Below are 288358 nucleotides of genomic sequence, written 5' to 3'. Positions count from 1 at the left end.
AAAATAAAAATTGCAACAGGAAGTTACTTTTTTTTTTAGAGGAGGACTGTTTTTTTCTATTCAGTTTTGCTTATTTACTTGTATGTAATGTTTTATTTTATACTCTTCTTCTTCAAGATGACCAATGTGTAGTATTAAACCCCTCCAGAAATATCAGGTCACGGATATGGTGCTAGCAATTTCTTTCTGTCTTTGCTTGGTGGTGATGGGTCTACAGGCAAGCAAAAAATGCCCACTAAATGGGGCAATCTGCTCCAGGGTGTCTGCAGAATTCACCGTGTGAGGGCAACAGGGAGGCTGGGGAAGGAAAAGGGAATGGATATTTTGCATTCTTCTTCTCTAGCCCAAAGAAATGAGTTTGAATTGGTTTTTGTCACATTATGTAAGGATTTATCATGGTCATTAATGGTGCTACAGTCCTGCAGCCAGTAGGACCTGATGTTAGGCTGGATGTTGTCAGCAGTGTAGGCCTGCACATCCCATATCCACTCCAGTCCTGGCCCTGCCTGACATGCAGTCACCAATACGAAATCCACAGGTCAGCCTCTCCCAGGGTAGGAAACAGCCGATGGTGAGCACCTGCAGAGCCTGCTAGGAGCACTGGAGGCAAAACCTAATTACTCAGGCTAGGAAAGTCAAATTTAAATTTATTTACAAAAAAATTACTAAATTAATGCACAGAATTATTTAAGGTACTTATTAATTAAAGTTAAAATTATTCACAGAAGGGGTAAAGGTTTTGTTTCAAGACCATATGCAGACACTAATTATGATCAGGATCAGCAGTTCCCAGACTGTTTTCTGCAGACAGTCTTTTGTGGGGCATGAATCAGCAGTAGGCAGCAGACTGGCTGTACCCTGTCACCGTTATAATGCTGCAATCTCATGAGCCTTGTTCTGGGTGCTCTGCCAGAGATTTTAAAAAGGTTTTTCTGTCACTTTTCTTTCCTGATTTGAAATGGGTTTAAGCCTCAGAACGATGAGTCTCTGTTAGCAGCAAATCACTATTAGCAAATCACTATGTTCACTATTCCAAAATATTTCTATTTTTCCCTCCTATTAATTAAGTCTTATATTCCAGAGAAGATAGATTTCAAGTACATGCCTGTACAAAAACATGATGTGAGCTGAAGCTCCTGCTCTGGAAAGTTCTTTGGACTGTGGTATGTAGAAAATTCAAATTTTTTCTGTGGACATTTTTGGTATTATAACTGTGTAGTCTAGGTCTACCAGATCTGTAATTTTAATCTAGCCATAGGCAAACATGGTAAGTCAGTACATGTATAAATCACTGGTTGTGACAGGTGTGGGCCACAGTAACAAATCTTCTATACCTTAAATTAGTCATAAATACATGCCTTTCACTAAGCAGGCTCTCCTTCTTAAAAAAAAAAAGGTGACCATAGAAATCAATTGTGAGTTAATTTGGTATCTTACAATGAAAGACATATGTGAAGCTAGCAACATCCATTGGCAAATTCACCAAACACACATTTTTTAAATTGCTGTTAAAAGACTAAAAGGTTTGCATCTCAGGGATGCAACCTCCATTGTTAAACTTTTTAGTTTGTTTGGCATTTTTTCTTTTCCTTTGCACAGAGAGAATTTAAAGTTCAACTATTGCTCCACATATGTCTTGGCAAGGCTGCTGAACAGCAAACACCCTCAAGTTCAGCCAGTGCTCCATTCCTCCGTTCCTCAGGGAGTTCTTATTTCATGTGTTTTTCATTTTAAGTTCTGCCTCCTCGAATGCTATTTCCTCTCTTTTGGTTTTCACCAAGGTCAAAGAAATCTTTAGCAAATAAAAAATGTGAACATCCAGTCATCTACTGGACTGGTGCCCATCTAGTGTCTAAATAATAAGTTAATAGGTTCATGGAGCAGTCCTCCCTACACTGAGTGTAGCACAGCTGAAAGCTTCAGCTGAGCACTTCTTCACAGCTAAATAGTGTACTTCTCAAATAGGGGGCTCCTTTGTCTGGATTATGAACTGCAGAGAAATCAGTTTAGCAGAAATCACAGCTCTAGCAAACAAGACTCTCCCAAGCTTCTGAAGAACATGACAGGGCACAGACCTTTCCCACTGGCTTTTGCCCATCCATGGGGCAGAACTGCAGAGGCCCCTGCACAGAGAAGAAATGATGGTAAGCAGTTGGAAAACCCAGCTACTAAAAATGTTTCATATTTTGTTAATTCTACATGAAAATCATAGAGATTAAGATTCTATAGAACATATTCAGAATATTTTCAGGTACATCTTGAGAAAATTACCTATAAAAAGGGGAAAATGTGATTTAATAATATTTGCTAACTTCCACCAAATGCTCTGCTGAAGCTGCCTGAAAGCCAAGAGTCACTACAGGATTTCTTACAGGAGATAGCATATTCATGGGCATCATTTGCCTCTGTGGAGACAAGAATGTATTTGGAGGTTGAGCTAGTCAAGCAATTAACAGCTAGTGATATTTCTTACAAATCTGGGCTTACTTTTCATCAAAAGCAGGATTCAAGCTCATGCTAGTCTGTGGGAGACTCTACCAAGCTGAGTGTCTGACCTGAGCACGAGCTGTAAAGGAAATCAGACCCAGAGGAGCTCTCCTGGATTGCTGCCTCCAGCTCCTCCAACCACCTTGCTGTACCAGCTTCCACAAACTAATAAGGTTCTGTCTTAAGAGCATATTCAGATTTACAGATGGATGTTCCAGAAATGTAGGAGTCTTCTGGTTAGAAAACTCCCTGCTCCCTTCTGAAGTAATCTGTGTCACAAAATGGCACCCATACTTATCTTTGCTGCAGGTTCCCCACATGATACATCTGATCACATTTATGTTTCCCGTGGGCACATCACATATTGTGTCATCTGGTAATCAGATAGTCCATTCCCAAGTCTTTTTTTCACAGCTTCCTGCTCAGGGAAAAACTCTGAGTCCTAAAGTGCCTGACCTCACCTTTTGAGTTATTTAAATTCATCCTATTTCTATTATTCCAGTCCTGAAACTTATCCAATTCTTCCTGTACACTGTCCTCCTCCACATTCACACTACATATTGCATTATCAGAAAATTTCATGAGCACAGTGCTACTTTTTCTGCCAAAGTTGTTAAAAATGTTAAATAGGATCAGTCCCTAGACACATCTTGGAAGAACTCCACTGGTAACTTCCTTTCAGTTTGGTATTTTTCCTTTCAACATGATCTTTCATTTTTTTCCACCTCACAATTCTTCTGCTAATCCAAATTTTCTACAGCTTAATGAGCAATTTCCTATGCAGCACTGAGTCAAGCGCTTTCCTGGTAACTGAGTTGTATCTCATTCTCTTAAAAATAAAAATAATTTTTCAGGTTTTTAAGACATGATCTACTTTTGTCATTTCATTTCCATCTTCATGTCCTTATTTGCTTATATCCAACATGTATTTTGAAATTTCACATATTCTTGAAGCCAGACGTGGCTGACGAGACTCTTTCTTTTTTTTTGCTTGAATTAGATCCAACACTTGCTTTTTCAAGGAGCTTTCATCTCCAATAAACACGTTCAAAATCTTTGTTAGCAGACTTGCAGTTTCTTTAACCAGTTCTTTTTTTCCAGGATGTGCCTCTGCTGTAAGATGACTCAGTCACATTAATCTCTTCAGATTTTGGCGTCCACTTTAGATGTGGTTAATTCTATTTCCATTCACATATTCCCATTAGCAACACAGCCTTGTTTAACATCATCATCCCTGTTGAAATCTGAGCCAAAATATTCATCTTGGGGCCATATCTGTATTATCCTTAACTTCACCATCTTCACTGAGCAGTATTTATAAATTATCTTATTGTTTGTGTGGCTAAAACAACCACAACAACAACAACAACAACAACAACCATCCCCCACACACACACCTCTGTTTGGTTTGTGTTTGAAAAATTTGGCTGTGTTTGAAAAATTCAACCAAGTTTGTCTTTTGGCAATTTTTATTTTATCCATACACCTCCTGACCTCTAAGACTTAATCCTGTTAGCTGAACATTACTCTCTTTTTCCATTCTACATAGGATGTCTGCTTGTTCCAAATAGGTTATTTCTGAGCTGGGTAATCATCCAACTAAGTCTAGATCCCTTCCCTCGATTTCAGCTGAGGCCCCAGAGAAAAGCTGCACCTTTGTCGTTCAGAAATTCCAGCTCACCTTTCATGGGTTTCCCAGTTCAGTGACTGCATGTTTGAAACTGAAAATGGTAGTTTCATTTTCAGCTAGAACTACCTGGTTTTACCTGGTTTAAATTAGTCAAGTCAATATGTCTAGATCTGGTACAACCAGTTCTTTTCCAGTGTCCAAAGGTGTAATCCAAACTGCATCTAATTGAATGATCTGTATCTGGTTTAAAGTTTACTTGCTTAAAAGATTGCCAGCTATCTCAAATATTAAAGACAAAAGCAAAATCTCTGGTAATCCTTCTAACTGGAATGGAAATGAAGAAATTTCTATCCAGAATCTGAGTTAGTATAAATCTTTGTTGCCCTGCTGAAACTAGCTGAGCTGCAAAAATTTAAGCACACTCATTGTCATGACAAACCAGATCAGACACATGACAAGGACAGCACACTTTGGTTTAAAGTGCTGGCTGAGCTGCCTCATTCTCTGAGAGCTTTCACAACCCAGAAAGACTTTTTATGGCACCATTTATAAGCCTTATCCCCTACAGCATCAAATAAGGACACTCCTATCACTCCTGCTGCCATTGAAAAAGCATCTCACGTAATTTATTGTCTTTCATTTGCTTGCAAAAGAAGCAAGGAAGTTTCATTAAGTAGGTGGGAGAACCTCAAGGCCCTTTTCACACTCACATGTTTTCTCTTTGTTGCTGTTTGTACAGGTGCAGCGAAAAAGACTCAGAGGGCGTATTCATAAAGACAGGACTTGAGAAATGCCACTTTAAATTGTTTGAAATCAAAGGTTTTGGTAGCTCATAAACAGGGAGCTGGGTTTTTTTCCCTAGGACTGCAAATCTAAATATAAGGAGCTACCTTTATGTACAAATATATTTGACATACACATGTAACTACCATTAATATACTCTGTCCTTGTGGATTGTGAGAACAGGCCCTTTTCATTTATGCTCACTGAGAATTTCAATACCAAACAGAAAAAAAAAAAAAATAGAAACTCTCATAATCAACCAGCTCATTTTGTATGTTGAAATGAAAGTATCCAATGAGGATGTCAGGAAGCCTGTACTCCATCCAAACTGACCAATTTAATGCCTGCTGTAAGCATACTTCCAGACTAGCATCTGGAAATCTTAAATGAACAGAGATAGACATAGACACCCTTACACTCTGGGAAATAATTAAAGTTGGATTAAGAACACGTTTGTAGACCAGATCATCAGCTGGTATAAATCAGCACAGCTCCAGTCATTCCAAAAAAGTAATGCCAGTTTATGTCAAAGTGCTAGCTGGCTCCTGTAGCTTTCCTTTGTGATTAATTTCAGTGCAATCATTTGCTGGAACATGCTGTTGGACCAAGCTTCCTGAAGCATTACTTTTACAAATCTCTTGTGTGCTCTTGGACCACTGCCTGTAGCACACCCTTCTGTATTAGGTCTGCTTTTCTCCAAACACAAAGCTCAAGACTTGAGATTTTTTTTTTAAATGATATCTCAAAAATAAGATGAAACCCAAATTTTTGCTGAGCAGTTACTTTATATTTATCACTTTTGGATCTTCTATGAATCAATGGCATCTGACTTTTCATTCTTTGCCACTCTTTGATTAGATTATCCCTATGACAATTAACGTTGGTATTTTCCATTCCTTGTGTACCACAGAACCCCACTGGTTTTAAGAGTGGAAATCCATCTTCATGGTAGGGCAGAAGCATCCACAGGCTGCTGTGAGGTGCTGAGGCTGTGACAGTTGCTGACTGGCTGGCACTCTGTCACACAAGGTTCTGTAAGTGCCTGGTACTCAAGGATTCACCACAGCACAGATCAACACAGCTAAGGCTCCTACACCCTCCTTTTTGCAAACCACTCTAGGAGATGCCCAGAGCTGGAATCTTTTGCCATGGGAGGGTGTACAGGTGGCCCTGTCAGCTTTCCACTGATGTGTCCAACCTGCCAGATTTCCCTGCCTGAACGCAGTAATCCTGGTGAATACCCTCCTGCTGGGACCTCAGACACCACCCCTGGCCTCCTGTCTGCCTGGGAAAAGCTTGCATCACCCAGCTTGGGGCACCATAAGAGAGAAGATACAGCACTGTCTTGTGGCTGGGGAAGTGTCCCCATGAGAGGCTGTACACTCAAAGTCCCCTCACTGGAGCATACAGTTTCACCTTTCAGCCTCATGCCCAAACAGTCTGTGGTGAAATGCAGCCAGGTCTGCTCTCATGGCACACAATCCCTGAGAAACCAGTCTAAGAGCATGCCCCAGAGTTATCATGCAGCTCCCCAGCCAGGGCTGGCACATTTTCTTTTCTATGTATTTACCACAGGAAAAAAAAAAGGAAGCAAATTACCTAAAATATTGCATGTTCATTCAGGCATTTTAGTTTCTGAAAGCAGTCTTTGAAAAAATACAGACACTTGTGAGTTGGCTCATCACAGTCTGTGTTCTTTTTACCTTCTTCCCTAGCTCTCTCATTTCTTCCTCCAGGCCAACCAGAACCTACAAACACGTGAAGAAATGTAGGGAACCAATGTGTACAAGGTCATGACTTTTTTGAAGGCCATGATAACTCTTAAAATATTCTACAACAGTGTCTCCCTCAAAATGTGGGAAGCCATTGCTCCTGCAGCAAGGAAGGCTCACAATGGGATGATGGCAGCAGTTCATCTGTCCTCGGTTACCCACAAACAACTCTTACTCCCCATTACAAGGGGTAAGTACAAGGCTGTACAGTCTACAAGTGTTCAAAGATACAAAGGACTTGCTAAAAGACCTTAAGCGTCCACAGAGCCTCATTTCCTTCAGGGCACAGGACTAAATGCAGATATGTGCAGGTTTCTGGTTATGAGACACTGAGCTGCTGCAATGCTAAGGATGATGCCTCAAGAAATGAGCCAGAAGTGCAGTTCCACACAAAACACCTAGCAGCAGCACAAGACATGATTTTCACCTCTCAGAAAGACAAGGAGGATTGTTCCTTCAGTGTTATCCATGCTTCCTCTGTGACAGCAACTTGTAGAATGACTTTTTCTGTGTGCTTTGGGTTTGTGTTTCCAGCTCCTGATTTGCAGAAGTATTAAGTAGTCATATGGAAATCTCCATCTGGAATATCCCAAATTTGAAGAGATATGACCCTGAAAGACCTGATCTGATTTCAAAGTTGGGTATAACTTCAAAATTGGCCCTGCTTTAAGCAGGGGGGTGGATCAGATGGTGCCTTTTAACCAGAACTATTCTCAGATTTGAGCTGCCACTGCAGTCACTAGGAGCTCTGCCTTGAACAGACGGGCTCCAAAAAATCAGAGATTTTCTGCTTGGCACCCAAAATTATTTGCAACTTTTGAAAATCTTCCATGTAAATCTATAAAATGGAGCAAATAACACCCACACAATTCACCAGCAAAGATTAAGGATTGCTTATGAATCTCTCAGCTATTATTTTACAAGCATTAGAAAAGACTCTGAGGAAATCAGAAATTTACTGCTGAGACCAGGGCTGGGGTAATGTAAAGGGACAGAGCTCTTCATGGAGCCGTGATTCTTAAACACAAGACAGAAAACTCATTTGTTAAGCCCTATCTGTCCAGAGTTGTTTCTCTGAAGCATGGCTTCTGTGCAGAAGGTAGTATTTCTCCATGGAATTGAAAACTGTAAGAGGCGTTCATTTTTTATTTTGTGCCCAAAAGCATTTATCTTTGGAAAATTAAGTTTCAACAGGCCATTCCAATCGACTAGATACAATTTTACATCAATATTGAAACAGCTTTTTTTTGTATTGCCCTTCGAAGTATGAAAAGGGAGGTCTGGATGCTTACAATTACAGCAGATGCCTAGAGTTTGAGTGAATGACTAGTATTAACAGGGTACTATGGAAGCAGAGAAAAATGCTCTGGAGTGAGGACACACATATGTATCTAAGTGAAATCTACTTCACTCAGCAATTAATCAGATTAAGAAGTCTACTGAAGTAACCAAGATTTCATTTAACACATTTCTCATGCATAACTACTAGCAGTGATAGCAGAAACAAGCTTTCAAGATTAAAAATAGAAAGCATTCCTATAGTGAGTTTTGCTTGAAGCTCAAAAATAAAAATGCTATGAGAACAAGAGAATGGGAGCCTAATAAAAACATCCCTCTTTGCCTCTCTGTCTCTGAAATGCCATGCTGAGAAGCAGCACTTTCTTTCTCTGGTGCACAGAAATCTTTGTGCCTGACAGATAGAACAAGAGATAAAAAGGATACAAAGCATCCAGCTTTCCAATATTTACATGGACTGGTGATTTAAATTACAAAGTTTGAACAATTTGGCACTTAGCAAACTTGAACCTTGCTCAAGCTTTTTTTCCTTCCTCAATAGTAAGTTTAGAAAAACTTGAAAAAAGAAATATTTTCCCTGTAACACAACATATAAACAACATCTGCACTTTGAATGAGTTCAAAATGCTTTTGGAGTGAAAGGTTTTTCCCTTCCAGCTTGCTTCAATGGAGGAAAAGCCTCACAGAGATTGAGCTGTCTGGTTTCATTGTAAGGTGGCTGGCAGAGGGCCGGTGGCAGGATTGCCACTGTGGTAATGACCAGACCCATGGGCCCTCCAACCTCGCTCCACCATGGGACATACTGGCAATGGATCTGAGGAATACTGGCATTGGACCTGAAGGCAAGGTCTTGCCTGAACTGCAGGTGAAGTGAAACAATTCACTGCACTAATAAAATCCACATTTCTCTGGCATTCAGACTGTCTGGGAGATGACTATTTAATGTATTGCATGCTCTGTTACTAATATCTGAATTTAACAAACAGGATTACAGAAAAGACAGACTTTCTCAGGTATTTTGGTTTGTAAATATTCATAATACAAATAATATTTTAATAATAGAGATACATTATCAGATATGAGTTAGTTGAACAGGGGCTCCAATCTTACTTATGTATCTTCAATAGGTGAAAGTAGCACCAATACAAGAATGTCATGGCATGCAGACCCAACTGATGCCGGGCCCACAGGGAGCTGTGCTCCACATTAACTTTATTGGACTTCCAGGATAAAGAGAGAACAGTGCATCACAGTTACATCACCTGGCACTTTCTAGCAATTGGTCCTTCCTGGTGTTTTATTTCAGCTGACCTAATTGCACTGCAGCAGCTTGCAGAAATTTGGAGGCCTAGCATGGTCAATTCTTTAAGCCTGTCTCAATCTGTGCACTAAAAAGTTAAATACTCACTTCACCATGATCACTGTCTAATTGATTCATTCTTGTCTTGCTTGATTGCACTGCCATTTTAACTCAGAATGAGACATAACAGCTAAGAAGATGGAAACTATCAAATTACTTTTTAACCAACACCAGTTCCTTTGGTTATCAACTTTAACTACAAAAAAAGTGACAGTCAAAGCTGTAAGACTCTGTATTGGTCTTTATGAATAGGAAGAGCTGCTGAATTTGGCATCATCTCACTCTAAACACTTGAATGAGAGATTGGATATCCGAAATCCAAAGAAATACTGTTTGCAAAAAATAAGTAACAGTAAAAGAACTTTGAGCTCAGTCTATATATAGTTCTTTAATCCAGGTGGAGTTTAAACCAATATTTGGCCTTGACATACATTCCCAGAGTGATTGTGCAAGTATTACAGATTTTAACAATGTTTATATAAACAACATGAAACGCAAGATTAAGAACTTGATAATTACATATCACTTTTAAAGATACAAGTGAAGTGTTTAAGTCTTTCAAATCAAAGTCATAATGGATTATAGCTCTATATGTAGCCAAAACAGGGATTTGTGGAATATGGGGGGCTTATGGCTTCTAGATCTATTTTTAAATATTTTTAAAAATAAAGCATCCCATCATTAGTTATTTCAATTACTGCATCACATAGTGTTTTTTACAGGCTCTAATTATATCTTAGATTAAAATTCAAAACACCTGCTCTTGTGGATCACACTAATTTCAGCCTTGAGTATTTTCATACAAAGAACTATAATCAGAGACAACCAAGTGATTTCCTATTCTCTGTACCACTCCTTCTCAGCAAAGTACAGCTAGAGATCTACATTTATTTCTTATTTTTTGTGTTATGATTATTACATCTTTTATTTAAAATGACTTTTTATTTCTGAAAGATGTAGTATTTTTACTTTTATTTAAATCAGATGAAGCATTTAATGCAGATATTAGTTTTTAAAATAACAGTAATTTTTATTTTAAATAGCAGATGAACACTGTAGTTTTCTTCTGTTAGCTCCCCTTTTCATTTCCATGTAGCTAATATAAATACTTTGTTCCTGGCTTTTAGGAAAATTGGTCTTTAAAAACCCTGTAATTTGAGTTCACAGATTCAAATGGGAATACATACTTACTTGAAAGATAGTTTTTGATGTGCTTGGCTCTCTGTCATTATTCATGCACTTCTCTACACTTTGAGGATGTGATCCAAAGCCCATGGAGCCAATGGGAAGACACACAGGTTTCTCTGGACTCTGGTTCAAACTCTAAATACTTTATGAAGAAAAGGAATGGTTGAAATGACTATATAAATTCTATCACAGTAAAATAAGAGTATCTTTAAAAGTATTCTTTGATAAGCATAAGGTGAGATCTGACCCTTTCCCCAGCTACACTGGTTTTAAGCTAATAGGACAACACTACAAGACACAATAAGATAATGAAGAGCTGGGGCAGGACACTGAATCAGGTGCACCACAGCCCTCCGAGGCCCTCCAGAGCAATTCAGTTGCTCTGAATTTTATGCAATGATCTACTTTCAAATAACACTGTCTGCTGAAGCTGTGGGTGTGGGCCAGCAGTTCTGCGCCAGAGCTGCTTATTTTGTTCCCCTCCATGCTGTGCAGTGGGCAGGTTCCTGAAGGCCCATGAAAAGCCACTTGGCTCTTGCTCCATAGTGTATTAGTGCAATGAAAATAGATATAATGGCATAAGAGTTAAAACAGTCTTTTCAGAAATTCGATAAATTCATACTCTATGCTCCTCTATGCACTGTGATTAATCAGCTGCGAAAATATTCATTGGTATTTTTCTTCCCTTTTCCATGTCATGCATTAGAGAGGTAGGGAAGGTAAGCTCTTTGTGGAAAAACTCAAGCCCTCCACATGATAAAATGCCATATCCCAATGGCATGCACCAAACCCCTCTCGTTTTCCCTAAACACTCAAAAAAAATTGTGCCTGAGTGTTGTACAGTGAGCTTTCCATCACTTGCAGACAGCTGTTCTGTTTTAAGATAAATAGTAACCTGGGGCAGAGATATCTACTAGAATCTCACAGGCAAGCCTAGTAACTCTGATTAACCATGAGGTCTTTGCTGTGTTCAGTGTTTTTCAGTAGTACTTTCAGCTCTGTTCACATGCACATAGCCAGCTCAGCTCTGTGGCTGCTGTGGGAGAAGGAGACCTTCCTGAATGGGCAAAGAGGTGTGTGGGGTTATGTGGAGGAACTGAGACAGCCCTGTGATATTGGTCCTGCACTCCCCTGGTTCTATGAGTGCTCACCAGCTCACAGCACTGTACCCCAGTTAATAAACTGGCTTTACGAAGGGTAAGTTTGGGTCAAGAACCAGATTTGTTTTCTGCTGTCCAGAGTTTCCAGTTTTGCAGGTATCTCATGACAATTGAAGCTGGCTGGTACCTCCTGCCAGCCAGCAGTAAGGCAGAGCCCAGCAGCCACCAGCACAGAGAAACCCAGAAGGAGAAAATAATTATAAGTGGCACTAAGAACAAAAAAAAAAAGTAATGCAAATGTGTGCGTAGAACCCAGGGCTTTGTTTCACAAAGTCTCACCTTTCTGCATGGCAGATGCAAGAAACTTGATGTCTGCCTACAGAAGCTGAAAGGCTGAGTCAACCCTGCTGAGATTTAAGCCAGTGGTTCCAGAGAGTCTAGGTGTTTCAAATGTGGTGCTTAACATGACTAAACTACTTCTTCGGCTTTATTTAGCTGTGGCTACTGCCATCAAAATAAACCATATGTTTCAAATCTATTCATTATGCATTTGTGGTGGGTTGACCATGGCTGGAAGGCAAGTGCCCACTAAAAGTCAGTCTATCATTTCCCTCCTCAGATGGCCAGGGAAGACAAAATAGAACAAAAGGCTCATAGGTCAAAATAATGATAGGGAGAGATTGTTGGCCAGTTTACATCACAGGCAAAGCAGGCTTGACTTGGGAAAATTAGTTAAATTTATTAGCAATCAAATCAAAGTAGGGTAATTAGAAATAAATACTTAATAATTATCTTCATATATATAGGTTAATAAATCTTAAAACACCTTCACCTCACCTCTCACTTCTTCCCAGGCTCAATTTCTCTCCCAGATTCTCTCCCTTGTCCTCCCCAGTAGCTCAGGGAATGGAGTCTGTGGTCAGTTCATCACATGCTGTCTCTGTTGCCCCTTCCTCCTCAGGGGAGAAGTCCTCACACTTTCCCCTGCTGCAGCTTGAGTCCCTCCTGTGGGAGAAAATCGTCCATGAACTTCCTCAATGTGACGCCTTCCCATGGGCTTCAGTTCTTCAGGAACCACTAAAAACTTCTCACAGAAGCCACCTCTGTACCAAAACCTGTTCATGCAAACCTAATACAGGGCTTATGCTTCATTTGATGGGAAAGTCTTTTTTAAATCAAGACAAAACCTTGTTGTAGCCAAACTGTTTCATTTTTGTACCTACACAGCTTAAAAAACACCACTATTTTTTCCTTCATAGTAGAAATTAAAATGAAACGGATGTTTATAATTTGGAATTTACTGCCACAAGGAAAGTCTGCCTACCACCTAGCAACTGGAAATACTAGTAAATGAAAAAGATAAAATAGAGGATATTAAAAAAGATAAATAAATCAAAGCTGTGCACAAGCTGTGTCTTCTGTCTGACAGGAGTCCTTAGAGAGCAATACTGTGGCATTTTCCAGAATTAAATTGCATTATTGTAAGAGCTTTAAATTAAGCTCCTACCCGTGACCTTTAAACACGGTGATTGCCATTATGCCTGCTGAGGAGGTTGTGGAGGGTTTGGAAACCCTGTGCAAGATTGATGGGTTATAATACATAATCAAGTATAGGTTCATTTAGCACAGCTGTTGAACAGAGGGTCTAACACCAGGTTATCACAGGGAGTGCCCTCTCTTTTCTTCCAGACAAATCAGTGTTAGCAGTGGGAGGCAGGCTTGTTAGTGCAATGGAAAACAACACAGTATCTTCCTGATGAAAGGAGATGAGTTTAACAGACATACCCCTCCTTTAGAGGGTGACCAGGAAAAGAAATTTTCCCCCAGCACTCATGCAGAACCATATGTTGATAAAAAAAGCAACTGACATATAGCTTTGGTCTCTAAGTATTTCTATAGGCACAATCCAGAATAATAAAAGCAATCTAAAAGACAGTAAAACACAATAAGCCAAAATATGCTGTGGAACTATGTTCACTTAGGCGAGGTAAAACCTCATGCAATGCATACTTAAATCAAAAATACTAAAATAATAAAAAAACCAGTAAATTTTTTAAACAAAGGCACAGAAGTAAAAAAAGTTTTCTTGCTCTCCATTACATTTTTTTCTCAAGTGTATCTACTGACATTTTTACACCTATATTATGCCTTTGTGCTGGTTTTATCACCACCAGGAAATTAGCCACTTAGCTTGCTTCACTCCTTCTGGTAAGGCAGGGATGAAAAGCAGAGATTATAGGTTGAGATAAAAATTCACTAAAACCACAAAGCAATGGAGTAAGACGCACACAATAACAGCAGTATTAATAGCAAAAGTATACTAAAAGAGAAGGTGCTTCAACCACAAAAAGATGTTCACCACTGGGAACAAAGTGAGGAGAGCAGTCGCTCCCTATAGGTGTTGTCGAAGCTTTCCCAGACAAAGGCAGTAGGGTGACCATTCCCATGTTTTGCCCACATGGTCATTGGGAAACAAAGGCAGGAAGGCAGGGGAGCTTCTGCAGATAATGTTTCCTGCCCCCCCAGACTGCAAACAACAAAACACCACAACAAGCCAGCTCCCCATAAGCTAGGTTGTCCAAGCAGAGGTCACTCAGCCACTCTGCTGGTTCCTCTGGTGCACTTCTAATGAACTAATCCTATGGGCTCTCCCCACGGGGCTTTCCTACCACTCTGCTCTGCTCCTTTTGGCTCTGCTCAGCTGGGTTCAGCTTCACTCCTTTCCTGGGTTGGGATGGTCCTGATCACCATTCCATTCTCTGCTGGCAGTCTCCCTGCTGGCACTACCAGCTCAGCACTATGGTCCATTTGCATTTTTGCCACTGTCCCGCTCAGCACCATGGCCTGTAGCCACACTGCAGGGAAAAATGAGAGCAGGGACAGGCATGGTGGCAGAGGGTTTGAGTCCTCAGGGGTTGATGTCAACACCTTCCCAAAGGGAGGCAAAATGGCTGACTACAGGGGAGGTCACCTGGGTTTTTGTCCTGAAACCATGTGCCCCTGTGATAATGTGAGTGGTGTAGAATTACTGCTTGGTCATGTCTGCTCCTCCACCCCTGTCTGCAACCACAACAGCCTTACATCTTACACACCTCCATATACCTATCTTATGTCTTATAGAATTATTTTCAAGTGACAAAAAAGGAAACACTTTGGAGAAATAAACAAGGCCCCAGTGCACTGTGTGATTATGAGGAGCCAATTCTGTAAATATGCTTTATAACCTATCCCAAAGGCTGTTAGTTTAACCTATCCCAAAGGCTGTTAATTCTCATCATAGAAACCAAAACTTTGGGTGAGTAGAGGAAGCAGATGTCTGAGAGGTGTTGATTTGTCTCATTAAAGTCCCAGCTTTTCCAGTGGGCCAGATAGGAGAGACAGTATCCTGGCTTGTCTGACTCCTCAAAGCAGGGTTAGAGTTAGTCAAGGCCCAAATAATCTATCTTGTACAATTCACACTGAAAACAAACTGCATGGACTGTAGGACTTTTTTCTGGCATACAGAGATCATTTCTGTGGAGTATCTGACTCTCAAGGAGTGCTGCCACTCGTGCTCTGCTGCAGAAACCACAGCTGTGGGTTCAGACCATGATGTCATACCTGAAGACTTTCCCCTGTCCAGCTCTGCCAGTGCCTCTGACCAGTTTCGGGCTCAGAATGACCCAGTCCTTGTTGCCAGGTTTGTTCATCAAACACAAGTGCAACCTGAGCTCACAGGTTATTAAGTACACCAAAAACTCCACCCAAAGAAATGTTCAAGAGCTGAAATTTGAGCTGACAAGATGTGGTGTGGTGGCTGATTTTGGTGTTTGTGTGGAATTTCACAGGTTTTCAAGTGGAATAACCAGGACAACTGTACTGTGCTGATTCTATTGTGCATTATTGTGTCAATAATAATTATACTTCACTTTTTTATTAATTCAATTTCTAACCAATCAATCAAGTAAAGGTAGGCAAAGGCTGAAGCATCACTTTCTTACTTTAACACTATATTAGGCAGAAAATTACAAATTGTTCACTCAGTCTTTTGACTAAAATAAGTATGCACTCCAAATTCACGACCTACCATCCCACATAAGCTCTCCTTCCTACTTATCTAAGCATCTTTGAAGAATGAAAACCAGACAGTAAAATAATGTAGGATTTAGACTATAAAAATCTGGGCTTCTGTGAAGATTATAGAAATAGAAAATAAAAATATTAATAGGTTGTTATATTTGGTGACATGATGAATAATGGTCACATGACATATAATGGTCACATTGACAAAAAAGGATGTCAGGGTTGGTCAAGCAGAACCTGCTTTTCCTCTGCTGGCTGGGCCTGAACCCCTGGTTGTCCTGTATGTGACACAAGGTGGCACTCAAGATGATCTGCTCCACGATCTTCCCTGGCACTGTGGTGAGGCTAAAGGCCTGTAGTTCCCTGGATCCTCCTGACCCTTCTTATAAATGGGCATTTCATTTGCCAGCTTCCAGCAACATGGCACCTCTCCCGTTGCCCAGAACTGCTGGTGAACAATTGAATGTGGCCTAATGAGCTCTTCTGTCAGCTCCCTCAGTACCCTTGGGTGAATCCAATTCAGCCCCAAGGACTTGTGAGGGTTCTAAGCTGCATAGCAGATACCTGACTATTCCCTCTTGGACTACAGAAGCTCAGTGGCCAGATCAAGTTCTAGTCAGGCTTTGGCCCTTCTAGTTTTTCCCCTGCATGACTTCATAGCATCCATGAATTCCCAATCTTCCTGCCCCTTTTTCCAGAGGTGATTAACTCTTTTTTTCTCCCTTCCAGCCAAAGCTCTCTGTTCAGCCAGACCAGCCTTCTTCCCCACCAGCTCATCTTTTGACATATTTAGTGTATCTTGTCTTCTGTTTTCTCACAGGTGAGGGGAAAAGTAAGTTTTTCTTTTCTATAAGAATTCACTATAGTATTAGTAACAGCATGTATACACAGGGTAACAACTAACCTTGTGCTAGTTTTGACTGCTGTCACACTTTTCCTCTCCTATCAGTCATGATCAGACAGAGGTCTTGTGGTCATCTATTCATGACCATATGGGATAACTCAGGAAACCTAGACATACTTCTTTCTACCTGTTCCACTGATCTCTGTTGGCCCTGGAAGAATGATTTTTTTTGTTTTTTTTTTGTTTTTTTTTTTTTTTTTGTAATGATATTCTGCTGGAAGAGTTCTGCACAGATTCTTCACTTCTCATTCCCCCATCACCAACATTTTGTCACAATATTTTTCTCCAGGCATTTTTTTTCTAATTTGCTTGTTTTAATTTTATTTCAATAGAGATGCAAACTGAAATATTAAACATGAAGTATGTTTAGCTGCATATCTAAGGCAAGCTTAAAGAAGAACACTACAGTTTTCTTCCTGGTTGTTTCTGCATCTCACAACAGCTTGCTTGATGTGTAGCCAAGTTTTACTTGTCTCTTGGGCCTGGTAGGTGAAGATGGAATATATTCCTCTTCAATCACTGGACTCTGTAGCTAATTTCTCTGATGAACCAAAGTTATCCTAGCATTGGAATTAACTAATACAGAGCTGCTTCTGTTCTTTGCATGAGATGCAGTGCTTTTTCTATTGCATCCATATGCAGTTTGCTTTCTTAATCTGAGGAGGTTTGCCTTCCCTTTACATTGGGAGGAGAAAAAAGTGCATAAAAGTGCGCCAGTCTTCCAGCTCTGAAAATGTCTTCCTTTGCCCAACTTGGGTCAGAAGGAAAAAGCATTTGGCAGTTTTATTCACCTTTCCAGAACAAGAAAGCATGTGCTTGTGGAGCAGTAGTATTTGATATGCACTGCTATTAGTTACAGCACAAAGCAGCTTTGTAGGCATTTGTATCCAAGTCAGCTACCCAAGTGTATCTTCTTGTAGACAACTGATTGAACTGAATGATTTATGCCTATCTGCTCTGAAATCTGCAGTGTATTCTCATTGTCTGCTTTCCTCACGCTCTTTTCGTGGTGCCTTTTCTGTTCTTTCCATCACAATAGTGTACTTACAATACATTGATGTGGAGTCTTTTGTGAATATCCTGTCCATCCTTATTTGGATATCCATTAGCTGATACCAAGTAATCAACAGATAATCATCTAGGGAGAAAAGATTTCCTGCAGATGAGATTTTCAGCTGAGAGTCATGAAGCTGAAAGGTACTAAATGTCTATAAAACTTGTGGTGTTCCACAGAGAGTCATCTGAAATTCAGTTTATGATTCTGTTGAAGGTAACCCTAGTCTAGGGATCCAGTTGCTGCTTTTGCTTCAGAGGAGGGAGCAGATTTGTGGGAGAGTATACATATGAAGCCAAACAATTGTATAACTCCTGCTATCCTTTGATGCAGCTGTCATCCTCTGAGACATGTCCATGTGGATAGTGGCAGTGGGATTGGAGGATTCTGGCACAGTGTAGATCCTTAGGTCTCATGCACCTGATTTAGCACCTTAGAGGGGGATGTCTCCTCCCACATACAATTTTTTTCCATAAGAATAAACTGTGACTTCTAGGAACAAGTGTCCAGAAGTGTGTCTATCCCACTGGAGACATTAAGAAAGTATATGGACTCCCCAAACCGAATGCATCCTGAATTTGTTGTTGGCATTTGTTGTTGTAGAAATTGCCAAGTCTTTAGGGCCCGCAAAAAGGGATCTAAGGACCTACTCCTCCACCTCCTTATGTCATATGTGTTATCAGAATGCCCAGATCTACTTTGTGACATCTCATTTAAATTCTGAAGCATTAGAAGTTACTTTTTCTTTCATTGAGGAAAAAAAAGATGAGGCACCTTCCCCTCAAGAAAGTAGTTTTAGGAAATAATTTGGGATTGCATCTCAAATATAATGTTGAGATTTCAGATACTTTATCACTTTCCTATTTGGTATATTCTAATATTATTTTTACAAGACAGAAATTATCATTCTCCCACTGACCATCAAGCTTCAAAGTGGATAGTATAATATTTTGTAGTCTGGATTTTGAGTACCTGAAGGTATACAGGTGCAAAAAGTGATGAAATACTTTCATGGAAGTAAAAAAAACATTGAGAACTGTTAATAAGAAACTACCATGTCTTCCTGGAAAAGTACCAACTAGTTGACTGCTGAAAGATGGCATTGTACTAGGACAAAATATCACCAAAATATCACTCCTGAGTTTGACTGCCTCTTCTCTAAGCATCTGCAGGAAATTATCACAAATGGGACACTGTTGTGGATGAACCTTTGCTCTATCTGGTAAAACTGGTCTTAAATCCCTGTGACTCCTTTACTCTGATGTCATGCTGAGGTACCACCACTGTACCACTATTAATTCAGTGCATTTACAGTGTCATAAAGCTGACCTAGTCAAATGCAGAATTAAGCCTGACAATGGCAGAACAGTAACTTTCTGAGCCGAGTTTGTAGAGTGACTGTACACGTGGCAAATTTACAGGCCATACCAATATGCTACCCCTCTTTTAGGGCAATACAACCTCTTCTTTGTAACTGCAGGAGCTCTTTAAGAATTTCCCTACAAAACAGAACTCATTTCTTGGTCAATGAGTTGCAGATTATTTATTACTTACTTAAGAATAATTACCCCTGAACACAGTCAAATGTTTCTAGACTGAAAAGCAAAATAAATGTAGGTTGAAAGCCATTATGTACAGATACAAAAGACTTTTTGTGAGTAAACTTTTCATACAGCCATCCAAAATAAATTGAACGGGTCTGATTGGAGACTTCAGTCTGCACAACCCCCTTATTCCTTACTGGGCTATTGCACTCCCAGCATTTTGGTAAGGAGCAGTTTTGGGCAGATCTATCTTAAGGAGATGTTTTGATCCAAAGACACAGGCATGAAATTGTCTCCCTGCTTCCTGTCTTATGTGAAAGAACTACCTGGAGAAAAGGAACAGCACTGATTTTAAATAACTGAGCTTGGAGGGGTGCCAGGCCTTGAGCTCGCCTCAGTGCAATGAGGGCTTCCAAAGGCTGCTCTGCCTCCAGAAGTGCCAAAATGGATCAGCACACGGGCTTCAGCCAGAAATGGAGTCAAAGTAGCTGTTGTTACTTCTCTCCCAGGAGCACTTTCATAGGAATGCCTCAGAGGCAAAGGCTGAGGTTCCCAAGAATAGCCAGCCTCATGCTGGGAATGACTGAGCATGTCCATTTGCTAAATGCTCTATAAAGGGTAATATTCTTTAGGCACTTTTTGGATAAATCCCACTGCACTTCTGAGAGAATAGTTACAGACAGCATCTCCTGAGCGTCCTGCAAGTGACTGACACAGATACACATGGATTTTGTTTATTCTTGTCTGCCCTGGTTTTAAATTTTATACATGTCCTCTAGGCATGACTTTGATGTTGACTCTTCTAGGGAGAAAACTGAATATGTAAACAAAGAAGTTATACATACATAAAGTAGTGAAACATAAATCAAAGTCAGGCCACGTTTTGGGTTTTTTTGTTGTCGGTTTTTGGTGGGGTTTTTTTGGGGGGGCTTTTTTTTGGGTTTTTGGTTTTTTTTGGGTTTTTTTTTTGTGTTGTGTTGTTTTGGGTTTTTGGGGGGTTTTTTGGGTGTTGTTTTTTTTTTTGTTTGTTTTTTTGTTTTGTTTTTTGTTTTGTTTTGGTTTTGTTGTTGTTGTTGTTGTTGTTTTGGGTTTTTTTCTCTTAATACCAAATACTTTAAGAAGCAAGATTTTATTTCAATGGCTGTCTTGCCTTAGTTCTTGTCTGCTTCAGTTTAAGGGGCTTTTAGTTCTCCATCATGACCTCCTCAGGAATTTGGCTACATTGTGCAATTTTATAACAGTAAAGTCAGAAAGCTAAGAGCTGTTAAACAGTCTCTCAGCACCAATATTTTGTCTTTTCCCCGTGTGCATACTAAAACGAGAGGTCAGGCTCTATCTGACCTGACGCTCTGGCTTCAGAGAGGTTTAATGTGTCACCTGTTAGTGTGACAAATCTCCTCACATCCCTTTTCCTGATGTGCTCACACAGAAGATGGTGGGTGGGAAGCCATTCACAGAGTTTTTTTAATGTCTGTGCATTTATTTTCCCTCCACTGCTGATCTTTGTGGACCAGGTCAGTGGCATTGGCTTTACAAGATTCTTACCAAGGAGCAGCCAAAATCACTTTGACTGTGGAAGTCAGATGCCATACTCCAGATCCCTGAAGGGTTGCCAATGGTAGTGACACCTGTACAACTCTCCTGAACAAGTGCTGTTTACATTAGAGAGGTATGCCTGGATACAATTTTATTTGCACATCCATTTTTATCAAAAATCCAGAACATGTTATTCATTGACATAATTCTTGTGTTTCATCAGTGCTTGCCCTTATCCTTCCCCACAACTCCTCTGCATCCACAAAATGGCTCTGGGTCACTCCTGAAGTGCTTGTTGAATCTGAAGTAGGAGTGCCAGTTTTCTTTGAAATAGTTGAGCACTATGTAGATGAGCTATGTAAAGACAAATTCATCTGAAAAGCCCCTTTCTGACATTTTTTTGGCCTTACCTATGAATCCCAAGCAAATATAAAAGCTAGACTTGACTGTATTCAAACCACGTTTGTCCCAAATGCATCAAATCAGTTCAGAAGCTGGGCTGTAGTCTGGGATCACATGTATCCAAGGTATTATTTTCTGGTTTTAAATGTCCAGAATTTCCGGATTGATTATTTCCTGTGTTTTATTACATGTGTTCAGTAGCTAACATGAGACCTCTGACTGGGAAAACATCACACTGCAAAGACTCTGCTGAAATAGCTCCCTGCCCACACATCTTTCTACAGCACTTCAAAATATGCGTTTCCTGCACATACTATAATTAGGCTCTTTCATTCTCCCTGCCGTTGCTATCAAAATGCTCATTATCTATACAAAACTCTCGTATTATGCTGGTTTTTATAACCCTCTTGTTACTTCAGGAAGCAAACAGATATTTTAGTGGATTTAGTTTTAACAAGGGAAATTCCAGAATTTCTTCACCATGACAATAGGACTCAAGCATCAGTGTAGCAACTTCACTGTGGATGAGTGCAACTGCTGAAGGATTTGAGGCTGGCTTGCAGCCATAGCCAACATCCACAGGACTACCTGCAAGCTGCACAGGCAGATGCTAGACTTGAGTCTAATTCAAAATGTGTTGGAAGGACAAATAGTCCTTGGAACCGTAACAACCAGGCAACAAGAAATCAAGAAGAAGGGAGGTAAGAGAGGCTTCTTTGGCTATTGATAGCTTGTTGTCTTGGTAAAAATTTTCCCTAAAATATGTATCCTCCAGAACTTGTGTCTCAGGACTGTGCTTTACTGTCAGAGAAGACATCTTGCAAACTCAAAAAGTGCAGAGTTTAAACCTGTTCTGCTTCCCTGAGTTATCCTGAGCTTACCTGATGAAACAGAAGGAAAGATGCAATGTCATTGTCTGCTGCTGGCCATAAGACAGCTGCTGGAACTACACTGAGTATTTGTGCAGATTGTTCCATCCACAGCTGAAAATGATCAAAGGGTTTAAAAATGGTTTTTGAAATATTATTTGACTGAAATAGCTTTTGAAGGGGAGAGAAATTCTCAGAGAGAATATGGCTTTTAAGAGAGTTTCAAGCTAAATTGTCCCCCTTTACTGGTGCTAATCTGATCTAGGAAGTGCAAATTAGGCTGTAAGAAGACTTATAGGAATATACACTCGGGAAACAGTACTTCAGTGCAGTATTGGATAATCTGATTAAATTTATTCAGTAATGGATAATCTGAAGAAATATATTATGCATAGAGATACATAAAACTCAGGTATGAATTATTATTAAATATTAGAAAAGATCCTGGCATGACTCAGACCTAAAATAATGGGGCAGTTAGAATTTCTATTTCAGCTAAGTCAAAGTATGTTAATACACAATCATAAAATTACAATTTTTATGTATAAGCTGAACTTACTTTGACTTTTCCCAGAGGACATGTGCAATGTAGTTTGAACTTTTTATTTATCCCCAAACAGGATCAAACATGTAAAGAATATTAATATATTTAAAGTGCACATTTAGGCAGAAATGCACTTCCTGTTTGAGCAAAGAGTTGAATAATTGTCCCTGGTTCAACAGCAAACAGTCATTATATTGGAAGCAAAGTAACATGAGGAACATAGTTTCGTCTAACTTTGAAGTACTCACAAGAAAGAATCTGGTGGTAACAGGCCCAAAAATCAAGATAAAAGATCAAAGATGCATATGTAAGGTGTCAAACCCTTAATTGCATAGTTGAACATGCATGTAGACAGTGCTTCTAAATTATTTTGCAGTTGTGTTCATTTTATACAAGTCATAAGCTCGTATAAGCAGTGGTTTGATGCACATACACTTTAAAATAATGTTGGTTTACCTAAGAAATATCACAGAGTGAACCCAGTTCATTTTGAGGGAGATATTGATGATGCACAGTGAATGAGTAGTCTAGTTCATTACAAATTCTCTTTTCATTTTCTCTGAGCTTTGTCAGTCCTGAGATTTGTCCCCAGTCATTAGGCACCTTGATCCTCACCATGCTTTGTTTCAAGCTATACAGAAAAGATTTAAAGCTTACGGTCTTATAGGACCACCACCCATCATTTTCTGCATTGCATCCTTTCTCTTCTATGCTATATTGACCACGATTTGAAAAGAGCTGTCTTGTTTCCAACTTGAGTACAATTGTTGATTGCTAAAAGTACATCACTCTCCTTACCCCAAGAAGTGACAGACCCATGCCCAAGTAACCACGCATTTAAAACAGACTTTGAAAAATGGAAATGCCAGTGGCTGTTGGTGTGAAACAAAGGTGGTTAAAAATCAAAGAAAAAATAATTAAAACATATAAATAAGAAGACAAGAGGCAACTTGAGCTAAAGCAAACATCTCCCAGAGATGGGATTCCATCCTCAGGAAAGACCTCAGGAGTCAAACTCCAACTGGCTTGGAGCTGTAAATTACTAACACATTTGTCTCAGAAGCATACCCATGCACTGTTATGACAAATCTATGTCATGATCTGTTCCTGGCGTTTAGTGCTTACTAGTTTCTACATAGCTGTCTAACATAAATGTATATCAGCAACATCAATCATATCAAATTACAAATTATCTTCCTGTGTAAGGGTTGGAAGGTTTTATTTTATTCACAAGACAACACAAAATCATGCATAATTAAATCTTCTCCACTTTCTTCTCTCAGAATCGAAAGAGGTTTTTTTGTTGTGGGGGACATTAATTTCTGCTGAAGCCTGGATGACTCGCAACTTTGCCTAATACACATCAAATGCCAAACCAGACATTTTTAATTACTAGCCCAAAGTCTACAGAGATATGTTTTGTAATGAGGAATGTGGTTAAACAGCAAAATAGTCCCATTTGCCTTTGCAGCAGACTGCTAACATTTCATTTTGACCTATTCTTATACCAGAGTTCTGTTTTCTTTTTAAAAATATACAGTTTCTTGCTAAGTCAGGTAAATACAAATGGACAAATGCTGCCCTGCCAAAGCAACACTGAAGCCAATGAGCCTCTGCCTACTCATATCCACTAAAGACATTTCACAATTTTAAGTACCATTAAGATAACAACACAAATCAACAAAACAAAATGAAATATTATTATACTAATACTGTATCTTATACATAGTAGGAAAGAACAATGGGCATTTAAGAAAAGGTCTTCTGTTCCCTGGATAGTTGCACATCAATAATTTGCATATAATGCTACGTTTTCTTAAAACCATAGTGGTGGTGTTTAAGGAAACCAGTATAACAAAGGATAAAGAAATTATTTGAAAAGTTTCTTTAAAGACCATTTAAGGTTAGACAGTGTTATAATAATGATGGATCTAATTTATGAAACCAAGTTTCCTTTGTATACAGGAGGCTTTGTGAACCTTTATTTAAGTACTAATCTAGTTTTAAGGAAGAGATAGATAAAGGAAGGCAAAGGGACCTATACCAGCCCCTGCTGCACATCAGTGGAGGAACACTGTGATCTGTCAGTCCTTGCCAGGCAGAAATGACCACAAGAATAAAACCTGTCACTAATCTCACTTCAAAAGGTGCATTCAAGTCACATGCATTTCTCTGCAAAGGTTTTTTCCTCTTTTCACTGATTAAAAGAGGAATGAAGAGTCATTAATTTTGATTTAGAAATCTAATTTTTCTAAAATTAGATTGAGTTAGATGAGCTCCTGCTTATGGACTGCGACACAGGCAGCAGTTGTTGAAAAGTGCTTTGGCTCTGTTAGACCCCATCTGGCAGGGGTCACCAAGAAAGGTGATATAGAAAATATTTAACTCTTCTAGGTGGAACATAGATTAATGTGAGCTCAATTTTACCTCATATCATTTGGGAAATAGATAGCAATAAATAACAGAACTTTTATGTTTTCAGCATTTAATGTATCTCAGATTTAGATCACCAGGTAAGCCAACTACATGTGTTTAAGAGGAATTTTACCAAGCTGCTTCTTTCTTTCTTTCTTTCTTTCTTTCTTTCTTTCTTTCTTTCTTTCTTTCTTTCTTTCTTTCTTTCTTTCTTTCTTTCTTTCTTTCTTTCTTTCTTTCTTTCTTTCTTTCTTTCTTTCTTTCTTTCTTTCTTTCTTTCTTTCTTTCTTTCTTTCTTTCTTTCTTCTTTCTTTCTTTCTTTCTTTCTTTCTTTCTTTCTTTCTTTCTTTCTTTCTTTCTTTCTTTCTTTCTTTCTCTCTTTCTTTCTCTCTTTCTTTCTTTCTCTCTTTCTTTCTCTCTTTCTTTCTTTCTCTCTTTCTTTCTTTCTCTCTTTCTTTCTCTCTTTCTTTCTTTCTTTCTTTCTCTCTTTCTTTCTTTCTTTCTTTCTTTCTTTCTTTCTTTCTTTCTTTCTTTCTTTCTTTCTTTCTTTCTTTCTTTCTTTCTTTCTTTCTTCCTTTCTTTCTTTCTTTCTTTCTTTCTTTCTTTCTTTCTTTCTTTCTTTCTTTCTTTCTTTCTTTCCCTGAAGCTATGTCCGAGAAGGAAAGACCAGATTGTGAAAATGAGAAGGATTTGAGTGAAAAGTCTGAAAGCAATGAAAATTGGAGGTTGGAGGAAAATAACTTCGGTTTTATTTTGCCTACTTCTTACTTCACAGTATGTTTCAAAGAGCTAATGGCTGAGAAAAAAAAGATCTCAACATAATTGCAACATTCAGAGACCACTAAGTCAGGGGAAAAAAAGCTGAAACTCTAAAGAGAATAATTCAACATAATTCAGTTCTTCAAAGTGATAGTCTCAAATAGGACACCCTTTCTACATCTGTAATCTGGCACCTATGAATTCAAGATGGAACAAGGCAAAAGCCGTTCTGAAAATCTTGTTGTTCCCAGTATAATGAACATTTTTTCTCAAAGTTGTAAACGCAGAAGGAGGTACCAAATTGAAAACAGAGCTATTGTCAGACAACAGTGCTTCCTGCTCTAGCTGCAGATGTCTGTGAGCAACAGTTTCAAAACTCAACAAACCTGACAGCTTCACAAATCAGACTGTTTTTCTAATGTACTGCAGCTCTCTTTCTGAAGTATGCAAAATGAAGCACTCAGTGGATGTGGCTAGCTCTCTACAAGTCCCAGCACTCAGGAGACACCCGATAAATTTGGTTTTATTCATATTATAGATATGATATATAAACCTGTATTTCATGCCTGATAAATCCATGCTGTAATACATACTGTCTGTTTATGTGTGAGAATAAACTCCACATACATACAGACACACTGTTTGTGTGTGTGTGCACATATATCCATAAAAATACTTGCATACAATCTGTCTGTGAAAAGCACAAATATCTCCAGGTAACCTCCAACAATAAGTGTATATTTCTCCTCAGGAAGAGAGGTGGGCTAGAATTGCCCCTACACCACATTGCCATTGTTTTTACAGTGGAGCACTGAACCGAGCAGATGTACAGTAATCTAAAATAGAGAAAGAAGAAGACGAATAATTTATGTGAAGCAATAGCAAAAGATCTCCAAAGTTGTTTGGGGTAGCAGATGGTGACCCTTGGGGATCACACCGCAGCAGTGACTGAGGGCAGTGGTGGCCTGGTTGGAGGGCACAGCAACATTGCATTATTCCCCTCCACTGTCAGAGCTCTGGGAGTCTGCAGCACTGTGGGTGCAGCTACAGGCTTGGATTCTGGTCCCACCACCACCAGCCAGCCCCCTTTCAAACCAGAGTGACACCAAGCTTCCCTGCCCGTCTGCAGGTACACACTCCAGAGCCGGTCTCCAGGGCACAATGCCTTGGAGCTTCTGGGCTTTTGGCTCTGGCAGAATCTGACCTACCTGCCTTGGAAAGGAGTGACTGCTATGTCTGTGCACAGCAGTCTCATAACACAGCAGGAAGACTGGACTTCTAGACTGAGGGAGGAAAGCTGTTCCTCTCCCTTTTGTCAGGGGGAGTGAGCAGCAGGTGAAAAGCTGGTGGGAACCCATATCTAAGCCAAAGGCTGCAAGGCCCCTGCATGCCTGCCTCCCTCATGCCCAACAAGGAAACCTAAGGCAGTTATTGAAGTGTTCTTAATGGGGTACACAGCCAGGGCTGCTGCAAAACATGCAGGTAGATGTTTTTTCAGGATTAGTAACAGAACAGATTTTCACTGGTGACCTCAGATGTCAAAACAAATCTCAGGGCAAGAGCCCTCTTGCTGAGCTGTACACACCATGGCAGTCCTCAGGCTTCCCTTCAGCTGGGAATGGTTATTCCATGAGAGCCACAGGCCAAAGCAAGCCATTGCCTCTCCTCTGGACAGACTAGTCTCAATTTCTTCAGCCTAAAGCAGTAGCCCTTGTCGGTTCTGATGAAGATGGCCTCATGTGAAGTCTGTGCCTCCTTTCTGATACTGCTGCTGGACAATCCATTAGTGGCAATGCCATGGTCCTTGCAGAAGTTGACCAAGGCTGCCATACACTGGAAACCTCCTGGCACTGCCTTCTCTCTTATGATGGCTATTTGGCAGCTCATGTGAGAGGGCTCCCCTGAGCTGCTATGTATTCCAGAAACCTGGTCTCATAGTGCCAGGCTCAGGTTAGACATGTAGTGTGAGTTCTTGGGTTACCTCACATCCATATCTGACATTTTTTTGGTATTCCAAACTTGTAGTGCTCATGATCTGGCTCTACCATCTTTGAGTCCACAACCAGAGGGACTAGGACAGCAGCAAAAAACCCTGACTGTGCTCCCATGACAGTGTAGATAGAGTATCTGGAGCTGGAAGGTGTTCACATACAGTTAGAGACTCCAGAAATACAAAGAAGCAATTAATAGAAAACAAGGACAAAATTCCAGACCATGAAGTAAAATGCTTATGACAATGTAAGAAGCCTGTCTGTGGTTACGTGTGTCTTGGTTCTTCCTCTCTAAAATGCTGACAGCTGCCTAGTGTGCTCTCTTTCTATACAGGCCAATTGTGAAAAAGAGAAAATAATTGCTCCATAGGTTGGGGGGGGGGGGGGGGGGAGGGGAGGGTTTAAATTATTTTCCATTAGAAATTATGCTCTGTGGATCATCTGGGGTCAGATTAGAGTCTGTAAACCTGTGACCTAGGACCTTGCAGTGACAGGGAGTTTAGATAGAGGAGGCAGAAGAGGTAACTGTACTGCCCTGGGATGATGGGCACCCACCCCAGCAGGAGGGCACAGTAAAGCAGGCTTGTGCATTGGTAGAAAAATATAGAACCAAGTGGAAAGGAAAGAAGCAGTGGAAAAGAGCAGTGGCTCACCTGAGGGTTTGGAAGAGAGTCTTTAATAAGGCTAGTTAATCGTGGGTTGGGAAACCCATCAAGCTTTCATCTAATCCTGATCGTACAGATCTCCTTTCTCGCTTTCTACATTCTGTGCACTGTAATCTGAACTTTCTGTGTCAAGTAACACATTCTTTTCTAAACGAAATAACACAGTAATTGTTCTGCTCTTAATTGGTGGTTTTCATTTTAACACTCTGACTACCGTCATAAACAAGCAGAAAATGTTCACAATCCCACTTCACATACAGCATGCCTTTGCCTGCCAAAGCAACAGTAGCCCAAGGGTTAATTTTTATACATTCTAAACATATGCATGCAACGAAATCTATCCTAGGGCTATGATTCACTTGATGAGTTCATAGGGATTGAAACACTCTCGAATTCTAGCAGTTAGGCCTTTTTTTGGGCTTGCATGTTTAGCTGGTGAATATTTGTATTAAAATGCATTTTATGGTTTTTTCTTTATATAGCAGGGAATGTCTGCAAGAAATACACTGACCAGAAGCTTTATTTTTTCATTATCTGATCTAGTCTTGCACCTTGTATCCAGGCATGAGGTGTGGATTTCTGAATGTAGTTTAGACCATTTAGGTAATTTTAAAACGGGAATATATTTATTGAGAGCCAGACCCTTCTATCCTTTTCTTTGATTGCATTCTCCCCACAATCAATGGAATAAGAACTGTTTGTCTGACATTAACCATCAGTTAGTGCTGATGTTAATTAATTCTGGTATATAAATAATTGGAGCTTGTGGGTGGTGAAGTTTAGCTTTTTTGGGGACCCCCAACTGTTACCACAATGAAAGACATGATCTCTCACCAGCCCTCCTGTGTCCCATATCTGCATTTCTCCTAAAGCAAAACTCTCTGCCTCTCAGCCTGGTGTGGTTCATGCTGCGGGGAAGCAGCTGCTGAGGGCGCCTGTCTGGTCAGCCTCCCCTCTGCTGAAATTCTTCCCAGTTGCCAAAGACAGAATGTCACACTGTTCTCAAACAGTTGTGGATGTGAAAAATGTGAAAGCCAAGACTTTGCTTCAGGTCCAGGAGCAGCTTTTAGAACTGGCGTAGCTTTGGTAGATTCAAAACAAGACTGAGGAAAAGTTTGTGTCTTAGTGCCAGAATATGTCTGGGAATTTGCTTTGAGCTCTGGTAGACATTTAAAGAAGATCACTGGGCCTGGCAAAAGTTACCTTTGCCTAATGGGCTGTCAGTGATCTTTAGCATCTCAAAGTTATTCCTGTCCCTTGGAAAAAAATCCAGGCCAACTCTGGCCCACCTAACCCTGGTCATGGGATGAAAATAATCCAGTTTCCAGCAACCCTCTGTCCTATTGTCTCTGTAAATTCTGACCACATCATGCTGGTTTGGTGGGGAGTTGGTGCAATGAGGAAAGGAAGAACAAAGGGTGGGCTACAGACTCAGGGCTGCTGCAGGAGCTAACCCTGGTATACATCAGAGAGGAGGATGTTCATATGCTGATCCCATTTGTTCAGGAATACTCCTGCATGATTCATAGGAAGTTATGACACACGTGTATAGACTGTGGCTCTAGGAGAACAGGAAAAAAGAAATAATTGCTTTAATTATCTGGTAGTAAATGTCATCTAACTTCTCCCAGCTGCATTAAATTTCTGTCCTCAGCTCCAGCCACACTTGGTTTGAAAGACAAAGCAATGGGAGCTGTATAACTCCCTTTGGATTGGGATATCCCATCTCAGTTTATTGCAGGCGAAGAAGGATTCTTGGTTTTCTGGCCAGTCCCTGGAAGACAGGATCTTCCTAGCCCTGTTGTCTTCCACAGGCAGCTGCATAGCTATCCCAGTCACCAAACGTGCCCCAAGAAACATGTCTGTGTCTTTGCTCACAAGTGTCCCAGAACCCAGTGTTCAGGATCACCATACCCAGAGAAAAGGAGTTGTTGGCTGGGCAGCTGGCCATTGAGTCTGAGTCAGGGAGATAAAAATGAGGAACAGCATGCATCTCCAACAACCTCAACAGACAGGAGAGCTGTAGAGAAAAATCATGTGACATTGATGACCAAAAACAAATGCAGAGGTATTCAGCTGAGCTGCTGTGGGCTGTCACCCACCCCAAGAATCTCAGTAAAACCCTGCCAGAACAGAAGCAAATATTGAATATAACAGCGAAAGCTTCCTGTGTCTCTGTTCACAGAAATTATAAACTGTCATGGCCTAAAGCATATTTCTGCATGGACGTATTATTGAAACGAATTCCAAGATACAAGTGTATGAAATCAGGGAGTTTAAAAAACCCTCTTTGGTGCTTAAACACTTTTCTACAACCTTTAATATGCATATTTTTAATTAAAAGCATTTTTCTATGGATTTCTAAGACAGAGCCAAATACTCATCTTTTGACTTAAAAAACACCCCCTAGAAACTGGTTTTGGTGTGTCTGGAAACAGTAACTTAGTCAAGAATACACAGCACATGAATCCCATCAGCTTCCATTCAAATTAAAGAATGTTTTAGAGATGTTTTCAGAATAGAATCAACAGTGCCAAAATGTTTGAAACACTTAAGCAGAAAGTCTACTCTTAGTATCCCTCTCATTATTTGGAATTATTCAGCATAAGTTTGTTTTGAGTTTTGTTTTACTGTTTGTAACATGGAGTTCTTTACAAATACATATTTTTAAGGACAAATATTTTAATTGCTCTAAAAGGGGTTATATTTCCTTGGTATTCATCCATCACTGAAGAAGGTAAATTGAGTACACTGGCTGTTCAAAACTGTTGCCAATCCATAGATGGTGAGCAATTTGGGAAAAAAATTATTTCAATTTTCACCTATGATAATTTTAGATTCTAATTTTATCTAAAGTTGGTAGAGTTTTTCCCAGAAAGGAAGAGGATTTTGTGAATCCATGGCCTTCAGTGTTGTTTTGTGTCAAAAAATGTGGCACACCATGAAAAGATCACAAAATAATGCCAAAATATTTTTTAATTTACAAATTAAAAGAAAATTGTGGAAGGTAAGGCATGTGGTTATTTCTTTTGTGAAGAGATATAAAATTAGAAAACTAAATTTTTTATTGCTTCTATTTAAGAATTTCCTGTAAGTCAGCTATATTCTATTCCTAGAACGCAGAATCAAGCAATGCATCTTGAGCACCTTAGCCGATCTAATTGTGCCTTGAATGACAGCTCCTTTTTCTGGAATTGCCATTTTGAGAAGAAAGAAGTTCTGAGAAGGTAGGTAAGGTCATGAGAAATTAATAAAAATGAGCCAACACCTGGAAGCAATGATATGTTTGGTGGATCCATCATACTCTTTTAGCTGCCCAGTTAGAACACTCCCACATACCATTTCAGTGGATGAATTCCACAACAGAAAGGTTATAAATTGCGCTAGGTATTAAAACACTCAGCTAGAAACATTGAGATAAAACACCTCTGTGTTATTTTCCCAAAAATCAAGAAAAATTTATGAAGATTCTGAATCAAAATCTGGTTTAAACTTTGCATTACCAGCCCCCTCAATCTTCTTCTTATCATGTCTGAAAACTCCTTTGTATGGCTGGAAATTCAAAGGAATGCTGCAGATTTTGTTAGTGATATTGGAGAGAACAGTGTGCTCCCTTCATGTGAAAGCTTATGAGTTTGAGAAATACCTTTATATATTAAAAGATAAATGAAGGAGAAAGTAATGTAAAGTGAGAATGAACCATAATATCATTTTGCTATGCCTGGAGGGCTAGATTTTTAGAAGAGTTTGTAGTTTAATGGATCTGATTTAAAATGAATCCATAAAAGGAAAAAAAATTCACCTACCTCTTCCAGCAAAATGGAATGGTTTATCATATGTGTACCAGGCAGTGCAATATGTTCTCACCTCCATTAACCACAGGAGATTTTCTTTGGAAAGTACTTATCTATGTGGTTTTGTATTGTTGTGTTGGGTTTTTTTAGTTGGTATAAGCACAAGTATGAATAAAGCATTTATTTCTCTCACCCTTTTTTAAAGACTCTTTGTACTATTTGACCATCTCTACTAATTCTTTCTAATACTTGACAAAGCAATTATTTTGGCATCCAGGTTGTGTATTTAGATGCATTATAGTTGAATGCAGTTGGATTTAAAAGCCACCCCTCTCTCTGTACCAAATGTTAGCAGTCACAGTTAGAGCTTGCTCTGCAACTGTTTATAATCTGCACTAAGAAAAAAGACTGGGGAAAAACAAAAGCACGAAAGGGAGAAAGGAATCCTGTATGTGGGAGACCTAGGGCCACTTTCCAATGCAAGTTGCCAGGCAGAATGTCTTGGTGCTCAAAGATTTGTAGCACTTTACTAACCCTGAAGAATGAAAAATACCACCTAGAGACCTACAGGGTGAGGGATCTTCTTCTAGTGAAATCACTGAGTTCACACTGGTGTCAAGGGGAATGGGCCTTCCATCCAAAGAATATCAGATTTTGTCAGGACACACAATTTCCAGCCTCTCTGTGGATCTCCAAGGGACACACTAACTTCCTTTTAAATGTGCATCAGTGCTTTATACAGACCTTGCAAAATTGTTTCCATCCTCTCTTTTTGTGGATGCCTGGGAAACCAGCCACATCTCTGGGGAATCAGCTGTTCAGCTGGTGGAAAACCACCCTATCTGTGCTAGGAGGCATCCATTTGCACAGCTAGGCTAGATGCCTCAGGGTTCTACATCCTGTCCAGCAATGTAATAGCAGCAAGTTCCTGCTCTAGACATTCCTGGCAGAAATAGGCTGGTTTTGTCAGATCAGTTGCCTTGTTAGAAGTGTGAGGGTGTGCTGGCTGCTCGCAAGGCTCACACCTTCATTGTAGGGCTTCTTCTTCCTCACAGAGGCTCTGCACCACAGGTAAGCAACATGAGGTAGTAACATCTGATCACCAAAAAAGCAATATACCATGTTAGATATTAACCATAGAGCCACTGAAGTATTCCTATTATCCATTTGTAATGGATTCTCAGAGCATGTGGCAGTTTAAAATGAAGGCAAGAACTAACTACAGGCTATGATAACATCCTAGGGAAGGGAGCAGACTATTTGCCACGTTGAACCTGGGACCTCGTAGTAAGGTGAGGTGTTGCTTGTTTCCTCTCCAGAGTTGGGAAGAAATGGAAGGAAGTATTGTCTCCCAGCTTAGAAATACCATCTGCTAGGTGTTGACAGAGAGCTAGAGAGAGGTAGGGGAAGACATAGGGTTCTTTTTCTTTCTGCATCTATAATGATTTTGGTGTCTTTTGTGATCCATTTTTGTGTGTGGCTTATAATAATAATATTTTGTGTGTGGCTTATAATAATAGAAATACATCTTTGATTTCAGTTGTTTTGGAGTTTATTCTCACAATGTAGCCAATGCAAGGAAAATAGCTAATGAATGCACTGTTTCAATAGTGATTTACTCCTTGTCATGAAGGGCTTGAAGCCCTTCAAGATAAAACAAGATGAATAAATCAGCAGAACCCTGTGACTATCTCTCTAGTTCTGGATGTTCTAGACTTCAGCTGGAGACATACTTTGCTGATCCATGTCACAAATATTCTTCATGTACATGGGGCCAATAAGCTCCATAACTGCTAAGGGACTTCTTCAAAATATCACTTACAAGAAGAGACATCAAACAAAGTTTGGAGTTTCCAAAACTGCAGTCTTAATGAAATCCTTCTGCAGACATTCATGATATTTATTAGTTTCTACTTTCCAACCTATTTTGGAGAGTAATTATGTGGATAGCCTGCCACACGCCCCATTTTTTTGAAAAGGTGATGTACACTGCAAACCCTAAACGTTCCTGAAGACCAATGCAGAAAGTGAACTCAGCAGAGCACTGCCCTCAGTTTAACTGGACTGACAGAAACAAGGCAGGGTTGAAAAGGCCAGGAATGTCTCCAGAGGCAGTGAGAGGGAGTGTGGGGAGTGTCGGCAGCATGGCATTCCCCTGCAGCCCCTGGAGCCCCTGGCTAGAGAGTCATGCCAGCTCTGTGGGAGTGAACAAAAGGGAAGTGGGATCCAGGGAGCAGACAACTCCCACAACGTGTTCCCTGCCTGAACTGGTAGTGATAATTGTGCCAGAAAACAAAAATAATAGAAATACATCTTTGACTTCTGTTGTTTTGGAGTTTATTCTCGCAATGCAGCCAATGGAAGGAAAATAGCTAATGAATGCACTGTTTCAATAGTGATTTACTCCTTGTCATGAAGGGCTTGAAACTTGTTGTTGTGAAAAGCCCCATGGGTCCCCAGTCCTGAGAGATGTGGACCAGATGTTAGAACATCTTCCTGAGAAAACTAGTTCTTGCTGCAAACAACTGGCAGGGATGGCAGGGAGCAGGGACCTGCCAGGTCCTGCCTGCCGTGGTTAGCACAGTAGAGTGAACAGTTTTCCATTTTTAAACAGTTTCCTAACCCAAACAAATTGTACAAAGAAATCAAGTTTTTTCCAACTTCTGTACATTATTCTAAATGTCAGAAATGTGATCCAAATGTTGTGGTGCTAATTGCCTGTAACCCATAAGGGAAATGAGCTTTCTCATTTAAATGTTCTTTCTCTGGGGCTAACAACATGGCCTTTCAAGTGACAGAAAAATAAGTACCCCTCACAAGAGTCTGACTACTCAAATGATATTCAGACATCTCCTTGCCACTGCGCTCGTGAGGGATGTGACTACCCATGAATGGATTTGGATGACTTGAGGCTTTTTTTCCCTAGGATTTTACATTCACAATATTTATTTCAACTGGGAAGAGAAAACAGTCCCCATGTTATATGAAATTGAAGTCTCAAGTGTGTTTCTTTGCCTGAGTTATTAACCCCTAGTAATGAAGGTTTGAATTGAGATATTAACCGCTGGAGGGGCAAATGAAGTTGCTTTAATAGGTCTAATTAGTCTGCACCTGCAGTGAGGCTGGATGTGGCTGCAAGTCGCCAGCAGCTGGGCTCCTGGAGGCTTATCAGTGTCAAGCAGCAGCTCCTGCAGTGGAGCTCACATCAGGACCACAGCCAGGACCTCAAAGAGGCATTTATCTGAAGGCAAAGCCATCACAGACAGAAGAGACACAAGCACAGCCGTGTGTCCTCAGCCCTGCTGAGGCTTTACTCTTCCAGCTTTGATGCTGAAGGCCAGGATGGCAGTGGCATGGCAGCAGCTTATGGCAGCGCTTGGACCATGCACAGCAGCTGCTGTCTTAGCCAGGCATTATCAGCCTGATTTACATACTAATTGTAGAACCATGTTTAGCAATTTTATCTCATCCTTCTTTTTTTTTTTTTCTTCTTCCTAGACCTCAGAAATTGTCAGTTTCAAGCTACAGGAAAAGAAATAGAAAGGAAAAAAGAAGCTAAGGTTTTTCATTTCAGTTTTGGAATTGACTGGCATGTTAAGAAGATTGAGAGTTTCTCTAACAAAAGCATCTGCATAAGACTTAGACCCTTTCTCTGATCCTCTTGTACTCTTTTGCTTTTTACCAACTGACAGGTTAATCCAAGCATAAACAATTGCATTATCATCCTCAAAATTATTTTCCATATAGTTGATATTCTTATTTAAAGAGTGAAAATAAAAAGTGAATCCATAAGAAGTCTTTTGTTGCAGAATTTCTTAGAGAGTGGGGACATGATTTATATTTGGATTGAGGGTTGAGCGACCACAGACTGAGCTTCAGGCCTGTGGGGCCTGTGGCACAGCAGAAAAATTATGTTAAGGCGTGCACATGGAATAGTGGGTTTCTAGGTGTAGTTTTGTGGCATGAACAGTTCAGCCACCTTAAGAATAAGATAAATAGTGTTTGTTTGCATTCTTTTTATGACCTGTCATTGTAAACTATGCTGAGATCTATATAACCCGCCATTTGAGGGAGAATAAATGGAGAACGTTATGCTTAACCACATTGGCTTGACTTACGTTGCTCTTGCCCAGCCTCCTACTATAATTTGGAGCCTCTGTCAACAGTCTTTGAATACTGAAAATAGTTTAATTGACTTAGAAGTACTCAGCCACCTCCAGAAAACAAACTCAAATGGCCTAATTATTAATACACCATATGGAGGAAAAGCAGAGGTGTGGTGCAGTCTGTTGATGGATCAATTAGCACACAAGGCAGAGGATTGTGTCATCAATGCTGTTGCCATCAAAACAAAATCCTATTTTGGATGTGTCTGTAATATCACACAAATGAGCTTGTTTTTTTTTCCATTTACCTAGCAGCTCCTTCAAAACTAGCATCTCAAAACACTTTGAAAACATTGAATTAAGCCATCTCTGCCTTTGCTTCATTCTCCACAGGTTAGAAAGGTATAAATGACAACCTGGTACAGCTGCTGTATAAAAGCATATAATTTCTAGAGCAGCCAGTTTCTTCCACTAATAACTCCCAGCAGTTTTGCAAAGTAATGGAATATCTGCTGAGAGTGAAGATGCTGTCTCTGTGAGCACAAGCTCCTGAAGGGCGTTTACCTTCCCAGCATAGGAGGCCAGGCACCCCCCAGGTGCCTACTTATCTTCAGGACTTCAGAAAGGCACTGGGAAATTGCAGTGCGGTGCAAATCTCTCCACTGCTCTTGTCAGTATAATACCCATGGCATTCTGAGAGGAAAGGTTAGAGTACGAATTCTTTTACCCCCAAAATAATGTAATGAATTACAGCAAGTAGCCCATGCTGTTGCAATTAAGAGAAGTTGGTTCTGGTAGCCTCTCTTTTTAGCCTTGGATTAAGCACCCATAAAGTTTCTGAGTAGGCTCCTAGGAAAAAGGATATTGGTAAAATTCAAAATTAACTGGCTGCAGTTTCAACAGGAGAGGAAAAATGTCACACTTTGAGAAGTAATTTGATGAAATTAACTGCTTTTTAAAATGGAAAATTCACTTCTTTGGTAATGCTTAGAACATGCAGGAACACAGGCAAGCTCTGGCACAGGGCTGCAGCTCTTCCTTTCAACAGCTACTGCCCTAACTGGCTAATTTGATAACTGTAGGTCAGCTGCATCATTCACATAAACCTTTTCTACCAAAATTGCAAGTGTCTGAGATTTCTGCATTAGACACTCTAATACCCCAGTATTGGAGGTGTCCATCCTCCAGTTACACTGTACACTGATGGGACCTCCTCACTCTACAGTGTGACATCCTCACTCTACACTGATGGGACCATTCTGTGGAGCTGCCACCTTTCCTTCAGCATACACACTTGACCATGCCACAGAAGGCTTGGTTCCTGGTAGTGTGTCTGTGAAGGTGAACCATTTTGTCACATCCAGATACTCTATTTTCAAGAGGCTCTACTTGTGTACAGAAGTCAACTTTTGAAAAGGTCACTGCTGTCTTAATAGAAGTGTTGCATTTAATCAAATACTTTGACCTCTTTTTCATTCCTTAATCAGTCTGCTTTTCATATTTTTGCTCATGTTCTTCTATGTAACATGGGAAAATGTGTCTTGTACAAAATTATTGTTTTGTTTCTCCAGGTTTCATCTTACATGCATTTTAGCCATTTCATCTTACATGTGTTTTAGCCAAGAAATCTGCTTTCCAGCTTTCTTACTTAAGGCCCAGTCTAATCCTCTGCTACCATCATCAATGACATCCATTTCTGAAAATTTAAATAGATATGGAAAGCAACACTGTGAGGACGCTTTACTCCTGGAAGGATTTGAGATCAGCACCATCTAGCTGTTTCCACTGCTGTCCCTTTGTAATACTCTTTTGTACTTTTGAAGTTAAATCTCAGACATAACAGCTGTTTATTGGGTGCAAGATATTTGCATGTGGCTAAGAAGTGTGGGCAACTCTGTCTGTAGGGTTCCTCTAATTGCTTGGAAGCCATACAGATGGGAAAGCCAGGTTCTTTGTAATTGTCTCAAAATGAGTAAAAGCTGGACAAAACTCAAAACACTCAAAATTACTCCTTTCTTCTGAAAAGCTAGGTCTAGCATTTTATATTCTGAAGAGACTTAAGCAGGAATCAGTTTGTCTCAAGATGTCAGTATAAACATAACGTCAGGTTTCATCCACCTTTCACCCACTGATACAAGCAAGACTTCCAGGAAGCTGTCTGGTGCCAAGGCTGTAGAGACAGAAGAACCTTCTCTTCCTGAAGTGACAGTACAACATTAGTAGCGATGAAGGAAGGCCACTTCTCTAGGTGCTTTTAGACATGCAATAAATTATTGCAATAGATGCTAATTCCCATTAAAATTACTACAGTAAATTTTAAGAGCAATCTAAGAATGACTGATGGCTTCCATTGTACCCAGAGAATGGGAGCTGTCTGAGGCTTTGAGGGTACCTGCTAGCAATAAATTCTTCCCATGGAAAATTGTTTATTGTTGGACCATCTCTCTTTATATGGTAGGTACAGTGCAGTGGAAGATATCTCGCTCCTCTTGGACTGGCTCCCTGCCCAACCTCCTCCTCATCCTCCCACCATCCATGTGTCCAGTCAGCCTTACAGGAATGCTGCATAATGCTAAAACTTTTAGGGGAACCATATGTCTAGAAAATGAAGTGGATTTTCAAAATGAGATGGTCTCTAGTCGGAGTTTGGTTTTATATAGAAATGCCTGAAGCACAGTGATTATTGTATGAGTTCTACTGAGACACTCTTGGCTAGGATAGAAGTTGGACATGAGGAAAGATGATGTGAACATTCCTTGACTACACATCCACTCAGGGGATGAGAGCTGAAGGTACATGGCTCTGTCCAAATGGGCCTTGCAGCCATGTGATGAAGTGTGCACATCATGTCACATTTCATTCCTGTGCTGTGATAGTTGTCCCTCAAGTACAATTTCTCTTCTTGTCTTTTCTCATGCTGCACTTGGACAATAAGGCATCAGTAATTTAACATACTGATTCCTTCTTGGCTAAGTTTTTTGAAAATTCAAATATCTTTGTTTTCTGTGAACAGAGAAATATGCATATGCCCAAAACATATTCAGTAAACCTATCTATAGATTTCTAGCAATGTGGGCATTAGTTGCCCAGTAACACAGTCATTTATGGCCAATGCTCACTAAAAGTGTCAGGAAAACAAGCTCACTTCATGTTTTTCGGTGCACATGGTTGGGTACCACTCCACCCATAGAAGCGCTACTTTTCAGAAATCACTAAATATTTTCTTCTCTGTAGAAGAGCAGGTAAAAACTGAAGCTGCAGTTCAGCAGAGAAGTATATCTACCCCTTGAAACTCCAACTGCTGAGCAGGAAACACCGCAACTGTAAGACAAAACTCACTATTCAGATATAATATCACCCACTCAAATCCATCCAGAAATGTTAATGGATTATCTGTATCAAGCAGACCTCAGCTTATATCAGGTACCGTTGCTCCACACCACTAAGTTAGGCTGTACTGAAAGTCATTCATCCTCCCCCAACTGGTGTAAAGCCAATGTAAACTCCATGACAGTTCTGTATGGTGTGTTCTGGCTAATTCGACAGAAATGTGATCATGTGCCTGTTCTTGAGCCAGATCAAATTTGTGCTTCTGGGAGATCAGTCAGCACATAGCCCTCCAACTAATGGCTATGGAGCCAAAGCATGAGCATGAGCAGCACACGGGTTCCCGTGACTGAGGCCAATGGGGCTTGAACAGCATCCAACAAGTCCCCAAACTCCCAGGCCCTTAAACCAGCTACTTTTCATTTTCTTGTATTTCAGTTTTCTGCCGCATACAGACTCATCTAAATCAAACAGGAATGCAACACCATTGCATTCCACATTGCTTTTCTCCAAATATTCCTCTTTGTTGTGGAAAATTTGCAATGGCCTGTGCCGTTTGAACTGACAGCCCCAGTTTTCTAAGTCATGGCACTTGTGTATAAAAGCAGGGTAATGTTCATCTACAACAGGTTAGTTAAAAGAGAAGGAAAAAAAACAGAGCTGATTTATTCAGCATTTGCATACCATCACTCTCTGAACATGCCATTTTATGGTTTTGAGCAGTAGTTCCTGTGGTCATTGCTGTATAGATGTATTTAGCAAGGTCATAGATGTCATGCCCTGGTATGGGCTAGGAAGGCATTCTAAATGAACCAAGCTGTTTTCACATAAAATTGTAGTTTTATGTCCAGTTTAGTTGCAGTTGATATCAACTAACAAACAGTACAGATTTCATTATGTCAGGAAAGCAGCAATGTTTATCTCTTTGTGCCTGGTCTTGAAACTTCTTACAGATGTTGACTTCAAATATGTAGCCAGATAAAATCAATAGCTCCATTGATGCTATTTTGATTTCTGTACCTCGTAATTTCTCATTGAAATGTTTTAAAATATGTAAATTTTGCTCAAAGGCAGAAGGTTTGTAGAACATTCTCTTTTCTTTTTCTGAGCTTTCCTTTTGAGTTATACCTTAAGAGTAAAATACCATATGGCAGACACATACACACTTCATAGCAGAATAATGAAGTCCCACAGAAGTTACACACAGTTTCCCACAGGGAATAGTTCTGCCTGTACTTCACATAACCAGTTTTATACAGCTATTCCCCTCTAAGACAGCTTACAAATTTTACTTTAAGGGATGAATTCCTCTGAAAATTATACTAGAGTAAACCTAGAACTATTTTCCTAAAGGCACCAAAATTATTTAAGAATTATGCTGGCATAACAAGGCTCTGAATGTGATCAATATATTGTTATTTGGTGCTTGTAATATGATACCTGAAAAACATTATTAGCAAAATATAATTTATCCTGAGTTTGTTATCCATGCCACTGTCAGTACTCACAACATCAGCAAAGAACAACAGCATTATAGGACATTAAAGGACAACAATGTTAAATGGATTTTCTAAATCCAGTCACTGTGTGACTGAGGTACTCAGAACAAATTATGATATTATTGGATCTTTATTTTTCAAACATCACTATTGAGGTAAATACAGATTTTAATACAGCTAAGCATAAACCAAGAATTAAAAAAACCTTATTTCTTTTGAGAGCATTTAATTTCTAAAATGATCATAATTCATACATCAGTAATGTAACTTCATTTTTCAAAGAATAAAAAAAAAAACTACAGGGTTTTTCTTCTGCATTGAGGATGGTCTTTTAATTCCATATGTAGGAGACATGTAAGACATGAATGCAAGCTAAATTTCAACCGTAATAGACTCTGCATGTTGCCACTTCAATGACCTTTTAATCCCTTGGAGTTTAACCATTTCCTAATGTCTCCTAACAGCCATTTTCTTGTTGGGAAAGCCCTTTCTAACTGATAACATCTAAACAAGCTCATACCTTAATTAGAAAAATTTTCCCATAAATATTTATGTTGCTGTGATTAGGCCATTTACTGAATCCAGCTACCCATTACGAGTTAAAATAGAGTGCCCTGTTTTGAGAAGCCTGGGGCATGACACAGTTTATACTACAGGACTTAAAGTTGTAATTCATCTAATCAAGTGCCTGACCTCTTGCCTCCAAAGTAGCCAGTAGTCATTCAAGGAAAATAACCTTCTGCTGAGCATAGCATCCTTCAGTCTGCATTTTTGTATGTTGGAAATAAATTGGATACATATCTAGGCAGTTACTTAACTCCAGAATCGCCTCATGCAGCCCTCTTTTTTCACTTCAGCATTCAACATGTCAGAAGTCTGAGAGAGAAAGTGAGCAATCTCTCTTTTCCAGAAGGAAATACTGAAAGTTAGGGGAATACCAAAGGGGGACTTCTACCCAAAGGATATTGCTCCTGCCTAATGAGACTCCCAGGCCTCATGGGGCTGGGGCACCGCGGTGACTGCGGGTTGCCGCCAGGCAGCCTGCTGTGCATCGAGCTGGGTACCCAGTGGGATATCTCCCCTTAAGAGAGTGATGAGAGATTTAGGCAGCCTGTTCTCAGGGGTTCTCTGGCTCCTGAGGTGTAGGAAGGACTGAAATGGAGCAGTGCGTGCAGTGCACATTTGCCTAGTTTATCAGAATATGGAGCCTGAAGACATACTGCCCCAGCAGTCACCTTCTTTTAGCTGCCTAAAATCACTGAGTGCTTAGACTGGGATTCTGAATGAGGCTTTGAGAAACCTCCATGTGTCTGTACAAGGAAATTTAACTGTGCCTGGGAGCTGGAGCCCAACTATCACGCTGCTGATACTCCTCCCTGTCACACTTTTGGCTGTCTCATTCTGTCATGTATTTCCAAGACACAGTCCTGGCAACAAAACTTTCTAAAGCTGCTTCCTGTGAGGAAGTCTGTGCATGGTCCTCCCATTTTGGTGGCTGGGGAGACTCAGAGAACAGACACATCTGCTCCTGGCCAGCTGGCTCACATGTGCAAGAGCACTGCTGAGCACGTTCCATTTACCAGCATTTCTGATGTCATTTGTGACATCTAATGTGCTAATCCCATGTCTAAGTAAAGACCCAAGAGTTCTTCCAGAATTCCAACTCCTTCAACATCAAATAGAAGGACATGTTCCTTTTTAAAAGAGATTTTAAAATAAATTTTCACTTTATCCAAAATGTTGTTCTTTTCAGAAAGAGTTGCCTTCATTAATACCCAGATGTTTGAGCCCAGCTTGGAGTAAAGTGTTTAAAATTACAGCACTCCTCATTTTTCTGCTTCCCACCACTTACGCTATCCTCATTTGTAAGGATGCATTTCTAGAAGTAGTTCATACATATTTCAAAGCAAAAGTTACTTTCCTATCTATTCCAGCTGCAGATTTCTGTCCTTCCATTTCCTTCTCTGGGATTCAATTAATTCACATGCAAAGTAAGAAAATTCTTACTCTTCGTCTATATGTTGCCTTTACAGCCGCAGTGACTAAAATCAATTCCCAGTATTTTTTATCTAATTTTATAATTTCATTTAAAATCACATCTAGCTTGTTGATTGATCTGGACGCTTAACCACTGTGAATTTGAACCTGTTAACAAGTAAGGAAGTCTGAAAATAAAAGAGATGATTAACAAATGGTCACTTAATACATTATCTTCTTGGCTACTCTGTTTCCTCTCTTTACAAAAAAAAAAAAACCCAAAACAAAACAAACAACAAACAAGCAAACAAAACCAAAACCCCAAACAAACAAAAGCCAAAACCAACCAAACAGAACAAAACAAGAAAAAAAACCAAGCCAGCAATGGGATTTTCTGTGGTTTCACTGTTTATTTCTTTATTGTAAATAGAGTCAAATTTCAGTTACATACTTTTGAAACATGAAAGTACTTATATTTTAGTAGTATAATTTATTATCCTTGTTTGAATTACAATTTTTTTTTATAAATGTGGCAAATTTTTTTCTTAGTGTCAACTCTAGACTTCCTAAATTGTTTCATGATTAGCATATCATGATACTGACCTTGAAATAATAAGATTAGAAAAACAATCATTTGAAGTCTTCTTATGTCTAGTCTGATTTCTGAAATATGAGGGGTCACATTTTTGGGATTTTTCTTTCCAACCACACCAAGAATTTTCTCCAACAAAAGATAAAAACAAATCTGAGGCACTCTACGATTTGAAAAAAAAATTACCACAAACTGTTTCTTGAACAGCAACAAAAACAATCATGAGGGTCAGGTTTAAAATCACAGAGGTTGGCTGCATTGATTTGCCTGATTTGGGAGCCTTATTGCAGGCTTGAAAATCATATGCAGCTTCCAACTTAAGTCTTATTGATATGCAGAGACATTGAGCATCACAAGCTCCCCTTGACAACAGGTAACAATGCCTTTAAAGCTATTCTGTGTATACAAACTGGGCACCATAACCCTTGTTTGAAGGCCTGCTAGGACAGTAGAAGTGCTGCAAGTAAATTTTCTTTTAAGGCGGGAGTGAAAATGAGGTGAATGCAGTTAATGTGAACTGTTTCTCTTCTTTGTTTTCCATTTACACTGTAATTGGTATTGATTATTAGCAGCTAAATCACTTTCAAAATTTATTTTCATTTCAAATTATGCTTCCTGTTCTTAATAGGATTTGTCAGATTTATTCTTTACTCTCCAGCAAAATTCCAGGTTCTGATGGTGATAAATAAAATAGTTTTTGCTTAAATTCACAAGTTGAACTATTTTGTTATTTATAATTCTGTCCTGAACACTTTTTCTGTCTACTTAGCTCAACTGTCCTGTCACACCGCTGTTGACTACATGAGATGCTTGTAAATGTGAGTTTCAAAGAGGATTTTAAAGCCTTTTACCCCTATAATATTTCAAACTTCCTCACCCAAAACTATTTTCTCTACACTTCTTTCAAGATGCTTATCATTTAGCCAACAGTTTTCCCCTCGTACTTCACAGCAGGACCATCTGTATCACCCAGCAAACCATTAGCTTCTATTGCCCCAGCTTACTCTGGGAAACCACCTATCAGCAGATATCTGCCTATCAGCAGCAGATGCCTATGGCTCACCACTCCAGTCTTCAATAAACAGTGAAAATCAGAAAGCTGATCTTAAGCAGACAAAAGCCATTTACGGTCTTATTCAAGAAGACATATTTTGTAAGAGCAGTGAAACCCATCTAGGGATTGAATAAGACAGAACATCTACCATGTAGGCAATTTGTTCATTTGAGGTATTGAGAAGAAACTTCTGATTCCTGTTGCAATTTTAAGCAACAGGACATTTTGCTAAAACAACCAGGAATGATTCCTCTGGCTGAAAAAAATAAGAGAAACTCAGCATACTTAAGCTAGTCTGAGTGTACACTGGGGTTCTAGAGCAGAGCTAGATGAGGACTAAATATGCCAAACAAACAGGTTTTGGTAGAAAACCATGAGAACATGAGCAGAGGCACCAGCAGTCAATTTGACAAAGGAGAGGAAGCCTGAAGGGTTTTCCTGAACTTCGTTGTATTTGTGACAGTCAATGGGCTAGTTGAAATCAGCTGCAAAATCCTAGAAAAACTAGTCCTTCAAAATTCAAGCACTTTACCCCTTCCAGTCAGACCAGAAAAGCACTGTCAGGGTTACCAAATTTCTATGTAATATTTTAGCTCTTCTGTGTATATCAAAAGGTTGAAGCACACACAAAAAGTATCTTGTGTGCTGCTTAGAGACGTTCAAGGCTTTTGGTTTACAGCTCAAGAATATTTTGCCCCAGATATACAGACTGTGATTTGGGTTATAGTCAGAGCTTGGCATATATCTGATTTTATCCAGAATCACCTAGCAGTGAAATCATGTTCTGATGTTCTATTATGGGCAACCTCCCTCCTTGAGGGCTAGATGTATTTGTCTGAATGCCACCCCAGTGTCAACCTCTTTGCAAACCCTAATGATAAGCTGGACTCGCAGGTCTCAGCAAGGTCCCAGAGAGGTCTCTGTAGCCACAACTCACCAGATGGGCAGTAAGCCATACTGGCTGCCTCATTCAGATTCTGTGTAACCCCAACAAGAAACTGTTTATAAGGACTTGGTCTCTTCTGAACTGGATGTTCACACACCAGGAAGGCAATCCCAAAGGATACAATTCTTGTATCTGAAGACCCAGTATCTTTGTCCTCTGTGGTGAAGACTCTAATTGGCCATGGCCTAAGCATGTGTTCCATACTGTAAAGCTCAGTAGCCATCCCACACTAACCAAGAGGCAAGTCCTTAGTCCTTCCGTGTGTTAAGAGGACCAATTAAATGATTTTCCCCGAGTCATCTGTGCATATCATGTGCAGTCTTCTCTGTGGAACAGAAAAAGGGAATGCCATCACCAAGTTCAGCATGTTGTTGAAAACACTGAATCATCTCCATGACATTTCACAAATTCATGCTTCTGAATAGTCATTGAATTTAAGCTCCAATTGTCCCAAACTCCTGTGGTACCAAAGCAGTGCAGCAGATCACATCTGTTAATCACCAGGGACTCTGACATTTTAGAAGTAAATTATTCCTTCTCTCTATGTGCAACTTAACTAAGCCTGCTGGGAATACCTCTGTTAACCATTTGAACCTACATGTACACAGACACGGCTGTTCTCAGAAGGTTTGTATGATGGTGCTTAGCAACAAGGACTCATTTTCACCTTTTTATATTTTCCTTTTTTTCTGGTGATAACTGTGAGTTATACCCCCCAAAGGGACTGGATCCTTTTCAGTGCTGCAACTATAAAAGGAATGAAACAGGTGCAGAGGACCATGCTCCAGATTTGGCAGTGAAGTCTAACAGCAGGAAATGAAAGGCAGTATTCTCACTGTATATTTTTTGGTTGCCAAGGCTGACATAAGAGTGTCATTACTTGGAGAAAGAGTTGAGATTTGACACTTGTAAGGTCCTTGCCCTATTTTATTTTCATTTGTGGAACACAGAGAAGGGGCCAGAGTACTTTTCCATGCGATTTCTTTTAAGTCATCTATGTGACCAGTGTCTCAGTTTAGCCCAGTCTTTGTCAACAAGGGGAATTTTTCCTATTTCTATTGTGTTAAAGGCCTCTGTGGTTCATCATGAATGCTTTACTGCTGACATTTCTGGCTGATCTGCCCCAACTTTCCAGAGTTCTTGCCTGATAAAAGCCATGGCAATAGTCCAGCAGGCAAAATGTGTAGACATCACAAATTCATTGTTCTTCTTTTGCTATTTAAGGCTATTCACACCCCTGGCCTTCTGCACGTGAGGAACCCTCAATAGATATCTCAGCCATGGACAGGATCTCCTCTATCATCACCTGAGGTTTTACTGGTGACCAGATGAGCAGGCACTCACCCCTTCTCAAGGAGATCTTGGACTGACATGCTGCAGTCCAATTGCCACGCCAGGACCTTCTCATTTGGTACGTCCTGCACAGCATTTCCAACAGTAAGGGGGACCAGATGGAGGAAGAACAGGAAATGGAGCCTTGCTTAAGGCTGCTACCGCCACCATTCTCTGAGTGGCTCCCTTATTTCCCTGTGAGACTTGGAAGGAGCCTGCTTGGAGGGACAGCTGATAAAGTTTTCTCTGCTCCAGCCAGCACAGGTTTGTGGAAGGAATGTCCTGTGTGACAAACTTAGTTTCACTTTACAGCAAGGTTACCCACCTAGTTTCCCAAGAGATGCAAACTTTCTGGATTTCAGCTGAGTTTTTGATACTGTCACAGTATTCTTCTAGACAAACTGTCTATCATACAGCTGGTAATTACTAGTCGGGTTTTGCAGGGCCACATTTTAGGACCAGTTTTCTTCAGCATCTTCATAAACAACTTAGACACAGGAGCAAGTAAGTTTGTCAATTAATTATACTGAATTGTAAGGAATTGTGGACTCCTTCAAGGGCAGCCTTCCTACAAGCATATGAAGTTCAACAAGGGAAATTGCTCATGTGACATGATGACCCTGGATGTACAGACTAGAGAATGAGATGCTGGAAAAGAATGGTGCTGGGGGTTCTGGTCAATGGAAAGATGAATTTGAGCCAGCAGTGCCCTAGCAGCCAGGAGAGCCAAGTGTGTCCTGGGGTACATCAGGCACAGCATCACAGCCGGTCAAGGGAGGGGATTGTCCCACTCTGCTCTGCACTGGAGCAGCCTCACCTCCAGTGCTGGGGGCTGGTTTTGGTGCCACAGTATAAGTGTACTGAGCTGTTAGAGCACCCAAAAGGGCCATAAAGATGGTGGAGGGCCTTGAAGGGAAGTCATACAAGGAGCAGTTGAGGTCACTTGGTCTGTTCAGCCTGGAAAAGAGGCACCTGAGGGGAGACGTCATTGCAGTCCACAGCTTCTTCTCAAGGGGAGGAGGTACAGGTATTGATCTCTTCTTTGTGAACTGACAGAAACTGAGGGAATGGTCTGAAGTTGTGTCAAGAGAGGTTTAGGCAGGGTATTAGGAAAAGGTTCTTCACCCAGAGGGTGACTGGGCACTGGAACAGCCCCGCAGTGAAGTGGCCACAGCACCAAGCCTGATAAGAGTTTAAGAAGCATTTCAAAAATTCTCTTGGGGTTGTCCTGTGCGGGACCAGGAGATGGATTCCATTGATCCTCCTGGATCCCCTCCATGTCAGGATATTCTATGATTCTATTACTCAAAATCCCTATCTGAGGCTTGCTGTAGTGAAATTGATACTTTCAAAGGATTTGATACAAAATACCAAATGGCCACTGTGTCATCTATTGGTTCCAGTCTCACTTTCTGCAACTGTCTCTGCTGCCAGCCAAGGTCCCCAGTCCTCAGCAGCTCTTCCTGAGGACCAATATTTCCTTTATTCCCCCACTGTACCTTGAAAACTTTCCTCAGCAGCTCCAGGCACCCTAGGCTTAAAGGAGCTATTGCAGTGTTTCTCTCAGAAACATTGGTGGAAACCTAACCTGGTGAGTGAGTGCAACATGTAAAGGCTGGAAGAAAAAAAAAAAAAAAAAAAAAAAAAACAAAAAAAAAACCCAAGGCTGAAAATTCATTTGGGGAACAAGCGTGCACAGCTATTTACAGAGGTTTAAATTACAGGGATGAGGTAGCCAGGGTTGGTGTGAGGTCCCTAGACTCAGCAGGTCTGTGCTTGGCTTTAAAGTGCTCCTCGTTTCCTGCCCCCGGATCACTGGGACACTGGCTGGAGGGCACCTGGCTGGCACATGGAAAATGGATATGTCTATGTAGTGCATAGTCCAAAGAGGCTGGAAATAGCCACTGGCTGCTCACAACAGCCTGTACCAATCCTCACAGTGTTCAGCTCTCGTCCCTCCTGGCATGGCCACGGAGCAGGCTGGCTTCAGGAACCCGGCAGTGCTCGGCTGCGTGCCACATTGGCTGCCTCACCCCTCCTCCTCCTACTTCTGCACACTGGCAGTTTGCAGCACCTCTTTGAAAGCTGTCAGCCTCCATTCCCCCTTCCCTGTTTATACTGGATCATATTCACCACCCTCTTGGCTCTGGCAGGCAGTCGTGTCACGGACAGTCTGGATTCACCCACAGGTGTTGTTACTCCAAGCACAGGGAAATGAAAGCAGTGTCTGTTCCCTCCGTCCTGTGGAGGGACAGGAGCTTCTCTTCCTGGCTTTTAAGCCTTCTCTTCTAGCATGACTCCACCTTCCTGTTCACAGTGTAGGGATCTCTCTGATTCAGGAGGGAAAAAACTTTGATTATAATTGACATCCAAAACTGACGTGATGTGGGAGGAGGAGGTTGTGGGCTCATTGTCTGTACCACTTGGGACATTTATGAAAGATGAGGATAACATAAGAGCAAATATAAATGAGGGATTCCTGCTCAGTGGAAAGCTGAGCCTGGGACCAATGCTGTGCAAGAGCAGTGGCTGGTCCCTCTGTTAAGGGAGGCTCTGACTTTCTCATGCTGGATGAGATTATTTTATTCCAGCTCAGCAAAGGTGTTTCTTCCCTAAGCAACAGGAAGTTAAGCCTAGTAGGTCTGGATGATGGAAAAGCCAGAGCCAGGGAGACACTGAAGGACAGCATTAAGAGCAAGCCAGGGCCAAGATGTGGAACCCTCACCAGGTGTTTTGGCCACTTGGTGTGGCCACCTCAGAGCTCTTGGCCCACCATGGGTTACTGTATCTCAAATGTAAGATTTGATGACAAAGTGATTTGGCCCATGAAGGAAAGGTCTGAGCCCTGTGACCCGTCAGGTGAAAGAGAAAGTGAATGTCCAGAGGTGATTCACACAGTAAGAGGGCAACACTTGCAAACCTTGAACATGAGGCACTAGGAGCCTAAGGGGTCTGGTGGAAAGACCTGAAAAGAGAGCTAAGACAGGCACAGTACAAGAATTGTGGAGATAACTGGACAGCAAATGCATTTATCCATTTTTAAATCCATCACTTAGTTCTATAAAACCAAACTTCCCATCATGCTGCTGGTGGGGGCACAGTCACAACAGCAGACAGCAAGCAAGGACACAGCAAAGTTCTCAGGCATCTTTGTCCTGATTTTACAGACCTGGGAGCAGACACACTTCTACTGACATGCCTGTTATATTTAGGAAAGATGAATGTAATGACACTGATCTCAGCCATGCTTTCTGCAGAGGCTGAGAGAGAGAAGCCATGTGCAGGGAAATCTGCTTTGGCCTCCTCTCTGGAGTGAACTGTGGGTGGAGGTCTCCTGAGCTGTCCCTCTGCTTTCCTTCCCACCATGTCTCTCCGCCACTCTCTGAGGGTATGTTTAGAAGATAGCGCTTTACTTTTTGGCGCTGCTTATACTTGCTCATTCAGTGTAAATAACTGTATAAACTTTATAGGCAGCCCTGGTTTGAACTGACTGAGGTTCATGTAGCAAACTGGAACTATGCCAGGCCCACCAGAGCAGCGTCCTGTTAGTGCAAGGTGGAGCCTGAACAGCTCTCAGGTTGGGAGGTCTTTCCAAATGAATGTGATCCCTCCTTGTTCTTACAGATTAGTTTTAATGCTGACACAATGGCTGCCAAATACAGAATCTGCCAAAAATGTTAACAAAAGACACTTTGATCTCATTCACTTGTTCTTGTTAAGTATGTATTGTACTATTTTGCCTTCTTTGTGGTCAGAAGAAAAATGTTTTGCCCTTGCATATCACTCATGTTCAATAAGCTATGTACTGTGTAACACAGGGCTTCTGCTTTTCCCTGCTCCTTCATTTTGAGTTGCTTACTTTAGCAGTTGTTACATGCTATATATTTGTTTAAATACTTTAGGGAGATTTTATATTTTTTCTATAAAAGATTGAGATTTGTGGATACTTGTTGACATTCTCATCTAAACAGCTGCTACAGAATTTATTTTTTATTTTATGGGTAAAAAGTACTTAAAAATCAGTTTGAACTTTCATGCTAGTTATTAAGCTCTTGGCTCAGTTTTTATACAGTTCACATATCTGTTCTTGGCACAAAGTTTGCATTTTTCTAACCACATACATTATATGTGAGCAAAGAAGCTAATATTCAGTAATAAAATTATACATTGACAATTATCTAGCAACATTATTTCTCGCAACATATTGACCTCACAGTGTACTGTAACAAGTATAGTATATAAGTCAAATTCTCATCTTCAAACACAATAGAAGTGTATGGAAAATGTAATCCCCACTAGTCAATAAAGAGATGGAAAGAAACTGTTGATGAAGAATTTTTGTGCCAAATCAAAGTACTACATTTGTATACATATAAAACTGAAGAATAAGATGTAACATGTTAAACCTATTGCCATGAGGCATTGAGTATACTCTGGTAGTTTAGCATGACAATACAATCAGCAATTATACTGGAGGAGATTCACATAAACTTGCAAAATGGAACAAATATGCATCATTATTGCTGTTTCTTGATATTCTAAAATCAGTAGTTCTTATATTTCAGAAAAACCACATGGAAATCTCTATTTTCAAAATGCAAAGAACCTTCTGTTCTGAAAACAAATTGATTGCTTGTGCTGTATATCACACTCTAGTTAATTAACTCTCAATCTCATTTTTGAAGCTAAAGTTCCAACATGTGATCAGGTAAAACAAAAATATATTGTCCTCTTCCTCCAAAAGCTGTAAGTCAGAAAAAAGGCATCCACATTTAGGAGATGCTGCTCCACATTTATAAAATTGTTTAATTGTTCTTTTCACAAAGAGAATTTTTTTGACACCTGGATTATTTAACTCCTGATGGAGTAGTGTCACAGTGCCATTTCTAGGTCCTCAGTTTTCATTAGGAAGAGCTGATACATCTGCTTTTTTTGTTTTCCTTCCCTACTATTCACATGGGATAGTTTCATGAAGAATCGTGTTCCTTCTCCACGTCAAAAGGAGCATATCTTTAGGATAAGATTTATTATCATGTTGAGTAAGTATGAGGGTCAGCATATTGTTGAGAATTAAGTAATCCTGACTTCAACATGACAAGAAATATATATGTGGGGCAGTGAACGAAATGCCATTCAAAACTTAGCAAAATTTAGGAAAGTTTTGTAATTTCAGTCCATAAAACTGTTATGTAACCCGCACTACACATTACCAAGAGCTCTTTGAAGCTATTGACCTGCAAAGTTGCAGCTCCAGTAAAATTGTGACAGGATAGGTGTTCCTAAACTGGTGTCCCTTTCTGTAGATTTCAGGGTCACCAAAACATCAATTGGCTAGTGCATTCCATGTAATGGCAGACACATCTGGCAGGCATTTGGGCCATTTCAGTCTCATTATCGGCAGCATGCATTAATTTCTGTCATAAGTGTCAACACTTATCTGCCATCCATTGGATAGATGTGTTGTTCTTCTGTAGGTAAAATTTCACTTTTTAGCACATTGCCACTAAAGATATTGAGTTTCATGCTGATGATACTGGATTTGAGCAGCACAGTTTAACATTTTAACAACACAGTTTACCATTTCAGTGTCAATTCATTATCTTAGAGATAAAATAACAAGACTTGGGAAGAATGCCTGTCTGTAAGGAATTTATCTGGGATTACCTAGACCATTCAGACTTGAGTATTGACCTCCATAGATACTGGTCTTTTGACTGACAGGTTGTGTAACATGCTTGTTCTCAGTGATTCTCTCCAAAGCACACTTCTGCAGCTCTCAGACAATGACCATCATTAACAACACCACTGTCCTACTATTCACCTCAAGTGCGAGGATCAGTTCTGACTGGCAGCAGTAGAACAGGAGCTCTCAGCACAGTGGGGAGGAAATAGAGGCAATAGAAGGATAGAGGAATGCACATTTTCTTCCTGACCAAAAATCCTTCAAAATCCAGACACCTTTGAAGAGTAATCTATAAATTGCCAGTATGTGTCACATAGTGTCTCCATTCATGTTGTCAAAGACTCTCTGACAGCTGATGAAATTTAAAGCAAGTGGTAGTTGCTGTGCACTACTTTTTCCAAACAACAAAGTGTGAAAATAATATCAGTGCAGAAATTCATAAGGAAAAAAAAAAACCACTGCTGTTCTTGAGCTCAATTAAGTAAAATTTGAAAAAAAACCCCAAAATGTTGCTAAACACATTTAGTAACTAGAAACTACAGATAGATAACTCACAAACAGTTTTGTCCAAACTCAAGGATTTCTGGAAAGATTTTACGGTAAAGCTGAACTGTAAAATTTGGCATTGCTCTCTCCACTGGTGCTCTCTGATGAAGAATTAAACCTCTCATCCATCTGCTTGGTGTGGCTAGGTACCATTCTTAAAAAATGCACATGATGCTTACAGATTGCTTCTGCTTTTAGCTTTCAGCCATGCTGGTGTCGTGCAAGATGATAACTAAGGTCACCATGGTTACATAGCAAATATTTAAGACCAAAGTAATTTGTAATGTTCAGATGACATCTAATTTTAATACTCTCTTTTGCGTACTGTCTTCCAAGAATAAAGTGGGGAATCTTCTGGAAGATTATGTAGTTTTAAACTCCCAGCAGCACAAAAAATTATTGTTTAAAATTTTCTAAGCTTCCTCAAACAGTTCCTTTTTACACGTATACTGGGTGTGGCTGTGGTGGGTTAACCCACAGAGTATCAAGAAGTAGCATGGCAATCTACTTAGAAGATTAAGTGACTTAGAAGCTGAATGATACTTTAGGGGTCCTGGGGTCACACTTTGAATTAACCTGCCAGAGAGAGAAAAGGTGAAAACACTATAAGAAGGGTAACTATGCCACTTATTGGATAAATATTATTGCATATATTGTATGAGCCCCGTTTTTTCTTTCTTTATATCAAGAATTTTTGACAGGATGGTTCTTATTCTAAAACCAAGACCAGAAGATGTGGCTACAAGGAATCCAGGTAAAAATTGCTATAATTTAAAATGTCCAATTCTTAAAATTTTGAGGTGCTTTAAGAATTTGGTCAGCTTCAATTTACAGAATCACAAAATAGGCTGAGTTGGAAGGGACCCCAAAAAAACATTGAGTCTCTCTCATGGTTCTGCACAGCACCATCCCCAAGAGTCACACCATGTGCCCAAGAGTATTGCTAGAACAGAGCCTAGAAACATCTGCCACAGGCTGAATTTTAAATTGAAAGAGTTAGCCCATATTTCAGAATGACACTAAGGTGATGATGTTATTTTCCCCAAGTTAAAAATAACTTTATTTATCAGAGAGGTTCCAGTGTCTTACTTTTTTGGGCCAGGGCTCTGAAATATGTCAAGCTGTGTGTTTAGGATCCTGCCATTAAAAATCTGCTTTAGTCATTCCTCGTGGAATTTGACCAAACTTGGTTTAAAGTATAAAATTTTGGAAGTTGTCAGTTTACCTCTGACAACAGATTAGTTAGAGGCTGATGCCTGCCTTTCCCCAACAATTTCTGTATGTTTAATGTGGTCCGTCATAGGGTGAAAAGGCACAAGAATCTGTTCCTCTGGCACCCAAGGATGTGTCACCCACTGACTAAAACCACATAAAAGGAAACTCTCCATTATGTCCCCACTACCTTTCCTGAGGGCCTCCAGCTCTCTGAAGGAGAAGGAAGAAGCTGCCTCATGTCAGAAGAGCTTGCAAGGAGTGTTGGAAGGAAAGGGGAAGTAGTGGAGGGAACAAGGCAGAGTTCAGAAACTGGAGAATAGGGTTCTGTAGGAATGTAGGAGCGTGACACCTCCAAACTTCAAGTCATGCTCTAGACCACTGAGCTGCTTCAGGCTCCAGTGTTGTGTATCTCACTAATGGGATCTGGTACATCTCCTTTGATGCCCAGCCCTTATAAAGCCTTATAACAGTTACCTTTAAAAACTTAAGGTAGCAACCACTACCATCAGCTCCAGGTCTGAATGCCACCAATAGCTAAAAGGGAGTCAATAATTCCACTCATAGAACTGCTGCATCATGTACTGGATATGTCCGTACCTGTTTAGCTTTTTGTTTACAATTGTGTTAAAAGAAAACTAATTTTAAAATAGATTGAGATTGATGGTTCAGCTCTTAGATCTGTGCCTTTGTATAACACACTGTGCTAAGACAAGTACAGTTTCTGTTTCCCAGTGTGTTAGTTTCTCATTGCATCAGGAGAATGAAATGTGAAATAAGGGAAACACTTAAGACTTCCAATTAACTTTTGAAAGCTTGATGAGTGCTAAATATATCATGTGGAGCAGGAAATAGACCAACAGGCCTACAATTCATTGATGTGTTTGTTTTAGTCCTTTGTGTGTTTTATAAAGATCCACTGATTGCTCTGCTATATTTATTTGAAAATGCTACAAAAGAGGACAGAAAAATGGATGCCAGAGCAGAAAAATTTATTTTCCCATAGTTGAGTGGGAAAATAAAATTATTACCATAAAGACATGCAGAATTTATGCATTAATTTTGCAGTGAAAAACTATTTAAGGAAAGCTGAAGCATAACACTTTTTAAAAATAGCATGTGCATAATTAACTATTTCACCTAGATTGGTATTAAATACTTCTTGATTATGAAAACTGTAAGCCTTTTTTTTTTTTTTTCCTAGATATTAATAAAATCTGAAATGTCAGATTTAGCCTCATTTCCATGGGGTGGTTAAAGGAATTTAGAATAATGTGAGAAATGTGTATCTGATTAAAAAGATTTTTAAGACCAGGGAATTGATTTCCAAACCACAGATATTCATTTTATGCATATGTAATTCTTCTGAGTAATACAGAATTAAACCTGTTCAATGCAGCTGGCAGAGGAATCAGTAATGGAAAACCAGGTATTTAACTGCTTATTCTCCATTCAGCCTGTAGCTTAAGCTGCTGCTTTTCTGATCCCGCACAAAGCAACACAAGCAGGAGTGCACAGCTGAGGCTGTTGTTCTGAGAAGATGCTGTACATATAGGCTTCAAAATAATGGATTGCAATCTATTGTGCAATATTAAGAAGTACTTTCATTTAGTAGAAAATGGACTATTTCTCCTCTTGCCCCCATCAGTGATGATTGACATCCATGGGTGCTGCCAGATATGAGAGATCTGAGGCTCTCTGATCAACAGCTTCAGGGCAACACAACCAAACCAAACTTAAAGGCTGATGGAAATCATCACTGTGGATGGAGAAAAGGCAAATGCAGAAGGTACAGCTCAGCTGTGAATGTCATGTCCTGGCCCCAACTCAATGATCAAAGACATTCCAAAACAAGCACTAAGTTTCTGCAAGCTGCCAAAGAATTTGGGTGCAGTACTAGGAAGAAGATGAAGAACAGATTATACATCAGTAGCAGCTACTCCCTAGTTTGATGAGGATGGATAAAAAAAAAAAAAAAAAAAAAAAAAAAAAAAGCTGGAAATATTTACAAGCCTATTACATGTTCACAAAGATCCTCAAGAATTGGGATATAAAATATACTGTGTTGTAGTTCTCCAAGTTACTCTTTAAAGAAAATACAACCATCAGGGATTATGGACTGGAAGCAGAAGAGAGAATGATGAAAGAAACAGTGAAGTAAAAAAGGAGAGCAGAGACTAGGAGGGGATCATGATACAAAGGTAGCTTTGAAACTGGGAATCTCCTGCTCTTAACCAAAAATATGCTGCCATATGACTAGAAAGTCACATTACAAGAATTAAAACTTTTGGCACCTCTTTCCTGCAATGACACCAGGAGAGGAGGGCGCACAAACATCACAAAGTAGCTGTCATGTTTGTCATGCACAAGAAGCATCTTGGTTTTGAGTAGCAAAATACAGTATGTGCATTTTACATGGACCAGAGCTGCAACTTTGTCCATCCCTCTCTCTGTGCCCACCTATCTCCTCAGCACGAAAACAAGCTATTGAAAAGAAAACAAGCTTCATATGACTGATTTGAAACAGCATCTGGTGTCTTGGAAAGTGCTTCTTCAGCCAGTTCTCCTGGCTTCTTTGGAGCTGCAGGGATGTTCAGCTGCAATATGGTTAGGCTTGCTTCCCAGATTGTATCTGCATTGGCCTGTGGAGCCTGGCCCTCCGAGTAGGGAAGTAGATGGAGAAACTGCTCAGAACGTGTACGTGGCTGGAACAAACTCACACCAGATGGCCATTCAAACTAGCAGTCAGGAGAAAAGTGTCACACAGAGCAGATGCAAGTCTCATCCTTGAGAAAAGTCCTCACAGCTGCCATTTTCCTCTGACTCATCTTCTAGACGAACTGTGTTTATTTCAATTGCAGCCAGTTTTGAGTCACAGATGCTGCATGTCAGACCAGTTCACTGGGGCTCCTTTGTGCCTGAGGTGAGGAGAGTACCTTAGGCAACTCAACTTTTTTGGTTAGTACATGCAAATTCTCAGTTTTCTCTTATTTTCAGTCACACTGTTGACAGAACCGTGGGACAACTTCAGAAGCACTAATGCAAATGCAGACAAAAATATACCAGACAGAGATTTCTAACAATGATAAATAGAACCCTCTTGATTTTAAGGAACATTAGATCAGCCTTGCATTAAACCAGAATTTTGGCTTTCAGTGCTGGATGATAAAAAGGTATTTTAAACATAAAGTGTCTGAGATCTTTATAGATTTAATTATATGAAGCAAAAAGTTCCTCTGAGCGCCTGCAACTGTATGAAATGTTCTTTGAGATTTACTGCTCTTAAGAAAGCTTTTTTCCCTGATATTTCAAGAACTACCTTTTTCAATACTTAAGCCATGATTTCTTTGTACTAATTCTGGATAGTACAATGTAATGACATAAAAGGCAAAAATAGAGTTGGGGGAGGTTTTTCTAATTTCTTGCTAATTTCCCCAGCAAATTCTGAAAGGCTTGCATTCATTTCACCAAACACTGGTCTGCACTAAAGATTTGGTTTATTTTATCTTCTTTCAGTTCCAAAAATAAAAGGTTCAGAGTCTTTTGTGAATATCTTTCCTCCGCAGCTAGAAAACATGTGAATGCACCTCTGTCCCTCCTCTTTCTGAGCTGAAATCAACCTGTGCAATGGAGGAACGAGTTTCAGCTCCCACCTTAGGCTAAAATGCCTGTTCAATGCAGCTGGCAGAGGAATCAGTACAAAATGCTTTATATTTCCTTGCTCAAGAAGGACTCTGCCTCTATCCTTTCCTGCTGCTCTCCTGCAGTTTATTGTATCAAATCCCTCCATTTACTGAGGCAGAAGATTTAATTTACCATTTTCTTGTCATAAGATCTTAACCACTTGCATTAAAAGAACTCTCCCTTTCCCCCCAAAATAAGGTCTTTATGCTACTCAAAATTGTGGGTTTGAGCCAACACTGTTCGGTCAGTGGGCCAATTCAAACAATTTCTTTAGAATCCATTAAACCATGAGGAAGCTGACAAGTATTTGCATTTTTTCAGAGATACTTCAGAGAAATTTCGTAAGTTAATTATTCTCCATATAGACTTTTCCACAGTGCCATAAAATAAACAAACAAACAACAGATCAAGAAAGGTGGTTTCATAAAGTCTTAATAGCACATACAAGGACAAACCTCTTTGTTTCATTTTTATTAATTTGATGTATTTTCCATGGCATTGGACCAAGTTATGCAACAAAAGGAAGAGTGTCAGCATTTGAATTTTTGGTCTATTGCATTGCCTTGATTCTTTGGCATCAACCAGCATGATCTTCATACAAAGAGAAAACATCCTGCTTGTAGGTGGTCAAACACCTTCTACCCAAGCTAGAATGGCAGCAGCTGTTGTCCTAGTCATGCCTGATTTGAGAAAAGTAGGATGCTATCTACATAATTTCACAATGCCATTTATAAGGCATGTTTGTGGCTTGCCACCATATGAATTGTTTGCTTTGACAGAATAAACAAATTTTTTATACAAGACTTTGACAGAAATACTCAAAAGGCTTTTTTTTGAACACAGGCTGAAGAAGTCAACTGCTTTGAAAAACTGAATAAATTCGGTTCACAGAGGTGCTTTGCTGCTCTCCAGAATAAAAACTCTAGAAGACAGTAAGAAAGCTTCTCCAGGTTCTTCCACCTGCAGACAATGGCTCTGCCACTGTTAAATATTCTGTATTTCTGTTGAAAAATCAACTATATTTGGTCTGGTTGGGATGGAGTATGGCACATCAGCACATTCAGATGTCAGGATATTTGTATTCTGTAAGGACGCTCATCTGGAACTGTTTCAGTTCTTTGTAGAATATATTTAATTCTAAATTTTCACAAAAGCCCTTTCCCTTAAAACAACTCATCTGCTTAAAATTAGGCATGGACTTGTTTGTCTTGCTGACTTGAGGCCATACAATACACAGACTTCTGATGCTGAGTAATTTATATGCCTCCATAAATTAGTAGGTAGCCCACAGAGGACAGACTGGATCCAGCAATTTCATATATGCATTCTTCATTTATGGTCAAAAGATCATGGAAATAATCTCATATATCATGCCTTTGAAAGTTCATTCCTTCTTCTGTCATGTCTTGAAAATGCAATGGGATATGATTATTTACAAGATTTTTAGTGAATTATTTACAATCCTTGGCAAAGAAAAAAATGTGAACTTTGCTATCTTCTCCAGCATTTGGAATGAAGGTTACAAAGGTGACCACAGTCTGTAACAGTTCCTTCTCTCCTTTAATTCTTTTAAAAGATTCAAATGTGTGAAGACTGCATAAAGCCTGAAGAAGTTCTAGTCCTGTATGAGAGTCAGGAATAAGAAAGCCATGTGTCCTGTCTCAACCAGCAGAAATTATTCTGAAAAAAGAGATCCAGAACTGCAACTGCCCATTTCCAGCTCCCTCTGAGGAGTGAAATGCAGTGTGTTGAACCAAAATGCTCTTAGAAACACATCTTGTTGGTCTTCTTGAGTTATGGATGGCCCTTCACATTGAAAGCAGCTAAGCTATCTTGTCCTTTTAGTATACAGAAAGCATTTTTCATATCTGTACAGAAAGTATAAGCACATATCCTTGCCAAATCACAGAAGAAACCTGATAAATGCGATTACATATCCAGAACAGAATATTTGCATAGATGTAAATAATGCAATAGAGAAGAGGTTTAAAAAAAAATTATTACTCCAGACTGGTAAATTCCCATTTCTAGTCCTGATTTGCTTCCTTGCCATATACCAAAGCTGATGGGCTATATTCAGGGAAAGGAGATATGCTTTGCTTGGTAAAGCACACACTGAGGGCTATTTACCAGCAATCAGCAGGTTTCAGCACACCATCCTGTAGCACTCTGAGAGCAATAAAGTCCAGGGGTTGAATCCAGTGCAGCTCCCTAGCAGGGTCTGGGGGTGGCACAGGGAGTTTTTCAGAAGGACAGGGAGCTTGCTATCCCACCAAGGGTGAGGCCCAGGCAGGATGATGGCAGAGGGCAGGAGTGCACAGGCCCACACTGGGCACCAAGGGCTGCCAAGCACAGGGAGAGCAGCCACGAAAAGCCTCTGTAGCCTTGGCAGCTACAGCAACACCAACACAGCAACGAGGTGGATGAATGAACACATTGGCAGAATTTGTTTGAAAATTAATTGCCTCTAAGTGATTGCATATGTCACGCCAGACTCAGCTGTCTTTTAAATCCTATTAAGCTTTTAAGTTATAATTCATTGTTATTTTCCACCTCATGTTTACTATAGGAGACCATTCACGGGCATTTAGAGCTCTTCCTGTAAAATGCATGTAAAACATTTAATTCTTGAGTTACATCTTAAAGCTAAAGGACTAAGAAAGAGACAGGATGTATTCTAATTTAGAGGTGGGAAACAGAAATATTGCTAAACCCAGAAATAGCTGAAAACATCTCGAGACTTCTGAAAAAGAAAGACTTTTCTTACACCAGCCAAGAGGAAAAGGGCAAAATTTCATTGTATTTTCCCACCTACACTGACAGTCAACCATAGGAATTGAAAAAAATGCAACTAGTGAAAAATCCCTTCTTCTCCTCTGAGCCCCTTCCACATATGGTGCAAGCTTTGTGTGACATTGATACCTTAATGCCTTGTATATGCCTCTGGTCATGAACAAAATCTCATACATGGCAGGCAGGAGAACATCTGAATTGGGCTGACACCTCACCAGACCACAGTATTTGCGTTTTATGAGTGTGAGTAGAACAGACAATCCCATCTACCCTTGCTTTAATAGTTTCCTTCAAGTCTGGGAAACTACAGAGAATGTAAATAGCGAGGTAATTAAAACATGTATTGCTTCATTCATTGTTATGGGTGGCTGAGAGTTTTTCAGATAAAGTATTTTTCCTTTAGGAAAGAGTTGTGCTTTGAAAAGAAAAACATGTGTTGCAAAAAGTGGGGTTTTTTCTCAAGTTACTCCAAAGTCTGTTTCAAAAACTATTCATATTTTCAGTTTCAACATTATTAGGATAAAAATTCATCTTTGGTTCAAACAGTCTTTCAGAATTTCATAGTACCTATAGGAGAAACTGCAAATGAGAGTCAGAATCTAAACGGAAAATCTACAAATATTGACATGAAATGTTTTAATTTACTCAAATCAACATGTGTTCTTTAATAGACTGCTGGAATGAACATGTGCAAGAGTTTGATTTTTCATCCTCCTTCAAGCTAAAAACTTTTTTTCAAATGCCAACTTCCCCAAGAAAGATATAATTTCCTCATTGGTCCTGTTCCTTGTGAACCTTAATTTAACAAGTGCACGATACACTGATTTCTGTCAGCAGATCACAGTGAGAATATACTGTGGTAGAAATTAACTCCATCTTCTATTCTGAACTATCTTAAGCAGCTCTGTTAATATAATAGGCTTGTGGGCATATATTATACAGTGACATGAGGCCTAACCTTTCCCTTTCAAGCAGTTTCTCATTTCCTGACTTCAACAAACATAAGAGAATATCACATAGTGAAAGAATGCTGTGAAAAGTATATTGAATCATCTGGCAGTATTTAAACCATGAGATGACATTTTATTTTGCTTATTCTACATGGAAATTCCTAACATCAGTCCTTTCTCAAATACATCAGGGCAGGCTCCACTGTTTCTTTTCAAACATTCTTTATCCTCTTCTTCTTTTGTTATGTATTTTTATCGTTTAGCTTGAGTATTGATTTCTGTACATCTCTAAAAGGAGATAAATACCCAGAGTCTGAGTATTTCTCTTTTTTTCCTGTCAAAAATCTGAATACAGAATTGTTTAATAAGACCTTTTTTCCTTGCTCATGTTCTGTTTTCTCTGGACCCCTTCAGAGCCGTAGGTATTCAACAGGGTGTTAACAAGTGCTCAATGGCTGCCCTAATGCTTCAGAGATGCTCTAAGGGAACCTTCACTACATATTGGTCAAAATAATGACATTTTATACATTTAAATAAATCGATTTCTGGCAAAACGGCTACTATGCTCCAAGGGCTCCTTTTAAAATCATGGTGCCTCTCAGCCCAGACTGCTCATACACCTAAAGGTGACCATTCACTTAAGAGCCTGCTTGGAGATGGTCCAGAGCTCTCAACACCTTGAACAGCTGAAGCTCAAACACAGGGTTATTTCCCAGAAGAGGTAGCACTTAGTGAAGCCATAAAAGTAAGGATTCAGGAAAAAACGGTATGTGACAGTATGAAAAGGAAAGAAAATTAACAAAGCACAATAAGACATCAATTGCATACCTCTAGAGACAAGTAAATAATGCATTACAGCAAGCAAGTAGCAACTGATTGCTGTCTTTTGAACCAAAGGGAAAAGGCTGTAGTGTTAGCAGAGAGGATCTTATGACACCACATATGTTTTCATGGATTTGAAATCCAAAAATGGCTGTTAGATCTTCTAGTTATACTTGCTTAATAATACAGGCCATAAAAATTCATGCTCCTCCTTCCATTCAGTAATGACCAGTCTGCTGGCAAGAGCAGTCTGCCCCCCTGGGGAGCCTTAATCTGAAAACTTCAACAAGGGAAGGAGTGAGTCTCTTGGCCTTTATGGTCTTCTTATAGTCCGTCTGTTCCAGAAAAGGTTTACCAGCCCACATGCACTCCAACACCAATATTACATTATCCAGTGACATATAATTGGAGATGACAGGCTATGATTCATGGCTTGGCATTGCTGGCGATGGCAGCAGCTCACAGCTGGACAGGACAGTGCTGCTTCACTCTGCTGCACATACTGCACTTGAGGAAGGACTGGCCGAAAATTAGGTTGTGGCAGCTACAGCACCTTCATTGTTGCCTAGAGAAAGGTAGAGACATTTGAATGTCACAGAAAAATTCTGTATGTCTCAAACTGATTTCAAATTCTCCATGGTCATGGGAGAAACTATTGCCTACTTCAGATGACTCTATGGAAGACATGGGCCTTAGGGGTAGGCTTACTCAAGAAAAGGGAGAATATGAGATTACAGCATTAGATATGGTATTAGAAAGGCCAGAGCACTGTGACCTTACTGTGTTCTTTAGACCAGTTCCCAGCAAATTCGGGAATTGCTTTTCTGCATAAGAAAAATTACCTGTAAGAGTTATACCAGTTAATTTCCAACAAAACAAACCAGGAAAAAAAAAAAAAAAGACTCAGAGAAGAGGGTATAACCATAACTATCCTATACTAGAGCTTTGCTGTAATAATATATACAAGCTTTCTGAAATTAGTTTTGTTTTGGTTTGGTTTGGTTTTTTGGGGGTTTTTTTTTGTTTTTTGGGGTTTTTTTTGTTGTTGGTTTTTTTTGGGTTTTTTTTTGGTGTGGTTTTTGTTTGTTTTTTTTTTTTTTTTTTTCCTAATAGTAACTCCTAACTTATAAAAGACATGAGTTTCTTTCTGGGATATATAAAATAGAATCTTCAAAATGCATTTGTTCCTCAGCTTATAAATAACTCCTCTCTAAGGTGAATAACAGTGTTCAGTTTTTGTTGCACAGAGATTCAGTTCATTCTTTTTTAGTAATACTGGATTTTCTTCTATCACAACTGTACACTAAAAAGTGTTCTGGTTTTTGGAGATACAGAGGTGCTTGTAACTGGAGAGGAAAATTTTCATGGTGACACCATAGAGGAATAGTTTTTAAAAAATTTCTTGGACTATAACACTGGTACCCATTCCATACAAAACCCTGGCATGGTACAGGTACACGTACATCACTCCCTCTCCAAGATTGTGGTAAACCTATTCCATGTTTTTACAGTAGGGCAAATTCAGAATTTATTCCACTGTTTAATAAATGTTGATGAGATCTATGCATGTATAATATGAAACTGTAAATGGAAAATAAAGTAATGTTAGCAGCAAAAGTAGTCCAGCTCCCTGGAGAACATTTATGAAAGTTGAACAAGAGGTTTCATTGTTCCTATAAAGCATGTATCAGAGTAAATACTAGGAAAAAGTACCTCCACTCACAGAGAACAGATGCAGTTCTTTTCAAAGGGCAAAAAGAAGGAAAGACAAGGGGAAAAAAAGAGAAATTAACTCAATTTATTTAAGACACAGATATTTTGCTCTCAAAGAAGAGATGATCAGTCTCAAAGGTCAGTCTTCTCCTCTGGTCAGCTTTTTATGAGTTACATGGATGCTCAGCACTTTGCAGGAGTTACATTGTCTGCTTTAACAGTACAAAGAAAGTTGGAAACTTAGGTAACCCTGCCTGACTTCCAGTCATCTTAGTAACAGCCCAACAACAGCCATGCAGTGTCTGCAAAACATCCAGGAGATCCCAGACAAATTATCTCCAAGGTTTTTCCAAAACAAAAGAAAATCTTTAAAGACATTTTATTATCCATAAACAGTTCTCAGACAGATAGCAATTCAAGGAAGACAAGCAACTTCAAAAAGAGTGGAAATTCTGAATTCATGCCTAAAATTAAAATAACTTTTTAATAGCCTTGCCCTTAAAGAGGAATTAATGAATGTTCTTTCACATCTTTACATAAAGCCAGACTCTGGCAGATGTGAGATAGATTACTACAGGCAACATAAACAATATTTGGTCTTTTATCCTGACAGCCAGGAGCATACATCTCTGTACTTGAACAAAAGACCATTTCTAGCTCAGCAGAGGATGTAAACAACCCCGGTCACTAGTTGCACTCCAGGAACCCAAAGGAATACCTGGGCAATGTTCCCAGCAAACCCTAAAAGCCAAGCTAAGGGGGAGGCAAGGGGAAGCACAGCAGAAAGCTCGGAGCAGGATTTGGCCTGAACAGCAGGACTCATCAGCAGTGTTTGCTTTTGTGCAGGCTGAGGACTGCCAGCCCCTGCCCAGCTGAGATCTTCAAGCTGTAGCTAGGAGACTGCCTCCAATACACTAAAAATATATCCCCTGCACCAGTCAGTGACAGCCTGTATGCAAGTGCCGGGGGTGACCTTGGAGGCTGCAGGACCTGGTTTCAGGAAAGCAGGAGGCTGGCTGACAGCTGAGCCCAGGCATCCAGCAGTGGTGCACACTGGCCCATTCACAGTATCCCACCTCAGCCAGGGCTGGCAGGGCTGGTCCCAGTGGTGCCACACACACTGCTGCCCTCACACAGGTGCTGCTCACCCACTCTGCCACCAGCAGACTGGTGGCACCCTGTCCTGCTGAGAGGCCACCTCTCCTCCCGGCCTCCAGTCAAGGGGGCAGAGAGATCACAGTCCCATGCACTCACCTGTCAGGAGGAGGAATGTGAGGCAGGACGTCAGGGCCCTTTTTAATGGAGAGAGCAGAGGAGGGATACAAAGATGATCAGAGAGATGGAACACCTCACCTATGAAGACAGGTTGAGAGAGGTGGGATTGTTGCCTGGAGAAGACTCCGGGAAAACGTCAGAGCAGCCTTTCAGTACTGAAAGGGGGTCTCCAAAAGAGATGATGATACACGTTTTAGTAGGGCCTGTTGCCACAGGACATTGGGTTATTGGCTTTAAACTAGAAGATAGTAGATTCAGACTAGATATAAGGAACAAATCTTTTATGGTCAGTGTGATGAAACACTATCTCACATTGCTCAGAGAGGTGGTGGTTGTCCCATCCCTGGAAACACTAAAGGTCAGGTTTGATTGAGCTCTGAGCAACTTGATCTTGTTCTAGATGTCCCTGTCCACTGCAGAAGGGTTGGACTAGATGATATCTAAAGGTCCCTCCAACCCAAACCATTAAACAACTCAATGAAAATTCACTTTGTCCCAAATACTTCCGTAGAACCCTAGCTTTAACATAAAGCCATTGGCCAGTTCTCTTTTCTGGACTCTGTGTCACCTGGGCTGAACACTGTGAGACCACAGGGGACATCTCTCCCTGCCATCACCACTGCCAGCAGGCAAAGCAGGATCTCTGTCCTCCCATTAGTAGGCTAGAAACAGTGCCCTTGGGAGCCCAGGGGCAACCATACATCCCATTTCCAGACAGTTAAAAATGTGGTTGAATAGATGTTTGAAGCTGACATTTGTCTTCAAATTAACTCGAGCAAAGCAATACAATCCTGGGAGTTGGACCCTGTGTGGTGAAGAGTTGGAACATTGGTTCCTCTGAATCATCAGCCAGTGAGATGTACCTTGCTCACACTGAAAACACAACTCTGGAGTGAAAACGGTGCTAAAACGTACAGCGGAAGAGAGAGGTCTTTTAATACCAATTATTCCCTGCTAGAGCTGCCATGCACATTGTGCCAGGCAATGGAAAACCTAGAGTAAACAATTATGTTATTCTGTACAGACATTTCACTGTCTCAAATTTCTGCAGGTATCTGTGGCTATTTCTAAATTCCCATGCACATACCAAGAACACACCTTTGCAACACAGGAATATTTGGTTTTGAGAACTGTGCTTTCATAGTTCAGCAGGAGTCTTGGGCAGGGAAGCTACAAGGAGCTCTGTGGGCTGCAAGCACAAAGCTACCTTTGATGAACTGGATCTCGTGCATTTGCAGATTTATGATTAAACTTAGAAAAAAATGTCATTTTCTTTAACTAGAAAAAAATCTATATTTCCTGGGTGCCATTAGTATCTATGGAGATACTGCACAAAAAAAACTTTTCTAGTGTTGATTTATGACATATTAGTTCAAAACAGCAGAGAAGAACAAGCACCAATACCACTTCAGTTGCTTGGAAATTAATAGATTTGTCTACCATGCCACTCTGGGCACATGTGTGCATAGAGCCACAAATGCACCATCCCTTCCTTCTGTCTGTCCTCATGATTTTCTTCTCTGCTTAATTCTCTTTTGTATGCATTGGTATCAATAATTCTTAACAGGTTACCTTACAGTAATCAATGGAAGTTTAACATCAATCTTTTTCAGCATTTCAGGTATTGTTACACCCTGGCACGAGTCTGGCAGAATTTAGGTGAGATCCTGGTTTGCAGGAGCTTAAAACAAGTTTGAAAAGAGGGACTAGGTAATGGAACACCGGGCAATTATTTAAAAGATCACAGATTTCATGGATTTATTTGAGACAGAACACTGAAACAAGAGAGAAGCCTGTTAGTGTTGCCTTTCCCTTTTTATTTCCTCTAATATCCCAATTCCTTCAAGCTGTTAATCATAAGAGCCTTATTAAAGTTACTGAAAATATAATAAAGGAAAAATAGAGGGACCTAATACAGCAGGAATTACCAGAAGTTTGAAACCCCTGCCTGTTTTTCCTTTGAAATTTTGCAGGCATGTAGAGTGCTCAAACCTGCTCCTGCAGCGGAGCTGTCATTCCCTATCCAGCAGCGGCTACCTTTACGGTACTCCAGGTATGGCCCAGAGGTTTTTATGAGTTTCACAAAATGTCTTGCAGAACGTGGAGACAAAACTTATAAAGAGCACATTAGCTCTTGTAGACAGTTTAGCAGACAGCAGCTGCCCCAGACAACCACAAGACTGTTTACAGTAAATGGTATCATCTGTTAATCAGGTACTCACTTGTGTCAAGGCTGGAGGCAGCATCCGGAGTGCAGAGCCTTCTGACAGCACCAGCTTTGTGGCTGCCTTTCCCCTGTTGATAACTACCTGCTTAAATATTGTATTCAAATGAATATTCAACTGAAAGGCGCTACCTACCTCAGGCAAAGCTTGAAAACACCATCACTTTTCTCAAAGACTGGACATACCCTTGATCCTTCATATCAAATTATCCTTAAAAAGGTTTTGAAAATGTTTCTTTAATTCTTTGTATTTGGGAATAATAAAGAAGGAATCTGAAAAGCACACTTGGATTTTATCTAGAAATCTAACTAGTTGACACTTTCAGCCATGTTTTCCCAGGGTTTTTCAGCTCCTCCTGCCCCTACTGTCAGTGTTGAAGTCAGTAGTCCTGCTTGTGTGGTCAGGTTGACCAAGTTCAGCACCATGACAGAAGTGGGTAATCAGGTCTGTGTTTGTTCTCCAGCATTTTGGGGATCAAACACTCTTCCACCATGAGCTGTGAGTGCTGGCATCCTGTCCTTGTCGGGGAGGATGGGAGGATGCCACCTGCACACTCCTGCAGAGGCACTTCCCCAGTGGGCCATGCACAGCTGCTGGTTATGCCACCCCCACCTCTGGCATGGTTACAGGAATGCCAGGAAACCTGAAGGGTCATCTTGTGTTCCAGCACAAGTCTAAATGAGGAACACCGATGCAGAACAGCAGCTTCTCCAAATGTTCAGACAACATTTATAGCAGCACTGTCTTTCTGCACTCACACCTGTGTACAGAAGAAAGCGTATTTTAATGCATAATCTTTAGAATAAGTATCATAAAGGCATATTAATTTATGGAAAGCACAGTTTTTCATATATTGCTGACTCCTCCACTTTCTCACTCTTAAATTATTCACAGATTTATATGTTTCTCACAGTCTTCTCTACTTTTTAATTTGAGCCCTTCCCATGCTGATGTCATTCCTGTTTTCTATTTCTCTTTCAGCATTGCTCTCTGCTATCCAGTTGTAACAAAATCTTCCTCTTCCCAAATACTTTCAGAGCCCTTTGTATTGTGGATATGTCTGGGAGTTTTGTGTGTTTTCTCAACATAGTCATTAGGAATCCTGAGTGCTCTCTGAGCTTCCTTGGTAACGCTTATGAAAATCTCTAAAGCTGGTTGGGGTGGATCCATCCCAAGCAGTCGAAGAACTGCCTTTTCCCTCACTCTGAGATGGAAAATCCAACACACGTTGCAATAGTGACCCTTTCTGCAGCTGTATGCCCATAAGCAATATCTGCTTAAGGAAGACAAGGCAAGGACTGATCCAATGCAATTCCTGAATAGCTGGGCAATGCATTCTCTGTGAGTTCAGGGATTGAACAGCCTTGGTAAGTCACACTAATATCTCCTGTGCAAACACTCTCCTTATAAACTTAAACACAAAACCAGCTTTCCTTTGACACACAGCACATATATTTCCAGTGTAATTCCTGAAATGTATAGTCATCCATGCCTCAAAGTAAGACTAAGAAGTCTTTGTAGGACAAACCTTTGAGTAACCAGAATATTGTCCACACACACTTAAAAAAAAAAAAATCTAACAAAACTCAACAAAAGAAACAAAAATGAAAACATGCAATAAAAAAACTCCAAACAGACCCCAAAGAAAAGATAAATAAAAAAACACCAAATGTTTGGGATGGGCAAGCATCCAAATGATGCTCTTGTTTACCCACATTAGATAACACAATATTCAGGACAACAATAATTACCTTGCACTGCTAGTCCCCACAGAGAAATCCACATTTCTCCTGGCAAGAGAGGCCCCACATCTATGTCGTGGGGATGTGATGGAAAGAGGGATATATTACACACCATGACAGCCACAGCAAAGTGGTGTCGGCCATGACTGATTAGGAAAGGAACTGTGTCATTCCTTATCGTGAAAAACTTCTCTTATCTCACGTATATGTTGTTTTATCCCTGAAAAAAAACAGTGGAGCTTGTAGGATGGGCTGGAATGCAGTTTGCTATCCTACTTCAAACAGCTGCAATTTCTCGTGGTCTAATTTTAACTGAATCACAGTCTGCATTTGTAATTGAAACCAGTCATTTTACTTTTAGGATATCCTACCCTGTCAGGACACAACATCTGCTTTTATGACCTTCAAAATTATCTTCAAATCTACGTAAAAACCACCTTTTCCTGTGCCTGTAACTTTTTCTGCTACCATGTCTTTCCAGCAGAAACCACTGGTTTCCAATCCATAGCCTTACTGAAAAATATCTCCAACAATACATAGGTTTTTGATTCATATGGCTCTCCTTATTGCCAAATATTTGTATTACAAATCCATACCAATTAATTAAAGGAATATGAGTAATTCAACAGGTTATCTCCAACATCTGTCATGTGAAAAATTAATTGATGAACTCCCCCATATTTTTTTGTGCTTTTCAGATACACAAGCCAAGTTTCAGCTCTCAAACTAGAGACGTGCCAAACATAATTTAAATGTGATCAGTGGTATGTATACAAGAATTTACACTTTCTTTTTTCCCACACTCTATTCATAGCATTAAGTGATTGACTTAAAAACTCAATTCATTGATGTTCAGTTTCTCACTGGCTGTTTATAAGGAGGCTGCCATTGGCTTTCAAGTTCTTCACCTGGACTAAAGACTGCAGAGAGCTCTGTTGATGTTTATGAAACACCAGTGTATGAGTTGGATGTTCTTGGAAGTAGCATGGCCCAAATCATCAGCAGCTTTGGCCCACACAACAAGATTTTCAGAATGAAGCTTTGTTTACTTTTAATAGCAGAAACTGCAAAGTGTGGGGAAAAAATCCTAAAATTCTCAAGTTGAAACTTGCAAGCTTAGCTGATTACTATGTATTTTCTCCTGCTAACATTCAATTTAGGGAAAAGCAAGGGTATTTGCACACACAGTTCATGACAGCTTATATCTTTAAAATTAGTCTTACCATTTTGGATTTATAGGTCATTTTTCAGATACAGAATTTTCAAAGAGGGCAAGATAAATTAAAAAAAATAGAAAAGTAGCAAAAATAATAAAAAATCAACTATTGGGTAATTTGAAATTCTGTTGAATTCATGTTAGTTAATTATAGTTAATTAAAAATTGTGATAAAGACATTTAGCTGGCAAAGATTATTGTATGATGTTCTACACTATATTTCTGGGCAGAACTGTTTGCAAATAAAGCTAACAGTATTTAAATTAAGAACTCGTAGAAGCAAGCAGGGACTTTAGGAAAAACAGCACATTGAATCGTATTTTCCATTTGCACTTCTAATCACAGGTTTCATCACAGTCCATGTAGCAAGAACGATTTCACCCTGAGAAATTCTTATTAGAATTTAGAAAATCAGCAGTGCTTTAGTCAAAACACTTCAGTCAAAACGAAAATTGAAGTTTTACTTTGCTTACCACAGCAAGAAAGGGTTATAAAAGCCCCAAGGAAAATGCATGTTTATTCATAAATCCAAATTATCCAAACTGAAACAATTAAATGGTAGTTTAGAAGCACTAACATCAAGCCAAAGTGCTACAATGGTGTTGCACTGCAGATTCATTAGTTGGCACCAGGCTTTGAATAATTGTGTTGAGGGGCCAGCCTTCGTCAATTAAAAATGATGTATGTCCCTTTGTCTGAATTACTGCTTATTTTAGGCAGAACCCATCCATCCAGAGGGAAACTTATCCATCTAGCTTTTGACAAGAGTCTGTAATCTGGTTGGTCAGCTTCAGACAGGAATGTTCAATAATTAAATAATAATTAAATGTGTATTGATTGGTATAACCTTGGCTACATTTGTTGCCCTCTGCTGTGCTATGGTTAAAGGTGGGAAAGCCTTCTTATTATTCTTTTGTACATCTTTCACTCCCTGAGAGAGGGCTCTACCCTCCTCTGCTACCTACTGCTTTCTTGATAATTGAGATGGGCAAGGCTGCAATTAATGCTGAGTTTTCCAGCAGATACAGGGAAGTTGAGATTAAAATATCTATCCAAATGTTGCTGTCTTTCTATATGTTTGTGTGGAGGGAAGGGCAGACAGACTTGCAGGTCTGAGTGTCACAGAACAAGCAGTGACACAAAAACGAATGGAGCATGAAATTAAATTTTAGAACTTGTGCAGTGTTTTCTACCACAGTGATAGTCAGGTAATGAAACTCCCCAGGTTCAAGATATCAAATGAATTCTACAACCCCACATACTTAGCGCTGGAACTCAGCCAGGTAATGATTAAACCTGCCAAAAGAAAATCCAGGAGAATGTATTTAGATCCAACAAACCAGTCAGGGGTTTGAAGACATTTCAGAACTTGAAATAGACCGGAAATATCTTGCCCCAAAGCAAAGAAGCTTCATTTTTTTACCAAAGAAATAGGAAAACTATTGGCTGAAAAGAGAAAACTTCTGTTTAACACCATCAGTGAAGGAGTCTGAAGAGAGCTTTTGGGAAAAAGGAATGGGCACTCATTTCAATGGTCATACGATAATTTTGAAATTCTTATTTTCATAAGTTAGAATGAGGACTTCTTTATTTTGTTCATTAAAGAAAACCAAAACACTTCCGAGAGCTTTTATTCATCTCTCACTTTTACACTCTCTTCTTTTTCCAGTTAGTAAGGATGTTTACATTTCAGAAGCAACAAGTTTTTAGTGATTAAGTGGTCTTCTGTGAGAATATTCAATAAAGCTGGAACTCCATTTTGATCAGTATCAGGTCAGGTAGTCTTTTGCAGGAAAACTTCTAGCTCTCTGATCCAGTAAAGCACTTTTCAATAGACACATAGCTTTCACTCTCTTTTGGACTTCTAATTTATTTTATTTACTTTTTACTAATGATAAACAGAACCAATAAAGGCATCTTTATTAAAAAAATTTTAAGACTAATGTAAGAAAGGTAAAAGCAAGAAAATATAATGGAGCTGATCTAGGAAAGAACATGGCTTTCTTGAAATAGTCATCTTATTCATATGAAAGTCTCAGGCTTTATTTGTTCAATTTATTTGGACAATTTTTACCTCAAACAGCTGAAATGTTACTCCAGCAGACAGTAAATCAGAACCTTTCTCTTTATTCTCTTGTCTGACCACTTTCTCAGTCTGGTATTTATTCCTGCAACTGCAGCAGTTAAATACACTCATTGCCTAAAATCATGAAACTGAAATTTCATCCCTGTTTGTCATTTCTGAAAAGTGTATCAATAAGATGTAGATTTCAAAATAGTGACTCTTTCTCCTCTTGCAGTTTGCAAAACTTATCCACGAAGCTTGCAGTGATGCAAAGCAAAGCACAAATAACTTCTGATCTAGATTCCTTCACATGCCCTCTTTACTGTCACCGGGGGATTAGGTGCCAGAAAAACCTCAGTGAAATTTGTAGCATTTCTTCACTACATAGCACAGAGGTCAGTGAAATGAAAGGCCAGTGCATCCAGCGGTGCCACAGCCAAAAGCGTCTTCTGTGGCACACATTTCACTTCTCTGAAAACCATGCCAAATGTTGTAAAATGCTGAAACCCTTTTGTCAGATTTACCAAGCCATCCCCATTCAGAAGGGTTTTTGACAAGTGACATTATGAGAAAGCTAAACAAAATGCAGAGTTCTATACTGAGCACAAGTGGCTAACTGTTGCCACTTCAGTTTCTTTTGTACCTTTCCTGACTTGTTCAACATACTAAGTACGCTGGCACTGCCCCAGGTCTTTGAATGGTTATAGTCCAGACATTGATCTGAAAACCTGTATTTGACAAGGAAGTTTCCAAAACAGCAAAATGCTCCAAGTGTTAGAATTTGCATTTAGTTACGAGCTAGTTGAAACCAGGGGTTCAACATCTCCTTGTTAACACTGATCTGAGAAAGTGAGTGAGCCATCTGAATGATGCACAGTGTTCCCTTAATCTGGTGACAGTTTTTACTCATCTGGGTACATGTTCACGTCTGCATTTCTGGCACTGTGTTCAGAAGGGGCTGCCCATAAATGAAACATGGACTTTAGAGTCTATGCTCTTCAGAGGAGGAGCTGCGATTCCCTGAGGGATTGAAGAGCAGTATCTTTGAGCAAGAGCCTCTGACTAAAAGGACAAGGATTCTGCAATAAAATTTTTTTTAAAGTAATAAAAGAAAATTTACAGTGGTGACATGATTTAGAAGTTCATTGGACAGGCACAACTCTGCATGCCAGAAAGAGCAAGCAGGTCCGCATGGCACAGCGCAGCCCGGCTTTGCAGCAAGGATAAACCCAGGGAAAGGAAGGGCGGAATCTCCCAGAGGTACTTTAAAATAAGATCCTCCGAGCTGCAGATTTGTCCAGGAAGAAGGAGGTTTGGACTGTATCACATCCAAGTCTGTTATTGGTTTAATCCCTCACTGTCAGGACCCCAGCTCTGGCCATCCCTTCCTGGACAAGGTGGTGCTTCTTGCCACTGCCTCGCCCCTGGCAGAACAAGGGGGGTTTGGCCTGGCACTGTAAATCACATTCCCCAGGCGGCTCCCCTTGCCTTGGGAGATAATGGGGCAGCTGCTCCTGTTCAGGAGCTCACCAGTGACTCCCTGGCCTGGCTGCTGCCAAAAGAATTGCGTTTGCAGCCACGAGTAGGGGAAGGTTGGTGGGCATGGCATAGTGGGCAATGCCTAGGTCAAAGCTAATGGCTGTTCTCATTTCAGCCCCTGCTGAAGGCTAAGAGCCGTGACGATGGCAGAGACCACTTGTGTAAAGCAGAGGATATTTTAGATCTTAGCAATTGCAATAGCCAGTCTCCTCAGGGCTGGCTCTTCCTTCCATTCAGCTTCAAGGTTTTGCTTATTTAAAGGGAATATTTCCTGTTGTGGTGTTGCTTCAGACAGGAATTCCTTCATTTTTCCTTATCTGTATCCAACCTATAGGGAGTTGGCAGAAAGGGTCAGTCTGACATTTTTCAACACAAAACTTCTTGTTTTGATGACCTGTTCACATTAGCCATGGATCCTTTGCCACCAGGACATTTGCCTCTGCCATGTAGAGAAAATGGATCCTCTGTGGAGACTGGCAGGCTTCACAATCACTTCTGAATTGAGTCTCCTGACACCCTTGCTAAGCACTATTATCCTGCGTCTCTGGAGGAACATTAAACCAGAAAGAGATTAAATAACTTGTTCAAGGTCACATATCAAGTGTGTGACAAAGCTGGAAAAACAAAATAAATTACTGCAAGTCACCATCCTTTGTCTCCATGAGCTTCCACCTTTTGTTGTTAGTGTTATTATATATATACTGTTTATTACAGGCAGTATTTCAGAAGGCACAGTTCACAGTGAGGGGCAGACACCATTGCCCCAAGTATTGTGGAGGTAAAAGGATGGTCTTTGTCTTGAAGATGTGGAAACCCAAAAGCAAGCCTTTCAGTTCCTCACATTGCTGGGATCCTCTCAAGGTACAACCTTGAAACTTTCACTGGACAGTTGTTCAGCATTTTAAAAATGCCCCTGTCTGCATAAGAAAAATCACATAGCCCTCTCCTGTAAGGGATGCAGGGCTCCAGGAATATGAGGGACACTGAATTTCAGCTTACCTCTTTTTCTGTCTTATATTGAAAAGCATTTAAAGCAGACAGGATTTTTGCTCATTTCCTGCAAATGGAGCTGAGAGGAAAAGTTACTGATTGCATTGACTGACCTACAAGAAGCACACCCACAGCATGCTCAGAATTCAACTCAATAACATTCCCTATACCAGCCAAGCCTGGCCTAACACCAGGATTACAATGTGTGGTGCTGCCAGGTTCAGGCCTGGCTGACTTTACAGGTTGGTCACAGGTTTCTCTTTTGTTATGAAACAGCTTCCAAACTTCAGACATGAATGCAATGTGCTGACTCACTGCCAGGTATGCCATGCACAGGAAAATAATGTCCAGGAAGCACAAGAATGTGGATTTATTTTTAAACTTATTTTTTATTTAACACTTCATAAATGCAACAGCACTAAGTGTCTGCTTTTTCAATTCTTTCTCCTGAGCTACAGACTAAGTGATCAGACAATAAGTAACTCCGGGCACTGAATTTACAGGGAAATTGTTGCACTTTTCAGGTGGTTAAAGTCATTAACTCATACTTTATTACAGCAGCTGAGGCATGCAATAATCAGCCCCAAAAGTACTGCTCTTTGGGTCTTAATGCTCAATTAATTTTCTGGAATCCACATCAAGAAACAAAGGAATGAAACCACAGTAAGAAGAAGCAAGGGAAGAGTTATTGTTTCCTTTATTCTTTAATTTCAGTCTTGGTTTATCAGAATTATAAATACTTCAACCAAACCCCTTGCTGGTCAAGCCTCGCTGCCAGTCCAAATTGTTCTACTATTTCTGTTGACTCAAACAGGATTAATTGCAGAGGGCAGACATGTGGGTCAGACCAAAAGTCATTCTACTCCAGCATGAGCCTCCAGAAGTGCCCAGGAGTGGATGCCCAGAAAACCCCACACAGACAGGATAAGGAGGAAGTGGTGCTTTCTCTGGGATATTCCCAGTGTTTAGCCTCTCTGTGAATGAGAGATGGTTTTGTTCCATCTAATATCCCTCATTAGACTTGTATTCCATAAATCTATCAAATCTTTTTTTGAACAGGTCTACATAATATTATTATCCACAGCATTCTGTGGCATGAGGACATATGAAATAACCTTTCAGGACACTCATAAAAAGATGAGTCCTTCATTTGTTCTGGATTTGGCAATTGCCATTTTTCTTTGACATCATGACTTTCCTTTCAGCTGTGTATTACTGGGGCATAGCTGAGAAAAATGATGTTGTAGTCATCCAGCCTCCAAAGATCAATAGTGTTCCTTCTTGAAAAGTAAAAAATGCTGTTTTCGGGGTAAGATTTATAAACACTTATTTGCAAAAGGAAAAGAAATAAAACAAAGGGCACCTAAGAATTTTGCACATGCCTACAGAAGAGGTTTTATGTCTGAAACACTTAACAGAAATCCTTTACTGACAAGCTACACTTCAAAGCAGTGCAGGCCTGAATTTTCTGGACCAGGCTCAGCCTCCTTTACTAGAACAGCTGTACAGGAATGTTATCCATGCGAGCTCAGGAAACAAATATGCAATTCTATATTCATGATCCAAGTGCAGCACTCCTGAATTTTCCAACGGTTTGCAAGGCCAAAGTTTGCCTTTCTGCTTGTCTAGTCTGATCACATGGCTATGAATCTTAAAACAGTACTGCTGCCACCAAACCCACATTTTCTTTTGGAGATAAAAATATATATGCTAATTGAGAATTTAAGAACACTCTTGGGTGCCAGCAATCTGTAGTTGAGAGAGACAATGTTCTGTACTTAAAAATAAAATTAGACAAAAATGTAAAATAAAAATTATTAAAACAAATGGAAAAGCAAGAAAGTCAACAGCATCAAATATCATCATACAGTGCGAAGTGAATAAGGCAGGAAACAGGACATGATAATATCTATAGGAAAAAAATTAATGACAAAAAAATATTTAAACATAACTAAAATAAAAGCATTCCTAACAATGGTTTTATTACAGAGGGCAGGAGTACTGAAACATTTCTGGCCTTCTGGTGGGGAGAAAGAGAGATTTATATATACGATAAAATATTTTGCATACCATTATAACCATTTCTAAAGAGGATGCTAAGCAGCAGATTCCAAATGAAGATTTAATAACAACAGTATCAGACCATTCCCATGTATGGATTTTAAAAGAGCCAGACAAGGTTCTCTTTAGTATTTATTGTAATTTCCAGTAAGTGTTCAAAAACCAAATAACTGCAGAGGATTAAAGGAAGCTGAGTTTGTGACAATACATTAGAAGTGTAAGCAGACATCCTGAGCAATTACACTCCCAGCAGCCTGCTAGCAAAGGCAGTGGAATAGTTACTCATGGCTTCTATTAATAACAAACTTTAAAAGCTAATAAAAGAAATGCCAATCAACATGCATTTATGAAAAATACATTTTAACAAGTTAACCAGGGAACATTTTCACAGGATTACACATTTGGGTCACCTTTTACACATTCATAGGTAGCTTAATATCAGCACCTGAGACAGACAGCATGAGGACACGGCCCCTCCTAGGGCAAACAGTGCACACTAGGGGAAGACACTGTGGGAGCAGGGACCAGGGGCAACATGCAGAGGGGCAACGGGTGCCTCAAACCCTGTTTTGTCAGTCAGAGAGATGTGTCAAAGGTCTTCAAAAGATTCTTAAAGATCATTAATAAAGCAAAAGGCTGCCATTAGAGTTTGAGGCAGAAGAAAGGTCCAACTAACACAGTACCAGGTCCCTATGTGTCCATCCCAGGCTGGGCACTGTTTTCAAAACAACTTTGTGAAGAGTATTGAGGGAAATCAAAATTAAGACTATATTTGCAAATGTGGTATCAGTTGCTCTAAGGTTTTTTGCTCCTTGTATTTCAGCACATACAGCTGATATTTGCACACGGTTAACACTGATTAAACCTATAAATTCTCCTTTTGACCAGCTGCAAGAAAATGTTACAGTTTGAGTATTCCATAGTGAGCAGCAAGGAAGACTATTTAATGAGATCGAATCTAAGCACTTTCTGAACAATTAATTTAGCAAATACAGTGCCAAATAAATATATATACCTGTTTCTTACGCTGCCTGTGTGCATAAAATGAGAATTAACTGTGTTTATGTAGTAAAATTGAAAACTTGCTTTTCATTTTCTACTCACTAGCATATGACTAGTTTTAGCAAATTATGCACTTAATATGTTCTAAAACATTCATTTGCTGTATTTATTCAATCTTTTGTTCCCAGTTAGTTTTCTAATAAAGTATATTCTTTAAGTTTGGTTTTAAAACAAACCTTATTTCTCTAAAATGTGAAAAACCTTCATATTTGCAGTGAAGCAACCCAACAATATACCAACACCATTTCCCTTCTTTGAGAAAGGTTTGTAATCTTTTTGATATAATTATATACGAAAGAAGGTAAATTGAACTTCAGGTGGCCAGTCTTGTAAAAGTCCTCTGCAATAAAACAGGTCCTATTTATCGCAAATACTTGTATTTTCTAGATGTAACTAGTGAAACAAGTATTTCTCCTCCTTTAGTCCCTGGATATTTTTACATCCATATTGCAGAATAATGGAGATTTTGGACTGTTTAAGTTGTGCCGAAGGAATGTATGTGAGAGTCACTGGGCAGGGTTTGTCAGGTACACAGGAGATTTAAGATACAAGGCAATGCAACCTCAGCTGTTGATACCAATTGAGGAAGTATTATCCTAAGAAAATGCAGGGCAATGAATCTATCAGCTGCTTCTGACACTCAGTTCCTCCCTCCATTTCCTGCTCACTCCCGCTCCGCTGACCTCCAAATCCCCTTGTTTCCTATCTTGCAGATTTCTTTTTCAGCATCCTCAGCACGGTTATCTTCAAGCATTCTGTTGCTGGCCCTCCTTCCTTATTTTCTTTGTCTTGTTTCTAAGAGACTAGTTCTCAGAGAGAGCTTAATAACTATTCTGTAAAGTGGGTAACAGGAAAGGGTGAATTACTATAAGATATTAACAATTTAAGAAAAAATCATTAAAAACATACATATTGGACTGATTCCTGCAAATTCCCAAAGATAAGAATATTTTTACAATCACTTGGAATGGACTTTGTGGGAACAGCATTTTAGCAAAGACTTAAGAAATAAACTATGCTTAAAATGCAGATGGCTGAATTAATTTCTTCAAATTTTTTAGTAGTTAAAAGAGCTACTGAAAAAAGTTCAGATTTTAGAAGCTTTTATAAGGTCAGATCTTATTCCATGGATATTTTGAATGAGTCAAAATGGAACTGGCTAAAATGTTTTACATGTTAAAAACTTGTATTTTAAAATTTAGCCATTTTAATGGCAGAAATAACTTAGAAATTAAATACCTGGTGAAATCTTCAGCCAATCTAAAACAAAGCTTAAATGGGACACTGCTCAGCTACAAAACAAAATAAACACAGTATATGCCTGGCACTAACTACAACACACTCTGTGTTGCTGAAATACAAAAGAGTTCTGCAGATTTAAAAAGGACACAATTTGACATAGTTTACTGCCATAGCAACTGGTACCTAAACCTCATACAAATGGAAAAGATCAGCTGAACTGTTTAGTTCTTTTCATTTGGACAGTCATTGTCAGAGTTTCCCTTATTGCAAGGACTTAATTGGGCTGGGATGTCTCCCATTCTTAGGCTTCTTTTCTTAAATAGCATTGTAGAAATACTCTGCTCCAAATGGGGTATATGTGCTTACAAAGCCCAGAAATGTCCAGTAGAAGTGTGAAATGATGGCTGCTTTAGAGTATTCTGGCACTGACAGTGCAAGATAGAAATATTGCTTTATTTTCCTATGAGCATCTCGAGACTGTTTAACAGAAAATTTTATCCCGCCCTCTGGATAGTGCCTGATGAACTTCCAAAATAAAACGTATGCATCATGTGCAGCCCGCTTCCATCCATCATCAGTGCCCAAGGAAACCAGTCTGTCCCCAAATCTGGGTTACAAGTGTCCCATCCCTCTACATCCTCCTTCTTCCCCCACACCAAAGCCTAGGGAAATACTTTGCAGCGTGCCTGGGCTGCAAATGTGTACTCTGAGGCACAGCACAGCCCAGAGGTGATGGACTGACAGGGAAGCTTCCTTTTAGCAGCCCCTACACTTGGGCATCGAGACAAGTGTTGTGGCTGGGAAGCAGAAGAAAAGCTGTGCTTAGAAAAGGTGGCTCAAACTTTTCTTGACCTTTCCTATAAATGAAAAGATAAACTGTTCGCAGCTCAAGCTGTGGCTAGAGCAATGTATGCGTTTTTTCAGTCTCATAGTATCAGTAAGTATTCAATCAGACTCATGCACCATTTTTTCCTTTTTTTACCACAGATTTGGTTTAGTGCAATGTCATAAACTCACTCTGAATTTTAGGAAACATTGCCGTGGGAAAACAAGACATGCCACTCTTGCACCTGCTCTGGCTAGCAACCCTGTTAATCTGGGATCCAGTCTCTGAAGGGGAAAAATACCAAACAAATGAAGGAGAAAAGTGCAAGAACATTTTCTATTTAACCAAGATATCTTATTTTTCTCTGGAAGATTGGTGTTTTAAGTTTCTCTTCAAATTTCCTCACTATTAAATCCTTCTAGTCCCGTTTCTTTTAGCACCGGAGTGCTGACACCGTGGTACAGGTGTGTCCACAAATTCATTCCCTGTCATGTGAAAAATCACAGCCTCTTCTCAGAGTTAAACTTCTTGCATGCTTTTCATGAAGTGTCCTAACTGCCTTGCCTGGTGCAGTCTTTCATATGCAGCAGACACATTCCCTGTTGTCTCCCTCTTGAGTTAAATACAGGACAAGTCATTTTGCAGCACCAAGGGCTGCCCAGAAGCACGAGCAGCAACATCTTCTCAGCTGACTTCATAGGTGTCCCCGGTGCTGCTGCAACTTCTCTTCAAGCAGACATGTCTCTAAAGTTTCCTCAATGTCTATTTTCTCAACAGGAACTAGTCCTTTGTAGGCACATGATAGCCAGATAATAGTTAAGCAGTGCAGCAGAAAGAAGGAATTCAGCTTCTCCTCAGAAGAGGAGAAAAGACAATGCTCTGCAGTGTGGGGGACCCTGGGCCAAGCCTCTGAAATAGGCATTTCCAGGCTCTGAGAGCACTGACAGCAACTCAGGGTTCTCACAGTATCCACTCACACTGAGAAAAACATCTGAAAAATGGGTATTTTCCAAAATAATTTCTTTTGCTGAGGGTCCACCACTTCTCTGTCTAAATTGTACCAACATAATTTTAACTTATTTGAATACTTGATCATGCCATGTGGTATCAGAGTGACTACAATCGGGGTTCATCAGCTATCTGTGGCTGAAAATCAGGAGTGTGTGAATTACTTAAGGAGTTTTTACAAGTTTTTACTTTGGATTTAATTAGAACTCCTCTGTACTATCTCTGAGATCAATGGCATTGGTAATTTGGTTTAAATCCAGGCCATAAAGATATATAATCTGAGGGTTTTTTAAACTGAGTCAGATAAATTTGAAAGAGTTTAACCTGGTTTTTACTTCAGCTTAAAAACATTAACAGAAAAAGTTGGATTTTTCTTGTTCCCTGGCTGATAGTCAATTATTCTTTTTAAACATAAGATAATTTCCAAAAATAAGGTATTTCTCAAATGAGTGACAATAGCAAGGGAGCGAAACAAGTTCAGCTTGCTGGCACTCTCTGCCAGCTGTTTGCTGTGAATGCTGACCAGTCACATTAAGTATCAACTATCAAAGGTTATAAGCCATTTGTGGACAAATCCTGGATTTTGAACTGCAGACTGAGTGTCCTTTGTTCCTGTGGCCATGCTATAAGGAGTCCAGCAGTACTTAAAACCAGATTTGCATAGAAAGTAGAAGAGTCTCAATAAAAATATTTGTACATTAATTTCTTATCACAGAAAAAAGCCTTTCTTCTTTTGATTCAGAAGGAGCTATCTTCACAAATCCACCAGCCCCTCTTTCTGGGAATCCCCTATTGTCTAAGTGCCAATCATGTCAACATCTGTCAGCATTAAGCAAGTTTCCAGAATTTTTCTCAGGTTGGTCCATAACTTTAAACCCAGATTGTCTCACGGGCACAGATCTTCTAGATGCTACTTTCAGTCACAAGGTCTGTGTAGAAATTGCATGTCCTCATTATGGAAAGAGTGTGAGGAGCTACTATGCTAAGAATGTAATGAATGTAACTCTTGACTCTTGTGGCTGTAATTTCGTGGCTGGAAAGAATGAAGAGGAGCCATTAGCATGTGACCAGCCAGCTCTCCAGAGGCTACAGTCAAATGCTCTGGGAAACATAGCTTGGCAACCCTGTAACCCCCAATAAATCCCAAATTCCCAGTTTTCCCAAAGAGCCTCATTCCAGAGCACAGCAAAGAGCTATGAGACACTCTTTTTTAATTTATATATTTATGCGTATTGCTAAGTGTTATTATTTTTGTTGATGCAGTCATGCAGTACTATGGAACCTATGTGGTTTAGTTAGTGCTGGCTATGGATGCTGATGGGTCTCAGTTGATGTGGTCAAGGAAGTCAGTCCCTAGAGTGCTCCAGTCAGGGCCTGTCTCCTGTTTTCTTTCTTCACTTACCATCAGTGTGTATTCTGCTTTATTTTACTCTTAAATACAGAGCCAAGCGCAAGCCTATCCACAGTGTAGCCACAGCAGGTACACTTCTGCCAGGAGTGCCTTTGTTGGCTCTGAGACTGCCCATGGACTTCATAAGGGCTCAGAACATCATCTGGGATGAGGGCAAGGAGGACAAATCAGAGACGTCTTCCTAGCTGGGTCTCAGGCGTGAGCAGCAGCCCTGGGAGGAGGCTCCTGCCTGATCTCCCCTGCCACGAGAATGGTGTGGGACCACAGCTGCTGCCATGGTAGTGCCCCAGAGCTGGCAACGTGAGTGTGTGGAGTGCAGATTATAAAAGTATTTCCTTTGACTAAGATGCCTAGAAAGCCTTGTGCAGGGAGCAAGGTGAAGGAACCTGTCATCCAGTCTCATTAAATTCGAGAGCAGGCTGCAGACACATAGGAGGATGTCTGAGGGACCAATACTACACGCTTGCCCTTCTTTTATACTGTTCCCAAGCATACAGTTTGAGCAGACAAGTAACCTACATGGGGCCCTGGTTGAACTCGGTGTGGCCATTCATGCCAGGGTATGAATCCCCATTCAGGAGGGGATGCCAGCTGTGAGAAGGTCTGCTGGGCAGCCCCCTAGTGCTCCATGTCCCTGTCTTCTGCAGCCCATCACCCTGCAGATCCTTGTGCTCCCTCTATGCTTGGGTTCCACTTGAAAGGATTTCAGCTTTGGGGAGGCATGGTATGCAGGCCCATGTCCTTCCACCATGGTGCCAGGACACAGAGAGGGACTCTCCAGGAGCAGGTCCATGAAGCACACCACAAAGAAGCTGTAGTATGGACACAGCTGCAGCAGCTGTGCAAATGATGTCAATAAGAGAAAGATCAGATCCTGGTTCCTAAAATTACTTGCTTTCAGTTAATGTCAAACATATTGCCAAAGCATCTTACACAATTTCAATTATGCACTAAAAGAATCTGCATAGTGAAGTTAAAGTTTAATTTTATTATCATTTACTCTGAGGAATGTTTGTGGTTTAATCACTGTTTATGTTTATTATCTTTTGGTTTACATTTTTTCCCAGATTAATAGATCATAAGATACACTGCATCTAGATTTCACATTAAGGCAAGATACTTGTTTAACATTATGTGGTAACTCTTTAAAAACCAAACAATTGTCAACCTCGTGCCACTGAAATAACTGTCTGTTCCAAATTCATGTCCCTGAAAACGCTAGAATGTCCTCATGGTGAGGTGGCCTGTCAAATCACTAAACAAGGGCTGGGGGTCGGCTCTGCTGCTGCTGTAACACTAATGACTTCATGCAGCTGTGCCAACAGGGACTTTGGCCCCCCAAAAAACTGCTCACAGGATGCTCATTATTTGATCATATGCAACATGCACTTGCTGAGGACATGCAATGCCTTCAAATAGTCCCCCTCAGAAAAATGACTTCAGGAGTTTGGATACACACAGAAAGGATGTATAAGGAAACTAAGCTGTATGATAACCCTGTGAATGTGGTCCCAGGTGGCTGCAGGACCTTGCAGTGTAACCAGTAATTTCCATCACAAACCAGCCATGTAATTACAGTCTAACTGCAGAACTAATGCTAATCTCACAGCAGTTCAATTGTGCACTGGGTCCTGATCGTGTTGTCAGATACCAGGTGCCTCCCCAGACTATCCAAAGGTCAGCCCTGACCTATAAATGTTGGAGTACATGTGGAAGGCACTTGCACACGCTGGCATTCACACATAAAGAAGGGGTAGTCAGCAGGAATTAGATCACCACATAGGAGAGTCCTGCATTATCAGATCAAGATTTGGTTTATAGAAATTTTTCAGTAATATCATTGTAGTAACTAAAGTAAAAGAATTGAAAGTTTCATGTAAAATCTGTGTAGTTACAATACTTCAAAATTTCCAAATGGTGAGCAAGTATTATAAGAGAGGAAGAGAATGAAGACATTTCTTTCACTCCTTCCTACCTAGCTTATTTGTGAAAGACATTTGATTTCAGATTACAATGTAGGTAGGACAAAATCTCCTCGAGATACATTCAGACTATGTGAACACCAGATTTTTCTTGAAGAAAACATCATACAGTGCACTCTCAAGCAGAGAAGAAAAACTCTGTGCAGTCATGGAAAATGTATTATGAAATAATACACATACTGTGCTGTACTGGAATGCAATACACAATAGAAAAAAGATAAATATGCATATAAATTTATTACTATGCATGAACATGAAAGTACACATATGAGTTTCTTCTGTACTTTACCCTGTCCCATAACAACAAAAGCATACATGAAGTTTTCTTGACCTTTAATACAGAGTGTACATTTGTAAGGACTGCAGAATCTCGTCATATTAGAAGTAGTAACAATAATGTCAGAGTTTGCCCACATTCCTCAGATAAGTTACATGCTCAAACAATGTGCAGTGGGCTCTCATGTCTGCTACTACCTTACCAAAATCCACGCGGCTTGCTCGAATCTGTATAGTTAATTCATATATCCTTTTTTTAATTAAATGACAGATGTGCCCAGTATAAACCATGAATGTGTGTGGAGACTGCTAAACCACTCATAAATGCAGACATTTCTGCAGTCACTGAATCACTTGCAAATAAATTCTGATTTCATTCTAATGCATTCTGCATACTGAATGTTCCAGCAAATATTTTCTGTGACAAACTCTCAGCTGATGGGTGCTGCTCGGAATTCACTGAGCACAGCTAGCAACCCAGTGTGTAGCCCTTACTTTGATTGGATGAAAAGGAAGACTGTCAACAAGAAAATAAGGAAGAATGATTAATTCATTTCCCATATGAATTTTAAGACATTCAGAAACATTCATACTAAAATTCATGAGACTTTGGGGATTTATTCATATCAGGAAATTTGTTTCAACTCATTTTTATGGAGAGACAGACTTAGTGAATCAGAGACTAGTGACCAGCTCAAATCTTTCATGATTTTTTAGTCAAAATATTTTCCTCTATTTTTTTTTTTGTATTTCATGAGACTTTAAGTACATGTATGTATGTATGTATGTATGTATATGTACATGAGAAATACATTTCTGTGTAAATAAACAGGACCAGAAAAAATCATGTCAAGGATAGAAAATACCATAATAGTCATGTCCTTGGAAATTTTCAAGGGAGGGGATGCTTTTGTGACCAACATTGCAGTCTTTTCAGGTGCCCTGCCCCCTGAGCTTTCCTAAATGGAAAGCTGAACTTATAGGAGAATGAATCAGACCAAACTTTAGCCATCCAAAATGTAGGCACCAGTTAGGCTGGTCAGCTGGGTGGTCCTTTTCACCCAAACAGAGATGGCCCTTCCACAGTGCAAGTCAGCCCAGCAGTCCCAGAAAGGGACAAAACACTCTGGACTATTTATCTTCATCTACAGTGAGATGGGACTGTGGGGGAAGCTTAGGCAAATAGAGAAATTTAAGTTTCCTGTACTTCAGCATAAGTCAGATGAATCTCAGCCTTTTGTCTGAACTTGGGAAAATAACCAAGTAAAGTAAGGAAGTCATAAGAGATTCAATCAGGCTTTTTATTACACTCTACAAAGCTTCATATAAATGCTGGCTAAGGCATTTCTCTATACAGAACAATAACATGAACTGACATTGCAGGCTGCAATTTTTTTCTCCTTTCATTCTGCAGAGGCTGAACATGGAAAACAAGTCACTGGGAGGGAGGGAAGCGTGAAAAATGTGTCTCTGTCTGCAACTGCAACCTTTTGCTTATTAATTCTCAAAGGACTCAAAGCAGAATCTCATGGAAGTTTAAAATCTGACAAAGCTTTAAAAAAAGGCAAGTCTTAAAACTTTTAAGGTAATAAATCATAGTCTTTAGATTGGCCATTTTTTAGAATGTCAGTTAAGATTAAAGAGCCTGAGAAGGAATAAAATACTTGGTCTTTCTAATTATTCTTTTTCCTAGTCATCATTTCTATGTTTCTCTTTATTTTGCCTACAGAAAATCAGTTTCTCTCTGTGTAACTTACAGTTAAATTGCAGGGGGTTAAACCTTTCCACAGGTTTTTACATGGAATGTAGAATAATTTTGGAATGGGTTCTCATCCTAGCATACCACACTGAAAAACTATCTCATCTTTATCTCTTATTAGACTGGAGAAAGATGCATCAGATCACACATCTATTACTCAAAGCAAGCAGACAGAGTATCATTCTACTAAAATGCCTCTGTAATTGCAGAAAAAGACCACTGAGGTTGCAAAGTACAAAATAGAGATGCTAAAAAGTTCCAAAATTAAGTCCCCACTGGGACTTAGTTATGCATCAGATCCAAAGAGCAACTTAACATTCCCATGCTGTGTGTAGAACTGCCTGGATGCAGGCAACAGGAAAGCAAGACATAGCGATGTCTCCTCTCCTCTGTAGCTTATGCAATCAAGTCAAGACCACGTATAATTTGTATTTTGTTTTGTGCACTTGGGACTTAAAATTCAGGGTTTACTCTAGACAGTAGGTATCTACCTGTGCACAGTGGGGGAGGAACCCTCATCTCCATGGCTTATGATGAGAAAACAAGTGAATAGGTGAAGTACTTGACCAGGAAGAAATACAAGCTTAATTAACTCTGAAACAGCTGACCAGGAGACTCTCTGACCTCTGGGCGGATCAGCTGGAGATGGAAGGGCAAAGTCACACCCTTGTCTTTGGAAAGCCCACTGCACTGCTGAGCATGGAAGCACCATGCCACCAAAAAGGTGAGAAGTGGCTTTGGGCAGGCCAGGCAGACTGGCCTCTCCAGGGAGTTAGGACACTCTCCACTCACCTATCAGGGTCATGGTGTGAGAAACCAGACAGTTCACTCATGGAGAAGCAGCTGGCCTGTCCAACCTGCTGTCCTGCCTCCAGCAGAAAGGCAGTGGCCATCAGCTGGTGCCCGAGGAGGATTTGGAGATGAAGGCAAGCCGTACAACCATGCTTCCCCTGTTCCTGCCCCGCCTTGTGATGTAATTTCTGCTTTGTGTCTCATAGCCCTTGATGGCTTTTCCTTCTGTGGCCTCCCCCTCTCCATCTCCTGCAAAGCCAATCTCCTGCAGCGACAGGGATGCTTGTGCCCCTAAAGGGACAGGCAGGTCCAGAGCGAGGGGCCAGCCAGCAGCAGTGTGGGACAGGCTTTCCAAAGGCTCCCAGCAGCCAGGTGCCTCAGCTCCACTCCAGCCTGACAGAGGTGCCGAAAATAGCTAGGCTCAGTTGGGCCTCAGGACTTTAATGTTCCTTTTATTGCTGAAGCAATAGCATAAAACATCTGAACGACACTTTCAGAATGTAATCTAACACATTGTTTTGTTTGCATCTTTTTAAAATAAAATTACTAGGGTATAAAGGCATTCTGTGAATTATGCTGGCTTTCATGTATACTGGAATATGATGTTTGAATAAGAAAATTCAGAATAATAGTCTGCTGTGTCAGATACAATGTTCACACAGTTAATATAGTCTTATCTTATGATCTGAGAGAGGAAATTTCCAGAGCAGACAATCCTTTGGTTGGTTTTATTTTATTAATCTCCTTAACTCTGAGCTATGGCATGGATATTACAGATGAAGCAAGATGTTCCTTCAGCATGCTTTAGACATTCTGTGAGAGTTCAGAAGACCCTCTCTCAGCAGCCACCTTCACAGGACACCAGTACCAGACTTGGTCCCTCTCATCAACCCTCCAGGAGCTCAAAGCAGATGGTGTAGCTACCCCAGGGAAGGCTGGATTTTTCAAAAGACTTCGGCTCCCACGAAAGCTGAGAGCATTTAAAGTTTCATCACCTCATTTAGCTGCCTACATGGGAACTGGTGGGTGCTGAACTCTTTGGAAACGCCTGTCCTGTGAAACGAACCTCCAAGCATTTTACATCACAGCTGACACTGTCAGTGTTGACTTCTACATGTTGAGTAAGGAAGGTCCTGACATAATACACTATAATGACTCCCTGTGCAGCCCTTTAAGGCTTTTATGTAAAGACATACTTAGACGTCTTAATAGCTCAGAGTTGTTACTTTTACTGCTCATAGCTGTCTTACACATGTGGGTTTATATATTGATTCACGTCAGTGGAGCTGCTGGGTGAACGTATTCACGTAAGCCTTGGAATTTTTCTTGGAAAATTCACCAAAGCTTTTCCTCCTCCCTGTGAAATAAATTATGTCCATTTGACGAAGTGCTTTCTCTGGTATTCAAAAAAGGCCATTGCTACAAGAGTTATTCAATTATCTGCCAAAAAATCAGTTGCAAACATATGCCTGTCTGTGTATCCACTAAGGTAAGAGTTTTACAGTCTGGTAAACTAAGAACAAGTCTGCATTTAAGTCTCAGGTTCTTTAATTATTCATTCTTTCCTTTCAGCTTTGGAGAGGTTTTCTTCATCTAACTGTTGAATTCGTGAAAAAAAAAAGGAGTTTATGTCTGGAGTTGTATGGTAACTAGAGAACCTTTAAATTGCATGTACATTTTAGACAACACGTGTACTTTACAAACACTCTCCATGTGGCTGTGTTTAACAATCTAAAGTATATCGCAGTGAATGAACATTTAAAAGTAATCACATAAAGGACAGGGTAGACCTCTGGATTAATCACTACAACTTTTGGGTGGTCCAGGATATGCTTGTAAAATTTTATACTAAGCAAATTTAATAATATGTAGAAAAATCATCTTTGCAGGATATTTCACCTCTGCATTCTTGAGTCTGCCTTTTTCCCTAGCAGAGCCAACATGGCCTCAGGCACTAACAGGGGTTCAGCTCCTGGGAGTGGAACTGTTCTGCAGACCCTTCACGGCTGTAGGACTGACTGTGCAAGCATGTATTTTTTTGGTAGATGATGGATTTTTCCGCTGGTACTTGCCAGACTGACAAACCAGACCAGCTCCTCTTCTTTCAAATGGCTTCCTGATGCTTCTGAGACTTTGAGAAAACCTGTATATTAATATGTTTGGCTTCATTTTTGGCAAAGCAGACTCTCTGAACTCAACTCAGGATGAATGCTTTTTTCTCCCCTTAGCCTCTAGCAATATTTAAATAGGTGAAAACACCTCTTATATTTGAAAAGTAATTAAAAAGGTAGAATACTATCTAACTAAATCTACTTTTTCAGATCTGGCATATATTTCTTTCTCTGTTTATAAAAACTAGGTCACAGTGTGTGTGCATTTCAAAGAAAAAAATTTAAATATACTTTTCGAGCACAAATTAATGCTTCCCAATTATGCCTTCCTGTGGTGTTCAAAAAAAGTTTTTTAAAACAACAAATTTAGCATAGCAGAAATGAAAACATTTCTATTAAAAGAGCAAGACTATCATAATTTGCTGACTAAAGTTGTAAAGTTATCAGGTTAAAAGTAAAGTAAGGTTAAAAACAAAGTAATAAGGCTAGCAGCATCTTTCAAAGGATAGAGTTATTGGTTATGATCATAGTTATTACATCATTCATGGGCAGTACTGGTTTTGCTACAAACATGGAGCTATTAAAGCAATAAAACAATTTTTAAAAAACAAACCCTGTCCATGAAGAAAGAATTAATGAGTGGGGAAAAAATGCTTTTCTATAGAAGGATATGTTAATTGTCCTTGTTACACATGTCTGCCTATGCATAGATGTCTTCTATTCAAGCAAGAGAATAATCCAAAATCCAAACTTGCTTGCCACTGATACTAAATCTTCCAGGACCTTCTTGAGCTGTAATGGCAAGAGAGGAAAGAAGAAGAAGGCAAGGTTCCTCTCTTTGGTGTGCTTCCCAGGTGTCATGAGCTGCATGCATAGTTCAGCACACCCCTCATACCAGTACAACAGCACTGGGATGGCAGAAAACACAATTTCCTCCAGATTATTATTAATTTTCCAGTGATCATAGAATCACAGAATAACAGAATGATTTGGGTTTGGACAGACCTTAAAGATCATCTAGTTCCTTACCCCCTGCCACAGGCAGGGATACCTTTCACTACATTGGCTTGCTCAAAGCCCTATCCAACCTAGTTTTGAACATTTCTAAGGATTCTAAGGATTTTCACAACTTCTCTGAGATGCCTGTTCCAGTGCCTCACTACCCTCTAAGTAAATAACTTCTTCCTGTTATCTAACCCAAACCTTCCATCTTTCAGCTTAAAGCTCTTCCCTCTTGCCCTATCACTGCACAGCCTTGTAATGTGTCAGGTCAGAGAAAACCCCTGGGTAGAGATCAATGAGAAGAGCTGTTTCCCTTACAAATACAGCTGTGGGTTCCCTCAGGGCCCAAGGAAGGGGAGCTGTGCTGATTGCAAGCAGCAGAAGCTGCTACCTGTCACCTTCAGGAAAATATGAGTTTATTCCCCATTCAGCTGATCCCTCTTGGCTGGATACAATAACATGGTGAGAGTCAGTGACAGAACAAAGCATGCACACACCTCTCTTTGCTGAGGTCTGTGGCCAGATATGCACCAGCTCTTAGTTAACAGCTGAATGAAGGAGTGACTGAAGCAAGACATCAGCTCTGGCATGCCTTTGGTGGTCCTGCCAGAGTGAGTCTTCACCCAGGTGTGGGTCCAATGCAAAATAGCCCTGGGAGAGTCAAGGCTGCAGGGAAACTGGAGGAAAACTTGGCCAAGAGACCAAGACAAAAACTTGCACTGCTGACTTGAATGCATGGATAAAAGCTTGCACTTGCAAATAAGTGCATTAAAGTTCTTTTCTCTCTCTCTCTCTCTCTAGCTTCAATCCCATTGTTTTTTATCTGTCATGGTTTGACCTTAGATGGCAGCTCAGTTCAACGCAGCCACTTGCTCAGCCCTCCTGCACCCCTGGTGAAATGGGAGGAAAAATCAAACACAAGTGTTGAAATAGGAGCAGTTTAATAATTGAAACAAAGTAAAATAATATAATACCAATAATGGAAATAGCAATAATAATTGTAATAAAAAGGGGAGAGAACTAAACCCCCCAAAAAACAAGTGATGCACAGTCCAGTTACTCACCACCTGAGGCCTGGCATGTCACCAAGTAGCAACCAGCCCCTTCCAGCCAGGTCTCCTCAGTTTATAAACTGGAAATGCAATTTTGTGGCACAGAATACCTCTTTGGCCAGATTAGATCAGCTATCCTGGCCATGCTCCTTCCCAGCTTCTTGTGCAGTTCCTCCCTAGGAGAGCATGGGAAACTGGAAAGTCCTTGACTCGGGGTGAACACTACTTAGCAACAAACTAAACATCCCTCTGGTATCAACCTTATTCTCATACTGAATCCAAAACAAAGCATTGTACCAGCTACTAAGAACAAAACTAATTCTATCTCAGCCGAAACCAGGACATTATCACAAAAAAAAAAAGAAAGAAAATATTCAACTCGATATTAAAATGCTCTTCATTGCTCTGGCTAAGGAAGGTACTGAAAGAGGATAGGTGCTGAAAAAACTGTTCCAGGCAACACCATTGGTAGCACAGATATAATCAGTGAGGTTTTCACATGGGAAAATGTGCTCATGACTATCTTCATTTTGAGATAGCTCTCTAGCATTGTCATTTTCCAGCTCACATGCAACAATTAGCAGGACTGACAAGTCGTCCTCTAATCCACCGGCTGCAGAGCATACCTCTGCATTTATGTCCACGGGCAACCACGTACTAATATAAATACAAACAAAGCTGGTGTTCCTGCGCCCTATTGTTTAGAACTGGCAGCAGAAATAAAGCTATGAAACTGTTAATAAACATTTTGAAATACTTACTCAGTCACAGCTAAACCAGACCTAAACTCAGTATTTTTTGGAAACAGGAAAGAAACAGACACTTCATTTCCATGCCTCAGCTACACATGAGCACAGCTCTTGTTTGTAAACCTGGCAGGCTCAGGCCTATGGACCTTAAAGTTACAATAGCATGATGTGCAAAAAGCTGTTTCCATTCACCCTACGCAATACCTAACTGTGTGTCCTCTTTTGGCTTGTTCCAGAATGCTAACATAAAAATGCAAAATGCCTGGGATATTGATGAAGAGGTGAGAACCCATAAGATTTTTTTCCCTCAGCCTGGAACATTTTTTTTCAGGAAAGTAAATTATCTGACAACTGACATAATTTAGGACATATTCCAGCTGTAATTACAGATTAAATTGTTTTCATCAAATATAAGGTGAACTGGATCAGACTTCATTTAAGATGAGCTACAGATATTTATTTGGGCTTTGCCTCTCCTTTGCAATGGAATCACTGCTAATAATCACTCTCTAGAGGATCCAAGCCTCACTGATCAAGGGACTGTACGCACAATATAAAAACTAATATACAGACAATCAGAGAATCAGCTGAATGCCAGCTGTATTTACTTAGCTATTTTTTTCGATCTCAAATATACACAATATGTGGAATTTCTTTTAAGATCAGCTGGTTAAAAATTAAGATCAATTGGTTAAAAATTGGCCTAATAAATAAAAGAGTTAAAATATATTACAAATACATTCATTCATTGATTTTGTCTGGTTATTTAAAATAATAGTGTATGGTTAAAAATTGTTTTGGCTAAACCGAAATATCAGTTGTCCCAACCATTAAAATGTCCTGGCTGTGCTCCTAGGTGATGACAGTACTATATTTAGTCACTGAGTACCACCAGCTGTCTTGCTAACAGAAGTCTGGCATTTTCCTTAATTGAGAGATGCAGTATGTGTGAAATGATACCGCTCACACTCACTCATGATAATACTAGCATGACCTAGTTGAAAGCTTTTGATTTTTTTTGCTTCTTTGTTCAGAAGAATAACAGTTGGTTCAGTAAAATGTTAAAAACTGAAACCTATCCAAGGGGTTTATAAGGAATTCTCTGCAGATTATGATCTAGAAACCTCATTTTTCTGAGTCCTCTGGCAGAGAAGGGCAGGTGAGGGGGGAGAAATGGAGAATATAGCCTTCAACATTTGACAATTACCTTCCCAGTCACCCATATCTTGCAAGTCTGGGTGATGTTTTCTTAGGGTTTTTTCCCTGACTGGACACTGGGCAAGAGATAACTCAGAGTGTTATATTCTGCTGGACATTTCTGTCAGCCTTCTGCTTTACAAGCAGTTGTATAGATGGAGGTGGATGATGGCTTTTGTTGCTGAATAGTTAATCTGTCCCAAAAATTTATTTGTGAATTCTGAGTTGAATTCCTAGAGAAAAAATTTCAGAGATAAGCCAGTGGTCCTTTTCACCCCTCTCAGTCCAAATTGTATTTCCCAGTAGAGAAGGTAGGATAAACACCAGGTCAGAAACATAACTAAGTGCATTGCTTCCCAGGAGAGCTCCTTGGCACTGGGGGCTGGGTGGTGGGTGATGCGGGTCATTCATTCTTGTTGATCTCTTGTTGAATCTTGCATCTCTCTTGTTGAAATGCTTCCCCTCATATTCATAAATAAACATGCACTGAAGCAGCAACCAAAAATCTAAAGTTCCCCTTGTCAAATGACCTAATCATCAACTTAGAGAGATGTATTATTTTTTTATCCAGTAAGAATTTAAGTTTTCATTGTAAAGGGGTCCAGGCATAACAGAAGAGCCATGAGACCCCTGCCTGAGCACACATTGCAGCTTAGCACTTGTGGTATTTTCTGAGTGGGTCAGCCTAAAGTAAAAATTCCTGCTGTTGACCAGACAAAAAGGGAAGTGGACCCAAGGTTTCCCGCATATGATGTGAATGTCCAGCCTGGACTGGGATCTGGGGCACAGGAGGAAGAAACAGCTTTAATACCAGCTTCTCTGGATTACCTCATTCCTCTTCTGAATCTGGCCCTTGAGTTATTTTTACGAAGTCCCAAAGTGAAACCAAATGATTCAAGGTGAATTCAATGTTGCAAGCAGTCCAGAACTGCCTCTTTTTTTCTTCTTCCTTTTTTTTTTTTTTTTCCTTTTTTTTTTTTTCTTTTTTTTTAGTGAAAATGTTGATAAGTCTTGTCTGGGGGAGCAGTCTACAACAGTCAAAAAGGATAGAAGAATGGTTGTTGAGCAGAAAACATCCTCATTCATTGTGCCTGCTCCTGAAGGGCCAGCTGGAGCTGGCATGCGCAGCCAACCATTCTTACTGAGAGTGTGATGCCTGTGAATGGGCAAAATAAATATTTGATAGTATTTTCAGGCACTGCAGGCAGGTGAGGAAGCTGCTCCTGAGCTGGAGAATCAGAGGTGAATTCAGTTCCCAGATGAGCCACAGAATTTCTGCACAACCTAGTTGTTTACTCCCTGGATGTGCAAATGTAAATTCTTGTAGCTCTGTAGGTTTCTCTGCTTCAGTGGACCGGTTATACCAGCTAGAGATCTTGGCACCCATGGCCCTTGGTACAACAGGGTGATTAATGCTTTCCTAGATCTTGAGACCAGAGACTAATCATAAAGTCACTAATGGCTCTCATGTGTGCCTATTGTGATGGGCTCATAAAGGCCTAAAAAACCAGACTGAGTAAAACAAATAACATGGGAACACTTTAACCAGCAGTTTATTGTATGTTACACAGCAATTCGCTGTGTACCATTTCACACTGCGATCGTGGGCTTTTAAATCATTAAACACAGGATGTTTTCCTGTTCTCACACACTCAATGCTTCCTTCAAATGAGGAACTTCTGGTGCATTTACTGTCCCATGAAGTCACATTTTTCAGGAATGAAGTTGTGACTTTTTGCTCTAGATGTGATTACAAAGACAGCTGAACCCACACGGCTTAGCAAAACAATGTAGTTGGTCAGAATTTCTCACAGTCTCATGTATTAACTGTGAAATGTACTTGAAAATTGAGATTTTAATTAAAAATCTGTGTTCTTACCTGACATCACTGGATGGTCACTGAGCAATACAAGAATGCAAATGAGTTCTGGCCTGCTTCAGCAGTGGTTAACAAGCCAAAGGAGGTTATAAGGTTTCACAGAAAGCCCAGAAAACTGAAGAGGAAATGTACAGTGTTTCCCAGCCTGTCAATAAGTAAAGATCATCAGATCTGTTTATCTGCTTTTCTATTCTACACTTTTATATGCCTGGGGAAAAATCTGGAAGGGATGAGCAGGCTCTCAGTCACTGTTTAATTACCTTGCTTTTCACAAAACCGTGAAACAGAAGTGTTTTGTTTTTCATTGCAATTCACAGCTTCTGCACACTAAATGCTTTCAGATTCCTGCAGAGAGCTAAATCTGGTGTGCAGGCTGCAGCAGGTAAACAAGGTATATCTTAATGAACTGCCAAGTAATAACATGAGGGAGCTTTTAAACATGACTTTACTTTCATTACTCATGCTATATTCCATGAGTAGTACTATAGCCGCTAAGCCCTGAAAAAACAGTGTTTGTCCCTGTGATTCCTGATGTAACATGACTAGGAGGCACAAACCTGACCCTAATTTAGCACAGCTGAGTCACATGCCCTTACAAAAAGACTAGATTATTTTGTTTGTTTGTTTTGGTTGGGTTTTTGGGGAGTTTTGTTTTGTTGGGGTTTTTGTTTGTTTGTTTGTTTTTTGGTTTTTTGGTTTGGTTTGGTTTAGTTTGGTTTCTTTTTTGCAAAAGAGGAAAAGTTAAAAAGCTGAAGATCTACATTTAATTAGCAAAGATATTTGGTTTCAGATCTGCACCCAGCAGGGTAGCATTTTGTAAGAGCACTGTCTCTTCTAAGAGTAGCTGCAGAGTTGGGACATCCAGTTCTACCTCCTATACAAACATGATCTTTCCAGAATATTTTAGCATCTCTAAATAAAATATGACAAGCTGGTACAAGCAAAGAGGTCTTGGAAGGGAAAGAGGTCAAGGAAAAAGGAAGGTCACATGACAGGACAGTTTGGCTTACTTCAACTTGGGCACTCTTTTAAGAGCAACAAGAGATCCCAGTAATACCAGTAAGCACCTCCCATCAGCCAGCACTTCGGCATGGACATTGTGGTAATAAGGGGTCTTGAAAACCATCCTTAATGGACAAGACAGAATCCCATTATAATGGAACGGTTGGGGCTGAAATGGATCTTGGGGGGTCATCTGGTCCAATCCTCCATGCACAGGCAGGGACACCTAAAGCAGGTTGCTCAGGATCATCTACAGATAGCTTTCGAATATGTCCAAGGATGGAGACTCCACAGCATCCCTGGGCAACCTGTGCCAGTGCTCAGTCACCCACACAGTGAAAAAGTGTTTTCTGATGTTCAGAGGAAATCTCCCATGTTTCAGTTTACACCCATTGCCTCTGGTCCTGTCACCAGGCAACCAGCAATAAGTAGGATGTTCTCTAGGAAATGCTTTCACTCATGGATTGCAAGACTCCAGGTTTCTGTGCTCACAAAGCATGAGATAGATGACTTGATAAAATTCTTACCAGATTATTCACAAAACACAGCATTTAAGAAACAACAGGTCTGCTACTGGCACTAAATTGAAGACCTTTCTTGAAAAAACAAACATACAAAAATTTGGACATTCTTTATTCAGTATGTCACTTTGCAGTAAGCCAGGAGCTGCATTGCCCATTTGAAAATGTTTTGCTTCCTAGGATTTCTGTAAGGGTTGCTCATAATGCCGCACAAGCATATTATTTCAAATGCTTCAAAGTAATTGTTCTCCTTTCTAAATCAGCGCCTAATTCTTGCTCCAGAAATCAAAGCTTTCATTTTGAGCATATTAAAATCATTAGCATGATTAACATTAAAAGAAAATGCCAGGCAGCCAATGTAAGTTCTCTGATGTCGCAAACACTGTGAAAACAGCAGCTTTGTTATGTGACCTACACTCACTCATCTCAATGCAATATTAATAATGGAATATTATTTACAAGCAAAAGGCTACTTCTTACATCAACATTTTAATCTATTTTAGGGGTCACTATTGTGAGAACATCACCAGCAGTGGCAGTTGTTTTGGAAAGGTGCAACAGGCTGCTTGCTATTGTCATTGATGCTGTAGATCTCAAGCATTTTTTACCACTTACCAGAAGGAGAATGTTCTCCAGATTCTCCACTAAAGGAGTCTGCTGCCTTCTATTCCCAAAAATCACAACCAGGTTACATATCTCTGTGTCTCCCAACACAGTGGTTCTCCCAAGTCCATTTCCACAGTGCATCCACAGTACAAAATTGGCCAAATGACCAGTAACTAATTTAGCATTGATTGTATTGTTTCAATGACGGTACATAGCTCACTCCCATCCAGCTGCTTTCACCTGGCCCTGGATTATTTGCTGACTCACAATGATCTGTTTCTTAATAAGCATTGCAAATGATTGCTAGCAACCAAAGTAGACCTCCACAGCAGAACATCTGTATTATGTTCTCAACACAGAAGCCAGATGTCCAATACCACATACTAATGGAGAGAAGTAAGGTTGTGGTTTTTCTTCCCTTATGTAAAGACCTAGCTTGAAACATCAAATATCTGATGGAATTTGCACAGGAACCCTCTGGACCTGACGGGCTGTCAGGAGTACTGCTTAGGCAATGCAAAGGGTATGTCTGCAACATCTGAACTTGCCTAAAATGCTTTAAGGACTTGAAAATATTTCAACAATTGAATATCTTTAAAGACCTGAATCTTAACACTGGAAGCTACATTTCTGAAGGGTGAAATTTGTGAGATGATTGTTATCCAATTCAGAAGCCCACAAACTACAAAAAGATGAAGGTTTTTGATGCCTTTGAGATCAGGAAAGAAAGTGATTAGGGAGCTTCAGGGTGAAGCAGTACCTTACCATCATCAATTTACTGGGTGTCTTTAGAAACCCAGCTGCTGAGTGGGAAATAGGGAAGTAGCAACAAAAGTGGAAATGAAAAAAAAATTACTGTTTGGCAAGGTTCTCCATCACATTAGAAATTGGGCAGCTGAATTTAATGAATGATGCCAGAAATTGGTTTGAGCCTGCATCTTTGACAAACACAGTGACTGTGCAAAGAGACCAGCCACATTTCTGTGGGGTGTGGACTTATAGGGACTCAGGTAACACATCTTAATGACCAAGGCTGCCAGCTCATGCAGGGAAGCCAAGGTTGGAAGCTCTATGTGAATCTGAGGCCGTTAAGCCCTCTTTAACCAAATGTAGTTTTTAAAGTGGGCTTCTCCCCTTTTCCATATTCTGCCATGAGGAGAAAACAGGCCAGTTTCAAGTAAGGTATTTTTTCTGGCTTTGCTCTTTCTTGACTAAGCTAACCACAAATGGGTAAGGAAAGCATAATAAATCACATGACAGATTAGTCTCAATAACTGAAGCAGAAATCAGAAAAATAAATAAGTAAATAAATAAATCTGAAAATACAGAAGGATCCATCTATATAAGTGTATGTCTCTTTTGCATTGTTCATTTTTCACTTCCATATGTAAATTGCATTGAGATGTCTTCAGTATTTTCCATGCCCATTTATCTTATGATATTTTCCTGTTCTTGGCTCTTTTTTCCTCTCTGAGACTTTTTTCTAGCACTGTGGTTGGAGAGTGCAGCTGGGTACAGCTGTGTACTGTCCAGCTTTGATGAGCTATAAATGTTTTCCCTTGTGCTAACGTTGTGACATTCCCCACTGCTTTGGTTTCTTGAATGCTGATGCTTAAAAGGCAGATTTGAAAACCCCAAGACTGCTCTTTTTACCAACAGTTGCTCTCCCTTTGTATCAGCAGTTTCTAATTAAACAGTACCATACTAGAAGACCTAAAGATCGTTAATGGTGCACTCAGGGTATCCAAGAATAGCAACACAATGCAGGTGTTGTTCCCTCAGTTCAAAATGGACTGGTCAGTCCCCTCATTGATTAGCAATTGTGCTAAATGTCATATAAAATCCTGACCCTAAAAGTGCTAATACCTATGGTCAGCTAAATAAATTCTTTCAAACGTTCACAGTGGAAAAAACTTTCAATTTTATGATTTTATAACCCTGTCATTAGCAATCTTTGAAACAGCATTCCACCCCGAGGTTGCATTCTGTGGTTATGAACTTCATTTGATCACTGCCCCATCAATTTGACATTAACTGCTACAATTTACAACTGCTCTGGCTTTCCCTCTCTTATTGCCGTACCTCTGCAAGTGCAAAAAACTGCTGCCCAGGGGAAGTCTGAAAGAATGCAATGTCTTGTTAAAACCTGAAAGGGCAACAGGGGTGGGGGAACAACCTCCTAGAAAAGAAAAACCAAAGGCTGATAATGAATAATGCTTCATTTTCTGCTGTGAACACGGGTGACCTGGCATGTAGACCACAGCAAAGTAGTGAATAATTCACCTAGAGAGTCACAGACCTCCTGGTAGACCACAGCATTGCTTTGTCTCACAAATATGTTCTCCCACAGAACAGGGCTCGACAGGATGTTCCAGTCTACAAATGTTTAAACAAAGGCCGGTGTGACAGGGGGTACAAGGGGAGCACCGCGCACAGAGCGGGCCCACGTGCAGGGATGTTTCTCCACCAGCAGTCAACTGATAATTCCCTAGGGAATTACCTTAAGGGTCATTATCCCTAGAATTATCCCTAGGAATCACCTTAAGGGTGATGGAGAGAAGAATGGCTTTGGTGGAGATGAGGCACACAGCTCATGTCCAATTTCTAACCCTGACAAGAAACCAACTGCACTCTCAAAGAGGGATATTTAAGCAGCATTAACTGTCTGAGCTGAAGAAACAGGAGCATGGATATTTTGAGCAGCATCTAGAATCCAGGCTGATTTCCTGACCTTTGTGCTCATAAAAAGAAAATCATACAAAGGAACCACTGGGGCTGGAATATGGTTCCAGTTTCCACGTGAGTTTCTTTCTTTGCTTTTGTGGGTTTCTCAGCCTGAGAGACAAGGTTTGTTTCTGGTTTAGTTTGCAAATGTTCACGTTGCTGAACACTATTCAGCTTCTGCCTCCTTCCTTCTCTGAGCTCAAGGCTGTGAATGTGGGTCTGGGTCCTGGGGGCTGTGCTGGGGACAGAAGAGAAACAAAACCCCCTAAATTGCAGCTCTGCTCTGGGTTGCCATTGTGTTTGGGAGCAAAGCTAGCAGGCACTTTTTGTTGACTTGGATATCAAACTGTTTATAGAAGCTAACGATTTAACAGTTTTAGCCATTTCTCTACCTTTTCCATCTTAGTAGCCAGAAATAATCTGAGCCTAATCTTATGGAATATCTGAAGTTTAAACTGTTTGATCTGATGGGGCTACTGAGTGAGTCACTTCTATATCCATATCCTCTCATGTTACCTTAGTCACACTAAAAAAGACCTTTTTATTTAATTGTGGTAATTTCCTGATAGTTAATGTCTAGCCTGTGTTTTTTTTTCTCTTATCCTGACAGACCGAGATATTCTCAGGCTCTGTAATTTGCCAAAGTATCAGGCAGCTATTCCTACATTCTTCCTGCTGATTATCCTCCCATGTTACACAACCTTCTATAGATCTTTTTTCTAACATACCAGGCAGCATCTTATTCTCTCACATAGTGAAGAGTATGTCTGGTCTGTCAGCCAGGAGAGTGTCCTGTGACAGGAGGAGGATGTTAAAACTTCAGTTTGGAACCATATGCTTTGAGCATGTCCTCTGTCTCAGAGGACACAAGTGCCCATGACCTGGTGACTGCTGCACCTGGCTCAGGAAGTCAGTGACAGAAGGAATTCTCCAGGTTGTCACCACGCTTCAGAAAGGAGGAGGGTGCAATCATCAGTGCATGGGCAGGGAATGCAGCAGGACTGCAGGACTCTCATGCTGTGCATGGAGCTTGCAAAGGAAGGAAATTGTGTTTTGCATGAGATGTCTTTCATCCCCTTCCCTCTTGGCACTTTTTCCTCAGCCTCGCTGGTACTGACTGATACTCACTATGATTCAGTTCCATTCAGCATCACACCACAGAGGAAAAGAGACACTGCTGTTGTGATTCTATGTCACAAAGCTATCCAACTTTCCTCTTTACAGATCACAAGCTGGGAAAAGTGTGACAACTCATTCTGAAAATCACCTTTCCAACCCGTGCAGTTCTGCTCATGCTTGCAGTGTCTACCAGAATGCTCAGAGTAACCTTGTTTAATAACTGATGAGAGAATTGTTTCAACTGTTTTTCAAAATAGTTGATTTTCTCTCTATATTCTAGATCTCTATAAAAATTTAATTTTTATCAATGAAGGCATTTGGGGGTAAGTGACTGCAGGAATATGCAATTGTATTGTGCTTTTAACCCTCGGATCAGACTGGTTATTTTCCCACTTAGCAAAGCCATAAATGCTCTGTCATAGCTGATATCTTTATTGCAGATTTTCAGAATTATTTGGTCATCATTTTCACTGGTTCAAATATATTTGAGAAGCTACACCTAATATTTGCAAGCTTCCAATGTAATATTTTTATTTTTCCAACCATCACAGTCATACAGTCTCCTGCAAATTAGCTCATGGAACACCACGGTCTTAGTGTCTTTTTCATTATTTCCATCTATTATATACTACTCTCAAGCTCAGAAGAAACTTTAAAAGCATACAACTGAAGAATCTTTGTTTATTATTTGGAAAAGTTTGGATGTTTTTCCTTTGGCCAGATTTTACTGACTGTGACTGGAGAACTAAGTGTTCCTGTTGTTCCCAGTAAATAAGCTTTAAAATACAATTTTATGACTTGAGGACAAAGCAGAAAACAAAGGTATGGGTATCAAATGAGCCCTCATATTTTTCCAATTGTTGGATGCCTAGCAACTTCTGAGAATATTATCTGAGAACAGACTTACTTATTGTTCAGCTTCCAGTGGCAGGACTCACAGATGGGATCCTGCCCCTCACTATCTCCTATTTTCCTGCTTTCTAAGGGCCTGGTTTGGCTTCTGGGTCCCGGTGGCACCCAGGGGAGCCTGGAGCACTTTCTGCCTCTGAGAAGTCACTCAAGGCCTTCAGGGAAATGAGCCCATCATTTTCAAGGATGTCTTAGACAATCTGAATGCACTACAGAGGTAAGAGAGCTGCAATCTCATGTCAAGCAGGGATGCTCTGATAGTCACTGCACAATGCCCCCTGCAGATTTTAATAGGTGTCCCACCTCGTTCAGGAGAGACCATTATCAGCACAGGACATCTCCAATGGTTAGTACACTGCTATTTCAATCTGCTTCTTTATCAAGGTGCTGCCCCTGCCGTGTGGGCACCGCTCACTATTACCAACCTGTAAATGAGACTTTATGTACCGACTGTACAGATCAGGCCCCGTTCCCATGGTGCACACTGAGAAGAGCTCTCCTTCTCCAATTACCCCTTGGAAACAGGACAGACAGAATCTAACCTTTTGCCCTATAAAAATTGCATGTTGTTCTGGAAGTCAAAATGCAAATCATTCATTAATTTTATAACCATGTGTAAGGGAAGAGGCAAACAGTAGGCAAAATTGGAATCTTCTATTTTTACTCATGTGTCTAGTTAATTACATGTCATTCTTCTCACATAGAACTAAATATCTTAAATGCAAATAGCCAGAGGTTGCTGTACGTTTTTTGCCCTTTCCACAGCTGTTCATTACAGAGCTCAACAGCATCTGACAGCAGGTGAATGTGTGGATGATGGGCCATGGATATGTTCTGTTAAATAGAATGAATAAACCATTAAATGATCTTGTTTCTTGATATGCCTAAATGCAAGCTGCAGCTTCAAGCAAAGCAACATTAAATTCTGTACAGCAAATCCCTCTTGTATTTTGCAGCACATCAGTCATGCAAATTTTATGCTATAATCTTTTAAGCAATTATAACCTCCATTTATTTTTAATGATATAGTGTATACTTTTGCTTTTAGTTCTAGACAATTGAAATAAGGATGCATGAATCTGGAATGTTAGACTACTTGTATCTGGTTCATTCTGTACACTATATTTGGTGTTTTATATAACTTGTTTGATCTGGGTAGAAATGAGTGACAATGTATCTTCCCTTTTTGAGAATCCTTATCTTTGAAATTCACTAATATGTTAATTTAGCTGTATGTCTCTATGCCATTTCTATCATAGGAATTAAGAATGATTGGGAGTATTGTTTTAGAGGGAATGCATATTGCAGGTATGTAATATATATGCATGCATACAAAATAGACATAAATTGTACATTTTACATATAAGAAATAAGAAAATTATAAAGTTATAGTTAAAGTTCCCAAATCAACATCTCAAAAAAATTACCACAGATTTTTAACCACTTTTTGATTTAGAAATCAGATGCTGGATTTGGAAGTGTCTCTCTTCAATAAAAGGTTCATATTTTCTATATAAATATAATTTCAGATGTAGCTCTGCTCTCCATTTGCTCAAAAAGAGATTTATTTTCCCATGGCTCTGGGAGTGAAGGACCTCCAATTCTTTCCATGACACACCATCCACACAGGCATGACCCTTCTCCAGCCCAAAGTCTACTTGACCCAATCCACAAGAGCATGGGTTTTTGGAAGGTCAAAATTATCAAAACACTCTTCTGTATGAGGAAGAATTAAGAGGGAGAAGTATAGGACCAGACTGGTCTGGTGACTTCATCTGAGGGATGGTGTCACTGCACAGCTATTACTCTACATCCAAATGTGAGGCTTGGGAAAAAAGTGATCAAAGACCATTAAAATATTAACCATCCATGCTCTTGTGCCTTCTTGCTTACTCTCCCCACCTTGCTTACACAGTAGACCTTTTGTCTGGATTCTAAAAGCTGGGAAGCAGCCTCGAACCTCAGAGACATTATCCACTCTGGGAAATACAGGAGAAGACATTTGTCTTGGATTAGTAATGCCTGCACCTGTAAGACTTGCATGAGCAGTGTGCAAAACGGGATCAGCTGCAAAAAGAGCAGTTCCAATAGTACTAAAGGTCAGGCAGAGGAGATGGCATTTGATATAATTAGGAGTTTTCACATTCCTTCCTTGTACACAAGCAGAATTCAATTCTCCTTGCATTCAGTAAAGCTCAGGTAGAGCAAGACTTAGTAAAATCAAAACATAGGGCATATGATTTACATAAGCTTTAGTAAACCTGAGATATCTTATCCTACCAGCCCACAAGAAAGTCAGACTCTAACTCTCCCTCTATTGTATTTTGCGTGGCCTAATGATGTTTCTTTGCAGCCAACTGTGGACTAAAACTGGGAGAGAGATTTAGTTAAGTTTAATCCTTTTTTTTCCTGCCAGCTTCTGGAAATATGTTGTGTGCTCTATATTTGGAGTTTTCTTTCTTTAGAAAATTCCTCCGTAACCAGCTTCCAGGGAACACTTTTTCCTGTAATGCTGCTGCCATTCAGCCACAATTTTGATCTGATGTGCTTTCAGAGACAGCTGTATCATTTCTCTTAAACATTTGAAATCCATATGAAAGTGGGATACAGTTACCTGCAGAATTGTCACAGGTTTAGAGGAGTGTGTGTTGCCACTAGCAGAATTAAAGAAGCCTGGCAACAGAAGCATATAAAATAAGATAATAAGAAGATATGGACAAAAAGCAAAAAGAAGAAGTTGCAGGTACGCTACAAAAACATCAAGTAGATAAAGATTTATATATTAAAACATACTTAATAACATTTAGAGAAGTTGCATAATAATGAAAAGCAGATACAAAACTATCTAGCTATTTACAATACTACAGATGTGTGCATGTAAAACTATCCAAAGAAATGAACATTGAAATAAACCCAGATGAACAGATCAGAAAACAAAGAGCAGCCCTGTCAGCATACCAAGTTGCAGTAAGATTAATAAGTGCTGCAAGTGTTGTTCCCAATGTATCTCTCTGCACTCATTCATCATCTCCCACCATGAAGCCAACATAAGCTTGTGGCCTTTTAGCTGCCTAAGGCAACCTTGTGCTTGGGAGTAAATATAGATTATTTGCCCAGTCCCCAAACCAACAGTGCTCACACAGTTGTTAGCAAGTAGGACATTTTTCTGTCCCCTTACTGGGAATATCCAGGCTTTCTCCTGTTCTCACATTCACCCCAACTATGCTGCACTGTTAAAAAAAATGGTCTTTCAGAGTCCCACACTAAAACTGGTGTGAAAAGCTGGGCACTTTTAAAGTCAGGAAGTATTTAGACACTTATTTTAAAACTATGAAAAGCATCATATTAACTGTAGAGGAAGCCTAACATTCACTTGTGCATGGTTAACATTAAGTGAATTCTGTGCTTAGAAAGATGCATCCAAAGCCCACTGCACATAAAAGTAGCTTCTACAGTCCAGCTGAACCAGTCCATAGTCTGAATACTCATTAGACCAACACCTGTAAACCACCATAGGCTCACCAGAAGTTTCTCCTTTCTCTCCAGCACACACTGGAGTTTGTTTTGAAATTAGCTCAGATTAACTTGCTCCCTTCTTTTTAATAAGAACAGTAACTCGCAGTGATACTTTTACAAGCCCTTACACAGAGCATTAGCATCAGCTCCTAATTCCCCTGTCTGTGTATACAGAGCCTGTAGTATGCCCCATGTTCCCAGCAGAGACAAGGGAGAATTGAGAATTCTCAGAGCCCTCTCAGAGTCCCTGTGTGGTGCCATCTTTTTCCTCCCTCCTCAGATTTCCTCTGGTGTCACCTCTGATGTCATTACTACCACAGAGTGGGGCTAACACATATCTCCCAGGAATGTTGTGGGTGTTAATTAATAAATGCTCATAAAACTCTTGGACACCTTCAGGCTGAAAAATGTAAAAAATCTTTCTTAGAAATATTGTTCTTATTTTCTGTATCCAGATACTATGTCTCCTGAGGTCTCTGCAATCTGAAAGTAGGTCAAAACTTGGCTCTTAATAAGTTGAATTGGGAACTCTGAAATTTTCCTCCAGACACAATTTTGTACTACTTAAAATAAGAAACATGAGGCTCGCTTTCATGTACCCAAATTGTGCTGCACAACAGCTGAGGACAGCAATCAAGAGACCAGAAGATGTGCTTCTCACATCCAGCCAAGGTGCATCTGCAAGCCGAATGTTGACCTCAAAGTGTCAACCAACCCCATGCTAACATACACCCTGGTTTCCATGGACTTACAGGTTTTTATGTTTTGGCTCCCCCAAAAAAGTCATCCATGCAACATATCGTTTAGAGCATGAAACACTTCCTTTGGGAAGAGCCATGATAAGCCAAGTGGATGCATACGTTTGTTTCACGTTATTTAACCAGGTAGGACATGGGCTGTTAAAATTCTCTGTATGTACCAACTGCAAGAGTGTTAACCCCTACAAGAAATACATGGCATTGCGCTTTTCAATTCCTTTCTCTAGGAACAGACAAGGCTGAGACATAGGGTGTTTCCTGAGGTTAATGATAACCTGAGGTTAATGGTTTCTGGCTGAACTTTAGGCCCTTGGCTTCCCCTAACCTGTCATTAATCCCCAGGAAATGCCTGAAACCAAGCGTATTATTTAAATCTGGCAGCAATTAATTTATCTCTGGACCTTACAGATGCTCATATTAAATTAAAAAGAGGATGATTTATGGAGAGCGCCAATGATGTCCAGATCTAGGCAAAGATAGATGTTATCCTTAATATTTAAAATTCAGGTTTTCTTTTTCACTGAGTCATTGACTATCATCTTTATTAAAGGGTTTTATTCAATTAATCTATCAAATATGATCTTTTCCTTAATTATTCCTTTAAAAAATACTTTATCTGGTATATTTTGCCAGCTGCATCAAGATTTTATCTCTTTTCTTCTTTGGGAGGTTTCATGAACATTATTCGCTGTTGCTTTGAATCAGAAAATAAATGTATTTTTAGCAACTTAGTTTAAAAAGAAGCAATCAGAAGAAATGCAGTGGCATATGTAAGAAACAAGAATTATCCTCTCACTCAGCAGTAGATCTATAAGTCTCAGACAAAATAACAGCTGTGATTTCATTTCTATGTATTAAGAAGATAGGCCAAAAACACAGTATAAGGTTATTGGTTTCTACAGAGCCAGAAGGTGAAGCTGTACATCGGTTTCTATTCTGTTTATCTCTGGCTTTTAGGCTGAGGCTGCCAATAGTGTGCACACTCTCTGTTAAGGCTTCTGAATCCTTACCAGAGCTCTCAGTGATGTGTTTGGCAATAGCTACCACTAAATCACCATCATAGGCGTCAGTTCAGTTGGCTCTGTAATTGCAAACAACAGCCATAAATCCATTGAAACTAATCCATGTACCAACTAAAATAAAATCCTTAATCTCATCTCCTTTCTGTTTTTCAGCTTTCACTTTCAAGTCTTATCACAGTATTGTGCCATTAGCTTTACAGATAAAATGGGGTCTTCCAGACCCCTTAAAATCTGAAATTCTGCTGTAAAAACAGCTAAAGAAAAATGGACCTTCTGAGTTAAAGATGAACTGCAAGGGGACAAAAATTAGAGTTGATTTTTTTTCCTTCTTTGCAGAGAATTCATTCAGTAATATGTTTCACGAAAAAATATAGTTACTGAAAAAAACCACAGTTTATGCTTTAATATTTCTGTAAACTGATTAAACCAATTCCCTACAGAAAAATTACTGCCTGTATTGCAGTATGAGCTCTACTGATACACAGTAGACTCAACTCTTAGAGAATAAGAGGAACATTCTCACATATGTGTATATGTGGTCACACATCTGGCATTGTGCAGCATTAGTACTCTCTTTCCTGAAATCAATATCTGTTGAATATTTTTTCCTTAACAGCCTCTTCTTACACGTTGGTTCTGCTGCCTCTCAGCAGTCTCTTGTATAACCCACCTGTGGAGAAGAAGACGAGGCAGGTGCGGTGGTTGTGTTATTCTGGTAAGGCTCCTCCTCAGCCTCAGCAGAGCCTTCCCCGGGGCAGCTCCTACCCCTGGTACCAGCAGTCTGTACATGTGGAGAGCACACATCCACTGCTGTACACATGTGACCATGAATAATGCTGTGAACATTGTTGTGAGAAATGGAAGACACACTTCAGGCTTCTCCACTAACACGTGGTTCCTTCATGTTTGAAAAAAATTACCTTTCTCAAGGTTCAGTTCAGAAACTCTTTTTTAACCCCCTCTTTTTCACAAGCTTAGCCTCATATGGCAGAACTTCAGCATCTCTTTTTCTTACAATATTTTCTCTTCATTTTGAAAACACCTCCATGTGTGTTCCAGCTACAGGTGTTGCCCTGTTTCATAATAATAACAAATTTAAAAATATATATCGCAAGACCATTTTCTAATGGCTAAGGAGGGATTACAGAAATATGTCTATAAAATATTAATCAGGGAAGGCAAGGGCAGTTTATGTCACAGCTGTACTTACTCTGTTCCTACAGTCATGTACAGTGCCCATTTCTTCCAGCGTCCAATGTAGCAGCTATGGAGCTTCACCTGTGCACTGGAGCTTACTGTTCTGGTTGGTACAAGCAATTTTGGACTTCTTCCCTTGGAGCAATCAAAACATTTTAACTATGACAGAATAACTGAAGTTTCCACAAATTTTAACGAGCTAAAGAAAACATACTTTGAATGTTCCTCTAAACACTTAGGATCCAATCTGTATCCCAGATAATTTAGGAAGGATTTGCTATGCACTTTACTAAACTTAGGACCGAAAGACAGAGTGTGCTATCATGCACGCTTTGTGGAGATCTTTGTGCCAGGAGTCAGATTCAGTCATGTTTACACGCTGCTTGGCAAACAAATGCTATTCCAAGGAAAAAGAAGCCAGCTATCAATATGCAGCCACATTTCTTATGGTTTCCTGATTTTCTGCCTTTTGGTATACCTAAATCCTCTAAATAAGAGCTACTGAATCAGCATTTTGTATGCTCAGATGTAATTAAAGCTGTTCAGAGGACACAGATTCCATTTTGCTCTAAATTTCAAGGTTTCAGAATTTGTTTTCACTATTCAGAGGAATGAAAATAACCCCCTCAAACATTTTTGCAAATGGAAATTGTTATGAAATGTCTGTTTCTGGATAGAAAACCTGATCTTTTCAGCTCAAGTTCTTTCTCCTCTGGCTGTAAGTGACAAGGGAACCCCAGGCAAAAACTTTCTCAAGAAATGTTTGTCAAAACTGATATGTTGATACAACATTTTGGCTTTGATGAAGTGACATATTTCATTTCACCGAAAATATTCTGACCAGCTCCAGATGGGATTGACTTATTTAAGCTAAGAAAATGATTCACTGTGAGAGTCTGAATAACCCAATAAAATAATAGAGTAATGTGTCGGGGAGTCTAAATAAGCCAATAGAATAACAGAACAAAGCAATATTTTTCAAATCAACATCATTGGATCTGAACCCTTGTCTTTATGTCTGAGATAAACTCATAAAATATAAACAGATTTAAATAGCAGAAAGGATGTTTATGTCCATTCAATATAGACTCCTGGGTAATATTGGCGTTTTCCTTTAGAATTCTGAAGCCAGAGGAAAGTAAGGTCTGAATCCAACTTTCTCCTGTGCTGAAGAACTAATATACAGAGACGATATCTGAGAAAAATTTGTGAAACATATTTCTAAAGTTTTTTATTAGAGGAAAATCTAAAACTTTCCCAGATAGTTATTCCTTTACTATTAGAATATGCTGATAATTGAAAACGTTTTCCAACAACATAACCTACATTCTCTTGATGAAACCTCAGATAATTGGTTTAAGCAAAAGTTTAGAGGATCATCAATCCACTTAGAGGATAATCAATAATTGTAGCAGTTCCAGGTGTATTTGGAATATAGTAAAACTTCACAAAGTCCTCACTTGTAATTCATTTTTCTTAAGTAAATAAAATATTTCTTAAAGAGTTTCCCAACTACATGTGTTGTCTGCATTTTCTAAACTTTTTGAAGAGAAGAGCAAACCAATAAATTCTATGCAATGATTTCTTAATCATCTTCATATTATTCATTTCAATACATAACCATATATTCAAGTATTTGAGTAATATTTTCTACATGAGCTTCAGCTATTACACCACATTTAGTAAGGGGCCTCAACCTCCTTTTCAATAAGAGAAAGGTAGTAGAATTGCCCACCAGTTCACCACTCACACTGTCATAATTATATCTGGATTTAAGCAGAGCTCTGACCACCAGAATATGTCATGAAAGCCTTGACAGAGCCACCAGATGCAGAAGTGTAGCGTGGCTGACTTCTCATGAACTTCACACTTATCAGGGGCTGGAAATCCCTGCCTGAACTAGAGCTTTGAGTATCGGCTGTGGAATTTCCCGAGCCATCTGACAAAGTGCAGGCATCCCATCAATAGCTCCTGCCAAGCCATAGCAGTGATCCAAATACCTTTCCCTCTTACTGTGTCAAGAAGATTGGTGTGCTATCAGCCCAAGTTAGAATTAAATCACAGAGATGGTTTCACTGTGAACAAGAAAGAGGGGATAAATTATCATTTGCTTTGTTTTCAAAACTGGGGAAGACCAAGACTTGCCACATTGATTTCCAATGAAAATGTGACTGCCTAAGCAAGGCTCTATCACTGTTGATCAAAGAAGATAACTTTAAAAATCAATTTGGGATGTTCGCCTAATTAATATAATTGGAGTATCTATTTGATACTGAGTTAAGGCAATTTGGACGGGATTTGAGCACCAATAGGGAACAAAGCCTGACTCCCAGCCTTGTCTCCTGGGAACAGGCTGCCCAAGCCTACATAGACTGGAAAATCTAACTCGCACTGCTTTCCTTTCAAGAAAATTCCTGGGGCCAACGGAAACATATGAGGTTTTATATCAGGTCATTAAATTGTCATGCTTTGTCCTTTGATTTAATTAAAATCGTCTTAGTTATTCAGACTTCTGTGCTGCAAGCTGAAGTGTAAATGAATGGTAAGATGAATGGTTTAATATAACATCTACAATTCTATATTTCTTCCTACCTGAGAAGTTAAAATTTAATAATGTATTTCTAACTTCACACAATCATCCCTTCTCTGAGTTCAGAGTAACTTCTTGTATTAGAAAACTAGAAAATATATTTTACAGTTTCCATATTACACATACTCAGAAAAAATTATCTTCTCTTTTTCTACCCAACAAATGTTTAAAAATCTGTGAAGTTCAAAGAACTGAACAACATCATACTATCAGACTGAACAACATCAGACTATTTTGATGTTTTCTTATTTTGACTAAATAAGCACACAATTGCATTGATATAGATCATAACTCAATATCTTCCTTTTTTATCCCTTTGTTGAATAGGAAAAGCACTTACTCCCATAACTATAATCTATTTTTTAATATACCACTAATGATTTATTGTAAATGTCTCTCAGGAAGAATGAGCTTCTTCTGCATTCTTCTCATGACTTCAGTGATATAATTTGATGCTTTATTTTATTTTCACGGACACCACTGAGTTCTAAAATCTAAAAACATGTATTCCTTGATACCACTGGAAACATTCAACACAGATGTTTGAATTCTGCATAATTGTATTGTCCATACGTATTCTGTTCTAAAAATCTCTGCTTAGTGTAGATGGCGAACTACTCAATTACTTTCAGAGTATTTTGCTCTTCTAGACATAACATCTGCAATTCAATTAAATGTTTCATCTATTTTCTTCCTGTCATTCCAGGGTATAGACCTTGGTTCTGTTAATCCAGTGTTGATGCTTGTCGTGGAAAAGACATTTTGAAACTCTTTAAAACAATGCAATAACTTAACAAACAAGAAGAAAACAGAGTGTTTTCTTTTAGTTTTTCCTAAATAGAGTGTTTAGGAAAAGCTACTATGGGATCAGATCAGTGATTGCTTCATAACCACAACTTTTCCCTGGCATGCAATTAGAGAAGATCATATATGCTGGATTTCTCTGAGGGCAATGAAACGCTCAGCTTCTGTTCCAACTTCGACCAAGAAAAGAATTAACATTTCTACAGATTAAAATTCTGTGAACAGTCTCTGTTCGTCATCTGCTTTTTTGATAATTTTTAATAACTTTTGCAAGAACAAGTCATAACTTTTAAATGCGGGGTTTGCAGGAAGAGAACTCACAGGGATTACTGTGGAGTAGATCAATATTAGACAACCTGCAAAAACAGCAAACATTTCTACAGATAGGATAAGAAATGCCTACTTGTCCCAGAAAAATGAATTTGCAGGCTATTCTGCATTGCACTGACTTTTGTAATACCTTGTCATTAAGGTATCTGAGCATATCTAGGCATTATTGTGTGAAAGCATTAATAACTGTTGCATTTTCTTTCGTTTGCTGTCATTTGCCCCTCCTAGGGAAAGTAGAGGACATTTATCTGTTTAGATCCATTCGCTTATTTTGCGTCCAGTGCTTGTATGAGCCCAGTTACTTTGGAAAGTCAATCCACTGTCTCCAAGGACATCCCTCTGCTCCACGGGGTCATATTGAGGTGTGTGGTTGCCACTCACCAGTCCTCTGGGACATCCCTAGGGGTGTCACCCCCCTGGCTGATGAAGAATGCAGGGGAGGGTGAGGCACAGGTGGCAGCCCCAGGGCCTCTCCTGTGGGAGGTTTCTCTGTGCTACTCTGGTCACCAGCTCTGTGCTGCTGCTTGCTGCCTTCCCTGGGGACCTTCAACCACTTCTTTTTTTGAGGTATCTCGAAGGCTGACTCTACACAGTGGACCTTGCCTTATACCAAGAAGACTAAATTTTGGAGTTCACTGTCTGTGTATCTGCTCACAGCTAGTCTCCCTCACCCAGATTCCCTCTTGGTCATAGAGTGGTTTTGAAGAGTTCTGCACCCCAAAATTGTGTCCTTTGTTTGGAGTATATGCTCCTTTCCCAGCCTCATCTTTCTCCTTCTTCTCATTTACATCATGCTTTTAGCTTGGTAGACTAATGCACTTTAAGCTCAATCTACAAAAGACAAATTACTCAACCAAACAGCACACAGAGGAGACAGCTTATGACAATAGCAACAAGTCTTGATACTCAGGGATTATTACTTTATAATAGAAGCTAAAAGCTAGAACAAATTGTTTTTTGTGAAAGGAAGTCTGCTTTCCCAAATGCATGAAGTTTATATAATAGTCAGAAAATGGCCAGTTCAGCAGATTTTATACACATAAATATTATATGTAATATTTTATGTATAAATGTTCCAAGTTTACTCCAGTGTAAAGCTTTTCTTTAAAGAGTAATTCTCACCCCATAATTCACTTTTATGATTTTCTTAGGGCTTTAAGTGTAAAAGCTCAATCTGGTTTTGTTTTATCCTTCCTTAAAAAAAAAAAAAAAAAAAAAAAAAAAAAGCACAGGACAAGTTAATTTTTACATTGAATCTGCCAAAGGCATGTTGTCATATGAAGCTAAACGTGTCACTTTTGCAAACACATGCACACACACATGTTCACATCCAGATACACAATAACTTTTTAAGGCTTAATGACAATAGAAATAGTTTCATGTGGAAAAAGGGAGGCCCTGACCAGAGCCATTGACTGCAGCAGGCTGTGCTCATTCTTGGGCTCCTCTCCAAACCTCCCTCCAGCCCTCCTGTTTCACATCTAGTGTAAAGATATTTCTCTCCCCCAGACAGTTTCTCACAAATCTGAAACTTGGGCTTTCTGCCAGATGCTGGATCTTAGGCTGAGTCCTTTGCTTTACTGTGACTCTTTCCATGTCCATTTCTTTCCCTTTGGTCTCAGAGAGCTGCAGCAGTTGGGTTCTGTGTTCATCCTCTTTCTCTCCTGCCCTGTGTGAACAGAGGAGAGCATTGATTCCTGCTCATCCATGGCCATGCATTCTCAGGTGTTTTAACATGACCTCAAAAGAGAGGATTTGATGAAGCTGACTGAGGAAATCACATGTGCTTGGGCTGGAGTGTTATCAGTTTTGAACCACCATCAGTTTTGAACTTCATGAGAGGCAAGTCCTGCTTATCAAGCCTGATTTCCTTTTATGACAAGGTAACCCACCGAACTGATCAAGGGAAACTAGTTGATGCAATCTTTTTGGATTTCAGCAAAGTTTTTGATAGTGTCTCTCAAAAGATCCTTCTGAACAAAATGTGTAGCACACGGCCAAATAAACACATCATGTAATGGGTGAACAACCAGCTCACATGTTGGGCACAAAGGGTTAAGAGAAAATTCAACAAATGAGAGGGCTGCGCAATCACCAAACATATGACAAGGGAAAGTGCCAGATTCTGCACCTGGGACAAGGCACCCCGGATGTACAGAAAGACTGGGGAATGAGAGGCTGAGAAACAATGTCATGGAAAGTGACCTGAGGGTCCTGGTCCAGGAAAACTTTAATATGGACCAGCAGTGCCCTGGGTCCTTAGGGAAGCAGTCACAGCACCAAACCTGACAGAGTCCAAGAAGCATTGGGACAACCCTCTGAGGCACATGGTGTGATTTTTGGGAGTGGTGCTGTGAAGGGCCGGGAGCTGAACTCAATGATCCTTGTGGGTCCTTCCAACTCAGCTCATTCTGTCATTCTGTGATTCGTCAAAGTCAAGGATGCGGCTGCAAGGGTGTCTGCTTTTTCAATCTTCCTCTTTCTTTGACAGCAGTTCAACTTTCAGACATACCCTGTAACCATACTCCTTTTGCCCCAAAATATTCTACTTTAGACAGGAATTATGCCCAGTATATTCTAGGATCTAAATTATAACTGCCAGAATTACAAAACCAAAGCCATGCATGGTTTGCATTACCAGAACTCACTCCCTTAGGATCTGAAGTCCTAATACTTTTTCTCCCCATGTAGACTGTGCTGTATTCGGGAGCTGCAAGGCTTCGCATTCCACTTCATATTTTAAATGGCATACTTGCTGCTTGGAAATGTTTTTACCATGAGGATGACCTATAAAAGTGTTTAAATCCCCTGCTTATCCACACAGGGGTTACAGCACAAGTAATGGCAGAAGACACTCCACTGCCACTACCTCCTGAGTCACTACCACCTTATTTCTATTCCAATTTCATAGGGATGATGCTTAGTCAAGTAATATTATGGGATCAGGCACCAATGTTGTCCCAAGATTTATGGCATAGCACACAGAGCAACTTGGAGGATTCCTGCTGCTCTCGGGCAGCTTACAGTTTTTGGTGTGAATATTTCTCAGTTATTTTACCATTTTTCTTAACAACCACATTTATAGAGGTGACTCCAGTTGTGTAAAAGTCCATTTTCTAAGATAACAGATTTTTCCAGTCAAAGGAGATACATCCAACTCACCGGGTCAGTCATTCAGACTGAACACCAGAAACGAGAAATAAGAATCGGTGTCTCACAGAGAATTGCAGAGAATTCCTCAAATCACTCACAGTCATGATTATCCATGGTGCTCATATGTTGGTTTACTTTTCAAGTGAAAAAATTATGCTCCCCAAGGTGCAAGATGGATGCAGTTTCAGAGATAGTTTACTATAGGAACTACTGGTCACTGTGACAAGCTTGGTTCATGCTCACACATAGGCATGCCACTGATACTCCCAGTAGCAACACTCTCATAAAGACACCCGTCTGCAACATTGCCTCATGTTTCGTGCACCTTACACTGAAAAACTACTGGCCAAAACAGGCATTTATGTATACATGCCTGCACACACACATACATGTCTTATGGTCACAGAGATGCTACTGGTGCCTCTATGCACCCAGCAGCTCTGCTATAAACTTCCTCAAAAGGGTGCAAGGGAGATTGCTCTACCTGTACTGTTTAGGCACTGTTTGGTCCCATCCTGCACTATTCTTGCTATACATTTTTCCTTGGAGCACTTCAATCACTCACTTAACAATTTTTGCACAACTGCTACGTGTGGCGAGTGTGATCCTGTAAAGGAAAACATACAAACCGCACAGCAAAGGAACGGAACTAAGTTTGCACAAGGATCTTAAATTTGGCATTTCCTACCCTATGAGTGACTTCAATGTAGATCTTGTATTGTGTTTTGCTGTCAAAGTTCCCATCCTCATGGTAAGGATATTTCTCCACTACAGATCACAGAAAGCTCAATTTGAAGTGCTCCAAAATGGGAGCTCACCATCCTTACATCTTTAACTCATTTTGGATTCAAGCCAAAATTGACTAGTTTCATGTGTCACCATAACAACTGCTGAGCACTACAGTTTAAGCATATTTTCTCTACTTTTTTGTTCAAAGAACCAGTAGCTGAGCGATAGATTTTCACACTCTTATTCTGAAGCAGGCTCAAGCAAACCAAGGCAACCATTTTCAACCGTTTATCCTTGACACACAATAGACACACAATGTGCCAAATGTTTCCTTGGCCCCAATGGGTAAAGCCATTGAAAAACAAACTTGAAATGCATTATTATTGTTGTGTGATCAGAAGAAAGTTTTAGTTACCATTTTTTAAATATTTCATTTCCATTCCTAGCAAATCTTGAATCAACATAAATAAATATATCTAAGCAACAGATTTCACATATCAATACTTTCAAGGAGATTTATTTTTTTTTAGTGAGCACACCCACACAGATTTTCAGATGAGCCTTAAAAACCTTACAAAAAATTCCTTCACTGGAATCACATACTGGAAAATGCTGATAACAAAAACTTTACCTAAGAGCTCATAGTAGTTAAATTAAGAGACATGTTTCATCTCTGAAGCATTTAAACTTAGCAGGATTCTTAGTTTTAGGAAGAGTAAAATAAAATGTATCTGTTTAATAACCAAGATTTTGTCCTAAACAAAAAATACGAAAATAATCATAAACTTCCATAACAGAATTCCTATAAAACCCTCTTTGCTTTACTCACCTGTTGGGGCTGCAGACAGCAGACACTGAGACACATGTGGAGACCAAGCTTCTACTTGCTTCTGCAGCTCAGGTATTGAACTATGCAAATAATGTTGGAACAATGTGAAGAAAAAAAAGTCTCAAATATGCATGATGCAATGTAACTTGGAAGAGGTTTCCAGCTTTGTCAGATATAAACATCAGGATTAATTTAATGAAGGAGGCAGCTCTGCCATAGCCGTAGTGCTATGTACACGTGCATAGCTACACCTATCAGAAGGCTGAGATGCAAGACAAAACATTGGCCTATATCAAACAAAAGCAAATGTGTATCACACCCTTGTTTTTTACACCACCCCTTTTGAGTGGCTGCATAACATGAATACTTTTTCATTTTAATGTTAGAGATGTCCCTGATGGGATAAAAAGCCAGAATAACATCCTGAGTGCTGGAATCTTAAAGCATTGCTGATGCCTTTGAAAGCTCATTTACACTAATTCAAATACCAGGTGTGGAAATCAGTCAATGTACTTCTTAAAATGCTCTCTAGCACACTGTGAATGGGTAAGATGTAGAACAGCTCAAGGCAAATCCTTCTGTGGTCTTTCTACAGATGGGACCGCAGCTGAACACCTGTAGGAAAGATTATGGGCAGATGTCTTCAAAGACCCAAAAAAAGAAGAGCATTAAAGAAAACAAGGTCCTGTGAATTCAGGAAACTATATTTGGATCACTACAGTCGCCAGAGCACTGCAGAAGTCAGACTAATTTGTCATCTAGAAAGCCACAAGAGCTAGATCTGTCAAATAAATGTGAACCTCCACCAGCCTCTATCCTGTTTCAAAGCTAGAAATAGCATTTGAGTAGGTAGCTGAGAAAATAAATTAATTGAAAAGTAATAAAGCAGCTTGCAAGATCATAATAACAGTGTTCTATCCCAAAACTATGTCAATCTAGGACTTATTTACACACACATGAATCATTCACTGCCATTTTTCAGGGTTAAGACACAAACTTTTGAATAACACACAGTAACACACATACTCACTAGCATTTCCTCAGACAGACAAATTTTCTCAAGCCTTGATTTTAAAAAGGCAAATGGATTTCTAGAGTATATTGTAATACTTTGATGGTGAACCTAAACTCACTTGCAGTATCAATGTTATCTTGAGCCTACACTGCTGAGAGAGTGCTCTCTTGTGCCAGAAACAATCATTAAATCTCCACACTTTGGTATGATTACCTACTGACTCATTGAGAGGAAAGCCCACAAGTTATTATTCTGAAAAACCTAGATTTCATGGCAATTCAATAAAAAATAATTCATCTCAAATGCAGTTCTCTCATAAATTAGTTGAAAATATAGGACAATCTTGTCTGGCTGAGGCAGAGATTAAATCATCAGGAACATATTGAAGTATGCTCTACAGATCTTCAGAAATTCTGGCAAGATTTCCATAGACCTAATAGATTGTTATTTCTCTATAACTAAGCAGGATGAACCAATCCAAGGAAAAGTGATCCAAGTTCAAAATAGGATGCTCCAGATACTCTTTTCTAACAATCTAACAACAAATTCTTGCCCTGATTCCCTGTTCATTCCCTCATTGCACAGGATGTTATGAGGCCATCCACACTAAAGAGCGTGATTGATTCAATGGTACAATAACGGAGTCATCCAAAATCCTAAAATAAACAACAAAAATAGAAGATTAAGTCTATGAACTCCATTATTTTATGAGAAGGAGAATTTTTTTTTTTTTTAAGGAAGGATTCCTATTAATTAGGAAAAGAGGGTAAACACCCTGTTTTTGGGAGATAAATACATGGCTTGAACTGTATATGCATTGTTTGCCCCAGTGTGCCAAGGACCATTCACTACTCAATGCCCTCAGTCCATGGTCCATATTATTCATCAGAATAACCACAAATCACAACCCCAGACTAAAGACCTTCCACAGCTGCTGAAAGACAAATCAGCATCTTTTATGTTACTGTTGATGTTTGTGGTGTTGTTAGTAGACAGGGAAGCGCAAGGCATAATAGGGAAATTTTTCCTACTATGCCCTATTCCCACAACCTTTTTCACATTTTCTTTAAATCCCAGGCATGCATTTCTGTCATTGTGGAAAATGTATGTTTAATTTAAGACCCAAAACTGAAATGCTGCTTACAGTAATGCTTTCTTGAGTCTTATTAACTTATGAACTTTTGGTGGGCTGCCCAGCACTCAGAGCAATTTTTCTGTTATTTTCCAAGCTACATCAAAGTGTTTGTCTCAAGGGCCTGAGGTTTTTTTAATTTTCAGTGAGGGAAAGAATATTCTCAAGAATAATTTTCTAATGTTATTCATGTCAGCTGTAACTGCATTTCTCTCTTCATTCTAAGCTTAGCAGTCCCTGTATACTTAACTGAGAAGGGAAGCATTACTCCAATTCTAGACAAGTGATGTACATATATCTATATTTTAGACAAGTGATGTAGATCAGGTTAGCTGATGTTATTCCTTCTAGCAGCCTTGGGACTCATAAGAGGACCTCATCCACACAGTTGGAATCTATACCCAAAACTGCTTATATTCCAATGACTCAGGATATTACACAAAGGTCTCAGCAGACTCCAGGTGAACTGTAAGGCAGTGCAACAAGTACAACACAAGCTCTTGCTTACAACAGCACCTATCATTCCCATATACACTAGACCCACATCCATGAAAAATATGTATAAATACAAATAATGGTCTTTAGCTAGCAGCATTCACAGCTAAAGATGAATCATGGACAATATGGATTTTTCATGTGTGCATGCTTGGACAGTGACAGACCTCCCTTCTTTTCCTATAAAGCCCATTTGTATAAACAGTACTTTTTGCCCCAAAGTACATGAAGTGAGACCGGAAAAAAAAAAAAAAAACACATTGCTGATGGGATGTGAAAGGCCTAGCATAGCATATCTCACAGACTACAACTCTACTTTGGCATATACTGGAGACAATACTTAGGTGATTAATAACCATGTATTTCCTGAACCATGCAGGGCAAAGTTCATTTAGTAACAATCTCTGACCTGTGAAAAGAGCCACAAGCTTCCCCTGATGCCTGAAGAAGCAGCTGCAGTGTCAGTCAGTCAGAAATGCAGGAGCATCAGCAAACCCCGCTGCCTTGGTGCAGATGAAGTAGGACCACCCCGCACATGGCCAAGCAACACAAAGGTCTGTGCTCAGATTCAGCTCCTGCTCACACCCAGAGCTAACAGCCAGTGTAAATTTTGCTGCAATATTTCTGGAAAACTTGAGAGCAGGATGGCATATTTTGATTCTTTCTACTATTTATCCTTTTCCCTGCTGGAAGCAAAGCTCTTTTGCATTATCCTTTTCAGATGCCTTGCATGGCTACTGATAAAGTAACTTCAAGCCACAGCAGCACATAATGATACCAGGAGTCCTGAACATTTATTGCCTCAGCAGGACACTGAAAATCAAACACGGCAAACCAGCAGCTCTCCTTTCAGCAAACAAATGTCCTGAATTTGCTTCCTAGGGATCAGAGCTTCTCATCCCCCAGCATCTGCTTCTTACAGAAGAAAACTACTTACATCCTGTCATGCAATACAAGATGTAACCAAAAGTATGTATTCTATTACCATCTGTTAAAAACAGGTGGGGCAGTATTCTTTATCTTTTCCATGGCCCATCCCTCATAACTCCAGGGTAATGTCTTCTGTTAATGGGCCACTGAGTCTCACTGCATGGCTGATAAAATTACATCATCCCATTGTGAGATGCTCCACCCATGGGGAGGAGCCAAGCATTCCTACCATGGATATAATCTGAGATTTGGAACACCAGAGTCATCCTTTTTCCACTGGATTCCCAGAGGAAGACCAGACCCTTCTTCATCTCCACTGGACCTTCAGACAAAAACTGCACCCTTCTATAGGATCACTGCTTCACTGCTTCAACAGAACCACATCTGTCACTCCAGGAGGACTGCAGCCACCATTTAATTGGACTGCTATCAACACCCTGACCGACAGGGTGTCAGGTTGTATTCTGACTCTGTCAGTGTTTTTGTACTGCTGCATTCTATTTTCATTTTCCTTTTAAGTTGTAGTACTTTTTTTCATATATACATACTAGTAAAGACCTGTTATTCCTATTCTCATATCTTTGCCTGAGAGCCCCTTAATTTCAAATTTGTAATAATATGGAGGGAGGGGGTTTACATTTTCCATTACAAGGGAGGCTCCTGCCTTCCTTAGCAGACACCTGTCTTTCAAACTAGGACACATCGATAAACTCCAGAGATCTGCTTGACTAGAAGAGGTCCTTAAGAGCAAACTGGAGTGGACCTAAGTCCACAATATGATTGCTTTATGTTGCTATGTGAGGTAAAGTCACAGTAACCTTCTAATGCAAGTCCAAGATTAGGGGCAAATTTGTGTTAGCAATAATTACTATGGGCATGGATCTGCAAAGAGCAGCCAGGCTTGCTCCTTAATACATACACAAAATAGACAGACATATGCTAGAGAGCAGTCCAGAAACAAAAAATGGCATTATGTCTTGTTTGTTTTTTTCCTGTGGAGCACGGAGTGTGGGGATTAATCAATATGTCTGCAGTGTGGATGATGAGAAGACCTTGGCTCTGGTGGAACAGGGAGAGAACCAGCCAGTGTGCAGCCCCATGCTGGGGCAGCTGCATGCCACTGTCCTTTGCTGCTCTGGAAACCTGCAAAAGAAAACCCATGGGCCTCCCTTGAGCACCAGGAGATTTGCTCATGGAAGGAGAAGCTAAGATTAGCTGTTCCTGACTTTTCCCCAGGCTGAGCCTCCTGCACAATGCTCAACAGCAACACAGCACCAAATCAGTTCTCTCAGCTCTGACACTACCCAGACAGGGTAAGTTTTAAGTCTTAAAACAGGCTGAGCTTTGCAGTTTAAAGACAGTTCTTTTAGTATGTGCTGGGTGATTTTATGCTGTGTGTAGTGTGTTGTAATTCACTATATACTCCCCTTCTCACTGCACCTTCAAAGAAACAAACTCCTTTTTTATAAGTAATTCATTCATTTGGGGCCACAGGCAACCTTAAGTGACCCCAAATGTAGAGACAGGTAACAAAGACAAGACCTAACATTGAGCATGATAATGCTGAGTTTTGTTGGGAATTTTGTAGGAGCTGGGATAAGAGGAACTGGCTGCAAAGAATTTCTGGAAGCACAACTCTCTCAGAAAATGGAACCTATTGAACTTTTCCTAATTAGCAATCAGGCTCCTTTCATTCATCTGAATTACAAACATCAGCAAGAGAGAGAGGGAAAAATCCACACTGAAGCTTTACGTCAATTAATTCTAGCAGAACATCAGAGTTTTTATATTATTAAACCTCCTATATAATTATACCTCTTGCAGTTGTTTGTTAGGTATGTAAAGTTGTCTCTTTTTTTTCTGTATCACTTGTTTAATTTTTCACAAATTTAGCTGTTATTAAATAGTTCTTTATATACATATATATATATATATATATGTATATATATAAAACAGTCCTTTGGTTCTGATTAGCCATATTTAATTGCTAACATTGCTCTAACATCAACAGTAATGCAGGACCAGACTCTAGTCTCCTTACTTACAATAGCCAAAAGTTGTGTGTACCTCTGCTGACTTCAGTGTAACCTCTTGTGTGAGTATCTGCTCACCAATGAAAGAGCTTCACAATCTGGCATGTGCTGCTTTGTTGGTCACTGGCACACTGACACTTCTGAGTTCAGCCAACTTCCAAAAAGATAGTGATTTATCATTATGCTGTCATTGATTTAAATCTTGACAGTCTTGTAAATAAGCACAGGGAAAAGAAAAAAATTCCTGTTAGCCCCATTTTATAGATTTGGAAAGGTGCACAGAGAGATGATGCACCACATCTAAGCCCTGCTTTATAGGTATTTTAGAAATAAGATGGAAAGTGACTGCACCACTCAGTACTGTAGCTCACGGGCCATAAGACATATTGTCAGGAGACTACTGTCTGCAGCTTCTGGGTTCATGCCTTCTGAGGCCAGGATGAAATCCAGACCTAAGTTGTTCCTATCTATTATTTGTGTATTTATAGGGTGTCAGTCGCTGAAGTACTGAAATGCCAGACTAGCCCAAGGCCACAGATCCAGCATCCAACTGGAATTCAGATTTTAGGAATTCCTCTGCCCCATTCCCATGCTCTGTTGCCTCCTCTGTGCCACATAATAAAGTTCAGGCCACCTTTAACTCCAGGACTATTTGATTTCATACAATAGATACAAGAATACCATCACTGCTGCCAGAAAATGTTTATCCACTTTAGTCACATTTCTATAGGAATTTTCTGATGCAAAAGAGCAGTGCTGCAATCACATAAATTAGGAGACTTATTTCAGTACTGTGATAATAAGACAATGTCATTCCCTGTGCTTGGACTGAACATGAAGGAGTAAGAGAAACAGTGGTGATAGAAAATAGATGTTAACATTCAGCCATATCTCTATTGTGCTCAGCAAAGTGCTAGTTCATTGTCTTAATTCACTCACTTTTTTTTGCCTTGTTCAAGACCAAAAAAATGCAACCTGGGAAAACAGTGAGGCAGTGCAAGAAAGGAAAAGCTGCTTTCTGAAAATTCTTTTGTTGCCCTAACTTATTATTTTTTCTCGTAATAAAAATCCTGTTATGAGCAGGGAAGGTGACCTTTTATACAAGTTTTGCGAACTACAGGGACTTGGATACCTCACATCTAAATCTGCTGAGGAATCTAGAGAAGTTAACTCCTTTATTCTCCTCTTGCCTAAACCAAGTCAAATCAAAGAGAACAGAGCAGGGCTCACCTAATGAAACATATCTGACAGTATCTGAGTTAGTTATCCCTGTTCCCTTTACTGTTAACAGAAACAGGCAACTCAGCTAAGGAAGGCCAGGTAAATCTTACTCTATTTCTTTTTCTTTGGTAGTTACGTGGGGAGTTTGCTGGCCACCTTAAACATGACTGTCTGTACTAAAGTCCTATGAGACAAAACCATAGTTTAATCAGCTCCATCCTTATTGATTCTGGATGTTGAACAGCTTAACACAAGGCATGAACTGTATAACCATTTATTTCATCTGCTTGAAATAAATATTGTAGCTTATCATTTCCCTCTTCTCTCTTGAAAGACTCAACCCTAAGGGCCCAACTCATTAGGTACCACTGAACTACAGCTTCTCTTTAATGAGTAAGAAACAAGTGCCAAAGACTTGAGCTCACAGAGCTTCTCTGCCCTCCTGTCTTTTAACTTCTCTTTGTATTCTTCTCTCACCTAAGCTCTCATCACCATCTACAGCTTTTAGCAGCTGGTGGCCATGATAAAGCAGGTCAGCTGCTGAAATTCTTCAGATAGCTTTTGACAGTCAATTTGGATCAACAGTCTACAGGAACAGTGCATTTCTGAAAGCCACACTCATTTTATACACGACTGCAAATGGCTAATGTTCAAATATGTCAAACTGCTCAGGATTAAGTGCACTGGAAAGTATGAATTTAATTTCCTCTGTTTTAGAATTAGGAGAGAAGCTTGTTTTTAAATTTCCCAGTTGCAAAATAGTAATTTCGTTTTATTTCAGGCTTGTTCTCTGTGAGGTGGGGTGGTTGGTACCATGCACAGCATTAATTCAAAAACATGCTTAAGCACACAGAGTTTTAAGCAAGCAAGTAGCCCTAATGAAGTAAAGAAATTAATATTGCACCATCCTTCAGTACTCAAGACCTGAAAGTCTGAAAAAATAGTTTCTATTTTCATCCCTACAGGAAAAGCAATAGAAAAACATTTATTTTTTTAAAACCTATTCATGCAGTAACTAATGGCTTGAGTTTGGACAGTGGCATTGTCTTGATAAATGTTCTTTCCAAGATACTCCTTAGTTTACTCCGGACCAGGGAGAAAGTGAGCAGGCAAAAAAGATTGACACAGGGTTGTGTTTGAGGCCAGATTACCCAGAGGCAGAAAGTGGTGAGCAGCCTTCCTTGGGACCCTGTTCCAGTGACATAGTATGTCTTTTCATCAGAGAAAAACTGCTTTCAAAGGCATCATAGCAACTCCTGAAGGACACTCTGACATTCAATATGGGACAGAGAGTTACTGTTTAGCACTGAAATACTGTTTATTAGATAAACATTACATTTAAGTAGCAAGAACACACATGAAATCATTGCAAAAGTTAATGTATTTTCTTTGCTGCAGCTTTGTCCTTCATGTTATTTTTCTTGAGGAAGGAGTTTAGTATTGAAGAAAAGGTTCAAAAAGCAGCAGTAGTATAAACCAAAATTTACTTGCTCAGTAATACTGCATATTCACCAAACTGTTCCATCGCTGGTTTCAATGTTTACTCCTGAGTAATAGTTTTCTTTTTCACAATTCAAGGATCTTAGTGGTGCAGAAAAAAAGTAAAAACTTCTGTGTGTGTGACAACAATCTGCTGCCACTGCAATGCATGTCATCTTACATGCAACCTTTTGGGCTAAATTCTTCTCTTAATTATACTTGATTCATGCTGTTGGCTTGTATACTTTTACAGGAATTTAAGAGAGAGATCTCTGGTATGACTGTTATGAGTACAGCTCTGCTCCTATGCTAATCTTATTTCATCGGTCTCAACCAAGTTGCTCCTGATTTATATTAGTTTACCAGAGATCAAGTTCAAGCATGAAAATCATCAGGAAGTTATAGACTTTTATTCAAAATAAAAATATCTTTTCTCATTAATCAGGAAAGGCTATGGAAAAAGTAAAGAAGCGACTTTACATTTTGTTGATATGTGAGAACATTTGTCCAAGTACTAAATCCCCCTTTAAAGAAAAATAACATGTGCTAAAACTTTAAAAGAAGTCCAAACAGAGGATTAATTGAGAAGATTGATTTCAGTTCTCCCACCCTAGTTTAATAGGCCTTTTCTCAACTGGATTTTGGGGAGTTTGTTCTTTTAGACCACTTATTCTTAACAGCAGTAAGGAAGAAATCTGGAAATTGATTTACTGTGAGGATTTTCCATCAAACTGAATGGACATTCTGTGCTGCCTTGTTTCTTGGTTTTTTGGGGGTTTTGGTTTTGGAGGCTGAGGTTTGCCTACTTTCTAGCTAATATGAATCTGTTAGGGTTTATACTTTGCATCTATATCTACTAGCATGGTATTTCTTCCTCTGATATTGAACACAAAAGACTTGGACCCTGTATTTAAAAAATGAACATTTCATGCTGCTATTATACTGCAATACCAGCTCTTATTTTCAAATTGCTTGGAATTGAGAACTTGCTGATACACTGCTGCGCTTTAGAACTGCTGTGTTAGCTGAGGAGAGTAGAGTTAGGTCAAACCTGAGAACAAAATATCTCCCGTAACAAATGTAGCATTTGACCAAAGACCAAATCCTGGCTTGGTTTTGGGTCATAAAGGTGCAAGCCCCTCATCAATCATGTTCTTTTTTGAACTGATCTTATTCCAGGACATTAACTCTTAAGAGCCCCAGGAGCCAAAACAGAGAGGAAATTACTCCTTTTAACAGAGGATGCTCTTGTAGCTACAGCACCACGATGCCCCGACAAAGACGGCTGTGTCCGTGTTCCAGGAGCCAGAGCTGGGGGCAGCTCTGCTCAGGGACCTACCCTGGCTCGTGGTCATATTACGGGTGGGGACACGCACTCAGAGGAAGCTGTTTCTCCTTGTTGCTCTAACCTCCTGCTGTTGGAATCTGGCACAGAGCAGTGTGATCCAGCTTTACTGCAGCTCTGCTAGCAGATTTGGTCTGCTCTGCGAGCGCCGGTGTAACTCAGAGCAGTCAGACACAGAGCCAGGCCAGACCCTTGGCTGCGTTCACAGACCACACACCAGCAGGCTCAGCCTTCCATCAGCTAGGAACAGCTCGAGCTGCTCAGAAACCAGGAGGTGAGTGCTCCTGGATTTTTAACAGCATAGCTTTTAATTGCAAAAATGTTCTTCCAGGTTTATTTAAGCCACAAGAGATCAGAATGGCTGGCAGGGGATCAGCTCCCCAGAATAGTATTCAAGGCCAGGTTGGATGGAGGTTTTAGCAACCTGGCCTAGTGGATGATGTTTCTGCCCATGGCAGGGGGGTTGGATCTAGATGATCTTTAAGGTCCTTTCCAACCCAAACCATTCTGTGATTCTATGAAGAGTGTCCCAGGCACACATCTTTCTCTCTAGGAACAGATATGTCCATTCCATGGCCAGAAACTGCTGACTCTGTGATGCAAAGCACATGATCTGGCTCCTGTACTACATTTCCTGTCAAAGCTGTACCTAGAATTTATGAAACTCTGCTGATTTTTTCCCCTTCTGTTCTGTTTTAGATCAGGCTGAGAATACATCTGAGCATTCAGAGATTTTTAATATTGTCTTTTTCTGGCTAAACAGATGTAATGTTTTATTATTTTCCCACACTTCAGGCTTTCCAAACTGTGCTGCTCTTACAAGTATAAATGTCGGGGAGGAAAGAAAATGGGTAATTATATCTCCTATCTTTTCTTATCAAAGCTGTGTGTTGGAAGAGATGGAGAAACTGAGAAAAAAAAAAACAAGAATAAAATTTATTGCAGACATTTCTCAGCTGAATGTCTTCCAACTAAGCTTCCTCTCCCAAATTTTGTGATTTTGAAGAAGGTGTATGATATAGCTCACATTCAAGGATTTAAATGTGGGGGGTTTTGCAGTTCAAGAAAATAATGTTTCCAGTCTAACTCAAACACCAGGGGAAAAAAGTGTGTTCAGTGATATCTCCCAGAACTACATCTGCATTGTGATTGTATAGAGATTTTTAAATGCCTGGCCTGTCTATAGAAACCAGCTGGGGAAAAAAACAAAAAAAGAAAAAAAACCCCCACCTATTACTACAGGAACCTGAAGGAAAGCACAATTCACAATTAGTAGATGTTCTCACTTGCTCTCCAAACACTATAGCATGTGCTCCTTTCCCCAGGACATATATTAGCGATCTCAAAGGAGCATTTGCCTGTCACATTATACCCTGGAGCTTTGAATTAGTATTTGCCAACTCCTGTAAACCTGAAGCACTTAAAAGTCATGACTCCTACTCCCTAGGCCAATGTGTGATGATCTCCCAAATATGTGGGGGTTTTTTCCTGACCCTTTCATTTTTCATTAGAAAGTTCAGATCTTATTTTTAAATCATATCTTTCTTTGCCAGATATCCATGCAGTGTTTACAGCACTGCCAGATCCAAAATATTGAGAATACTGAGAAGTACTTTTGGAAGTTCTTTACAAGACTCCCACTTGGGAGGCACAGTTTTAGTCAGCTCACCACGGTTTGGTTTGGGCTTTATGTAACCTTCGCTTCCACAAAAATTCAGAGACATTCATTCCCACATCTACAACTTAACCTTCTAAGCAACTCAACCCAGAGAGCAAAAGCAGGCACACACTCTCCAGTTATAGATCAGCTCAGCCCCCAGACTCACATCTGTTTCTTCACCTAGCATCACTCCTCCTTTTGCAGCACTTAAGGCTCCACATCTCATGGGGTTATTCTAGGGAGGGTTTTGTCCCTTTCCATCCTTTTTGGCCTGAGGAGAGAGATGCCTTCTTCTGAGACAGTAAGATGAGGAGGGAGTGGACAGTGAGGCCCACAGTCCTTCCAAACTGCTGGGTCTTTTCCTGACACCTTTTTCTTCTCTCCTGTGGGGTTAATTTAGGGTTCTCCTTCCTCCACATTCCTACAGAAAATGTTGCCTGCTCAAGCACAAGTGGGAAGGAGTTCTGTCGGCTGTCCCCAGCAGCCCTGCTGCCTTCCCTGTGGCTGCTGGGGACATGGCAGAGGCAGCAAAGTGAGGACTGCAAAGCATGCAAGGACTGCAACCTGTCACTCACCCGCCTCAGTGTTTGCTGCACATGCTCTTAATACCAAGGCCTAAAATGGGACAGCGCTATTTCTTTCTTCCTGTCCCTTGAGAGTCCCAGTCAGGCTGGTTATATTCAACCACACTTGCAGGAGAGATGAGATGTTGTGTCTAAAGCTGCCTTCCAGCGACTTCTTTTATTTCTTTAACTAGAAATTTCCTGAGACTCTGTTTCATAAAATATTGAGTTTATCACATTTCTTACTACTTTTAATGACCAAGCTGTACTTAAACATGCAGCTATCAGTTACAATCATAGTTCAACATTCCAGTAAGAAAACTGGCTAATCAATCACTCACATGAGAGGTAAGCTTCAGGTCTGGCCTCAGTTTCTGAGGTAGATTTTTGCAGTCCTTAGTATAAATTGTCATTATACCATTCAGCTATAATCAGCTATTGGAGTAACTATCACAGTAACTAGTGAGAAAATGAGGAAATCCTAAAGCACAACAGAGGTTTTTCACCCTGCATATAGACATAGAGCATGCATGGAAACTGTACAGAATGACATGGGTGTTATGAGCTAAGACAAATCACAGGTATATCATGGGAATCCAGGTTTGAAGTGAATGTTGGATTCGGGTTTGAAGTAAACATGGGGTTAGACTTTTCACATTTTTCAATGCACCCTCCTCCTCGACATCTATTTTATGGTGATCTATTTGCTTTCCGAAACTACAGTACTGCATAGGTAAGAAAGAAGAATGTTTAAGGTATGTTTGTGGATATAAACTCTTCCTAGTCAATGGGATGAAGCACCATGAATACTTCCACACACAGTATCTTTAAAAATAGGTTCAGCCTACCAAGTAAGACCCAAGAGGAAATATCTGGTGAAGAGTGTTGTTGCGTCCCAAATCCCTAGTTTAGTATCTGGGAAGTTATGAACAAAATGTAGGCAGGGGAGCTTCCCGTAAGATTTAGAGCAAAGAATATGGAAAATATGAAATCAGATTGAAACACTCAGCAGAATTAGGAAGCCTAGCAATCTAGAGACAGCTGCCTGGAAAATGGCAGGGAGAGAAAACAGTGAAGAACGTTCTCTATGAAGTATGAGTAAAAAGCTTGCTACTGCTGAATTGAGTAGCCATAGGAAAAGATAGGATGTTTTTGAGAAACTCAGCAGGCTCTGGTTACTCTTTTTATGCTGGAGGTTATTCTTTATATATTTTCTTCAGTCACTTGGTCCTGGGGACTGGATTTGCAGCCTTACATCTTTCATTACTACTATATCTGTCAAAGGAATTGTACTTAAGTTATTTACATATTTTCATCTTTGGAACTTCTCTTAAAGGACCCCTCTGTGACTTGGATCTTGCATGCAGGACATGACATGATCCTGCATGCATCTCAGACTTTCAGGGAGAGAGTCATGGAGAGCAGAGCTCTCTGCCATATTGATATATAACAGGGAATCAGTCAAATGAATGGAGTGAAGTCCAACAACTCCAACAACATCCACAAAGGTAGGAGACAATAATTTTAGCCTTAAGCTGTGAATGGAAGAGAAACAAGGTAATCAAGCCTCAGGTTACTGCTCTGGTGACCAGACTGATGTATGAAAGATGGGAATCACACTTTCCACCAACTGTTAGGTCAATCTGAGCCTGAATTTCTTACAATTGGCATGCACTCTCTTGATTGTCCAAGCCAGGACCACCTTTTAGGAAGCAGCAATACAGGTAAATATTTTCAAAAGAGAATGCCCTTCTCAGTGTTATGGCCTTGTCTGAAGTGTCTTTGACCAAGTCTTAACTTCAAAAGTATATACATTAGAAAAGAGAATACTTTCATCTAATGAACACAATTTCTTCTCTCCCCCCTCTTAAAACCTGTTTTCATTTTGTGTGTGTATTAGCTACATTTGATAAATCATGGGCTAGGGGCCAGTGAGATTTTGCCATGGTTTGGCATAGCTTTGACAAGTACTGACTAATCCTGACAGATTTCCCACTGATTACATTTCAAGTTTTGCCACTGAATCAAATGGAGACTTTGCAAGGTATCTTTGTGATCAAATTTCTCAGATTAGTATAATGAGAAGAATGAAAGGGATCCCAGCAAACAGGCACAAGAAAATACTTTTCTAAGTATGAAGGAAATGTAGTGAAAGATTTTACAAAAGGTTTATTCTGTACTTTTTGTACCAAATTTTAAGCACATTGGCTCAAATGCTTTCCTTTGATGCAAATAAACAATGTACAGAATAAAATCATGCTGTATTACAGAGAATCTCAAAACAATCTTTTGGGTTCAAACTGAAAGAGGAGAAACTTAGGTTAGTATGTGAAAGAACTTCTTTACAGTGAGAGTGGTGAGGCACAGGTTGTCCATCCCTGTAAGTGTTCAGGACCAGGTTAGATGGGGCATTGAGCAACCTGGTCTAGTAGAACGTGTCCCTGCCCATGGTACAGGCAGTGGAACTGGATACCTTTGAAGTTCCTTCCAACCCAAACCATGCTATGATTCTATAAGCTGAAGAGTACAGTCAGTCCTGAGAAATTTTCTTCCCAATTAGCATAAAACTGGCCAAGTAATTCAGTGTGAGTTTGCTAAAACCTGCTTTGCTGATTTCTTTGTTTTGACTTTCTGGAGTTCCTATTATATCACATTTAACTATTGTAAAAGGCAATATAAGGCATATTTAACTGATAGATCAGGTGGCTTGACATATTTTCACATCAACCTTGACAGACAGATAGGCAGAGCCTGAGAAAATTACATCTCTAAATGAACAAGGATGCTTTTTTATAACCAGTACGTCAGCTTATTTAATTGTTGACATCTCAGCAAGGCAACTAATATACAAAGTACTTTACAGGATGGAGGATGGAAAAGTACAAAGATTTGGCAACACTCCCTTCTGACTGGATCTAGAGAGAGATCTTAGTGTAAAAGGGAGCTGTCACGGCCATAGCAAATTGTGTTGTGACACTCCATGGAAGAGAAGAAAACTGAAACACAGATCAGTGCTTAATTATCAAAAACGGTGGGAAAAAAACAACAAGCATTCAAATTCTGTAAACATTTCTGATTTTCAGAAATGCTGCCCACTCATTATTCTCCTTCCCTTCTGTTGGATTTCTGGCTCTTACCCATCTCCAAAGTGCATCCTTTGAGTAATTTACTCGTGGCTTTTATGTTTCTGTGAACTCCCACGTTACCAAGTTTTAGAACTTTCCAAAATGCTTTCCAAAAATCCATTTCAAAATAATTTCAAATTGTTAAAGGAAGCAGAATCCTAAATTCGTCAATATACACACTAGCAGCATAGTGTCTTCAGCCAGTAAGTAAATAAAAATAACGTAATATTGCTGATATATGGGAATACAAATAATTTGAATAAAGAACATCAAATTCTGAAAACAAGATATGCATTTAAAACACAGAAAGAAGATTTGTTTCAATAATGTAAATCTGAGGAATCTTTTGTTTGTTTGTTTGAGATCTGGTTTTTCAACTTATTTTTCAAAATAACTTTCAACAAATTTTGAAAATTTGTTGATATTTTAAGACATAATAAAATGCATCTTGTGTAAAAGCAAGGAGAGTGAAAATAAATAGTTCTGATGACATTACCATTTCTGCCTCACTGCACAGGTCTAGCTAAAATGCTATTTAAATTTGATTGAATTCTGTTTATCCTTTCCATTTTCCAAACCAATGGCCATTTAGGCAATGGAATACATTTGCCCATGTGCACATAGGTTACCTGCAAACTCTGCCTTTATGGTTCTGAACTAGTTGTTATAATGCATGTCATTGAGGCAAAAACACCTTAAAAACTGTGAGACAGCTCATATCTAAATCTAATCATAATAGAAAGTGTATTTCCAGTATATGAATTTCAAATCTACCTAAATATTTATGCTCTGTGTATTACTGCACTCATCCTATCAGCATCAAAACAATGTCATGTGAGATTATTATTTGCAACTAATAGCTGCATTCAGTTACACAGTGTGAATAATGATTACTTCCAGAGAACAGTTCATCTCTGGTGTTAAAATATCCCCTAACTTAATCAATCTTTCTGAAGTATTTCTATTTTAATTTGGAAAAGAAACATAATATGGTACATTAGTGACCTTCCAGTTTACTTCTTTGGGTGGAAGACAATTTCATTCATCTCACTTTTAGCATGATGGTCAAAAAATCCTGAATACTTGAAGAAAGTTTTGACATCTGCTGGGGACTGCTGTCAAGGTCAGACTTCACTTTACCTGAGTCCAGCTGATGGACAAGTTATTTCATTAACAGTGGTTATGGTTAAGACTAATGCTGAGGACTATTGTTTCTTGGAGAATCTTTTTCTAGGTATGATAAGTGACTGAAAACAAAAGGGTACTTTCCATTGATTTAAATGTTCAGCAAGTCAGGCCCTTTATTCAAGGAAATAACAAATCAATTAGTAAATTTAAAAATCCATAAGACTTGTAAAACTAAATCCTTACAGCAATGAAAATCCATGTTCATTTTTGGCATTTAGAATGAAAAACACAAATTAGGCTAAAGATAAATTTAGCAGAGGAATTAGATGTTTAATTTGTTTCTAAGAATGTGCTTTATGTTTTGTAACTGTTGCATTGGTCACATAATAATGGAGGAAATTAAAATCTATAATAATAACACCATGCTTGCATTAGACAGAAGTAATGCATGGAAAAATTAGAAAATATTTCAGGCATCAAATATCATCTCTGTCCCCATACATGAATAGGCTCTTTCAGATTATGCTTTTGTACAATCATTACTCAGTGCCTCAATCAGGCTACTCACATTTTAATTTCAATTTGATTTAATTGCAAGAATTGGAATTTCAAAAGAAGTTATCAGTACAGAATCCAGTAGTGTTTTATCTTAATTACATCTTATTCTTCGTGCCATCTATTCTTCTCTAAGAATGATGAATAATTGATTACAAGATTTGCCACAATTATTTGATGAAAAATCAATGGCATTCAATCAATTTGTTTAGCAATTGTACTTTGCAATTTACATTTAAGTAAAAGATTAAGATCTCTGCATAGTTAAATAACAAAATACGTTTAAATAATGTTAAAACCGTAACACAGTGAAATAAAAGTTAATCAAGTTAGGTTGTGATTTACACTTTTGCCATTATAGAGAAGGACAAATAGTGTGGCATATTATCCCTAACTTCTAACACCCTGGCCTCCCAAAGTGCCAGTTTTAAGCAAATTGAATTTACTAAGAACAAAAGATACTTAAAATAATTATTGTTATTTATCTAAAATAATATTTATTGTCTTCTGGGAAACAGTTTTGCTTTTTTTTCTGTGCAGCACTTACAAAACTGGATCAATCTTAAGAAAGGGTTAATCATCAAGTGTCTTACTTCATGGGAGGTCAGACATGTGCTCTCAAAGATATTTTATCTCTCAAAGGGGGGACAACAGAAGGTTGTTGGTGTCTCTTGCTCAAACAGAAACACCTCCATGCGATGAAACGGCTGCAGGGTCCTGGGGAAAATGCTGTGAAAATCCATTGCAGTCTCATGCAGGTAGGAGACTGGTGGGACAGGGAAATAGATATGTAAAGAGCCATTGGATCTCCGAGTATTCTTTAGGAACTAGAGAAATGCAGGGAATTCTGCCATTGTTTCTTGAATGCAACCAGATTCATCTGAAACCACTCAGAAGGCAGAGTACAATCATCCATGGCTGGAATAGCTACAGAAATGTTGGGATGTTTTCCAAAAGCTGCTCCAAACGTCACTGCAGCTCACAGGACTGACTCCAGCTCTGGCAGAAGACAGCAAGGCACTGCAGCAAATCTTGGAAACAGGACTGGCATTACTTACATGTATTGTAAACTAAATGTTTTTTTCATCTCAGTCAAATTGCCCACTTTTTCCTAGTCCACAGGAAATAACTAGGCTAGAAGAACCAATGGAATAGTCTGTGATCAAAGGCAGAGCACAAAGCCTTTGTGTAAGGGTAACAGTTTAGCCCAGGAAGGACATAAAGAGTTAAACATCCAGGGAAGGTGCCTGTGAAAGAAGTCCATAAGAAACACTTTTTTTAGCTGGCCATGCAAGGATTCAGCTGACTTTTTAAACAGAGATTAGGCAGAACTATACAGCTGAAAAAGTTATTGAGGCATAGGATAAGGCCAAAACAAACAAAACAGACAAAAATCAGCAGGAGGGATCTTATACAAGAAATGAAGGACTATTGCAAAAATAAATCAAAAAAGGAGATTCAGTAAACTGGAAAAATACTTAAACTAGAAAGCCTGAGAAGTCATTCCCTCTTCAAAATGCAAGCATGCACTCCAGTTTTGTCCTGACTCTGTGGCAGCATGCAATTCCCTCCTTCCTTGTGTGTTTCACCCAGGTTTGCATGGGAAAAGAAATCAAATCTGGACACTGTGATGGGACTCATAATACTTCTCAGTCTACCTCTACTTTGACACACCAGTGACCAGGTTTCCAACTACCCTGCAAAACCATACAGCACTCACAGAAGGTTCCGTGTAGATTTTTAGGTTCATGCTGATAGAGAAAACAAAAATGGCAGAAAGACAACCTCATAATGTCAGTTTGAAAACTCATTATTAAGACTAGGGTGTTTTTTTTTAACCCATATATATACAACTGATAAAGAACATACTGCTGGGTATAACCCAAAGAAAAGAGTTGGGTTTATAAGAATCAGCATTTGAAAGTTTGGATCAAGCCAGTCCACATTACTTGATCCCAGTGAAAGTGTCTCAAAAACACCAGAACATCTAACAGAGGTTTAACAAGCTGCTCTCGATAATATTAATAATTGATGTGGTTCCATACAGATTCTTGTCGGAAAAACTCTGCATAAAGATTAACTAAGCCATATATGACCCATGTGGTGTAAGACAGTTTTATTCTCTGCACGCAAACAGGGAAACTGAGGCATTCCTACTGCTGCTTAGAGGCACATATAGGAAAGGAATGGCCATTGTATCCATTATGACATCCCTTCCTGAAGAAAGACTAAGTAATAAAAAGAGAGTAAAAAAATCAATGAACAGTGTTATAGAAAGCAAGCAGCAGAAATTAAAGCACTGATTCTCTCCCAAAATCCCCAAATGAAATGGTCTATGCTTCACAGCTTAGAAAAAAGCTAAACAAAACAGTACAATTAGACCTTGCAAGAAATTCAAACCTTGCCTCCAATTTCACAAAAAAATTGTTTTAATACACAATAAATTCATGATAGACATCTGTGGGGTGGCAGAAAGTCAGTGTAAAGACTGCCATGTTTCACTCCAAACTCTCCATCTCCGGGAACGGCCTTTTTCTATTCCCCATGCTTAAATGGCTTTAGTAATCAGACAACAAAATCAGACCTGCATTGGCTGAATGAACAGCCCTAGATGACAGGATCAGGGTTGGAAGGCACCTCTGAGGGCTTTCTGGTCCAGCCACCTCTTCCAGACCAGCCTCAAAGCCGCATCAGTGCTAGATGACATGTTTGTTACATAAAGAGCTACTCTTGTTTGCTTACCTGCAGTTGCAGCTGCAACTCTATGTAGGTTTCCATATGTATACATGGGATACTTCAAAGATAATAAGAAATATTTAGAGTATTCACTGGAAGAGGTAGGATTGGAAAAAGGTCTGATGGATTGCTCTAGGCATTTACTTCCAGGGTACCTGTATGAATCTGTACTGAGACTTTCCTCCTACTTCGAAATCACAGAAAAAGTCTCATACTTCACATTTTTAAATTTTAACCTCCTGCAAAGCGGGCCAAAACCTGCATTCCTCACATGAAATTAATGATAACTGTCAGCAATACTTTCTACAGAAAAATTCTAAATATAGAACATATCTTAGAGAACATTTTTTCATTAAATGGGCAACAGTCTCATGGAATTTGGGGTTTTTACTGTGTTACAGTACCAAAGGTGGGACTCAAGCTCTTTTTAAACTTGCTTATCACCAGTTGGTTTTTTTTCTTGCATAGATATTTTTGAAATATTTAACAGAAGTTTAAGATATAGAAATAGATATTGTAATTCTGGGCCTTTTTTATGTGTAAGCTTTCATTATACCCTCTTGCAACCTACTCCAGTGGCAGACAAGACCCCATCCTCATACTATCTACACTTCAAGTGAATGAAAAGTGCATGAAATTAAAACCTGTGAACAGTATCTGAAGAGAGAATGCAACAAAAGCACAAAACTGCCAAGTAGTTTCCACAGAAAGTGAAAAAAAAAATTTATGGAAATATTATCATGCCTTTCTCACTAATTGCATTTGTAGGTTGTAATTTTTTGCCTTTCCTGTTGTTTGTAGTAGGTGTGTTTTCTCCTGGACACAAACAAAGCCCTGTAGGTCCAAAGAGAAAACTGTCTGTACTGTTTCAGGACTGGAGTTAGTAACTTGGACACGCTTTATTTCCATCCATGTTGTGAAAAACCGAGCAGGTTTTAACACTTTTTAAACAGCCATGCTGGATTTGCATTGCAGACATGGCCATAGAATGGGTAAATCACATTACTGTAGCAAACTTCTCAGGCTACCCATATGGTTAAGTAGAAACTAGGAGTTTATAGCTTAATTAGAGGCACTTGTAAGTGAGGATCAGATAAACAGATATACAACTTAAAAGAGTGCATTGGCCATAAATTCTTTCATTCCAGATTCAGATCTGCTAATATATGACTTCAAACACCTTTGACAAGGTTATTTAAACGCCAAGCAATCTTATTTCCTGTGTCTTTGGAACATGAAGTGGGAAGAAGTAAATGACAGAAATAATGCAGTGCTGCCAGCAGAGCCTAAATGTATTTAGATCTTTGTGATAAGTGACACAGAAATGCTTGAATAGGTGGCAGGGAAGAACACAAAACAAGGGACAAACAGCTCTAAGGCAGCAGATGGCTCCTTTGCCATCTTTGCCACCCTTTTCTTCTCATTCCCTTTATAATTAATTTTACCATATTATTATATATTATTATATATTTTACAATAGATTTAATTTTTTTCACAATCCTGCTTCATCCTCTGTGTTTTTTCTTAAATTAGATGAGAAATGCAAATTCATTCTAATGGAAAGAGTGAGAGGCTGGCTCTTCTAAGGTTTCCCCTGTTTGTACAAACGTCTATTCTTTTTCTCTGAAAACCTGAGTGATTCAATTCTTAAATATTTATTTTCAGATGTTTAGTGTTTAAAATTAAATGAAAAATTAACATTTAAAAATTTGAAAAATTAAGGTTTAGAAGCGCATGCAGGGTTTGAATTGCAGCTGAAATTTATAAGGTGGTAAGTAATTTTAGCACTCTTGACTGCAGCAAAGTTGCAGCCTACGGTTGTAGTCTGAAGTTGTTTGCTCTGAGTTAAATTTTTATTTTTTCAGATGGAGAGAAGTGATTTAGATCAGATTGGAATATAGATAAACTTATTCAGCTAACAGAGGGAAACCAAATGTGCTTCAAAACTCTAAGGGAAAATTTTCACTTCCTCATGTAATTCCTTGTTTAGAGAATCAAGAGAGACACTGCCAGAGACGCAGCTTTCTATAAAACAAGTGTGTTTTTGAGGTTCCAAACACGCTTGTTTCACCAAGTGGGGAGAGTTTGTGACTGCCTAGAAGTCACCTCGGCAAAATTATTCTTACGTTCCAATTTGCATTGAGTTAAACGCCATGTTACTCATCCTTTGATGTTTCCATAGAGGGTTTAGACACTGAGACCATTGGAGAACCAGGAGCTCAATGCACGTTGCTCAAAGAGCGTTAGGTGCGAGCAACCAGGATCAAGGGCTGCAGACTCGGGATACCAGAAGTGCCGCCAACGTCACAGGGAAAGGGATTTATCGGTGTGCCTGTACTTCAGCGTCCCTTTCATGCCGATCGCCTTCGTGCTGCCGTCTCTGCTGCTGAGACCGGGGCTGCTTTGCTGTGGGACTCGCCAGTCCCCCCGGGCGAGGGCTCCGCACCGCCTTCCCTCCAGCAGCGCCCGGGTGCCAGCCGCGGCTGTGCGCAGCCCACCGGGAACACCGCGGGCCGCAAACCCAGCCGGGACCGGCTCCATCGCACAGAGCCCCCTGCACACAGCAGCGGGAGAAGTCTTTAATTAACTTTCCCCGTCCCGCTCCCTCGGTGAGAGCTGGCGGCTCCGTCCGACCGAGGGAAAGGGAGCGCACAACCCGGCCGTGGCCCGCCGCCCCCCGGCCCTCGCACACGGACCCGGCCCGCGGACCCACGGCTCTGCCGCGCCCCGAGCTCCTCCCGGCCGCGCCCCCGCGCGCTGCCGCCGGGCCCCGCCCCCGGCCCCGCCCCGCCGGGCCCCGCGCGCCGCCGGCCGCCAGGCGATTGGCGGGGCGCGGCGAGCGGCAGCCAATGGGCGCGGCGGAGCGCGGCCGGCGCCGTCCCGGGCGCGAGGCGGCCGAGCCCCATTAGGGCGGGGGCGAGCCGGGGCTCGGGCAGTCGCGGCGGGGCGGCTGAGGAGGCTCCGGGCGGTCCCTGCGCGGCGCTGCCGGAGATGCGCGTCTCCCGCTGGCGCTGATTCCGTGGGACAGAGCCGTGTATTCGCCTCCCCCGTCGTCTGTGTGACGGACCACACCGCCTCCAGGGAATACGTCGCTGTGGTCCGACCGCGCTGCGGGGAGGGTAAGTGGAAGCTACCCGGAGTGACGACGGACGCGCAGCCTGCGGCGGAACAGCCGGCTGGTTTGGGGGAGCGCTTCCCACCGTGCGGCGGGGGTCCTGCGCGCTGCCCGGGGCTTGCATCGCCAGGGCGCGCCGGTGAGGAGCCGCCCGAGCCCGGAGCCGGCGCTCGTCAGCGCCGCTGGCGCTGCGCCGTCCTGCGCGGAGTTGTCGGACGGGGCTGCGGGCTTGGGAGAGCGGGGGAGGCGGTGGGGAGCGCAGGGCGTCCCGCCGAGCCCCGCGGCGACTGTCGGGGGAAGGTGTCGCGGCGCCGCCGCTGTGCCGGCTCCGTGCGCCCGGCGGAGCCAGCGGCGCGCCGCTGTCGCCGGTCTGAGGGTCCAGATGCGGGAACTCAGCTGTTGCCTGTCAGTGCGTGACAACTGGCCCTTTCCAGGCAGCCTCTGCCCTCTCCCTTATCCCGAGCGAAGCGTCCGCTTCTGGGCGCCCTCCTGCCCCGAGCGGGGACCCTGGCGGGGTGGGAACCTCGGTCTGCTGCCCGGCGGCATCTTCCATGCTGTCCGCTTTAACTGGGGGGTTATCCCCACACCCAGCCCTGCAGCCACGAACCTCGCCGAAGTATGTGTTTGTGCTTTCCTTTCTGAACGAAGAGAGCTCTGGAAGGGCGATGGTCCGCCAGTCCCTTCCCCCAGAATATTTATGCCCACCGCGGGATTTAGAACTCCAGCAGCCGCCGTTTATCAATCGGCCGGGCTGGGCTGAGTCCAGACGCCTTCTCTGTGGTCCGAGCCCGGGGCGGCTGGGTCTGGCCTTTGACAGGAATCTCTCACTGTACCCCAGCGGGGGTGGCCCAGGAAGGCAAAATAAAGCTCTCACCAGTACCAGTGTTTCTAAATGCCATCAGCCGGAGAGCGAGGAAACGCAGCGGGGGGTATTTTACAAGCTCGCTGAGAAATGTTTATACAGCGAAATTTAATGGTTAACAATCCGTATTCCCAACACGCGAAAACCTAAAAAATGGCATAAATAAATTACTAGCGTTGTTCTGGCGAAATTCCCTGTGATCATTGTTTAGCTGGTAACTGAGATCTTTAAACTACATGTTTTGCACGGCGAACTCTAGAGTAAGTACTGAGATTTTTTTTCTAGTAGAATGAGCTTTTCTCTCCTTTAGCTCTTAATATTTCTAGAGGGAATTAAGGTAATTTGTACTATTTTTTTGCAAGGCGTGCATATCACAGTGGTCAGATTTTCACCCCACGATGTGAGTAGATCAGAATAAGCTTGGACAGGGAATGGAAAGGAGGGGAGATGGAAAGAGCTTTTACTCTGATGCAGTGACAGATCCTTTCATTTCTCCCTGCAGAGCCCCGGATGAGCTGGGCTGGTGCAGTTCTGCCAGCAGCGCAGTTAATTATGTCCTGTAAATCAAGGTCCATGGAGCTGCTCTCTTTCTGTACAACAAAAGGTTTTGTAATGAGTAAGCCCAGATCAGTCATATAAAATTTTAACATCAACTGGGCAAGGTGTGTGTGTAAGGACCTTACAGGGTTAATAGCTAAACTATTAAGATTGGAGTCAGATGTGGGTAAAAGCAACAGGAGAGTCTGGTTTTTCCTAATATCCTGTAGTATGATAACTCTGAAAAAGGTAATTGTTTTAAAAAAATCTGTTTCAATTTAAGATTTATTAAGCAAGGAGAAACTTACGTAAACATGAGAATCCCTTTCTTGTTTGGAAAGGCAAGAAATGGCTAGAAATGTCATCTGAACTTAAAGACTACAAGCTATGTGTGGATTTTCATGCATATGTGCAAGAATGTTATTAATCTCATTTTCAGCTAGCTTATTCTATGTCTTAGGGGGACTGGGGTGTTTAACTCAGGCCTTTGGCAAAATGGCTTCTGTGCTTTTAGGTGTTTGTTTTTTTTCTCCTAGCAAATGAGTTATTTCTAGCATTTAATAAGACTTTAAAATACAGGAGCAAGAGATAGCAAGTGCCTCCCAAAGAAGGAGAAATCGAGGGGGTGGGAGGGGGTGTCAAGTTTTACTTACATGTTGTAAGTTGGGAATGTAAATTTGTATATTAGGAGAAGATCTGAAGAATGACTTGGCACACTAATGACCTGGCTTTTTGGAACTTCAAGAGTTTGGTCTGTCTCCCCCTATAGTTATAATAAGAGATTAAATGCATTTGGCATATTTAATTAATTAGCATACAAAAATAGGATGACTTTTACTTTGTCATTGTTTTCCTGTGAAACTTTTCTATGCTAATGAATGTCTACATTTTCCAGAGTAATTTAAATGGCTTTGCTTCATATTATGCTTTTGCAGATTGGTTTGACCCTTTCTAATGCTGAAAGCCTTTGCTTAAAGTCCTTCCCCTTTATTGTATGAATCTTGTGTAATAAATATGTCGTCAATTACTGCTATACACAGCTTCTAACAGAGCAGACTGAAAGTTGCTCTTAAATTTAGAGCCTCTATTTGCTTGGGTGCTATGTCTTATGCATTCCAGAGTTAATTGGATGTGCAGTGATGAATTTCATTTAAAGCAAACAAACAAGCTGGGTTGTGTTTCTGTTTTCTGTGACTATGTTATCCTAAAGTAAAGAGATCTCTGCTGCTGGGGTATAAGAGCATGCTCTGAAACATTACTTTTAATTTTTTTAACAGTTGAGAAACATCATTTGTATTTCTGGGAAAACTGTTGCATGATACAATATTGCACTAAGGATGCTGGATTGAGATGGGTTCCTGGTGACCAAGTGGCTTATATCAATATTCAGTTTACCCCCTTGTATTAAGGCTTAAGCTTCAGTTTGGCCAGCACTGGTTTTTGCTTATGCTGTTTAAAACAGAAGTAAACTTGAGGTTAGCGCTAGCCATTAGTATATGCTTGGTGTAAGCCATGCAAGCTTAGGTCCTGCTCCTGGAAATGTTTACAGAAATGAATAGCTTTTACTTGTGTGCTTAAATTGTTTGGATTAGGAGTTGTATAATGGGAAGAACCAGCTTGGAAGGATACAGCACAGCTATTGCTCATCTTTTCCTCCTCCCACCTTATGGCTGAAGAATGATGGGAAGAAACATGTTTTGCAAGTAATAGCACACTGAAGTCGTGGCATTTCTGGCAGAAATTCCCAGATAGACTATCAGATCAGTTTGCCAAAATTACAGGCTTTTTTCAGAAACAGTTCTTTGGCTGCTGGTTCATTGACAAAGGATATTTCCACCTACTGAAGAAAATTTCATAGGTATCTGCTCCAACTCTTCCTTATTGTATTTTACTTATTTATAATATTCACAAAATACATTATATATTTTTAGCAGAACTAAAAGAACATTTGACTTCTCAGCACAATGTGACAATACTCCTCAAGCATGTTCTTGTGTAAGGAGGTTTTTTTAAATGTATGCAATGAGTACATTTAGTGCTCATATGGAAGAGGTAAGAGCCAACATAAAAGTTTTTAGTATTTTTTAAATGTCTGTAAATGACAACTTTTTGCTAGTTTACCTTTTCTTGGAACACTGCCTGGAAGGCTTCTTGAAAGTTCTTAAATATAGCCATAAGGTTGGTGAGTTGCTTTTCAAGATCATTATGAACCTATCAGGCCCAATGTTTTGCTAGCTAGTAAACCAGGGGTTGAGAGTCTCTCAGGTAGGCCGTTCATTTCCAGTGGATTACACATCAACAAATGCTGGAACTGTGTTATTTCGGTTGTTCTGTACCATAGCCATGTACTCCTGCCTAAGGTCTGTTTGAAACATTGATTTATAGCACCTGATAGCTCTTGCTGTTCTGTCTTCTGTACTTCTCTCCTCTGTCCCCTCTTTAAGATGTAAGAGTATTATGGAGTGTGCTTGTAGGTTTGTATCTGTAACACCTTTTATTCATTCAGATATTCACCTTTTATCTAAGGACAGATCCCACAGTTTGCAATTACTGTCTTTGACTTCAGTAAGAATTTTTTTTAAAATGTTTCCAGTTACACACAATATTAGCTTTGTGGAGTAGTTGCATGCCAAAAAAAGCATTTTCAACTGCCATCCAAATACTGAAATATAATTGCTTGCTTTTATTTAAAATAATTTTGTTTCCTGTGATGTTTTTGTAACCACCTTTTTGAGCTTGTTACCTTCTAATCTTGCATCAAATAACCTCAGACTTTAATATTACATGATTCCAGAACTAGGCTTCTCTGTCGGCAGCATGCCAAATCCTGTCTAATGTTTGTGTTAATGTAGTGTATATGAAAACTGACTTCTCTGTGGATTGGAACACTGATTTGTATAATTGCAACCAGCATGATTAAAAATCTGCATGTCAGTCTCATGATGCTTATAATAAAACTTACAGGGTTTTTTTAAAGCAGAGTGATGTTAGTTCCTTAAATGTTCTTTGAGAGTCTTCATTGTCCAAATATATTAATTTCTGAATGTGTTTGAGTGTTTAGAAAAGAAAATAAGGACATGTATGCAGTTACAAATATAATAATGTAAGCCTTGGATTGTGCTGCATGGCAGGACTGCACCCTCTTGCTCTGTAGGAGAGCTGCATCTTCTCTCACTAGCCTTAAAGAGACTGATATAAAAGACTTGTCTCTGATCTTTAAACGTATCTAGACAAATGCTTCTGCGCCTTTCCTCAAAGCACGCATCCCTTCTGTATTCCTGCAATCCCTGCTGGAGCGGTGTAAGCCACAGAGCCTCTGACACACGCTCTGTACTTGTTCAGCTTTACCCGTTTTGCTGTCCCCTGATGTCGCCATTAGCTCCTGTGACAGTGGTAGTGCTGGCTCCGCAGGAGGCTCTGCCGAGGCACCCAGGCACTCTTGCTCAACCCGTTGAGCACTTGGGCTTGTCGGACACTGCCCTCAGCCATGGCCCATTTCTGTAGCAACACAGACACACAGTAACTAACCATGGCACAAATTGAAGCCACCTTGTGCTTTTAGATGTGGATCAACTTGTCTAACAGCAGTAAAACCTGACATGTTTTCAAGTATGCAAAAAATTAGTGCATGACTAGTGAAGATATCTTTTAAGGAACTCCTTTTGTAATCAAGAGTTAATCACCCAGAAGTTCAGAAGTGCTTATGTAAAGAAATTGCATGTGTTTGTGTGCATACTTTAGGATTAATACCTTTTTACTTAATTTCAGAATCTTTGCAGGAATTGGTATTTTCATATAAAAACAAAAGCTTCACATGCTGAGAAGACTATTCAAACCATGAATATTTATATACTTTAAAATTAATTTTATGGAGGCGCTAAAAAATGTCTGAACTTTGCATATTTGCATTGCTATATACAGACTGCTAAATAAATTATGCTAGGTCTAGAACCTCACTGGAGAATTGCAGATGTCTTTTGTAAAAGTATACATATGGCTTTCTCACAGCTTTGAACTGTTTCCCTATGCTTTGCTCATCAGAAAGATGGTATGGATAACTTCATTGTGAGAGGGCATTTTTCCAGTCTTGTTTGCAAAGCATAGTGGATCTGTGTGGTAAATAATGAGTTTTCATTCATCCTCGGGCTGAAATGAGCTCATTCTGTGCATATGGAATATGAGAAAAATATATACAAGGGATATGTTTATACTTAATAAAATTAGTAGTATAAAGCAAGTGCAAAGAAACTTGCGAGCCTAAACAGCTTGGCAGGCCAATAGCCAGGGAATGTCTCAGAGTACTGCCAAATATGTAGAAAGCAGACCAGGCTCTCATCTCATGTTATGAGGTACCACAAAACTTCCAGCCTCATGAGGATGTTGTTTACCAAAGATGCAGCTGTGTTCTGTTCTCTCAGCAGCTTGGTGTAGGTTTGGATTTCAGCAGGTATCTGCTAGGAGCACTATTATTCAGGAGAAATGTGACTGTGTAAAAAAACCAAGCACCTGTGTTGCAGCAGCCTTCCACAGACAGATCCCAGAGTGTGGGTCCCATTTTATAGGGTACTGGCTTCTCCTTGGGAGCCTCTGGGGAAGAAGGCAGTGTACCAGAGTAAGTCTGGAGAGAACATCTGCAGGGTAAGAGGGAGGCTATATGTTGGTGTTGTGCTCTACCATGAGCTGCCAAAAGGCTGTAGAAGTGCTCTGAGCAAAGGATGCTCTAGAGTAGATTACTGAGCTAAATGGTTTCTTTAGCTGTTTATGAATCCAGTAAATGTCAAGCTCTACATGCAGCCTTTCATGTGGCCCATCTGCTTGGATAGTATTTGCAGGGGGTTTCAGGTGGTGTGAAGCTGAAGTTCAGTGGTCCAGGCTAATATTCCATTTTGTTCTCAATATGTGATTTTCCAGTTATATAAAACTGTTGAGTTCATGCAAGAACAATTTGCATGTTTTTAGAGTAGCTGTTAATATACTAAAATTGAACAATGCATGTATTTTATTGAACTGAAGTGACCATGGTCACAGATACCTGTTTCATTGCTGCCGATTTATTGCTTTTTAGATTTCTTTGCAAAATGCCCCCCAACACTCAGAGCTCTATTGTCGAGTTCTCAATGTGCCACCTTTTAGACTGTAATTTTGGAAGATTGCTTTTTTAATATCTCCCTGTCTGTCTCATATTGTGCTGTGGCTGTTCATAAATGTTTCTCACCTATTAGTGAATGTCTTATTAGCCTGAAGCCTGAAGCTGACACTGTCAAGAGGTACTGATATTATGATGGCTTTTTTCTAGGAACTGGAGTGGTACCAGGCTCCTGTTCATTTAAGGCTTGCCTTTTTTTTTTTTTTTTTTTTTTTTCAACTTTGATGCATAAGTCAGTGTTCGACATCTAAATGCTAAGTGCAAAACAAAGTTGGATATTCAAGGACATACATTTGTTCTTGGATCTCTTTCTACCTTCTGAGGGCTTCTGGAAGGAGACTTACACTTTGAAAGAACATACCTCATGAAGATCAGCAGGTACACCTTCAATTATGCAACATTTTTTTTTTCTGCAGATAGAAGTCATCATCCTTTGTGCAATTCTCTGCATTTGTCTTCATCCTGCTTTGTTGTGTACTAAATCAGCTAATGATATCTAATGCAATTTTGAGTAGATAATCTAGACTTGTTTTTAAAAAGGAAACTGTTGGCACATTGTCCTGCTGGAGTGCTGGGGGATGACTTAAAATCTGCTGTGTGAATTGTGACAGGGATTGTGCACATGAGTGAAAGTGGGGAAAAAGCATTTCCAAACAGTTACAGTAATATTCTGTCAGTGTTGGACTCCAAACAAATATGGATTACTTCAATCTTGCATTTCTATGGTATATAAAACAGTGAATTAAGTCTGTATTCCTTCTGTAAGTTATTCAAGCTGTTTCCCTTGCACTGTCACATAGTTGTGCAGGCAAACCTCAAATTGAGATACAGAGATAGCTTGAAAATATTTAGGACTTTTTTGTTTTAAGTGAGTTTCCCAAATGAGCCTCATCAGTACAGAATAAGGATTATGTTTTGCACAGTGGGGTGGTGAAAGAGGAGCTTCCTAACCACGTGCTGCTAAGAAAAAAAAAAGCCTAAAAAACTGTAGACTATAAAGCTGTAGCTTCTGTTCTGCTATACCTCCAAATCATGTCACCTCTGTCGCATATAGGACTTTGTCTGACTTGAATTCCAGTCTCAAGTGTTTGTTACTCTTTCTAACCACTGTAATGTTAGTTGTCCAGATGATCCTGAAGAGTTTTGGAAGACTGTCTGCTTGGGCATAAATGATCATTGGGCACTGTTTCTGATGATGCAAATAGGTCAGATCTCCACTTTCTAGGACTGGAAAATCTGTCTTCCATAAACAAAATGGTGTGCTCTCATTTTATAGGATAACTGTAGGAAAGCCAATGATGTCTGTCTGAAAAAAATGCATTAGTTATCCATAAAACTTTTCTGGTTTTTTGGAAACCTGTTTACTGACTGGGCTTCTGACTTACAAAAATCCTCCCAAGTCTTTTTTAAAAAAAAAAAGCAAAACCAAAAAACCTGGGTAAACTGCAAGTTTTCTTCTTCCCCACCCCCAGCTAGAGCCTCTTTGCCTGCCTTTGCTTGTGTACTCTATCGGTTTCACAGTTCATATACTTGTGTTTTTTTTTAAAATCTCCCCCTGCACTCTGGTGGGAAACATGTCTGCTGTTTCCTTTCAAGCACACAAGGCTTGATTCTCCTCTCACAATGGCATAAATTGTGAAGAACTCCACTTGAAATCAATGGAAGTAAAGACATGTAAAATGGGGTGAGAGAAGAGCCCAGCCTCTGGTTTCTATTTTTAAGTGAGTCTGGTTAACCTAAAATTGTTCAATGTGCCTCTGTGACTTTAGTTTGTAGATATCAGTTACTATGCTTGTTACTTTTTGTACATAATCTTTCATTTTCATATATAATACATCACAGCTAGTATCCCTAATCAGGATGCACATGTCTTTAATTTAATACCTTGCTACTACTACGACAATTTTGGTACATAATAAGTAATATGTATGGTAAAGTACTTACCTTACTGAGTCAGATCCTGTAAAAAGTCTGGGGTATAGCTGTATTCCTGTGCAGGCCCCAAAGGAAAGGAGGCTGGATTGGCTCTATCTCTACAACTTAAACTTTCTTTGTGGTTTTCTCTTGCTTTAGTAGTTCTAATCTGGGAGTCTTGTTCCTCATTATCCAGGTTCAAAAGACTAATTCTATATAAACTATACTTTTTCAGTTACTGTTGGATTTTTTTTTCAGTGCTTGTGAAGTGTTCAGCTCCATTCTTATGCTTTGTGCATGCTTAGGAACTTATAACTTCAAATTTTCTCTGAACAGTGAAGTACTTTGCCACAAACCTGGTATATCCACACACGATTTTTTCTATTGCCCACGTTTTGGTGGTTGTTCACATTTGTTTATTTTTTGGCAATGGATTATGGTCCTTAATTACCATCAGTAGTCAAATAACTGAATGAGATTATACAGCAGTGCTGTAAAAAACTGTTCATGGTGGCTGTGATCTGTACATGTGTGGATATCTTTGAGAACAGTCACCTCATTCATTAACCAGTGCTACAGACTCCAACTTTACCTCTATTTAGTTTTGAAATTAATACAACCTTCTCTACCTAACTGAAACATTGCTTTGACTGCCTCTTTCTATAGTTTAAAAAATGCCCATGAAATAGTTGGCTCCTGTAATGTATTCAGACTTGGAGTAAATTTATTGGCATATTTAAATTTTTGTTTTCTGCTTGAATAGCAAATCACAGGTGTCCACAAGAGAGTCTCTTCAAATCTGGAGTAGACTTAGTATAGCTCTTAAATTTTCTTTCCAATTCTATTATGATGAGAGTATAAAAAACCCTGTGGTGTTTACCTGTTTAGTCATTGAGCTTTCCTCTTCCATTTTAGTCCACCAGCTCCCCAAAAAGTCAAGAGGTTGCCTAGCTAGTTATGTGGTGGCCTTATATATGAGGGACAGCAGATGTCACAGAATTTTGCTGTGCTGCACTGGGTTGGAGTGATGCAGGTCTCAACATTCAGTGTGGCTTCCAAATGATGCGGAGCTGGTTTCTGACCCCTTGACTACAGTTATTAATTCCAGGAGTGAATTCTTCCTTGTCCCTGATAGGATTTTGCCTGACTTACCACATGGAAAATGGTTTGTCACAATAAGTTCATTGCAGCTTTAACTTTTTTGAAGTATGGCTGTCAGACAGTGAGGTGGCATGGTGCAGACCAGGAAATGGTGTTAAACTGCTGCTGTGAACTACTTGTCTACAACTGAAGTGAGGAGTGGTGGGGGCAGAGAAGGGTGTTTAATAGGGATACATGTGCATGTCAATTCAATATGCTTTTCCTAGCTGGAAGCTGGATACTTCTCAGCTTTGTTAGATGGAGCCATCCTTGTGGAGTAAGGAACTGACAACCTCCCAAGTGCAGAGATGTGCAGGTGATCTTCCTTGCAGAGGGCTTTCCTCATGTTTATTCTTAAGGTTTTAAGAACTCATTCTGTCATACCATTTTGGGGGCATTTTTAAGCTCTTCTGAAAGTTACAATTATGGAGGCACAATGCATGTGTGGAACAGAAACTACTTCTGGTAGTGTTTTCAAGGTATAAGGTCTGGTGTGCAAAAGTAATTTTTGGGTACAAGGGAAACAAAAGGTGATGTGGTTAGAGTATGAGACTCTGTAGGAAAATTAGTCTTTAATACAGATTGGTGTATATATAGCAAGCTTGCAGAAAGACTGAAATGTTATGAAGCACTTTATCAGGTTTATGGATGAAGTGGCTTCTACTGGAGAAGATAAGGGAATAGAAGAGCATGCTTCTGGCTCTGTCATTAGTTGTAGTGGTTAACAACAAATCAAAGATAACATGTAATCAAGTTGATGACTTAAAGGTTCTGAAGAAACTTAAAACTTTCTGCCTGTTGTGAAACTGATGATCTAAGACTTGACCTCAGGAAATGGAGATGATTTTGGGGGCTCAAATCTTGAATCTGTTTATAGGTACTTTAGAAGAATTGTCACCACAAAATACAGAGCTGATGGTGCAATGCTTCTGCAAGACAGAAATTTGTTCTGGAAGCAGCAATAAGCCCAGGGTAAATCTTAGAAATCAGTCCTCATTCTAAATAATTCCAGAGCCATTTGCTTGCAGTCTTGATTTTTATCTAAGTATGCTATAAGCTATGACTGCTGTATAGTTCATTACCTATTCCAGCTATCTCTTTTCACAGAGAAACTTTCTGACAAGAGGCCTCAGGTAGATGCTTAGCACCCATGTCTTTTGTGGCAGAAAGCAAAAATGTATGGCATCAGAGGTCTAGATTAATCCTTTTGTTCAGTTACAGATCCATGTCATGGTATGCACTATAAGCAAGTGTTTAAAGCTCTTTAAAAGCATTCATGTGTTAAGGACAAAGTGTGCGTGATGGGGAAGTAAAGCAGTATTATAAAAAATGCCAGCAGGCTCTAAGTTTTTATCTGTGTCTTGTTCAAGGAAAGTAAAAATGACTAAAAATTGGTATGCTGTGGAAGGGTGCATAGAAAAATATATATTTCTTGACATACTTCCAAAAGTACTATTTAAAGACAGTTTTGTAACATTGGTGTCTTAGCAGCATTCTGGTATCCTCAGTTTTCTTTCCTGTGGAACAGTTCCAGCTCTCACTTGCAAATTAGACTGATGTGTGATACCTTACGAAACAAAGTAAATACCAGGAGAACATACTGCAACACATCTAAATTTGACCCCAGTATGCGCACAGCTTGATACAGCTATGAATTTTGTCCTTAAGAAACATTTTGGAAAACACCTGCTCCTGTGTGCACACGCTAGACCTGCACCACCATGGATGTACACCAGGCACACCTATGTAAGGAAGCTTGAGATCCACATCTCCAAAGCAGAAACGTTTGTGTAGCTGTTAGGTCAGCACTGGAAGGTGCTTTACCAGCATGGAGGGCAGAGCGTACCAACCTCTGGTCTACATGGTTATCAAGTCAATGCTGTGACAGCTTTCTGCAGGAAAAATGCTTGAGAAAAGTCACCTTGAAAATGTATAGATGAAATGTATGCAGAATTAATATACAGTCCTAGACATTTTCACTTAAACACTAAAATGCGGAGCTTGGGTTCTACCTACACTTCTGGCCCTGCAAAGAAAACCAGACTGGTGTGATAGTGCCTGCCTCACCTCTTACAGCTGGTGACTCCAGGGTGTTGCAACTGGGAGGGTAGCAGCCAAAGCTGGTCAGGGAAGCAGCAAGTACAGACTCAGAGATGGCAGAAGATGTAACAGTTAACTGGTGAGGTATGGAAGGCTCAGCTGTGGCTTTTAGGGCTCTGGCTGCTAATAATGTCCAGTATGGGTCTCACAGTTCTGGTGAAAAAAGTCCATGTGCTGTTATCTCCTTGCCAGGGGGACATGCAGTGGAATTGCAAGCATGGAGTTGGTGTGACTTATGTTGGTGGCTTAATGTAGAGCTGAACAAAAAGTTAATGAATTGTCATAGAATGATTTGGGTTGAGAGGGGCCTTAAAAATCATGTAGTTCCAACCCCCTGCCATGGGGCAGGGACATCTCCCACTAGTCCGGTTGCTCAAAGGCCCCTCCAACCTGGCCTGGAACACTTTTGGGGATGAGATGTCCGCCGTTATTCTGGATAACTTCTGGTGTCTCACTAACTTCACAATAATGGCTTTCTTATTAATACTTAATCTGAAGCTACCCTTGTTCATTACAAATCAAATACCCCTTGTCCTATCACTGCATACCCTAGTAGAAAGTCCCTTCCAGCTTTCTTGTAGGCACTGGAAGGCTGTTTTAAAGTTTTCCTCAAGGCTTCTCTGTCCCAGGCTGAACAACCCCAATGCTCTCAGCCTGTCCTTACAGAAGAGGTCCTCTAGCCCTGTCATCCTCCTGGCCTTCCTCTGGACTCTCTCCGATAGGTCCATGTCCTTCCAGTGCTGAGGACCCCAGCTCTGGGTGCAGCATTCCAGGTGGGTCTCACCAGTGTGGTGTAGGAGGGCAGAATCCCCTCCCTTGCCCTACTGCCCACACTGCTTTCATCCAGCCCAGGACACGTTTGGCTTTCTGGGTTGTGCAAGTGCCCATTGCCAGGTCATTTTGAGCTTCTCAGCACACCCAAGACCTTCTCTTTAGTCTTGCTCTCAGTCCATTCTCTGCCCAGCCTGTGCTTGTTCTTGCCCTGACCCAGGACCTTGCACTTGGCCTTGTTGAACTTCACGAGGTTTGCACAGACCGCCACCACCCCCCTCAAGCCTGTGAAGGTCCCTCTGGGTGTCATCCCTTCCCTCCAGCATGGTGACCACACCACACAGCTTGGTGTCACCAGCAGACCTGCTGAGGTGCAGTGTCCGTGTCAGTGACAGAGATGTGACACGGCGCCGGTCCCAGCGCTGACCCCTGACCTCAGCGCGGGGCGGCGCCGGCACCGACCGACGGCTGCGGCCGCCAGGTGGCGCCTGTGCGCCGAGCCGGGGGCCGATCCCGGGGGGCCGATCCCGGGGGGCCGATCCCGGGGGGCCGATCCCGGGGGGCCGATCCCGGGGGGCCGATCCCGGGGGGCCGATCCCGGGGGCCGATCCCGGGAGCCGAGCCCGGGGGCCGATCCCGGGAGCCGAGCCGGGGGCCGAGCCGGGGGCCGATCCCGGGAGCCGAGCCCGGGGAGCCGAGCCCGGGGAGCCGAGCCCGGGAGCCGATCCCGGGGGGCCGATCCCGGGGGGCCGAGCCCGGGGCCGAGCCCGGGGCCGAGCCCGGGAGCCGAGCCGGGGGGCCGAGCCGGGAGCCGAGCCGGGAGCCGATCCCGGGGGCCGAGCCCGGGAGATGATGCTAGATGATGTTAGTGAGGCGGCATTGCCGGGCGCGCGTGAAGGAGATCGCTCGGGCTTTTCTCGTTGTGCTTGTGGCACTGGGAGCGCATCTCCTTGGCTGTGTTTTCAAGGCTGAAGGTATTTCAAGGGCTAGTTTGCAGTGACACCGAAAGCAAAGGTTTTTAATTTCTCTCAAATAGCTCAAATCACTCTATGAGTGATCCTTAAATGATTTGAAGGGACAGAAAGCAGCCCATCCATGCAGAAAACACCCAGAGAACTGGGTGTTTTTCCTGTTCCTCTGCTTGCTTTGTCTCTGTTTATTTGCCAGTGTTCAAAATTATACCGAAACCTGAAGGAGAAGGGCACAAGCCTGGAGGCCCAGCCCGTATGCTTAAAGATCTGCACAGACATTCATCTTTTGGCATGACATCTTGCTTCTTGTTTTCTGTCAGGGGAATATGAACATGACTTTCTAGGTAGAGCTGGAGAACAAGGGTGTTGCCCCTCTGTCCACCCAGCTGTCTGGAGGGTACAGCAGAAGCCTGTCAGGCTGTGGTGCTCCATGCTTGGAGAGTGAGCTCTCCCTCCCCAGCTTTGGGCTCCCCAAAAGACCCTCTGGCAGCATGAGGGTGTGTGTTGCCTGTTGTGGTGCAGCTCCATAAGCGTGCAAGTGGTCTGGGCACGTAGGTGGAGGCAGGAGCCTTCTCACAGCCACTCCACAAACACCAAGGACAACTGAGGAAATCCAGGCACTTTGATGTGGTTCTCTAGGCCCCTGGTAAGCTGCCCAAACTAGTTTAACCAGACCCAAAGGCAGAAGAGGAAGAAATGGGCTCTGCTGAATAGCCAAAGGAGCACTTCCTTATCATCCTCATTCCTGGGGAGCTTTTGCACTGAAGTGAGCCTGTCCCGAAGGTACAGGAGTGAGATAGGCCTGCCTGAGACTGAAGGAGAAATGCAATTTCTTATTAATTGTGAGGAGGCTATCCAGGGTCAGTAACTGTTTGTTCTCGTTTTGAAGGATGGGTGGGCAGGTGCTAAATTCAAGTCTGCAGAGTAATCCTGCTTGGGATGCAGGCTGTGACTGCCACCACATCGCACTAATGGCCTTATAAAGGAAAAGGGCACCTCGGGAAGTCACTGGGACTTCAGATGGACTGGGTCTTCAAACAGCAGTGTCCATATCTTTCTGTGGATACAGGGTGACCATCTAATAATGAAGGTATGTGATTCACCCGGCAAACAACAAAGGCTGACAGCCTGTGCAGCCAGATTTGTGGATCAAAGCTGTCAAACACCATGTGCTGTGTGTGGTGAGCTCCTCCACCTTGATTAAGCTAGTTTAACAGCATAAGAATGGATGAAATATTCAATACTGAGAAAATTTTCTGTAGAAAAGAAATGAGGAGGAGTTACTGGCACTGCAGAACTTGGGCATCTGGTCAACTTGACCAAAATATTCCTTAAAAATGGTGGTTTCTCAAAATTTTAGGCATAGGATTTGAGATGTTTCAGCTAAATCCTTGTGAACATTATCCTGTTAACATGAAGGGTTCATAGCTTTATAGACTTTCTGATGGGGCTGTGAGGCAGTTCTTATAATGAATCACCTGAATGGCAGGTGTTGAAGCCATTCTCAAATAGACCAGAAGGCTTTTTTTTTCTTTTTCTTTTTTTTTACCCCTAATCTTCTACAAATACTGATTAGTGCTACGACAAACAAGACCTGTCTCCTTTTGTACCCATCTTCCCACAGGAGAAAGAAAACATTCTGTTGGGATTGGTGGGTTTGGGGTTTTGGTGGGGTTTTTTTTCTTTTTTTTGATTCCTTGATTTCAATCTTGGGAAAGGAAACCCTTGGTGGTAAATAATTGCATTAGGAACTAGAAGGATTGGCTTAAATGAAAGTGCCTTGTTCAGCAATTCATTACTTAATTGTACAATGGACTTTCTCAGCACTGCTTCCTGGTATTCATCCAAGTCCTTCAGCTCTGATACCTGTAAACAATTAGCATTCTCCCACATGGCACACAAACACTTGATCAGTGTTTAACAGGATATTTGTGTGTGGCAGCAGTTTAACCTCCTTAAGGAATCTTCCTATACTCCGTCTGCTTTTCTCTTCCTTGTACTTTCCTCCCAGTTACTGATGTATTCAATTTATATACAGATTCTAAATACAGCTGTTTATATGTGATGCTGCTGTCTTCTCTGTCCTAAGAGCTGTAATTGCACAAAAAATGTCAGGTTTTAATGTATATCTCTAGTAGTCCTCTAATGTTCACATCTGCTTTTCAGTTTGTTATAGGGGTAAGCAGCTGATGGGAATATGATGTTCCCCTTTCTCATGTTTGAAAAAATTGAGTGGTTCCTGGGACTTTGTTGAAGTTCCTTTTATTGCTGTCCTCTTCCTGGGTTTGAACAGGTTACAGTGCTAATTGCCTCTTGGCAACTAATTGGCCAGAAGCACAATACAGGGAAACAAGAATTACTATGAAATGTGCATTACCCATTATGTAGCTTGACCATTGGGTGACATGGAGTTAGACCTGTGGTGCTGAACCTCTTACAAGATGTTAAAATGGATTGAAAATCAACATATGCTGAAAGACTCTTAGAAGCACATTTCTGAATCACAGGGCTTACTGGTATGGAATACATACAAATGAACAGAGTCTGGGAACTACTTCTTAGCCAGTGGTGAAGGGTAAGCAAGTAAAAACAACCCCCAACTGAACAGTAAAAGTGGTTGACACTTATGTGCTTCTGCAAAATGGAAGGTGTCCTAAACAGCACCTTTCCCAGCCCTGGTGCTAGTTTTATTGTCTGATGGTGAGACATGAAAATTGCCATAGAGATGTTCTCTGTGCTGCAGTACTGATTTGAAAAAGAACCAAGCCCCACATTTGTGAATGTTGATGATTTAGCTTCCAGCTTTCATCAGATAATGCACAGCCTGAATTATGTGTTTACAAAGAACTTTTTAAAATGCATTAAAGTAATAGAAACAATGTAGTGGCATCTGAGATGTCTGTCCTTTGAACATCAGCTTCAGTTGAAGCACTTCAGGATTTGATGTGTGATGCTTGTAATTCTCTTGGTCTCCAGCAACCTGTGCAAGAAGCTGACTTCAAGGATCAAAGCTACCCATATTTTACACCAAAAGATTGTGAATAACAGCTAGTACCAGCAATTTACCCATCAATTAGTATTTATTTGTTAATAAAGATCTTCAGAACAAGGGAGAAATGGAACTAGCTCTTTTTTAACAGCTTTTTTTTTTATTATTATAATAACTAAGGTTTCTTAATAACTATGCTTTGCATTTAAAAGTAGAGGTACTTTTATTTGGAACTTGGAATATGTAAGTACTTACTGCAAGTACTACCAGTATGTTTTGTCTGACTGACCATTTCTTATTAATTACAGAGCTAGAAGTAGATTGGGTTGATAAGGCATAACCCTGAAGCTGCTTCCTGTACACAATCCTTAGTGTTTCTTAAATTCTTTTCTTATCACATTCTAATCATGTCTGGCATCATGACACATGCCTTCAGGGGATGACAGGCTGTGGTCCTGTGGGATTTTTGTTTAAGTCTTCTAGTCTAAATTTTAGGAAGTTTCTATTGTCTAGGTAACACTTTCAACTTGTGGATAACATGCTGTCTGTACCCTGGCATGTACAGACTAATACAGGAATACAAAACATTGACATCACAGGCAACAGCCTGAAGTTGATATTCCATAGACCAGTGTTGGTGCTGTGACCAGAGCAAGCTAAGATTTGGCAGGATTGTTAGCTCAAGGAAAGCCTAAAAAAAGTAAATAAAACTCTATGTTGCTTCAGTCTTTAAAAATCCCTCTAAAAGGTAGACAGCTCTTGCCCTTCACTGAAGCTTGAACTGAATATCAAAGACATTTCTTGACATACAACCAAATGCACTGAAAAACAAGTACAAGGTTTTTTTGGTTTTTTTCTGGAAGCTCAAATAAGTTCACTGAAGGGCTGATGCTTCATCAGTGAGTACTGCTGGTTGCTGTCTCCACACAGCACCTCTTTGCATCATAAAACCATTATTTTAACAAAAACCTGAAATATCTCCTATCACTTACTGTAGAATGTATAGCTCTGGTGCCACTAGCTGGACCTTTTTTTGTTGTTGTTTTTTTTTTTTTTTTTAATAGGACTGAATTCATTTGATGGATCTGATTTGTGAGTTTCTTCTGTAAAGCCACTATGTGGTGGATCAGGGCAGTCTGAACAAAATGCTTCACAGAAGTATGTAGCATCACTGGAGAACCTATCATAAAGCAAAATGAAGATCTAAAACACTAAAAAAGACCATCCTCTGTAGCATGTCCAGCTCACAGTTTCTTAGCTCTTCTAAGCTGATGTTTCATGAAGGCAACTCTTGGGCAAATTTATCCTGTATAAAAACAATCAGTTAACAATTCTGTACTGCTGCTGCCAGGTCTTTGGAAGCTTCTCCCTTCAGACTAGTACAATGCTTAATTACCCATCTGTACACAAACAAGGCAAAAAGTCCACTTTAAAAAGGCAAAGCAAAAGGTCACTTTTAAAAAATCCATTGTTTTTCCTGAAGTGTTCATACCCAATTTAGAGTTAATGCTTAAGCTGTATCTGTTTATCTGACTTGTTTTTGTCTTGTTCAATAAAATGGCACTGCACTATTTCTACAGAATATCTTAAATTTTTGGACTAGAGTGACATCTAGCAAGTATTGATTACTTTGGCAGATTTACACAAGATTATGTTTATTCCATCAAAAGCACATTTTTTCATCTATACTTTAAATTTTTGAAAATTGAAAGCTGTCAAGTTATTTGTTCTTATCAGTGGAGTCTGTCTGGACATTTAGAAAGTTTAACTTCTTATATAACAATTCTCATTTTCATTTAAAGTATTGCATATGTTATTTCCTGCTACTGGTTAACTTGGTCCATGCGTGGGTCTACTCTTCTCCCACTCAGTGTCTTGAGTCCTTGATGATTAGAGTGGTGAATACAGAAGAAAAATGGTACTCAGGGGAACACAGGAAGAATGCAAGAGGTAAAGAATCTGGAGAGACAGAGAAAAGAAAATAATTACCATATCTCCTTTTCAAACAGTTCCTCCTTTCATTTGAATAGTAAGAAGCTTATAGTGACCCACTACAGCTGGTAATGAAATGGCAGTATAACTCTGACCTGAGTGGGAGTTCTTCACTTCAAAGGATAACTTAAGTAGGGTGTTGTACTCATCAGGAGACAAAGTTAGTGTATGAATAGTGCATGCACATCTCTACCACCTACTAGTTTGCTTAGAAAAGCAAATACAAGGACATCATGCCAAAACGTTAAAAAATCATTTTAATGGAGAATGACAGTGCTGTAGTGCTTCAAGTATGTTCTCAGTAAACTGAACTAGCCACCATATTAGGTGGGACAGTTTAATCACAGTTCTAAAATATCAGTCTTCACACCCCCATAGACCACAGCAAAACTCAGGATTGGACGCTCAGATTTACTTTATCATTCACACTTATTTGTGTTAGGTCAAATGAACGCAAATCCTGGGAGAGAACTGGTGTAGTTGCTGTGTTACCCATGTTAGCAGAGAATACAGGTGTACAATTTTCTAAAATCATTCTGGTTGGAAACAACATCCAAAGGTCAGTTGATCTAATCTTCTCTCAAAGCAGGGTCAGAATTCAGACCACACTGTATCAATGCAACATTTGGATTTCTGCAGCATGCAGCAGGTCTCTTAATGAATAAACCGGTATTTCTATGAATTGTATCTTCATAATACCTTTAGCAAATGATATATTACTGGAAGAATGGGGGTAATAGAAGAATGTAGGTTTTCCCCTGTGTGTACAGTTACTCTTTGAACCTGCAGTACTGCCTCATGATCAGTTGACCTGTTTGACTGCCTTCCTTCATTCTTGAATGCCTGGTTGCTGAAGTAGCTGGCTTCAGGGTGACTTAGTGGCACTAGACTTACTATATCCTCCAGTGCTGTTAGATGGGATTAAGATTCAAGTAACCACTAAGTTGCTTCTCTTTTGAAAATACTTTCTAAAATACTAATTTTGAAGCTGTATTCATGAAATATAGGCTTCATTTTGCTGTTTAGAGATGTGATATAAGCAATGGTCATTTGGGTTCTGTCATGTTAAAGCATCTTGCTCTTTATGTGGGACAGCAGACCCTACTCATTCATGGCCCATGAATGGTCAGAGATTTGTTCTTGAAATATTTACAAGACCTTCAGGGAATTCTTCAGAAACAACTGCTTGTGAGTACCAGTCCAGGGTACTTCCAGAGGAATACATAAATTAAAGTCAATTAAGATTTTCATCTTTTAAATCTACATGATATCTACGAAGGTTGAGAAACTGGTCATTCTTGACAAGTAACAATCTTGCAGCTGAACTTGGACCTCTGAGTTTGTTTTGTTTTCATATTCTGTACATTTGCATCATGCTCCCTTGTAAGTAGCCAAAGTTGCATGCTTTTTTTTACCTTTTCAGACAAAATTTTTATGAGTGTGTATTCCTTCCAGGTAATTTGGTAGTAAAGGGAAAGTTTGTTAAGTAATAGTTATACTTAAAATAACAAGTCTGAATTTTTGGATGCCCAAAGGTATGTTTAACGATTTAGTGGAAATTGGATTTGGGTTGGAGGTTATTGTGGAGCTTGTAATTTGATTCCTAATGGTTTTCTGGGCATCTGAGGATATTTAGGGAACTGTTTGAGGTATCTGAGCATAACAAGCCTATTGCCAGTGAGTGCTGGTGGCACTGCTAGGTGAATTTACCATGCAGGAAAAGCATATCCTTCTAAGGAATTCCACTGCTCTGCACTGATGCTCTAAAGGGACCATTTTATTTTCAGGGATGTTTGTATTACTGTCTAGTATGTCAGGCTGTTACTGTTCAGTCAGCCTTCAGTGTTCTAAGTAAGTAAGTAGAACAACTTTGTTCTTTCTGTAAGCTGTTAATTATTCTTAATTCTGTTTGTATAAAGTATTCCAATACTTCAGCCATGGACGTTCATGTTTTATACTCTAAACCTCCAGCTGTCTTTGCTAATACAAACATTTGCTAATTCCTACTCAATGGAAATCTGTCTTGTGTTCTTCCTTGCCTACCCCAGTGTGCAACTGCAAGAGAAGAGAATAGTTCAGAGTGTCCCACTGAATGTGAAAATGGAATCACTCAACATGGACACAGCAATAATGGTTTGAGAACAGCAAAGGGAAAAGTGGTCACAGAGGGGCCGGTTCCACTGCCTTAGAGCACTGCTTAGATAAGTGCTTCTGTGGTCTGCCTCTCCCCTTGTAGTGGCATTCCTGGTTGTCTAACCTCATAGTAAACTGGTTTAAAGGATCAAATCAACAGGAAATTTCAATTTCTCTTTTTTTTTTCTTTTTTTTTTTTTTCTTTTTTTAGCATTATCTTTCTGCTTGTTTAAATTTCTGCGCAGTTCCACGATACAATCAGCTGAGTGCCAGTGCTAACACTAAGTGCCTGTGGTCAGTAAGAAAGAAAAAACAGGATCCATGCAGCTTCCCAAACATAAATGGGTTTCAGTTCTGTCTTGAGTCCCCAGTTACATAGTTCTTGTGCACCTAGCTTTGCCTTGTTCTTCAGCTGAACCTACTTCTCTCCTTCAGCCCTGCTTGCACAGCTCACTTTTATAACTTCACAAATAGTGAAATGTTCCTGAGAAATATTGCCATGTACTTACGTAGTTGGGAATGTTACTACCCATGGTCACTGCTCTTGGTGGTGCAAATATTGTTAGGGATTGGGACGCTTTGCCTGCCATTTCTGCATCACCATTGCTGGTGACCCCTGACCTCTTTGCCAAAAATTATTGCCCCTCCCCAACAGCTGTGGTGGAGTGTTGGGTTGGGTTGAGGAGGTTTCAGTCTAAACCAGGAATAGAATCATAGGTCTAAATCCAAATGGTAGGTAAAGAGTACATGCTGTGGGGAAAAAATGGGTATGGTTTGGACCAGGATGAGGGAAGTAATTAAAAAAGCTGAGGTCTCCTATAAGACAGATTTTTAAAAAGCATTTTTCCTGTAGATAAAATCTGAGATTTATCCCTAGAACCTCTTTTTTATTTGGTGATAGACTGTGAGATGGAATCAATTCCAATTAAAAATAAACAAAAATTTGTATATAACTAATTGTATTTGGTTCTTAGTTTACTGTCCAGTCTTCTGAGTATTTCTCTAGGTTACTGTAACTTACTTTGGTTTGTGGTTGTTTGATTGGTGTTTTGGTGTGTGGGATTTTTGGTTTGATTTGGGTTTTAAGTCCCAAGAAAAGACTCCAAAACTTCACATTTTTCATATGAAGGGGTTTCTATGTCACCCTTTTGTCATAGTGAACTTTATGCTGATAAGGAGAGCAATGGTAAGAGATTTAAGAATGCTTTACAGTAATTGTCAACCTCTCTAAATTTTTGGAACTTGCGAGATCTTGAATGCTTACTTTACTCTGCAGTGTAATTATGCTGTATGCTTTTGTAAACATCTCCAGATTTTCTGTTTAATTGTTTGGTCTCCATTGCACTTATGAGTGCAAACTCAGGTCTGGTGCTTAAAAATAGCTGCTTGTATATATCAGGTGTACAAAGCAAAAAAAGGAGGAGGCTTAACAAAAGAACCAACCAACCAACAACAACAAAAAAGAACAAAAAATCCCAAACAGAAACACCAAACATTTTTAATGTGTTCCTACTGTGTGTTCACTTCTCTGCTTTTAATGAGGACTTCAGAGGTCCCACATTTAAGGGCTTGTAGAGGAGTGCTGTGCCAGATTAACTTCCTCATTAAGATGTACATCAGTAAATGGATTTTGGTGTTGTCAGAGACGAGTTCCTTGAGAAAAGGAAATCTTACAGAGTATTAAAGTTATTTGACTGTTATTTGAGAGATGGTGCTCTGACATGAGTGTATGCTTTTATAGATAGCTGCATAAAAGATTTTTTTGGTAGATCAGCTCTGTGATCTAATAGTTAAGTTATCAAAAATAATCATACAGTAAGTTCAACATGTTTTTAAATTGTGATCACAACTAAATCTTTTAAATATTAGTATATTGTTACAGAGAGCAAATTTTTGATTGTAGTACATTATTGTGAGTCTCAAAAATTGGTGATGATAAACTTCACACATTTTTGAACTGAAGAGTGATTAAGCTTGATCCATGCAAGTTGTGGCTATGAAATATTTGCCAAAAAATTGTTGGTTCATTATATTCTAGTCCTAGGGAAGGGGGATCTTGGATGCAGCTGTGTGCTAAGGAGACCACATCATGCTTTAGCAAAGAAGCCAAGAATACAATGTACAGAAATGAGTTCATTTGAGGTGATACCTCTGGTTAAGTGAGAAATTGATATTAAAACTCTACATTGCCGGGAATCTGTGCTCTTCTTACTGTGGTTAAATTTTCTTATGTGTTCTTGTAAATGTAGATCTTAGAAGAAAAACAAAAGGCATCAGATCAATTAATGCAATTAAAAAAACAGAGAACAGGCCACGCATCTTCACACAGCACGTTGAACTGCTACATTATCTCTTCTACTGTTATGCTGTGCAGAAAGTCTAGATGTTAAAAAAAGGGGTTGGACAAAAGAGAGCAGGCAAGGGATGGAAAACAAAGTCGTCAGATCCTCCAGCTGCAGTAAAAAGCAAACTCAAATGCTAGTTGCTGAGGTTTCTACAGCACTTGGCTAATAATGCATTATCTTGCTGTATTCTTGACTTTGAGCAGCTATTGTGCTAAAGCATGGGTCCTGGCTGTCAAAGTCTTTCCCACTTTCTGTGTCCAGGAATGGCTGGAGCTCTGAGAGAACAGATTGTCTGGCTCTTTTTTTCTTTTTTTTAGCCAACCTTGTTTCCAATCTTGTCTGAATGCAATCAGTTATCTGTAGATAGCAAGCAGTGACTGGCTATGAATAATGTCTGTGTTAGTTAGAAGTGACATCTGTGACTTGCCAGACTGCCTACGTGAAATGCCTCCAATGATCTCACTGTTGCTCATACCAATGTAGGAGGGGACAGCAGCCTTAGTGCAGCACCAGAGTGTTCTGCTTCACTCTGTTGACCTGGGTCATGCACTGCTCTAGCCTGAGATCCCAAATCCTGGTATATGGGATCCACTTGAAAATGGCACCAAGGCCGGAGTGGGGCCATGTGCCACTCCCGTTGATGATGGCTGTGCCCTCTCCTGCTGTTGTACAAGTGGTAGTACACAGGACAAAATGGACTTCAGAAACTCTGTGTTCTGGTGCTTCTTCAGAACATTTCGTTTTCTGAAAGAGCTTATTTATTGAGCTTGACTCATGAGGATTTTGCAGAGAAAGCTGAATTTTCACTTCAAGGTTCGAAACACAAATCTTTTGAAAGTGATAATATGAACAGTAGATCAGCCTGGTGGTGGCGGAAGAGTATATTTTAAGAGACTTCTGAGCTTCATCTGGCTCTAAGAAGGGAACAGAAGGATATTTGCTCAACTAGTATCTAAAAGGCTCTAGTTCCTCTGAGGTGCAGGTGTACCTAATGCAGTATAAAATAAAGTCTGATTCAAAGGGCTGCAGTCGCTAACTGCTTGCACTTACAGCCTAGAGAAGATACTGATGACAGATTGCTCTCACTGCCATGGCAAGTTCTTTATCCCACTATATTTCATGGTGCTGTTAGCTCCAGCCTAGTGATCATGGCATCTTTCCCTACCTGCCCTGTAGAGTGTGTAGTGTTTGTACTGTTTATGTTTACAGGCAGATCAGTGTTTGCCAGCATTCAGAACAGATGGAAATACCCTTTTTAGAAGGAAAGAAAACTAACAAGGACAGTTAATTGAACAAAATCCACTTATTTATCAGTGACCTCTCACATCTGTTAGCTGTCCTGAGTGTTGATTTAACAAGGCATCTAGAGATACGCTTAAGTACAGAAGAATGTTTGCTATGCTCACATCTTCTTGGTTAGTAGGAAGAGGAAAACGACTCTCACATATTATCTGTAGTATGTTGTGCAGAAAAGTGATTTTAGGAAGAGTTCTAATAGTGAATTCTGTCTAAGGAGCAATAATTACAGCTTTGAAACCTATTGAAGCAAATGACTGAATGCTGTCTGAGAATGCTGTTATTTTGAGTTGGACTTGATGATTGTTGTGGGTAACCACCTACACAGGATATTCTATGATTTTTTTAAAGGAAATCCACATCACAACATACTTAGAAATTCAATTAGGGTTAAACTCATCAACACCAAGTAAGGGGGTTTTTTGATCTCTTTATCTCAGTTCCTGATGAGTTGTGTGTAATTAAAATACCTTATAGTTTGGGTCATGTTAACTTAATCCTGAACAAGATGCCCAAAGCATAACTATTACTTGTTTGTATCAATTGATGGTGAAAAGTTAGGTAATTGAGTTTACTTATGCCTAAGGAAATCAGACAGGGTTGCAGGTTAGGATACACCTCACAGTTCTGACTAAGTTTGTGCGTGATTTGTCTCCTGGACCTTGGATGTTCTTTGGGACTTCTTTTATGGACAAATGAATAAAGCTTTGCTGCCGTGTCAGTATTTCTCAAGCCAGCAGGAGAGGTTTTGGGCTCGCTGTTGCCTTTACATCTGTACTCTCCAAAAACCTAGTAGCAAACAGGATGGGTTGTTCTCCATCATCTCTGTAGTTACTAACTCGTTTATTTGAGGAACTATGGTATGCAGATATGAAGATTATCCTTTGAAACCAACCCTTGAATCTGCACACAGGTCTTCTCTTGCAGTGGATGAATAATTTGTTCACACATGTTAAGGTGTGTATTTACAGAACTTCTGTTTCCTGTCTAGCCAGGAGATGGCTCTGTCTAGCCATTCCCAAAGCACAGCTAGATTCTGAAGCTAGAGATAATTGGTATTCCTTGGGAGAAGTGTGTTTAAAATTGGCATTTTATGCATCTGTTTCATGAGTTGCTGGATAACTGTAGGGAAAATCTTGAATGGGAAAGAATTCTGAACAGAATTACAGTAAGAAAAATGGATATATACTGACATGCTTGCCTGTAATTGGAGATCTGTTTGTAGAAGGTTAAGATAAAGGCCTTACAATAACCAGAACCTGGCTAACAAAGCCTGGCAAGCAGTTACACCATTGTCTGGCTGCTGCAAACACAGCCTTTGGGCTGAAGCATAAGCAGCTGTGAGGCATGGTTTTCTTATTCCTTTACAAGTGTTGTTACACCTAGTAATTGCTTCCAGTGATCCTAAAATAAAATAAAATAATAATGGTACATGTTCAGTGTACTCATGCTGTTAAGCCACTGATATTTCAGGCCATGTCAGTGACAACAAGAAATGGGAGAGAGACTGAGTGTGTCTTTGGTACTTAGTGGTCTAGTACAAGATTGGAGGATCCAAGAGGTGTGAATAAACACTGACTATTTTACTAAATTAAAACACCAAGGCACATACTTGGCAACACCCATCAAGAGCAGTTGTCCTCTGTCTGCTGCAGAAAGTGAGGAAAGCACAAGTTGAGACTCTCATGTGCTGCACTGAGGGAAATAACATAAGAAGGAAATGTTATGTGTATGTAGATTTTATAGTTAAAGAACTCAGCTAAAAGAATAGATGCAGTCTGAACATGAGTTGTGTTTTTGACCTATTAATACAGGTGGTGAGGATTATAATTAATACCTTCGTATCACCTAAATCTGCACAAGTGAATCCTTGATGATGAGGTCATGTGAAGTAACTACTGAGTGTCTTGTTTACTGATGTAGCTTCTTAGGTCAAAGAAAACAGGAGTGTTTTTCTCATGGTCATTAACAGTTGCTTTTTTCCTAAAGTCAAATTAAACCCGGGTACTTGGGTGGTATAAAGCTCTTGTTCTTGTGGTGTCTTCTCTGTTGCACTGCAGATGACTTGCTGAATTTAGACACACATTGATAAATCTGTAGAATATTCACCAAACATGGGTCTCTTAAGGTAGAAAATTTTAGTCTTACTGTACTCTCTACTGGTCACAAATGTTGCTAAGACTTTACATACTGAAAAAGGAGGGAATTGCAATTTCCAGATAGTAAATATTAGAAAGTTTATTGTCCCAACTTCTAGACAGCTGGACTTCTCCGTGAGTTTTCACTGTGGTTGGTTTTGTTTCATCTGGGAGAAATGTGAATATATTTGTTTTTATTTTTCCCCAGTGCTTTCGTGGAACTGAGTAACTTTTGGGCACACAAGGCTGACTTGTTTGGATGTGTTGTTGTTGGGGTTTTTTACCTGATATTTAAATCTTTGTATAATAATACTCAAGTATTTCTAAGCAGTTATAAAATCAGTATGGCTGAATGGTCTTGTATAAATGTTTTGCAGTGTGACAACAAATGAAGAGCTAATCAGTAGAGGGAGCTGTGTGGAAGATCAGTAACTTTTTACTTTCTGGGGTCCAAGTTCTGCAAGGCAAGACAAGACTATTTTAAAAGGTTTGGAGAACTGCAGGTTTGCAGTAAAATACCACCACTGGCTGTTAACTTGAGGCACTGGTGTAAACTGATCTAAATGCATTTCTATACAAATAAGTAGAACTGCAAGTATCATTTTTCAGATGTTCACGAAGCCAGGGGCTGACCATAGGAGAGTTAATTTTGACATGCAGATCCCAACTTGGGCTGTACATATTTTGAGCAAAAAGTTGTAAAAGAGAATGAAAAGCACTCATTTTTTAAACCCTTGAAGTATCTGTGAGACTCCTCAGTACAGGGGACATCTTTGTCTTAAGTTTTCAGAGCTGATTTACAACTGTACAAACACTTACCCACTAAGAAAAGTAATGGTACTTGATTTTTCCCCCCACCCTCTTTAATCCTTGTACTTTTTATAGCTCCAAAGTAGGATGGCTTGACAGCTGCCTCATGAGCAGCTGAGACATCTTTATTACCACTCATCTTGGACAAGGGTGGGATAGGCAGGTGAGGAAGGAATATTTACTACAATCATGTAAAGAGAAGTTATTCCAAACTCTTGGCACATTTAAGATCAAGAGGATTTAGAAAGCAGACTTGAGCTTTTTGTGATTCTTTGATTTTCCTCTTCTGAGTCTTTAAATCTATGAGAATTAATGTGGGGCTTTTAGTGCAGCACTGTGAAATAGAAGGTTTGCATTAGTAAGCTCTTCACTTCTGATGCACAACAGCTGGTTGTTGAACATGTAATTTTGCAAAAGTTAAAATAAGTGATTTAAGAAAGAAGCTTTTGCTTGTAACTTGTGCATGCATGTAATTAGTAGGTTTAAACTTTTCCATCTGCGTGATTGTTCTTTTGCATTACATAAGTCTTCAAGAACAGGTTTAATTACCTAATTAAGGCTATGGGTATTATTTCCTGTGGAACATTTTAATTACAAATAAAATCTGAGGTGAAGTATCTAATGTTGAAGGAGAAGGTTTGTTCTGAGATTTTACAGCCATTTATGCTGGTGTAACTTAGTAAATGTTTCCATATGAAACCCTAAGGAGTGGGAACACTTATTTACATATATCCACCCACAAGAGCAATTCCTCTAAAGGTAGCCTGCAGAAGACATTTTTGAGGGTGCTCTCAATCCACCTTTGCTTTGTACCTAGAAGTAGGAGGCCTACAAATGCTTGCAGTTAAGTGGTATACATTCTTTAAATAATTGTTTGTTGTCCGTGTGTTGGATTAGTTACCTACATCTTGACGGACTGGTGGTCAGGTTCTCCACAGCATGTGTTTTTGAAGGATTGCAGGGTACAGGACAACAAATGGAATTTCTTCTAAATTTACATCCCTGAAGTATTAGAAGGTTAATTAGTTCTTTAATAATTAAAAAGTAATTCTCCATTTCATACATCAGATTTTTCTTTGTGATGAGAAGACATTAGAGAAAATACCTTCTTAGACTTTCTCAAAGTCCTCGATTCTCAAAAATGTTGATCTTTTGAATTAAATGTTGAAACCTGGAAGCAGATTGGCTAAACTCTTCTTTGGTTCTTCAGATTTTATTCTTTTCAAGAAGGCATTTTATGTGAGAAGATACTCTTTTCTCTATTCCTCAACTGTCAAGAAAATGCAAGCCAAAACCTATATTTTTCCAGCTGTTTTTCAACCAAAGCATCAAAAAGCAGATAATCCTGTGTGTATGGCAATGGCTCAAGAACTAATGCTTGTACAATCACCTGAGTTTTCTGTTAGCCAGGACCTGAAGCTTTAGTGTGAAAATTATTTGCAAGTAAGAAAAACTTATTTGGAAAAGCACATTATAAAGATCAAACCCACAGACTGCTTTTGTTGAGGAAGCCACGTTCTCCTTTCTACAGGAAAGAAAGTGAAACAGATGGACCAAGTGGTTTGGCAGAAGCAGAAAGTTTTATTGTTGGAAAGGATTAGAGTTTAGGAATTTTGGTTTAGTGGCTTGCACACACCCTTCTGACTAAGTACTTATTAATTTTTTTTAATAAGGATGTGGTTTGAGATGCCGAATTTCTTGAGGGGTTTTGTTGAGAGGTAGGGGAGGTAGTCTTTCTTGACAATTTAATTCATATGTGCTTAATGCTGTGAACTGGAAATGCAGCACAGACAAGGCTCCAAAGATGAGCTCCAGAAATCTCTCTTGCTGGGGAGAAGAATATCCATGATTTGTTTGCCCTGGTGAAGTGAAATGTGGTCACAGATACGTGCTTGCATTCAGGCTTTGCAGTGACTGGGAGAGTTGTGGTGGAAACAAACCAGATTTTCATGCCACTTCCCAGGACAAGTGTGAGCCTCTTTTGGGACTGGCAGTGAGAGAGGTTAACCTATTCTTCTCTGTTGGTGAAGCTTTATGGAATGTACATTCTGTGTATGATCCTTGTTCCCAGTTGATTTCTTTATTCAGCAGTCCATGTCTGGCTCAGGGCCCTGGAGTGCAGCAAATCAGATGGATGGAAGAGATGTGTCACCTGGCTGTTAGACTGGTGCTTTAGGAAAAGTAGCAGGCTTTACACGAACTATAGCATAGCTATTCAGGCTCTAGCTATAGAATGAAATGAAGGGAAAAATCCCCAGCAATTTCAGGCTTGTTAAGCTTGTTGGAGATTCCAGTGAGAGAGATTTCAAATGCCTCTTTTACCCACACAAATAATTAAGAAAGTTCTGAAGTCAGTTTGCAGTAATTGCCCTGGAAACAAATTTTACTGAATACAAAATGAATTATTCCAGCATTAGATAGATGGAGGTACTTCTTAGAATAAAACTACTTTGCATCTTTTAGCTGTCAGCGTGCTCTTTAAACTGTGCTATTACTTGCTTGTATCAACCTGTCTACTATTGTGTCCTTAAGTGCTCTGGAATCATCTTCCTTGCTTATAGCCTTGCCTGTGTGTGTGTATTCATACATATACACACATGTAGTGTGTATCTTGCTTCTACATAGCAGAGTAGAGCTCAAGCCTGCAGGCCAGCCTGTCTTTGTTGTAGCTCACAGTCTCTGTGCTCTGCTGCCTCGTTGTCTTCGTTCAAGATCTTTCGCCCCTGCCCTTCAGAGTTCTGTCCTGAGTACAGCAACCAAACTGTTGACAGAGGGAGGGAGTGTCTGGATCAGTACTGCAGTGAAGTTGTCAAAACTGAGGTAGCCCTGGGGAGAGAAATCCCAAGGCCTGTATTGTGTCACTTCAGATCGTAAGACAGATGACAGGAGAGGCCCTCCTTTTTGCCAAACAGACTACCATGGATATTTTTGCCATCAGGAAATAGTTGAAACGTGAAGCTCCATTAAGATCTTAACCAGAAAAAAATCTGATGCAAAATCCAGTCATAGTGCTGGACATCCATTATTCCTGGGCAGAGGAGTGAGCAGGAGATGCTGGGCTGAGCATTCCCCCACAGCTGCAGACTGTAGAAAGCAGACTGCATTCTACACTGAGCAGATCATCCTCTCTAACCATGGTTTGCTATGGCTTTCTGGCTTGCTCTTCTGAAAACTCTGCCTTTTCAGGAAAGGTTACTCTGCACCAGCATTGTCTTTGCTGCAAGGGCAGGGTCTGGAAGTGCAGATGCTGCTACTGAGCCTGCTCCTGCTGTCCCTTTCCCCTTCCCTGAGATCTCCTGGCACTGCTGGAGCCTGGTGGACCAAGATCCAGTCTCAAACAGCCTCCAGTGCATAGTCAGTCCTCTCATCCCTGTACTTTTCTCTCCCTGTAAGCAGTTCCAGTGGTTTATGCAGCTTAATGGAAGTTGTCTTCTGTTACCTTTCCCTTTCCCTTCCCTGCTCTGCACAACAGTGCCTTGTGTTTTGGCCTAAGGCTGCGGGTCTCCCTAAGCAGCTTTCCTCCCAATTTCTGAGTCCCAGCTCAATCTGCTGCCTTGGTGTTGGCCATTTCCCAGCATTGCTAGTGCTGACTATGCTGCTTATTTATCCCACTGGACATCATTAAAATAAAGCTTCAGTGTAATTTTTAGGCTGTTGGGTAGATGAATGCTTTTTTACTAAGGTGTCACAGTTTCACTGATACTCATAGATTTAACTGAAAGTAATAATCCTTTCTACATTCTGTCAAGTATTAAAGTCCTGTCTGAAACTTACCTTAAACAGCTTTCCACTTAGAACATTTTTCTTTGGAATGTTTTTTTTCCCTTGATGAGTATCGGTTTCCAGATCCAAACTGTTGGTGTTTGCTCTCCTGTTCACCTGAATCACCTCTTCTGCTCCTGGGCATCACAGCTCCTTGTTAGAATGGGGAATGAGGATGGGGAAAGAGATTGGTTGGTCATTAATTCTCTTCCAGTCCTTCAGCTGGCAGGAAGATGGTGATTCATCCTGTCAGCTTTCACTTGGAGCATTTCTAGACCCCAGATGCATGTTCTCAGCATTCCCAGATTGGCTCTACTTCCTTGGAAGCAGAAGCTGTGGGGGAATGCAAGAGACTTCCAGTTTTAGCGGCACAAGAGCTCTGTAAATGCAGCTATATCATTGCTGGGCCAAGCTGGATATCCAGCTGCACTGCATCATGTGGCTTTATGAGCCTGTGTCTCCACCAGCTCGTGAGTCTCTGTTTCTGATCTGTTTCTTGGTGTCGGCACGCACGTCTTTGCAGATGTGTGAGCTCAGGGGTCCAGCCCCAGACGGCTGTAATTCTTTATCTTACCATTTCAAGCACTGGCTCTTGAGCTGTGATTGGCAGGGAGCCCAGCAGCCATATGGCAAAGGGCATATTGCCCGATGCTGAATTCTCTTCACTGACTCCATTTGGAGTCATATGTAAGTTTTGAACCCTCCAAACTTTTGGATGGACTAGCCTGGTCTTCCACTTTAAAGCACTCTCACCAGAAACAAGTGGGCAACAGTGATCCTTAAACTACAAAGGAGGATTTTAAAGGTTATTCTTATCAGCCCTATGGAATGAACTCTCCAGCAGGACTTTTCTTAGGGAGGTGTGCTTAGAATGTGATAAGCAACATAAGCAAACCCAAAGGGTAATGAAGAAGTGGCTTAAGACATAATTAATGAAGGGATCAGATCTTCTAGATCAGTAGTAACAATTTCAGAAAACCTAGTCCATCAGTTTCTAATAAAACTTCACATACAGAATCTTGCTTTCTTTGGCTCCCAGGGCTGTCCTGGATTGCTTGTGTGTTACACTATAAAGTTAGGCATGTGGTATTGTTAATAAATGCTTATTCCTGTATCTTGATCTAATGAAGAGATGTTTCAGGATAAGCTGAACATTGCAAAACCTTATTTTGGTGTTTATTTTTCCTCAAATCATGTTACAAAATGACAGGTTGCACAGCAGCTAAAGCAGGATTGTCAAGGGAAGCTATCTAGATATTAACTGATTAAATTTTAACTAAGCTTTTCCATGATAGAGCTGTTTTGTCAGCCAGGTCGCTGCTTATGTATGCATTTGAAGAGTGGCATTAAATTAACTGTTCTGTGTGAGTTAAAACTTACATAGGCATTTTAGCCCGCTGTCCCATCGTTTTCTACTATAAAATTTGCAAAAACCACTGCAGAATGGTATGATGATCTGCTGTAAATTATTTTTTTAAAATAAATGTGTGCCATATAGGTAGTAGAAATTCATGCCTCATTGCTAAACTTGAAATCTTAACTCCAGCTTTTTTCTTCCTGTAAAGCTTACTAAATGTTGTTAGATGCCTGAGGATCACAGATGATTTTTCAGTAATACTGGCTTCAGATTTCTTCTAAAGGGAGAAATTAATATGCTGCATCTATTTACTAACAGATAAAATGGCTGGATGGTCCCGGGCAACCACTGGAGTAGCAAAATTCTTCCCTGGGCACAGGTTTAGAGCATCCTCTGTCAGAGTGCTGTACATGACTTGATGTTGAAATGCTTTCTATTTCAGTGTGTACACCTAAAGCAATGTGTTTACCAAGGCACAAAGACTTATCTGTACAGATGCTCAAGTTTTGAGGTCTAAAGAAAGTGGGCAACTCCAGGGAAGAGACTACTGGTGTACATGCTGGTTCTTTAAGCATACGGGTACACACCTGAAAGACTCAGGCACAACTGCTTGGTTTTAACTTTTCAGAGAATCTTTTCTGAATGTATTTGATAGAAACAAGCATAGAGATTGCTGGCATAAATATTTTAAACATCTCCTACTAAATTCCTTCAATTTTGTCATCTTCTCTGAAAAGCAGGTTCTTGTTGGAAAGATTGCTCCTCCTAGAGAGAAGGCAAGTACCAAGTGTTTATAGATTAGAGAGATATAGACCTTTCCCACTTAAGAGATCAGAGAACTGTGTGTTTTGCTGTACTTCTGTGACTAATTGAAAGGTAATGCATCAGAAGGGAGGTGGGAGGCAGAGGACAAAAGAAAGGAAGAGAGAGAGAGACTATAGTGTACAAGTCACAGCCACAAGCTGTACTACTTTGCTGCCGCGGGCATGGAAGGAGAGGGCACATCAATGTACATTAGCTGAAATGGAATAAAGCCGTGAGACAAAACTGTTTATAACTTGTTATCACACCTCAGCCTGTCAGCTGTGGAGGCTAGGGCTTTATTTTGCCATGGTCAGTTTTACTGAAACTCCAGCGTTTCCTTGTGTTGTGGTTGTGCCCTCCGACGTTTCACATGTTGGCATAAACTGCTCTTGCAGCTTTACTTTTGGGACAGGTGGAAAGTATGTGGGTCTCTGCTGGTATAGTGTATCTTAGTGGGATGTGATAATATAATAGCTTTTGTTTGCATGTGTTCTTTGTAATCATGCTTGCAGAAGCTGATATGCTGATATCCAAGTGAAAGGGCTTTTTCCCATTAGAAGGGAAGTACAGTAACTGGAAAAAGGATAGTTCCTTCTGTGACCATTTGATCTAACCCATATCTGAGTTTAAACTGCTTTTGAGAATTAAAACCTAATTTAGTCAGGGTTTGTTTGTGATATCAACAGGCATATTTTAGAGGAGATCACCTTGGTTTGCTGTGGGTCACAATGTTTACTCCTATGTGTAAACTGTGGTCTGTTGATTAGACAGGAAATGTTTTGGGTTGAAAGCTTCCTGTCATGTCCTCATTGATGTGAAAATGAAGCTTCTTGCTGTTACAGTCCTTTCTGGCACATCATCTTACCTGTGTCCCAAGGGTTACAAGCTGAGAGGTTAAAGGAACTGCAGTGCAGACATTCCAAAGAGACTGAAGCACTCTTTGCAAAGGATGCTGCTCTATCCAGGTAGATGGTTGGGCTGGGACTCTAGGCTGTTGCTCCAAAGAAAGTGGGAAAAGAGCTAAGTGAAAAGGAATTTTTAAAAAATCAATGACATGCATACTTCTTGTGCTCAGGGCAGCAGACCTTTACTTAAAACATACAGTTTATGTGTGAAGGAAGGTCACATGGAAGGAAGATCAAATACTGGGAAAGGTCTGAAGCAAGTCATCCAAGATCTAGATAAAGGTATGTGCATCCAGTGCTGATGCAAACTGGCAGATGTGGGATCACCACATATGCACCTTAACAAGCATGACTTATATCCCATGATCCTGTGATAATTAGAGAGTGACCATGCTGACTATGCCCAGTCTCCTCACCTTACAGCAAGCTAAAAAAACAAACAAACCCCACGTCTCTTTAATCATCCAAGGGAGTACTGGCTGTCCTGCCTGTACAGCCTGCTTAAAATTAATCCAGGTGGGTATGCAGACATCAGCTAATCAACAGATCTGCTCGTCCAAGTGTCCACTCCTCTAAGTCCTCCTCAATAATACTACTGTCTGCATGTTTATTCCTGTGGGAAGGAAAGTTGCAGGTTTGTGGGATATACACAAGTCCTGCTGGACCTGCTGCAGCAGATTCATTGAACCTTATCTTGTGGTAGCCCCGTTTGTCTCTTGGCCAGGTATGGGATTTTCTGTACCTAGGAAAAGAAGGGGACCTGCTTTGGGTGTAGAGGCATGTGATGGATTTGCTGCATTTCACATGGCTTATTACCTGTTTTTCATTTGCTTAGTAAGGACTCTGACCTCTACATGAAAAAGTCTGTTGGATAGTGATGGCATAGAGAACTTGGTAAAATCAAAGCATTTGCAACATCTGTATCTTTGAAGTGCCTGTTTAATAGTGCCATTGTCATGCCAGTCGGAGGCAACACTTCTCCTTGCAATTGAAAGGCTCAGCAGACCTAGCTGATAAGCACTGGTGCCCTGCTGGGAAATTGACCCTTTGAACTGGCAAGAATCTCTGCAGATAAGCAAGTAATGGAATTTTTATCAGGTCTTGCTTTTTATTGTAGCTTGTTTAGGGTTGTCAGGCTTTCTGTGTAGCAAAAGTGTTTTCTCTCTAGTCTGGTAGGTGGGGGGATAATGTAATATTCACAAGCTAAAGATGCTGCTTCCAGGCTTGGAAGGGATAGCCATGGCACAGTCTCACAGAACAGAAAAGAAACAATGACAGTATAACTTAAATAACAAACATATGTTGATTTAAGAGCCAAACTTGCTGAGCATCCTAACTCCTAAGGGAAAGGAGAGGAGTTTTAAGGATACCCTTTGGATGTTCATAGGACAGAACTAAAGTTTTTTCACTGTTTCCTTTTTTATTTTTTTAAGCCAGGAAGCTTGTTTAACAGGCCTCAGTTTTAATTTTGCAATAGAAATAAATTAAATTAAATAAATTCCTCGACATTAAACCTCATAGAAACATTTGTTTCAACAACATAACAATGGTTGAAAGCAAAGCACTTTTAAACTCTGGGCTTTTTCTGTTCGGGGGGGAATCTGCTTTCATTTAAAACAGGCATTGAGCTTTTCAAGTCTTTTCTTTCTAAGCCATAAAACTGAACCATTAGACTTCTTGTCTCAAATCCCAAACAAAAAAGCAATGGAAGGAATCTGAAATTCAGACTTGACCTGGTTTTGAGTCATGTTGTGTCCCTGTCCTGAACTGTTGATTTTTCTAGTCTGACCACTCCAGGAAAGCACAGGGTCTTGTGGAAGGGCTGCTCTTGTCTGTGGGAGTGTTTGAGTCAGCTTTGCATGTTCCGAACTGGGACGTTGCACATTCAGCCTGCACAATCTGTTTAGCAAAGCAGCCATTTCTAGGAGCCTGCACATCCAATACAGATGGTTTGAGTTGTGAAGTTTGAGACAATAGCAGAGAAGATATGACTCTATTAAAGATGTCAATTTGAACAAATCCATCTCTTGGATGACCTACAGATCAGAAGAAAGCTCTGAGGGAGAGTATAGCAAAGTGATGTGGGAAGCTGCTGCTGTTGCAGTGGGGGACAGGACATGTTGCTCTGAGTACAAATTAATCAAGTTCAGGCTGACATTCCTTCGTGTCAGGTTTCCCCTTTGGTCTCCCTAAGACATTGCTGCAGTGGAAAACCTTTCTCTCCAAGTAGTTTTATACTACTTAATTGCTCTTTAAAATGTGCTTTATTCCTTGCTAATGATGTAGCACTGCTGTGCTATATTAATGAATTTGTAATTTAAAGAAGGGGGGCAGGGGCTGACATATGGCAAATACATGCTTTAGTTCTGGTAAGCACATGATTTTGTAGATAAACAAAGCTGTTTCCTTATCCTCAGCATGTACTTTTTTTTGTTTTGCTGATAATGAGAAAAAATCAACAGTGTTAAACTTGATTGAAAACAGCAGTATCTTCTGAAATTAATATCTGTGAGAATGACATTGAAAGTCCTTTGCTTTTTTGCATTTACTCTAGGGTTCTTCTGTAAGTGTAATATGCATTAAAAAAATCATACAAACTCAAAAAAGGAGTTTCAAATTTCTCTAAGTTTGTTTTCAGTCAAGTAACAATGGCCTTTCTGCATTTGCTTCTCAAATGTATATAACTAAAAGCTATTTTTATTAAAAATTGGATTCTATCAAAAAGTTTCCAAATGATGGAAGAGTTTCTGAAAGTATTTTATAACATAGATGTTTTGCATTGAAGTTTATAACTACTTCCAGCGCACAGGCTGGAGTAAATCATAGCTCCAAAATTTATTTTTATAAGGACGTGTTTAAAAGATTTGTAGATGCGGCACTTGGGGGACATGGTTTAGTGGTGGACTTGGCAGTGTTAGAGGTTGGACTTGATGATTTCAAAGGTATTTCCCAATCTAAATTATTCTGTTATTCTAAGAAAACTTATGTAAGCCTAAAAATTGCGGGAAGGCAGCAGTTATGCTACTATTACACATTTTAACCATGTTTATTAAAGTCCGTGGAAGACTTCTCAAAAGCCAACACTATTACCTATCTGGGCAGTGTTTCATTTAGCAATAACTGGTCCTCTAACCCTGAGACGTTAGACTGTCCAAATCCATTGCCCTGGCCCATAGTTTCGTTGCACTGAGCACTGCACCACACGTGCTCCCTTTTCACAGACATTGGTCTTTAGTGCATTGTCTTTTTTCACATTCAGCGTGTGTGAAATACTCATCAGGGAGCTGAGAGTGTCGTGTTGTGTGTGTTGGAGTACTACATGAAATCCCGGACTCAAGGACTCTTTGAGGTGGCACTGGAAGACTGTGGAGGGAGGATGGAGAAATCATCTCACCAGCCCAACCCTTTCCTGGCCCACAAAGTAGGAACAGTTCATGGCCTTGCCTGAATCCCACTCACTGTGCCCAGCAGTGCTAGTTACTCAAAACTACCCCGTGAAATGTACCACCAGTGAAAGGGTGGGAGTGACTGCAGACTGGGGCTCACACTTAGGCCCTATTCCTGTTTAATTTACTAGTGCAGAGATGGTTAGAGTGTTCTTTCCTTTAAAGGAGGGCCAAGGTACTCCAAGTGCTGGTATTTGGGGTACTGGGGGTATTTGACACTGTGCAGGCTGCAGCTGCACCACAAGCTCATGGCCTGTGTCTCACTGGTTCTCCCAGACCATGCTCTGACCATCAGTGTTCTCCAGTGCCTCCTGGGCTGGAGGCTGATGGCTTTCAGCACTGCTTTCAGCAGAAGTGCACACCATGACCAGCTCACCCAGTCTGCCCTTGGGGGCTTCCTTTCTGGTGACTGCCTGTCTCCAGGGAGACAGTCGGCCAGGAGTACCCAGAACATCACTCTGCACCTTCAATATACAGGTGCAGTTAGTTTATTCTGCATATGCAGTACATGAGAAGTTAATTTAAAGTGTAAAAAGAGGAGCTGGGCTGAAGAAATGCTGTGATGGGTACACTTCCTGAGACTGAACTGTGATAAGTGATCTATCCAGAAAAAATGTTTGGCACTGCTGCCTTGCAGTAGTGTTGCAGAGGTAGCAACACCTCTAACCATTTGCTGAAGCATTCTAGCAGTGAGGCTTACTGAGTTTATTGGTAGGGAGGCAAGTGCCATTAAAAATAGGAACTAGTTTATAAAGATCTCTGGCATAACCTAAGTCTATTCCCAGTTTATAAGATAACACCCCTTTTAATATAAAGCCCAGCCTCTGAAGTGCCTTCTCTCTGCCAAATCTGAAAAATGTCCTTGTGCCCTTGAGTTGTGGGAGGAAAAAAGAAAAGAACATGCAATTTAGGGTCATCCTGTGATTTTTTCCCTCATTTTTCTTTTGAAATAGAGAAGTAATCTATCCCTTCTTAGCTCTTTCCATGGACTGAGCTGTAGATGTAAAATTTTTTAACCCCTTGTTATTTATGCTGTGTATGATGTTTTCCTACAAATTGACTGTATTGTGAACAGCACAATGGGTTATTTTTTGTTTCTTCATAATTCTGATTAATGATGTCTGATTTCTTCTTATGCCTCTCACACAAGGGTTTTAGCTCTGCTCTTTGAAGCAGACGTACACCTATGACAGCAATTAGATAAACTCCAGGGACTGAACTTGGCACGCTCCCCCCAGAGGGTTTCTCCTTAGGGTCCATAAGCAAGAGAGCTCCATGCAGATCAAAACATGTTATTTAGCTGGAAAAGTGGATTCTGTTGCTGCATTGGTCTTCTAGATAAAAGATGTGTGTGATGAAACATTTACTAATCAAAGAGCAAATTTCCAGTCATTCAGAACAAACCAAGTTATTTGTTGCCAGTATTTCATCTATGCTCCTTTGCAAGTGAGTTGAGGCAGAAGTGCTTTCAACATTCTTGTATTGTTAACCCTTGTGGTGAAACATGTTTTCTTGTAACATAACGAGAGTTGGAACAGTGTGACATTAATTTCTCCATTGTTGTGAAAAGCTTTTCTTTGATTTCATTTAACTATGTCAAAGTAGCAAATGTTGATGATACACTGATGCACTATTTTACAGTATTGCCAAAGCAGCTTTCAAATAAGTAATGAATCTGTGCAAGAAGAGGGTGGCATCAGCCCATGTTTCAGATGAGGAAAGCTGATGAAGAATGCCAGTCACAGGAAGTCAATACTTAACCTTGATCTTTATTTGAGGGGTTGGGTTTATACAGGCGCTCTGTTTTCATAGGTGTTATTTCTTCCTTTAAATGTTCCGTATGTATCTAATGATACAGAAATTTCATTCTGTCTTATCTATCAGAATTGCAAGGTTAATACATAAGTATCTTCCTGAAAAATGTGACAAGATGCTACTATTTGGCAGTGGGTACAGTTGCTGCTGCTTAGGATAACTAAGAAAATGTACAGCTCCGCCTCAGGTAGTCAGCATTATCCCAGAACGAAAGCCCACTGTTCAAGGGATTCAGTCTTTCCCAGGACAACCCATGTGCTTAATTATTGCCTCAGTGTTCAGAGCAGAGACTGACTTTCTAAACCATGGGGTTTGCTTTGGGTTCTCATTAAATGTTGCATGCTGTAGGGTGACACACAATATGCCCTGCAGTGTGTCATGTGCTGTGATGCTAATCAACATTCAATACCAAAGGAGGAGAGCAGCTGCTCCACAGTCAGCATGTCTGAACAGTCCTGCACTCAGCAGGGTATCACTTAATTCACGCTAATGGATAAAAAACTGGCCTCATAACACTTGTGTAAATGAGGCTAATGATCAGGGAAAAAATGCAAACTAGTTTTCATTTATTCATAGAGATACGTGTAATTAGAGGTAATAGCTGGATCCAAAAACTTGCTCTCCATCATTTATTTGTTGATAATACAAAATGTGAATGACTTGTTCCACTGTTTCTCTCTTGTGAAGTTATTAACTTCACACAGGACTTGAAATAAGTATGCTCTTAAATTCTCATTGAGAGAGTTAAAAGACTTAATGGGAAAAAGCTACAGATAATTGCATCTTGTAAACCTACCTCAGTCATTTTCAGCGTGGTAACGGATCTCTATTGTAAATCCACTGCTCGCAGGATCAGCATATTGCTTCAGGTTTTTTACCTTTTTCCATTAGCTCCACTGTCTTCTGCAGATCAGAGAAATCAAGAGGAGGCAACTTGCCCATTGCAGTGATGGTAGCGGAGTAATAAGGTCGTAATTAGGTGCCAAAGTCTTATTTTAGCATCTAAGCTGTGGAGCATTAACTGCCCTCTTCCATTTCCCCACTTTTCTCTTTCAGGAATTCTAATACTCCCCTCACAGGTGTGTTGTCCCAATGGCACCGCTGATGCCACTTGATCGTACATGTCTTGAAGGATCAATCAATCACATTGTGACACAGTCTAATGGTATCAAGCAGAAGTTGATCTACCTGAAATTTTAATAAGTCATCATCTAGTTTGGTTTGCTTAGAAGTGCTGAACACATGCTTCTCACCCTGCTCTACACTCTAGTTTTGACTGTGTTGATTTTTGAAAGTGTAATCTTACCCGTGTGATGTGCAGGGGAGAAGTAAATCCAGTCTGAATCTAATTTACAGGAGGAAGCTGATCAACACTTTAGGCTCTGTTGTCCCAGCACAGAGCCTGTCTGTGTTTATGTGGGCATTCCTTATTTTATGTAGCCCAATGTAGTGCAAACTAGCTACATAAAATTCCACACGAGTGGGTTTCGCTCCTGCTAAGCAGGCCCCTCTCTGGACCTCTGCAAAGTGACTAAGTCTTGAAAAATTTTAGGGTTTTTTATCTGACCAGTACACCACGAATTGGTTGAGGAAGGACATTTTTAATCCAACTGTATAATGGCACCATGTTGATTGTCAGTATTCTCCATTCTTGATTCATCCATTCATCCATAGCTAGTGAAACTGTAGCTAATTTAACTAGATTGTTTTTTGAAACCCTGTATCTTTTTTCTTGTTTTCTTTTTGATGATGTGCCCATTAGGCACACCTATTAAGTTCCTCTTTCTGTGCGTGGAGCTTACACAGCAGTCTGAAGGTGTGTGGGATATCTGCTGATGAAGGCAAATTGTCCAAACCTAAAAAGTGATTCTTGCCCAAATCCTCACCCTGCTCTTTGGTGGAAAAAGTGATTCTTGCTTTAAAACTTAGAGGAAGGTTCAGAGTACCTTCAGAAGACTCATGTTCTTGTTATCAGGTAGAAGTGAAATTCAGGCCAGCTGTCAATTGTGTTTACAAAAACAATATTATTATCACTGAATTATCACTGACTCATTAGTTCTGCATATCAGAGAAGCATTATGAAGGAGTACCACTGAAGAGAAGGTAGCTGCTGACTGAGGAGGGCGGGATGTGTGTGTAACACAAAAATCCAAAGATTACATTAAGCTGGAGAGTCATGTGTATATGGCCATTGTGAAACACTGATTCTCATCTTTCCTCTGCTTACTGATTGTCTGAAAGTTGGTCTCGTCCTGGCAATAATGTTTGTAGACAAGAAAGCAACTTGGTAAAATAAGCAGGTATAAAGGGACTAAATTGTTGAGAACTTAAAATAATACTAAACATACATTAATATTCTTAGGACTTTTTAAATAGATTCTATATGTGATGAGTGCTATTCTTCTGACCTGTAAAAATGCCACGTCTTGACAAATCATCTGTCATACATATCTGAAGTCATATCAAGCAGCTCTGATATTCACAGGTTTTATTTGACAGAAACCTGGTTTGTTGAAATTTGAGTTCATGCTGCTGTATTTGAGTTCATGTATCTCAAATACATGCTTTCAAAACCTATTTAAAAAAAATATTATGTAGTCAAAGGGTTGGATGTTTTGCTTCTGTCTCCTGCTGAAAGTGATTGAACTCTTTTCAGAAACTGTAGAATTCCACAAATTAATCTTGAACTATCTTTATGCAAGTGGCCTTAGACTTAGATAGATTACCTCAGCCTGTATTATTGGAACTGGTAGCAATGGTAAAATGGTTCTGTTTATAGTGGCTGGATATAAATATATTCTAATATTCTAAAAAATGGGGGCGAAAGTTGTCAATTCTAGAAGCATGCATTGCCTATGGCCATAGATTACATTAAGCACTTACTCACTTCCATTAAATTCTGGTACTCTTTCAAAGCTAGGTGTTATTATTTCAAGGCTATGCACCCGAAGGAATTCATCCTCCTGGGCAAGCTGCTAAGAAAAGGCAGGATGTGCTGGCAAGCCCAGGTGGGTGTAGCTTAAAGCTTGGCAGCTGCCGACTGAGTATCAGGTGTCAGGTATTGTCAAGCAGTTGCTGCTTCAGCAGCTGACAGTACCATGAGGGCTCAGGGATCAATGGATGTTGCACAAAGGTCACTCATGTCAAGGGTACCACTTGAATGTCTTAATTTCATTTGTACTATATGCTTCATAGATGAGGATGCTGTAAATAATCAAAAATTTTGCTCCTAAAATATCCCTATATATTCTTAAGAGTCTACAAACATTTCTGTAAACGCAGTTAAGGAGATACATGTGTGTTTGAGGCTCTAGAATTTTCCATAGTAGTGTCATGTTGATGAGATGAAGCTTGATGTTTAGGGAGTTTAAACTGATTTTCCCTGTTGTAGTTACAATTAATGATCTTGCCAGTTGGTGTGGAAAGGATAATGACTGCTAACCAAGAAATATAATTAATTGGACTTCTCTTTGAATATTTGTTTAACGATGATCTTCAATATTATTTTACTGAACAAATAGACATAACTTGCATCTTGAACAGACACTGCTCGCCCACTTGGCCTTTAAATTCTAGTGCAGTGGAGATGAAGAGAAAGAAAGGAGCACTTCTGTATTTCCAACCATCCAATCCTAGGTGTCTAGCTTTGTGGAGAAGGGAATACTATTTCATAATATCATCATAAAGTCATAGAATAGTTTGGGTTGGAATGAACCTTAAAGATCATCTAGTTCCAAACTCTCTTCCACTAGACCAGGTTGCTGAAAGCCCCATCCAGCCTGGCCTTGAACACTCCCAGGGATGGGGTATACCAAGCCATTGCAGCTCTTAGTGTGCCACTGTCCAGCCAATTTCTTATCCTTTCAAATGCCTGTGGATGGATACTCTGCTAGGTCTGAGAGTTTTATTGAACTAGCACTTCTTGCCTAATCTTTCTCCTCCGTTTATGCCTGAGTATCCATAATCACAATGGTATTTGGCATGCACCTGGGAAAAAGTGCTCTTGAAGCCATCTTCCTGACTGCCTTTTGATGTGGTTTGGATGTGTCAGTGTACTTATGATAGCTAGCTGCTGACCAGGAGTGGGACTATCCTTCTTGGTGTTCCTCCTGTTCGATTCTAACACTGACAACTGGGCTCAACTCATCCTGCAATAAACCGGTTCTGGGAGCTAAACCAGTAGAGGAAAATCTAATCATGCTTAGAGGGGGGGGAAAAATTAAAGAAACAAAAGAGGGGAAAAAAGAAAAGTATGTAACCTTCAGATCAGCATTCTTCACTCTATTAAGCAGAAGGCCTCTTTGGGTTTCCCAAAATAATGTGCTCAGTTATCCCATTGCCCCCGCCCTGCCCCACAGGAAAAGAAATAGCAAACTTCAACAATCTGTGTTTACCCCACATCTTATTCTGTCACACAGAGTTAAAGTCATGTTAGTGAAGTTTGTACTAACGGCAAAAGCCCCTTAACACTGGATTTTTATTTGCCCAGGCATATAAGTGGGGATGGTTTGTTGCCTATTTTGGAGTAGTGAGTTACATTACAGTTCTTCCTTTGGGAAGCAAGAGATTGGAGTTTTTTTTTTTTTTTTTGGTTTGGTTTGGTTTGGTTTGGTTTTTTGTTTTTTACCAAAATGTGCCAGCGTATGGAGTTTCACAGTGCATTTGTGCATTTAAGAAAGACATGGGAGTGAAACCTTTGTGGCTTTTTCATTGAAGGAACTTCAGCTAGGTGGATGACTTTTTCTTATATTCTTTCTATTTCTTACCTTTTTTATTATTATTTTTAATTTCAGGGTTGGAGAAAATAGAGGAAGGGAGAGATACAAGTATCATTTCTATTTTGAGGCAGCAATTTGAAGGCAACACATTGCAAAACTGTGTGTCAGTTCTGGAGTCAAGGTGTTGTTTGAATGCTGCCTAGCCCACTCCAAGCTGCCTTAACTGTGAGGAAAAAGAAACCTTATACAAATCAAACTGCAGTAAAGTAGTGGCAGAAGAGCAGTGAACCTCTGATGAGGTAGAAGCCTGCCCAACTTTGTTTGCTGAGCAAGAAGTGAGAGGACTCATCTGGCTCAGACAATTATTTAGCCATTGATCTTTCTATGCACAATGCTGAAATACTTATGATATTTTGGTGATGCTTTTTGGTTGAGTTTCATGGTCTTCAGTCTTGGCAGCTCATCAGTCAGGTAGTGTCTCTTGCAGCTGCTGTACTAAAGAAAACTAATAAAGGTGTAATGCATGTCATTACCACCTGACATTTTTGCATCCTTCTTCCATCACTGTCTGCCTTGAGGTTGACATGTGACATTAATTTGGTAAAATAAACTAATAGTTAATCTAAGCATTGTCCTCTCCCTTGTATTTGTAGTGTGCTGTGCATACTGCTTGTGGAAAATTGCAGTGTAGAACTGTGCAGGATACCTATTTCACTGGCTGCTGAATTTCCCTCCTCCTGCTGATTTTAAGCAAGAGGAGGTTATCACAAACCTTTGCATACATCGTCTTTGGCATTAAACTCAGTTTTGTTTTCTCTGGATATACTGCTGCAAGAGCAGTAGTAATCCTCCATGTCAAATTTTGCCTTCATTTAAAGTCAATCACTTGTATTTTTTCCTAAGTTCAGGCTATTGAAAAGCATTGCCAGTGACAGGAAAGACTGAGTGTAACTGGAGCATCACTCACACAACAAAACTGCACTGACAAAGGGGTTTAAATTTGTTTTCAAATACTAGCTCAAATATTTGTTTGAATTATTAGCTTGTAATATTACTACTGTATTATTTTCGTTATTATATATACTAGTTTCTCTACATGGGTTCTCCTGGGTTAAATGGCCCTTTGTCTGCATGTATGAATGTTGACCACAGTAGAAGATCCACGGAGTTCATACCTTTTCCTTTTTTTAATCTAAATTAATTTTCAAACCAATTTAGATAAATTGTGAGGAGTTCTTCAGAGGCAAGGCCTGGGATCAGAGCTTGGCACAGAGATGACATCATTCACCATCCACACAGGCTTTGGCCCAATGCTTACCTGAAATTCCCTCAATAAGCAAACAGTGCATTAGCATGGGCTCTGCTGCACCTTCCCCATTGCATAATGGAGTTTGTGCTGGGGTGTTATTAAAAACCCAGGCAGCGACTGCACCTGTGCCAGCCTCTGCTGCTGGCAGAGCACTGCGGGCTCACGCCGGTGCAGGGCAGTTGTTGTGCCTTGTGCAGCCTGGGAACGGGGCACTGGCCACCCGAGGGGCTGCGGTGCTTAGGGGAGCCCCACTCACGCCCCACTCACGCCCCACAGCTGCTGGTTGCAGTGGGCACCTGGGTGTTTACCTGTGTGACTGTGAGCTGCACTGAGCCAATTATGATAAAATCAGGATTGCTGTCTTCAGAGGAGCCTGTGGGGTTAAGAGTTTCCAGATACAGCAACAGACCTGTTGGTTCAGGAGCAAGTCCTGGCCCGATCTGACAAGGAAGGGCATTTTAATGAAATTTTTATTCTTTGCTGCTGAAGCAAAGTAGGATCGTAGTTTTAGAAGGTGTGTTGGTCTTCAACTCAGAGAGCATTAAGGAAAGGAAATAAAATAAACCTCTCTTAGTCAAGCATTCCCAACACATGGCAGTTGATGCCCACCAGTCCTTAGGCCTTTTATAGCTGGTGTAGCTCTCCAGAGCAAGCAGTAGGCACTGTTTCCCACCTTGATGCCTCAACAGATCTATGTACCACTTGACAAGAGAAAATAAAAATGAGGTGGTAGTAGTAGTATAGTAGTTTAGTGCTACTTGATTGTGTCCTGATCTGTTACCTGATGTTAATATTTTCATTGGTGTATTGACTTACTGAGGCTGGCAGAGAAAGGGCAGGCTGTTAAAATGACAGGCAATGCAGCAAAGAGAAGAGTGAAAACCAAGCACGGTCATACAATCACAAACCCTTGCTGGGCAAAAGTCATCTTATTCTTATATTTTTAACTTGTTGCATTTCACATGCACGTTCCCTTTTGATCCCTGTATCTCTTTAATGTATATCATCTCTTGTGTTTTACATGTATGGCTCCCACAGAGGTGCTTTAGTCTGGACTTTAAATGCTATCTAAATGTTATTTTTAAATATTGTTTAAAGATTGGCAAAGAGTCAGGCTTTGGAGCCTTGAGAAGTCATGAGATGCTGCCTCCACACCCTTTCTCTGCAACCTCAAAAAGGAAAATAAGGAAGACGCCAGTCAGTGGCACAGTTCAGAGGCCTCAATACCTTGGTAACACCCCTGGTTTGCTCTGCTCCCAGCAGCACATGGTGATCCACTGTTGGATCCCCGATCTGGGGGGACAGGAGGAACCAGGGTTGCACAGGGAGAAGTTTCACCCGTGGCTGTAGGCATGGAGTGGCCTTTGCCCAGTGACCCATTGGGATCCTTCAAGGTTTGTGCTTTGCTTCCAGGACATCCCACGAGTCAGGTGTCTCCCAGTGACTGTAGACAGTGATAAAATTGTGCAAACTGTTCCCATCTATGAAGGCATACTCCCACACTCATAACCTGTGAGACGAAGCCTAGGGCTGGGTTTGGCAAGATGTTTAAGTATCTAGAGGTGCAAGTTGATGTCCATGGGGGTTTCTGAATATACCAAGGCAAACATAAAGGTCTCTTGGAAGTGAGGCCGGCCGTTTTTATACACCAACTAAGCAAGCGTGCGTAAACAGCCAGTTTTTCCAGAAGAGAGAGGGAGAAAGGCTGGCAATTCCAATCTCCACAGCAGTCCAGCCTCACAGGAATCAGTCATGGTTTTTCCTTGTGCTAACACTGGCAAGTCTAGGGAATTATTCTTCAGTGGACTGGGTTTTCCAGTAGATCATCAAAGATCATGATGAAACTGCTTTTCTTATTCTGGTCTTCTTGCTCCCTTGGGGCACAGGAGCCTTTCCCCAGTGGAAAGGACCTTGGTGCTATAAATACATCCTAGAGTTCCCTGTGTTGTAGCCTTTAGGCAGGACCATACATGGTCGAATCATCATCTCTAAAATTCCTGAAGGGCATACCTGCCTGTGTCAGACATTGCTTTGATTTGTGCATAACCACTGCTTGGGAAGCAGCTGTAATTCCTGCTCTATGGACTCTTCCTATTCTGTCAGATATATGGAAAATCTTTCCTGCTTTATTTAAAAATACAAAACCTGGCTTTTTGGGGGGAGTTTTCTCATTGATTTCTCTGAAATAATTATTACTGAGATTTTTTTGTTGTTGTTTTTGTTCTAGTTTCCATTCACTCTTCTTCATGCTTTCACCTTTCATAGCTGAATTGTGACTTTTTATTTTAAATGAATGCGTGAGATGATACTTAATTAAAAGCCTTGAGATGGAGGTGGTGATCATTAAAGGGTGATGATGTAGATGGTAAATTCCTCTGTTTATCCACAGAATTAGTCAGGCTTGGGAGGTGGGTGTTGTGCCACTGTCCTACCTAGAGAAGCTGCCTCTGAAGCACAAGACGTTAACTCGTTTTCCACTGCTTGGTCTCTCTTCTGTGACTGCCAACAAAGGTAGCAATTACCAGTGTTATCTCAGGGGATGTTCCCTGATCTGGCTAATTTGGAACTGGGAAACCACACTGACAGCTCAGTAAATTTCTTACAGGCCAAGAATATCCCTGGCCTGGTCAGTAGTACGAGAAAGTTGTTACCTAGACTACATTTGTACTAATACCTTAGGGCAAAAGGTTCCATATCCATTACAGGTCCCTCGAAGCATTTGGTTGTTTGAAGGATGACCTCTACCCAGACACAGTCAAGAATCTGGTACATGCTGTAAAAGGTGAGTCAGTTTGTGCCTGTCTTTTTGGCTTTTTTTTTTTTTTTTTAAGGCAATTTCTGTGGCATAGTTTGTACTTCACATAACGAGTCATGCTGTCATATTTGTTGTGTGAAAATAAAGAAGAAATCATAGCAACATATCTGTTCTTGTGGAAGCAGCTGAAATCAAAGGAGGTAGTTCAGGAATGACTTTCACAATTTGTAAATGCCTAAGGGGAATTATGATAGCTCTTTCTTTAGCCTAGTGTTCAAGGGTACCATGGAACCGAGTGTCTGAGCACTGAAACAGCAATCTGAGATTTAAAAAAAAAAGGAAAAATAATGTACTGTAAAATAATTGACCACCTGAATTAGTTTAACAAGGGCTGTAGATAGATTTAACAGAACTTGTAGTGGATTTTTCATTGCTGGTACTTTTAAATCAAGATAAAATGTTTTGTTCATGCAAACAGAAAATGTATAAAAATCTTATGACCACATTAGTTCAGACTAAAAGATCACAATGGTTGGTTTTGGCCTGGTTATGTATAAGTGCATTGTCCAGAGCAATACAGTAGTTTCTGTCCTCAAATCACAAAAGTCCAGGAAAAAAATAAGAGCCATGTAGTCAGCCATCTCTGTACACCCTCCGACATTTCAATATCAAGGAAAGCATTAGCAAAGTGGGGGACAGCTTGATTTTCCAGCAAAGTAAGTGGACGTATCTTCTTTGGCTTTGGTAGACTCTTGGTCACGAAACTTCGCAAACTGATCTGCAGCCATTGAGCTGGTTGTGCTGCAGAAGTTCCCAAAGGAGATTTCTCATTTTTGCAATTTGCTGTGCAGAGGTGTTGAGCCCTCAGTGTGGGGAGCTGCTGAGAAAATATCAAGCACTTCTGGAAAAGGAGTAGACAATATATGCAAATTGTTGGTATTTATTCAGTCATGTATGGGGGAGAATAAACATTATTCCTGACATTTCCATTTTTGATTAATGATGAATGGAGCTGGCAGATGTTCAGCTGGCCGCCAGATGGGGTCTGCTCAGTCCAACAAACAGAATAGGAACAGTCTGGGTCTCGTAAAGCCAGCACTGACAAAAGCTCTGACAAAATCTCTAGTTCATCCAAGTGATACGCCAATTTTGACCTCAAAACGACTAAGCTGTTTAAGAATGGAGGCAGTACAACCAGCGAAGCTGCTTACGAAAGTGAAATGGGATGTTGAACGATGGGAGCTGGTTAGTTTGCTAGAGTTGAGCAGGTTTTTTCCTGCCGCAGGAGCCACAGACTGCAGCTTTGACTCCCTGTGACTTGGAGCGGCGCGGGGCCTTCTGCATTTAGCCGCGGTTACAGGTGCTGTGGTCGTGTCTCTGGGCACATCTCCTCGCTTAGCGGCGGGGATCGACTGCGTGTAGCGTGGTTAGCCGAGGATGGGCTGTGCCTCTCGGGATCAGATAGCCCGGTCCTGGCCCCTCGGCCGGCCGGTCTGGCTGCCTGCTCCTAGCGATGGGGAGTCAGCCCACGGGGGCATTTGTGGAGGCTCCTCCCGGATCGCCATGAGACTCGCGTGTGCCCAGCCGAGGGTCGGGGGTGACAGGGCTGGGGACAGGGACGCTGCTCTGAGCGCTCAGCCCGCGCCTGTACCTGTCAGGGCCGGCTTCCTTCAGCGCACTGCGGGCAAAGCCATTCGAATTTGCAGAAGTGAATTTAAATCCATGCAAATCCGGTTCCTGGGGGAAGCGATAAGTGTCTGAGAAGTGCCCCGTGGCCGTCCCGCGCGGCGGCCCGGGGAGATAAGCCGCCCCCGGCTGCGGGGCTCGGCGGGAGCGAGGGGCCGCTGGCCGCTGCCCCTCGCTGCGGTGGGGCGCGTCGGGGCCGTGTCTGCTGCCGCTCTGACCCTGAGATGCAGCGCGAATAAATTCCCTTTGATAATGACTTCCCCAGGGAGACAAAGAGCGGGAGGGAAGAGGAAATTTGACCGCGGTGTTCACGGTTACATTGGCGGTGCCGGGGGGAAGCCGTCCGCCTGCCTTTGAAGCCGAACCACCCGCCTCTCGGGGCTTTTTATGCTTACGGGGGTGGGGGAAGCGGTAAAAGCGGGGGCTGGCAGCCTCTGAGAAAATGCCCCGGCGCTACCTTCTCTGGGTACTCGGACGCCTCTTTCCTACTTGGAATGTGTCGAGGGAGGCAATGATGGACGGCTGCTCTCTGAGATCCTCGGCTTCAGGCAGGGTTTATTATTTTTATTGTATTTCTATTATTCATGTACAGAGACCTAGAACAAATGTTTTCCCGTCCTGAACCGAGTCCTTCCCGTCCTGGTGCGCGGGGCGGAGGGGCCGGGCCGGGTCAGCCCGGGGCGGCCGGAGCGCGTCCAGGGTGGGGTGGGAAATCTATTTCGGGCGTAAACACGAACAAAAGCATTGTGGCCAAACCGTGTGTCCGTCGTGTCCTGAGCGCAGAATTTATTGCTTCTGCAGGCGCTCGGTCCCCTGGGTGGGCAGGCGGCCGGGACGGCGACCCTTCCTGCCTCGGGGGCGGTGGCAGGAGGCGCTCCCCCTTCCCACGCTCCTTCCCCCGCCTTGGGCAGCACTTTGAACGAAGATCGCTGGTGGGAGAGACTCCTCCCGCCGCCCGACGGAGGAGCGGTGAGGGGCGCTGGGGTTCGCCGGGGGTCGGGGGTCCCCCGGGCGTCAGCAGGAGGCTGCCGGTGCCCTCCGGGCGAGTGTGGGGAGGAGCGCTGCGGAGGCTGCTCCCTGCCCGGCCCCGGCCTGCCCCCGCGGGAGGGGACGGGGCCCGGCGCAGGTATCGCCCGCTGCGCTCCCGGCCAGCGGGACGGGGAAAGGAGCGGTGGCGCCGCCGGGCAGGGACAGGGCTGGAGGAGCCCCCGCCGCCCCTTCCCTCGGCAGGGCCGTGCCTGGCGCTGGCAGCTCCTCGGACCTGCCGGGGACGGGAGGGAGCCGCGGGGAGCTGCCGGCGCCGGTCCGGGTGTGCGGGTCCGTGCAGCCCCGGGCTCGGGGTGAAGCTGCTGCCGGCGTCGCCTCCCCGGCTCCGCCGGCAGCCTGGCCGCTGTTTCGGTGTCGCACAGAGGTAATCTGCGGTCACTTGTGTCCGCTCTCCCTCGCGGCAGCTCCGCCGGAGGGGCAGGGTGGGCGGCTGGGTGCTGGTGGCTGCCGGCGCCTTTGCGCATTCGGCTGCAGAGCGTGGGGACCCGCGGGACTGGGGTGCCTCTGACCCACCTTAACGTCTCTGAAACTTGCACAGGGTGGAAAACCTCCCATATGCCCTTCAGGGATCTCTGCCTGCTGAGGAAGGCACCGTCCCGGCTCCTCCGAGATGAGGGCGCGGGGCTGTCAGGGCGCATGGGGCTGGGTGCAAAGTTTTTCTACTTTCCTATTTTTTTGCAATTCCTGTCTTGTGACTTATCGAACACTTTCTTCGAGTGTTTTCTCTGGAAACTTGTCTCAAATGAAGGCTGTAAGCCCTAACAAAGAAGGGTGTTGTTCGACAGCCAACAGGTGATGGGGTGAAACCTGAGTATATGTGTACATTGGAGTAAAGTCTGGCTGCTGTTTAAAATAGAATTTAAAAATCAATGGGAGACTGTAAAAGGCAAGATTTCCTTCTTTCTAAATCTGTACACCTCTTAAGGAGAGAATGGGGAAGCATCGGTGAGAATACCTCTTTCTCGGCTGGAGGTTTGAGTCTTGCCTCACTGCGGTGTGCGCCTGAGTTTCCATCAGCGATGTGCAGAGCCAAGGATAACACGGCCAAATCAGATGTGTTGGCATGGGACGATGCTTTGTCACGGGGCTTCCTCCTTTTGCTAAATCCAGGTAGCCTGCCTTTGCAGTGTGGCTCGTCAAAAGAAATACCCTGAGAAGGATCGTCTGACTTCAGTTGGAAAAGTGATCTTTGCTCTAGGATGCTGGAGGAGGGAAGCAGTTAACTCCTCTGTTGGTCCTTGTGTATTGGCTAACAAAAAGGAAAACAGTTCTTCTGAGGTCCATCTAGATGTCTTTTGAATGAACAGGTAGACTGGCTCTATTCCTTCCCAACTGCTCTGGGTAGTTTGTTACTCAAAAGGACCTAGCAGTTGTGTGCTGGTGCTGATGCAGATTCTCCTTATCAGTTCTGGATCCGGATTTCCCACACAGAGAGCTATAGTGCTCACAGTAGATATGTTATTTGAACTGTAGCTAGGGAATGGGACTTCCTGATCATGTGTGTAATGCATATTGGAAATAGGCCTTGAATTATTAATAGTTGCTTTGTGGTGGTTTATTGCTCTTATATTGTGCCCTTCCTCTTCTAATGTACTTATCTTGCACCAGAGCTTAAATAAGCAGGTGAATGGGCTGACCATGCTAATCTTAAGTCGTTGAGCCTTCATTGTGAATGGATGCATGTGATATGCATCTTGTATCCCCTATAGCCTTGTTAACAAGCCTTCTAACAAAAAAGTTGTTAAAACAATTTGCCCTGCAGGACAGAGTAAAACAGCAGGGGGTGGGCAAGGAGATGTTTGTCTAACTTTGCTTACAAATCATGACCTCTTCTATCTGGTCAGGGGGAACATAATCACTGAGCTGGAAATCCTAGCATGGGGATAACCTTCATATGGGCTTCAGCAACAGCTTTGTTCTAAGTTTGATATCCCAGTATTTTGTGTACCCATAGCTTTGTAATTAGGAGTGTAGTTTGTCTTTGCCTCTAAGGAATTTGTCATATGACTGTTTTAATTCATCAGTGGAAAAAAACACAGTAATTGCTTTTCTTTTCAAATCAAATTTAGCTGTGTAACTCAATTATGTTATTCATCGTTGTCAACCTGCCAGTGAAAAACCTCCTTGTAGGCTATAAAGCCTTTTTTGAGAGGCAGTATTTGAACAGAGCTGAAACCTCAAAATGTTCCACGGACTTTAGGAAAGCAAAGCAAAACAACACATCCTTGCTGTGTTTTGTAGGTTTCATGGCAAGAGTAGAAAGACCACCTTTCTAGTCATCCCTTGGAAAACGCTTATTTTTTCAGCTGTTGTTTATATTCATTTGAATCCTCCTTAGGATGTAATCATTTTAAACAGATCACTTTGAAGGATGAGTGAGGCTTGGGGGCAGGGAGGAAGAACCCTGTAGTTTTAAAATGCAAACCAAATTACACTTTAGCGGGAAAGGAAGAAGAACTCCTAAACAAGCAATTGCTAAAATAGTACTTCAGATAGCCTGCTGTTAAGACAGGCTGGATTAGAAACGTTGTTCTCAGCAGCCCCACAGTATTTGTGATGTGGCTCTATTTTTATGTCGTGTATTGTCAATCATTTTATAGCCAGCTTCACATTCGCCCTATGGGAGCATTTTTCACTTGAAGTGAATGATGTCCTTTGAGCTGTCCTAATCTCAGTTCGTTGAGGTTTGTGGACTTTGCTTTGAACGTTTCTAATCACTTTATCCGGGGAGGAGAACACCGATTGTAAAGTTGCATTTTACATTTGGAGGTAGAGATGTATTTTTCTTTTATTTCTACCAGCCAAACTATCAAACTGCCCTATATGACTGAAAACTGGACCTGTGGGTCAGTGGTTTCCTCCTGTTGGAGCTGGTGTATGTGCTTTCTGGAATGGATGTGCCAGAGGAGGTCCAGGCGGGACCAGTCTCTGCAGGAAAGCAGCCTTGGCTCTTACCACTGCCTTGCCTTCCTTAGGAATTAGATAACACTCCTACACTTTTGTACCTGTGCTATGCTTAAGATCCTGATGTTGCCCAGTGCTGCTTTGTTCATTGTGGGAATAGCCTTAGTGTTCACAATACTCAGAAAAGTTAGTAAGTCATCATGCATTCCGATTTTGGGTTGTTTCCTTGTCCTTCAAGAGAAGTTGGAGAAGTTAATCTTTGATCTTGTGGAGTGAGGGTCTTGAACAATCAATATGAAGCAATTACTCAATTACTTGGCATGCTTGTGAGAATACGGCAGGAGTCCACTCTGCTCAATTGCCCAGGCACTGCCAGAATTGAACGTCTTTGTCTAAATTGTTTCAAATTTGCTTCCTGTGGGATGTGGTTGAGGTTATGCTGCCTAATGAAATATTGTCGAAGATGTTTAACCTACTGACTCCTTTTATTCCTGGGATATTGGGCAGGAGTCAGTTCTTGAAAAGGGACCATTTGACCATTACAAGTTCTTGCAATGCCCCAGGAATTGGAAATACCAGCTTAGGTGTCAGTGAGTGGCACATTATTGCAAACCAGGCATCTGCTCCTTTCTAAAAGGAAATAGTAAAATAGTTCATCTGCTGCTGTGGTCATCTTGGAATGAATTCAGCTTCTCAACGATATTCCTAGTGACTTTAAGAATTACTTGGATATAGATGATGAGTGCCACAAGCTGCCAAACCCTATCCATCAGCAACAGTGAACACCGTTGCCTTTTGTTCCTAGAGTGTTTCCTAACTGCATCACATTATTCCTCTGTCCCTCCTTCCTCGCACCCTATTTTTATGCAAGTACTAACAAAAATACAGCCAATACATGACTTTACTTCCTACCAGTAGGTGGGAAGGGACAACAGTTCTGTATTCCTTGTCTTATCAATTGTTTCTGAGAGCAACTAATTCAAGGGATACAGTATGTACCAGGAAGCCTGTCTTTCTATTTTACATATATAGGACTGAGCTTTTAGGATTGAGTTTGATTGTACTTACCTTCCTTGAGAAGGATTGTAACATGACGATGTTAAGCTCAGAAGCTGTTGTGCTAACCTTTAGTTGTTCAACTTGAGTAAGGTTTCAGACATGTGCCTGACAGCTCACCAGCTTTCCAGAAATAGCCTGTTCAGAGGGGAAGTTGGCAGGTTTGCTTGCCCCATCAAATATTAAATTAATCTTCTATTACAGTGCAGCTATGAAGTGTGTTGGCATCTTAGCTGTGCACCAAAAATAGTGTGTATGTTTTTGAAGTAAAGTTAAACAACTCTAATTTCTTGGAGCACTGGCCTGGTGGAAGAGTTAAGTAATCCTATCTCTTTTTGTGGGCTGCAGGAATGTAAAGACATATTGAAAAGAGGGCTAGATAAGACTATATACTGGATATTATAATTTCTGGGTTTGTAGCTTTTGGATGCATGTGGCCACTTTTTATAGAGCAGGTTTGGGTTTATGTGCTGAATTATCAGAATCTGGCACCAACCACTGCCTCACACTTGAAGGAGAAATCCCTGTTGAGTAACCAGCAGAATATTTGGGTAAGCAGTCTTAAATCTTCCACCTGTGATCTAAGAGCAACTTATTTTCTCTAGAACAGTGGTGATGAGACTGGAAATGTAACGTAGGACCCACGAGAAGTTTTTAGATTGCTCTTCTCATTAGACCCACCAGCAAGGTTTATGTCAAGGAGATTAAATTTTTCTACAGCTCAGATGTAGCACTGACAAAATTGGATCTGCGTTTAGATAAACAGGTGAAAGAATGTCCTAAAACAGGGAAGGCACAGCCCATGTGTAATGTGGTACTGTAAGAGTAAGCTTCTCCCTACCCCAGGTGGTCAGGATATCTGTTGTGTTAGGAGGAATCATCTGTGATTTTGGTTATCTGTATTTCACTGAAATGCCTCGTCTGAATTTTTTAAGCACTTCTGCTAGAATTAACACAAGACATATATCTTGTTAAGCCTTTTATTGCAACTGCTATGGATCTTGGTGAGAGCCTTCCTTGCCAGTTGTGACTCAAAACAATCCCACTGATACTAAGCTTTGCAGGCTTCATGAATCAACAAAACCATCTCCCTATAGGGTTTTAAATTAACAAGAATAATCATGATGTATTTTACAGAGACTAATCTGGCATAATTGGATTTCAGATATTCAACAGGGCCAACGCCCTTCCGCTCCCATACAGCTCAACCAAAGTTCTCAGAGGAATCCAGCAGATGTTTGTTGCACTGTGCCTGCCTTGTGAACAACAGGATGCTACTTGCACAACCATCTTTCCCCAATAATTTCTTTAGCTTTTGACAAGTGTTTGTCATGTCTTTTGTTTTACTAGACTAGTGGTAGTAATGACTTCAGGAAAAGCTTGTGTCATTCTTGTTGTTAGTGAGTGTGTTAGTGTGTAATGAGTCTTTCCTAAATTTACCTAAATATATATATATATATGTATGTATTTAAATACATACATATACATATATATATATATATCCTGTGACGTGAAACAAGCAGAACCATAAAAGATGACAGGTGTTAATACTGAAATACATTGTAATTGCCAAAAGTGGTAACCTCTGCCTAGGTTTCTGGTTGTGTTTTTTTTTTTTCCTTCAATAGTTATAAAACTTTTTTGAGCACTTTTGAATTGCTGTAATGAAGCTTCACTAACTTATTGTTCTGGGCAACACAAGGAATACTAAACTGCTGTAAGATCATTTACACTGATAATTAGTAATTCATGTTCAAATCTATTAAAGCTCTCTTAATCTTTTTTTCCAGAACACTGCTTGATGAGCTGCAACTGAAATATTTAACACTTCACACTTATGCCACTGGAGATGGAGCCCAAAGCCAATAACCTCGTTTTTGGGTGTCAGCGAAGCTCAACCTCTGACGATGACTCTGGCTGTGCCTTGGAGGAATATGCCTGGGTCCCCCCAGGCCTTAGACCAGAGCAGGTACCAACCATGTTTCTGCATTTTAAAAATAAGCCTTGTAAGGATTGTCTGAGGGAGTGATATGCTGCTTCTATAAGACTAATTAAATTCTTATAATGTATAAAACTTTAATTCATGTAAAACTTTTCACTTCTTTTTTGTTTCCTGTCCAATGAAGCTGAGTGTAGGGAGCTTAAAGTTCTCAGCCCTGAGGAGTTTTATGTTCTAAAAAGGTTCCCAGTCAAGGTTTTTCAAAAAGTATATGCTGCAGGGGTATGTATTGCCAAGTAAAAGCAGCATAGAAGTTTTTTTGGGGTGGATTTTTTTGGTTTTTTTTATTTTTTTAAAGAAGTTATTAGGTTAAATTAAAACTCATGGCATACCTCATGACGTTGTGCTCCCTGGCCAAGTATTTCACTGCACTTGTATAACTTTAAATAATTAGGCATTTGACATCTAGAACATGGATGCTACAGCAGTGCATATAAATGAAAGTGTTCAGTCACTGTGACAGGTAATAATGTATTTTACGCTTGTTTAAATAGTTGTATGGCTGCCATTTGTTCGTGCCAGGATTTCTCTTGCATGGTGTCTGGAGCTGACACTTGTGGTTTGGTGTGGCTTTCTTGTCCCCTCTCTTCACTCCCCTTTTTTTGTCACATGGCAATGGGAATAAAAGTGAAATTACCGATGACCAAGTTCCTATGGGAGATTGAAATGAAATGCTCATGGTATTCATTTATGGTATGGATGATATGGCAACTGTGCTGAAGCTGTGTACTCTGTAATACTCAGAACTCAAAACTTCAGTGTTTAATGGCCAGGGTGGGTTTGCAGCATCTGCTACAGGAGACAGAGCAATCCTAGCATGCTTATACAGTCCATAGTTTTAAAAAGTGCAGATGTCTCTTTTTTGCAATGCAGAGATTTTCTTAATCATGAGTAAAGTAACAAGTCAGCAGGAATGGCAAATAACAGGCTATTTTTAGGGCAACTCTTTTTATCACTTACTTAAGCATCTATAAGAACCCTGATGAATCAGACCTTAAGGCAAACAGTGTGCTAACATTCCACCAGAACAATTAAATGCCCAAAAATATCCTCATAATCCCAGCTAGCCCAAACTCACTAAAGATGGGAGAGCTTTTCCCCCAGAAGGATTACTTATTTTGAGAACAGTGCGATAAGCTTGAGAAAAGGGCATAAACTATTTTTGAAGCTTCACTTCTTGCTGCATGTTATCTTTTTCTGGAGCATCCTCAAATATAGTCAATAGCAAGTGGCCTTACAGTAGACTTCAGTTGTTTCAATTTTGGTTAAATCAAGACCAAGTCGTGTTTTGTACAACCTGTCTCTCATAATTTTGATTGCTTCCTGACTTAAATGACTGATTAATGCCTTTTTTTCATCTGTCTTGCACAGTAATAAGCTGTTGACCTGAGCATTATTTAAATCTGTATGGCAAGTAATATTTTTGCCAATAGTCAGCTCTTACAGCCCCAGGCCTCGTGACAAGCTGGAAACTGCATAGGAAAAACAATAAATCTGTAGCTGTTCCACAAAAATATTTTTTGCCATTGGGCTTTGTCGTAGTGTTCATTACAGCTTTCCTGTGGTAATACTCTTCTGAAAAAAAAAAAAAAAAAAAAAAAAGAGTGAAGACTGATACAAAAACATTCATCCCGTGAAAATTTCCTGGTTAATTTGCATCTGATTGAAATGTGGCTGGATCCAGCCTCCTCCCAAGGGAAGGATGTTTCCACCTTCTTACCAAAGCCCACATGGAAGCAATGAAAGCTGATGCTTAGGGTGAACCCGATCAGCAGGAGACTACAAAACAGCTTTTGTCTCAACAATGTGTAAAATGCAGAGAGCAAATTAAATTTGTTTATATAGTGGCTGTTTTCTGGAAAGCTTCATGTCTTGTGTGGTAAATTGCAGAGGGAAACTTAGAATTTCCATGGAGTTGTTGACCAGCCCTGAAGGGGGTGGGAATAATGAGAACATTAAATGTGCATAATTTATGATACCCCCCTAATTGTCGCTGCAAATTGCATTCCAGAAAAGCAATTCAGCAGCTGGGTGCTAGTTTTATCAGAGAATTCAGGTTTGCTGAGCTGGTTCATCTGGGTCTTGTATTTTCAGCACAAACCCTGTCACAGTCTAATGTAGCGTGACCTCTTCTTCCTTCGTAAATGAGACCTGAGATAAAACAGTAGCTGAAGGACCCTGGCAGTGCTTGAGGCCTGTGTGTTCCTGGGTCTGAACTCTGCATTTCTCCTGGTCAGGTCCAGCTGTACTTTGCCTGCTTGCCAGAGGAGAAGGTCCCTTACGTTAACAGCCCTGGAGAGAAACATCGCATTAAACAACTCCTCTATCAGCTGCCACCCCACGATAATGAGGTAAATACAGAATTTAGGATGAACCGTCAGGGCTTGGGTCTCCCTGGCAGCCTTTCCGTGGAGAATTACCTGCCTGTGTATTCATTACAAGCCTAAACTATGGCCTGCAGTGGCATCTGAGCTATAAAGCAGCACGGTGTGCACACTGAGTCCATTGTTCAGCTCTCCACTGGGTTTGTGTGCAGATAAGAGCTGTCTGGAAGGACACTGCCTTTGCTTGTTAGGGAGGCTGGTGTCACCGCAATAAACTTAACACAAGTCGGTTTTATAGTGTTTGCAGCCACCCACCAATTACTAGGAACCTACAAATTCCTGGAATTGCATTGTGGCACACAAAAAGGATGCTTTGTGATAGTAAAAGGTTTGCATCTCAGTTATGCAGTGTAATTTGGAGTAGAAGTGGAAATAACAAACAAGCTCTTTGTAAGGAAAGGGGCGGGGGTGTCAGTACTTAAGGTCTTGTGTATACTGCAACACTTAGTTGTGGGCACTTAACCATAAATCTAAAGGACAATGTTATGGTCGATTTAGGTTCATTCCGTTATTTTAGGTTAGCAGCAGATTCTGGGTTAGCTTCTAAAAATCTTTTTCTTGCCTAAACAACTCCTCAGTTTAGCATGGTGTTTTTCCTGTAATGAAAAAAAAAATCTCTCCATACTATTTTTGTGTTATGCCATATTACCTAAATATTAAGAAGGTAGAGAAGGCAAGCAGGGGAAGTTTAATGATGATTGCCAGCATGCCTGATGAATTCCTTGCATGTATGCACTTACTCATCTGTTACATTAAAAGCTCAGTCTCTAAGTTCTCCTGTGTTTTCACTGGAAGGTGAGATACTGCCAGTCGTTAAGTGAAGAGGAAAAGAAGGAGCTGCAGATGTTCAGTTCTCAGCGCAAAAAGGAGGCACTGGGACGAGGCACTATTAAACTACTCTCCAGAGCAGTGATGCACGCCGTTTGTGAGCAGGTAACTGGTGCCATAGGCTAGCTATAGGGCTGAGTAATGTAAAACTGGAGTATCTCAGTATTTAAATTTAAACTTACCTCTACAACAAGAAGAACAACAAAACGATTATTTTTGAAACTGCATAGAAGAAGAAAGAAGGTAGTGCTTGCTTAAGGAAAATGTAACCTTTGATACTACTGGGAATGAACTGAGTAATATATTTCCTACTCAAAAAAAAAAAAAAAAAAACCCTAATGTTGACTCATACTAAAGTAATGACAAATAAAAAGCAGACATACACTTTAAAATGTTATTTTGTATAAAATAAACTTATATTCACAGAAGGTTTGTTGAGGTGCAGTTCATCTGGACCAAAACTGAAAATATTTTTTCCTCTTGTCAGAATTTAGAATAAAATCTCATATTGGGTTTGGTGTTTTAACTTAGTTTAAATGCAAGAAGCTAGTAGTTTGGGATGGGAAGTGTGTTCACTTTCTGGGTTTCTTCCTAGTGTGGTACAAAAGTAAATGGTGGTGAAGTTGCAGTTTTTGCCTCAAGAGCTGGGCCTGGTGTGTGCTGGCATCCCTCCTGTTTCGTGTGCTTCACATGCAATGAGCTTCTTGTTGACCTTATCTACTTCTACCAAGATGGAAAAATTCACTGTGGCAGACACCACGCTGAACTTCTCAAACCTCGATGTTCAGCCTGCGATGAGGTAAATAATCCACATTTTACAGCCAAGCTACACTCCTGTTCTGCAGCTGACAAACTGCATCACTTTGGAAATTCCTAACTCCAGATATAGTCACTTAAGAAGTCAGGACACTACTGCATAGATGTGTTTGAAAGCTGCGGGATATTTAATTTCTTGTCAAACTGGAATTATTACAAGCAATAAGATGGTATTTATAAAGCAAACACCTGTTTGTGTTTAGAATTGAACAGGCTGAAATATTACAAAATACTATCCTTATAGAAGCTTCTTTAATGGTTGAGTTCCTAGGTTCCTTTTTTTTCTGGCTTTAGAATGTCCTGGTTTTCTTTCTTGTTATTTTTGTTGTGGGAGATTGTTGTTTCTATCTTTGTATTCAAAAGAGAGCAAAATAAAAATAAATTTTGTGTGTGAACTGCTGAGTTTGGATATTTTATATGCTCTAACTCACAAGGTAAGATTTTGGCCAATTAACTAAAAGTATCCTTTTTTATCTCTGAAAAGATAATTTTTGCTGATGAATGTACAGAAGCTGAAGGTCGCCACTGGCACATGAAACACTTCTGTTGCCTCGAGTGTGAAACAATCCTGGGTGGACAGAGGTACATCATGAAGGATGGGCGGCCCTTCTGCTGTAACTGTTTTGAATCTCTCTATGCAGAATACTGCGAGACCTGTGGGGAACACATTGGTAAGTGTGTCCTTTATAAGCATTAAACTGATAAATAAAGGGAAAGCCAATTTATGAAATGATTTCACGTTCCAGAAGTATGAATTCTGCTAGTGATTTTTAGTGAGATCCAGAGCATTGCTTTTTCTCTCTTTCCAGGTGTTGACCATGCTCAGATGACCTACGATGGACAGCACTGGCACGCCACAGAAACTTGCTTTTCTTGTGCTCAGTGCAAGACCTCTTTGCTCGGCTGCCCTTTCCTTCCAAAGCAAGGGCAGATTTACTGTTCAAAAACCTGCAGCCTGGGAGAGGATGTTCATGCCTCCGACTCCTCTGACTCTGCGTTTCAGTCTGCTCGATCCAGAGATTCCAGGAGGAGTGTCCGTATGGGAAAAAGCAGCCGGTCAGCCGACCAGTGCCGCCAGTCTCTCCTCCTGACTCCGGCCCTCAATTACAAATTTCCTGGCCTTTCAGACAACGCTGATGATACTCTCTCTCGTAAGCTGGATGATTTAAGCCTTTCAAGGGAAGAGGCAGGCTTTGTTAATGAAGACTTCTGGAAAGGAAGAGTAGAGCAAGAAATGCCTGAAGACCCTGAAGATTGGGCAGAACATGAAGACTACATGACTCAACTTCTTCTGAAGTTTGGTGATAAAAGCCTCTTCCAGCAACCCACTGAAGTAGACATTAGATCAACTGAACACTGGATTTCTGATGGCATGGTCAAGAGTAAGTTGGACTTGGAAAAAAATAATCCAAGCCTAGCAAGTAAGAAGTACCAATCAGACATGTACTGGGCCCAGTCACAAGATGGTTTGGGAGATTCTGCATATGGCAGCCACCCAGGCCCTGCCAGCAGCAGGAAAATCCAGGAGTTAGACATGGAACACGGGGCCTCAGGATACAAACACGACCAAACACCGTGGTATGGAGGTTCACTTGAATGTTTGTCTGACCTGAAACAGCAAGAACAAAGTGTTCGAGACTCAATGGATTCTTTGGCTTTGTCTAACATAACAGGTAATGGGGAAATAAAAGAATGGCTTTGATGGAGTGGTCAACAACAGCACGTGTGTTTGAGTATTTTGAAGGAAAATTTTTCATTTTGATGATTTCTAAAATCTTTAGTGTCAAGAGATGCATGTAAAGTAGGCAGTGGCTTTTATCAAGCACATGTCTTTCACAGAATATGTTTCCACTACTTAAATCATATTAGATTCTTCTCCTTTCCTTTTGAATTCTCTTTTTTTTGCTTTAAGCAAAAAAAAAAAAAAAAAAAAGTTGGTGTTAAGCAGTCTTCAACTACACATTTATTATGTACAAATCATTGCTTTAAGCAAATTACTATTTTTCCATACCTTATGTATAAGAAGTTGCATTATATATTAGGATGATATTAATCTACAAAACAAACACTTTTGATAACTTCCTGATTTGCTTGTAAAAATATGTAGAAAATCTGAAAAGATGGCAAACTTCTTAGCCTTAGGCAGTTAGGTTTATGAGATTATTTTTCCCCATTGACTAAAGTAAAACTGAAAATCCACTTTTGTGAACGCCCTTGTCAAACATGATTGAAGGTTACCCAAAGGGATAGTGTGCCCTAACCTTCCTTTCCTATTTCATACAAAAAGGCCAAACCTGGCAGTTAAGACCCATTTGAAAAGTTGTCTGATCATTTTCTCCTTTCCTCCTGTAACCCAAATCACTGCAGCTACTTGTCTAGCTGAGGCCCAACCACAGGCTGGCTGCATTTGCCAAGCAGCAATGAAGGAAGTGGGGAGGGAATCTTGGTTCAGGGGGCACAGGAGGAGGAGGAGGCACTAAAGGTATTGCACCTGGGACCATCACAGGGCATGTGATTCCTTGTGGGAATGAAAGGACACAGAGGTGGAGGACAGCAGGCCAGCTTCCTTTTGATGATTTTTTGAGAGTAAGGATCCTTCTTTGCAAGGCAGTAAGTTTGGCTTCCCTGTTGCAACAGCTGCAACATGAATTTGGCAATACTAGAAATGTGAAATATTTTAGCTTTAAGAATGGCAAGCATAGACTGCAGAATAATTTTAAGTAATCATTTTTTCTTAAAAGCATACCTGTATGTATGTTTCTAAATTTTTGACCCATTGAACTTCTGCTGTTTATGTCCTCATGATAGCTAATTCTTTGGTCATCAGAGCTAATACTTAAATGTTTTAAGTAAAAACAAAGCTTATTCTACTATGAAGGGAGTCTTTTCGGTAGTAGTTCAAAAAAACACTTGGTGACAAGAAATGTTTCATATTTTGTTATAATACTTGTCTCTTTGGTACTCCACTCATTTTCCTTTTCGTCCTATCTCCATTCCCACCACAGGGGCTTCAATGGATGGAGAAGGCAAGCCACGGCCATCTCTCTACTCTTTGCAAACTTTCCAAGAACTGGAGGTGGAGGACTGTGAGAAGATGAGCAATATGGGAACTCTGAATTCTTCAATGCTCCATCGGAGCACTGAGTCCTTGAAGAGTCTGAGCTCAGAGTTGTGTCAGGAAAAAGTGTTGCCAGAGGAAAAGCCAGTGCATGTGCCTGTACTGAGACGATCTAAATCCCAGTCTAGACCACAACAAGTGAAGTTTTCAGATGATGTTATTGATAATGGAAGTTATGAGAATCTTGAAATACGTCAGCCTCCAATGAGTGAAAGGACTCGTAGGCGTGTTTACCATTTTGAAGAGCGTGGAAATCGACCTTCTCACCATCGCAGAAGAAGTAGGAAGTCTCGTTCAGATAATGCACTTAATTTGGCTGCAGAAAGAAGATGCTCTCCAAGAGAGAGATTTCGTTATTACTCCCCTCAGGATCATGAAAAATTTATTCAGAACAGAAGCTCACGTGAGCTTCGGGCCTATATTCAAAATGCAGAGCTTTATGGACAATATGCCCATACCAGGTCTGACTATGCATTGCGGAATCAGATGGTTGGTAAGTTTTTTGGATTGTATGGTGAGGAAGATGACTCCTGGTGTTCAACTTCATCCTCATCATCTGATTCTGAAGAGGAAGGGTATTTTCTAGGACAGCCTATTCCACAGCCACGGTCATTGAGATATCCGTACTACACAGATGATCTTTCTGGTCCAACTACTGCGTTATCTAGTTCTCAGTTTGGACAAAGGACAACCAAATCGAAGAAGAAGAGGGGGCACAAAGGAAAAAATTGTATTATATCTTAATTAATTACTAGTATTTCTGAATTGGGAGGACCAGTCAATTCTGTAGCTACAGTCTGAACCACATCTTTTTATGTTAATAATTGTACTTAGGCAAGTTGCTAAAGTTCATAATGCTTTGCCACTGTAAATGATAACCGTGCCAGTTTACATTGTAAAAGTAACATTCAGAAATGTCATTGCGCCAAATGATCTGCTCAGATTAGGTTTACATACTATGTTTCATCTGTCAAAATACTGTTACTGCAGTTCTTAATACAGACTTTTTGTAGATATTTTATTTTACGCTCACTATTCACTTACGTTGAATTATCTGAGAGAGAGGATTTGACAAAGATGAATAAATTGAAATGTCAGTCCTGTGCTGTAGCCATAGACACACAGGGTGATCTTTGATTTCTTCCTCTTGCTGCCAAGAAAAAGAAGGCTCTATACTCCCTATACTGCCCTTTCTTCACTGATAACGCTCACTCTTTCTCATTCAAGTTGCCATACAAAAACTGGATTCTTTTTATTTGGAAATATGCTCCTTAAGAAAGCAAAAATCATAATGTGGGAGCTGAAATGCTCGAAGCCTTGATGTCTCCTAAAGCAGCAGTGAATGTCTTGTACATTTAACTTTCATGGTTTTTCCTCTACAATTTTTTGAGAAAGTGTGAGGTGGGTGGTTTTGGTTTGGGGGTTTTTTCATGCCTGTTTAAAGGAAGATATTAATTCAGCTCCTGGAACTGGACTTAGCTGCCAATGATTGGTGATGTTTTTTCTGCCCCCCACCCCTCAGCAGTGAGAGGTACAGCTACTGGAGTCCTTTGCTCAGGCATGTAACCCCATTAAAGTCAATGGATCTACTTACGTAACAAATATTTTCATATGGGCTTAAAGGATTACCCTCCAGAATTGTGTCTTTTCACATGCATTATCCAGGTTTTAAAATGTATTAGCTGCAATTCTAAGTAAAAAAAAAAATTGATATTTATAATGTAGTATTTCATAGGCTTAAATGTATTCATAATTTAACAGTGCAAATACTAATGTACATATTGTACAGTTAAAATTTTAAAATCTGAATATTTTTATATCCCTGAATTTGAAGAAGTTTGTTACAATATCAAACTAGATTTGTTAGGGGTTTAACAGCAGTGTTATGGATGAAATATTGCTTGTATTTTAGTCAGAGGGCTTAAGTTGGAAAATGTTCAGTGCAAAACAGCTTAATTTTGTCTACTAGGTATTAAAAGCTCTATATGCATGGTGGGGCTATGTAAATACTCGCTACGGCCCTCTTAATCTTGCAAGTATTATTTATGGGTCAAGCAAAATGTAAACTATATAAATGTAAAAACCACACAAGCTTGGAATATACCATTACAATCAGTATGCAACTCCTGTGAATGTGGATTTTTTTATTATTGTTCCCTCTCCTTCCCAAAAATAATTTCTGAAGTTTGCTTACCTAAAGGAAGAGAGATACTGAGTGGTTCAGGAAGGCAAGCTGGCAAAAACTATAAAGTAGGAGGTAATCACAGTAGTTGCTTTGAACTCAGATATGGAGCTGGAGCTGTTTTAAGTTAAAATAAACGTCTTCCACTGTTTTAAATAAAGGACAGGAATTTCTTAACAGTGATATCCACTAATGAAGATAGTAAATGCTAAAGGCATTGGCTTTCTGACTATCTGAAGAAAGGAAACGAATGAAATAATAGATGTTTTTTTACCAAAAAAAGCCTGTCAAATGGAACTAAGCTTGCCCTTCTTGATGACAGAGACGCATGGAGACAAAAGCAGCTAGAAGTAAGGGAGGGAATGAACACGAGCACTGGTTTACACCAAAGAGAATTAGGCTATTGCTAAGGGTAATCAGACTAGCAGTTACTTGCTTGTATTTTTCGGGGTAAAATGAACAGCAGATCCTTTCCTCCCAGGGTGGTACTCACCACTCAAGTCACTTTCCTAGTGCACACAGGTCATGTGGAGGTGGAAGCTGATAAAAGCCATGCCTGGTCCCGAGCATGGGGTGATGCGTGTCTCGTGGGGCACTTCCATCTGGCTGCTCTGGGCTCAGGAAGCTTTGCTAGCAGCCATGTGCCTGCTGGGCTCAAGCAGCTTACAGCCACCACACTGGTGGGACTTAGGGGCTGGAGATGCCGGCTTGTTCATAACCTTCCCCAGGATGCTCCAACAATGATTTGGACCTTTCATTCTCACTTGCGTTTCCAAAAACGGGAAAACAGGATCCTCAGAAACAAAATGCTGTGCCACTACTGCTGTGTCCCATGTTGGACCAAGGAACGGAGAAATGTCTCCACAAGTAGTTCTTCTGATGCCACACATCTCCTGAGATGCAGCAGATGTACTCTCCCAAACTTCAATACCTTATGGAATACTGAAATTCTCCTAGATTGTTAACTGCTTCTTTTTTAAAAAAAGAGTTAAAAGCTGATTATACAACTTTGTTTTTTTCAGCCTGACATAAACAATATCTTACTATTTTTGACAACTTCTTATGAGAAATATTTCTAATTGATTCCTCCACCTTGAAGAGAAGGGTATGGGACATAGTGACCAGCACAAGACTCAGATACAGTCACAAAAGCTCTAAGGTGTGGTTAGTGTTATTTGAAGTAGTACCTATATTCCTAGTGGAGCATATACCCTGGTAGGCACCTAAGCATGACACAGCTGCTTACTCACTACCCCACAGTGGGATGGGGGAGAGAAAAGTAAGAACAATAAGAAAACCCGGGGCTTAGTTAAAGACAATAGATAAAAACAAACAAACAAGCAAAAAACCCTAAACAGAAATTACACCAAAAAACCCACTCAGCACTAACCACTAGCTCAGCACTAGCCAACTATTACCCAGCCTGTCCTTGAACAGCAGCAGCCCTGGCAAACTCCTTGCCCCATCCCTGTGGGGGATGTCATGATGCCCTATGACCTGTGGTCAGCTGTCCTGGCTGTGTTCCCTCCCAGCATCTTGTGCACCCCCAGCCTCCTCACTGGTGGGGTGGGCTGAGAGGCAGACTCCGGGTAAGCTCTGCTCAGCAATAGCTAAAACATCCCTGTGTTATCACCATGTTTCCAAGAAAAACCTGAAGCACAGCACCACTGCACCAGCCACTATGAGGAACATTTAACTCCGTCCCAGCCACACTCAGTACAACCAACCTTCATGACAGTGAAAAATACAAAGGCAAAACTTTATCAAAACTGAAAATCTTGCAGACAAGAGGAACGCAAGGATTTGGTCCCTCTCTGATACCAGGCATTACCTCCTTTCATATCAGTATATCCTTTCATATCAGTAGTCAGTTTGTTTTTCACCTTTTTTTCACCTGATTTTCACCTTTACTGCTTACATTGTCACTTAAAGCTGCCCAACTTGCCCAAGTGAGGTTACAGAGGTAACCCCTTCAGTCTCTGAATTTCCATACTGCTTCAACTTCCACCTTTTTTTTTTAAGGGTATCTGCAACACTGCCAAGTGCCAGGAGTAATTTCTGTTTTCAGGAGCTCTGAAGGTGATAAATTAAATTCCTCCATTGCACCATGTTTCCTTCCCCCAGTGCTCTTCCTACAGCTTTTCAGAGCCCATTGAGGTTGATTACTAGACCAGGGACAATTTTTTTGCAGGATGTAAAACTAATCCAAAATACATACTTGTAAAACAAGCAAGACTAAAAGCCATGTTTCTTCCTTAAGTTAAGGGACTGCTATAGTATGTTTTACTTACATCAACTCAAAGCATACATCACAAAAGGTTAAATGCAAACATTCAACACCGTGCCAAGTATCAGATGGAATATCAGTTACTTATCACTTATAAAAGTGAATTAAACCTTTCACAGAAATAGCACTTACAAAAACTCAAAAGATTCCCTCGTTCACAAGTAAAGTTTAATCAATTAAAAAAAAAAAAAGTCAGATTAAGCAAATGATTAGGCATAATGAATGGGGTTACCTCAGGCTGGCAGCTGGTCACCAGTGGGACTCCACAGGGCTAAATTTTAGGGGCAGTGCTCTTTAATGGAGAGAGAGGAATCAAATGTACATTGAGTGAGTTTGCTGATCACACTAAATTGAAAGGAGCTGTGGACTCCCTCAAGAGTAAAGAAGTCCTGCAGAGAGATCTGAACAGGCTAATGAGCTGGGGGGCAATGACCAGCTGCAGTGAAGTTTCACAAGATTCTCCACCTGGGACAAGACAGTCCTGATTATCCGTAAAACTTGGGGAATGAGGAGCTGGATAGCAGCCCTACAGAAAGAGGTTTGGAGGTCATGGTTGATGGTAAATTATATGTGAATCAGCAGTGCCCTGGCAGCCAGAAGGGTGAACCCTGTCCTGGGGTTCATCAGGCACAGCACTGCCAGCTGGACAAGGGAGGGAATTGTCTCACTCTGCTCTGCATTGGCAGCCTTACCTCAAGCACCGGGGGTAGTTTTGGGTGTCATAATATAAGGATATAAACCTACTTGTGTGCTAGAGTGGTGTCACCTCACTGCATTCTACATGTTCCTCAGGGTAGGCAGCGAATTCTCTGGTGACCAGTGACAGGACTCAAGGAAATGCAATGAAGCTGCATCAAGGGAAGTTCAGATTGGACATGAGAGGGTGTTTAGTCACTGGAACAGGCTCACCAAGGAAGTGGTACAGCCGCAAGCCTGCCAGAGTTCAAGGAGCACCTGGACAGTGCTCCCAGTGGTTCAGTGAGGAGGAGGGAATTGGACTCAACCAACACTACAGGTCCCTTCCAACTTGAGATATTCTGTGATTCTGTGACTGGAAACTTAGGTCTTACTTTACAGAAAAGCACTTGAAAACTTGGATACTTTTACAATAGTAAACTTAATCAGGCTTCTAACAAAGAAAACTCATAACAAACTGTACAGTAACAATGGAGATTTTTAATAAAAAATATATTACAAACAATTTTAAATTTTCCCTTAGCTTCTTTAATCCAAAGTAGAAACTCAGATGTAACATTCTGAAGGCTCTCAGTCCTGTAGGCAAGTAGTGAGGTGCTGTAGTTACACTTCTGCATCAGAGAAGACTTGACTCATCTCAGTAAACCAGGCTATTGCCAGAAGGGGCAGGTCAGGTCTCACTACTATGTCACAACAGCTTCCCCTTCTTCTCCTCTCTCCCTCCCTAAATCAGCATCCTGTAGGATCCATGAGCTGATTCCCACTTATTGTGCAGCCCACACAATCTCAGGTGCTAACAAGGGTACTTGCAGGTCATCTTGGAGCAATGTGAGCTCTTAGAAAAAAAGAAAAGCCAACTGCAAAACCTCCCCTTACTGACAAGAGAACTAACCAGGCATCTCAGGAATCTGATGCAGTACATATTTAGTATACCATATCAATATTCACATGTGTAAGATGTGATAAATACAGTACCTTGTACATGCAAAAATCATTGCTACTTCCTTTGTGTTTCTGCACACCATTCTGATGAAATCTGGAAATAGTGAGTTTGTTTATTAACCCTTTTACAGAGTTTCACATGTTCTAAATGGAAATTTATACAAAACAATCTTATGCATATGCTTATACGTACCTCCATGTGATTAGGACTCAAATTATCCCTTTCTTAAAATGTTCATAAAAAAACAATACTTTATAACCAATAAGTTAATAATCGTATTCACCAGGATTCCACCGAGTCCTAAATATTTTTCACTGGGAACCTCTTGGCTTTCCTCAACCATTGTTCCCAAACTGCAAGTTGTTTTATCAGGTCAAAAGTGGTGCCAGACACTAACCAGAATCACCTAAGTTTGAAATGATAGTGTATTTGAAGCATTAGGGATAAACTTTGTACTACACCTAATCCAAAGCAACCTGGGTTTACTGGAGAGATGGTCCTGCTCACTTTCCTTGCCTATCCTTGACACCTCAATTCCTGCTTCTTGTGAAGCTGGAAATAAAGATTATACACAACCTCCTTATTGTTAAAACTGATGGATAAAAAGGCTTAAGAAAGTGAGAAGAGTGACAGAGTGGGAAAAGCAACCTTTCCCTGCTCAGTGGCTGCCTACAGCTACATTCTGTACAGTGTTGTCAAAAACAGAGAAAACAGTAACAAAAAACTGAATCCATCCTACATAATACTGCTTACTAGTAATGAGGCATGATATGGAAAACACCAAAATTTAAAAGGCATTTGTAGAACCTGCAAATATACAGCACTTCTTACATCAAGTAGTTAATTGCTCTGGCAGTCGGAGACTAGAGATAACCCCTAGTGTAATTTTACAGAATTAATCTGAAGTTTTGAATTAAACCAGAATACATAATTTAAATCATAATTGTAACCAATTCTGCAAGTTTTCCCTTCCTATAGTATATATGATAGCAAGACATATTTGTGCATAACTTGAGGAATGAGAGTGGCTTCATGTAATTTTAATTAAAAAAAACAATGTTTCAAGTTACACTTATAAGCATCAAAACATAACTGTACAGACATCAGACTGTTCATCTTTTCCAAGGTAACTGTGTAAGGTTTCAAAAATAGTTTGTTGCTTTACAACATTTTTTTAAAGAACACGCTTTCAAAGAAATATGTGTCAACAAGAACAGGTAGGATGAATACAATCATGGAGACCACAGTGGACAAGGGAACAACCACCTGAGCTACTAAGAAGGAGCACAGGCCTCAGGTTCAAACCTAAAGCTCCTCCAAGAGCTCCTCTTTCCTCACAAAAAGCAGATTTATGAACTATGGCAGACACAATGTAGAGGGTTTAAAAGCACATTTTTTGTCCTTAGTATGAGCCCTCTTTGAAGGGCTCTGATACATCTTGGTTGGCAGCATCGTACTGAGCAATGAAATGTTTGAGTTCTTCAACGCATCGCTCACCTATTTCATGCAAATTCTGCCTCAGGGCAAACTGAATGGACTTCTCTAATGATGGATCTTTATCGATTAGCATCTTCACTACCATGCCAAAGGTTTCACAGTCTTGTCTGTAGACCTAAAAACAACACATTTTAGAAAATTACTAAATGCAAAACTCTTTACATTAGTACATCAACAGCCCTTACTGAGTTAGATCCAAACGTAACAAAGGATACTGGATTTAATGTGAGTTTCAGCTGTAAAACTTACTGGCCATTTCCTCTCTTCTGACCTGTGCTAATAAAAATGTAACTAGCTCAGCACTATCAGGATATCAAAAATAACTGTTATGGGATGAAATACCATAATAAGAGAAATGAAGTTCCCCTTGCAGCAATATTTTAATAAATAACAGTAGAGCAAAGTACAAATACTAAACCAGATTTTCTTTTCAATATATTTAAAATTAAACTATGAAATGTCTAGCAATATCAGTCTTCATACAAAGCACCAATAATATAATTTGTAATCTTTCCTAATACTTTAAATACAAGTTGTGTTTATGTAATTTCACCAAATTTTGTTTGTTTGTTGGATATCTTTCTTGTAGAAGTCCTTGACAAAGATGACTTTAGTTTGGATGCACTGGTGATTCAATCACTAAGAATTAAAGAAGTCCTGTCAGTGGTTTACCTTAACCCATCTGACCTCCTCCCACAAAGAACAAAGAGTTTGCAAGTCAGTCATGCACCACATTTGAGGTGAAGTAACATTTCATTATCACTGCAACTGTTTTTCAGCAACAAACCTAAGACCATGCTCTTATGCCGTTTCCAAAGCAAGGCAGTGACATTTAAATTTTTGTCCAGATTCCAGCGAAGTTTATTAATCTAAAGACCCAGCAAAAAAAGAACTTCATGAAGTCTTTCAACTGCAGCTCACTTTCAAACCTCTCAGGCCATTTTCCATTTAGAAAATACATTAGCTTTTTGACTGAAGATGTTTTCTACCGCCATACATCTTTTTTTTGAGGAAGAAAAGCTAAAATGTTGATATTCTTCCAATATGATTATCTTTTGGTATTGTCTGCTTGTCTTACAACTTGTTTTTCATAGAGATGTGTAACCTTTTCCTTTCACATTTATCTGTGTTGTGGACAGAAATGATACAACTGTATGTAAGCAATTGCCCTTTACTAAAAATGAAAGGAAAAACCAAACAAAACACACCTATCCCTCCCCCAGTGAAAACCCACCCCAAAAACCCATTTGTAAGAACCAGTCAGAGGTCAACTCAAGCATCTTCCTGTCAGAAAAACAGCAAAGACCTCCAACATTCTGCACAAAACTAAACTATTCTTAGAAACAACGTTTGTCATGATACCTTTAATGAAGGCAATTCTCAAATGCTTTATAGCATACTCAGTAACAAACAGTTAAAGATCAGAATCACTTTTCAAACACAGGTTGGCAAAGAGAACCTTTTGGAAGGAACTAATCTTCAGTGGCAAGTAATAAGTCAAAAAGAAGAGTGTAGCCCAAACCAAACTTGAACTAAACATTTTTAAGTGGAAATGCCTATGGCATTTTTTCAGAGAGGGTTTTTTTTTCTTGCTTTCAAGTTATTTGGTAGTAAAATAACAGCACAAAACCCAGACTCTCACAGCTCATGCTTCACAGCAAGTAAAACATGGTACTTGGTAAAAGAACTTCAAATAGAGAAAAACTGTGTTACGTTTTTCTCGCTTCCCAAAGAAAAAGCTCAGGAAGAGCTGCACAAGGAGACACCCAAGGCTACAACTGAGGGAAATGCTCTAATTTTCATGGGTCTGCAAACTAATGGCAAATAGTGCTACCTGCTACTTCTCCCACAGACCACGAAGAACTAACCCAGATGAAATTCTCTGAGTCTTAGCATATAAATACTAGCTTGATCTAAGCACGTTTGTCTTCCAAACTTTTCACAAAAGAAGACTTGGAAGAGAATCAAGAGAGCCCTTGTCATTGCTGAATCTGAAGTCAGAAGTCACTTTGCTGTCACAACAATATGGAAACTAAAAACCTTCACCGAGAGATGAACGTTTTCAGTACTTTGTGACAAAAGACTCTAAAAAAATAGAATTTACCTAAATCAGAGGAAGAGGGCAAAGGTGGAGCGGGAAGGAACTTTTAACAACAGAAAACAAAGGAAACAGCTCAGCTCCTCTAATAATAATTGACCAATTTTCTCTCAACAAGTTTTCTGCCCCAGCTGCTTATTCTGATCCTCCTGGTACAATCTGCCTCCTTCACAATTGTGCTAATAAATCTATTTGTATAGCTGCAACGTAAATTGCATCACTGAGGTGCTCCAAAATTACTTCCTCCCCGCAGTTCATGTGATTCAGTGATTCAATTCCAAAACCAGATCCATCAGCACAACTGAAAGAACTGTGAACCATGGTCAAAATGTGAAAACTTCACAAACCTATAAATAAAACAACGAAACTATAAACTTCAGTTTACATCTGAAGCCAAGGCAAAACTACCAACTTTCAGAGATATGTTACTGTGCTTTACAGAAGGAAATGGATATTATCAATTACAATAATATCAATACAGAATATGTTAATTAAGTACAATCAAGTATTTGAAAAATTTGTAAAAGCACTGAAAGCTCTTGAAAGAAGAGGAACAGTGGCATGACATTAGTATCTATCTTTAGACAGAACAAAAGGAGGCTATTTCTGAAAAATAAGATGAGAATGTGATGCTTGAGGGAGAAAAGAAACTGCAGAAAAGATTCTAACCATGCAAAAAGAGCTCTCTGTTGGAGAAAAATGCTGGAAGAACTTGTGACCCAACAACATATGAAAATAACCCTATCTTTAAAATTCCAGCTGATACTGATTTTGAGCTCAGACCATGGAAAGCTCATCTGTAAACATCTGGAACTAAAACCTGAAAATGATTCCATGTGTGGAGAAAGATGAAATAACATTTTTAAAATGAAAAACAAGAAAGGGAATGATACCAATGACACGATTATTCTGTCTGACACATAAATCAGATAATCCTGAAAACAGCTAGAGCCACAGGGCGATCATTTACCAAGGCCCTAGCAGACATTCATTCTGACCTAAGCTACAGCACCAGCATAATGGAAAGAGCATGTAAAACTTTAGTAAGTAGATGAAGAAGAAGTAGAAACAGCTGTTCTACTTCCAAATACATAAATACAATTTTATATACACACACTGTATATATCTATATGTATATGCACTCTTGCTTCTCCTTGCACGGCAAGCATTTAAGCTGAATTCAAGTTCTTTGAAGCGTTTTCCAAAATCAGCACATCTGGCATATGTGAGGTCATAGGATCACAAATATGCATAATTTTTTATGTTACTCTCATGGAATTTTAGAATGTTACATAAAGGCATAGAGGCCCTGGCTGAGATCAGCCCTTTGCCATCCCATTCTCCGTGTAAGTACTTGATGCAAATATAAAGTTGTGATGCACCTGCAATATGTTAGTGAACATATCTCATTTATTTGAGAAAGCTAAACCAAATTTTGCACTTAGAACTCTTTAAATATAGCTAAAAGACATTTACTTCCAGACCTAGTTAGAGAAATGGAGATGTCAGTTGCCCAGGTTGGAGGCAATCAAGCCCTAGAACTCCCCAGGCAGAATGAAACTTTTGAGAACTCCCTCATCTACATCTATGCCAAGTTTTCACAGTGAACTTCGAACTGCCATCAATGTTGTCTTGAATTACAATGTATGATACTGACATGGAAAAAATTATGGATAGCACACACTCTCTTCTTCCAGCTCAGCTGTGGAATGTTAATATCTGAACAGGAAGAAAGAGTGGCAGAAGCAAGCATATGGGGATTGCTCATGTCTTTGACTGCTACATCCCTTTTTATATGATAATCTAAAAATGGTCTTGGCTTAAACCTCAGAAAAACATATTGAATGGCTTTGCTGATGGGTGAAATTACACATAGCTAGGGAATACCTTGACAACATGCCTGCTACTCACTGACAAAGTCCATATAATTTTCTGACTAGCACAGCACTGTGTTTTTCTTCCAAACTGTTCCAGAGCTGCACATACATTTTGCGCAAAAGAGCTGTTGGACTATATAAACAGTAATGACAATGTAAACTAGAACTTAGGATGTCCTCCCCTGCAAACAACTACAGGCTGCATAAGAATCATAACAGCAACCTTGATCTCAAAATCTTGAGATCTGGCCAAAACCTAGCTTTATTTCAACAGCAAGAGCAAATAATGGTATTCAAAGGGGATGAGGACAAGCCTTATTTCAACCCATGCACCAAGTTTGCCCAGTTTAGCTCTACAGTCTGTGCAAAGAAAGTTTTTTTTAACTTCTCAAGGTGACTCAGAACAGCTAAAACCACAGTATCTATTCTAAACAGGCTTTGAGGAAAAGGGAAACAAGAAGAGCAGTTCTCTGATAACTGGAATGACTCTGAAGAGCACTCCCATCAGGATATAGAAGTTAGCCTCTGTATCTCTCATGTCCACAGCTCGTAGAAAGTAGAACTGAGTAGGAAATGGGAGATGCAAATTTTTCCTGTCTCAGAAAGGACTCGAATCTCCACTTCTCATTTCTGGGAAAACTGTCTTAATGGATGTGCTTTGTTTTTTATACAGATATTGAAACACCTTCCTCTCCAAACAGAGTTTTGCATTAATATGACACTGGCACTTTCTTTGAATGCTCTTGGCTTCATGCACACATGAAAGCCTCTTCAATAGAATTCATCCAGAGACTTGCATATGCCAGGCTTGAGCAGCAATATGCAGGAGATGTGCAAACTCCAGTGCAGAAGGGGGTACTTCTGCTCACAAAGATAAGCAGGACCAGTAAACACGATAAAGACCACATCCATTATGGTGGATATGATGATTTAGCATGTGAAATTGATGCCCATGATTTAACCTGTAATTTCCAACACCACGCTCTTTTTCCCTCACAACCTTTCCTGGATTTGAGTGGTTTTACCATTCCATACATTTCAAGATTCATCTAACACTCTCTCGCCTCCACCAGAACTCCTTCAGAGGAACACGACTCAAGTCTAAAGACTCTGAGCAGCTCTGCACCATATGTACACAGCCCACCATCACTGCCTGTGAGTCACTACTCACCTTCAGAGATGCCTGTTCTCAGCTCCTCATGCAAAGGCCAAAGACCCCCAAGGCTCACTTAACACAGGGGAAGGAGCTAGGGTTGTGCCTCAGAATCCACATTAAATATCCTGCAACCTTTAGATACTAACTCACTTTGAGAAGACCCAATATGCCCAGCAATCGCAATCTTGCATCTGTGATTCACGCAAGTACTCATTTAATATATTATCTTTCAGAAGACACAAGCTTTTCGGTTACTAAGGGCATATTTCCCACAAGTATCAAATACTCAAGGCAAGGAGGAAAGAAGCATCATGCTCACTGGTAGTTGTTTGATTTCTCACTGAAAGGCAGAGCATCAAGATGCAGAGCACAAGCACAGCACCAGTTTGAAAGCCATATACCGTGCCCATTCCAGACACTCCATGAGCAAACTGCTGGAAATTTCCCTCATTTCAATGATGCCCCAGGGCCCCCCTACACTGGACAGATAACAGCTTTTGTTCCCTCATCTGAACTATGATAGCTGGTTTGGTATAGCCCTCTGGTGGTATAAACCAGCTTCTTATTTCCCCTCCTGAGCAGACCTAAAATAAGTCTGACAAACCACTCTCCTATTAACTAAGCCACGTCTATGCCAAGTTTTGCCAGCATGGGTGAGACAGACTATGAGGTATAATTTTTCTTCTACTCCTAACTAAAAACAACACTGGATTTTTTTGTAATGTAGACCTAACTCCATGCTGATTGCATATACAGTCGAATTTGCATTTTTATTGTGTATGTAAGCTTAAGCAAATTGGGAAACTACTAAACATTGAATTACCACTATCACAGCTTTTCCTTTGTCAATAGCAGCTTTTAAAAGGAATTATTACCTCTCCCAAAATCTCTTTTTTTTAATTTCTTTGTATGTGATCTTGGAATATTTTTTCAAGCATGTAAATTAGATTTCATTAACTTACCCAAAATTTACTCTTCCAAACTACAATAAGTTAATCCTCTACTAAAAGAGTACACAGAAATTTTCGTCACTGCATTGACAATGTAATTGTATTACAATTATGTTTATGAGTACAAAATATAATAGTGCAAAGAATGCTCAGAATTATCATTAAACCACTAGCAGACAATTTTCATGATCAAGACATTTAAAACTGATTTTCAAATAAGATGAACTATTTTTTATGGCTACAAAAAGCTAAATTACCGTAGAACAAATTCAATGCTTGGTTACAACAGTATGCAGTTTGTAATGGCATACAATTTTTAATTATAAAATATCAGCAAGTGTACTCTATCCCTTTATTAAAAAACACACTAATTTTGCCCTGTATCTATGTAGCATTTTCTGTACCCATTAATCAATATGTTTATAGACCAATTAGATACACATTGAAATGCAAATTGGGGGAAACAAGTTATTTAATCTATTATTTAATAATGAACAATTTCATGTTAATTTGCTTCTTACTGAAGATATGCAAAATATTAAAATTATTTGCACTTAAATGTAATTCTGCCTCCCTTTCCAATGAAACTTTCAAGCTCTGTTTTAGGAACTTCAATAGATTTAATCAACTTCCAGAATGAAAGCCCATCATTTTTGGCACCTAAATATCTGACTGAAAAGTCTCCTGGAAGCCCCATGTGTGGAAAAGATGTTGATAGAGCCCTCACTTTAAAAGAGAGAGGAATTCAGATTTGAACTCCACTTTGTCCTTAAGGACCAGTATGGCCACATGTGGGGGCAGCAGGTGAGCAAAGCACAGCAGGGGCAGTTGCTGGGAGCCACAGGGTTTCTGTTCAGCTGGTTTACAGTACTTTGCATCTAGCTCACAGCATCACTAACCCCTTTGACTAAACTAATCTGATAGAGGACATGCAGTCTAAAACAGTGCCACAAATTCCAAATAGTTGCTTTAAAGCTACTACACACAAGTTTTCAACAAGAAGCAAAAAATTACTTTATATATATTGCTAGGAAATCCATGTGTTTACTTTACTATTTTTTTGATACTATGGTGGAAGACTTAACACAAATGTTTAAATGAACAAGAACTGGCACACAACAAAAATGTACATGATAACACACTTCATTTAATGTTACATTTTGGCAAGAATAACTGTATTATTATTTCTTCAAGAAATGTCTTGCTTAGTCAAGCAGAAGTAGCTCCCACGTGGGAGAGCAAGGACTATTAAGTTACATGGTTTTACTGGAGATAATTCTTTACTAAACCAATCAGACCACATAATAACAGCATTTTAACACCAACTACAGGCCCTTGGAGACCAGTTTGTGTGTGGCCTAGGTTTCATAGGCTTCTTGACAACAGATGTGTTGGATGAGGGTAGAGTTACTTCATATATTAACTTGTGTGTTCCTTAGGTAAAACAGCAGTACGGGTTTCAATTCTGCCTCTTACATATTCTTCTTATAGAAAGCATCTGCCTTGTGCAAGATGATAAATACGAAATCAAAACACCCCCTGCAATTACAATTCATCAGTTTCTAAATCTCTCTGGAAGTACCAATGATCTCTTGAAGATGCATCAATGACATCTTTTCATCTCATGTTTAAGAATGCCCAGCTGTATGTTTAAGAATGCCAAGGTACAAACAACTGTGAGGCCAAGTCCAAAAGTTATACAAGGGCAACTATTGATATATCTAATAATTTCTTTGTTCTATAATTATATGCAGGAGCATATGTAGGAGCATAAATGAAATGAAATGAAAGAATAATATGCAGGACCATAAATGAAAACAAAGTCCTAAAAACTCTCCAACAGAGGCTAGAAAACTCCCATTAGTTGAAATACACCAGTTCAGGATTAAACAGGAAATAATCAGCTTTATGCCAAAGGAAGGGCCTCACCCTACAACATTTTATTTATAAAATACTGAATTGATGGAAAGCCACTTCCTAAATCTGATCCACAGTAAAATTATTGCTCCATCCAAAACAGGAAGGGTGAAGTTTATCTACAAAAGACTCTATGTTAATTGTCATGTAAAAATGCTTTAAATAATTTCCAGTTACGTCCACAACAATAAAGGAAAGTGATATTCATTTAAGCTCAGCAGAATGGGCTGTATGTTAAGAGCAACAATGAAATGACAAACCAATCTTTCTTGTCATAAAACCAGACAAATATTTTGTATGAAATGTACAGCAGTTCAAAATCCACACAGACTGTGTTGAAGTCAAGATCAAAAATGACTCATTTGATTTTACCCAGAACTGACTTGTGATGACTTAGTTTTCCCTCAACAAAACTCATCCCACTTTCAGTTTCAACAATATCCTCAGCTACAAATATTCTCAGATTCAGCAACATCCTGCATTAAGTGGGCTCATTTTTGTTGATGGGCATGACAGCATTTTATCTCGAGGTGTGGATTGCCCGTATTTTCTCCAACTGCACAATGAAAATAAGCAGTAACAGGAAGCAAAAACAACACCCTCCTCTTTTGCTTCCAAATAAGAGCAACTCTGAGCAGATTAGCAGCACAATTAACTGGCAGCAGCATTGCTAATACAAATTGAAAGTTCGTGGATCTATGAGTTTAAGAACAAGTCCTTACAAGAGAAGATTTCCTCCCCATCATTATACAAAGAGCAAATTAATTTTTTTTAATGGATAAAGATATACTTAAGCAAGTTTGAAATCACATGCCAAAGGATAGTTTTTTTCACCACATATGCAGCATAAAGAAAATACTACACAAAACAAGTAAACTACTGTATGTAATGAACAGCTTTTCAGGAAAGAAAAGCAACAGCTGCAAGAAGAAAAACAATTACTTCGATTACCAACATTTTATGGCTTAGTTTATGTTAAACCTTACTGCTTCTGAAGGTTTAGAATTACTTCACACATTACATTAGCCTCAAAAATCAGTTTTATTGGTGCCTCAATAATGAATCAATTTTTTTTCAAGTCTAAGTCACTGTCCTGCCTTTACCCTTGAAATAGTCACTCATCATTTACTTTAAGTACTCATTTCAAATCTAAAACCAAATAAATGAAAAAGCAAATTATTTTGGAAGACTTGTCTAATCTTTCCATATGCAGTATCTTTTTCCACATGCAGCTGTGACAGCTGAAAAGGCTAACCCCCCTTCCCAGCTGTCAGCATCCCTATGCTGGAAACCATCACTCCACTTGTTTGTGTAACACCAGTAATATACAGGACTACTCCTAAAACGAATTCTTATGCAAAACCAGTCTGATTTGGTCACATGCTAGGACATCAGTTGGGCTGCAGGGAGGAATCACCTATCCTGGGTAAGAAAATGATGAGCAGCTATGGATGACATCTAAAGAGGATGTTTATCTATAGCTTTACACTGGCGTGTCCACATTGAGCTCATCTGGAAACACAGAACTTCCACCTAACACAGAGAGACAAAGAACACAGGATCTGTGTGTGTTTACATGTTTGCCTACCTTAGTATGCAACTTCAGACAAACACAAAATATATACAGAAACAGAGCATAAAGCTGCTGCAAAGGCTGGGGTTGGAGAAGGTCACAGAACCTGTATGATGAAGCCTCATTTTTTACTGCAAATATGTTCATTCCTTCTGTGTTTTTAGCACTGAACACACAAACTCTCTCTCCTTCTAAATCTGTTCCGACAATTCCAGTTATTTTCACATCAATTTGGAAGCAGAAATCTGATCCAAAAATCGTTAAAAACATAAAGCATATCTCTCCCTAAAGAGAAAGCCACAAGGAATAGAGATTGTCTTTTATGGTCAATAAGTCATATGTCTTAGGGCAGTGATTACCAACTGTGGTTCCAAGAGAATTTAGTACAAGTTCTGCATTTACTGAGTGGCTGTACCACTGACTGTATCCCCATGGTACTTGGAATTAATTATTAGATATGCTTGGGTTACAGTCATAAGTAATACTGAAGAATAACAGCAATTAGCTGGTTCAAAAGAGCTTGGAAATCACTGAGAAATCAAAAGAGCAAAAAACAAGCCCATTTTGTACTTAAAAACATCTTCTAAGAACATTGGCTTTCTACAGTCTCTTTTCAAGCTTTTCTTAATGAGATAGTTACACAAGGCTGCAGAATTTCAGCACAAGAACTGCTACCTATCAAACTCATTAAAGGAATGTCTGCCCTATTCAATCCAGTGTCACTGAACATTTTCCAGAAATTGTCTGATGGGGTGGGTGAATTGACAGAGGACAGATTGGGAGCAAACTTGGCAAGATATGTGAACACACTCATGACTTTTTGAAGTGTTTGCTTGTCTCCAGATTATGGCATACACCGAAATGCTTTGTTTTCAAGTCTGGCTTCAGTCTTTCCTTATAAAAAGAGAGAAGAAACTGGGATCATCAAATACTGCTCTGTCCTGGGGTTTCTTTTTGAGAGATTCAGCTCTGTATCCTTCAGACAGCTTTCTGTGATCCCTGACACCTACAAATTCTCGTAGCAGCTCGATGCAACAAATCCACCAAGTCAAAAAGTAACAGGGATATTTCCAGTACTCAAGAGATAAAACTCAGAATCACAGAATCATTAAGATTGACCTTTAAGACCCTTAGAGACTGAGTCCAGCTGTAAACACAACACTGCCGAGTGCACCACTAAAACTTGTTCTGAGGTGCCACATCTACACATCTTTCAAAAACACCATGGATAGCGATTCCACGCTCTACTGGGCACCTTCTTCCAATGTTTGACAACAGTTTTGAATTTTTCCTAATATCAAATTCAAACAATCTCTGGTGCAACTTGGGGCCATTTCCTCTGTCACTTGCCACCTGCGAGAAGAGACTGACCCACGCGGCTACAACCTCCTTTCAGGCAGCTGTAGAGAGTGACAAGGTCCTCCCTGAGCCTCCTTTTCTCCAGGATAAACACCCTCAGCTCCCCCTCATAAGAACTGACTTTCAGCTCCTTCACCAGCTCTGCTGCCCTTCTCCAGACAAGCTCCAGCACCTCAATGTCCTTCTTGTAGTGAGGGGCCCAGAACTGGACACAGGATTCACATCACCAGTGCTCAGTACAGGAGGACAATCACTGCCCTGGTCTTGACAGACACTCTAACACTGACACAAGGATACAAGCAGTCTAGACTCAGTTTTCTTGGATTTATTTAATGAAATATCCTATTTACTCCATCTATAAACAGAGAGGCTGATTATGGTATCAGTATTTGTTTACTAGTAACAACAGTGGAGCATCATGTAAATTAACAAGTCAATGAAAAAAATAGCTTGAACAAACTAGCAGCTGCCATCAAACTCTGTCAGCCTCCTGCAGGTTACAGATTTGTTGAGTATCACCAGCAGCATAATGAATTATGGTCACTTCAGAGATACAGGAAATTCTGCTTCTGGCCAATACTCCAATGTGTAGAACTTCACTTTGATAAATCACACAGACATCTGAAGGTATGGGGGATTTGTTTAACTCTATACTTCATCAAATTTCAAATTACCACTACCATGTTGATGATTTGAATGGATCCAAATAATTAGAAAATCTGTCAAAAATCTGCAAAGATACTTACTTTGCCATTTTAACCTTTACCTTTAGACATAGGATATAGTGCGAATAGTCTAAAATAACTCACTTTACAGTGACACCAAACTAATGTCAAGTCAAACAGCTAAAATTGGGGAAGAGAGTAAGGTAATAAGGAGGTAATAGAAAAGAAGATCTAATCTAGATAATGAAACTTGAAACCACTGAACTACAAATGAAAATATTTACTGAATAAAATGTACTGTTACAACAAACTTTTTATGCCTAATCTCTAAACAGAATAATAGCTGCTGCTGATAGTTTACTGATGCTGGACTGATACAGTGTGCTTTGGATGAGAACAGCATAAAAAGAGAGCAGTGAAGTCTCTTTTGATAAGCAGAACTAAACAGTTTATTGCCTAAGATAAAGATAGGTTGCTAAAGGTCAATCACTTTAATGCAACAGCCAAAAGAAACGGTACCACACCATTTACCTTTTAACCTTACTTCATACAAAATTACCACATGTTCTCAAAAATACAGAATACACAGAGGTTATTCATATAAACATATCCTGAAAAATAAGGCATTACTTCCTTCACACAGCCTTCCAGAACTTAAAACAAACCCCAACCAAAAAACAAACAAAACAAAAAACCCACCAACCCACAAAAAGCCAACAAAACACCAACACCCTCCCCCAATAACACCAAACCCCCCCATAAACAACTAAAAAAAACCCCAACTAAATGCAAACAAACAAAACCAAGACCAAAAAAAAAAAAACTGAACAGGTCATGCTAATAAAGACTGAACTATACTGTCTGGAATCAGAATTAAATTAGGAAAAAATATTTAATTATTTAGAACAGAGCAAGCCAAATTAAATAGAAAACGACAATTAAAATTAATGACCTTTTCTTATTTAAATCAGAAAATCCAGTGGTCTTGTTGTTCCTTAAAATCACATAAAGGTATAAACATTGCAAACTTTCTATTTTTAAATCAGCTGGTAAGGAATTTTGTTATTTCAAGGATAAGCATACACAAAGAATTGATTTACATACTAAACAAAGAATTATTTATTTATGTATTTAAGAGTACCATGGACTGTGTAAAATAATAACAGCAACTGTTCAAGGGAAAAAAAAAAAAAAAAACCTTGCCTTTTCCAGGGTAAGTCAACAGCTAACACTCTTGATGAAGAAAACACAACACTTTCCATTTATTGGCTGCAATGCACCTAAACCAGATTTTAGAACCACTGCTTAGTTTTGACATAATTAATTTACTCTCTTTATACTACTTTAACTTAGTATTAATCTTTTTCACTTCTTTACCTCTTTCCTTTGTTCTCCTTAGTGCATCAATGCCCAGCAAACTGCACTGTGGTCAAAGCCAAATCACTTTTCCTGCTCCAAAGACTGCAGTTGGCCAATAAATACCTAACAAAGGAAGCACTAATATCTCTGACTACCTTCACTTCTCCCATATTTTATCTGAGTCCTCCCTGTCCCCTCAGCAAGTATTTACTCAAGCTCTTACATCCCTAGCACTCTGAAAAATCAAAAATTCACTGAAAAATATTTTAAGTCAATTGCATTATGTGAACATCTTTGTATCACCTTGTGACAGAAATGCATTTACATTTCCTGCATTTCCACCAAACAGGAAAATAGAAACAAAAGGTACATTCCATAACTGCATGGAAACATCATCTAAAGACTGGAAACACTGCTCACAGTATATATTATGTACATAACCACACTTGTTCTTTCAGAGCTGTAATATGTAATACAGCAGCTTTAAGGAATACAGTAAAAAACTACTAGCTTACTAATTACACCTACCTTCTGAGTGATATATAGTGAAATAAGACTGCAAACATACCAATGGAAGTTTCTATCCTTACACCCATAAAACCTCACCTGACACCAGACACTGAGTATTCATACTCAGGTAACATGGTAAATGTCCTTGCTTCTTTTAAAATCTTAGTTGATCCACAGCAGACAAAACCAAGCTCAGCACTTTATCCCCAACAGACCTCTGCGTATCTCAATATAACTCCTCTGCAATATGCACATATGTTTTGTCAGGAATACTTAGAACAACCTTTACAGCAGATGAGATACTTCTCTTTGGGATCACTGCTCTGGCTGCTTACTGTGACACGAGTAATGCCTACACACATCAAAAAGCTTCAGAGCCAGCCCAATATAATAATACATGCTTTTCTGGGTAGCAAAAAGTCCATGCTGCTTAAAGTAGAAAGGAACGCTCCTAAAGTTAAGCGTTTTTTAGTAACTTATCTGGGTCATGAGACACCAGATAATTACTTGCTTATCTCTGCTTCTTATTTTAGCAAAAACATAGTTGCAAGAAATCGCCTTCCATATCAACATAAGAAAAAGGAAACATGCACAGTGAGCTGCAGAGATGCCTAAGAGTAAGCTTGACAAAAACTATGAAAAGCATTTAAAAGACTTTGTCAGGGCATTTTTGAGTTATGCTTAGGTAATAATTTCATTGAACGCTCATTTTTATATTAAGTTACATTACATTTATGTCCTAGTTGACAAATACAGTAAACTGAACAAAACAGACAACAGAAGCACAGCAGTGAATGGCATGTTTACCAAAATTTTTTAGTAAGCAATTTCAGGTACTTGATGCAGGAACGCTGCATTTCCTGCCTTACAATTGTAGCTTCCTGCAGATGCCTCGAGGCATCCAGAGAGGAAGACACCAAGCTGGAAGCACCTGACTGCTCCTCACTTGTTTCTGGCAGCAGAAATAGCAGCAGGTTTTCTTGCATGATGTAGTGTCTCCACCCTCCAGCCAGGGAGAAACTCCACTGCACTTGCCCACGGGCTGTAGAGCTTCTGTGGAATTAATTCCCATCTCCACCCATGTTCCCCATCCCATTCCTTCCCCCACCCTCTTGGCTGCAGTTTCTGATCTTGGCAAAAATCTCTTTTTTTTTTTTCCTCAACTGCAAGTCCAGTCCCACCCTTGTTCATTGCTTCGCACACTCAGTTACTAACCCTACCTCTCCTGTCACCATAAATCCTTTCATCTCTTCCAGATATCCTCCACCTTCCAATTCTGAGGTCTCCTCATTCCTCAGCTAGAAATACTTGCAAGAACTTAGGGGCCAGCTTGTTTCTCAATAAATCAAAGTCTGGCTCCAACAGGCCAGGTGAAAGGGGCAATTCTGAGGCACTAGTGTTTCCAATTGAGTTAATTCTCAAAAATACATAGAACCAATCCTGTCAATATTAGAAGATGGTGAGGTGTCTCAAAGGAAGATGACAGTTCTGGTCATGGCAGCTTTAGAAACTGAACGAAAACTTTTTTATCTTCCCTATGACAAGAATAAACAGTTACTGTGCAAATACCATCAAAGACTACAGCTCGCTATAGATTCCTGCCTGATGATTAAGTAACTGTGTCTAAAGTGTCTAAAGCAGTACTTTCAGGATACTGAATGTTCAGAGACAGCAGTGGCTCTACAGACAACACAGGGTGACTACTCCTTTGCAGCAGCAGACATATGCAAGGAAGCATACTGTACTTAAGGGAACTAGTTATGTAAGTGTCTGAATTTTTTTTTTTTTCTTTTTCTTGACCTGACTCATGGTTGGGCCCCACAAAGACTACTGTGCCATCACAGGGAGCAGTACAACATACGGATGAAATTCCTCTAACTATGATTGCCACCAAATTCCTTGTACTGTGCAGCTGAAGTCTGCAGTGCTACAGTTTGGTTTTGACTGCAGCACTTGCTTAAGGGGACTTCTTGATGTATACTGGGATGCAATCATAATATAGTCTCCACTGGAACTCATACAGTTTCTGTTACTGCCTATTTTCATAAAGCTTGTAACAACTAATCATCTTGGTTTATGCCTAAATGGAATTTAGTTGAAATCAGACAATAGAGTCAAAAGATACATAGCACAGATACTGAGATTGCACAAGATAGTTTCTCCAGGAAGCCAAGTGAAGAAAAAACATAATAAAATGGGCAAATTTCCAGCTGGAGATGATCACTGAAAAGCTTGTGTCAGCATATCCTAATCTATTTATGATTTTGTGTTTAAAAATGCTTATGTGGATTTTTTTTTTTATTTAGGTAGCACATGACCAAAAAAGTTAATATATAAATTATTTACTATACTAAGGTGGTGAACTGCTTGTGAGGTGCGTAATAATGGTCAAGTAAGCACACACATTACCCACCTAAGTAGAACATTTCATGTTGTAATGAAACCAAGTATTTAAGCTATGTGGACTAAGGAGAAGGGGAAAGATTGCTAACAAACAGATTAAACCTCGGAGAAACAGTATCAAACCCATCTATTACAGGTTACTAGTGTCATTCAGAGCAATACTTGAAGTTCAATAGTTCAGAAAATTAATGTATGAACACTTCTTCTCAAGAAGCATGAGAAGGTAAACAACCAAGAACAACCCATGACCCACTCAATTTTGTCAGTATTCACCTTCTGTGTTTTTTTCAAGTCAGGCTGACTCTACTAGCATATCCAAGTTAAAGTAGCAAGGTAAAACAGGCACACCATGAACTTTGCCCTGTGGGGAATCTTGGCGCTGGTTTTTCTGCCATATTTTGTGAAGCATGCCATTGTGGTATGCATACAAGTGTATGTCCACAACCACAGAAGACTCAAGTCACCACACGAATGCAAATAAGAGTCAAACAAAAGAGGAAAGTGATCTTTGGTAGGTCAGCAATAAATGGTCATGTGCATTAGTCATTTATACCCCAAGATAAAAAACTAATGTTTTCATAATATTAACTTAAAGAATCAGCACATGCATAAGCAACTTATGCAACTATAGAATTCTTCCCAACATAATTTAGGAAATTAAACTTCAGAAAAGTTCCCAATGCTGATGCCTTTAGAACTATAATATTACCCTGTATTTTAAAGCTCAGAGAAAATGAATAGGCAAAATTTACCCATCTTCAAAACATATTAAGTTTAATCTACTCAATGGAACAACTGCCAAAAGAAAGAACATGTCAGGCTAGGTGAGACACTCAGATACAGCACATAAATCTAAGGACCAGGTGACAAACACAACTTGTCACCCAAGTGTCTTTGGTCACAGATGATCATATATTTATACATGAGTCAGTGTTATAAATCAGATTACAAATGGACTAGAGGAATAAACTACAGGCACCAGGAGAGCTGTCATCTACAAAACAAGCTTCTGTTGTATAAAGAACAGTCTGTAAAAAGACACAGAAACCCCCACAAAGCTGTAGATTCACACTTAAGCAGATTTTCCCTACCTACACATTTTGTGTGTGACACTTTTCTGTTGCTGCCTATTTCAACCTCCTAAGGCCCAAAAGTGCAGGAGAAATGGAAACCAGCTTCCATGCCAAACATCAAGTCCTTCCTGTCACCTACCCTCCTGCCACTACACCTTTCATTTGCCACTTTCCATGGGTTTTTACTTGTTGGCTCAGTTACTGCCATCCCATATGGTTTTATGAAATTTTCCTCATGACACTGTTCTCTGTTTGCCCTATATATATCTTGTTCTAAGCACCACTTGGACTCCTGTATCCTCTCTTTCAGAAGATCAATGCTCAGACTGTATCAGAAATACTGACAGAGCTAATACATAATCAGTGTTTGGGGGGGCTGGGTGGGTGGGTGTAAAGACACCAGGCAGTAGTTCTTTGAGCTTAAGCTATTTCTAGGGGAATTTAAATTTCTGGATCTAATTACCAGGTATATGGGACTGATTCTGTTCTTATTCTGTTTCAATCCAGGAAGCAGCAAGTTTCCCTAATTACAATCATGAAGAGACAGTAGGTAGTAAGAATAAAAAATACTTAAAACTTTAATCCTCAGTGTATTGAGCCTAAGAGATAATTTTATCTTTAATCCTTGAAACAGTTCAAAAATAAAAAAACACACTGCTAACCTACTTCTTAATCCACCAATGCCCTTCTGTTAAGGCAAGAATAAGCTGGAGACCAAGTCGGAGAGAAGGATCTACCCTCTGAATTAAATCCAGGTTATTAAAACCAACAACAAAAGCCCATCATAAAAAAAAGTGCCAACAACAACAAAAAACCCCCAAGAAACAAACCCAGACAAACAAACAAAAAACCCCAACCCATGGAAACAATAACCCTCACTCCCACAGCAACTATTGCCTTTATCAAGGCTCAGACGATTCATTTCTGGTTTTATCCTTCATCATTTCCAGGAGGTTTGCCAGCATCAATTCTGCTTATCCTTCCAAGCATCTCAACTTCTGACAGCTTTTTCAGTAGGCAATTTCTCAAAATTAATTCCTAATTATATGTCAAGGCCCACACATTTTTAGTGAGTTTCTTCTCTTCCTAACACCTTTTCCAATCCTGTTGACACTCATCATCTCTTGAAACTAGTCTTTCCTCTTTCCAGCCCACTCATTATTATAGTTTCCAAGTCTTTTATCCTGTTTTTTCTCTACAGGTTTCTCATAACAGAACCAGAAATTTTAAGTCAAACAGTCACTACAAGCCTTTGATTGAAAAAATGCCATTTAATGAATAATTCCTTAGATTTTCACTTTATCTGACCAAGAAGTTGATCTTGTCTTTCAGATTTGAACAATGTTTTTTCACATTTCTTTTGGCTTCAACTAAGTCCAGGAATTCCACCAAGTATTTAATTACTATCCTTCTCCCATTTAAGTGTTCCAGAGATCTGCCACCAAATTGTAACACCTTTAAAAAATGCCCTTTAAAAATACCTGTAAGCCAACAATCATCTGAGATTCTTGGAGTCCGCAGCGCTGCTTAATCACATCATGAAGTGCCACTACATCAAAAATTCTACTTTTGTCAACGGGTTGAATAGCCAGCATTTGGCAACTTCAAAATAATGTGATCAGCACAGGCCTAAAACTGTTTACATGAAAAAAAAATAAGGCAAACATGATCTTCAATGAATAGTGGTGAAATTTAAAGGTGAGTTGCATTTAATTCAAACCTCTCTTAGAAACACCCCACTGTTACTGGATAAATGCATACATTTCTGGTATTAAATTCTCTTAAAATTATTTCCCTATGAGCGCTGCATATTAAATAACACCCATTTTTATCAGCTTCCCAACGAAAAAAGCTGCTGGCAAAAATCTGAAATGTGGTAATATATTTCCTTATTAAACCATACCTTCAGGTGCTGAGTAAAATGAGTTGCGCTGCTTTTGCATATGCAGCAGTTTGTAATTACGAACACAGCAGTGCACACCAAATAACCCATTAATGTCCACAGAAAAGGAACAGAACACAGCTGAGCAAATGGAATGTGCAGGATTATAACTTCTAAAGTATGGTGGTCCAAACACAAGAAAAATAAGTAGCTAAAAGTTAAGTAGCTAAAGTTTCCATGTCCTTTTACAAGTATCCTGATTTAAATAAATCTATTTGTAAGGAGAATAAAAGATACAGTGAAGAAACTTATCAACAGCTTTTATATTCCCCATCTTGTAGTTTCACAAACATCAAAACAGGAATTTCTAACAAACAGGTCATATTTGCAAAATTGAAAGACCCCAGCCAGGAAAAAAAAAAAAAAGTAGACACCCTCCACCCCCCAAAAAAACCAAGCACAAAACTTAAGGAAAGCATGAAAAATAGAGCTCAAGTAAGCATTACAATGTGACTGATTTGATTTTGTAATGGCAAAAAGGAAGTCTAGAATAAATACTAAATGATAGTAGAAAAATTAGCAGGTCAGAATTATTACGAAAGAAAAGGTAGAATAGTGGAAAGAATATGTGGAAAGGAATACATAACTTGACTTTTATACATAAGGAGAGGGATAATGATACAAGAAAACTAATAAACCACATAAGCAGATGATAATTAAGTAGAAGAGTTATCATCATTTTTTCTGAGAAGCTTAAGACAAATAACAAAACCTGACACAAATGTTTTCCTGATTAGGAAAAAATGAATCAACACACTTAATTACAACATACATTTAAGTAAAATAAATACAAGCTCAGAGGAGGCAGGATACATACTATGCTACCAACCAAATTAGACTGATGATGATGAGTCCATCGTTAAGGCCTTGTCACTGTGTATTAAGTACAGAAGGTTTGAAAGACAACAGGAAAGCTGAGAAGGAGTGAAAATCTACAGCTTCCCCATATTTTACTCTCATCTGGCCTGTTACTCTTGTCTGGTCTACTCCTGTCAGAAACAAGGCATGTCTGACCTCATCTACAACCAGAAATAATCCTTTAATGTGTTTTTAGCTACTGTTCCAGTTCCTTCAGCTTCACTTAACTCATCTATTTCTTAACTTGTATTTTAATTAGGGGAATTTTTTCTAACCTAGATAATTTTGCCTGAAATGAGCAACAGTGCAACAAGCAGACCAACAAGCTAATCTAAGGAAACAGTAACCAGTTTTCCTGGCTCAGCTGAAGTGAGCTTTTCAAAAAAAAAGGTACATCCAAGGGCCAGCTCTGACATCCTCCTCCATTCCTTCCTGGATTCCCATTATTCCCATTTATTAATTTACTTGTTTTACTAAACATGCTAGAACTTAAGACACTTAATCTGTCACTTCCAAGCCGTACAAAACTTTTCCAATGCATTTACCATGAGTTTATCCAAGGCCAAAATGAAGAAGCTACTTCATTGTTTACATTCTCTTTCATCTTTATACTGTAGAAGAACCGTAAAATAGTTTTGCTTGACGCAAAACAAAATTAGCAAAGGACACAGGTTAGGTTGGCGGCAGGGAGAAAAGCATACAGTAAACTCCCAAACACTACATAAAATTTAGCTATTTTATAATGACAGAAATGCCTGTAAAATTTTCTTCATGTTTTGTTGATAATAAAACAATTTTTTTTTAACAAAGTCCTTACAACATAAAGTATCACTTTGTGAAAGGTCAGTCTTCTCTCAGAGCAGCATCTCCAGAGAACAGAGTCTCATTAACAAGTGTTAAGTACACACAAAGACAATTCAGCTATTGCTGCATAGATCTTACCAGAACAAGAGCTATGACAAAGAAGAAAAACAAGAAACAGTTCTTCTCAAACTAAACACACCCTGTAACTGCCAAAACATGTCTTTTTAACATAATTGTAACTTTTAGGTCAGAGATGTCAGTAATTCACCTCAAAAAAAGAAGTAATTAGACAGCAGACCAGGAAACAGAATTTGGACAGCCTGGACCTAGCCACACCTCCATTTTTCCTTCTTTCTATGCACCACGGTTATGAAGCTTCAAAGATAAGCTTTAGAAAGGTCTCTGATTTTCAGCATCTTCCAGCAAGAAGGCTGGAACAGTTCATTAATACTATTGAGGACTCCTAACAAACAATATTAATTCAGAATGTCAACTAAAGAAGCAATTAAACTATGTTTAAACATTTAAAAATACTGTTCTCTTGAACATTTAAAAACACTAGTGAACTGAAAGCACAGAGTCAGCCAGTGATTCCATTAAGAATAAAAAAAAATTCATGAATGTATTAATTCCTGTACTTAATTAATTCCTTAGATGCCAAAACTCTGTGGTAGCCAAACTGAGACAGAAACTCACAGGTCTGATTTTTTTTGCCAGAATCAAGGAGGGTACTTGGTAAAATTGTCATCTGGTAAAGTGTGTCTTCAGAATAGATTTTCAGAGGTAATACATGTCAATCCAACTTGAATATGCATCATGTAAGAAAAGTGGACACATAATAATGGACTAATTAACACAGTGTTACAGACTTGATGTCTAGACAAGATAAGACATTTCAAGAATCTCTTCTACCTGTGCTCATGAAGGAAGAACAAAGAGATAGCCTTTTGTGTAACACTGATGCTGAATAGCTCCAATTATGAATTTAACACCAGGGACATATTTGTCATCACTTCCGAGAAAAACCACCACACTTCAGCACATTTCATGCTAAAAGCATAAGCTGATCCTTAACTATATAAAACCAGAAACTAAACAACTTCAAAGTATTACCTTAATGCATAATGCATGTTATTAAATGCAAAGATATTTTAAAAGTGCATGAACTGGTTACATTTCCAAACTATAGACATTCATTGATCCTGACATGCAGATGCAAAATTCGCTATGCTGTTTTCAAGAATCTGTTTAATAGGGTTCTATCTCACCATGCTCAGACAAATGCTCCGACAACATTTAACACCTTATTTCAAAATTGTAAAAGCAAAGAAAAGAGGGAAATACACATTCAAAAGATCTAAGGAAACACCTAACTTCAAAAAAAACCCCAATCAAACAATCAAAAAACATCCGAACCAAAAAGCAAATTACCTCAGTATTCTATTTATTTAAAAAACTCCCCAAAGCTTTTTGTTATAGAACATGGAAAAACACATCATGGGATATATCAAAATATGAGACAAGCATTAATGCTGCAGAATTTCCACTCCATGCAGAAGCACAAAGATTGAAAACACTCTGCATCTGGACTGAAGGGAACAGTTTCCACAGTACCTGCCATGCAAAAGTGACAGAAAAACCCCTGTTCTTCCAATCATGAAGTGTCAGAGCCAGAGGATTCTAGGAAATGAACCCTTCCCTGAGAGCAGCAGAGCCCACTCCAGTGGAGCAGGACCCAAGAGTAGGAGACCACAGCAAGGAGCTGGGATTCTGCAGTTCAAGAATGCAGACTGAAAGGTGTCAAGAGAAGAAGCGAGCAGAAACCACATCCTTGGTGGAAACAAACCATATTCTGGAATGCAACAGTAGCTGAGTTCAAGACAAAGAGCTCAAGACACTGGAAAAGGCTGCCCAGGGAAACAGCAGAGCCTCCTTCGTTGCAAACAGGCAGGGCTCAATCTGACAGAGCCCTGAATGACCTGACCCAAGGCCCTGTTATGAGGACATTGGCTCAGGTAAATCCAATGCAACCTCGATGTTTCCACAATAACATCACTATACCTGTTGTTTCAAAGATGAGACCAAAAATGTCCAAGATCTGCAGTACCACTTCAGAAATGTTTTCAAGCATCTGTGCATCTGCAACCATATCCTTCATTTCCAAGCAATATTGGCCCAAATGAAATATCTACTTCAAAGTTTTTCTAGTTTGGGAGTGACACATGTAATTCTTGGCTCTGTTTAAGAGTGTCTGGATTTTTCCAAGCCTTTATCCACAAGCAGAAATTCTAGTTTCCTCTCTTTGCATCAGCTCCAGTTAATACTTGCAAAGCAACTGCAGACTCCTAAAAGATAGTCACTATACAGCAAACAGCAAGGAGCCCTTGGTTTGACACATTTTGCCTTGTCATCATCAGCACATGAAGAACTTAGTTTTTCTTCAAACATGATTTTAAATGAATGGTCACAGTAAGTCTCCCATCAAATAAATAATATACAACTATTTTCTTGATGAGCCAGGGTGATCATTTACAATCACGCTTCATTTAAAATTCTGAAATTGGTAATTGTGTTATTGTAGCTTAGAGAAAAGGCAGAGGCAACTTCACAAAAGAGTGATATGAGCGATACCCAAGATATTGAGATGGACTAATTTAAAACAGAACACCTGTATGAATATTTAATTCAATTCAATTGCTTAAGGGATATTTTCACTTGTTTTTCTTAAGAGAACAAACAGACTATATCACAAGCTGCCACCTCCCTCCTGCCCAGGGCATCAGACTGCCTATTTCTCTGCTGCACAGCAATGGATTTGCTCATTGCGACACCATGCACGTTCTGTCAGCACAGTTTTTTGCCTCTGGGTTTTCCTCAAACAGTATCATCCTGTGAAGTAAAAGTACATATCTGGAAAATTTTGCTCGTTCTCCTGGTTAGGGCTTTGGAGACAAATGGATATGGAGAGGGCAAAGCAAAGAAGGCTTTATCATGAGTCTGGAACAAGAAATACTTGGTAGTCAGATTGAGAATAAATATAAACCAAATAGCAAACATCATTAGATCTGGTGCTCTAAAAGAAAAAACTTTAAGAGACAGAAGTAGAAGAGGTTCAATGGGTCAAACCTCACTTTCTAAACATTAGCTGGGCCCTCACCAATCCTTTAACATATAATCAGTGGAACATGCCCTGTCTGACTTAATTTCTTACTTATTTTAAATACCTTAATAGTTCTCTCAATGCAAACTGGAAAACAACCCCCTGAAAACTTTTATATGCTGAGAACTCAAGTAAACACAAGAGTGTACAAATTTCTACAGACTGATTCCATATATAGAAGGAATATTCACAGTGTTTTATTATGATGACTCATTATGATTATGAAAATCATCAGATCTATCACAACTATTTTTTAAAATCCAGAAAATTTAATTGCAGATCCAGAAGTTAATTTTAAATATTTATGTTTTAAAAAATGTTCATTTTCCACTCTTAATTTTTAATTATTAAATTTAATCTTGTCTAATTCTTAAAGAATTCACAGTACCTGGTTTATAAGAAACTAAGCATCTTGTTCAGTTCGGTAAAATACTTCTGTCATCATTCTAGAATCTTATTTAAATTCTGCAGAAGCTGACAGCTTCAATATTCAAATCGACAACAGGAGAAACTGGTTGTGCAAAACCCAAATCAAAGTTATTACTCAGGCTTCTGTGAACTAAGTTCCTAAAAGTATTCCATTTTATAGATCATAATCTAGATATCTCTAGAATTAAGTGCAAACTCTACCAAACACAATAGCATTAGAACATATAGAAAATAATATTTGGGTTTTGTGACCACATTTTCATCCGATTTTACTATAAACCTGTCCTTAGGGCCTAGGGAAATTTAACCATAAATTCACCAGCATGAGGCTAACTAATCACAACAGCTGTTTTTTAAAAATCTGTTTCTAGCCTGCAGGGTTTTTTTCAGTTTGTCATTTTTAAAAATGTCCTAATTTTACACATTTGGTCCTAGCTCTTTTAGGCCATTTGTGACCCTGTGATCAGACACACAGAGATAAACCAACTGCAGCATGGCTCTCACAGTTACAGCACAGGTAAACTCCATTCCAGCAGGATCCCACACATGGGGAAAGCTGTTCCCATCATGAACATGATTATGCAAAGTCAATATTAATCGGAGAAAAAAAAAAAAAAAAAAAAAAAACCCAACAATTGAGTGGAAAGCTGGTTTTCAAGTGTCAATAAAAAGGAACAGTGTTGCAGCTCAGGAAATGGCCTCACAGGCAACTGAACAAAGGCCACTAGAATTAAAAAGGCACTCATTGTCTTAGCTTGCAAAACAGTAGTTGATGCATGTCACCTGCAGAAAACTACCATTAATTTCTATGTGCAGATAAATGCCACGGTTCTTTGGAATTAAACAGCTGGAGATGTTACCACATCATCTTGAAAAATCAAATTACATTCATATTACAGTCCAAGGAGGAGGAAAAAACAGATCAAGGTAATTTCAGCAGAGCAAACCATTACTGCATTAGTGACAAAATGCCAAGAAGACTTCACCTGTTCAATCTCCTTTGTCTTAGCTGCAATTGCTTTTGAACGACTGAGAAGCTGGCTGTCCTCGTATAATTCTGTACTGTCCATTAGATTTGCTTCTGCTTCTTCTGTTTGCTCGATGTATAAGGGAGCTGAAGATCCAGCCTTAAGAAAACAAAACAAACAATAAATTCAGTTTTCAGAGAAAAATAAAAACCCCCAAACACAGTCATCAGAAACATGAGTTTGCTCACCAAGACTGTTAGTGAAGTATTATTGTTACAATTCTAACAGATACAGAAATACAGATTTTAAACATGTAGAAAACATGATGTGATAAAACCCCCTATGACACAGCCTTAACTGTGTAAAGACAACGAGGTCAGATAACCTCTACCTGCCCATCCACTGAGAAGAAACTTGTATGTGGTTTTTTAACACCCGAAAGCAAGAAAAATACACCATGAAAATGCGATTAGTCTTCTGGGAAAGGATAAAAGTAACAAATCAAAGGTAACACAGGCATCAACAAAATAAAATATGTTGTCAGGGAGAACTCTTGAAGCAGGGCCACAAGTCTACAGTTAAAGGAACTGAAATAACTATCATATAGCAAAGGCAAACATGTGAGTTGGAAGATTTCTAGTAACGTGAAAAACTTTCCTCTAAAACAGAAATTGACAGTATTCCTACTCCAAAGAAAACAGATGCCAACTCCAATGAGTTTATACAGAAAATGTAGTAATTTTGTTTTACAGCAGGATTTAAATCCAATATCATGGAACAAATCTGTAATTTTCCAAAATAGGATTTAAAAATTGCAGATGAAAACTAGCATCTATTACTCAAAAAGAGAGGTGAATAATCTTAAGACTTAACTAACATGGAAGGGAAAAGCATTAGACAGAAAAAGGAAGTAAAAAGTTTATGTGGTCCTGTGAACATATGCTCAAACCTCAGCAGCAACACAAACCATTAAGACTCAATCCCAAAACTTGCTATCTCAGTAAAGAACGAAATGCCTGAGAGTGAGTGAAGGCTACTAAAAAAGCTCAGTGCAACACAAAGTTCAATTATTAAGCACTGTGTAACATAAACAGGAAAAAGTGAAGAATTCTTGCAATTCATGTGACAGCCTACTAATCAAGGTGAGATGACCTTTCTTCTAAGACTCAGAATGAGATGCCTCCCCTCCTTCACTAGCATTTCTACAGCCCACTCTCTTAGTCAATAAATCTTAGACTGTAGCACAATCAACTACAATTGCTTTGCTTTGATCCCCGATGTTTAATCTTTTTGCCACTGCAATTTTCTCTGGGGCATTTAGAATGCCTTTAACAGCTCTTCTCCATGTGGCCCACTCTGTTTTTCCCTCCCCTGCATTACCTTCCCCTCACCAAGAACCACAGTGACATTTATATTTCTCTGCTGAACCTCTCAAATGTCCATGCATTTCTTCTCCTTTATATGGTCTTCATCCTTGGGTCAACTGTTGCTTTTCCTTCACTCTTACACTTCCTCCCCTTTTTCTTTTTAAACTACTTTTTCAAGTCTTTGAATCTAACTAGATCTTCCTGACCTATTGAGGAGCTGCTCATGCATTCACCCATTACATCAATGGACAGGACTTGAAAGTTCAGATAAATATGGATTCAGTGAGTTTATTTCTCTAACCTAGCCCTGATATTCTACAACTGGAAATGTGATGCTTCCCAAGACACATTCATTTTCTCTAAAATTATTTACAAATAAATAAAAAAAAATCAAACCCGTTAACTGGAAAGGTTAAAACATGACTTTGTGAAGTAGATACTATTTTGCTTTTAAGAACCCCTCTAGAGTTGAAACAAAGAGAAAGAGAAAATTATTACAGAATTAAAACAGATTATTTTAGATTACATAATAATTAGGTTGTTTTAAATGACAAATACATTTTCCACTAACATAACAGAACCCAAAAAAGACATCCTATCCAGGAGCAGAGTAACAAATGACTGAGAAGGGCTATAGTCACACTTCAATAAAGCCAGGAGAAGACAAGGAGAGGTGAAAACAAAAGGGAATAAACTGGCAAATAATTAATGTCAATTAATAATGCAATAAGCATTCTGGGGGAAATAAAAAATATAACCACTGCAGTAATAAGGTAAGCTTTATTTTTAATATAATGGAGGACTGCTTTCTGAAAAAGAATACAGGACACAGTAGGCTGGCACAGCTTGAAACTGTGAACTATGGAGAATGCTTGGGAGAATTGAAACTTTACTGTGTCAGTTGTAGCTCAACATCAATTGAAATTATGCTAAGACGACATACTTTGGCTTTGTGTATTTTTTCAAAATAAAGAAATTAAGAGCATTTAGTCTCCTTCTCATTCCCTTTCAAAAAATATAGTTTTTTCAAAACAAATAAATGGCAAGGTTTTAGTTTCCCTCTCATTCCCCCTCAACAAATATTTAATAGCATAGGCAGAAAAATTCAGGATTAAGTTACAAAATGTGCCTTTATGAAGAGTTCAGAAAAACAAGAGCCTATTGTTGTAACACTTTGAATTAAGTGGATTAATAATCCTATCTTACATCATACTCTGTTATTTCAGGTAAATTGCTTTCCTCAGCCTTCTCTGACTTTTCAGCTGCCCACTTGCTTGCAGCTTCTGCAAGTTCCTTTTCTGACAGTCTGTTGCTCTTCTCCAAGGCCTGTACAAAAACATTATAGTCAAGGTTTAACATGATATACACTTACACGTGACAAAAGTCTTCAAAATTCAAATAAACGGTTATTCCAATCCCTAAAACATTTTAACATAGGAAAAATAAAGTTGAAATTATTTCATTTGCTGTCCAATTTATTTAAAAAGTGGGAGGGTAGACAGTAGATAATAAAAGAAACAAGAGAGGAGGAAAAAAGATAAATCAGTGAAGGTGAGTGGACTGCTAGAAAACCACTATACTTTCTGAATAACATTTATGAAATTCACAGGTCAGAGATGATAGAAAAAAAATCTGAGACTTGTTGGGCACTGAAAGAATTTAGATATGAGAGTGGAGTGAATTAATAATTAAATGTGATTTTCATGTACAAAAGGCTGTAAAAAAGGAAAATAAACAGTTAAATGCTAGGAAAAGTATAAAACCTGAGCAAGTCAGGGACAAAATATATTTTATACAAACTAAATGATCAGAACTGGTTGTATGAAAATCTATTATTTTTTTATTTGGGGGAATTCTAATCATTTACAATGGAGTCAGTCCTGACTTAATGTTCTACTTTTTCAAATGGAAATTCTCACATAAATAATATCTAAAAATTGGTTTCTCTCTAAGTATATTATTTGGCTTTTACTATCAGACCAGCAAACAATGACAAATATCAGTTTAGGAATAGCTAGCTTTATAAATCTTGTTACCACTATATGGTATGAAGCACCCAAAGAATCTATATCACTCTAGCATTAAAAATTGCAATACTAAGATGGGTATCTGAAAAAGAGATACAAAAATTCTACTGCCTGAAAAATTCTACTGTAACAATTTTTACCCAATGCCTGTTCCATCTTAGCAAACAGGCAGACAAAAAAAAGCAAACAAAAACCCAAATGAAAGAAACTAACATTCCACCTCTTACCACTAGTTCATTCTAAGTTACATAAATGGCCAGTACCAAAACTCTTTTGTCTTCACATCTTTTGTGCTTACCTCAAGGCTAGTATTATCCAAATACCTCTGAACTGTAGTGTGGCATAACTATGCAATTCATAGAACCCCTCCAGGATTCTGCCTCACAAAGACACCACCTTTATCTGAATCCAGAAGAGAAGTGCAACACGATGTTCCAATATGAATGCCTGTCTTCTCTAACTTCAAATCACAGAACTACAACCAGTGAAGTCAAGAGGTGGCAAAGTTCAATATGCAGGGATATGAAGAGGGCTCTTAAAAGAAAGGAGTAATATAATTCATAGAAAATCTCACATGACCTGCTATATTTCCACAAGCCACAAAAGAAATTAACTAATATTATTGGAATACTGACAAAAAATGTGTTTAATCTCACCAAATTTAATTCTCTAGGTTGAATGTTGATAAATATGTACTAAATCCTGAGTTAATTTTATGGAATGAAGTAATGGTATTTGCACAGGTACACTTCAGCTGAAGAGACAGAATAGGAACATATTTTTCAGCTGAAAATAGCAGCAGCTATTTAGACTGCAATCTAATAGATCTCATAAAAAAACTAAACTCTTCTCTCTCCCCGCCTCCAGCCTCAAAACAGAAGTCTCTCTTTTTTTTTGGATTTTTTTTTTTTAAATTTCATCAATAACACAGAAAAGCAAAAGCCTGTTGCTCTGCTCAGCAGCTGTCCCTGTCTCACACATCCTTTTGCTCTGTGTTGGATACAGCCTCCAAGGCTTACAGTCTATACAGTTTATAAAAAGAACACAGAAGATTTCATGCTGTAGTCAAACGGGTGGCTAAGATGACATAATATCAACATGTATTAATTCACATGCATGAATATGTAAAAAATAATTACAGAGAAAAATACCTTTTTAGATTTGCAAATACATAGTACAGTGAAAAGAGGTATTGCTATGGAAACATATACCTTTGTAAGAATTTCAAAGCTAAATTATAACTTAGAGCATTGAAAATCATCTCCTTTAATGGCTAATACATAGCATATAACTAATTTCTCAAGCCTTGAAAAATTATAAGACTCTGGCTCTGGAGATTTTCATGTTTTGCCAAGACTATTTCTGTCACTATTTCTCAGTGAAACCCTTTGGTAACTTAACTACTCAATGCAATTCCAGCCAAAAGGCTGATTCCAAAAGGCTCCACTGACACAGGGCAGTTACATTATAAGCAGATTTGGGGACTCAAGAGAAAAATCAATAAACAGTCATGGAGGTATTTCCATTTCTGCACCTGACGCATACAAAATAAATACTTATGCAGTCCAGGGAAATTACTTCCACCAAAGTTACATTTTGTGCAGCCTATAGGAAGTGGATATCCACTGCCAGCAGATATTTGCAAACTGGTGGCAAAAACCCAATACAACATAGATCAGACCTGACTGGAGAAGAAAGTGGAACACTGACAGAATATAGAGTTCAAGTTCACACTACATATTAACACAAGAGCAAGAGATTTTGCAATGCCTCCTTATTCTCAAAGGTGTGTATTAAGGAAGGATTTGATATTAAGCTGCAGTGTGCTGAGTCTATAAGCAAAATAGGTGAACTAATTATAAAGTACATATTATGATCCAAATCAGCATAATTTGTGCATAATAGCTTTTATCTTATTTTCCCTATTTACATCACTGAAAATACATCACTTGCCTCCCCCTTTAAGGACAGTGGCAATCAGCTGGCACAGCAGTTCTAATAGAGATGTGTAAGAGATAAGCACTTAGAATGACAGCACAAGCAAAGCCTGGGTTTTTTCCCTATTAAATAACACGGCAGGTGTGTCTGTGTCAAAATGAGTGGCAATACCAACATACTCACAATAGCACAGAATTCTAAGACCAAACCCTATTCCTACTGTAAGGAATAGGAAGTAATATAGTAAGGAATATGCATTTAAACAGGTGTATGAAGTATCTCCTTTCAACTGAGGAAAAAATCCAACAATGAGCAACCTAAAACCATGGTGTGAAGTACTCAAAAAGAAAATTCACCTTTGATGAAGGTACTGCTGTGGACCCTGAAGGTGATGCATCCCTTGATGTTTTCAGTGACTGAACTGTCCTCTCTTTACCTACAATTAAGAAAAAGTTAAAGACTGAGAAATTAAAGATATATATTGCAAATATGCTTACTGGCTTAGAAAAATGGCAGTGAAGTTTTCTCACATCAGACATGAACCTTATCACCCTCAACAACTACCTGAGGTTGAGCAGGATGGGAGGTTGCAGCAAGATGGGAGTTGGACTCTACTCCCAGGCAACAACTGACATGAGGAAATGGCCTCAAGTTGTGCCAGGGAAGGCTCAGGCTGGACATCAGGAAGAATCTTTTCTCTGAAAGAATGGTTAAGCTTGGGAACAGCTACTCAGGGTGCTGGTGGAGCCACTATCCCTAGATGTGTTCAAGAAATTATAGGACATGGCATTTAGTGCCATGGTCTAGTTAACAGAGTGGTGTTTGGTCAAAGGTTAGACTCAATCTTGGAGTTCTTTTCCAACCTTAATGATTCTATGATTCTATAAAATCTACATACTCCATCATCTGATAAATATTGGTAACACTTTTTTTCTCTTGCCAAGGAGAGAAAAGATACAGCTGTGTCATTTCATGCATTTAAGAAAACCCACTGTCCTTTTTTCCATCATTAACCAAAAGGGTGTATCAGTATGATTCTGCAAGACTATGTGATTTCAGTTTTTAATATTCCTGCAATTATATAAACAGTTGAAATATCAGACATCAGTCAATCGCTAAAGGTAACCAGGTAGTGTATGAACTAGTTTAGCTGGCTACAGTACCTTGAAAAGACCTGCCATGGGAAACAGTCCTGTACTGTTGCAGCCACAGAGTAAATGCATCTTGTAAGATCACTGTCTTTCTTATAAAAGTTAAAATGGGCAAAATGTTAAATCAAGTTCACAGTGCTAACCACCATCTGTGCATAGTCTTGCCACAGACCAGTTACAGACAGCCCACAACAACAGAACTGGTTGCAGTGTAAACTACTAGTTTTCAAGTTGTGGTCCACAGATTACATCTAAGACATCTTCAAAAGGTGAGTAAACAAGCAAACATGTTGTCAGTAGGCCTAAATTCATACTCACTGGGAAACAGCTGACTGATCAGAAATAAGCCAAGGTAATGTACACTTACACTGGCTTCAAATTAGTTTTTAGAAATACAATTATTAAAGGGATTAATTAAAAAATCTATCAAATAGTTATGAAAATTGGGATAGAAATTATTTTTGTGGAACTATAAATGTGCTTGTTCATTATGGCTTTAAATAGGGCTCTAGTTTAATGAGTCAAAGCAACAAAACACAGAACATCTCCCTTGTCACCACTAAGTAACACAAGTTTTGCTCCTGTGACACTTGTTTTCAGTCCCACAGATGAGCCATCTCCTTTTAAATTCATGGACTACTCTAACTCTGTCTCCCACATGCCTCCTTTGTCAGACTGGATTCTTTAAAGATTATCTCAGTTGAATGAATTATACCTGAACAGATGAAATGAACTGATACAAATGGCAGAAAATTATTCAAAGTTATCAAAGTAAAAAAACACCATTTAATTAGACAACATTATTAGGCCATTATTTTCAGAAAGTGTGTGGCTATTTTGAGCCCCACAGCCCTACCTGTAAAATTAAACATGACACTCTCCAAGCACCAGTATTTGCCTTCTTTCATCTCCTCAGCACACCACTCTACTGACCCTTTACTGCCTGGGCCTGTGAAGGAATACCATCTTGCTTCTCTCCGTGCTCTCCCATAACAGATGAATGCTTGCCCTTTCCATGAGCCCTTTCCCTCCCTTTACCAAGCTTCTTCATGTCCCCACAGTTTTCCTTCCTTAAATTCTGTATTTATCCTAATGTGTGAAGGGCCATAGAGCATGGAATAGTCCTTCTTCAGTGGAAGCCATGTGGTCAAACCAATTCAGATAACATGATTTTAAACAGCATTATAATATTTTAGAAAGAGGCCATATAGCAAATTCCACATGAAATAGTATATACTTTGCATGTTGTAAATCCACCTAAATGTACTACTGACATAGATGAGATATTCCTTTTTAAATATGCAATACATGAGCTTACCTAAGGCAAGTCATATTCAAAAATTATTCTAAAAGCATTATTTAAACCATTCATACCTTGCAAATAGGTATTTTAATTCTAGAGGGACATTTTAGTAGTCCTCCTTTCCAGGGAAAAGGATAAAGAAACAATCCAGTGCACAACTCAGCTGGTCTCTTAAAACTTAGCTAAAGGTGATTGGGAAAGGTATTTAACCAGGCAAATGGGAGAAAATATCAAAAACCATAGCCCTAGATGCAAGTTCCTCTCATGATCAGGATCTTTTCTGGTTTGTGAATGTATTTGCTTCTACATCACTACCTCCACTATTGTCTGAGTCATTTATGTTCACTAAGTATTGCTACAAAATGTTAAAAGCACTGTAATGTTAACTAGACTACAAAGATCTTTTTTGACAAGAAGTGCTACATAATGGTTCAGTGTCACTCTGGAAACACAATGTGCCTTCTCAGCGAGTTAAAAAAAACCCAATTAATTTTTAAAAAGCTGCCAAAATGAACAGTAGGTTTGCATAGTTCACCAGCAAGCATTTGCAGAAAGGGAAATCAAATTGCATTAATTTACATAAGCTGTGCAAACAGAGTGGCTAAGATTGTTGTATACTAAAAAAGGCAATTTCTTTTTTTTCCCCAAAAAGTCATTTAAATATGAAACCTCTCAAATATTTTCAAAACAGATGATTCATTAGACTTCTGGGAAACACTAAGAGCCAAGCTTTTTAAAGTCAGAATAGACTAAACTGAGATATGCTTCACATATCTTTCAGGAGAGCAAGATCTGAGAGGTTTTGACATTGAAATGTAATTGCTAAAAAACCATCAGTTTCAAAAGCCTAGTAAAATTTGGAGAAAATGCAACAAGCAGAAGTATGTACTTTCATTTCTCCATTTTTTAATCCCTGTTTTATTCTGGATGCAGGAAGAAATGTCTTCATCTGCTGTAGATGAAGCAAAGTTTCTTGTCAGGGAATCCAATGAAGCAAATAAAGAAGTAACAGGAGCTGATGCTAGAAAGAACATAAAATACTAGAAAAAGCTGTGCAGCTGAAACTCCTACAGTCAGTCTAGACTTAAGACCAAAATAACACCTACAATCTCCCACATGAAATACATAAGGGAACAGAGAGTACAATGAAACCAGAACAGACAGCATATAGATGGTACAAAATGTCAGCTTTTCCCATTTTAAAGAGAGCATGTAAGGAAGAAAGGCTTATACAGTGAGTTGCAGTTTCACCCCACTAACCAGTTCACATCATTAATCCAGCATTACCTTGCTGAGAAGAAATATTTCTTTTATGTAAAGATGACATACTTCTGCTATGCTGGTGGAAAGGATAGGCTTTGCTTCTTTCAGGAGAGTAGCTCCTGCTGCTGATACTAGAGCCAGATCTGCTGTGCGGAGAGTCCCTCCGGCTCCCGGGCGATTCCCTGAAGAACGGAGAGTCTCTCTTGTGAGGGGATCGATCTCTCACATAATGAGAGGAATAGAAACTTTTCCGTCTGAAGCCATCTCTGACGTCCCTTGGAAGACAACAGAAAAATACAAGTCACTTGGTTACCCTTCCAGCGTTTATGGAAGAGCACATATACAACAGCAACAGTTCGTGCCTGGTAAATACAAACAGGTTAACTGTCATCTGCAGAACATACCCAAAATCTTCGGTGCTTTCAGAAGTGCTAGGCAGGGAATGAAAAACAAGTAAAAAAGTTTAAAAACAAAAAAAAAGGTAATTTTTTCAGATTTCATTGAGGTACTTCATTGTTGAAGCTAATTCCTTTTTATTTCTTGATAATACAGTTAAAATGTAAGAAAAAGACACTGACGAAACGAGAACTCTCACAATTTTTCTCAGATTCAGTACACTTGCCCCGTAAATTAAGCCTTAATTTACAATAGCTAAAAATGCATATGCAAATATTGTTTACTCTATTTGGCTTTTTTCAGGTATGTTTTTCTCTTATTTTCAAGGGACTATATTCCTCATTTGATTTCACACACCTTGCTACACAAAATATCACTGAGGGAATTCAGCTTACATGCAGCAAAGACAAAAAGAAATTTACAGAATATCTACTCTCTCGCTCACAAATCCACCCAAGGTCAACTCTTGAATGAAAATATGAAGCCTTGTAACTCCTAAATATGTTTCTCACGACACAATATTAATTTTCAACTTTAATGTAAAATGTCATTAACCCAACTGATTTAAAACCACAGTCTAATAAACATCAAAACTTTCTACTAAATTTAAATATTTTTACACCAGACCACAGCACAAATGTGTTGGTTATTTGTAAATTGTATTAATGTACATGTAAGTGCAAAGGTGAAAAAACCCCAGTATCATTTCAAACTTGTCCTAAAGAATCTCAGAGCTAAAAGAGACAAAGCCAACTGAATCTAGACTTCTCACTTTCGCCTTGGTCAGAAGATGCATTGGTAAAAGTAGCAACTACTTCTCAGCTTCCTCATAGAAATCTCCAAGATTTCATAGCATTTCTAGTAAAATCAGAATGTATCTTCCCTCCTATTTTGCATCAGAGTCCAGTATTTTAAATAGGGGAATGTCTCATAAAAATCTGATGGTCTCATTTAGCACAATGCAGCTATAGCTAATTTTGATGTTGGTGGAAAAGAAGAAAAGACGTACAATTCCTACAGCATGGCACAGGCCCATATTTGTGAGAGATAACAAAGGATTTCTGTGTGCCAAAGGTGCCTTGGGCAACCGAAGCTTCACAGGTAGCACCACAAAACAAAAACCATGTGACACTGATGTGTTTTACACAGTGCAGGTTTACTTTTTGCATGGAAAGAGCATCTTCATTATACATAGGAACATTTTATGTAGCAACAGACATGAAGTGTAAGTTCAGGCTTGAAGAATACTAGATTAAGTCAGCACTTTTTCTAGCTAAGTGGGGGGTTATTTATTTATTTATTAAAGAACGTATTGATCAAATATTTATCAGGAATGAGTTAGGCACAGCCCACTTTTTCTTCCATTTCCTTCTTAATCTCTCTCTTTAAATAATGTCATTTATTTTTAAAGCACAAGCTTTCTGGCAGACCAGTACACCGCTTTTACGTGTAAAACACACTTTTATGACCACATTATTAAACCCTCATATACAGAGTAGTTTATTACGGTAATGTTTACAGAGCCTCAGCTATTGCACATGAATAATAAATGCACTAAATATCCACATAAGATTTTAAAATACATATAATTGAAATGCACTTTTAAACAGGAAAACATTTGAAAGTCATTTTCTGCAATAATATTATGTACCCTAAAATAGAATCTCACTTTCCATTTTTGAATTTTTATTTCATCACTCCATGTTGGTTCTTAAGTGGATTGCATCTCATACAAAGCATTCAAGCCATTACATATATAAAATCAGTTTGGGACAGTATAGCAACAGCACAGCACTTCTGATGTTTTCCATTAATGTAACACACTAAACAGAACAAAGCAAGTATTGTTTTACAGGGTTTTTTTCCCTTAAACACTTAAACTAACATACACCTGCAATTTGGTAATGAAGGCCCCAATTCAGCAAAGCAGTTAAGCACATGTTTCAGATTCTAGCACATACTCAAAAGGTTTATTGAGCAGGGACAATATGTAGTAGAGATGCAAAATAGACTTTAAAACAGAGCTACTGACCTTAACAACAAATACAGAATTAATCCCTTTAATACAGCATCCCTCAAATCTTTGTATTTTGCGTTCCCAATTCACACTTAATCCTGAAAGCATAATTTTGTTCTCTCAGCAGTGTTGCATCAGGAAGCAGTATCACAGCTAACCTCCATGGAACTTAATGGTCAATTTGACCATTAAGTTCTCACTAAAGCTGACAGTCTTGGAGGGGCTTCTGAAACATTACAAAACCAGTCATACTGTGATATACCATTCACCACGGGTGGCTGGGGGAAGAGCTCCAGCCTCACAGCTACTGCAGTTTACCATCAGTTCCAGTTTTCTCAAGGATAAAACACAACTACAGAACAGAAGAAGGTATGACTTTCTGCACAGCAGAAAACCAAGGGAATACAACACTGGGGAGATTCTCAGTTGCCTGTGGATCACAAACAACACAGCGGTATAGCTTAAGCTCTGTGAAACAAAGACTAACACAAACCAGTGTGACAGATTTATCTCTTAAGAGTAGTTAGAGGTAAAATTAAATAACTTCCTGGATGTGAAATACCAGGCAATAGAGAGGTACTTGGATACATGAAGCACATCACATGTGATAAAGGAAAAAGCTTTACTGCAAGTTAGCTCTTAGATCACTCCCATTGAATTTGTGCTACTGGGCAACACCCTGCAATACTTTGTGCTCACTATTCTCTGGGACTTCTATATCCCATTACATTTAACTTTTCAACTAGAACATTAATCTACATTATGGTCCAGCCACAGTGAACACAAATCTCACTTTTGATACTGAGCTGAAGACTGGCAACAAAACAGCATATTGCTGTGGAACAGAAACAGGAGAGTCTTCCAGGAATTCACAGGTGAGTGGTGTCTATAACTTAGATTAAAAAGTCAACAGAGATGTTTTCATGATCCTTTCCATCTGAGAAAGATTACTGTTATTGCCAAAAGGATTAAACACTCCATTTACAGGCTTGCGATTAATTACTAACCTTGCCTAGAAATAACTCTCACACTTTTATAAATAAATTGAAGAAGCTATAAATATCTTCTGCAACACCAGACTTCAGTGCAAAGAGATAAAATAGTCAAGAACTGAACTGAATCCTTAACTGAATATACTTTTTCTGTCTCATAACATAGATGCAAGGGGAAGAGGGGAGGAAAATTTAAACTAAAATTCCTTTTGCCTGCCTTTTAAGGACATTGCAAGAGCTAACAACATGATTCAGATGATGTAGAAAATATTTAATAAAATATACAACACCTCCAGCCTCTAGAAGAAGAAGCAAGAACACCTCCACTTTTAACATCTTCAAAGTAAATGTAGGTGGTGCAAGATTCCAGCCACCTCTCCCCCAGAACTCATTCAATTTCTTTCCAAAGTACACAGTACATGGTTGTGCAACAAACCAACAGCTTATTCAGGTTCTGCTTTGGAGATTTGCTATAATCTCTTGTTATTGTCCAAAGATCCTTATGCAGATCTATCCTAAGCTAAAATAATACAGTGAATTACACCATCATAGAAGAAATTGCACTTGGTTCCAACGGCTTTCATTTGAACATTTAAAATGATGACAAGATTTCTTATTGACAACTGGTTTTCAACATTTTATGACTAAGCAAGTAATTGGAGCACTTGTGATATCTGCATTTTGCTCTAAATGAAATTAACATAATTAGGACCAGCCAGCATAATCTTATTAACAGCTTTCTGCACAAAGGCAAAAGAAAACAGGCACTGTGAAATGCTGTTTCAAGCAGAAAAAGATATTCAGTAATACCAAATGTACAAAAAATATTGACAATACATAAAGACTTTATCATTTTTATGCTGCATGCAGTACTTCTGAAGTTATCATAAGCAAACACCAAATCTTCACACTGATGCCATTTGTCCACCTCACTCAGTATGAAAGCTACTCAACTCCTCTCTCCCTGCCACCACCTGGGGATGTCATGACAGGTCAGAGAATAAAAAATAAGACAATCTGAATATTATAGCAACATTAGACAGAAATGCTTCTATGTCCTTTAATTGAATAGTAAAGCTATGCACTTCAATGGCACTGGAAATCCCACTACATTGCTCTTCGTCCTTAGTACCCTCCTCCTTTCACTGTCATTGATAACATACCATTAGACGTGCTGCAAGATAACCCTAGAAAATAAAAGTATATTGAAACTAAAACTATTATCTGACAGGGAGAAATTATGGTCAATCACAGACAAGGACAGAGAAACAAAGCAACAAAGAGTCCAGAAAAACACAGATTTAAGTTACCAAAGAATTAAGAACAAATAGCTTTAGTCAACTCTTTGCAGAATAAAGACAAAATACATTATTTAGACAAAGTAACTGTATTCAAATGCAAGTGATCTTGGCTTTTTCTGCTTTTTAAAAACAAGGGCTTAATAAGACCCTGTATTTCTTCAAAACAGAAAACGAAGCATGGGTTTTACGTTCCAGAGGAAGTATTTGCTTCAAGTGATGGACCAAATTACAATTTCTATGAACAGCTACACCATTTACTGCACCTTGAGCAGCCTATCACCCCAGGAGGGTACAGCAGTCCAGAAAACTAGCTCAGAGAACAAACCTCTCTCATTTTATGACTCTATGCAGTAGCGACGAAATCAATTCCTAAACAGACTTAATTCAAAATGGAAACAACTGAAATCTTCTACCTCAATATAAACTTAAAAGTTGGAAAAAAGCCAGGAAGCACAAAATGGTAATTTACATACTTCTCCTTCCCTGCAATACCCTAACAGACCAGAGAAAGTGGTCAACATTTTAGGCTCTAGATAAAGTTTTAATGCACAGAGATTTCTAAGTAGGTGCTTGCACTTTTACTGTTGTACTACCTCAGACAGAGATGAGCACACCAGAAAGAGTTTTAAAACATTTCCCTGAGGTACCAAAGCACATTGTTACCCCTCAGAAGCGTCTCTTCTTTGAGGGCTTTGCATTTACTTTCTTTCTTACCTCACACTTAGTACATGCCAAACAATTTAATGTAGACAAGCACTTTTCTTATAGACACACTAAGCCCCAGAAAGAAACATTTTTTTTCACTTTATCTTAGGGATAGATGTGAATTTTATGTTCAGCAAGCTATTACCCTTTCCCCAAAAACTGTATTTAAAATCCTTCCATAGAAGAACCCAGAAACCATGAAATAGCTGCTGGAAGAGCATTTAGGTTTTTCATCAGTGTGCTGCAGAATGCGATTAGTTCATTGACAAAAGAATGCAACAGGGAGTGCTAGGATATGCTGATTCGATCAACTCTTGAGGTTGACTTTCTAACACTATCAATAAAAAGATGTAAAAGGAAAGAGAAAGTTGTGGAACAGGTTTGTAAGCAGTAATACCTGATGCCAGTAATACTGACAGACAATACCCTTACTATATTTACTTTTTTTCTATTTCCAAATCCTTTAATGAGATCTATAAATCAGAAAAACACTCCATTTTTCTCTGTATGGGAAAAATGCCTCACAGATCCCTATGTTTTTATTCTTAAATTAAAGTGAGATTTGGAGCAGTTAGGTCAAATAGGTTTCGCTTGCTTATATGCCTCAAAGTGTTGTAACAGTGGCATGGACTTCTCTGTAGCAAATTTCAGTAAAGTTAGCACACTACTACCTCTGCTTCTGGATTTCTCAAAATAAAAGACATTATACATATATGAAGAAAAAAATCTATTGCACATAATGGGATTTTTCTTTGTTATCTTATTCCTTCCTGTCAAGTATATAGTTTGTTCAAAATCAGAAAGTTAAGAGAGACATTACCTTTTATAAATTATTCAGCCATGTAGCTTTATCTTTTTTATTTTCCAGTTTGCTTTTTCCCTTCACTTTCACTACAATTTACAATCTGTATAATAAACATTAATATCTCTTGCCTCTTTGTGTAGGCCATTTCCTATATATTATAAATATTACTAGTTTGAACATATTTAACACATAGACAAGCTATGCTGCTTGGGTAAATTCCTTATTAAAAATCCTTTTGCAACTCCTGTATGCTTTATTTCAGTAATTTAGTAACAGTTAACTTTCGAGCTCCATAACAGCTCATACTGATTGAAACTGGTGCTGCTGCAATCCTGAACTCTGCAACCTGCCTTGGATCCATGTTTCCATCTGTGCCTAAGCTAGCATTGATATTTTCTCTCAGACAACAAAACTGGCAGACAAATATTTAATTCATTGTGGTGGGTTAGCACACGGAACCAAGCTACATGAAATGTACAAAGACCTGAAACAGAACCAGGGAGAGGAGAAGGACTGCAATGGCACCTGCTTAGATAGTTAAAACTGCTGTGAAAATATATTTTTCCTGTAGGAAAACCAGTCTCCTTACCACATTCATGACTTTTAATTAATTATAAATAAAACCAGTTCCTTCACAGAGCAGTTGAAGTTAGAATCTGTAAGCTTCAAAAGAAGTCTTTTTTTTCCCTAAAAATAACAGACATGCATATCTAGCAACACCGACTGGCTGTAATAAATGTAAATTCGAAGATAAATCTTAAAACAGAATGCTGTTTAACAGACACAAGTTTTAGTAAGTATTAATAAATTAACAGTAGCTGAAAAGAGGTTTTAAAGAAGGTAATTAATTGCTTTATACTTCAGTCTCCTCCATTAACATAATCTTTTGCCTTTCTTAGATAATCCTTGTACAAAATGCTTCAAAAACTGCATCTAACAACATAAAAATTATAGAATGCACACTGAGTCTAGTAACTCATCAAACCTGAATTAGTTTGCCCATGTACTCTACTCTGATGAGATTCCACCTGGTACACTGCACCTAGCTCTGAAGTCCTGGAAAGACACGGATGGACAGCTGGACCAGGTACAAAAGAGAGTAACAAAAATTATAAAGTAGGATGGAGCACATCTATGAGGAAAGGTTGCAAGAGTTGGTGGTGTTCAGCCTGGAAAAGAAAAGGCTCTGCCAGAAAATGTTTATGATGAGGATGCTGAAACACTGAAATAGTTTGCCCAGAGAGGTGGTAAATAATCTGTCCCTGGAAAAACATTCAGGGTCAGGCTGGATGGGGCTCTGAGCAACTTGATCTCCCTGAAGATGTCCCTGCGTACTGCAGGGGGGTTGGCTAGATGACTTTTGAAGGTACCTTCCAACTCAAACCATTCTATTATTCCTTAAGTCAACACATTAAAACATTTTTCCATTTTACTTCCAGATTTCATAATCACGCTCTCAAGTATCATTTCCAAAAATAATTAGGCATACTAGGCTAGAAAAGATATGACTTAATGTAACACATGCAACTGTTGAAAGTCAGACTTAAGAAGAGAAAGACATTCCCACAGCTGGCTGATCCTGTTGTGTGTAATGACACTAACATTCAGTTTCATTTAGAAAAAAGCATTTATTGTCAGCTCATAAACAAGCTCTACGGAGCTTCATATACAAAGGAAAGAACCTTTAAGGTTATGTAAATATGTATCATGAACTAACATCAACACTAACATTGGCAATAATTTGTTACCATATAAAAATAGTATCATCTTTTAAAAATAATACCAATAGCATGAGATCATGGAATTGCTTTATTGATGAATTTTTCCTCAAATGTGGATCTTGACACTCAAAACACAAGAGTAGATGGAAATGGCACATCAAACATTTTCTCTTTGAAGCAAAATGCTTAATAAAAGGAAACCCAAACTATCAGTAACACAAAACTTCTTCCTATCCTCTCCTGTATCCTAATATCCCCACCCTCTCTCAATGGCAATTGAATCTAAAACGTTTAGTATATGCAAAATATAACAAACAAGTCCTTGGAACCTAACAGATAATGAACAAGAATTTACCTTCCTAAGGGAAATTATGCCAAAGTCCTCTGTGATAATACACCTCAACATGAGAAAGCCATGACTACATTCATTAGCCCAATTCATTGGCCTTCGTTGAGGTGATTTGATTTAGATTCCATCTTAACAGGAGTTGTCTGGACTTGAAAGGAAACTGCTCTCCTCCTCTTCTCTTTCCCTGCCCCACTGTCTCTCAGTAGTTAGCTGTTTTTCAATGAAGTAGTTAGGAAACTTTTCCAGAATAATCAAGTGCTACCCAGGGGAGTTTGCCTCATTATTTCCCAATCCAGCCTTAACCTGCAAGTTTTGATACCATCTATAGTGCTAGCTATAAGACTGGACCAGGTGAGCTCACTTTTCAAAGACTTCCTTTAAGAGATATGTTAACCAAGATCTTACAGTGTAAAGGTACATAATCTTATTTTTTAGGCATGTTACCCTATCATACACTGTAAACAGAGGAGCTCCTCATAGTTTATTAGCATACCGTTCATTATGTAAACAACATTTATTAGAAGGAAATCATAATTCTCCCAAGATGTGACTTAGTTTTAAATAATGAATCAATATTATTACAAAATTTAACTGAGTTTGCACAGACTACTGCATTTTTCCTTAGAGGTGTATCATAACATATCAACGCCTGCAGCAAACAGTTCTCACAATAGCCCCTGTTAAAAAATATAATGATGACATCAATTTTATATAACAATTTAAAACCTTAAAAAACTAAAATGGCAAACAGTTGCACACACACACAGCCATAAATCCTTAAAATGTAACACAGCTTTGGATCAAAAGCAAGTCAAATAAATGTGACAGCAGTTGAGAATTGACATGATGAGAACTTCTGGGGTTTGGGGCTTTTTACCAGATTTGGTGTGCTTGCAGTTACTTTGTCAAATAAATACTTACAAGCCAATTTACTACCTCGTCATTCCTTATTCAAAAACGATTTTTAAGAATATAATAATGTTCTTTGCAAAGTTTATAAATATCTTTCTTATCCTTTCTCAACACCTCAGACTCACAGCACAGAAATTGTATTTAAATGTAACTGATACATTTAAAAGGCCCAAAGTATAAAAAAATGCTATACACCCAGAATCAGACTGAAGTATCTATTGTAATTATGCTTTCCAAAACAAGCATACCAAATTTTCTCTTAGGGCTTTTAGAGAAGTAAAAACCAAGATTTAGAACATCCCACATTTCATGTAACAGGCCAGCTCTATTGTATGAGGCTGCTTATTTACAGGCTCAGCAGAAAAAAAAAAAATCAGGTAGCGGGAAGTCCTGCTAATTTAATCATTTAAATTCCTTTCTCTCATCCTGAGATGGAAACTGCACAACCAATTAGAATTCTGCAGGATCCTCCAAAAGGAACAAAACTACCATTATGCAATTTTTAAAAGCAAACTTTTTTTTTTTTTTTGCAACAGATGGATAAATTTTGCAAAGAAAATAAAACTGCCTTCAATAAATATCACAGTCAATTGTTATGCTAAGAAAAATATTTAAAATATTAATCTCTCAGCAACTAAAACTATCTGCCAGTAAAAGCAATATTCACCTTCCAATTTAGCCACACAATTAGCTAAAACATCTGTCCCAGGGTGTATGATGCTTGTATCCCCAATTGTCTGTTCTGTTTATGCTGGCTATTAAGTTCTGCACCTTCAAGACTGGTTCAGAGAACAAAGAAAGGAAAGACATTTGTTATCAGAAACTGCACTGACTCCGCATTCCTTCTCACAGCATGGACAACAAGAGAAAGCTCTCCTTTGCTTTTAGTTAATTTTCAGCAAAATAAAGCAGAAAAATTCCCCAGACTGTGGCTTTTCTTTTTCTTGGAACTGATCAGCTCTGCTCTGGACTGAAAACCCAAAAATCCACCGGGAGCTCACACCTGTGGCTCACCGGCCCGGGACACAGCAATCCAGCACAGGAGGGACTGATCGAGCCAAGCCACACCCCACAAAAAGGACTTTCTAGATTTGCCATCTCTTCAGAACAGCAAAAGATTTTATTGTTTAATATTATTCATTCTTTAGGCTTGTGAATACTTTGCTTGTTAAATAAACAGTTTTTCTCCACTTTTTTCCAAGGAAATCTTCTCCCAAACCAGTAAAGGAAGAACTGCTTAAATCTGCTTTCTAGAGCAACCCTTCTACAGATTTCCTCCCAAGTTTGCCCTAAACCAGGACAACATGCAAACATCCTCAGTTGAAAATAAGAGGAATTTCTACCCTCTCCCCATATTTTTTACATTTACCATGGGGCAAAAAAATTCTGCTGTTTAAACCCTGTCTACTAAGCTCTCCTTTTCTCTCCATTCCCAAGTGCGAAACATTTCAGAAGTGGAATGACAGCAGTCTTGCTTTGAATGAGGTTTCCAGCACAATTCCAGATATATGCACACAAGGCCTACATGCAGCAGAATCTCAGTTTGACACAAAATTCTTAGCAAGAAAACAGGCAGTGTTCACATAGAGTCTCCAAGCTCTAAGCTAAATAGAAGAAAGATTCATCACAGCAATAAAACTAGACTTGTCCAAATTAAAACCTCTTTACTTTCAGTTGACCTGCAACAGTGGACATTTCTGAACGGCTTTTGATTATACTCAGTCTTCAGCACAAAGCATTTTTAAAATGCTATGTAGTATCTGCATGAGAAGATTTGAGTCCTTAAAATCCATTCAAAATAAAAACTTACAGACCTACAGAACCCAAAGTGCTGGCATACAACCAGACATATTTAACTCTGACTGAGTAACGACAGTCAAATTATGGAATATAAATCTCAGTTTGCAAACAAATTGGTTGTCCCAAGCCCAAAAGAACTACAGCCACTGGAGCAGAAAACTGTTCTTAAAGAAAACGTAGCAGTAAGATTGCTGCATAAAACATGAACTGAACATGAAGTCATTAAATATTTAGTGTAAACCAGAATCAACTTTTAAGTTGTGTATCACCTATTATCTTGTTCCAAAAGGTTCTAATTTTCCCCCTCCACCCTCCAAAATATCGTAAGCCAAGATAAACTAATTTAGCTAGCAGCTTAACACAATGGGTTTTCTGAGCAAAAGATTTCAACAGACAAGTCCTTGCCTGGAGTTGTAGACAGGTATAACGAATCTACCACAATGATCTATTATAAGGAAACTGTAATTTTGTATATGAATAAACAAGCTACTCAGTCATGTGAATACCTGAGAGGTTCAATGTTCTGGCAGAGATTCTGTTTATTTATTAAAAGAAAAAGGCATGTGCTAATGAGTACGATTACAACTCTGCTTATCAATCTCTGTCAAAAGCAAGACCATTTTCTTTGGGTGACCACCATATTTATTTCTCTCCACACATGCTTTTTAACAAAGAATGAGGTTATTGTCTGGTGTCCCATAAGAGCTGTCAAATACTGCAACAAACAGCAGACTTATGTACATTTATAGCACCATCTCATAAATCCCTTTGGCTAAGTTTGTCTTCTATAAGCAAGACACAAATCAGTTTATATTACAAGAAAGTTTAAATCCAAAGCCTAAAGGCCTCCCAACATAATACACTACTTTAAAATATTATACTATTCAAACATGTTGACTATTTCATTAATTAAAGAACACATACAGGAAGGAGAAAAAAAATCCAAGAAACAACCATAATGACAAACTACCTTGGCTGTGACACATTTGGACTCTCAATATTAAATGCCGCTTTAGAGAAGAGTCAGTGACCCTTCTATCTGGAGACTCTCTCATCAAGGATTTTCATTTAAAATAACCCTTCTTACCAAAGAATTTTCTCCTCAATGTACAATCTTCAGACAACTCTACAACATCCTCTCATCACTTTGTGCACTTACAAGGGCTTAATCACTAAATGGAAGGGTAGTTCAAGCAGAGATCAAAAAGCCAGGATTGCTGGGCTTCTATCCCCCACTCTGCAAACAATTTACTCCATAGCCTTCCGTAAATACATTCTCACTGTGAAGGTGCATGCATCTAGAAAAACCAAGATATATTATGCCTTACCACCCAAAAGTGATAATTGCAAGCTTAATGTTAGAAAACCACATAAATTTTTCAGAGGAAAGACAATGAGCCATTGATTTAAAATACTTCCAAACAAAACACAGAACCGGCTGAGGAATCTCAGTTGTTCGTGGATCACATTGTTTACAATGAAGTTTCTATATTTTGCCAGTTTTCTCTCATTTCTAGCACCAATATTACTTCAGTATTTCCATTTATTACAAAATATTTCTTAAGTACTCCAGGAAATAAGCAGATCTGCTTTTTATGGACAAATGCATTAGTATTAAAGACTGGACTACTAACACTACTTCCTAATTTCACTTAGATCATGGGAGAAAAACCCAACCTACAAATAAACAAAACAACACACACAGTAGCAACATGTTTCCTTCATTAACAAAGGAAAAATTATTCATATATATAGCTGAGAAAGAGACATTAAAATGTCCTATGTGAGTCACTTCTCAGAGGTCTACTTTTTATTTATTCTACAAATATGGCAATCCTTACTTTACAAAAATCTGGGCCTCAGATAATTCTGAGGATCAAATTTAATGCATGTGTAGCTGGGATTTACAAGTGCGTCATTTTGTAATTTCTCTTTGAAGATGAGTCTTACCCATCTTAAGTTGCCAAGTTTCGTATATTTCACATCTTGTGAACTCAATTTGGTTGGTAAAAAAAGAATGAAGTAATGCTCTGTACACTCAAAAGGATTAAAATTTAGCATGACTAAAGTGAAGAGCAGCTAAGAATCTTCTAAAGCATTTCACACTGAAAAGTTCATCTGACCATATAAAAATGAACTTCGATGCAAAATCCATTGCTATTGAGGCCCATAGGGAAGTACTGCAAAACTGGAATCCTTCAACATATAGTTCAGCATAGTTTCCTGATATTGTTTTTAAAATCTGACATGCAAGAATGCTTTGCATAAATGAGCTTAATGTATTGCTGAAGACAAGTAGTAACACAGCTCCAGAAATTATCAACCTCAGTACAAGATAAATGTACAAAGAAGTCACATCTTAATTGATCTCTACTCCTTTCAATTGCTGTCTCACAATTCTCACAGCATCAGCAATTAAAATTGCCTTTAATGTGTGCAGAAAATTTTCTTCAAATTATGATGTACAATTCTTTACATATGCCAATTACACTTGAACCAAAAGGCACCTCAAATGAAGTTAAACAAAATTCACATCAGTTTCTAGAGTTCAGAATTCCTTCGGTGACAACAGGAAAGAAAGAGCTGGGAGCTCATTTTGAAATCTATGTCCTGCACATCCTCTGAATAACTTTATTTTTTTACATATAAAATAGATATTTCTGCCACGAAAAAGTTATGGTCAGGATAATAGCTGTTCACTAAATATAGTATAAAACAAGGCTAACAACCCTCAAAAAGCATGTACTCCAGAAAATAGCAGAAGGAACAGTAATGCTCCACTCAGCGCTAGACGTGATAATGTCTACCATGTAAACGACAGCTGCTTGGAAACTGGAGCATAACCCTACATGGAGGAAGGCAAAAAAAAAAAAAAAAAAAAAAGACAGTAATCCAAGTGCTAGAACATCAGCAATCCTCTTGTCACTCATGGAGAACTGCTGCTGGCCATTAGACACATCACATCTGAAGCCACAATGCTACAAATGCTAAGTAAGCAAGCGTGTCATATTTTTAAGAAAAAGCCAAGAAGCTTAAAAAAACCCCAACAAAATACCACCAAAGAAACAATAGGGAAAAAAATACAAAATATCTCTAACTGCTGGTTTCTTCAACAGCAAATTTTAAGAGAATTACAGAATGACAGAATATGTGAGGTTGGAAGAGACCACAAGGATCGCTGAAGTCCAAATCCTGGCCCTGCACAGGACATCCCTAAGAGTCACACCACGGTTCCTGAGTGTTGTCCAAACATTTCCTGCACTCTGTAGGCTGCTGCTGTGACCACTTCCCTGGAAAGCCCATTCCAGTGCTCAACCACCCTCTGAGTAAAAAAACCTTTTCCTGATATCCAACCTAAACCGACCCTGACACAATTTCAGGCCGTTCCCTCAGGTCCTGTCACTGGTCACGAGAAGGAAGAGATCAGTGCCTGCCCCTCCTCTTCCTCTCACAAGAAGTTGCAGACTGCAATGAGGTCTCCTCTTCTGCAGGCTGAACTGACTAAGTGACCTCAGCTGCTCCACATAATGCTTCTCCTCAAGGCACTTCACCACCTTTGTTGCCCGCCTTTGGACACTTTCTAATAGATTAATATTTTTCTCATATTGTGGTGCCCAAAACTGCACAGGACTCACTTAGGGACATTTAATATTGCAGATAAGTAGCATTTACTTTGGGACAATCTCAAGTAATGTTTTTCAGCACTCTAAATCAAGATGGGGGGAAGAAAAATGCAGAAAAAGATCAGAAAGTACTTTTTGACAGGTATGTTTTCAAAAACCAAAATGTGAATGATGAACACTCAAAAGGAAATGCTAACACCACACTAACAACAACTTCTTACAGAACATTTTTAGCTGCTGATTGTGATTTTAAAAGTAGTCAAGAAACCTTTATTTCTGTCAACAAACAAGTCATTATTTTTAAGAATTGATAGTCACTGTACTAACTATGAAAACCCTACAAGTCTCCTGATATTCTAGCTTCTAACTATGCTTTAGTCATGTTCCATGCAATTTTTTTAAAAAGTCCTAGTTAAAATAATCTTAAACCTCCTCCAATTTCCTTGAAGAAAAAAAATTTCTGTGTACTCCAAAGAACTTTCCTAAAATAACTTTAAACATATCCAACAAGAAGGCATTTTTGCATAAACTAACTTTTTAATATCATGCTTTGTGCAGCAAATGTCTTTGAAATAAAAAGTAATAAGCATTTTCACCACAGGAGACAACATATACCATGAAATGTACTTTGATTTCCTCCTTGAGATCCACTACATTGCTCAATAGTGGGCAATATGCAAAAAATTGTAATTAAGTTTATTACAAATATGGAACATTACAAATGTTTAGCGACCTGATCTCGAGACTTTACTTTCAAGATGATTTACTATATTTATATAATGATTCAGTAGGATTTCATTCAATTGCAATGGATCTTTATGAAGTTCTTCCATAGCATTATTGCAGTTGTATAACAGTTTCATAGTCTGAAGTATGTAATAAATACTCAGATGGGACCATCATATACCACACAACACACTTACAGAGCCCTCAACAAAACGAGTTGACATTTTAACCTTACATATTGAAAGGAAAAAAATCAGGATGCATTTAAGACAATCTTTTTGACCACTGGGTGCCACTCTTGTTCTGTGTATAACAAACTGCCTTACACTCAGTCTTAGCCTTTTTAGTTTTTTCCTAAGCTTTAAACAGCTCTGATTCTTCTAAACTGAGAGGAAAAGATGGAAAAAACTTTTACACATGTTTTTATTAAGACTCCTTTTCAAAACCCTTTATTATTTCTTCTAGCCCCAAGAACGCAACTCTGAAAGAAGTCCATTGCACACAGACCCTTATGATATAGAAAGGATTTCCTTTATGTTGAGGTTATAGAAAAACCCATCCATGTTATGTCTAAATCATCCCATTCAATGAAATAGGCATCTACTGCAATTGTGTGGTCCTGTATGGAAATTCCTACTAACAGCTTCATATTGAGTTTGCAACACCACAAGACTAAGGCCTTGAGCGAGACTGTCTGAGCTTTTTCTGACCTGCTCTCAGTCTTTTTTTTAAACTTGCTGCTGATTAAACAGCCGTTTTTTCAACTGGCCAGGTGTCTATATCTAACCTGGTTTACTTCTGTTGATCTTTGTATGGCACAACCACAGTTTCAAATACACAGCAGTAACAATGAGTTATTCTATGATATTATGTCTAACACCACAATGCAATACCTACAAATACAGGCCTGCTATAACAGACATCTCAAGAAGTGGAATTGCAGGATGTGGCACATAAAAGCACATCATCAGATGACAATCTTAGATCAGATTGCTACTGTTTCAACTATACTAACAATCTATTCTCATCTAAATATTTAAGGTGACTTTCATCCTTGTCCATAAATTTTGAGTGCAACAGTATCCCGTGCACTTTATTTGCTAACTCAAATAATCCATATCAAACATTATTGCAGGCATATGTACATTACAGCCCTATATTTACTACTAGTCCTTAAATTTCATAAATGGGAACCTGAGGTACAGACTAAGAAGGGTTCATAGAAATTAATATAACATATGATGGAAACATACACTCATCAGTTCAGCTGAGAAAACAGGGAGCTCAGAAGAAGGCTTCATAATCCCATGATCTACCCCACCAAACTTTAAAACGGCACAGGTATCATTATATTGCATATCCAATGTACTGCAGCTGCAGAATCCAATAATAGACCAAAGAATTCCCTTAAATCTTGTAAGAAGTGTGATTGATCAGAGCTGCATTAAATTACTTACACTTCCAGGTTACCATCCTAAAGATGTTATCATTCTGTCTCCTATCCTTACTAAACAAATACTAAAACAGAGACTTATGTCATATAATTTCTTAAATTTCTATTTCAATACAACTAAACCCCATTTTTCCACCACTGTCTTTTACTTCAACAGATACCCTTTCCCTGTGATTTCACTGGTCTGCTCTACCAACCATTTTGGTGACCAAGTAAAATGCCCTAAATATTAGCAACCTCTGCATGGAACTACAAGAATCAAAATAATACCTGTATTCAGGTCTTGTAGGATGACCATCCCTTGCCCATCTGTATCCTGATTCATCCTGCAAAACATACATGCAAAAGGACTGTGTATCATGTATCTCAGTGTCAGATGTCAAGTACAGTTATTGCCAAATGGCTACTTAATTACTGCAAAACCAAAGCATTTAATGGGCTAAAAAAATATTAACCCCTGCAGCAAGTATCTCCTCAATTTAGTCACTGTAGCCCTTTATTTTTTATTTTCTTCTTCTGTCAATATTCAAGAGGGCAACTTTGCAATGTCACACAAAACACAAAAACCATAGTTTCTAAATCGCATATATATATATACATATATATATATATATATATATATATATATATGTGCTGTGACTTAAAGAATTATAAATTACCATTTCAGAATTTCAAACAGCTGGGGCAACAATAACGACCTCCCCAGTATTTTAATTACCCAGTTAATTCAAGCCTTAATGGGAGAATAAACATCATAACCAGGTGAGAAGATTCACCTTACGTACACCTCGGTGTGGAGGGCCGCTCCTCCGGTCGTGGGCAAAGCTCCGACCCTCGCTGTAGTCCCTGTACTCGCCGTGCCCGTAATCCTCATAGCGACTGTAATTCCCCTCCCCGGGTCTCTCCAGCAGGGGCGGCTTCTTGGGCACAATGTTCACTATTCTGTGGTAATCACCCTGAACCACAAAACAAACGTCAAAGCAAAAATATTGCTTTTAGCAGTTGAAAATCTGTATTTAATAAACAAAAGTAGAATCAAATTTTAAGTATTGGATTTAAGACAAGAAAGTGCACAGGTAAACACCAAATATTAAAAATCATGCCAGAATAACTCACTAAACCTAACTGGACACTACTCATATTCAATCCTTAGGCATTACGAGTTTAATTATTGAGGGAAAATTTCAAACGTGGTCTAATTGTCTTTTGGAAGTTCATAAGCAGTAGCATTAGCTACTTTCTGAGCATCTCAGCTCCACATATTTCTCAGATTTTTCACATTATCTTTAGAATGCAACAAAGAAAGTTATCTGTAATGCCTGTTAAAAAAGAGTGCATTTGAAAATACTATCAATTTTTATGTCCACAACATCCTCCACACTGCAGAGTGTAGTTAAAAGAGTCCTTGCTTCATAATCTGAATAGATAAGCACACACTGAATACAGTGCAGTATAAAGTGATAGAATCGTAACACTCAAGGTTTCTCTTTTAGAGCAAATTTCAGGCAGCTTTTTGCTAGAACACAAAATTAATTTATTTCCTTCAAATAACATGTCATACAGCATTTATCAACTAAAGAAATTCTTTGTTTATTAAGTACAAATTGCACAACTGGAAAAGACACAAAATTCAATTTTATTAGAGCTAAGTTTTTTATAAGTCAATTGCAAATAAAAAGCAAATGAAAACATGAATGCAAGATTTTGTATTTTAAATATTCTTCCTTTAGCAAAACATTTTTAATGAGCCTTAAATACAAGCTACAAATGGAGAGTCTTGACTTAGCATGTGCAATTTGGCACGGGGGAAGATACTAAAGCTATTTTTTCAACAGTAAGAAGTCACAATCTAATGCACTGATAGTTTTTGCAGAAAAATACATGGCATTCACAAACTGCTAAATATTGTCATGCAGAAAAAAAAAAATGCTAGTTGTGATTTCAGAGACCACCCAACAGACTAGAGGGCAATCCAAATCTAGCCTACAGCCACACTGGTGCAAAGTGGAGACTACAGAAACATAAACACATACAGTCACAATACTTGATCTACTCATTGAACATCCTCCACATGTAATTTTTTTTTTCAGTTTGGTGTCTTACAAAGATGTGCTGTGCACATGCCTGATCACACATTGTTCCCTGGACAGCCTGAAAGACTACAGGAATTTAGAAATGTCAATGACGCAATAGTTAAATTGGCAACATGTTAGTCAAACAACTTTAAAAAAAATCTGTAAAAATACATTCTGCCTTTCCTCTTGTCCAATCTTGAAAAGTATTTTGGAGAAGGAGGTAGCTAAACACCCTGTGAAAATCCATCTGATTTCCAGCTTGCTGAAAATGCAGAAATGTTGCGGTTGCCTATAAAGAGTTACATATGTCATAGAGCAGCCAAACACTAATAAACTATTCAATAGAGAAGCCTGTGTAACTACTTACCAAGTTACTACCACTGGTAAGCTTCCAAAGAGACAAGCTGAAAATGTAACAGGGAACCCAGAAGATACACTAAATCATCTATGCTATTATTTAGGATAAGTAAAAGGAAAACCAAATAACAGGCACTGGTACATGAAATTTTATTTTGCCAAAGGCACATTACACAGGATGTAAATAGAAATATCAAAAATTATTCTTAAAATTTTATTACGGCGTAATACCTCCAAAGAGGCTACAACCTGTTTTATTTCTTTGTTAGAGACTTCAGATAGGGAGAAACAAAAATTACCCAACTCTGCAGAACAGAGAATTCCTAAAAACATTCTGAAGTTATTCTATAATACAGCAAGCAGAGCTTCTGCATTTGCTTTTACAAGCATAACATGCATACATAACTCATCACAGAAGACTCTGTATCTACAAAGTAGACTTCTGTTGACACTCTTCTTGCAAAGTGTCTCCCTTACAGGACTCCAAAGCACAACTTTAGCAAAGATGTACTTTCAATACTTGTTAAAAACATCTTCTCCTATACTTTATCAATCATAAAAAAACCTGTGTTGGTGACAATCATGAAAGAAGTTCCTTTACCACCTCATGTTACTTAAAAGAAATATTAATGTAAAAAGACTACGGATAAATATAACAGAGTATGGCCTTTTGTTCCCCAGAAGTCATTAAAAGTCCTGTGTTTAATAACACAAAGAATTACACACACAAAAAAAAAATCAGTTTATCAAAATACAAATATTCTAAAACAGTTCCAACAGATTTCAAAATTAAAAAAGAAAAACAATTCTGTAGGCAGCCTATTATTTCTGTGCAGATGCATGTGCTAGATTGCTGACTTCAAAGAATGGGAAAAAAAAAAACTTGGGGTATACTAGGAACTTACACAGGTACATAAATCCAGCCCCTGTGGTACAGGTCATTGTATAAGGCATTGCATAATGTTATAATGCTACAGATAAAATGCTTACTATACACTTACATCACCATGAATCCTTGGAGGGAGACGTTCTCTTGGAACTCTTTCATAGTCGTATCGCCCTTCAGACCACATTTCATCTCTTCGATACGCCACTAAAGACAATAAAAATACAATTAGTGAAAACTAGACGCATTATGAATAGATAAAAAGACAGTGAGCAGAAAAGTAAATGTTCCAGGATTTTTTCTAACATAATGCATTGCACACAAGCCCTCTACATACACTTTTTATTATGAGACCTTTAAAATAAGTCTTCCAAGTAACAGAAAGTATGTAATGTACTTGGAGAAAAATAACTCAGAGTATGGGCAAAAACATGGAACTGGAAATTAGTTCAGTATAATCAGTAAAATTACAGGACGTAGAAATACTATAAACTTTACTGAAATGTACACAATATTGCAAATACTAGATGTACATACACAATGCATACACACATACCTTACAGCAATTTTTAACACTGTTCTGCTAAAAATACTGGAACTTTAAAGAAAGTAATTCCATGTCTATTTATTAAATAATTTCTACTTTTTAACAAAATAGAATAACTTTGAATTATTTCATCAATTCAACCATCTGGAAAGAGATCAAAATGCAGTACATAATTTCTTAGCACAAAGCTCCACATTTTGATTATATGGATACAATACATTCTTCTATGCAGATACTTCCTGTTTTAAATTGGGAGTCAGCAGAACAAAGAAATACCTCTTCCCAGAGGAAATCAACTTTCGAAGCAGAGTTAGTCATTAAAGAAAGGTGGTAATAATCCATCACCCTAAAAAATTCTAGTCATGCTGTGCTAGACATCACTTGAGGAGTTCAGACCTTTCTGTTGATTATAAAGGTGACAAATTATCTCCTATACCACACTGAAAGTAGATATACTGCTAGAATTGTATTTTTCAAACCTTCTCTTCACAATAGTAGCACTGGCTGTTAAAAACAGCCAATATAGATAAGTAACAGCAGGTCATATTCAGAAGGAGAAATACATAAATGTTACCTACTTGCACAAAGTAAAAACACTTTACTGGACATAGGCTTATGAGGCTATATAAAATTATTGATTAAAACAGATGTTATGAATCAACATAACAGAGGGGTTTATTAACTGTAAACAGAGGTAGCACTAATTCTGATATACACTTCTGCCAAATATAACAAACACATACTTTTCTGTCAGTTTTAGCAACTCTCGTTCTGAAGATCCACTCACTAACCTACAAAAAAAGAAACAGATGTTAGCAAAAAATACGAATATACTCATCATAAGTACCTTTCTTTCTGCTACATAAACCAGACAGGTACAATCGAAATGTCCTAACTACCTGTGCCCTGTGACCTGTCTTTGTAAAGAAAAATAAGATTCAGTTGCATGTGATGAGAGGCTAATGAAAAGCGTGATTTAACACAGTCTTTTCTTTTGGGAAAACAGAGTGAATCCTGATAAAGAAGCTCTTTCCTCAACTACAAGATGCATCTATGTTCAGAGATTTTGACCATAGCATTGGTTCAAACAAACCAGATTATCTTCTTAAAATACAGCCCCATTTTACAACAGACTTGAACAGACTTGACCTTGAGTTTGTTCTACAACCAAGACACAGAACTAGTCTGATGTAGCTACAGTTATAAATCAAAAGCTGACTAAACCAACCTAGTTTTGGTAAGGACAAAAGAGAGGATCCACTGTACCTGCCCTCTCCACTAAGTTCCATGTAAGAGTTACTAATTCTGAAACCACTGCTCATATTGTTGCATTGGATGGTCAGGTGCATCATCAGAAGCACCTTCCTGGCACTTTCACAGTAACTGCCTCAAATTTTCTTGATTTTGTACTTCACTGACTTTTTCTAGAGCCTTAAAAATGCACACCAGGGCTATATGTGCACAAACAGCTCTTACAGCTAATCCCATGCCCTCCTTCCCACATTACCAGGAGGATGCTCTATCTGCTTTTACACTGTCCTTACCACTCTCTTTTCTTTGTGCCCAGAACAGTACTGGAACATTTCTGGTTTTTATGTAACAGAAGGGACAGAATTAGCTATAGCAAGACAAAATCATTATGCTGAAAAGGCAATGCATGCTCTGCCTTAAAACACTTCACTGCTGGTCCCTCATGCCCAGCCTTTGCCCCAGGGTGGACCATTCCTTCTGTCTGTACTTGCCCACAGCACCCACTCCCTCCCCTGCTGATCCACAGCCCACCCACCTCTCACACAAACAGAGAATTAGGTACTTGATGGCAACCCTCAGTTTTTTAGACAAATAGCAAAATACCAGAAGCTGAATTCAGATGAGGTGGGTTTTTTTCTGTTTTGACAAATATAGTAGTGACCCTGTCCTTTTGCCTGCAGAAATTACTGAAACTGTTAACTGAACACACTGTTCAAAAAGCAACACATCTCAGATAAGTGCTACCGAAGCTGAGTGCAAATTTACACCTCATGCTGCTTTGTCGGTCAAATCATCTCCAACATCCCAACACACATCATTGGCAGTAGCCACGAACACTCACACACCCCATTATATTATCAGGGAGCAAGGCTGATAAAAACACTCCCTTTTTTTATCACTGTTGGACCTCGCTGAAATGGGCAAGAACTAAAACCAAAACCAATTTTGACAAAAACACAAGCCGGAAAGACAGAGATATGCTATCAGAAAAGTCAACAAACTGACAAAAAAAAAAAAAAAAAAAAAAAAAAAGCACTAGACAACAAGCATATGCAGCCAGAAGAAAAATCTCATCTGCATTTAGAGGAATTAAATGAAGAAAGTTAATCTGGCAGAATCAACCACCAAGTACATTGGTTAAAATGCTGGTAGGGTAAACAAGTAGAAAAGACCAATTTTATACAGAAGACAAACAGACAAATTTTAGCTGAGCCCAGTGAGATAAAATAAGGATGTATACCAAAACAAACAAAAAAAAAAGTTTGAAGGGAAGAAAATGCAACTCCCAGCAGCCTGAGCACCTCTTATTTGTTTCTATTAAAAAAAAATTTGTTTCTAAAAAAAAAAAATCCATTTCTTAACTGGTGTGACCTAACAAAGCTTTAATAACAACCATGGACAGTCTAAACTTCTAGGATCGGTATCAGAAGATTCCATTAACAAAGATTCAAGACCCCCAATCTCAAGTGTATTGAGATTCATCTGTTCTCTCAGTAGGTACAAAGTTGTTGTAAAACAAAGAATGAGAAAAATCTGGTTTTGTTTCACACCTAATATTATAACTCATCCCAATTAACTATTTTCTATTAGCACATACAACGAAAATAGTTGATATTTAATATTGTGATATATAATCACTTACTATATTAATTTAAACACACTCTTCCTATTTTTGATCAGAGGTGACTATTTTGCCTAAAGCAAGGTCTTCTCTCAAATAAACACATTCTGTAAGTGCAGAGATCATTCTATTAACACAACACAAGCTGCTCTATTGTAGTCAGCCACCAAGAATGGCTTTACTCCATAAGCACTATGTTGTGCTCTATGCTAATACAGGTTTTTTCATCAGGCAGAATACACAGCTCTCTTCAGATTTTTTTGCACCATTGGGCTTTCTTTATCTAATAATCAATGGTTATTTTTTATTCTTTTTTGCTTTCTAAATAATAAGTGTTAAAAATTCCCGATGCATTTGCAAAAGCATTCCAGTACTTTAAAACACTTTGTACACAATTCTTCTCTGCTTACACTTACTTGAGACATTAATTTTCATCAAGGATACAAATATCAACTTCTCCAGGATTTGTAATTTTCTAGTGTGTGCTATCATCCTTCTGCAGAATCTACGTTTTTGTTTTCAATACATATGGCTTCCTAATCCAGATGGCTACATCTTACCATATGTGAACAGAGCATTAAAACAATGCTGTGCTGCAAATGCAGAGACAGGCAGGTGAAGCACCTCCCATGCCACTGGGATATATCTGGTTTTATAATGTTATTCTGATAAACAACAGAGACTGACAAATGTGAGCCAATTCTGTCTCTCCTCTACTCTGGAAAGGTCTCAAAAAAAGTTCAAGTGCTTTTGTACGAGATGTAACTTATCAGCAATATTACTATAAAACTTGCAATGATTCCTGCTGTGAGGATATAAAGACGGACAGAAAACATTGTTTTATCTTCCAACAATCAGGCTTTGTATTTTATTATCTTCAAAGATATTCCAGTATCTCTTACCTAGACACAAGGCAAGGCGGATAAAAATGGATTTGAGGGAAAAAGTAACTTTCTCATCTTCCCCTCAATACATGGGCAGGTAGAACACACTGAATAGACACAGTCCTACTGGTAAAATGAAAAAGCAGAAGTGTAAGAGCAGAGGGAAAAATCCAACACATCTGGAAATAAAATAACGTGCAAGAGGCTTTAAGAAAAAGGAGAGATTTAAAGACAATCTGTCTCTACCTAATAGCAAATACTGGGCTGTAAAAGTTTAAAAAGCAATTAGAAATATGACTGCAACAAGTCTAGGGAAATTCACCTAGTCACTAAGTGGCTTTCTTCCAATCTTTCTCAACCTATTCACAATAATTTTGACTTAAAATAGCATGCATAAACTGAATATATTTAATAACAGCAGCAGCATTCCAGTGAGGATTTACAATCGCACCAGTTCCACTTCCTGACTACATCATTCTAACTTGTCACTGGGACAAGAGAAATAGAAGCAATGCTTTGGGGGTTATGGTAATAAAATGAATGATATATTAGCACTTATCTTTGCCGGACCACTTGCAGTTACCAACCTGTCTATCACCAGTGCCTTGAAAAGCAGATTCTACCAGGCTCTGATGTGGCTGCTCTGCCAGCAATGCCACTGCAAACAGCTGCAGGGATCACCACTGCTCCCGTGGCTTTCCATCCTGCAGCACAAACACTCTGACAACAAAATACAGCAACTTTCCATACTTCTGCCATAACCAGTAAAACCACAGTGCTCTCAAAAATAACTCTTGGAAGCACCGACCAACCCATAGCACTTTGCCCAGGGCAAATCACTGTATCAAACTGTCCTCACTGATTGTGTGGGTATCCACATTTTTTTGTATATTTCTGACTGTCTTTGTTCCCTTGAAGTCAGAGATACCCCAGATAAAGAATTTATAGACTATCCTTGAAAACTCTAATGGATGGGAAAGAGGCTACTTAAGAAGTATGAGTGAGAATAAAGAACCATGAAGAGAAGACTCGAGATGCTTAAATACTAGTAAGGATTTAAAATATTACAGCATATCTGATTGTTAAACTAAGCACACAGATTTATTCCGAAAGACTTATTCTAGTACTTATTAGGAAATGAGCTGAGTGACACACTCATGACTTATTTATCCCTCTAGAAACAATAACGATAGTGATCCTGCACCAACATACCCACCACACAGGCCAATGAAAGTGTTTGCAGCGGGGTTTATATAGCCTCCAAACATTCATTACGAAATATTGTTTAAAATTACTCGCAGATGTATGTACGAGCAGGACGACGCTTCCCTTCAAAACAATTACACAAATTAAACTGAGACTCAAAGCTTTCTGTCCCAGATGGGTTTTAAAGAGGATTAAATGATACAAGCCACGTACAAGCCACTTTCGGGTGCTAACGGCGCAGGAAGGGATGCGCTCCCCAAGCCAGCCCTCGAGGGTGCCGCTTTCCAGGACGGGCGCCTCGCCACCCCCGAGCACGTGCTGGCACGGGGGCAGGAATGCGGCCCAGGGGCGCCTCCCAAGGAGCCAGGCGCGCCCCGCCGCAGCCACCGCCCGCAGCCGCGGGCCAGAGGATCGGCCCCGGCCCCAACCCTGGCCCTGGCTCCGCGGAGGAGGGCGGGCGGCTCCGGGCCCCGCCGCTCACCTGCCCCTCACCGCCTCGGTCCCGCGGCACGGCGCCTCCGCACCTCCGCCGCTGCTTCCGGCGCGCCCGAGCCGTCGGCGGAAACCGCCGCCCATTGGCCGCAGCCGCGCCGGGAGCTGCGCGTCGGCGGAAGCGCGCCGGGCCGGGGCGGCGGTGGGAGAGCCGGGGGCCGTGTGTCCGGGGGCCGTGTGTCCGGGGGCCGTGTGTCCCGGGGCCGTGTGTCCCGTCCCGTCCCGTCCCGTCCCGCCGGGACCGCACCGGCGCCTCTCCGGCCGCGTCGCACGATGGGCTCCCGCGCGGGCTGAGCCCCGCCGTGACGGGTACGCCGGGGCGGGGGCACCGCGGGTGTCGCGGCCGCTCGTTCACAGCTCGCTTCGGGCCTCTGCGGAATAGGAAGGGACGAAATAAGCGGCTGGACGAGGCCGCGCTGTGGTTGAGGAACTGCAGGGCGATGTTAGGGCCAAAAGTGTTAATATAGCGTGTGGGGCAGACTGTGGTTGCTTTAATGTCGCTTTGCTCGCACTGAGCTCTGAAATAGATTATGTGTCTGGTGATATGAGGAGGAAAGGCCGTCACGAAACGAGTTACCCAGATCTGCCCCTCCTGGGTGAAGTTCTGGGTGAGACCAGATGCGATTGAACCAAGCAGCTCTTCTCCCATCTTGGCTGTGCTGAGAATCGCTTTTAAAAGACTCTGTTGAAAAAGCATTTATTGGTTTTCACTTTGGAGCGTGGGAGAAATGGTAGCATAGAAATTATGAACTTCTGAGGGCCCTGGGTCTCTGCAAGTGGAGGCAAAAGAAGACAGCCCATGCCCTGGCCTCCAGAGCACTCCTTGTTTTAGTAGGTATTGTACATTTGTAGTCGAGTAAAGCGCTTATTGCTGTATCATCTTCATTCACAATAAAGTCTCAGCGAATACTGAGTAGTAGTGAGAATGAAGATGGAATCATATCATTATATCGGTCTGTGACAAAATTGTACCAATTTCGGCCAAGCTCGATGGGACACCTATATGTAATCTGGAAAAAAAAAACATATATAAATTATATGTGTTTGATAAATAGTCCCTGCTGACAGTCTGGTTCCCCAGTCTTGTTGTTGCTAAGTTTTTGTGGTTAGTCAGATCAGTACATAAAGGTGGTTTGATTCAAACCACAGATTCTTTGGCTTGAGCAGATTATATTCCTTCTTTCCTGATAGCGCTGACCTTGTTTACCAACTCTTGATCCTGTTTAAGATTTGCTTGGTACTATTTAAGTGACTAGGAGATAAAACAGATTATTCTTGTTTAAAAACAGATTATTCTTATTCTTACAGCTTGTTCCATGCCCCTTGTGCAGGGCAGAATTATAGCAAGTGGTTGATACCCTTGCCAGGGACCAAGAACAAGGGTTTGGTTTTGTTCTTTACCACAGACACTTGATTATAAGCCTGAGCCAAGCTCCTGCCACAACTAATGGTTTGCTCATTTGGGTCTAAACTCTGTTCAGACTATTAAATCAGGAAGAAAATACTTTGTTTTAAGGATCAGGATAGAAAAACTCAAATTAATTGGCCTGAGTGGGAGTGTCTTGAGAAACTTGCTCACAAATCATTTATAGATACTTCAGTTGAGTAAATCATAAATCTGACCTTGCTGTACTGCACTTAAAAATGAATATACAAGTTTCTGCCTTTAGGCTGAAATACCAAAGTTAAGTCATGAAAGTGACGGTAAATTTAGGCTCCGCTTGATGATTCAGAGGCATCTCAACTGTTTTGGTGGTGTCCTCGTGTTCTGGGATAGAGTAGAAAAGCCAGTTAGTGAAATTAATCATTGTCTTTTTGTGATATCCTCAGTGCTAGTGACAGATGCTGCATTAGGCATATTGGATTGAAGCAACTTTCTCGTGTACCTGATCTATTTTTCAGGAGACTTAATAATTGCTGACAGATGGCTCTTGTCAAAAAGTGGCTTCTTTTAGTTCGAGTTGTTAGAAAAGACAAAAAAGATCGAATTCAAGAAGTCATTGTAATGAGACATAACTCTATTGTCAATGTTAATATGTGAAAGTGATAAATGAAGAAGGCATTAATATTACAGAGAGACCATTACATTAATGGGAGTTGTGTGCGATTCTGTGGAGGCATTGTAAAGGCTTTTAGCCAATGCTTTAAAGTTAAGTAATGAAGGTAATACCTTGAAGATCAAGAAGGCCCCAGAAAAGCATCCAGGATGAGATAGAAATGTTTTGATTTGTTGAAAAGCTCTAGCTCTACCTCTTGAAGCCAGGCTATCCCTAGCTTTCAGGTGAGTCTCCTGCAGAAGGAAGAGGCATCAGATGTTGTTTTTTGGTTCATATGGAAATTTTTATGCGGGAAGGGGGTATTTTTATTTTCTTATCAGCTGAGCAGAGATACTGGTAGTCATGGAGAAACAATGTGATGAAAATGTTAAGCTTATATTGAACAGTTCTATCAAGTTAGAAAATACTAGAAGTAGCAGGACTTTCAACCTTGTAATGATGAGCCTCCAAATGACATGTCTTTTCTGGAGAGTTAGCTTAAAGCCAGAATTGGCTTTTTTTACTCCTCCCACTAGAAAACGTCATTATAATAAATGGTGATAACTATACAGTTGCTGTACTCCTCTCTTATTACAGTTGTATTATGAGTCAGACATAAAAAATTAGAAGTACTTGCACAACAGTCCTAAACAATACAGATTTCTAAGAATATTTGGGCAGTTGGAGCAGCAAAACTGTTAAGCCTAAATTTGTCCAGAGGAGTAGAAATAACATTCAGCCTCAGCTGTCTGGCAGCCAGCGGTCTCAGGGTGCAACTCTTTCAGCTTCTTCTGGGAAAAGCAGGGTGCAGCTGAAAATGTTGGTTCTGTAGGCTGCTTCCATTAATAATTTCCTAACAACTGAACTGGTAGGCCAGTATCAATCTCTGGATGGTGTCTCACCTTCTCTGTGGAGGTTTGCACTGTGGCATTGTGGAATATGCAGGCTGACTGCTCTCCAGTCATGCTGTTCTCCCTGGTGCCTGCCCATTAAAATGGGGGCTGCTGTTACAAGGTGCTCCAGCTTCTCTTGCCTTCTAGGCAGAGTTAAACCATTGTATTCAGACACCTGAGGTTCACCTCCAGTGTTTTCTTGTCCCCTGCTGCCATAGATTAGCACTATACCATAGTGCAGTGTTGAGATTGCTCTTCTTGAATCCTTCTATCCACTGTACATATAAATCACTGCACTTCAGGCCATCTATTCTAATGGCAGGTTGCCAAGTCAGTCTGGTTAGGCTTGTCAAGGATACTAATGCCAAGCAGAAAGGAATTTGGAATAATGAACACAGTCTGCCTAACACCAGATGCAATGTGTGGCCTTTATTGCAAATTTATTCTGTTTTCATTTGCTTAACCTTTGTGTTGCCATTTTTGCTCATGCCAAAAAACAGTCCCTGAACATGGAAAACCTTAAAATTCAATCACTTGGAAACTGCCACTCAAGTGAATTGTGATACTGTAAGCATGTCAGGAAAGAGAAGCAAAGCACTTGGATAATCAGTGTCTGCTGGGAATATCAGGCCTTCAGAAAACTGAATCATGAAATGCCAGAAAGTATCAGCCGGATTAGAGTGTGATATTGGTTACTTTGTTGGCACTTGGCCAAGCAATCTGTTCAGACTGGCTACCCAAGAAGTCCCCTAAGAAACTGTAATATGCCAGATGCTGATTTTAATACTTTAGAGTTTTTTATCCCTTCATCAGCTTTTGTCTGCATTTTTAAAATGAGTCAGTCTTGTTGAAGAAGTGGCTTAATCCTCACTTGGGAACTAGCTAGAGGTGCCAGGCAGCAGTAATAAGGCTGTAGGAAAATGGACAAGGAGGTAGAAATTGGACTGTACAGGGAATGGGTTTGCTGTAGTATTTGGTGTGGGCTTTCATAAGGGGTGTGTTTTGATCTTAAATTTTACTCACTTAGCTCTTGGTCTGAATCATGTCTACAGAATGGATCAAAGAATGTTTTGCACAGACAAAACACTACATCACTAAAAATTTTGGGAATTGTCCAGATGCGAAGAAAAATATTGGCTCAACATTCTCAAGTTAGTTTGGTTGCTCTTCACCTATGTGGTTATAACAGTATTTTTAATTGATTAATTGTTTCCAGACATACTCAGTTTCAAGAGGATAGAAAAGATTGGAAACTAAAATGGAAAGACTGGAAAATTTCCTGCTTCCTACCAGGAGAAATCTGCCTAATCAAAAGGAGGAAGGGGAGTGCTTCTATAGAGATGCTGCTTTATGGTCAGCTCTGGACACATGCAGTTCTAGAGAAACTTGAGCAATAGTTAAGAGAGGAGATGAGAGCATGTAGTATGATGCTTTAGCATCATACTACATTGACTTTAAAATGTATTTATCTCTCTCCCCACAATAATTAGGACTCTGCTTTAGGGAAACTTTTTTATTTCTCCTTAACCAATTGTATTTTATTGTATGTTGAATGCAGCTGAACTGATACTTGTATAAAGAATCAGATCATGCTGGTTCCAGTACAAAGGTCACTAATTTGAGATGTTTGCCATAATTTTTAATCAATGGACGTTACTTGATTCTTTTGGCCCCCAACCTTTCTAATTGCACAGATTAGCAGAGGATTATTGGAAGTACACTAACTTGCCAGTTTTTTCTTAACTACAAATCGACTCATGTAGAGCAAAAACATGTTTGTATCCAGGAGAGGAAAAAGGAATGTATGTGTTCTGTAGTCCATGAAGGCAAACACTAATTTTCATGTAAAATGAGGCAAGGGAAATAAAAGGGAAATGAAAGCTATGCTTTCCTGCAACTTTATCATGGCTGTCTGGGGTAGGCTTGAAATAAAATTCGAAGTCTTGAAACTGTTTTTTTTAATTCATTTCTTTGTTCAATACAGTTTAACTCTTCTCTCTTTTTCCTTTCATCAGAAAAATGAGTGGTGGGTTGGCACCAAGCAAAAGCACAGTGTATGTCTCCAATTTACCCTTTGCTTTGACTAACAATGATCTGTACAGGGTAAGTTTTAAGAGATGGACTGTTTACATTAAACTTGTTGACAATTTTGACTGTAAAATCAATACTGATATATGTTTGTCATGATTAATTTATTATTAGTGAAATGCAATTATCTGTTTTGAATCTTTTTATTTTGCTTTATATTTCAGATATTTTCAAAGTATGGGAAAGTTGTCAAGTAAGTGACCTGATATGGCCTTCTATTTTTGTACCTCTCATTTTAAATATTTTATGTCTTTCCTTCACTTGAAAGCTTTTTGTAATTAAAGTATGAGTGTGGAACTGTATTGAAGTTCTGTTCATTGTTAATAACGTATAAATTTAATTTAACGACCGGAATTCCTTGCAGTTGCACACATAATACAAAAATATTTGTGTTGGGGACAGGCTTTGCTAACTGTTTTTTTAAGAGCAAGTAGGACATTGTTACATACCATCAGTCCTTTCTCTGAAATAGTTGAAACAGTGTTCTTCTAGTGTTATTCCCCTTTCCTTGAACACGGTGGGGCGCAGTGGGTAAGTGTGAAAGTGGGAGCTTCTTCTTATGTAACCTGGATGTCACAGTTCCCACAAGTGCAGTGTACAGTTCCCTGTGATTCTAGAGGGGCTTATTATTGTAACTACTTAGTATTTTACTTAAAGCTAGATGTAAGGCTGCATTAATGGCTTTCAGTATGTGGGGTGTTCATGACCAATATATGTGAATATCTGCCTCTGTGTTCAAATGATAGAAGGAAGTGCCACAGTAAGGAATTGACTGGTTTGTTTATTTTTTTAAATTGGTCACAATAAGGAGACTCAAGTCTTCAGTTTTTAATCCTAAACCAGCAAGTATCTTCTCTAATTTATCCTAGCTGTTGCAATAAATAACCTGTGAGATACAGAGTTTCTAAGTTTTTGAAGTCTCAGAAATGTGTTTCAGGTGACAAATAGCTGGAAAAGCAAATATATCCTGACTATTATGACATCAGCTGAGTTTGTTCAGTAAGAAATCAGAATTTTTATGGCTCCAAGAACTTCCTGGCTTTTTAAAGATTTGTCACACTTGATTCTGTTCTTATGTTATTAACTGGTATGCTGAATATCCCAATTAGAAGCCTGACAGTCATACTGGGCTTGTATGTCTTCAAAAAGTAGCTTGGCAGAAAAATTAACAGACACTTGAACTTAATACATGCAGTTGGACACATCCTGTCCAAGAGGCTTTGGTAGTAAAACTGTTAAGCTGAACCTTTTTGTGAATGTATTTGGGGAAATTTGAAATTTCTTTACTGTGTTTTTATTTTATAAACTTTCTACCATGGAGATCATCTGTTACTTATACAGGCTGTATGGTAGGCCTTCTGTATTGAAGTGGGGTTTGGTTTTTTTGGTTACTTCTTAGAGTTTTGGCTTGCACTATGGCTGAACCTTGTTCTGCCTGTTGTGGGCATAAGGGAGGAGTGTATTCCATACTTTTTTACACATACTTTGATTTTTATGTACATGCAGTCTGACATTCTGATTCTCACTGTTGTTGTTTTGTTAGGGTTTTTTTCAGGACTGTATACAACTGATCTTAAGATTGAAAGAATTGAGGCTGTGTGGGTTTTGGCCATACACGGGCCCCGGCCCTGTCTTTTAAATTTTTATCTTCAGATTTTCTTTTAATGTTTCTAGATTTTCATGGACTTTTCAATGTGCTATTGAAGCTGTTGATTTCAGTGTTAGACTGAAGATTTCACTTTGTATTGGTAATGTGAAATAACACATGCATCCCTGATCTTTGGATTTCAGTTGGAGATCTTTGTAGAACAGTACTGCACATGGTTAGTGTTTCCTGTTGTGGACCTGTTTAGCGGATTAGTCCTACATGTACATAGATTTGTCAGTTTGGAGGCAGTTCGCACTGCTTTTCATCAATAATAGCAATGGTAAGGTGGCCCATAAATTTTCCTTTCACCTCCAGTAAAATGTAGTTCCCTCAAGTTAGGTTGCCTGTAAATCTCAAGATTATATTCTCTGTTCATTAAGTCACCCAAGGGAATTATGAGTGATACTGGTCCTAGAAAGACCCCCACATTCTTTTTTAAAATCATCTCCACTCTGCTTCTAAATATATGGCCACATTAGCTGCTCTGTTGAATTTCTGTTTAATATGTATTTTTATTGTTAAATATACTTTAACTTTTTTGCTGTATAACAAAGGTAAGAACTCACTGAGATCTTTAAGGAAAAAATATCTCTGAAGTAATTTTAGTGTGGGTCACTAAAATAAATAACAGCCTTATATGTTTCCAGAGTTACTATTATGAAAGACAAAGACACCAGGAAGAGCAAAGGAGTTGCCTTTATTTTGTTTTTGGATAAAGAATCTGCACAAAACTGTTCTCGGGCACTTAATAACAAACAGGTAAGTTGTGGAAAGTTTTTACGGCAGGAGGATTGGGTTTTCAGTCCCAAAACATTTACCTTTTCTTTCCAATTTTCTGTAGTTGTTTGGAAGAGTAATAAAAGCAAGTATTGCCATAGATAATGGAAGAGCAGCAGAATTCATTCGCAGGCGTAACTACTTTGACAAGTCTAAGTGCTACGAATGTGGGGTGAGTAAAACCAAAAATGTAGGGAAATGGACAAAAATTGTGGCTTGAGATAAGAACAACTTAATAACTGAAATAATACTAAACAGTAGTAGTAATAGTGGATGGTAGTGAAAGTAACAAAGAAAAACAAAACCCAAGATATATAACTGATGCACATGAAAACTATTGCAATGACAACCTCCTATTTGTTGCTTCAAAGTATCTGCTTTTGCTATATCATTGGAAGTTCATGATTTAGTTGGCAGCAAAATAAATACAGGAAACAACTGTTTTATATAAAAGTGAGTTTTAAATCTTAGTTCCTGAATTCCTGAACATAGTAACATAGGACAATGATATTTGGATAGTATTTAATGTCCAATACAAACTTAATTTATATTCTTAACACTCATTACAGCAAAAATGTCACCTCACTCCCGTATCTTAAATTGTTAATTCTGAGGTTTCTATCTTGTCTTGAATAAAAACCATGTGTAGTGTATTCAGTTATTGCAACAGACAAAAGAATCTACTGTGCTTGTAGCTTGTTCTCACTTTACAGTTAAGCATGCATATCACCACCAATCTCTTCATTTCCATAGCAAGCCTAGAGAAGAGTTTGTCTTCTGTGTGCTAATTCAGCATTCCATTTATCTTACTAATTGCTTCCATCTTTTCCCCCATGAACTTCCCTCATGATACGTTTTAACATGTAGTTGTTTGTAATGGCTTCTGTTAAGCAATATTTCTTTTCCTCCAAGGAAGCAGGACACTTAAGTTATGCTTGTCCTAAAAATATGCTCGGGGAGCGGGAACCACCAAAAAAAAAAGAAAAGAAGAAGAGAAAGAAAGTAGTGGAGCCAGAAGAAATGTATGTATATTAAGTTACACATTACTACACTTTTTAGGAATTTTTTTCACATTAAACACTTAAAGATCTATATTTTTTTTTCTCTCTCTGCACAATGAAGTGAGGAAGAGGAAGAAAGTGAAGAGGAGGGAGAAGACCCTGCTCTAGATAGCCTCAGCCAAGCCATAGCTTTTCAGGTACAAAATTGAAGCATGGCACTATTTATTTTTTTTAATTCAGCTCTCTTGTTTAGCTGCTTTTCAGAATCTCTGATACACATGCATAGGTCTGTCTGCTCTATAGCACTTATCAGGCTCTGGTTTGGTAGCAATAGTTGGTAACTTTAGTTGGCTTCTTTAAATTGCAAGCATATTCAGTGGAATTTTGTTTGGGTTTCTTAGTCTTTCAGTATTGCTGTATTTGTGTGTTGCAGCCTTCTTTTTCCCTTCAAGTTCCTTTGCAATTTGCTTGTGACATCTCTGCTGTAATGTTCTGCAAGGTTTTTGCCCACAAATCCTTGTTTACTTTGTTAACTTGTAGACAGAAAAACAGTCATGTGACCAGACACATCCTCTGTCCTCATTGGAATGTCCTTGAGTCCTTTATTATTGGGACACTTCCTTTGCCCAATACAGACCATCACATTCTCTAATAGACCTCGTCCCCCAAAGCATATTGAATGCATATTTTTTTATGTAGATAGATTATCCAACATCTGTATTACTGTCTTTATTACTTATTTATCACTACACTCTTTTGCTTCATGAAACAAAACATGCCTGATCTGATACTCAAATTTCTTGGCTCCCTGGTCAACACTGTTACCTGTGGGTCAGCTGCCCCCAAAAAAACCTCAAGAGTTCTTATAACTTTGTTCTGAATATGACTGTAATGAGTGCAGGACTTTTACATGATGTCGTCCGAAAAAGTGATTCAAGTATTCACAATGTTCCTTCCTTTCCCCTAAAACTCCAAAACTGGAAATAAAACCTGTAAAGCCAGAAAACATTCTCATTTCTATCACCATCCAAAGATTTTAATTGGTAAAAATAGGAAGGTTCTATTCAAACTATTAGTTGAATAACCTTCAGTAATAATCCCCAAAGGCGCTCATTATGTGAATGAATGACTGCAAAGGACAGTGGGTAGAAGACTTACTAGTGGAACAAAGCTGATTCAATAACATCAGTTTAAAAGTGAGGCATTTTTTGCTTTAGATCTCTGCTAAAGAGATCTGCTTAGACTTTTTGCTTTAAATCTCTATATTTTTGCATGTTTGCCATGGGCAAAATTCCTCTTTTTGAGAACACAAGATGATCCAGGTGGCTGCTGTGGTGTAGAAAGTAGCTCCCACAGCTTATATGTGGGAGCTACTTTCAGAAATGTTTCCTAGTGCTTTGATCACACAAATTACCTGGAAATAAACCCTTGTAACTCTTTAACTTACTTAATAATTCAATGCATATTAATAATTAGCATTATTATTTGTAGTGCACCTTAATTTTTCTTAATCTCAGCTAATACTTCTCTTTTCTTCATTATAGCAAGCCAAAATTGAAGAAGAACAACAAAGATGGACACAGACTGCAGGGGAATCTTCAATTTCAGATGATTCTAAACGTCCACGGATTAAGAAAAGTGCTTATTTCAGTGATGAGGAAGAACTTAGTGACTGAAATAATACTGTTCTAAATGCATAGATAAGATATATATAGTGTACATTTTGTAAAGTGCTACAAAGTGATCTGTAATACAGGTTTGTTTTGGTGTTGCAAGACGCTGAAAATCATGTTGTTGTTGTTGTTTTTTATTCTGTCCCCTGACTCTTCCCATCTTTTTATATCTCTGTCTCAAAACCTTCCTTTCAAGGCAACTTTTTAGAAAATGATGTGATTGTACCCTTAAATCCAGAACAGTACCTGTGCGAGTACATCTTGCAGTTAGTATTTAGACTCAAGTCCTAGCACTGAAGTGTTTCATGAGAGAATTGCCCAAGGCTTTTTTCCTAAGAGGAGATCCTCCTAGGATGACTGCTAACACCACTGATGCTTTATGTATTGGTCTGTTTGGAAGCAGCACTTTCGTGGTACTTAAGTAGAATATGAAAATTGCATTAGTTGAATTTCAGCTTTAAGCATTGTCTTTTTGCTCTTCATGCAGTACTATAATAAATTATTGTCACATCAACGCTGTTTTTCCTGACAATATTGCCTAACAATAATCAGGGTTATCCATAGGGTTTTAAATACACTTGGATCTAACCTGTATCACAGCCATCTGAACCTGTTGGCAAAATCCAAAAGGCATAGTTTCCTACATGCCTAAAAATCAGCTTTCATGTGTACTTGGAACTGTCATGGTCTAGCAAAGCGTGTTGCCACATATTTTGCACATAAAGCTTTTCAGACCTTTTCCTGTCCTTAGATCTTTCTAGGATTGTAAGCATGTTCTCCTGTCGCTGTGATCACTCCAAAGACCACAGAGACATGGTTATGTTGGTACACATATTTATATTTTGTCTTCACTTTTTAGGAAGCACGGTATAAAATGCATTCACAATTTCACACTTGGAAGAAGAGACGAGCTGGCCTCTTTCTATTTTCAGTTCTTCCTGTTTGCTCATCAGGAATTGATTTTCTTCCAAAGACAGAAAATGTAAATCCAAGTATACCGTTATGTATTCTTAATTAATACCAATTTACATTCAAATATGTAACTGGGTGCAAAGCAAAGAAACATGCACACATACCCTCTAAGCTAATATAGTGACACTCAGAACATCATTCTGCTGCCTTCTGTTGTTCCTTAAACACAAGAATTCGGAAAGAAGAATGAAGAATTAAAGTGTTTTCTGTGCAAGCTCCTCAATTCAGCAGAATAGAAAGGAGTATTGGGCTCTAGATATAGGAGAATCGTGGACTCAGTAATCCAAGGAACTTTTTAAGACTGACTTTGACTTTTTTGCTGAAAGTACTGTACATTAAAACTGAAGCTTCTGTCACTGAATTTCAGGAAGATCTCTTAATACTGACTAGCTGAGAGATGAACTGCCAGGTGTAACTTACTGTTAATAAAAGCAAATCACCCTACATCATGTATGTGTGCAATAATGAAGCTTGTGGAGTTCTAAACTCTACTAAGGAAGAAAGTAAATCAGAGTTTGTCGTCTTCTCAAATACCATATTCATTGCTGGTTTTAAAAAAAGACAGAAAACTAGAATGTGACAGAGGAGCAGTTTGACTTTATCCATGGCTTTGATTTGGAAATATTTGATAGCTTGTAAGAATTAAGTTATGAATGAAGTGATTAGACATCAAACCTCAAACTTTTATTTCACTACACCATGTAATGTAGTAGTGGAACTCACTGCCGTGAGACTTTTTTCAGGGTCATGGGGTCAAAAGGACTTACATGTGGAATAGGGTATTTTAAAATGTTAAAGTCTCTGCTCAGAAATACCCTCAAATAATTAAAAAAGAAACACCTGACTGTTGTTCTGACCTAATACAGTACTTTTTCCAGAGTTACAGTAGCTGAAACACATTGCTGTATCTTTCTAGTCTGCTGCTTCTGCCTCACAGCTTTCCCCATGGGATTTGCTTTTGTCAGCAGTAGCTCAGTCCAAACTATTACAACTGACCCAGTGTTGTTCCTCCATGCTCTTTTGTTCCAAGCATAGTTACTTGAGGTAGGTGACATTGGAAAAGAAACATAAAAATGAACCTATTTCTGTGCAGAATTGGCATTTAGAAATTTTTACCTTAAATCGTCTTCCTTTAACAGTTTTCTTTATTCTGAACTCTGTTGGGCAGCAGCGTGTGTAGCTTTTGCCTTAGAAGAATGCACCTAATGCCTGAAACACAGTCTAAAGGAACTTTCAGGAATAGGATTTTTGCACTTGGCTTCCTGAATCATTTTAAGTTTCAGCTCTTGGTTGGCAAGATAACAAAGCATTTCTAGGTGAGAAATTCAGAACACTAGCATTAGATAACCACTATGTTAGATAGCATAAGTACCTGTTCTGCTTGCTTGAATACAAAGTTGTTTTCTACAGCACCCCCAATACAGCTGCCTCATTCTGCTAAATAATAAATAAGGCCAAAATTTGTCAATGAAGTCTATGACTTTCAGTGTGGAGAGATTTGCTCCTGTTCATGCCTACCCTCACCTACTCAGATTTCCACCTGAATCCCGTCAGTGCTGAGGAGCAAGGGAGAGTGCTAACAAGGCTCCTAATTTAGATCAGGCCAAGAGGTTGCAATTAGTGTGCAAAACTCAAGCAACACAGTGGTGCTTTTGATAATTTGGTATCATAAAGCACTGATTGTGGAAGGAGGAAATGTGTTGGTGGCTCTGAGCCAGACAGGTGAGACTGTGTAACTGTATTATCAAAAGAGAAGAATGGAAAAAGCCTTGTAGAATGCCTTCTTGTTATTATTAGAAAAATCACGGAGTTTTCCTCTGAGAGGTTCATGTTCAAGTGATATGTTGGTTTGGGGTTACTTTTAATACTTTGAGACCCTACCTTAGGCTTGCAAGCTGAATTCTGGTTTTAGAGTATAAATAATATGTAATCATAATATATTATTACATATTAATTACACTCATCATATATATTACATATATTTGTGTAAAATATATAACCTCTGATTATAGAGAAAATTACACTAAGTGGGAGACTTCTATTTAAAAAAAAAGTCAAAAACTTGTGTCTTTCTGCAAATATCCACTTACTAGGTTTTTGTCTTTTGTATTTTCAAAGCAGCTTGAAAATTGTCAAAATATGTTCTGGGTCATAGGACCACTTGTCTGTTGAAATGGCTAACACAGTAGTGTCTACAAAACCAGTAGGAGATGCCTTTTATCTGTCCTTGGGGAAGGAGAGATGTGAAAGTGGGATAAGGATGATTAGCTTACGTGATTATAAATGGTATTACTCATACTGTGCACTTGTTAAAACCATTGCAGCTATGAGACACAGGAGTAATTTTAGTTCATGTTTAGCAGGCTCCCACTATGTTTTTGGCACATCCAGGTTACTACTCTCAGCTTAGCAATAGAAAGGACTGTAAATATAAAGAACTTTATAGCTAAATAGGTGATCTTTGGAAAAAATCATAAACACCTAATCTTTGGCTTCTGGGTCACTGTGTTTTCTGGGATAGCCCTTCCTTAATCTGCAGAGATGACTGACTGTAGAATGGGAAGGTGAGCTGTTCAGGCTGTTTAGCTGTAGTCTTTTGAGACAAAAAATAAATGCCATTTTAAAATATCACGGTTTTCATCTAGCTTTTCTAAGCAATTTAGTAAGTGCTACTATGAGTGTTTCTATTCTATTTTGCATCTGTAGTGTCAATATGATTATATATTCTATCGCTCTTCTGCTATTGCTCTTCTATAAAAATATTTCAAATAATATTCTTCCAAATGTACTATCTTAAAATAACTGGTATTAGAAAGCTGATTGCTTCTTTTTACTGTAGAGTACAAGACCATTTTTAGGTGTCCTTAAAATGCTCATCCTCAGCAGCTTTGCTTATTTTATAGATCTTAACAGGGTGAAGTTTTTTTCCCATGGCTGTTGAAGGCAATATTAAAAAATTACTACACAGCTCCTTTTTTAGAGAAAAAGGTGTAAAGTGGAGGATTTAATCACATATAATGTAGATTACCTTATTTCTTGTATCTATGCTGGTATCTGTAAAACATATCCTAGAAGGGATAAGCTGAGAAGATTGTCCATGTAAAGAAAACAATGTTTTTTAAGTTGAAGAATTGTACAGATTTGAGAAACAGCATTCCATCCCTGTCAGGCTAACCCTGACCCTGCTGTGCATCCAGACAGACAAGATGTGTGCTTTTGCATGCGTTTAATGGATGTGACAGGTAATGCAGCAAGTAAAGAGTTGCAGAAATTGTGGCAGTAGAATGTGATAAAAGCGTGTGAAACATTTAACCAACCCAGTTAGGGAATGTAGGTCACAGTGGCTTGAAGAAATACCACAGTTACTAATATGAGAAGTTTCCTGTCTGATGAATAGGATGCTCCAGAGAATCAAAAGCAGCTCTGAGGTTTCAAGTTCACAAAAGGCAAGGGCTATAAACCTACATCAAGATGAGCTTATCTGTGGAAATTCAGTTTTATCAATATCCAGCTAAAGAGAATCAGAAGGCATCCAAATTTAGGTATTGCATCAAGCTCAGCGCAATACAGCAAAAACTGTCACTTGGTTGCGGGAGTAAAGATGCATTATTTTAACTGCTTATGTGGAGGCAGAGGATGTAGATGTGTTCTGTTCAAAGAACAGATGTGGCTATGGAAGAAGGAGAAACCCAAAATAGAACCAAAAGGCATATTAAGGACTCTGTGGGTATACTGTGAAGTTCCAAGGCACTGAGTTGTATTTTTAGAGTGAGATAGAACTGCTTGTACCTTGTTTGCTTAATTGAAGAATGAGTGTTTTATATCTGAAAATTATGCACCTTTTGGTAGTACACGTTTGTACTGATGTTCAAATGCTCAAGAAAGGAAGAGAAACTAAAGGAGGATACAGTTCTACAAAAGACCTCACTTGAGATGTATTTGATGTGTGAATTTGATTAGGTGGCAAAGAGCCATCTGCCCACGAAGCCTGGAGCCATGAGGGTGCATATAAAATGAAATGACTGAGCAGCATATGGCAGTTAGGAAAGATGAGAACATGCAGTACTTGGATGCACTGCTTTTGAGTTCATGAACCATGTATCTGGAATGAATGATTGTAGTGCATGAAATTATGCTCTTTCCAAGAACATTTTCAGAAATTCATCAGCTAGGTTTATTTTCATCTGCTGCAGGATAACATCTTTAAAGAGTTTTTTTTACAGTGGGAGGCTTTCACAAGAAGAGCTAAACTGAGGAAACTTGGTTAATTAAAATCTGGAACACAGTTCTGTAGCAAGGGTGGATTCTCTGTGAGTCCCATGCCTGTGGCATCCCAGAGAATGCAGGGCCCCAGGGCCTTATTCATGTTCGTATCTAATTTAGCTGAAGCTACTGGAGAATGTCCAGAATTTCTTTTCATTCATTGCAAAATTTAGGTCAAGCCCATGATTAATGCTTGAGTTCAGGACAAAGTAACCCTTGAAAAACTTTCACCTTTTTTCACTCTTGTGCTATTTGTGCTAGGATGGTGAATTTTGTACTGTATTGCACACCTTTGAAATGGCAAACTGGTTGACAGGAAGGTACTCAGGAAGGTACTCAGCTCTCTTGATCTTAATCTGGTAGGAGCACTGCACACAGATTACTTTGCGCCTTTAATGATGGGGCAAGGAGTAATTATTGTAAGAGCATTGTCTGGATGCAATTTCACTGCTTCCAGGAGTTGGGAGCCAGCGGAGAAGGGAAGAAGGCAGGCAGGGCAAAGTATGAGTAAGGCAGATATCCATCCAGAATAAGTCTATATCAGTTATGCTAAACATTTGCAGGTTTCCTTCTACAGGTTATCCTCTTCACTGGACTTTAGATCAGAGTTTATGTGGGTTAAAGATATCTGATTGTCTGGAGTATGTAGGTGTAATGTGTCTAATTGCACAGACTTAATTTCAGTCACATGGAAGTATAATGTGGGTTATATGAATGCAAATGAGGTTCACTACATCTTCATGTTTTCTTCATGCTTTAACTGGCTTTTCCTGGGGCACAATGATACCTATCTGTTAGAAGAACTATTTTTTTGCAAACTACATAGGTAGATTCTGACATGAGAAACTTGAATGTAGACAGCACAGTCATCAACTAAATTTAGTGTTTAAATAAAGGCCAAGGTTTCCAATTGAAGGAGACTTTACTTGTTCATGTTTTTCCTTCAGTAAGCTGCTAGTAATGTGAGTGGTTCTGTAATCTTGTTTTACTTAACTCATCTATTTTTTAATCAATCAGAAAAATATAAAATGTTTTAAAATGGAAACAACTCTAGCAAGCTGAAGTGAACAACTAATAAAAAGTTCAT

The 288358-nt window shown here is 39.5% G+C and overlaps 3 protein-coding genes across 7 annotated transcripts; 2 read left to right on the top strand and 1 right to left on the bottom strand.

The window, feature by feature from the left end:
- The first annotated feature begins 140024 nt into the window (after positions 1 to 140024).
- PRICKLE1 (prickle planar cell polarity protein 1) lies at positions 140025 to 205132 on the top strand. Its single transcript, XM_066319047.1, has 8 exons — positions 140025 to 140197; positions 196692 to 196870; positions 199138 to 199251; positions 200080 to 200217; positions 200708 to 200911; positions 201413 to 201599; positions 201738 to 202601; positions 203934 to 205132. The coding sequence occupies exons 2-8, from the start codon at positions 196739 to 196741 to the stop codon at positions 204788 to 204790; spliced, it is 2496 nt and encodes an 831-aa protein (XP_066175144.1). The 5' UTR covers positions 140025 to 140197; positions 196692 to 196738; the 3' UTR covers positions 204791 to 205132.
- Positions 205133 to 209671: 4539 nt separating this feature from the next.
- PPHLN1 (periphilin 1) lies at positions 209672 to 270321 on the bottom strand. 4 transcript variants are annotated; one of them, XM_066319046.1, is made up of 10 exons: positions 270241 to 270321; positions 267210 to 267257; positions 266035 to 266126; positions 263387 to 263557; positions 262872 to 262927; positions 245868 to 246076; positions 242441 to 242520; positions 239326 to 239445; positions 236771 to 236911; positions 209672 to 211766 (listed from the first exon to the last, which is right to left on the bottom strand). In XM_066319046.1, coding segments are annotated over exons 2-10 (1080 nt in total). In that variant the 5' UTR covers positions 267211 to 267257; positions 270241 to 270321; the 3' UTR covers positions 209672 to 211556. The 4 variants fall into 4 exon arrangements, with proteins under 4 accessions (XP_066175143.1, XP_066175140.1, XP_066175142.1 ...); XM_066319043.1 differs by having other exon boundaries at positions 245826 to 246076; positions 263378 to 263557; positions 270241 to 270320; XM_066319045.1 differs by having other exon boundaries at positions 263378 to 263557; positions 270241 to 270320.
- A 1786-nt stretch (positions 270322 to 272107) lies between these two features.
- ZCRB1 (zinc finger CCHC-type and RNA binding motif containing 1) lies at positions 272108 to 282550 on the top strand. Of its 2 annotated transcripts, XM_066319040.1 has the most exons (8): positions 272108 to 272229; positions 276865 to 276952; positions 277102 to 277130; positions 279233 to 279344; positions 279427 to 279534; positions 280275 to 280384; positions 280485 to 280560; positions 281908 to 282550. In XM_066319040.1, exons 2-8 carry the CDS (start codon positions 276869 to 276871, stop codon positions 282037 to 282039), a joined length of 651 nt encoding a protein of 216 aa, XP_066175137.1. In that variant the 5' UTR covers positions 272108 to 272229; positions 276865 to 276868; the 3' UTR covers positions 282040 to 282550. The 2 variants fall into 2 exon arrangements, with proteins under 2 accessions (XP_066175137.1, XP_066175138.1); XM_066319041.1 differs by lacking the exon at positions 276865 to 276952 and having other exon boundaries at positions 272128 to 272229.
- Positions 282551 to 288358: the final 5808 nt, after the last annotated feature.

This window comes from Sylvia atricapilla, chromosome 5, assembly GCF_009819655.1.
Source record: "Sylvia atricapilla isolate bSylAtr1 chromosome 5, bSylAtr1.pri, whole genome shotgun sequence".
Lineage (NCBI taxonomy): Eukaryota > Metazoa > Chordata > Aves > Passeriformes > Sylviidae > Sylvia > Sylvia atricapilla.
Note: the sequence above shows the minus strand (reverse complement) of the source record. Positions and strands in the feature narration are given on the sequence as shown.

Bases quoted from the DNA above. Each gene is read 5' to 3' on its own strand.
- PRICKLE1 (XM_066319047.1), top strand. From the start codon at position 196,739: ATGCCACTGGAGATGGAGCCCAAAGCCAATAACCTCGTTTTTGGGTGT. The intron at 200,218-200,707 runs GTAACTGGTGCC...GTTTCTTCCTAG, and splicing joins TGCACGCCGTTTGTGAGCAG to TGTGGTACAAAAGTAAATGG. The intron at 201,600-201,737 runs GTAAGTGTGTCC...CTCTCTTTCCAG, and splicing joins GACCTGTGGGGAACACATTG to GTGTTGACCATGCTCAGATG.
- PPHLN1 (XM_066319043.1), bottom strand. The intron at 262,928-263,377 runs GTGAATCTTCTC...TATGTTTTGCAG, and splicing joins CACACCGAGGTGTACGTAAG to GATGAATCAGGATACAGATG. The intron at 246,077-262,871 runs GTATTATTTTGA...TTGTCTTCCAAG, and splicing joins CCTACAAGACCTGAATACAG to GGACGTCAGAGATGGCTTCA.
- ZCRB1 (XM_066319040.1), top strand. From the start codon at position 276,869: ATGAGTGGTGGGTTGGCACCAAGCAAAAGCACAGTGTATGTCTCCAAT. The intron at 279,345-279,426 runs GTAAGTTGTGGA...AATTTTCTGTAG, and splicing joins GGGCACTTAATAACAAACAG to TTGTTTGGAAGAGTAATAAA. The intron at 280,561-281,907 runs GTACAAAATTGA...TCTTCATTATAG, and splicing joins GCCAAGCCATAGCTTTTCAG to CAAGCCAAAATTGAAGAAGA.